Raw genomic sequence first — 245,301 nt, forward strand, 5'->3', positions numbered from 1 at the left:
GACAATACTATATTAGTTACTATCATGAAAGATGACATTAATGCAAATATGAACATTATGAAACACAAAATGTAATATATCTGTGTAATGTAAAATAGATACTTGTTACACTCTCCTGATGGAGACAATTGTGTAATTTGTATGACAACTTAACCCCATAGTAGCTACCTAGAACATACAGTTCAGAGTCTGGCTCATAATAGAAATATAATCGATCTAATAGCAACAAACAGACTTGACATCTTTGAGGAAGTCCATGTCAAAATTGGTATTAGTGACCACAATGCAGTTGTGGCAACAATGATTACCAAAGAACAGAGGACAAGTAAAACAAGTACAAATAAATATATGTTCAATATACTAGATAAAAAAGCACTAGTATCATATCTCAATGTGAAACATGAAACTCTCAGCACAGGCCCAGAGCATGTAAAGAAACTGTGGCTCAAGTTTAAAAGCATAATTGACTATGCACTAGGTAGATGTGTACCCATTAGAACAGTTCATAATGGGAGGCACCCTTCATGGTATACAGTCACTGTAAATGAACTTCTACAGGAACAGAGATTACTGCATAATAGATGTAAAATGAAGCATAGGGCTATAAACAGAGAGCTGCTGAATGAAGCACATTTGTTTGTCAAGAGAGGAATGTATGATGACTTCAATGACTGCTATAGTATGATATTGTCAAATGATTATCACAGAACTCAAAGAAATTCTGGCTGTGTATAAAGGCTGTTAGTGGAACCAAAGATAATGTCCAGTCACTTTTGAATGCGACAGGAACTGGAATGGAGAGTAACAAAACAAAAGCTGAAATCCTTAACTACGTTTTCAAATGTTTTTTAAAAAGTAAAACCCAGAAGAACCACCCCCATTTACTTGTCATACCACTGAAAAGACGAGTGAAATAAGTGTTAGTGTAAGTTGTGTTGAGAATCAGCTGAAATCATTAAACTGAGCAGAGCTCCAGGATCTGATGGAATCCCTATCAGAGTCTGTACTGAATTTACAGCCTTGTAACCCCCTCTTTTAACTGTAATAAGTCATATATCACTCAAACAGAAAAAAGTGTGTGCAGTAATTGGAAGAAAGCACAGGTCACACACATTTACAAGAAGGGTAGTAGAAGTGATCCACAAAACTACAGTCCAATAACCTCAATACTGATTTGTTGTAGAATCTTTGAGCTCATTCTCAGCTCAACATACTGAGGTGTCTTGAACAGAAGGACCTCCTCCATGCAAACCAGCCTGCATTCCAAAAACACTAATCATGCAAAACCCAACTCACCCTTATCTCCCACGACATACTACTATTATGTTGTCAGGGTTAGTAACTGATAAGATTTTCCTGTGGCCTTCCAATAGTTTTATGGGGACTGGTATTTCATGCTACTGTTACTTGATGTGATTGTTTGATTGGCCATAGTTACCTATCATGTTACAATGAACTGACAACACAGTTAATTTCGTAGGGGCATCTTTTATTTTATCCTACTAGCCACTTCTGTACTCTGTCCCACATTTCCTTCTTCAGCCTGTATGGCATTCCAGTTGTGTCTATATTTCCACTTATCAATGTTCTCTTTTTATTGTTCTATTTTTATTGTCTTTATGACCAGCCCATTCTCTTCATCAAAAATTTACTGCCACAATGAAAACATCAATTAACAGATTTCAGATTTCATGGGTTACCATTATTTTTACGAAAATCTCACTGTAGGAGTGTTACAGCGTGTTGATACAATGTTGGTACATAAATTTTAAGGAATGGCTAATTAATGGAAACCAACCCAGCACCTTTAAAATTAATTCCACATACACATTTTCTCAGTAACTGTGTTATGCATTGAAGGTGATACATATATTTTGCACTGTAGTGATGCCTTATATAGTTAACTGGTGACTTCTAGTTGTTATTGTGACTTACTTTTGAATGAATGTTATGTTATATCTTATGAAATTGCAGTGAAGTCAATGTAATTCTAATAGTTGGTAGGGTAAATAGGTCATCAATCTTAATGGAAGTATTTATTAGGTAGAACAATTTTGACTAATTATCTCATTCATACTTCATGGTTTTTATTAATTACTGGAAGCAGAAAATTTTTTTGTTCAAAGTGAGATCAAGTAAAGTAGTGAACAACCTTTCGAGAAAGAAGTAATGTTTTCTCTTATCATGATCTGGATAAAGTAATGTTAAATTTTAACTGCTGATAATGTTGAGATTGTTTTGTCTTAAGAGGAGTTGCGATAAGATGGATATTGATGGACTATTTTTGATGAGAGATAACTGTTAGCTGAAATATTGAGGTTTATTATGAGGTATTCAGGATTTATTATGAGATGATATGATTCTGTTGATATACCAGGGTTATTCATGAGTAATGATGAAGATGATGATGGTTGTGCAGTAATATGGAAGAATATGAGGTATTATGAGTATTGTTGAAGTGTTGTAAGGTATATGATGATGTTACGGTTAGGGATTAATTATTGTCATGAAAATGTAGTGGGCTGTATTCATTATGTAATGTGAAATATTTCAAATGGAGAGAGTAATTTATGAGAATGATTACAAGTTTGACCATTAACAAGATTAAACGTAATGTGATATTTGTGTATCTGCTGATTTAGTGATTATGATGAATAGTAATGCTTGGTTTAAAATGTTAACTTAATAATGATTACGAGTAAGAGGGGTAATGAATTAATGATGATTAAATGAGTTCTTAAAGATGATGAGATGTCGTGGTGCTATCCATAATTGGGTAAAATCTCAAAGTGAAGCAGAGACAAGCGTTGACAGAAGGGAGTTGCAACTGATGTAGAATTTAAGAAAGAGACTGGCAAGGGGGTAAATATAACTGGACTGATGTAGAAAATTTTGTCACAGAATGATTTAGATGAAGCAATTAAATATTTTTTTACTCATCAGCGTTCTTTCTCAGAGTATATTATTAGATCATACACCAGATTTTGTTGCCTTTGGGTTTGATATTTTATGCATATTAGCATAAGGTGAACAGATAACCCATATTTTATGGGGTCATCCCTTATTTAGCTTAAGGGTCCCATTGTCTGAAAAAAATAAATGCAGGACATATACATCCTTCAGATTAATGGACAGCATAGCTGTGATTACCAGGAAGCTGCCTGAGAAGTAATTTATTGTTCCAGAACAAAGTGTGGAACTATAATAGTAATGTGTTGACTCCATAAACCACATTTGTGAGGACCTGAAATATGCAAAATACATTTCATTTGTGGTGGACGCTTCCAATTAGAAAAGTATAAAATTTTGTGCCAAGCATTCAAGTAAATAAGACTGGCTTCCAGAATATATTTGGTGAAATGGTTGATATTACAACAGATCTTATCCACAAGCGTTTATAAGCCTTGCACTGACTCTGCTAGGTTTACGGCCATTTTACCTTTGTGACGTGTGTTAATGATTGTTGACTGTTGTGAAGTTTGTTTTATACTGGAGAATAGTTCGATAAGTGTGTGGCATCTCCTGCCTTACTGCTACACTGGGTCTGAAGAGGATATATAGTGTATTACAGGTACGTTGGTGCATTTTTCTATAGTGGTACGTTAATATTACAAAAATTAAATACTATTACATAATGTAAAGAAATATCATATTCTTTTATGTGGAAAAAGTTGAGCCTAGATGAAAGTGAAATGGATTACCAGCTAAGAATACATATTACAAGTTGTTCAGCAAAAAGAGTTCATTTTAAACTAGCTCTCTAGTACGTGGCACCAATAAATTAAAACTTAATGTTATTTTACCTTTTTAAAATCTCACCTTTTTATATATATATTGCCCTATTTCATTTGTTTACTTGTAAGTACTTGCCTGTGTCACACCATGAATGAATAATCGTGAAGTGTGAAAAGTTTCTTTGCAAATACAAATAGTAATGACATGGTGAACAGGAAAAAGTACATCAAGAACCAGTCACTACATAGGTGTCAGTCTTTTTTATTTATGTAGCTTTGACTGCCCTTTAACAGCGGTAATATGAAATTTCTTCCCGTTAGTATGACACTCTTGCACAAAATGAACATACTCAATAAATTCAAGCCAAAGAAGTCTTAAAGTTGGGGCAACAGTAAAATCAGAGTTGCAGTCTGTTATTACACCATCAGTCTTGAGAGATTTTGTTGAAGCTGTTAATTCTTTCTGTGATGATAGACACAAAATTTCTTGTGACTCATGCTTGACAAAAGTTAAGCATATTCATAATAAGTGTAACATTACTCTTCATATTTAGGTTGATCAGTTTCAACATTTTACATTTGTTATGTTTAGGTATGGCTAACATTTTCTTTTACCTGTTACAGGATCATTATACCGGCAGAAGTCAGCAAAATTTGATCCTGCTCTGGTCTGTGTTCTGTGGCCGGAGGGGCTTCAGAATAATTTAATTTTAAAATAAAACAATTTTAAACACTTTGAAAATAAAAATTTTTAAACATAAATGTCTTGATAATTTTTTTCACACCATTTCCATTCTGATATTTATTTAATTAATTAGGTTCAATAAATTCAGATTAATAATTATATAGCTTAAAACAAGCTGTAAATACCAGGCTGTATTCCACGTGTGTAGATACAGCTCGAACCAAACTTGATAAGTCAAGCTTGAAATATAGCTTGAACTCTGCCAACTTTGATGTTTGTTTCAAGCTTGAATCCAACTAACAGGCCTGAATATTCCAGCTTTGATGAAGCTTATATACTTGAACTTTACATCTGGAAACAAGTTTGAAACCGGCTTACTGTGCTATCTGGGATCTTATAGTTAAAAATGTTGCATTCCATGGTGACAACTTATACATGAACTTTGGAGATGCCCGAAGAATAAGACAAAACACTGTTTCAGAAAAGACTTAAACTTTTGCTGAAAAACAACATTCAGGTTTGTGGGTTGTGCAGTGCACATACTTCATAATGCAGTAAAAATCAGTGCAGACATTCTACCAGAAGACATAGAAACTATTGTAAACAATTTTTTTAGTAATTCCACGTTGACACCACTTGTGTTGAATAACTGAAAGAGGTTTGTGTATTTTCTGAAGTGAAATATGAACAAGTGCTTGATAGAGTTAAAAGAAGATGGTTTTCCTTGGAACAGGCTGCTAATAGAACTGCTGATATTTATAAGGGACTAAACTATTTTTTTTTCTCAGGTAAAATATTTTATTATCATAAAATCATTTTTAGTGATCCTTAGTCATTGCTTTGGGTCTATTTTATTCAGACCCAACTGAAAACGCTTTGATCAACAATAAAAACTACTGAGGCAGCAGATATCTCAGCAAATGAAGTTTTTAAGGAGTTATAAATATTGATAAGAAAACTGAAATCAAGGGAAGAGGAAAATTATCTTACTATGAAATTCTTTTTGATAAATACATTGCAAGAAGATGACTTGCGGAGAGATTCTGACTTCTTGGTCATTTCAAAATAATTTTTTGAGACATTAATTGACTGCATCAAAACTGGGCCATTGTGTGTGCTGAAGCCATTTAACTGGGTTCAGCTCAAATATTCTCTTTTTTGCAAGGTGGTTCAGAAAAGTTGTAAAACATTAGCAGAGTTTCATAAAAATATTCTGAAATAAATATGTGAAGCTGAACTTTTTGAGGAAGTGAAGCATGTTAAAAATACACATGAAGTGAAAAACTAGGGATTAAGAACAGTTAAATGTATTTGAGTTAAATGGTCTATCTTTTGCAACTTCCATGCATCTCAAGATATCTGCTACAGAAATGTTCAGCTCAATACTACCTGCTTCAGAAAGAGTGTTCTCTATCACAGATGCTTTATAGACTGATGAAAAGAATAGTTTTTATGTAGAAACTATTAAGGAAATGATCATAACTAAGACTTCTTTTCAGGATACTTCATGTGTTGATTTTTATAAAATTTCTAATTTGTGTCCTATATTTTTATATTTGAAATCCCATCAGTTCGTTGGTACAATATGTTCATAATAAATGCATGGAGACGGTGAGACTCTGTTTCAATAAGTTGTGGACACTACTGGTACAGTTGTTGGTTGATTTAAGTTCACAAGCACAGTGGCACTACTCTTGGCGCACTCTCATTCACACACACTAATAGAAGCATACAGCATGCCACTCCCTTGTGCATAGAGGGTTCAAAGGTGATGGAGGACATGCCAGTGGCCCAATCATGGACACATCTGTCAGATCCAGAGAAGTGTCAGCTAGTGCCAATGGTGGGGAAAGGACGATGTGTCTGAGCACCAGAGTATATGGCCAAAAACTGTTGAAACGCAGGCATGCCCGAGGTTGGTAGGCCCATGTGGCGCCCAACAACGGCACAGGGTGCCATCACCAACTGTGCTTCATCATAAACTGACAGATCCCAGTGCAGAGTAGACAGGTCTGGACCCTCTAATGACACTGGCTGAGGCGATGATGGTGAGGGGGTCGGTGGAGATGGCCCAACCGGAACAGCAAGCTGCAGCAACATGCAGGAGGCCAGAGGTAGACTAGCAATCAGCACCAGGAAGCTGGAACTCCAGGGTGCTGCATGTGGAAGAGGCAGCCAATAGTATTGGGGAGCTGCTGTAACAGGTGACAACAGGCTCAATGTAGAGAGTGCTGAGACAGACTACTCTGTGGTGGAGGCCACACCCAAGAACGAATAGCTTGCAGTGGTGAGGTGGTGAGGGAGGATGCAGCTGATCAAAGTGGCATGCCACAAGCCAGTCAGCCGTACAGATGTCACAGGGATGGTGTTCCTGGTGGTAGACAATAGTAGCTGGTATCTACTTGGGCCGACAACCAAGCCCTTGTAGCCGGACCGGTGATCCCAGTACGAAGTGGCTGCATGAATCTGACTGCAGCAGGTGTGGTGCAGGCTGTAGAAGGTGGAGGAGCAGGTATGACTGCCACTCATGAAGCAGTTGTCCGCCCCCAGTAGCTGAGTGGTCAGTGCGACAGAATGTCAATCCTAAGGGCCCGAGTTCGATTCCCGGCTGGATCGGAGATTTTACCCACTCAGGGACTGGGTGTTGTGTTGTCCTAATCATCATTATTTCATCACCATCAACGCGCAAGTCGCCGAAGTGGCGTCAAAATCTAAAGACTTGCACCAGGTGAATGGTCTACCCAGCGGGAGGACCTAGTCACACGCCATTTAATTTCTGAAGCAGTTCAGCTAGGCTGCACTCCCCCACCAGTGTGAAGCAACAGGAACTTAGGAAATGGAGAAGGGTGTCATCTGGCAAAGACCCCACAACATACTTTTTCATTTGAGACTTGAAAATATGCACTAGTCATTCTGCCTTGCCATTTGATTGAGAGTGGAATGGTGGAGCCATAACATGATGAATGCTGTGATTGAAACAAAAACATTGAAAGGTGTGAGAAACAAATTGGGGCCCATGATCAGAAACTAAGGTTCAAGGTACCTCCTAGACAAAAAAAAAATCCTCAAAAGCTGTGACGAAGCAAGCTGGGATATTTTTACTTCCCTCTTGTTTTGCCAGTTGCTTCCTTAAAATACATTTTTTCACTTCTGACTAATTACCATGAACACTCTTGGGTATAATCTGCATTTTCATAAAAGAGAAAGGTTGGTCCTTAGTCTTAGAGAATATAACCCCGGATCTAATTTTGTGCATAGTTTTGTGTATGTAATTGATTTTATAATTTATTCCGATTACGCCTAGTTAGTATCTTTTGTTATAGGATGAAATCAGTAATTGTTTCATAACTTAAATTCTATTGTTGACTTATAAACAAATATAAATTCTACACTAATTATAAACATTTGGAGAAACAACTAATAGTAGTCTTAAAGGATCTATTTGGCTCTATTTGAAAAAATGTTAGCAAAGCCAGCCCTTAATTAATTCCAAAGTAATTAACAGTATTGTCAAAAGTATTGTTTGCATAACAATATCTGTTAATTTCATGATTTAAACAAATAATTCGGCTTAAACCTTGTAACTGTTAAAAGGAACTAATATTTCAATGTGTTCATTTAACTTAATGAGTTAAGTCTTAATTGTAATTTCTGTAAATTTAACTTCGAACAATGTGCACTTTCAGTACCTGTTATTGTGAGGATATATAAGGGCCCGATTTTTGGTCCCAAGACAAGTCAGTCCACAGCCGAGTTTCAGTGGAGTAACTCTTTATTGGTTAGATCAACAACAATGCATCCATGAAATAAGCATAACACAATTAGGCCATGTGTTAAAACAATCAAAGTGTCTGCTCCATATGTACCTTGCTATTCTTCAGGAACTGTGAACTTTGTGGTTAGGTTTTTACTGCTTGTTCAATAGTAAACTGTTATAGAAGTATGTGGAGGTTTGCCTGCAAGATATTAATGAGGCTTATGAAAAGTTAAAACAATAGTGCACTGGCCATATTTAACTATGTATTATTGGGGGATTGTGAACAGTGAAATTGTGAACTGTGAAATGCAAATGTGCACCTATCAGCTACATCGATTAAAGTAGTCAGTGTTGTAGTTCCGCACCCCATTTTTCAGTCAGTATCACAATGCTAACACTGAAGACGACAAACAAAGAAATAAAGAAGACGAACGTCATCACAAAGCATATGAATTGTGACCTCAGCCGATGTCATCACACACCAGAGAATGTAAGCAAACCAGGAAAATGCATCCAAAATCAACAGCCAATGGAAATTTAAGAATGGAGCCCCCTCCATGGCTGGCATGGAGCTGGCCAAGGAGATAGAGACACCCTGGGAGCTGCCTGTTGTCAAGCACATTGCTCACAAGCTGTGACAAAATGGACGATTTTGCCATCACTCCCTACCCAGCTAACAGTTTTGCGTGTGTAACTTCCCAAAGGCCCAGTTGGAAGAGGTGTAGAACTGTAGAATCTCATGCCATAGCACAGTGTGAATGAGTACTCTGGGAGAGAGATCTTTCGCGGACAGCTTGTAGCCATACAAGAAAGTGTGAAATACCCGGAGAACATAGACTATGGCAAGAGCCTTTTTTTCCACCTATAATGCCACCTGAGAGTAACACTGCAGGGCCACAGTGGGAGATTTAGAAGCAAAAGCAACAGGTCATTCAGAGCCTTCAGCATATCAGTGGGCTAGTACCACACCAAGGACATACTGTGATGCATCAGTCACCAAAACTATTTGCTGGGGCAGAGAGCTGAACAGGGGGCCAAAGTAGTTTGAATTTCAACATTCAAAAAGCATGTTTGCAATCCAGGTTCCAGAAAAAAGGTACATTCTTGTGGAATAAGGCATGCAACGGGTAGGCTAATGAGGCCACCCCCAGCAGGAATTTATTGTAGTAGGCTGTTTTTCTTGGAAAGGCCAGAAGCTTGTCCATGGATGAGGGGTGAGCATAGCTGTAACAGCAGAGATATGGTCTGATAGAGGGGAAACCCTACCCTGCAAGACCTTGAACCCAAATAAACAATAGAAGGTTGAAAAAACTGAGATGTTGAGAGGTTACACCATAAGACAGAAAACAAAGTGCACACATTTTTCAAGTGATTGGCCTTGGGAGAGCCGGTATCATCCAGATAATTAATGCAACCCAGGACAGACATAGTGAATTGCTCTAAAAATCATTGGAAAATAGCAGGAGCACTAGCCACATCCAAAGGAAGGCGCAAATATTGGTAGAGACCAAAAGGAGTATTCAGAACCAGAACTCACTGAAACTCATCATCCACAGGAACCTGCAGATATGCTTCAGACAAATCATTTCTAGAAAAGTACTGGCTTCCCAATATTTTTGCAAATAGTTCCTTCTGGCATGGGAGAGAATACATACCCACAATTGACTGCTCAGTAACAGTAGACAGCGTAAATTTTCCCAACAGGACAATGTTCTGTTTGTTATAACTGACTAGCTTCTGCATGACCGGTGTCAATGGCAGCGAGCCTAAATTCACATAAATCTGAGAATTCAATAACAGTACTGCAACATTGGTATTGACATGTAGCCAGAGCATTTGGCAAAAAACATTTAACTTGCCAAACAACTTGGTTGAAGCCACAGCTATTGGTGTCACACAATGTGTGTACATTCCATATCCTGAGCAATCTTCAGCGAACGTTACAAGTAGCCCATTGCCTAGGGCACGCTGAACATTCATGATGGACAAAACAGAAAGGACAAGACAGGAACAGAGAATGCTAATGCTGGTGCTATGGCAGTTGTGGCTGATTGGGCTGGCCTTGGTCTGTTCAGTGCTGGGCTTGAATATTTACTGCCACTTCCTTGTGCACGCACATCTTGTCACACTACTGCCACATCACCCCATGCTTCAATTTAGTCACCTGCTGCCCAAGAAACTTCAGAAGATTGTGTTGTTTGCAAAACTTCTGCCAACAGTGGGTTTTCACAGAGTAAAGCCTTCTCTTGCACTTCCTTGTCCGGAAATGTGTTGTGTACCATAGAGTCTCCATAATAGTCATTCTGGGCATCAGTAATGAATTGAGACTTGTGGCTAAGGCATGAAGTTTGGCTGCCCAGGCCCTGTATGACTGGTTTGGTTTCTTGCAGCATCAGTACAATTCAACTCACACCGCTATAACACATATTCACTTGCTATGGTAGGTGAACAATAAACTGCACATGTGCTCAAGAGTAAGAGCTCCTGGATCTTGTAAAGGGACAAGCTGACACAGTAACTAATGCACCTAAGGTGGAATCCATGAAAGCAATAAGGCTTTGCACAAACTCAAGTCTGTCACACTGAAAGCCAAAAAATGCTGTCTGAGTCTTTTCTTGTAAGTTTCCTGATCCTTGGCTGAATCACTATACCGAAGAAAAGTAGGCAGATAGACCTGTGGAACAGTATCCTGTCTGTTAGTGGAAGCTGACAAAGTAGTCACTGTTGAAGTAAGCTGTTCAGTCAGGGCTGGTAGCATGGCATCCATAATGGCTAAACCTTATGAAACTGAACATACAGACTGCACACATGTAAAATGTTCCAAACTCATTGACAATCATGTAGTAACCAAGCAATACATGAAACTGATCCAAGTAACACAAATATGGCTTTATTCATACCTCTGAACAATACCAGAAATAAGCTTCTTGTGATTCCACATGTAAGAAGACAAAAAAGGTGAGACAGAAGCAATACATAGAACAACTAATGTGTGTGATACAAACTAAAAGAACACAGTGAGAGTGAGCCAGCACTGCTCGGCACTTATATAGCTGTGAGTCATTTCTAGGCGGTGCAGCTTCCTATAAGCTGTCTGAAGTGGCTGGCACATACTGATACACCTGGCCTTTAAGTACACGTGCATGGCAACACTATACTTGGCTCACTCACACTCATACTCATGTGCACTAATATCAGGATACAGCAGTTTGTATGGTGATAAACATGTCAATGTTTCTTAAAGTAAATATATGTTGTAGGAAGGGGTATTAACCAGTTTAATGTCTAATGAGCAAAGTAATCACCATACCAGTCAGTTATTTTATTCCTGTAAGATATGTGAAGTACCTCTGTAATTTTTCTAGGAATTATGAATTTCTTTCAGTGCATCTTTCTTCAAAAGTGTAATTTCTTTGCTCACATTGTCAACTTTGACACACATGCTACCCACAGCTGATGTTGGATATGTAATTTGTACAATATATAATCAAGAAATTATTTTAGAGCAGTACCAACAAACAGAATTTCAAACTCTGTTTACTTGAGACATTGAGCTCTGTCTGCTTACAGTATATTTAAATTAGTATATTCACTGATGTAAACCTTTTTGTTTGTGAATACATTTTCAGTTATCAATTATCATACATCTCAACTTGAAGAAATAATAATACACATTTCTGATTACCTGTATATCTTACTTATATACACAGCATTTACTGTTCTTCCATGCTTATTGTACCTATTATGCCATAGGTTTGATTTGACACTAATTGCACTGTATGATTCTAGGAGAAAAAGAGATTTTTGATGAGGAATTTTAAATTTATATGCAACCAAAGGAGATGAATATAGAAGATGGTCCTGAGAGAAAAGAGACATGAAATAAGAAAAAAGCAAGAATATGAATTTTTCATTTCATATGGTGCATTACCAACACTTATACAGTTAGGTTGTTCGAAAAACAATACGTACAGAAACTCTTTGTGGGGGCCCCTATAAGAAATAAAGCCACATGCTGATTCAGTTCAGCCAGTGTCCACACAATTCTGACATGTTACAGATTTTCATTTTTCTGTTTCATTAATATTTTGATAGACTCTCATGCAAAGGTTTTTTTGTATGAAATTCTGGAAAATGGTGAGTGGATGTTAAATGTAATACGACAGGCAGATTTTACAACTGAACTGTGTGATACACGTGACTAATATACATCATAAGAGGATAAACATACAGAGAGGTGACAAGTCTTGGGGTACCTTCTAATATTGTGTTACACTTCCTTTTGGATGGCACAGTACAGCAACTCAATGTGCCATGGCCTCAACAAGTCATTGGAAGTCCCCCTGAAAAAATATTGAGAGATGCTATCTCTGTAGCTGTACATAATTGTGGAAATGTTTCCAGTGCAGGATTTTGTGCACAAACTGACCTCTCAGTTATGTACTATTAATGTTTGATGGGATTCATGTTGGGCAATCTGGTCAGCCAAAACATTCACTCACATTGTCCAGAACACTACTCAAACCAGTCAGGAACAATTGTGGCCCTGTGACACAGCTCATAGTCATACATAAAAATTAAATCATTACTTGGGGACATGAAGTCCATCAAGGGCTGCAAATGGTCTCTAAGTACCCAAAAATAATCTTTTCCAGTCAATGATCGGTTCAGTTGGACCAGAGGACCCAGTCCACTCCACTATTGAGGCACCATCTGCTTGCACAGTGCCTTGTTGACAACTTGGGGCCACACTCAGACCCTACCATCAACTCTTATGAGCTGAAATCAGGACTCATCTGACCTGGCTGTGGTTTTCCAGTTGTGTACAGTCCAAATGATATGGTCACAAGCCCAGGAGAGGCACTGCAGGCAATTTTCCCCTGTTAGTGAAGGCATTCATGTCATTCCACTGCTGACATAGCCCATTAATGCCAAATTTCACCACACTGTCCTAACAGGTACATTTTTTGTACCACCCACATTGATTTCTGTGATTATTTAACACAGTATTGCTTGTCTATTAGCACTGACAATCCTACACAAAAGTTGTTGCTCTCGGTCATTAAGTAAAGGCCGTTGGTCATTGCATTGTCCATGGTGAGAGGTAATGTCTGAAATTTGGTATTCTCAGCAAGCTCTTCACATGGTGCATCTCAGAATATTGAATTCCCTAATGATTCACAAAGTGAAATGTCCCATGCATCTAGCTTCAACTACCATTATGCACTCAAAGTATGTTAATGCCTGTTGTGTGGTCACAATCACATTGGAAACCATTTGACATGAATCACGTGAGTACAAATGACATGCCCACCAATGAATTACCCTAATGCACCTTGTGTCCAGGATACTACTGCCAACTGTAAAGGTGCATATATTGCTATCCCATGACTTTTGCCACATCATATGTATGCTTATGTTCTAATTTTTTCCACTAACACAAATATTTTATGATGATGCAATAACTAGTTCATAAAAGAAAGTAACTAAATGAAAGTATAATTATTAATGAAACTGATTGTTTATAATGCAAATGACTAGATGAAAAAGCTTTGGCATTAGAGTGATCACTGTTGTAGGTAAGTAAAGTATTAATTTATTTTCAATGAAAACGTAAATATTGTAGTATTAATTGTTAAAATTATTTATCTTACAGCTTTGCATTTGAAAACTCTGCATCTTAGGGAACTATTTTGCAAAATATGTCTTTATTCTCTGCTGACCATATTTATTAATTGGTAACAGTTCCTATTCATTGCAAAATAAAAAATATATTGATTTTAATAATACTGAAAATAGGCTCATCTTAGGCAAGTCATGGGAACCATGGAGTAGTAGTTGTGAGTAATGGGTGTAAGAAGTCAGACCAGTTCACTACATTATAAGTTTCTTCCCAAATGAAGGGCAGAACTCCACCAGTCATTTCTTTACGTCCTCATTTAGAGTGCTGGTTTTCTTAGTAGACTCAAAAAAACAATAACAAGACCATTCATAGTGAGAAAGAAAATCCTGTAATCTTTGCCACAGCTTGCAATAGCCATGACTCAGTCACTGGAGAAACTATGAATGAATGTTGCAGTAGAAAATGTGTACATTACTCAATATTGTGAGACATTCAAATGATCAATGATAACAGCAGCTCCATCATAGCTCTTGGGATGTTCAAAAAGCTTGATGAACAGCTGTGACAAGTAGTGAAGCACTGAGTAGGCTGCAAGTAATTACACACATCAGTTTGTTCATCCAGAATAGCTAACACAAAACTCAGTTCACTTACCTCTTTCTTATTTTATTTATGAGCATGTTTGAAACATAATTAATCATGTTATTCTTTATCAGATTTGACACTTCTGCAAACACACGAGTATGTTCTACATGATATTTCAGTTTTCTTCATGTTCACTGAGAAGATTGAATTGAAGCAACTACTTTACATAGGATTGTTTAAATATCTCCCCCTCTATCTTTCATTAACTTATATTTAAAGTCACAAGTAATATTTTGGTAAAAATAATAACAATAATAATAATGATGATGATGATGATGATGTAAAAGGCTTCAACCAACTTCAAAAAGTAGAATTCATGTCACCCATAAAGTAACATGAATAACCATTTCATAATTAAATTGAAGTGAGAGAGCATTGCTTGGATGTTACATACAGACAGCACCAAATCAACCAGAGCAGCAAAACTTCTGTACTTACATGACCAGAAGTTAGACAGGTATGTCATTTGTGCAGGAAATCAGAGGTTAATTACATTGTCCTAAAACAATCTTCACAGAGGTAGTTTTCCCATGAACAGAAACACGAACGGAGGGCCTATGTCAAAGGGGAATCCCTGTACTTGTCTGCCATTTGATATCTTGATACATCAAATATGTTGTAAAATAGTCCTTGTAGTTTCTTAATACTTCAAGTTAAGAACTATTTATTTTAGTAACATAGCAGATAATGAAGAGCAGACTAATGATTAGTTTCCTATGTTAGACTTGTTATGCATTTATTCATCTTCAAAAGTGAATATGCCTAATGTGATTTGTGATATGGAAGCATATGTCTAGTGGGGAGAAGCGTCTGGTCAGCTGTTAGTGTGGTGCACTTTTAACTACAGCTCACTTTCTGACAGCCTTGGAGATAGTCTGTGTGTATGAACACTCTGCTGAAAATGTTCTAATACCCATTTTTTCAAGGTACTAACATTTTTCAAACACTGCTCTGAGTGTCAGAAATAGCATAGTGACAGGTTATTATTTCACATTAGTTATATAAAACATGTCATGTAGGAAGTGGCTATTGACTGTGTGTGCAAGTACAATTTCTGTTTGTGTTGGTTTTAAACGTGATGGAAGACCATCTTTCTTGAGTCAAAATTTTGTTTCAGCGTAATGAGTAAGTGATTCCAGTGCAGGGTTTTATGTTTGGGAGAATTGCTGATGTTTTGTCTTTACTGTACAATCACACAGATGGCTGAGACAACTGTGTGTTCAAAGTACTTGGGTCTAGTTTTTTGTACAGCTTTATAATGCTCAGGCAAGAAAATGTTTATTTTAAAATCTTTGTTTAAAGTCCCATGTGGCAGTTCAATTGTTGTTATATACTATTTTACAGTTCTATACATTTTCTAAATTTAAAGTGCTTGTGGTAGCTTTCTTAGATTCTATAAATGGTTAACAAATGGATAGTTTCTTTCTGCAGTGAATACCTGTTTTAAGCTAAATATAACAATTAACTGATGTATCTTTAATGGATCCCAAGGAAAGAAGTCGTCTGTCTTCTGTTTTTGTTTTGAACGGCCAGTGTCGGTTGGTCACAGCCAGTGTGCGCCCTGCCGCCGATGGATAAGCAGCTGCCAGCAGCAAGTCATATACTCCTAGCTCACTTATTTGTTACATAGTTTAATTCTTCATTTCTTTGCATGTTTTTGTTACTTGCATTGTTTAATTCATAAATTTCAGGCGTATTATAGTATTTGAGAGTTGCAGCATCGCGTTTTAGTACCTGAATAGTGTAATATCGCATAGTCTCCTTCCGCCACCGAGCAGTGTGTCAGCAGTGCACAAGTAGCAACATTACTGCAATTACTAGGCAATCTTGTATTTTAATAACCGTTTAAATTTTGTGTCGAATTGTTTGTGCTCTCTGTAGATTAGTTCAGACATTCTTTGCACAACAGTTTTTAACATGGATAGGGACTGCAACTGCTGTGTTCAGATGTGAGCTGAGGTGGCATCCCTTCGCTCCCAGCTGCAGGCAGTGTTGGCTTCGGTCACACAGCTTGAGGCTGTTGCCAATGGGCATCACTGTGGGGGTCCGGATGGGGGTTTGTCGGGGACAGCCAGCTCGTCCCACACATCCCCCGATAGGACTACGGCTGTGGCTGCACGGGATACTGCCCACATTGAGGCTCACCCCTCATCTGTGGTAGAGTGGGAGGTTGTCTCGAGATGTGGCAGGGGGCGAAAGACATTTCGGAGGGCTGAACGGAAGGCCTCTCCAGTTTGTCTGATGAACCGGTTTCAGGCTCTGTCTCAGGCTGATACTGATCTTCGGCCGGACATGGCTGCTTGTCCTGTTCCAGAGGTTGCCCCTCAGTCTGCAAGATCTGGGCGGTCGCTTACTGGTAGTTGGGAGCTCCAACTTCAGGTTCATAATGGGGCCCCTTAGGGATTTGGCAGCAAGAGAGGGGAAGAAAACCAATGTGCACTCCGTGTGCATACTGGGAGGAGTCATTCCAGATGTGGAAAGGGTTCCCCCGGATGCCATGAAGGGTACAGGGTGCACCCATCTGCAGGTGGTCGCTCATGTCGGCACCAGTGATGTGTGTCGCTATGGATCAGAGGAAATCCTCTCTGGCTTCCGGCTGACTGCGGACCTCTGGTACAGAGCCGAGTGGAGGGTCTGAATCAGAGGCTGAGATGGTTCTGCGACCGTGTGGGCTGCAGATTCCTCGACTTGCGCCATAGGGTGGTGGGGTTTCGGGTTCTGCTTGATAGGTCAGGAGTCCACTACACGCAGCAAGTGGCTACACGCGTAGCAGGGGTTCTGTGGCGTGGACTGGGCGGTTTTTTAGGTTAGATGGCCTCGGGCAAGTACAGAAAGGGCAACAGCCTCAGAGGGTGCGGGGCAAAGTCAGGACATGCGGGGACCAAGCAGCAATCGGTATTGTAATTGTAAACTGTCGAAGCTGCATTGGTAAATTACCGGAACTTCAAGCGCTGATAGAAAGCACCAAAGCTGAAATCATTATAGGAACAGAAAGCTGGCTGAAGCCAGAGATAAATTCTGCTGAAATTTTTACAAAGGCACAGACGGTGTTTAGAAAGGATAGATTGCATGCAACCGGTGGTGGCGTGTTTGTCGCTGTTAGTAGTGGTTTATCCTGTAGTGAAATAGAAGTGGATAGTTCCTGTGAATTATTATGGGTGGAGGTTGCACTCAACAACCGAGCTAGATTAATGATTGGCTCCTTTTACCGATCTCCCAACTCAGCAGCATTAGTGGCAGAACAACTGAGAGAAAATTTGGAATACATTTCACATAAATTTTCTCAGCATGTTATAGTCTTAGGTGGAGATTTCAATTTACCAGATATAGACTGGGACACTCAGATGTTTAGGACGGGTGGTAGGGGCAGAGCATCGAGTGACATTATACTGAGTGCACTATCCGAAAATTACCTCGAGCAATTAAACAGAGAACTGACTCGTGGAGATAACATCTTGGACCTACTGATAACAAACAGACCTGAACTTTTCAACTCTGTAAGCGCAGAACAGGGAATCAGTGATCATAAGGCCGTTGCAGCATCCCTGAAGATGGAAGTTAATATGAATATAAAAAAAGGGAGGAAGGTTTATCTGTTTAGCAAGAGTAATAGAAGGCAGATTCAGACTACCTAACAGATCAAAATGAGAATTTCTGTTCTGACACTGACAATGCTGAGTATTTATGGAAAAAGTTCAAGGCAATTGTAAAATGCGTTTTAGACAGGTACGTGCCAAGTAAAACTGTGAGGGATGGGAAAAACCCACCGTGGTTCAACAACAAAGTTAGGAAACTACTGTGAAAGCAAAGAGAGCTTCACTGCAAGTTTAAATGCAGCCAGAACCTCTCAGACAAACAGAAGCTAAACAATGTCAAAGTTAGCGTAAGGAGGGCTATGCATGAAGCGTTCAGTGAATTCAAAAGTAAAATTCTATGTACCGACTTGACAGAAAATCCTAGGAAGTTCTGGTCTTACGTTAAATCAGTAAGTGGCTTGAAACAGCATATACAGACACTCCGGGATGATGATGGCATTGAAACAGAGGATGACATGCGTAAAGCTGAAATACTAAACACCTTTTTCCAAAGCTGTTTCACAGAGGAAGACCGCACTGCTGTTCCTTCTCTAAATCCTTGCACAAACAAAAAAATGGCTGACATTGAAATAAGTGTCCAAGGAATAGAAAAGCAACTGGAATCACTCAACAGAGGAAAGTCCACTGGACCTGACGAGATACCAATTCGATTCTACACAGAGTATGCGAAAGAACTTGCCCCCCTTCTATCAGCCGTGTACTGCAAGTCTCTACAGGAATGAAAGGTTCCAAATGATTGGAAAAGAGCACAGGTAGTCACAGTCTTCAAGAAGGGTCGTCGCAATCTGTTGTAGAATTTTATAACATGTTTTTTTCTCGCGTATCATGTCGTTTCTGGAAACCCAGAATCTACTCTGTAGGAATCAATATGGATTCCGGAAACAGCGATTGTGTCAGACCCAACTCGCTTTATTTGTTCATGAGACCCAGAAAATTTTAGATACAGACTCCCAGGTAGATGCTATTTCCCTTGACTTCCGAAAGGTGTTCGATATAGTTCCGCACTGTCGCCTGATAAACAAAGTAAGAGCCTACAGAATATCAGACCAGCTGTGTGGCTGGATTGAAGAGTTTTTAGCAAACAGAACACAGCATGTAGTTCTCAATGGAGAGACATCTACAGACGTTAAAGTAACCTCTGGCGTGCCACAGGGGAGTGTTATGGGACCATTGCTTTTCACAATATATATAAATGACCTAGTAAATAGTGTCGGAAGTTCCATGCGGCTTTTCGCAGATGATGCTGTAGTATACAGAGAGGTTGCAGCATTAGAAAATGGTAGCGAAATGCAGGAAGATCTGCAGCAGATAGGCACTTGGTGCAGGGAGTGGCAACTGACTCTTAACATAGACAAATGTAATGTATTGCGAATACATAGAAAGAAGGATCCTTTATTGTATGATTATATGATAGCGGAACAAACACTGGTAGCAGTTACTTCTGTAAAATATCTGGGAGTATGCGTGCAGAATGATTTGAAGTGGAATGATCATATAAAATTAATTGTTGGTAAGGCAGGTACCAGGTTGAGATTCATTGGGAGAGTCCTTAGAAAATGCAGTCCATCAACAAAGGAGGTGGCTTACAAAACACTCGTTCGACCTATACTTGAGTGTTGCTCATCAGTGTGGGATCCATACCAGGTCGGGTTGGCAGAGGGGATGGAGAGGATCCAAGGAGGAGCGGCGTAATTCATCACAGGCTTATTTGGTAACCATGATAGCGTTATGGAGATGTTTAGCAAACTCAAGTGGCAGACTCTGCAAGAGAGACGCTCTGCATCGCAGTGTAGCTTGCTGTCCAGGTTTCGAGAGGGTGCGTTTCTGGATGAGGTATCAAATATATTGCTTGCCCCTACTTATACCTCCCAAGGAGATCACGAACGTCAAATGAGAGAGATTTGAGTGCGCACGGAGGCTTTCCGACAGTCGGTCTTCCCACGAACTATACGCGAGTGGAACAGAAAAGGGAGGTAATGACAGTGTGTAACGGAACATATTAAAGGCTTTACTGTACCAAAGTATGCGATACCCACCAAATTCAACCAGTTTAACGAGTATTTATGATTATAGAAAAGTTATTGTGTATGTTAACAATGATTGCGTAACATGTCTCCATAAACAGTCAACCCATTAAATTCTACTGAATAACTAACCCACACAAAAGTTAATATCACTTGATCACTGATACAGCAAATGTCATCATGTAAAAACACTGAGTTCATCTTAAATAATTAATATGAAGTACGAAAAATAGTGTACAACTTAGGTATTTTGGATCTCCTTAAATAAAAATCACCCAGTGAAACCTATTTGTTCACTAGGAGCGGTTTCACTTAGTATTCACGAAATCAATCCTGTTTTAGACGAAAACCAATGTATTTCTTAATAATTCATGTTAATTACTTATTTATGCAAATTAGAGAAGTCAATTGACAAACTTCTAGAAAACGGACTTTTTGTAACAAAGAATTATTCTGTCAAGTCAACAAATCTGTCTGTCATTTTAATAACATGTTAAATTATGTCACTCGATGCAAATTAATAACTTTTCTGCACAAATTATGATAACAGATGTACATGTGACTTGTAAACTATATCTCTTTTTAGTAGTTCTTTGACAATGTTATAAATACGAGCAACAAGAAGGGTCGAGGGGCAGTCGGAATGTCACTTTGGTACAGTGTGTTAGTGTGTTATTGTTTGAGGTGGATAAACAATGCAAAGAACATGTAAAGGAAGTTGTGTTGTGTCATAGTCTTTGGTGGACAGTGGAATTAAGATGGCCACCAGAGAAATAAATATTTGAAGTTTACATATTTGTTGGTTTCGTTCACCCTTTATCATCAAAAGCACATAAAACAAAACACGGAACCTCATGTTTTTAACCCTAGACAACCAGATTTAGAGCCAGCATCAACATCGAGACACAGCAGCGATCCAGCAAGTAGCAGTGATTACTACAATGCATTTTAATGGCGCCAACCTAACATCAAGTGCTAACAAGCTCCGTAAATGGGAGTGAAATAGTGCGATTATAGCAATTAGCAATATCTACGATCAGGCGACCATTACAAGTGGCACGTAAAGTGTCCTCCACCACACACCGTTGGGTGGCTTGCGGAGTGTAAATGTAGATGTAGATTAGATACAGACATCTTTTTTGTGCTCTCACCAAAAATAATAGGTGTCAAACACAACTGTTTGTTTAGCAAGATACTGATGATTATAGTTGTGTTTGAGGCAGATTCAGAGAGGACAACACACCTCTTAAAAATTAATGGCTCATTACAATTTCAGACTTTTTATTTTGATTTTAATAAGATTGCTTGTAAATAATTACAGTGGGCAGTAACAAGGACAGAAAAGCAGTTGAGTGCAAAATCATAAAGTCGATAGTATGTCTGTGTTTGAGGTGGTTGTGGTATCATACAAACAGCCTGCATGAACTAATTAGCAATGTGGCATCTTTGTACCCAAATAACTGGACACTAACATCTTACTGATACAAATTATAATCACTTCCAATTTAGGTTTTATTCAAACAAAAGCATTCTTCCAGTTACTGCAATATTAAGTAGGAATTATTTAATATTTTCAGTATTCCACGATGAAAAGTCTTCCAAGATGCATGGGTTTACTGTACTGAAGTTGTGTACAATACCACAGTACGCAGTCTTTCTCATTGTGATATGTGAATCAGTTGTAGATTTATCCAATTATATACTTCACCTCTTGGAAAATGTGGGCAGTAAAAGTTATGCAGCAGAGCTCCACATTCACACTGGCACCACTCTGCTTCAATTTACATGGTTTTGCTTCTCAGCAGTACAATATGCCACTATCTTGGTTGCTTATGTTCCCACCAACAGCATCCTACTTATGCAATGGTCAGTATAATCTGTTGAGGCTCTTTATAGTGTTGATATATGAGGATTGCCCAGAAAGAAATGCACTGCATTTTTCTTCTTCAACAGTTCTCTATTGAACACAATGAGAATTACACACATGAAAGAATGTTCTATCTATACATCCTATTTTTTCATATAATGTCCATCCCATTCTATGTGAAACAAGGGCATGTATGCCCTGTCGGTACCAATCCTTGTCCTGGTAGCGGAGCCAGTGCTTCACTGTGTGGATCACCACCTCATCACCCTCAAAATGTCTCCCATGAAAGGCATCCTGTAATGGCTCAAACAAGCGAATGGAAACATCAGCTCACTGCAGCATGTTAGGTGGGACAGCCATGGATGGTCTCCCCAACCACTGCAAATCGTGGAGCTCCACCTACCCACCTTCTTATGACCTCACCCTGCGACTAACTGTACTTCTGTCAACAGTGGATGCTCCATAGACTTTGCACAAGCATTTGTGAATATTCCCCACAGTTTCTTTCTCTGCAATGAGAAATTCAATGACAGTATGTTGCTTGTAACGTACACCATGTACATTCACCATTTTGAAACTTTCCTGCAGCTACACTGTGTCAGAAGTGATGGAAACTTGGCGCACTCACTCAGGAGGCTTCAATAATACATACATAACATTTTGCATTCATAGCATTGTTTTTGGATGAGAAAAAAAATTTGGTGCATTATTACTTTCTGGGCAACCCTTGTAATATTCAGCTGCATACTCATGAATAATTAGTCATTTGCATTAGCGACAAGTATGTTATCCACTTCACAAGATAAGAAATTACAACTTTCAGTTCTTCAAACTCCACACCAAGGTCCACAGTCACCATGCTGTGGGACCTGGTGTTGAAGGCTGGGGGAAGCAGTTAGCCATGCTTCCCAAAACTCTAGCTGCCACTTGTGCAACCTGTTTAGAGGATGTCTGACCTTGCCTGAATCATAGCACTTCAGCACTAATCCCAAAATATTGTATATAACAACAACTACAATCAGTTTTTGACAAGTTAATTTAATTGAATGGATAAAAAAAATCTACTTGCCAAGCAGCAGCAGAACACACAAATGAAAGAGGGTTGTAGTTTGGCCAGTCTCTCGTTCTCATCCTGTGCAGTAAGTTTCCCCTTACCTGCAGTTCTGGATGACTTTCCCAAAATCTACCCCTTGTCCTAGACCTCTCCAGTCCTTTTTGTTCATCTCTCTTTCTTTCCCTTCAACCCTTCTGCCTGAAGAAGGAGCCACTGGCTCTTATAGCTTGCCTAATTACAACCCACAAAATACTGTATAGTATCAAATTTGCCAACCCATGCAAGGGACATTATTAAACTTTAACATTTCCATTAGTTTAGCCACTGTTTCCAGTTTATGCTGGCTAAGCAGTGCTTATCTTGCATCCATTGAATACATGCCATTGAGGTGGTTGACAGTCCGTCACAATATATCCAATGTATTGTTGGTTGGGAGCATAAAGTGAAATAAGATGCAGTAATTTTCTGTTTGAAATTAACTTTTACTTCACTGAAGAATACCTCCATAGGAGTTTTAAACAGTATTTAAGCTCTAATGTAATTCACAATGGCATTGCAACATTCAAAAATATTATACATTTAAATACTGGTGGTCCTCTTACATTGGACTCAAGTGAAACATACTCTTTGAACTTACACACACACAAACACACACACACACACACACACACACACACACACACACACACACACACACATTCACACACACACACTATTTGTGAATAAAGTATTCCAAAATAAAACTATATCTTTTACACATCAAATCACATTCCATTCTACAATAAATATTACTAAAAGCACCAAAAATGTAAATCTGGTATAAAATAATCACATAGGGAACACAGAACATCACAGTATAAGACCACACCCTGAATTCTCGTAAGGATATGCTTCTCTTGCAAATTACTTGGAACTTTGGAGATTCTGTGAGCTTATAACTTATTCCAGAATGTGGCAGAAATCAAACACAAGACAAATATTGAACAGGTACATGAATTTAAGAATACTGTATGAATTCCTCCATAATCTTTTGAAAATAGTCTGTTATGGAGGAAGAATACCATGCCAAAAGGCCATCCGTTCCTTGTCTAAACTACTGTCCATATTTAGTTCCACGTTAATGTCCAGAAATGCTGAATTCTGTTTAGTGAATGCTTCCCATTTTGGTATAAGATGTGATGTTTCATTTGGTGTTGGATCACTGAAAAATAAATATACCTGTTTAGTGCTACAGTTTAATATTATATATAATGAACACTTATTCTCATGAAAATTAAACACTGTGATAAGCATAGCTCTGATTTATATAAAACTCCTAGTTCTGACTGATTTCACTGTGAATACTATAAAGAACTGAAATAATTAAGCAAAGCAATTTTGAATATAGCGAAACATGAAACTGGGCAAAACCAGAACAGATAAACATATAAATCACAAATAAAGATTGTTAAGTAAATAACCCTAAGGACATAACTAATGTTGCTATATTACTAAAGTAATTGTTTGCGATCAAGCAGCAAGGAATCTTCCCATACAGTTACAATTAACAATGAACCTTACACAAAGCTGCTGCTACCCCAACTGAGGAGAAAATCAGTGGGATCATGCATAAATTTAGGAGTAAAATGTTCACAGGTCTAGACAAGATCCTGATGTGTCTGCTAAAATACTGTATTAGCAGCATAAAAGCACCCCTAATAGATATTATAAGTGAGTCTTTACAATTTGTTGCCTTCCTGATTATCTAGAGCAAGCAAAGGTTCTTCCCATACTCAAAGTATATGACACAGAAAATGTAAAGAATTACAGACCAGCTTCATTACTGCCTTCTTTTTCAAAATAACAGAAATGTTTATGAAAAACAGATTTATAGTTTATATAAACACATACTTCTGTGTAAAGAAAAACTTGGTATCATATCTGAAAAAGGAAAGGAAGCTGCTGCAGAAAAATTTACAATAGTCGTTTCAGAAGTCTTGGATTAATGAGAACATGTAACAGGTCTTTTTCTAGATCTCAACAAAACATTTGACACAGTTGGAATCCAAATCTTCTATGTAAACTTGAAGCACTGGAAATGAAGGGATTTAAGGTCCTATATAGCAAACAGAGTGCAAGGGGTGGAGATTTTCCAAATTTCCACTGACTTGCAAAATAAAGGGTGTCTTTGGAGGAATGGCTAGTATTCAGAGAAATGACAGGAAAGATCATTTGAAGAAAAAAGTCCAATAAACACAGTCTCTAAAATGAATACCTTAAGAGCTATGAACAATACTACAAAACAAGTCTCTTCTACTGCTAGCTGTTTGCTTTCCGTATTTTGAGAGGTGGAAGCAATAGATCAAAAAAAGAAAAAATGTCCAGTAAATATGGGCTTTAATATGCATACGTTAAGAACTATACGCACTTATTTGTCTTTGCTAATGAAGCACATCTCTTCTACTGAACAAGTGTTCATAGTTCTTAAGGTGTGTGTTTTGGAGCCCAAGTTTACTACATTTTTTCACTTTTAATGACCATTCTTGTCATTTCCCTGAATACTGACCACTCCTGAGACACTATGTATAGGGAAACATCTTTCAGAAGCAGAATATTTGTACACTGTAGTCCATCAAGTGAGTGTTAGGCCCTATAATGTTCCTTATTTATACTAATAACTTTCCAGTGTGAATCACACAGTATGAAACAATGTTATTTGTTGATGACAGCAATATACAATAATTACAGATGGTCATCAGAAATGTTAGGAGAAAAGCTGACAAGGTGCTTAAGGTCATCTGCAATTGGTCAACAACCCATAAGGTAACACTTAATATAAAAAGACTTGTAACATGAACTTCTATGTAGGTAAAAAAACCTAAAGAAAACAAGGCTTAAAAGTACAAAATGAGACCACAGAGTTTGTGGATAACACAAATTTTTTAGGTATGTATGTAAGTCAGGAATTAAAGTGGGATGAACACATCTGAGTAATTGGACAAAAAAGTAGCACAGCATGCTACATCGTACAAATATAAAGCACAGTGTATTCGCACAGGCCTGTATGTTTAGTACACAAATATTCTATCATCAGTAATGGTGTAATGCTCTCAGGTGCAAATGTTGAACATATTTAAAATGTGTTCAAGGTGCAAAAACTGGTCTTCAAAATAATAACTAAGGGTCACAAATGGGGCCACCGCATTGAGCTACTTAAAAAATGGAATATTTCATGGTTCCAAGTGACTATGTCTTTCAAATTAAAGTTTTTGTACAGAGAAACATTGAGCAGTAAGTGGTAATCAGTTTCATAAATGATCGCCAAACCAGAGTCAGTGGTTACATACATCTGGAAATAAAGATAAAGTCAAGACCTAAACCAGTATTGTTTTTAATGAATAAAATCTACGATGGTTGTAATTTCAAAGTTCCTTAATCCATCATGATGAATCCAAGTAACAGCTGTGGATGTCCCACTAAGAATATATTAAACCACTACATATTACCAAGGAGCAAAACAGATAGGAAATAAGTAAATTTACAATGTGTTTTACAGTATATTTACTAAAAAACTAGTATTTATTCAGTCAAAGAGTTCATTCAAATAATTATGATTAAACCATCAGGCTGACCAATAACAACATAACCTGTAATGTTGGAGTAAACTTGTATCACAATACGTGTCTAGTTTGTAAATTATACAGTGTAATCTAAAAATAAAGGTGCAGTATCCGAGGAGTCTTGTGATTCACTTTTCTTGTGTGAATCTGTTCTTTCTGTTCCTTTAAGTTAACCTTATGTAACTGAGAGAGAACTAGAATATATTTGTCTATATCAAGAATATCTCGTATATATCCTTTTCCTCATGTTTCTTATCATAGATACCTCATCTATAAATAATGAATATAAATATAATGGTGCTATCCAAGCTGTCTGTGGACGGATGAATAAATAAACAAATAAAAAATAAAAAAAGAAAATTTTGTATCATTCATTATAATTTTTAAATTACCGATCTAGGGTGCAGTCACCAATGACAACAAACATATGTGCAAAGTTTCCATTATGTAATTCATCATCATGATACACTGGTGTGCAAAATGGACAAAAGTAACTTTGGCATGGTACGTCACTGCCAAGTACTGTAGCTTGATGAAACGTGGACCATAGGTAGAAGGAACTGCTACAATATAGTACAGGAAATAAATGAAAGGATTACACAGTGAGACTAACAGAAATAACACTTCTGTTCAAAGACAGTAATTACATGACGTCATTGCAGTTTATAATGGGCATCCCGTATACCACAAAAGGTGGAATGTGGGTTGCAACAGGATACGTGTGATCACTATCGATGGCAATTTATGCTCTGCAGTGCCAGAATGTTGGTAAGGACATTTTGTTGTCTGGTGATCCAGTCCTCAACGAGTGTGATTGACAACTGTCTGACAGTTGCTGGTGCATGTGGACATGTTGTAGTACTTCTCCCCAATGCATACCATATGTGCTTGATGGGATTTAACTTGGCAGGTGGAGGGGGGAAGGGGTCAGACAGACCAGTCCATTTTCTGAATATCCTTTCATGGTAAGAGCTCCTACACCTATGCTGTTTGATGCGGTTGCACACTACCATCCAGAAAAATTAAGTCAGGGCTGAATGCACCCCTAAATAGGTGCACAGGGGAAGGAGTACAGTGTCAGAATTGGAGGTCATACACCAATTAAACATGGTGTGGACCATAACTCCCCACCCACCAAAACAATCATGTTTAACAATGCTGGATGTAGCCTCATATGGTGAGAGATGGGAACAAGTAATGCTCCCAAGAACATCGTCAAACATGATTGATGAGGCATAATGTTGCATGGGTGTACTGACCAGATCTAATCTTTGGACACAGTCCATTGATCAGTCAATGTTATTGTGACCTGTAATCACAATGTGCATCTTTTCAGATGTGCATTCAGCCCTGACTTCATTTTTATGGGTGACAATGCAGAACTGCATCAAATAGCATTGTTGGAGGAGCTCTTGGGACAATAGAATGCTCAGAAAATGGACTATCCTCTCCATTCCCTACAACTTAAATCGCATCAAGCACATGTGGGATGCATTGTGGAGATGTACTGCAGCATGCCCACATGAACCACTGACCACCCAGTGGTTGTTAACCACTCTTGTTCAAAAATGGAACACCAAACAACAAGAACTCCTTACCAACCAGCAAGGCAGTGTATTGCAGAGCATGCATTGCCTTCCATTCCTATCAAGAACCATGTCTCACCTTTTGTAATATCCAGAGTACATCATAAAGTGCAGTGACTTCAGTGTAATTAATATCTGTGAACAAAAGTGTCATTTCTGTTAGTCTCAATAATTCTTTCAGTCACCTTCTATATTATACTGCAGTAGTTATTTCTATACATGGTCCAAGTTCCATTGAATTACATTACTTGGCAGTGACATATAATGCCAAAGTTATTTTTGTCCTCAAAATTTGCACACCAATGCAATATGTACTCCACTAAATAAATATATTGTAGTATTTACAAGTGGCTGTATGTACAAAATAATATGTGTGATAACTTAATTTTTATTTTCCATTTGAAAAAATCATTTACATTTGTATCTTTATAAATTGCAGCTCATTTGTGCACACATAGTCACTGGATTCTGGAAATAATGTGTGTATCTGAACGTGGAGCAAGTGAAATATTGTGACATATGATAATATTGCCATCAAGATTTCAGATAGTATTCAGAGCTGGACAAAAGCCCTCTCTACACTTTTCTATGCATTGTAGTCGCCAGTTAAACAAATCCATGTTCCTCCTGCATGTTTTTCAATGTCATGTACCTGTATCCCTTTAGGTCACTGCCCAGAACCTTTATTTTCTCTCAGGAACTTCATTGGCCTAGAAACTATATGCTCATCAACATGCCCTGACCATCTGTATTTCTTTTTTGTTACACTCATAATTACAGGTTACACTCCAGTGTTTTCTCTGATCCATTAGTTCATTTTTTTCTGATCCTCCTAGTTATTCACAACATGGAAATTTCCATTGCTACCTGAGCAGCTCAGAGTTTCAAACAATTTACGCATTATAAGTCTGTGTTTCACTGTCATAATTCAAAACTGGTAATACACACATACAATGAAGTAATATTAAAACTTTGTTCTGAAAACTCTAGTATGCCAGGATCAATCCAAGCCATGATTTGGTGTTTTGTGTATTTCTTTACATGCCCATTCAATTATTGTCTTCAACTGCCCTAATTAGGAAAACTGATAAACTGGATTTATGACCTCATTGGTGATTTTATTTCTAATGCTTTTCAAATTCAAAATGCTGTTTAATAGTTGCCTTCTTGTACCTGCAATCTTTTGCTTCCTTCATTTCTGCACCATCTTTTTCTGTTTAATGAAAGATGTTACTTTTGTTAAATAACTGGTTCTTTCATCTGTTTCTGTACAATCTTTATTTTCTAGATGATGAAAATGTTACTTAATTAAAATTGGCATACCTCCCTAATCTGAAATAAGTTGTCATAATGTATGTTTTTTTTTTTTTAAATTTGGTGCTTGATGAGTATGTTTCTCTCTAGCTTTGTGTGTATTTTACATGTGTAAGTGTAGATCATTCACAGTTTCAAAGTGGCTTAGAACCATTACATCCTCTCCAATATATTGTTTGGTAAGTATAATCAGTTTAATTTTTCATTCCATTTGTGCCTGTCAGGTCCATCATCTGTTTGATATCTAATAGAAGAATGTGTTAAGAAAAAACATAGGGATGTCTGTGGCAACTTCTACCTTCTTAAGACCTCTGATAATTTAAAGTTATGAGAGAGGTATGCACCTGAAGATAAAAGCTCATATAATATGAATAAAAGTTCAATGGAGGAACAAATTCATAGTCTTTTGTACAAAATCTGAACACTTTCATTTTCACCAAAGACTGTCAACAAATTTTATTGGTTGAAAGTGCAATTTTGAGTACTTATTATGAAGCAGCTGAAGCCATAGCACTTGTAATGGATATACATGAATCGAGACTGAAAGCAAACTATGTTGCAACAATGTTTAGCTCCATGTTGGAACCAATAATTCTTCCTTCTGTACAATCAATATCAATGTATAATTTTAAAAAGTATCATTCTGTTAATAGTACCACATATAATTTTTTTAAAAAAACTTTCTTCTCATAGCACCAAGTCAAAATCAATAATGTAGTTCTCATTTTTTGCTTTGTGCAGTTTTCTGTTAAACATGAAATCCAGTGAACACACGATTTTCAGAAATTTAACTTGTCCAACAAAAATTTATACAAAAATGATAAATAAACCAGTAGAAAATGCATATGGTGAACCAATGATTTTCCCTCATCTTCTGTTCAACAACTTGTACCAATTTGTCATTCATTAGAGACGGTTGCCCTTTGTTGTCATCCGTTACACACATTCTCCTTTCCTTTGCTCGACTTTTGTGGACACACTCCCAATTACTTCATCAAGTACTTCACAAACATGACAGTTAATGTCAGCAACCAATTTATTCCTCATATTCAGGATCATATGACTGATTAAATCGACTGATGCATCAATTTTTTTAAGCTGTATTTCAAACTGATAGTAGACATCAGCATATGAGATGTCAATAATAAACAATAACATCTTCAGTTCACCATTTGCTTCCACTAGCTTGGACACATGGGCACTCCTGCAGATGGAACTCAACTGTGTAAATTGTAAATTGGGCTATCTTCCTGTGTTCTGATTGTAGGTACTTAAGATGTTTCATAAAAATATGAAAAAAGAACAAACACATCAGTTCCATAATGCCCAGAAAAGACAACAATACTGCACTGTACTTGAATAGTGAATGGTATACAAGTAGACGTCACAAGGTTGAGTACATGCTGTTCCAGTCCTCCCACCAACGAAAAATCCCTGTCAGTCCTAGAATCAAACTCGGGTCCTCTGATTAGCAGCCAGGCTTGCTGAACAATAACATTTCAAGGCATACAACATTTGATTAACTAAATCATTATAACAACCAAGCAAAGTTGTGTACTTGTTAAGATGCTGAATGTGCATTTAAGGGGACTGGGGTTGAAATCTGATGTAGAAAGCCAGGTCCAAATTTTTCTTTGGTTTCCTAAATTGCTTAAGATAAATACTATGATAATTCCTTTGAAAAGGGCATTGCTCATTTCCTTCACTATCTCTCCACAATCCCTCATTGCTTCCAGTTTTTGATGACTGTAATGCCTTACTGGCAATGGAGACATAATGTGAAGTAACAAATTTAGCAATATCTGTCAAAGTAATAAGTTTGAAAAATTACATTTTTGTTATGCTGCTTGGCAGCTGAAATGATATTCATAGGAATCAGATTTACAAGGCACTTTGTTAAAGGACATCTTCTAAACATCATGAGCTACACTTTAAATGTTTTTAGCCAAACTGATACTCAGGTGTATAACCCATCATTTGTGGCATCTGATACAGATGAGCAAACAACTGTATGTACATGACTTTCTACAACATGAAAACTGTATACATAACAGCAGAAACATAATTCCACTTACATTATACACCTCTATAACAATGATGTATGTCAGTTATAAATTCTTTATGATATTCAACTTGATGTGCACCTAGAAAGCAAGCAACCATGTGGATATCTAAAACCTAATTACAACAATGTCTACATTAATACAATACTATAACAAATCTGATGTACCTCACAATACAGAGTTTGTCATGTATGTTACCATTGTCAGATATTAGGGAGTGAGATTTGTACTGCAAACAAGCAAATTAAAGGAATATGTACTCACTTTAAGAATGTTGAACTTATTGATATAAGCTGCCCATTGTGAAGATACCATATTGCTTATGAACTCTACTTAAATGCTTTAGGAACGTAGCTTCTGGTTGATATTCATTTACAGAAGTGTCAAGGAAACACGTTGTAGACAGTAAAATCAACAAGTCAATATGTATTATTAAGTAGTTTAAGCAAAAAATAAATAAAAAAAGTGTTGAAGCAATGAGACTACCTGAAATCACTGCTTAAGATCTAACAGCAGTAACATACATGACTCACTGTTTACTGTGAGGTAATATGGAATCCACATTCTATTGTATTAAACAATGGAAACTCCAGGTTGGAATATCAACAATGTAAGGAAAGGATGATTGCTACTTACTGTAAAGATGAGTAAGTTCCAGACATGCACAATTAAAAGACACTTACACATTAACTTTCAGCTACAGCCTTCATCAGAAAAAGAAACACACGGATTCATTCAAACAAGCAAGCACACCTCACACACATATATCTGCAATCTCCTACAGTGTGTATCAGATGTAGACATCAGTGTGATTGGATTCTAGGTGTTCAAATGGTTGTATGCTTTCTAGGTGCACATCAGGCAGAATGTCATAAAGGATTTATATCTGACATGCATGTCATTGATATATAGGTACATAATGTAAGTACACTTGTGTTTCTGCTATTAAACACACAGGTGTCATATTGTAGGGGCTGATGCATCAGATGCACAGCTGATGGGTTATGCACCTAAATACCTGTTTGGCTAATAAAGATTTATAGTGCAGCTCATGGTGCTTAGAAGATGTTCTACAATCAATATCTAAAAGCTGTGGAGCACCAAGCATTCAAGATTTTTACAATACAACTTCACAAATGAAAAAATAGTTAAACCAACTAATTCATACAAATGAATTAATTCTGAATATTACATATCATTGTGATTTAATGCCAAGATTTGGTTTATGTGTGAATTGGGACCTCTGTACTGTGAACAAGCATATTACAAAAATATGTACTCACTTTAAGGAAACTGAGCTTTTTGACGTAAGCTGTCCATTGTACAGGTATCATACCACTTATGAACTCTCTACTTAAATGCTTTAGGCAAGCAGGTACTGGCTGAAGACACATTTACAGATGCCTGAAGGAAACAAGTTGTAGACAGTAAGACTGACACACCAGGGTAAATCACCAAGTGGTTTAAACCAAAAAGAATGGTGATGAAGGGAGGAAAGTAACTGAAATCTCTTTAAATCAACTTGGAGCCTGAGGAACACAGATTACAAATTGGTTTAAACTGAGCAGCACAGGTCAAGGAAAACCACAACTGAAAACTAGAAATATCAACTTAGGCACCAGACAATCACACACTATATACTGGTTTCTCCTGATACGAGCAATGGCAAAGGAAACAGTATAACTAAAACATCCACAAATAAAGTCAGCAGTGGCTGATGATCTACAAGTGGAAACCACACTGGAGAACAACAATGAAGATTTCTGACAGTAACTGCATGATTAGATATGTATTCAGAACAGCATCAGATATGTATTCAGAACTGCATCAACTAAGGCAATGAAGGTCTCTTTCCTATATTACATCATAATGTCCAGTCCTTTAAAAACAAGATTATAATGTTAGAAATTCTACTCCAGCACAAACTATGTGTTAATAAAGTGATGAGAAATGTAATTGATGTAAATAGCAGCATTTGCACTAATGAGTCACCATAGTAAGGAATCCTTCACACTTGGTGGTAGTACTATTTTTGTGTTCAAGCAGATAAATTTCAGTAGGGTGAATGAAATTTTATGTTATATTATCTCCGTGGAAATGTATTTTGAGTTATCTACAACCATACTTCCAGAACTTAACTTCATAAATATTAATGTATATAGAGCATCAAGCAATTGTTTATTTATTTTTATAACCAAATGAATGTTCTACTGAATAGCTTCAGCTCATTAAATATTAAGCCAGTGCTTTGTGTGACTTTCTGATTTTTTGAAACAAAGAAAACACAACAATGTTGGAGATGCTTTTTTAACAAACATTACAAAAACATTCAATTAGCCCCACAATATGCTCACCAACAAGAACCTCAGCAGACACAATCAAAGATTAATCTCAGATAAAAGCTTTGACTTCACTATCAGTGTACTGAGTATGGGATATAATGACAATGAGACACAGTCACTACGCATCATTCCAGTTGCAAAGCAGTAACAAACAAAAAAAGGAGCATACTCTGAAGATATCAGAATATTGGACTTTCCTCTAAGCTAAGAAAAACTGGGAAATGGTGTATGTGTGTTTCCATAGTATCTTCTTTATTACTTTAATATACCTTTCCTTCTTAAAACCAAAATGACAGATGTCAAGACCGAAAAAGAATGGACAACTGTCCTGTGATGGACACTGACTTTTGCAGAACTGCTGTGAAAGATATACAATTTCCCAAAAATTGCTGACTGTTCTAAAAAACAATGATAAATTTATAATAGAGTGGGTAGTGTATTGCCTGAATAAACCTTTATCATACGATAGGTGTGGCAGATCTAAAATTAGTTGTGAATAAATTCAATGAACACTCCACATCACTAGCTGGAGAAATCATCCATGTACTCTGTAGGAGTTCAACCATTGTTTTTTCTTCAGGGAATTGAACTGGTAAAACTTTTCAGAAGAAAGTATTAAACAATAAAACATCAGGTCTCAGTTTAAAAGCAAGTACTCTGCACATAGTAATATCCTTCACAAACATTTTCAGAATCTCATTTGAAACAGATATTTCTCAGGATGTCCTCAAAATAGCAATAGTGTCACCACTGCTGGAAAAAGGTTCTGCTGATATAGTCTCCCAACAACTGGCTTGCATTTCCATTAAGTTATTTTCCAAAAATGCTAGAAAATCTTTTATATGTCAGACTCATAAATTTCAACTCTCACTTCCCAAGAGCAAGGTTCAGAAAGATTAAGATTGCCCAAATAGCAATCCTTGAGTTTTTAGATCATGCCGTAAAATTTCACAGTGAACATAAACTCTTTGTAGGAATTATTCTTGACATTTCAAAAGCCTTTGATATACAGAATCACAAAGTCATGATTGAAAAATAAGGAACATGGGTTATAAGAGGTGTAACATATAACTGTTCGTCATTATGTTTAGTAAACGACAGATAGAAGATATCACTTCAGTAAGAGTAGAAAATTCAGAATGAAATCAGAAACAGCATTTTCTTTTCGGATGAGCTACCACAAAATGTGGAGTTACTCAGTGCTTCATCCTGGACCCATTACCCATTCTATCTAATTTATGTGTATGATCCTGTTGAACACAAGGACCTCCAAAACCAGTGTTTTTAATGACTCTAGTGTTCTATTTTTTGCATCTAACATAGAAAGTTTGAAGCAACAGCAGAAAACTATGAGGGTCACTCAAAAAGAAATGCACACTATTTTTTTTTTAATCCATCTTTTATTCTACATGTTTGAAACTTTTATAGTGTGTAGATACATCCTTTAGGAATAATATTTTCATTTCTCCACATAATTTCCGTCCCTCTCAACTGCCTTACGCCATCTTGGAACCAGTGCTTGTATACCCGCATGGTAAAATTCTGGACCAACCTGTTGGAACCACTGTTTTGCAGCATGCAGAAGGGAGTCATCATCTCCAAATCTTGTTCCACGAAGAGAGTCTTTCAGTTTCCCAAAGAGATGATAGTCACATGGAGCCAGGTCAGGACTGTAAGGTGGGTGTTTCAGTGCTGTCCATCTGAGTTTTGTGATCGCTGCCGTGGTTTTTTGACTGACATGTGGCCGTGCATTGTCATGCAACAGCAAAACATTCTGCTTTTGCTGATGTGGTAGAACATGACTCAGTCACACTTGAAGTTTTTTCAGTGTTATCAAATATGCATCAGAATTTATGGTCGTTCCACTTGGCATGATGTCTACAAGCAAGAGTTCTTCAGAATCGATAAACACTGTAGCCATAACTTTTCCAGCAGAAGGCGTGGTTTTGAGGTTTTTTTTTTTTCCTTGGGTGAATTTGCATGATGCCACTCCAATGATTGCCTCTTTGTCTCTGGTGAAAAATGATGGAGCCATGTTTCATCACCTGTCACAATTCTTCCAAGAAATTCATCTCCACCATTCTCGTACTGTCCCAAAAGTTCACTGCATACTGTTTTTCTTGTTTCTTTGTGAGCCACTGTCAATATCCTGGGAACCCACCTGGTAAAACCTCTTTTAACGCCAACACTTTCAGTATTCTGCAAAAACTTCCTTCCCCTATCCCAACATAGCGTGACAATTTGTTCACTGTGATGCGTCTGTCAGCAGTCATCAATTTGTTAACTCTCTGCACATTGTCTGAAGTGTGTGCAGTACAAGGCCTGCCACTGCGAGGACAATCCTCAATATTGCCGTGCCCGCTTTCATCACGTAACCTGCTTGCCCACTGACTAACTGTACTGCGATCAACAGCAGCATCTCCATACACCTTTTTCAACCTCTTGCGGATGTTTCCCACTGTCTTGTTTTCACAGCACAGAAATTCTATGATAGCATGTTGCTTCTGATGAATGTCAAGTGTAGCAGCCATTTTGAAGACATGCTGTGATGGCGCCACTCTCGGGAACAGGTTGAACTAAGTTTTGAAACAAGCGGGAAGGATGTATCTACACACTGTAGAACTTCCACACATGCAGAATGAAAACTGTATTTTTACAAAAATAGTGTACATTTATTTTGGAGTGACCCCAGTATATGACAGGGCTTTCTGGGTAGTTCAGCACAAACCAGCTGATGATAACTTCTGAAGAAGAAAAAAAGTGTGTGCCAAAACTTATCTCCTCAATCTGATCAAAACAGTATCCAAGAAAGATTACAAAAGAAACTTGTACAAAATCTTAGTACTACAAAATTGTTGGGTTTATAAGTTAAAAAAGTCCTTAAATGGAATACAGTTGTAAGTAACTTGTCGAGGAACCTCTCAACAGTGTGCTATGAGTCATATGATGATATTAAATGGTACAAGTAAACAAACAGTGGTACTGGCATTCTATGAACAGTTCTTTTTGCTGTAGAATCATTTTTGAGGATATGCTGCTGAGAAAATAAATGTATTCAGAATGTAAAAAAAGAGCAGTGAGGATAATTTGTGGCTTTAAAAGGATGGATGCTTGTAAACTTAATTTTACTGAACACCAGGTTCAGTTCTATTTTTTATTTATTTTTTATTTTTTATCCTTGAAACAATCTCATCAGCTAGGGACTGTCTCACAAAAGCTGGTAAACTAATGCAGAACAAGGATGTGTACTGTTATGGGACCAGGTACAGTCAAATGTACACCAAACATTTTCCAGGTCATCATCCCACCAGAAAGTGGAAGCCACTATGGTGTAACATTACATAGTAACATAGCATAACAAATAGAAATGGCTCAGATATAATATTTAAGAACAAACTAAAAGTGTTCCTAACCATGTGCTGTGTTATTATGTACAAGAATAACAAAATAAGTAAAAAAAAAGTAATTTGTTGACCTGTTCAATAGCACCTGAATGATCTGTACTGTACGCTAAAGCAGGACAAATAAATACACAATAAACACAAAATAAAACCTTGTTCTTCCTCTTCTTTGCATTAATTAAAGACAGTACAATTTAAAACAAGTTACAAAATGTTGTTACAACTCAATTTTTTTGAGACTAGCTGTATTGGGCATGGAAATCATGCCTATTGGTGACACATGAAAATTTGTGCCAGACAGGGATTGAATCCGGATTGCCCACTTATCATGACAGATTGGGATAAACAGGAAATCCATACTTGTGTTCAGGTCCTGCACAAATTTTCATGTGTTGCCAATTGGTATCATTTCCATGTCTAATGCAGCTGATGTCAGAAATATTTATAGCTGTGACAAAATTCCATGATATTACTATAGCTGCAGACAATCACCACTGTCTGTTCCTTCAGACAGACTTGCATGCATGTCTGAAGGAACAGACATTGTAATACAGTTAAAACAAGATGTCAATGTCCCACATATTGTGTTGCTCCATTATCACTGATAGTGTTTATGGTAGGAACTACCTGAAGCTGGATATCAGCATGTTCAGACACCAAGCTGTACCAACTGCAAAAACAAAATCAACATTGAACTAACGTGCTGTAAGTCACATAACACTGTAGACCCCATACATTATTCTGTCATTTTAGTAGAGCAGAACATATGAATTAACTGTCATATCAGACCACTGATGAGACACACTTTCACCATTAGTCCTTCAAAGTTTGTTCACTGAATAACCAGAAGCTGAATATCTTACACAGTGTATGATGAAAGCGATTAAATTAGAATAATTAAATATGTATGTACTAGATGATTAGTGGACACACTGAATAATTATTTCATTGTAAAGCACAAAATTTAATTATTCTCTTTAAAAATTTAGGAGACTATGAATATCTATCATCATTGAATATTTTCATCATACCCATATTTAGCAAAATTTGTCCACATAGTAATGATTCTGTCACGTATTTGGCCTTCATCTGATGTTTGGTCCAGATTTTGCCCACCTCTGTTATCAAGGAAGACATATTTCAGATCATCAGCATGGGGAACACCTGTGTTCAATGAGGGAAAAAAGTGATGTTACTCAAGATGCACAAAAACAGGTATAACAAAATAATGCAAATCTTCATAATCAGTTTTCAACAAGGTTTCATTCAAATTCCACTCAGACAACAGAAGTGTTTGAAGTTCATTAAGATTATAATATTGGTAGGCCTATTTCATTCTTCTTCATCTTAAGTCTGAAACTGGGGTAGAATTTCTTACAGCGATGCAATTGCAGCAGCAAGAACTTAAATATTAACACAACCAAAACAGATGTACTTTTTTCTGGCTGTAGTACAAGAGTTAATGATTCCAAGTACAGCTGCAACTTGTGAACACAAATTATTTGCTAAGAAATAAAGTTCTTTCTGTACTTAGATAAACTTCATAATTAAAATTAACAATTTTTAGTAAGGTAATTGCCATTTGGTAGAATACTAAATCTCTTTCTTAAGAGTAAGCAATACTGTTATGGAAATGACATTTTCTACTTGAAATTAAACAAACAGTAGGAGAGAAAACCTAATGTTCTTTCCCATCTGATCTCACTTCTTTTTCCCCTTGTACAACACCATCCTCTGCATCAATTTTCTGGCTTTGATCCAAATGTCACTGCATTCACCCAGTCATTCAGTTCTATAAAACCCATTATGGAGGAGAGCATTCAGTGATTTGGAATAAGTTAAATTACACATTACCAAACATAAGCCATCACTGCTGTACATGTTCTGAATGTCTCATTTCTCCCCATAATAACTGTCCTTCTTTTCAGTACAACTCTCTGTTACCACTGTCTATGTCTAAGTTAGTTTTATATAATATGTTTCCACATTGCACCAGAATATAAAATCTCTCTGACACTGAGTTACCCCATTCCCTCTTCAAACAAACTTATTTGACTCATGAGAGCAACCTCCGTTATACTTTAGCTCCATCTCTAATGGAGTGTGCAGTTTTACAAGCTCCTGAAAATGTTTTTCATTAGTTTTATCCATGCACTGTTAGCACTCTTTTTGTAACTCCTCTACAGGACCATTTTCTCCCCCTTCCAACCTACAGTACATTATGCTGTAGAGTAACTATCAAGTTGAGAAACTGGCAAAACCAGAATTCCATTGGAAATAAAGGAGAAGAAGGTGATGAAGTTGGGGAATTGATTTGGAAAAACATTGTTTCAACATAAAAGCTGATGTTGTTGTGGTCTTAAGTTCAAAGACTGGTTTCATTCAGCTCCCCATGCTAGTCTACTCTGTACAAGCCTCTTCATCTCTCCATAACTACCACAACCTACATCCATCTGAACCTGCTTACTGTATTCAATTGTTACCCCCAACATATCCTTTTATTACCAAACTAACAGTTCCTTGATGCATCAAGATTTGCCCAATCAACTGATCCCTTGGCTTGGTCAAGTTGTGCCATAAACATCTTTTTTTCCTTATTTTGGTTCAGTACTGCCTTATTTTATTATTTTCAGCTTTCTTCTGTAGCACCATATTTCAAAATCTTACATTTCTTCTTGTCTGAACTGCTTATTGTCCATATTTAATTTCCCTATATGGCTACACTCCAGATGGACACCTTTAGAAGAGATATATGCTAATATTTAAACTTATGTTAGATGTTAACAAATTTCTTTTTTTCAGACATGCTTTACTTTCTATTGCTAATCTGCATTCTGTATCTTCTCTACTTTGATAATTATCAGCTATTTGGCTGCCACGATAGCAAAACTTATCTGCTGCTCATGGTGGCTTATTTCCTAATTGAACTCCTATATAGTATGTTTCCACTTTACACTAGAATATAAAATCTCTCTGACACTGAGTTATCCCATTGATTTCAATTTAAGTATATTCCTTTACTCTTGTTTTACTTTTGCCGACGTTCATCTTATATAATCGTTTTTCAAGACACTATACATTTTGTTCAACTACTGATCCAAATCCATTACCTTTTCTGACAGAATTACAATATAATCAGCAAAACCTGAAACTTTTTATTTGTTCCCGGTGTACTTTAATTCCCTTTCCAGATTTCTTCTTGGTTTCCTTCAATATGCAGTTTGAATTACATAAGGTATAGACTACAACTCTGTCACACTCCCTTCTGAACTATGATTCCTCTTTTGTGTCAAAACACTCTTGTAATTGCAGTCTGCTTTTTGTAGAAGTTGTAGGTAACCTTCTACTTCCTTCAAAATTTTGGTGAGTGTAGTCCAGTGAATATTGTCAAAAGCTTTCTCTAAATCTAGAAATGCCATAAACATAGGCTTGCCTATCTTCCATCTAGCTTATAAGAAAAGTTGTTGATTCAGTATTGCCTATGTGTTCCTACATTTCTCCAGAATCGAAATTGATCTTCCTCAATGACAGTTTGTACCAGTTTTCCCACTCTTCTATAAATAATGTGTCAGTATTTTGCTTCCATGTCTTATTAAACTGGTGGTTCAGTAGCATTCACACCTGTCAGCACAAGCCTTCTTTGGTACTGGAATTATTGTATTTTTTCTAAAGTTTGAGGGTCTTTCAGCTGTCTCTTGTATCTTTCACACTAAGTGTGACGTACGTGGCAAGACTGGACTGAGCAAGGTTGGGAATCCATACGGGCGCTGATAACCGTGCAGTTGAGCACCCCACAATCCAAACATCATCATCATCATCATCATCATCATCATCATCATGGCTTGGAATAAAGGTATAGATGCTGCACAACCGGAACCCCTCTAGTGTCATTCACGAATATTTTATGTTTGCTCCCATATCATTTACTTTGCTAGATTTTCAGTTGAGTGGAATGAGCTTGGGAATCAATTCATAATTGTGAAAACTTGAAAGCAATTAGCTTGCACTTTTAAAATCAGTATCAGTTATTGGATTTTTTGTGAAATTAAAATTATTTTGTCATAGTTTATGGTGTCCACAGAAATTTATCCAAAGAAGCAAGATTCTGAACTGACTGATTTGGTGAGATTGAAGATGTGTTATGCCCCAGGAACTGCATTTTGCAGATGATCAGAAAATTAATTGCACCTCAAAGGAATGACAATTCTCTGTGTTACAGTTTTTGAAGGTAGATAACTTTGATAACTAAGAGGTAAGCAGTTTCTTTAGGGGGTCGGGGGGTCAAACAAAAGTTGCAATACCAACTGTCGGTTTTGATCCATGATGTAACTGCATTGTGGTGTGTTGTGTGAAGTCATTTTTGTGTGGCACCTTTGAAATGGAGCATGTGTGCAGAGGGCATCTTGGAGGAAGCAACAGTACACTCTTATGTTAGATGCTTATGTTTCTGATTTGTTTGTGAGTGATGTTAATGTGGCATTGGGCTTATCACTGTGTGGTTTCAAAGGTGGCGGTGGTGGTTGTTAGCTTGTCAATGAGTTATTTTAATCATGATAGTCATTGGCCACTGATCTGTTTTCAGTATAGTAGTTGTTAGTTCACTTTTTGAAATTTGTTCATTTCTGGACTTTAATTTTGTGTTTTTGTCATTCATGATTAAATTTAGTAATCGTCCTTTAATCGCTGCTGTTGGTGAGGATATGACTGATACCATAAAATTTCTACAGTTGTATGGCCTCACTGCAGAATGTGTGAGGTGTCATCAGTGTAGAGATTTGATGAAGTTGACAAAAGTTGCTGCTTCTCAAATGAGGGACCAACATTTCTGATGGTGCCATTGTGATGATTAATATTTGGAGGAGGGATTCATGGTTTGAGCAATCTAGGCTAGCCATACAGGATACTAGTTTGTTAACTTGTCATTGGTGCTATCATTCATCTATTTGGTTTTGTGTACATGAAATGAGTATGAGTGAAAGATGTGTTTTAGATTGGTATTATTTTCACTGTGAACTTTATTCAGAGTTTATAAAATGTAGGGGATCACTGTGGCATTGGGGGATAGTTCTAGGAATTGATGAGTCACAGTTTGGGAAAGCTAAGCATGGGAGGGGTGGTCATCCTGGGGGAATATGGGTTTGGGGGCTGTTGTTTCTGGGGTTGTCTGTTAGAGGGGTCAACTATTGTTTCAGACTTTTTTTTGTAATACAGTGGTTTTTGACATTTAATGGTAAACCAAAGTGTAGAGTTTAAAAATTATGCTACAAGGACTTGTACCAATATTATAGAAGGTTATTTGAAGGGCTGTGAAGTCTGTTGTAGGGAGTGGGAAGAGGCTGTCTTCTACTCTACAGTCCCATTTTGATTAGAATTGTTGCAGGAAGAATTTGCTGGAATATTATTGTACTTATTAGTGTTTCTTGAAGCTTATAGGGAAAATGTACAAGATTAAGGTTGGTAGTTAAATTTGTGAGAGGGAAGGGTTTGTTTAATGAGGTTTCGAGTACTGTCGTAGGGAGAGTGAGGAGGCTTATATTAGTGTTACTGTGATTGTTAATTATGTTTGTATGCTTTATTTGTAGTTTTATGCAAGTATTGTGTTGGAGACAGGTATCAGTTGGTGGGTGGGTGGTGTCTAGGGAGTATGGTTACAGAGGTGTGGATTTCAGTAATAGTTACAAAATATCAGTCATAAATTTTAAATACGTTTATTGCAGATTGATTTCAATTACTGTGTAGCTATTTTCAGTGTAATTATATCCAAGTCATGACTCATTGTAAATAAAATCATATGTAATACCGCATTACTAATTCAGATAACAAACAGTTTAAACTGTTTATCTGTCTGCAGTGTCGTACCATGTTTGATTTTATTTGCAAAAAGAGGTTAAAAATTTAAAACACGTACTTCTCTTCCTCCTATCTTGGATCTCACTAGTAAGGTAGTGAGCATGTTTTTCCTGATGGAAACAAACCATAGTAATAGTTATTTTAGGGTTTTAGTTTGTGTGTGTGTGAGAGAGAGAAGTGTGGGAGTGGGGGGGGGGGGGGGGGGGGGGTGAGGCAGGGGTCACATGTGTTGGTCAGCCTAGGCTAATTTGGCAGCTAACTGTGGGTGGTGAGTATATTTTTATGTTGTTTCACGTTGTAATTATAAGAGTACAGCTTTTTATGTACATAATTTTCTACATCTACATACACACTCCACAATCCACCATACAGTACGTGGCGGAGGGTACCTCGTCCACAACTAGCATCTTCTCTCCCTGTTCCACTCCCAAACAGAACGAGCGAAAAATGACTGCCTATATGCCTCTGTACGAGCCCTAATCTCTCTTATCTTATCTTTGTGGTCTTCCCGCGAGATGTAAGTTGGCAGCAGTAAAATTGTACTGCAGTCAGCCTCAAATGCTGGTTCTCTAAATTTCCTCAGTAGCGATTCACGAAAAGAACGCCTTTTTTCCTCTAGAGACTCCCACCCGAGTCCCTGAAGCATTTCCGTAACACTCGCGTGATAATCAAACCTACCAGTAACAAATCTAGCAGCCTGCCTCTGAATTGCTTCTATGTCCTCCCTCAATCAGACTTGATAGGGATCCCAAACACTCAAGCAGTACTCAAGAATAGGTCGTATTAGTGTTTTATAAGTGGTCTCCTTTACAGATGAACCACATCTTCCCAAAATTCTACCAATGAACTGAAGACGACTATCCACCTTCCCCACAACTGCCACTATATGCTTGTCCCACTTTATATATGCCCAAATGTTTAATTGACGTGACTGTCTCAAGCGCTACACTACTAATGGAGTATTCAAACATTACAGGATTCTTTTTCCTATTCATTTGCATTAATTTACATTTATCTATATTTACGGTTAGCTGCCATTCTTTACACCAATCAAAAATCCTGTCCAAGTCATCTTGTATCCTCCTATAGTCACTCAACGATGACAACTTCCTGTACACCACAGCATCATCAGCAAACAGCCGCACATTACTATCCACCCTATCCAAAAGATCATTTATGTAGATAGAAAACAACAGTGGACCCACCACACTTCCCTGGGGCACTCCAGATGATACCCTCACCTCCAATGAACACTCACCATCGAGGACAACGTACTGGGTTCTATTACTTAAGAAGTCTTTGAGCCACTCACATACTTGGGAACCAATCCCATATGCTCGTACCTCAGTTAGTAGTCTGCAGTGGGGCACCGAGTCAAAAGATTTTCGGAAGTCAAGGAATATGGCATCCATCTGATACCCTTCATCCATGGTTCGCAAGATATCATGTGAAAAAAGGGAGAGTTGCATTTCGCAGGAGCAATGCTTCCTAAAGCCGTGCTGATGCATGAACAGCAACTTCTCTGTCTCAAGGAAATTCATTATATTCGAACTGAGAATATGTTCGAGAATCCTGCAACAAACCGATGTTAAGGATATTGGTCTGTAATTTTGAGGATCTGTCCTTATACCCTTCTTATATACAGGCGTCACCTGCACTTTTTTTCCAGTCGCTCGGGACTTCACGTTGGGCAAGAGATTCGCGATAAATGCAAGCTAAGTAAGGAGCCAATGCAGTAGAGTACTCCCTGTAAAACCGAATTGGAATCCCATCAGGACCTGGTGATTTATTTATTTTCAACCCATTCAGCTGCTTCACAACCCCAGGGATGTCTATCATTATGTCCTCCATATGGGAATCTGTATGAGACTCAAACGGCGGTATGTTTGTATGATCCTCCTGCGTGAGATGTCAGTATTGTAACTAATGTTGGAGTAATTTTTTATCATTTAAGGTTTGGACTGATAGCCAAACTTATATACACTAGTGTATATTAGTGGGTATTATGGAGTGTGGTCTGGTGTTGGGGCTGTGTGAGGGTTGGTGGTATTGTGGATTTTGGTTGAGCTACACAGGGTAAATAAATTGTCTGATGTAGATTTTTTTTTTTTTTTTTTTTTTAGCTACATAGATCAAGTAAAATTTGTGATACATCTTTTTTACAAGTTTTCATAGCTGGTATGTTAAATTTGCCCCTGCTAAAAACTCCATATGTCCACATTTGTCTCAGTTTTTGTGTTTTCTTGCAAATAATATTTTTAGTGTTGTTGGTGTGGTCATCCAAGGGAAACTTGAGCATACCTTCTGCCTGCTGATACAGGCCACATCTGTGGCAGGGCAGGTTGCAGTAAACTGTTTTCATTAATACAATCTGCAATCAAGGGCAGTGCCTGCAGGAGGACATTGAATGTGGAATCCACACATCCAATTTTTCACCCTCTGCTGCTCATATATGTTAGCCATATGCAGATAATGTAACTCCTATACAGTACTGTTGAAGACAAGGTGCTGACTGCATGTGGTGAAACACCTGACCAGCATAAATGGATGACCAATGCGACCAACTTCTTGTTTGGACATGTCTAAACCATCCATCTAAAAAATTTTGAGACTGATTTTATTCCTAGTGTACAATTTACATCAGCAGAGTAGCTATGGTGTCAGCTTGAACTAACAACTGTAAACGACAGATGTGAATTTGACCAGTCAGTTGTAAGCAGGTAGTATTAAGTAGTGGACATGAGGCCATAGTGTGTCAGTGTTGTGTCATAAATCTCAGTGAGCAACACCTCCAAATCAAGTATTCAAGACACTTAAGAAGAGCTAAGTAAGGCAAAGTTTTTGCTGCACACATCCAAGCAATAACAGCGGTGCACGTATGCCTGCTGTGAATTGATTGAAGCAGATTGGGGACAGTTATTGTCTGGAAAATCATCACAGTTGTGGAGACTAGGTGCTATCAAAATGAATGTACCACAAAATGACATTGTGCAGAAACTCACATGAAGCGTCAATGCTTTGTCAACACAACTGACACTGAAGCAAATGTGAAACACAAGTTGAACATCATCACAATGAACAGCTTCTCTGGCAGCATAAAATGGTTGTATGAATATTTTGTGCATTGTACTCAAGTGGATGAAGACTAGTAAAATACCTGAAGCATTAAAACCATCATCTTCCCATTTTTCTATTTTTTATTGAACCTTGAAACTTGGACTGATGATATGCAGCCATCATGACCACATGCAAATGTTGTTCCTGAGGTCAAGGATCCTTTATGAATGGGAAGTTGACACTAGGTTTTTGGGGTTACAGTAATATAATACAGAACTTGAAACAGATTCTCCAATTGTGCTTCTGGATTGGAAAGGGTAGGGGGAGGTTAAACTCTATAGTGGGTGGTCAACTATTTCAAAATTGGTCTCTCTCGTCAAAGCTTTGTCTTCACGATTCAACCTTTTTTTCTGCACATCTGAGGGACTGCAGACACTGTATATCATGGCAATGTGACTTATAACATTGAGTGCCATTTTTTGTTGTGTCATCGGCAGTCATTTTGATATTTTTGTCATGCTAAGGATGCCACATTAGAAATCTGTGTATTGGTGCCTAAAATATCTGCACAACAATTAGAGAATGTAAAATCCAGTATGGAATAACAACAATATAATGAAAAGGATAGATTGATACTCACCATATACAAGAGATGCTGAGTTGAGACAAGCACAACGAAAACATTTGAGATTTCAGCCAGATGGCCTTCTTCTGAAGTAGAAAACTAACACACATTCACATAAGCACATTCACACACACATAACCAGTTGGCTGTACATACTCTGGCCTCAGTGGCCAGAGACAGCGGTCATGTATGTGTGAGTTGTGCTTGTGTGAATGTGTATGTGTGTTTTCTACTTCGGAAGAAGGCCTTTTGGCATAAAGCTTAATGTATAGCTGCCTTTTTGTTGTGCCTGTCAGCAACTCAATGTCTCCTCCACTTGGTGAGTAGCAGTCTATCCTTTTCATAATAATATCTGTACAACAACCTACTTTAGCTGGCTTAGGTCACCATCATTATGCCTCACTCTGCTGAAACAAGTTGCAATATTTATGCATCAGATTTTGCAGTAGGGCAAAGTGCATATTCCTGTTCTGTGGGTACTGCAAGAATATTCAACCACATGAACTTATTTACATGGTTTTTGGACAAAACTGGACTTTGATAGTGAGCTAGATGGTGTAATCTCATGACCCTTATATCTGACATGTTCATAGCAGAGGCTATAGTTGTGATCAGCTCAATATGATGTGTCTCGCCTCTTGGATTTTGTGTGCTTTTGTGTACTATAACAAGATACTGGTATCAGTTTTCCTTTTGATTGTTGTACCACATAACGTAGAAGAAGGATGATAATGAGATTAATTAATGACTGACTCACATGACTTAATTATTAAAATCTGTGCTGCTACATAGTTATAATTGTTGAATATATTGATTAGATGTGATATATTTTACTACAAATATTAATTATTTTTTCAGAAAAATACAGTTTCAATTTTTACTTTCATTTACCTTGTTGATCAGGAACAGCAGAGTTAGGCCCTTTGTATGAGAATCGATAGTAATAGAGAGGCTCCGACCCATTTTCTACCATATTATGCACTACTGCATCTATACCTTCTTCAAAGTACAGATCTGTCAACATCTGCAAATAAAAGGGAGTTGAGTTGTTAGACAGCATTTTCGCGCATAACAGATAAAACTAAAGAACTCACTACAAAACAACCATCAGCAATTTTCAGTGTTTTTCAAATACACCATAAAAAGGGGTGATATCTATCTATATATTCTGAATTTTGGTGTATCTGTGAGATACAGCTCCATAACCATACACACAAAAATATTTTAATGTAGTATGGTTGTTCTTAGGAAAAGAACAGGTTATTCAGCCTGTAAGGTATTAGCCATGAAAAAATCGGGAGCTCTATAGCCTATAGCATATCTATGATCTACTTCACAGGACACGTATGTATAAGAAATATAAAATGCAACAAAAATCTCCACGTTCCTCCACAACATTAGTAGTAAAGGGAAAAACCATTCAAGGGTCTTGTAAGTAATAATTCTAATCAAAGATTAATGTGTGTCACATGGTTGAAGTTTCATGTAAAATTTGCCTGGATTGCCATTCCTTATAAAAGTTGGCAGAAATTTTTAGAAAATGACATTACAAAAATGCAATGTGTTCAAATATGGCAACAAGTTTTTTTCTGCAGGTTTGTATCCAGAGTATACAAACATCTAATCATGGTATCCAATTGTGTCATTTATTACACTTCAACAGATTAACCAATAGTTGTTTCAAACTATAAGCCATAACATTTACATATCAAAATGGAGAAGACTAGTTTATCAGTTTCTTTCATAACCTCCAAAGTGCTTAAACAAAGCATGATTGCAAAATACTTTCAACAGCACTCTGGGTAAGATAAGCCATACAGTACAGCCAAAAATGCAGAGCTGAAGAAGAGCTAGACTGCATTCACTCATTTCCTTTAAAATGAGGCTTCATCTATGTAGTGATGCTTACCTTTCCAGTAGTCACATCCTGAAGCCTAGTTATCTCTTCTTCTCCATAGTAGAACTTCCTGATGAGTGCAGCTGCTGCTTTCTGATCACTCACTTCCCTCAGTCGCAGATCAGGCCCAATAATTGCTTCAAAGTTCTCGTTGAAATTTCTGAGGCTCTCATTTGTTGACAGTGAACCAGAAACAGCGGCTGTGAAATAAATTTGTGACCCACGAGTTAGAAATGTATTCAAACAGGATAAAACAGATTTAACAGGGTATCTTCTCCTTGTGGTTTGCAAGGTAGCTATCACAGAAATCTGCAACCAGCAAGAAGTAGTCCCTTAAATTTTAGTGCACAAAACAAAAGGATTACATATTTCACCACTTTTTCAGAAATACCACTGTCCATGTAAGTTTTCTTCCACACCATCATCAAGAAAATAATGAACTGCTCTGAAGAACTGATAACAGATATGACTTTGTCTGTATGATAGCAAATACTACACGAGTGATTCGGCTTTCAATGGAATAAACTATGCACTTATAGATTTTAATGTAATAATGTACAACTACATGGGAACTAATGTTACCAGTGGCTCGCAGTAACTCTCTGTCTCAAACTGACTCATGCAAAGGCATATTTGATCTCTGTAATCGCATCTGGCTTAAAAGCTTGCTTTTAAAGGCACAGAACCAGATTTAGTCCATCTCAAGAAACTATACTGTCATTTGTCTTAAGTGGTCTGCATGATTTCTTGTAAGATCTGTATCAGAGTTGTCTACAGGTGTCAGATTCCTTCATACAAGTACAATGTCTACAACATTTTATCACTTAAATCTGTAGAAGAAAGTTATTACTTTGCTCCATACACAGCCATTACAACCACGTATTTCTCAAAACTGTTACTGTGTGTTACACAAGTAACACATAAGAAGTTAAAAAAAATTCATATATGGAAATGACAATCCCTTTCTACATGAGCGAGCACAGCTTTTTCATGAGTATTGCAAACACTATGTCTTACACGTAACATTAATTCCACTATATCAGAGAAAAAAATGGATTGACAAATGTAGTCTACACTATAAACACTGAGAATTATGCATGGCTGAACCTACCCTTTGGGGTCTCCCAGCAAATGATGCCATATGACTTTACCTTAATATTCCAGTTAAAGACAGGTATGCAGTCACACATGTAAGCTCATTTCTATTAATTTTAACTCAATCCCTGTAGGGGCACATAATGAGCACATAGTAACAACATATTTAAAACTAACAGTCATTTTCAATTCAGGACTTGAAATCATAGCCCTTGCTTTTCAGATTATTGTTTGAAGTCCTGTCAATATCAATGTCATTATGGATCGAGAACAAGCCTGGGTGTATAAGAATGAGGTGTGGAACAGCCTCTGAATCAACATGGAGAAATTAAGTGCTATAGACAACTCTGCATTTTAGATAATTGTGCTTTAATACATGGCCTTTTACTCATGTGATAGGACAGTTTTTTGACGACTATAGGAGATAGATTCAAGTAGAGCAATTTTAACGGAACACGTTTCATATCCTTACAAAAGTGCAGCTGTAAATTTAAATGTCTATCTTGTCTCTCATTTGACTGATAAAAATACGACTGTGGTTTCTGTCACCAAGTTTCGTATGTAGCCTGGAGTCCAGCCTAAGTTAGTAATTTTAGTGCGTTTGCAGAGTGTATTAGGCATACATGGCTGCCTTTAATTTAGTGATTAGCTAAACGTATCGCTAAGCTATTTCAGTTGCTTTTAACTTCCATTGAGTTTTGTTTATGAAATATTTTACACGGTTAATTCTAATATTATCACTGTGTGTTCGCGCTCGTATGCGCGTATTTATTTTTGAACGAAGTGTGATATTTATTTACGACAACAATTTTAACCACTAGTGATGGGCTAAACTGCGATTTTCCGATATCAGTGATTTCTGTGAATGCTACTTTTCAGTATCTGTTATTCTTAACTGTGATTTGTCGCAGTTAAGGAACATAGGTCGTGTATCCCTCCGCCACTGCTATTTCTGCGATTTCTGCTACTTCCGCGATTTCTGTGACTTCTGCTACTTCTGCGATTTCTGTGACTTCTGCTACTTCTGCGATTTCTGCGACTTACCACCGTATGAAAAAGTTACATCTGTCAACACAGAAAATTGCATCTCAACAAACCTGTCATTGGCAAGTATGTTTTACGTTTTTTCTTCCGTTGGCTTTAATTTTGTATTAAAGAAACAACTGTGAAAATATTAATAGTGTAATTAATATGTAAGTAGCCGTACAGTACCGTAATAGTTCGTATTTAGAAAATGAATTCTAACATATTGTTATGTTCACAGGTACCTGACCTACATTTCAGTCACTCAGTAAAGTGATAACTCAAAATATCATTGTCAACAGATCTGAAGAAATTGCCACTGCGTCTTTAGACCATTTTCGTCAGACGAGAGGTTAGTTTCTAAGCGTTTCGATGGACTTAATTACTTCAGTGAGATCGTTCTTGCAAATGTGATATTTATTATAGCAAATATTAGCAATCTACTCTGTCAATTATATTGCTAGTAATTCATGACAGCAAAAATTGTTTAATAATCCTTGTGTTTTTTCAGACACAGTTCTGACTCTGATTACTGGTTGCTGTACGTATCTATCCACATCAAGGCTGTTTTTGAGAGAGACTCACGAAGATTCAAGATAGTTCTTAGAGGATTTGCAGTTTAAAAGTGAAGTAATTGTGAAATAAGTGTGTGAATGATTAAACTGTGTTTTATTGAAGTTGTTGTGCGATTTTAAAGGAATAATAAATGTCAAATACGGTGAGTGAACAATAAAAATCTCATTTTCCACATGTTTAAGCCGTCCTATACCCATAATTTTTCCGCCACTTACTTATTGGTAAACACTTGTTGGAGAGTGACATGCCCCCCCCCCCCCCCCTTTCTCCACAATCTTGGTGTGACACTGACCTGTAACATATCCTGAAGTCTACAATATGCATTTTGAGGCTGTTGATATGAAAGTGGGAAGTACAGATCTTCCAGTTAAATCAGGAATAACTTAAGTGCATTACTTGAAAATAACACAGGAAAAGTTTACTTATGTAGGTGGTAGTAGTGTCGGTAAAAAGTTCTTGTGTGTGAAGTTGCCATGTAGAACACCAGGTGTAAAACTTTTCTCCCGAGTCTTGAACTGTGTCGGAACAAAAGTGAGGCATTCATATGACTGTTTTCATTTCTCTACACTTATACAGATGTCTGAGTTCTGCTGTGTTAGCATTGCAAAGTCCTGTAGGCATGTGGAGTATTAACCAAAACTGTCATATTGGAAGCAGAATCAAACAAATTTGTTACGTTACTTGATATTTTCAGGAGAAAAAGGCAATGTTGCTTCTTATTAATATAATACATTCAGAGTCACAGCAGTATTTGACCAACCATAACTGATGCTGAATGTGCATGTCGTCATATAATATGAAGGGCTTATTTCAATAGCGGTACAAGTCCATTACCTCCACTTTTCTGTCTTATAATGCTTCTGAAATTAGTGATCCAAACAAACATAAATAAAGGTTCATCTCTAGCTAGAAGCCATATGTTTGAATATTTCTGGTATCTCAAATGCAGATTTGTCAGCGCTCATTTAACTTTACGACTCTGTATCTCAAAATGAACAAAAATGGACTTGTACCACTATTGAAATAAGCCCTTCATATGCACACACAGCACATCGATTTCGTGAGGCACAAGGCTCTCATAACGAAGTACGTACGTCGGTCAACAGATGACACTAGGAATAGTATGTTAACTGCGCTTTTTAGTTGCTACTTGCGACTCTTAGTTGCGATTTGTCACGGAAATCGCAGTTTGACTGGTAGCGAATAGCGTAGTATGAACTTTGCTCAACAGGTGGCAGTGCTAACTGCGCTTTTTAGTTGCTACTTGCGACTCTTAGTTGCGATTTGTCACGGAAATCGCAGTTAGACTCGATACCGTATCGCAGAGATGGACGTAGTACGAACTTTGGCCAACAGATGGCACTGTTAACCGCGCTTTCTAGTTGCTACTTGCGACTCTTAGTTGCGACTTGTCACGGAAATCGCAGTTAGACTCGATACCGTATCGCAGAGATGGACGTAGTACAAACTTTGGCCAACAGATGGCACTGTTAACTGCGCTTTTTAGTTGCTACTTGCGACTCTTAGTTGCGACTTGTCACGGAAATCGCAGTTGGACTCCATAGCGTACCGCAGAGATGGACGTAGTACGAACTTTGGCCAACAGATGCCACTGTTAACCGCGCTTTTTAGTTGCTACTTGCGACTCTTAGTTGCAACTTGTCACTGAAATCGCAGAAAGCAGTGCTAAATTCGACCAATAGATGGCTCACGTCTTTGAATATGAAATACTACTTGCGACTGCTAATTGTGACTGAAATCACAGTTAGAATCTGTAAAGTTGCTACTGTGATATCTGTGACTTCTCAGTCACTGTGATTTCTAACAGATACGCGATTTCCTGCCCACCACTATTAACCACTATTCAATTAGTGAAAGTATTAAATGGGCAAAGCGCGTAAAATCCATTCATCGGCATCATTATTACAATTACAGCAACGATGTAATCAACAGTAAGTTTTAATGATCGGGAAAGCCAAAGCAGAATTCATACACATTTTCCTGTTATGTGCAGCGTCTTAAGTAGGAATATCGCTGCTTCGACGGTCAAGACTACAGAGCGTAATTTTGAAACTTCTCGGCACGTAAGAACTGTGCGCCGGATCGGGACACGGTTTGCCTTTTGTATGTGGTACAGTTACCTCTTGGGCTCCAGTAACTGAGTGGACGCCGACACAGTAGCTCAGCGTGTTCGCTCAGAGACCCAGTTGGCCTCTATAATACAAAAACTGAGTGAAAGTATCAACAAACGAACTTGACTGGATGTCATGTGACGTCCGCAACGACCAAACACAACAAACACTAAATAAGGGAGGGGGGGAGGGGGGGGGTTATTTCAATAGTTCTGAAGGTAAAGTGTTGTGTAGAGTGGTTTTCTTAAAAACTAGGCCGGTTGTGGTAGTAGTGGCGGTGGGAATGTTAAAATCTATGGTAGCTGTTGTGGATGAAAACTATTATAAGTAGATTAATGTTTTGCGAGCAAATGTTTTTCAAAATTTGTAGTATACTCTCCTTTAGCTGCATGTGATTGTCAACATAAATCACACTTCGCTTTCCCTACTGGCTCTTCTCTAAAGAAGAAAAGGTCCACAATGTACTTCTTTTCTGCTCTTTGTCACTGTTTCACACACATTGATAAAATGAACTAAATTACTGTTACTTTGAACTCGAACGAAAAGTAGCCTGAAACAGGTTATAAAATATAACTAATCTCTTCTCTCACTTCAAATCACAATTTAACTTTCTAATTGAACTCAACATTTTGTAAAAAACGTAGGCAGGTCGCAGGTCAAATCAAGTGATGTTGGAGAAACACCGTCCACGCAGAAACCACTCACGCAATCTACTGCATGCATGAAGGTGTCTGCGAGTAAGGAATTGGGGACTAAATGTAATTCTGCCATCTACCCGAAATGAACACGAACTGCATGCGGGAAAGAAAACACGGCTATCTTTGTGTGAACACACAAAGGTACTTGCAAATAGAATGTCATCAGCATGTTATGCCCTTAGAATCCTATCATCAGTATGTAACATGCAGTGTCTTTTAGTTACATATTATTCATATGTACATTCAAGTCTTAGCTATGGAATTCTTTTTTGGGGAACAAATGCACAAAACATGAACACAATTTTCAAACTCCACAAAAGAGCCATAAGAATAATAACAAAAAATACTAGTCGAGCTCATTGTTTAAGATCTGTTCAGAACACTGGGGATTTTAACCACTCCATGTGAATACATTTACCAGTCAGTTGTACACATCAAAAATAACATTGGTAATTACTGCAAAAACAGCTCTGTCCATGACCATGCAACAAGAGATATACTAAACTTACATTTACCAAGAAAAAATAAACATAAAACTCAAAATAGCATTTTATACCAATGCATAAAACTGTACAATAAATTACCAAAAGAGATTAAAGAAATTGCCAAAATACACTTATTTAAAAAAGCAGCTAAGAAGTACCTGTTATGCAATACATTTTATACATTGAAGGATTACTTAGCTAAAACAGAGTAGGGATTTGATAAAAATGTTATACAAATAAATAGGCCTAGTAATGATAATGATTACAAAAAAATATCCAACATTCCACATGACACCTTCACTTTATGTTTTTTTCCCTTCTTTTTTCCTTTCTAGAAATACTTACCCCCAAGCTATGCATAGCACAATACTAACATCTCTTCCTCTTTCTGAGCTCAACATCTCACTCATTTTGAAGGGATGCTGACTCAGTTTTTCAGGATAGCAAATGGGAAGTTGCGGTACAGAAAATGGCCCAGAGATCACCAGTGTGTGTGTGTGTGTGTGTGTGTGTGTGTGTGTGTAGTGTTATGAAACAATGTGTGTATAGCGTGTGCAGTGACTGATAGTGAGATATGAGTTAACAATGTGGCATTACATCATTTAATAAGTTATTTGTAAAAAAAGTATTGTAAACCAGGAGTAAATCTAATGATTGTCTCTAACTAGAAGTCTGCAAATATTTGTGTATACGAATTAGCTTATTTAAATTGATCTCAATTCTTAAATACTTTGACATGTATTATATCCTTGTAAAAAGAGATCTACGGAAGAATAACGCGGTAACTTCCAAGAATGATTGCCTATCGAAGTTGGAGGGCTCCAAACGATACATATCGAGCGTGCGATAGTAAATCGATAACAGAAGTCTCGTGGCGCGCGATACGAGTATATTTCAAGTTGTCACTACAGCAACGACAAAAGAAAAGCGTTAGAGAAGCACTTCTAAATTCGAAGGAGATGACTTACCTTAGTCGTCGTCGGTGTTATCGTCTTGTGACAGTCCGCTTGATGTGTAAGCTACAGGGGCAATTGTTTTTTTTTTTTTCCCGTACCCAGAGTAAACTCTGCCAGTATCGCGCAGGAATATCGGCAGTGTGTCGCATGCGTCGACTTTCCCCTGCAAACGCAAGTTGTGAAAGTATAGGTACTGGAACAAGTACAGTTCGTCCTGGGCGCCCTTCTCTTTTTATGGTAGACTTGACAGACTTTCACAGCCGTTCTATATTCTGAGTGTGGACACTGGCGTTATCTGAAGAAACGAACTCCACAGAGTGGTTAACGAATTTGTTGTCGAACCCTTCAGCTCTGAGAGTTCAGTATGACTAAAACCCGTCTGTGATGACTTTTGTTCCAGGCAGTATGAATGTTATATGAGACACACTAAAGCCACCTTGTCTCGGGACAATACCCTCACAACGAAACACTTGCGGGATTCCCTTTCTATCCCACCGAAAACCTAAATATGATCTACTTCGTCCTCTTTGATTCTTTCGTCTAGCAATATGAGATTCGTCTACTTCTACTGGTTTATTCGGTCCACCAATTGGCACACTGTTATTTGTCACTATCACGTAGCACACTTATTGGCAAAACTCGAAGTAGTCACACACTGTATTTGCCCATAACTCAGTTTCTGCTGCTGTGGCTTGCAACGTGTAATCTCGAATCCAGCACGACACAAGAATTACGCTCGTCTGAATCGATAATTTGGAGGACTGGAACCACGTGTTTCCCCTGATGCTGCTTTGCTTTTCACAAAGTCGGCAATGAAATTGCAACGGCATTTCAGTGTCCACACTCCTCTTACGAAGTTTCACAGACTTCGCGGCACCACAGTCAACACAGTCCCTCTTTTCCTCGTCCGGCAGAAGTCCATATTTCCGGCAAAAAGTCAAACATTTTTCTATGCTGGATAGGCATGGAATTAGAGTTTTCCATGTGAGGCATTCCGCAGAAGAATCGTGAGAAGCAACAGACATTACACTCGCTATCAAGAGAAACCGAGTCGATTTCCCAATTGGAATCACAAACAATTACGGCGGGAATGTATTGTACACGAACTGAAGAAACAACGCAAAACTGAAAAAAATGGCGATCACAAATAATTGATCATAACGCGCGCCACGAGACTTCCATAATCGATTTACTATCGCACGTTCGATACGTATCGTTTGGAGCCCACCAACGTCGATAGGCAATCATTCTTGGAAATTACCAATAAAGCCATTACTACTACTACTACTACTACTACTACTATTACTACTACAAAATGTATCCGTTACTCCGCTGAGAATGAGATGCTTTAAAGACTGCGAAATCTACATATTCAGTACGAAACGTGCGTGGAAGAAGACTGGCGAGAAACGAAACCTTTGAGGCAGAAACGAAACGATACTTCGAGTCTTCTGGAATGTTCACTACTCAGTAACGAATACATACGATATGTATGATGGCAGTGCTGTTGGCATATTTAGAGCGCAAGGCTGCTGTCGATACTGCCTGGAAGACATTATTGCTTATAAGTGCGGCGTCACAGCGTTGCCATAGAAATGTAAACAAAATCGCGTTACGTGATTGGGCGAGTTAGGTGCTCGAAACTGACGCGCGAAACCCGTCCGAAGTTCTATCGTCGTATGGAGGAACACAGCAGAGCAAGGCGTGCAGTGGAGACATCTTTGTAGCTCATATTGTCACGACTCTCCTGCTACGGCAGTGGCGCTTCAAGTGGAGGTAAGCTACCCTTTTCAATAAAATATCGGGCGAGTGAGAATGGGACCGATTATACTGATTTGTGACATAGTTTTTATGAAAGGGACCGTACGTATTGATTAAAATAGCAGAAATAACTAAATGATAACTCAGTACAGCATATTACAGAATAATGTATTTTCGATTATCTTGTAACCAGGTAGTCTACGGACATTTAGCGAAGAATTTAGTTTTCTTTTATGAACAGAAAGTGGCTAATAAGCTACAGAATACATGACGCCGTATATCTACACAAAAACGTAATGTCTTGTTCGCTTTACTTCCAGCCAAACAGATTTTATGAAAGGGACCGTACGTATTGATTAAAATAGCAGAAATAACTAAATGATAACTCAGTACAGCATATTACAGAATAATGTATTTTCGATTATCTTGTAACCAGGTAGTCTACGGACATTTAGCGAAGAATTTAGTTTTCTTTTATGAACAGAAAGTGGCTAATAAGCTACAGAATACATGACGCCGTATATCTACACAAAAACGTAATGTCTTGTTCGCTTTACTTCCAGCCAAACAGATAATTGTGGAACGTAGAAAAAGTGTATGAAATGCAGTACCTACATTATTTAACACACCAAATAAGCCACGTCAATTTCAGCTGAAGAGAAAACCACATAGAGATGATGATAAAATGTCAAAGGCAATAAAACTGTTTCCCCATCACAGAAGAAACTAATTCCACATTTATTACCACATGTGCGCCACGAACGGCAGAATCTTCAATGCAGTCGTCTTTTGAATAGAATGTAATAACATTTACAAAAATATTCATGTTGTGGATAGAGGAGGTGAAGTGTAAGAATGTGCATCATTAGGCTCTGTCCAAAACTGTTACGTGTCGAGGAAAGTGCCTATCATAATACGAACAGATAGCTGCAGAAATATATGCTTCTCATGTGTGAAATACTGTGTTTATATTCTCATAGTTTACTACCGTTCGGGACGCAAAAGTACGCTGCCCGGTCTCATTAATGTGATCATTCTAAACAACCAACTTTTTCAACGGGGGCCTCTCGAGGCGAGCAGGAAGAGTAAGGTTCTGGAATGTACCGATGGAGAGATGGAGCGATGCCGGTTCCATTGCCGGAGTGAGCTGCGCTAGGTTTCTCGGCTGAGCATCCATGGCGCAAACAGCCCGGTCGAAGTGGTCCCCCAGATTCTCGACTGGGTTTCAGTCTGGAGAGTTCGGTGGCCGTGGGTGTACGGTAAATTCATCCTGGTGCTCTTCGAACGACGCACGCGTACTGTGAGCTGTGTGACATGCCACATTGTCCTGCTGGCAGATGCCATCGTGCTGAGGAAAAACAAACTTCATTTACTAGTGGTCATGGTCCCCAAGGATAGACGTATACTTGTGTTAATCCATTGTACCTTCCAGAACAAAATAGATCACTTAGGGAAGGCCACGAAAAGATTCCCCAGATCATAACGCTTCCTCCTCCGACCTGGACCCTTACGACTATTTTTGCAGGACTTTTTCCATTTGTCCGATGGAACATAGAACATGAGTCATCTGAAAAGGCCATCTATCGCCACTCGCTACTCAGTGCCCGGCGAAGGTTCGTGTTCTCCCTCGGGCATGGGTGTGTGTGTGTTTGTCCTTAGGATAATTTAGGTTAAGTACTGTGTAAGCTTAGGGACTGGCGACCTTAGCAGTTAAGTCCCATAAGATTTCACACACATTTGAACAGTTTTTGCTACTCAGTGGACGTCCAGTTGCGGTAGTGGCGAGCAAATCTAGCCTTCGTTGCCGATGATCAGCAGTCAGCATGGGTGCACGAACCAGGCGTCTGTTGTCGATGCCCACACGAAGCAACGTTCGCTGAAAGGCCGTTCAGAATACACTACTGGTAGTCTCTTGATTCACTGGGCGGTCAGTTACTCAACAGTTGCAAGTCTGTTCGCCGTACACAGCTCCACAGACGTCGTTCACCCCTTTGATCTACGACCCGCGGTCCGCCAGAGTTACCTGAGCTCCGGTTTTGGGCAGCGCCATTTTGCCATGCGCGGTATACTTTAACCACGGCGAAATGCGAACCTTTCACAAAAGTGAACACACATTAACCTGGATGGACAGTGTATCATAAAAATTTCGTGATTTAAGAAGAAAAATAATTAAGAAAAAACAATAACCTTGGGTCTGGCTTGCTCTGCACTTATGGCGCCAGTCTCTCCAACTGTCAGACGATAAAAACTTTCGCACCAGTCCGCCTCGGTAGCTGCGGTGTCAGCGCGGCAGGCTGTTATCTGAAGGGGCTTGGGTTCTATTCGCAACCGGGTCGGAGATTTTCTCCACAAGGGGACTGCGTGCTATGTCGTCCTCATCTGCATACCATCATAATTGACACGAAAATCACGTCCATGACGTCGCATGAGAAGTATAAGCAATTAACTCCGTACCAGGATACAGCGTGGCCTTAAGGAATATTCTGAATTGTCGAAGCATACTGTCGTATCTTCCGCTGTTGAGATGATTGTACGGGCACATCCCCATAGCCAATTTAAAAAATTTCACAACAATGAATGCCTCGAATATGTGTGTTGGTCTGTGATAGAGGTTTTATGAGACTGGAAGGTGAGAGAGAGGTACCGGCATAACTGAGAGTGTGAGGGCGAGTCGTAAGTCGTGTATCTGCCACACACTTTTAATCTGCCAAGAATATGAAGTTTCACAAGACGCTACACTCCTTTGTAGAGTGATAGGGTCATACTGGACACCTTACCTACACTAATGGCCATTAAAATTGCTACACCAAGAAGATGATGTGCTACAGACGCGAAATTTAACCGGCAGGAAGAAGATGCTGTGATATGCAAATGATTAGCTTTTCAGAGCATTCACACAAGGTTGGCGCTGGTGGCGACACCTACAACGTGCTGACATGGGGAACGTTTCCAACCGATTTCTCATACACAACAGCAGTTGACCGGCGTTGCCTGGTAAAACGTTATTGTGATGCCTCGTGTAAGGAGGAGAAATGCGAACCATCACGTTTCCGACTTTGGTAAAGATCGGATTGTAGCCCATCGCGATTGCGGTTTATGGTATCGCGACATTGCTGCTCGCGTTGGTCGAGATCCAATGACTGTTAGCAGAATATGGAATCGCTGGGTTCAGGAGGGTAATACGGAACGCCGTGCTGGATCCCAACGGCCTCGTATCACTAGCAGGCGAGATGACAGGCATCTTATCCGCATGGCTGTAACGGATCGTGCAGCCACGTCTCGATCTCTGGGTCAACACATGGTGTCGTTTGCGAGACAACAACCATCTGCAAGAACAGTTCGACGACGTTTGCAACAGCATGGACTGTCAGCTCGGAGACCATGGCTGCGGTTACCCTTGACGCTGCATGACAGACAAGAGCGCCTGCCATGGTGTACTCAACGACGAACCTGGGTACACGAATGGCAAAACGTCAGTTTTTCGGATGAATCCAGGTCTGTTTACAGCATCATGTTGGTCGCATCCGTGTTTGGCGACATCGCGGAGAACGCACATTGGAAGCGTGTATTTGTCACAGCCATACTGGCGTATCACCCGGCGTGATAGTATGGGGTACCATTGGTTACAAGTCTCGGTCACCTCTTGTTCGCATTGACGGCACTCTGAACAGCCTTTCTGGATGCAGAAAATGTTCGACTGCTGCCCTGACTAGCACATTCTCCAGACCTCTCATCAGCTGAAAACGCCTGGTCAATGGTGGCCGAGCAACTGGCTCGTCTCAATACGCCAGTCACTACTCTTGATGAACTGTGGTATCGTGTTGAAGCTGCATGGGCAGCTGTACCTGTAAACGCCATACAAGCTCTGTTTGACTCAATGCCCAGGCGTACAAGGCCGTTTTTACGGTCAGAGGTGGTTGTTCTGGGTACTGATTTCTCAGGATCTATGCAACCAAATTGCGTTAAAATGTAATCACATGTCAGTCCTAGTATAATATATTTGTGCAATGAATACCCGTTTATCATCTGCATTTCTTCTTGGTGTAGCAATTTTAATGGCCAGTAGTGTATATTCAGCGGACTGATCTTGCGCTTGCGATTTATAGCTGTAGAATACGTTCAGCCTTGTATGGGCGCAGAAAGCGGGGGCAGCAGAGGTACTCACTGGATGTGAAGAAGTTGCACTCGGCGGAGAGGACGCCGGTGAGGTAGGGCAGGCTGTGGGAGAGGCCCTGCGCCATCAGCGCCGCCGGCTCCTGCGTGAGGAAGGCGCCGGCCACGGCCGGTTCCACGCTCGGCACGAACACGAAGTTGAACAGCCGCCTCCTGTCCTGCGGAGTCACACGTCTCATGTGGTTTTCCACTCTTCATTCTAACAACATGCACTTGATTCTGACATCTTCACTCAGAGATGGACACTGATGTTGGTGGTAAAATGAGAGAGTTGAAATGCAACGAGTGACACGACATGGTTTGATAAGTCTGGTGAAAAAGCAAGAAAAAATGTTTGCTTCGAAAACAACTCACCTTGCTTCTCGACATAATCTCCTTTGAGAAATATACACTTGCTCCAGTGGTCCTCCAGCTTTTTCATTCCACCAGAAAAATACCTTCTGTCAAACTATGCAAAATACTCGTTGACTACAACCATAACTTCCTCATTTGATGAAAATTTCTTCCCAGCAAGCCAAAGTTTCAAGTTAGGGAACAGGAAGAAGTCACTTTGGGGTACGTATGATGAATAGGGTGGATGAGGAACGAATTCAGAGCCCAATTTATGCACTTTCACCATTGTCTTCGCTGATGTTTGGGAAGATGCATTATCCTAGTGAAAGAGCATCTTTTTTTTTTCATGCCACCCTTGGTCTTTTTTCAGCTAACTCAAGTTTCAAACGATCCAGCAATGAAGAATAATAGCGTTCAGTTGTGGTTCAACCTTTTCCAAGTAATCTATGAGAATCCCAAAAAACAGTGGCTATCACCTTACCAGGTGACAAATGATCTTTGCCTTATTCGGTGCACTTTCAGCAGCCTTTCTCAACTGTTTTGACTGCAGTTTTGATTGTGATGTATAATTATGGATCCATTTTTCATCATCAGTCACAAATCGGCGCAAAAAGTCATGCGGATTGCGATTAAACGTCGCTAGACGTTGTAGTGCTTTTAGCAGACTGTGAGCAATCGCGGCACCCATCTCGCACACAACTTCTTCATAGCCAATTATCTGTGCAGGATATTACGCACTTGCTGAGTTGAGATGCCTACAGCCTCAGAAATTTCGTGAATTTTTATTCGGCCAGCAAGGCTATAATTACCATATCATAGATTTTGTCGATTTTTCTTTTGTGGTGACCTCAACTGGACGGCCAGAGCGCCCTTCGGCTTCGATACTTGTCCGACTGAGTTTAGTTCCATTTATCCAACAGTAAATGGTCTGCAACGGTGGTACAGAGTCCGCGTGAACTAGATTTGTGCGGCAGTCCAACCCTTCAAATGAAAATGTGCAATAACAGCACTAAATTCCATTTTCAATTGCAGTCATCATACTAACAAATTCAGACGGCGGTCAACAATGAACAGTACGTTGTGCATTATTGAAATTCTTTATACAATCTTTGGAATAATCAAGCTTACCAATCACAATGGCACAAAAGAACTGTTCCATTATTTCATGGAAATTTGTCAAACTTATCAACACCAAGGTTTAAAATTCTAGGACAGACACAAATCTGGCGTTTACACAAATAGGTTTTTATGTTGTTGCGTGTTGGTCAAAAACATGTGAGAAGTGACATCATCAGCGGCAGAATAGTTTCAGCTATACTTTTTAACAATGTCATACTGTGCGTGTGTTTTATTCAAATGGACAACGTAGAATACTAATCTGTTACAAAATTCTTTGTTGTGCGCCGTTTATAGGCAACATATATTAATAAAAAGTTAATGTTTATGAGAAGTCTGTGTATTTTCTACATCTACGAAATAGGTGGCTAAATTCTAACATAGCTCTACTTCTGCTTGGAATCATCCATGTGAAGGACGTCCAAAACAGGCTGCCAATGGCGAAAACATTGAGAAAGGCGCGGTGCAATATCGTACGGTTCGTCATTAAAGGTATATAATGTATAGGTAACCGTGTTAAAGTTAATTTATTTATTACATCATGATCCGTTATCTTTAGCACATCCACAGTCTGTAGTCGTTTCTCACATATATTACTCCAGTATACATTTAATATCTAGACATATGGAACTACTGAAACTGCAAACACTACTACAGTTAATATAATAGTGCCCATTAGAATGACTAGTTTCTTCTGCTAATTACCACTACTTCTACTAATACAATGAACTGCAATGCCTGAAAAAATATTGAAGCATCCAGTATGGGACGAGGAAACAAAATGAAAGTTCGTGGGTCAATTTTACAAAGAGCTTGGCAGTAGGAGTCCCCTTATCATAGGTAATCTGGTTCATAACTGTTGTAACTGGTCCTTGATATCCAGGATATTGGCACTGAGACTCATTTGATGTCTGAGCTGGTCCCACCCATGTTCTACCGGAGAGAGATCAGAGGACCTTGCTGGCCATGGGAGGGATCTTACCAACGTCCTACAAGGTTTTGCCACATCAGACCCGCGAGTGTTTTCGACCATCTTCCCATCGTTTTCACGAGCTCCAAACCGTTGCATGAAAACTGTTTCAACGTTCAGGCCTTTCGACCAATCAGAACCAGTATCATTAACATTGTCATGAATAAAGAAATTCAAAAAATCAGAACCAATAACTGCCTGCAGGTAATTTGATTGGAGAATTCGCGATCGCGCTGATAACACTCCACCGTAAAACGCCCCTTCTTGCCAGGTCTTTTCATAACTTTACCTCCAACAGGTGCTGGGAGACACCTGCGATCCAGGTGTCTCCCTCTCCCTTGAGCCGACAGCATAGGCCTCCTTCCCAAACCGTTCTGGAGGATTATCTCTCGGCTGGAGGAAGCCTCGTTGTTTTCCTGACCACCGAAAAGCAACTCTGGCTTACACAGTACCCACAGTTCGAGCACACAGACGCGGACAGGAAATGATATTTCACTATGTGTTTATCTGTGTGCCAAAGGTTGGCACCATCGTGCAGTAGTATAGGTGAAGCAGAGGCGTGTAATGGGTCATGTGGCTAGAGCGGGTAGGTGCGTGGAGTGAAGAGAAAGTTAGCTGATTCTGCGCTGTCGCATGGTACGCTCTACCGCGCCTGATGAGTAGTGGTGTATGTGTCGCTTGCTTCGGAAGTGTCTGGATGAGGCAGAGTGATAATTCTTCGTGATGAAAGGAGATACCGCTGGCCAATTTGGCGGTCAGAGGATGCACTCAACTCCAGTGGTTGGGCAGTTGATTACATGAATATCCTACATTTCAGAAGTGACTATGGCTACGGAGTGCAAGTTCTTCTGGGTGGAAGCACGCGTAATGGCTTGAGTACTAAGCATGTTTGCCAGTGAGCGGAGCCTTGGCAGCCTCCGTCGAGCATGATGAGTTCCTTTAGCGTCGTGGAACGGGTGTGGCTCGCTCCAGACAGACTCTGTTATAGGTGAACTCAACGAGACTCCGTATTTTCATGGTACGTTCCATATGTTAAGCACGCTTGGCATTTAATGGATGTATGAAGGGCAGATAGAACTGTGGTGGATGCTGTCTTGTTAGACCAGAATTATCAATTAAAAAAAAAAGATGTCATGAGCTTTTTGGCTCTGTCCTCGCTATGGCGAGCAGTTAGTCGGCATTTATTATGAAAGCTCTGTTGTGCTTGTGTGTAAGCCAATCATTTGAATTGTTCCTGAAGTACTCGTCTATCACGGAACATTCTGCACTTAAGTAACAGAATGATCTGCCCACCTGGCTACCCACACGATCTAACGCGCTGCTTCCCGAGCGGGAAGGCGTGGACTTCTGTGTCCTGTTGTGGAGTTTTGAGCCACTGAGGCCCAGGGAGAGACGAAGCCTCTCCGTCGTTTCTAGGTCCGTGGTTTAATATGCAATACACACAAGAGAATGATATTGTTGTCTGTGTAAGGGGCATGTCCATGGACCCGATTCCTTGTTCAAAATGGTTCAAATGACTCGAACTACTATGGGACTCAACATCTGCGGTCATCAGTCCCCTAGACTTCGAACTACTTAAACCTAACTAACCTAAGGATATCACACACATCCATGCCCGAGGCAGGATTCGAACCTGCGACCGTAGCAGCAGCGCGGTTCCAGACTGAAGCGCCTAGAACCGCTTGGCCACAACGGCCGGCGATTCCTTGTTGTTGTGGATAACTGAAAGTAGTACATTTCGATCAGTTCAGCTCCCAAATAAAAATTCAGGTAATTTCAGTGAGAGGCAGCTACTACGGTTGGATACTATTTGGTTTAATTTTTTTATCTATTGTGTTTTAAATATTGTGATCCTAAATTTCTTTTGAAGGTTCTGAAAGGTTGATTTTAATCAAAAGATTTCAATTAAAGTCGTTGGTCAGCATGAAAATCGTAAATTTAAATCATATATGCGTGACTTACCTAATTTTTTTAAAAAAAGGAAATTTCATTTGTAGATTTTAAAAGTACCCTTGTTTAACGTATCAGGTCGGATTTCAGCAGAGTTTCTTGTACGGTACTTTTAAAACTTAATCTAGTGAATTTGTGATACTAAAATGTACTGCAAATGGAAAATGGTAAATTCTGTAACTGTTACTGTATTCCAAGGAAAGCGCAAACATTTAATAGCTTTCCATTTTTATTTTTTCACTGCTGGAACCTTGGTTGTATGTGTTTCCCTTTCCCTAATCAGCTGCTGACAACAGAGTTTGTCCCACTATCGCCACATTTGAAACACTGCATCTCAAACTCACATACTACAGCTATTTCTTCAAACAAAACAGATTATGTATTAGGCTGGACAGTTCTATAAAAGGCTGCGAAGATAGTTAACAAAACAAATGAGAGTACTATCACTGTGGAGAAAATACATGAGTAAATACATGAACTCACTCGGTCGGAAAGAGCGGCCTTGGTGTCGCTGAGGAGTCGCTCGGCCGGCAGCTGTGAGAGGAACTCTAGCAGCTGACGGTCGCTGGAGCCGCCGGGCAGCCCCAGAGACGCTGCAAGGGACAGCGCCCTCTGGCGGGGCGAGGCGCAGAAGGCCCAGGGGCTGAGCGCCGAGCCGCTCTGGGCGATGGCGCGCGAGAACAGCCCTGGCGAAGGAAGGCGGACGGTCAGTGCCGCCGTGCTGGCCAGGCTAGGGCCGACGGCTCTCAAGACACAGAGTTTACAAGGAATGGCAGGAACACAGCAGTCAGTAGCAATCCCACTCTTTTTTATTATTCTTGCATATCCGGATTTCAGGTGCAAATAGCCATTTTTAGTCCTAAAATGCAGGGACATTACAGAATCAGAATTGATCTACATAAAACGATAAGTAAACAATAGAAATGATCCATTTTAGCCATCATATCATTTGAGTGAGTTCTACTCGAACAAACTCCCTTCAGTACATGTCACCATAGGAGCTTGTTACTGTACAGGTAGAAGGAAACTGAGGTTGTTGTTTATAACAAGTAAAGCAGCTTTCCGACGTAGCAGTTTTGAACTTATTTTTTATGAAGTAAAATCAGCAAATACCATCTTTAATATACATCAAGAAACGTCCATTTACAATGTGTTTCTTCATATGTCAGTGGTGAAGCGATCCGACAAATCTTATGTAAAAGATCACTAATTGATTTTTGTGCAACCCAAAAGAGAAAAACAAACCTGAGAAGGGCAGATTCATGGATCTCCTGGAAGAGATGGAGGTTTACTGTCACCTGAGGTGGCCTCGGATTCACCCACTCAGTGAGCACATCCTGGTGAAGGGCAGCCAATTTTGGGAGCTCATCGACGGTCTCCAGCTTCAGGGCAGGAGAAGTCACGACCCAGCAGCGAACTAATATTGAATTTCCTTTATTGAGATTCGATTCCTCCCGAAGGGGACAGGTTGGCAGCAGCTTAGTACGCCGCTCTTCAGCCTACAGATTTTTTTTTTAATGAAGATAATAAATAATAAAAGCAGGAGATAAAATCGGTGACTTAAATGGTAAAATGGCGGAAAATTGTGGAACTTAAAACATAAAACAAAGCTTTGGCGATGCTAATAAAGTACACAGGAAGCAGACAGGTAAAATGATAGACAGACAATTAAAAAACACGGCGACAGTCTGGTTTCTGTTCGCAACACTTTGGAAAAGACGCACAACACTGAAGACTCACTTAAAACACTGCACTACAAAGTTGGCACAAGTATGACACACCACAGCCGAGAACGGATGGTGGGAACCTGGACAGATGATGGGTAAGAAAAGGGGAAAGGAGAGGAAAAGCGTAGTGGGGGGAAGGGGGGGGGGGAAGGAGAGGAAAAACTAAGTGGGGGGGGGAGGGGGGAAGGAGCCGGCGGAGGACGAGGACTAATAATGAAATGTTGGCCTTACTTAAATATAACACTACGCATGGTTGTGTGTGAGGACATAACTTATTACTGTTAGTGGACCTGTTTCTCTTCCATTTTGCTGGTAGTATTCATTGCTGTATCTGTTTTACCATCAAACAAGTGAAACATCGTTGAACTATTATTGTTAGTGACTAAGTATAAGGCAATGCGTTATATCGTTCTTTGCAAGCAGCACACCACAATTGGAGCTACAACATAAGTAAGCACCTTGTATTTACGTCAATAGAGGGGTTAGTATATTTTTATTAATTCTGCCTGATTAAAGTAGACTAAGTCATACTGATTTTCAGTATCTTACTATGACGTTAACGGTACTTAAAAACACGCTTTGTATGAAGTTTTATATTTCGTTTATATTAATTATTTAGTGGCTCACTTAAGCCACTATGATATAGCGACTACACTACACTTTAGCTTTTTTACGAACTCCATTTGGTATGTAACTACAGTTTATCAAGACAATCTTAAAGGAAAATAATTTTTATTCGAATGTGATGTAAAAGTTCTGTGTATCGCTTCAACACTAACGTATGAATAAACACGTCGTCGATCGAAGTTTCTTGATGTATTTTAAATGTGATATGCAACTACACTTGCTGATTTTACTTAATAAAAAATGGGTTTTAAATTACTATATCCGAAAGGAACTGGGTTAGCTAGTTTTTTGGAATACAGAAGGCGTTATTTACATTACAGGAAGCAAACTGAGGCTGCTGCACATGTTGCAAACAACAAGCTCAGTTTCCCTCTTCCAGTACACCAATAAAATCGTATGGTAACATGTACTGCTGGAAGTTTGGTGCATTATAAGTCACTGAGATGGTATGTTAACTAAAGTGGATCATTTCTATTAGATAACGTGGTATATTATTTATTGTTTTATACAAATCAATTCTGTTTCTATAATTTCCTTGTATTTTTTAAGCTTTGAAGATGGCTATTTAAAGCTGAAATTTGGACATACAAGAATGATAAAAAAATAATGGGTTTGTGACTGATTTCTGTGTTCCCGTCCTTCCTCATAATAATATATAGTCACTGTGCACAATGGTTCCGTATGTAATCAAAGTTAGCGAAGAAATAGGGCTGCGCAAAGGGCAGTTATGAAGTTTTACAATGAGAACTTTAATTGTCTTTCTAACTTTCCCAACGAAACTGGTAAGCTCCATATTTTCAAGTTTGTATTCAAGTTAATGTTGTCATTCTTCACAATGTTTGTTCTGGTTTTCTAGCACTTTCTGCCAGTGCAGCGGTCGCAGAGTTGTGTTGCTCGCTGTCTGTGTAGTAACCAATGTACCACGGTTGAGTTATAAAGCCACAAAGTATTTCAAGGTTAGGTAGAAGGTACTATCCGCAATCCAATACGCCCTATGTGGGTAGAGAGTGGTTGGTTATGTTGTCTTGAGGAACTATGGGAGGGTTAAATCAGAAATTAAATATCCTGAAAGTGTCGAGTTTGGGGCGTTTGTTTTCAAAGTTAGTTATGTTTCTATCTTACGATGACATGATTTTAGGGAGCAGAGTCTTATTTGTTTTATAACTTTCGTGCACGTTCTTTGTTGATTCCCAAATTATATGGGATCCACGTCCCTGTGAATATTTCGGCACGGATCAAGGTGTTCTAGAAACTGTATGAAGTCCTCTGCCTTACCGGCTTTGAATCTTCCTCGTAAGGGTATTAGCATCCTTCTGTAGTTGTTTAGTACCTCTAAAAGTGTGTGACAAGGACCCGAATTGTCAGTACCATAGAGTTAGATATGCAGACTTAACCCTTAGAAATGGAGAGGGTGTTTTAGCTATTTCAACTTGACAAAATGTTTGTACATGCCTGAGGAACACACACTTTCCAACCAGGTTTTTTTTTTTTTAATTTTGAAGCCCAAACTAAGTCTGTCAGGAGGAGGACTGTTTCTTGGTGGCGTTCAGTTGGGAGTCTGTCTCCAAGACGTAATTTGTGTACGATATGAGTCCCCATGGGAACTAATCAATTTGAGCGACAGATCCCATACTTTACTTCAATTTAAGTCTCTGCTCGTTAAATCACTAAATATTCCACTTGGATCGGTTTTTTTTATTACAGTGTATTGTACAGTATTAGTTTTTTTTATTACAGTGTTATAGAAACTCGACGCTGCAAAGCAATGTTGGTATTTTTGTACTTAATTTCGTGCTCACAAGTGAGGCATAGTCGGCATAGCTCAGTTGTCTGGTGCGACGTTATCATGTAATATTTGCATATAGAAACCAAAGCTTAATATTGTTTTCGCTAAAGATGTTTCCTACACTAAGAAGTATAACAGCTATACTCTGTTACGATTTGTAACAAAAATTCATTATGCCTATTTGTTTATGTTGTCCTGTGCGAATGGACTGAATCGAAACTGTGCCAGTAATAGTGGCAAGACAGAGGTTTCCACGTAACATGTCACTCAACATTTTACTATTACAATTTACTTTATTACATTCTAGTATCTATTGGTTGAAAAACACTACACACACACACACACTTGTTTATACCTTTTCAGTCAGCTGTATTGTGTGTGTTCATCTCAAATAACAGGCTCCCATAATTCTTTGTGGACAGTTTATCACCAAGGGAACTTTTTGAACTGTACGTAATAGTTTTGGAGAAGTGCATTCTTTCATTTTTGAACATTAAAGAAATTGATACTTCAATGTGAACGTGACCGTACTTCTACGAGGTGCATTCAAGTTCTAAGGCCTCTGATTTTTTTCTCCGGACTGGAAAGAGATAGAAACATGCGCATTGTTTTAAAATGAGGCCGCGTCCATTGTCAATACGTCCCAGAGATGGCAGCACCGTACGGCAGATGGAATTTTACCGCCAGCGGCGAGAATGAGAACTGTTTTAAATACTTAAAATGGCGACGTTTTCCTTACTTGAACAGCGTGCAATCATTCGTTTTCTGAATTTGCGTGGTGTGAAACCAATTGAAATTCATCGACAGTTGAAGGAGACATGTGGTGATGGAGTTATGGATGTGTCGAAAGTGCGTTCGTGGGTGCGACAGTTTAATGAAGGCAGAACATCGTGTGACAACAAACCGAAACAACCTCGGGCTCGCACAAGCCGGTCTGACGACATGATCGGGAAAGTGGAGAGAATTGCTTTGGGGGATCGCCGAATGACTGTTGAACAGATCGCCTCCAGAGTTGGCATTTCTGTGGGTTCTGTGCACACAATCCTGCATGACGACCTGAAAATGCGAAAAGTGTCATCCAGGTGGGTGCCACGAATGCTGACGCACGACAACATGGCTGCCCGTGTGGCATGTTGCCAAGCAATGTTGACGCGCAACGACAGCATAATGGGACTTTCTTTTCGTCGGTTGAGACAATGGGTGAGACGTGGATGCCATTTTTCAATCCAGAAACAAAGCGCCAGTCAGCCCAATGGAAGCACACAGATTCACCGCCACCAAAAAAATTTTGGGTAACCGCCAGTGCTGAAAAATGATGGTGTCCATGTTCTGGGACAGCGAGGGCGTAATCCTTACCCATTGCGTTCCAAAGGGCACTACGGTAACAGGTGCATCCTACGAAAATGTTTTGAAGAACAAATTCCTTCCTGCACTGCAACAAAAACGTCCGGGAAGGGCTGCGCGTGTGCTGTTTCACCGAGACAACGCACCCACACATCGAGCTAACGTTACGCAACAGTTTCTTCGTGATAACAACTTTGAAGTGATTCCTCATGCTCCCTACTCACCTGACCTGGCTCCTAGTGACTTTTGGCTTTTTCCAACAATGAAAGACACTCTCCGTGGCCGCACATTCACCAGCCGTGCTGCTATTGCCTCAGCGATTTTCCAGTGGTCAAAACAGACTCCTAAAGATGCCTTCGCCGCTGCCATGGAATCATGGCGTCAGCGTTGTGAAAAATGTGTACGTCTGCAGGGCGATTACGTCGAGAAGTAACGCCAGTTTCATCGATTTCGGGTGAGTAGTTAATTAGAAAAAAAATCGGAGGCCTTAAACTTGAATGCACCTCGTATAGAGGAAGAGCCAAGTGAAGGACATCCTAAACAACAGCCTCGATTAAAAACATTCAGAAAGTGAGCAATGTACTATTGTTCGATCGCCGATTAATGTTGTACAATAAAAATGACTTCATAGGCAAATCTGTAGAAATTTCACGACACATTTTATATGAAGCTCTAACTTTCTGAAAATTTTGTGTAAGATGGCTGCCGAATTGGTTGTAAGCCGACCAAAAGCAAATGCCTAAACAGTGATTTCTATTTCGTCTAGATGGAAAGATAATAACCTTTTTATGGAATGCAAAAGGGTTACCTCACAAGTACCTTTCAGAGAGTGAAAAAGTAACTGGTGAATAGTAAGCAAATCTTTTTGGTCAACTGGATGAAAATTGGTCGAGAAGTGGCACGGATATAAAAGCAAAGAAGAAAAGTCTTCTCCCATTGAAAGATAAAATACGTTTGTCCACAAAAGTATATGGGTATTGAGAAACCAGGGATCTAATGCATGGATTGTTGAAACATCTTCCGAGTTTACCAGATTTGACACCGTTTAACTCGATTTTCCTTCATCCGAAGAAATACATACCTGGGGAAAAGTTTGCGATTAAAAGAAGCAGCAGTAGTTTGATATTTTTCAGACCTTACACTGTCGCACTTCATGGACGTGATCTGCTCACTAAGAATTGACCCAGAAGCGAACTATGTCAAAATGTGAGGGTTTCCACGGCTGTCACCTGACCTAGTCCCCTCGGACTTCCACTTGTTTGGGCCATTAAAGGATGCCATTCGCGGAAGACATTTTGAGGACGATTTGGAGGTGACTCACACAGAGAAGCACAGGCTCCGCCACCAGGACAAGGATTGGAGCCGACAGGACATACACGCTCTTGTTTCGCGGTGGAGGATGGCCATAGAACGGGATGGAGATTACGTGGAAAAATAGGGTGCGTCCGTAAAACACAATTCTTTCGTGTGTGTAATTCTCATCATTCTTAATAAGGAAATGTTGAAGAAAAAAATGCAGTACTTTATGGGCAACCTTAGCACAAGTGAATTTTGTGTGACCAGACCATTGTTGTACACTGTCAATCCGAGCACATGCCACGTTGTACGCTGCACCTTTTGAAATCACTTAGGCCTTTCATCTCCCTTTGCATTTCATCTACCCTCATCCATTTACTCCCTGGACACGCAGTTTTTAGATCCGTCTGCGAGAAAGGAGTGGAATTGTACTCACCTTTTGACATTCCTGACAGTAGGTGGTAATGCACGGAAGCAGCTCCAGCACTCTCTCCAAAGAGCGTGACGTCATCTGGATCTCCTCCGAAGGCACGGATGTTGCGACGCACCCAGCGCAGGGCTAGGTGCTGGTCTTTCAGTCCGAGATTGCCCGGCGCTAGCTCGTTCTCGAGGCTCAGGAAACCTGTAGCACCGCCAGTACAACCGATTCAGAAACGAACAGGATACTGATATAGCGTTCTACGATATATACGTTATGAAGAATGTAAAATAATTTTTGGTCAGGTGAGGATAGATGACAGCTGATTGATTATAAGGGATGACAGGACAGTATAGAAAAGATTTATGGGAGAGTGAAGAACGAATGCGTAGTTTCCACGCTAGGAGCAATTTTATTGATATTGTGCAGCATCTTATAGAACACATTCAGTGGATCACACGCTGAATCGCTGGTTAGGAAAGTGTGTGGGTGCGGATCTCAAGGCGTCTATTCCCACGCCGCTAATGGACTGCCACAATCGACCAAAAGTCAACAGACAACTAAATTTTTTTCACATAACCCGAATTTCACAACAGTTAGGGTGTTGACATACAGAAGAATAAACGCGTGAAGCGAAGGAACCTTTCACATGGACATCCATATAAAGTTTCGTATTTCACTTGGAGCGAAACTGCTGGAGCACCTGTTTCGCGTATTAATTGACTTGTTCACCGTTGCCACTTCTCTTTGCCGCATTAAGATTTTGCAAGGAGAAGAGTCGTGTATAGACATATGAGTACATACGGAAGCGAAAAATTAGTCGAAACTACTTCTTGAAAATATTTAAAGTGTAATAAATAAACGTGTTTGGCATTCTTATTTTTCTGCTTTTACGGCCTCAATGGACCACTTCAGTCAGCCGTTTTCTGGTCATCTTCTTCAACATGTTTTCTTTCTGAACTGTCCAGTATCTTTCCAGTCCTTCTGATCTTTCTTGTCGTTCCTCGTGCGGCGGCCCGTGTTCACCTTGGACTTCATTCGCTTCCTAAGGAAACTACTCCGATTCGATCTTCTCGACAGTATCTTCGTGGATCGTGTCCACCGATGGCTCTAAGACTGACCGTGGTGTCGGGTATGCCTTCATCATTGGCATCGATCATTTTCGATATCGGCTTTCAGAGCACTGCTCAATATTCATAGGCTTTTCACCGTCTGTCAGGTTACCTAGTACATCCGGCGACATAGGCTTTTTAATTGTGTCATATGCTCCAATTCTCTCAGTGCTCTTCAGAGCCTCTGTGTACTGTACACAGTCCATCCCTTAGTGCAACGGTCCAAGACCTTCCACTCGCTCGCTGTTGACGGAGCCACTGTGATGTTCAGACGGCTTTCTGGTCACGTCGGTCTGATGGGAAATGAGGCTGCTGGCGCTGCTGCCACGGCTGCAGTCCTCCTACCTCGGTCCGCTAGCTCTTCCATCCCTCCGATACTCTCCATGTTGCTGTCTGTTGGTAGGTAGTGTCACTTTGGAATCACCACTAGTCTTCTCTTCACGGGAACAAGCTCCAGGGAATCAAACTTCTCGGCCCTCTCACCGCGAATCATTTTAGCTAGGTGCGTATTGAGCACTACCGTTTTAGCCATCACCATTTGTTGAGTGGTAATACCCCGCCACTTTGTGCCCATTGTCGTCAACCTTTGACGATTCGTCATTTCCTGACCGAATGCCCTGTTTTTAACCACTTACGTTCTGATGAACATTTGCCGTCTGAGTTATCGGCTATTTTAGCGAACGACGCGCGGGCTGTCGGTCGCGTTTTTACTTTTTATACGTCGTGGCAATATGGCGAAGGACATTTAATCTTTGTTTCGGGAGCTCTGCTGTCTCTACAGCGTATTTTGTGGACTTTTCTCTACGAAGAAGTCCTTGTTGATATCTCGCTTTCCTTCCGTCGACTGGGCTTCACGTATAGTCAAATGTTCAAATGTGTGTGAATTCCTTAGGGACCAAACTGCTGAGGTAATCGGTCCCTAGACTTACACACTACTTAAACTAACTTATGCTAAGAACAACACACACACCCATGCCCGAGGGAGGACTCGAGCCTCCGGCGGGAGGGCACGTATAGTCGGTTTTAAGGTCTTTTACTGCTTCATGATCTGAGGTTATGACATAAGTACTTATGACCTTAATTGTTTTTGCGCCCTAAAACAATCCAACAAACCAACAAACTTTTCATTGTTTGTCTTTTGTCTACTTTTGATTTAAATCTTATGTTTTATGTTCTTTATTTTTTTAATTTTCTATTTAGTTTTGGAAATAATTCAAGGTTAATTCTACTTCTTTCTTATCCTCCCTGATTTTCTTTATCCATCCTATTTGTTGCTTCATGTTCGGAAGTTTCTCTATATTTTTTCTTGGTTATCTAGTTTCTAGTGTCCTCATACTGTGACCAAAAAATAAGTCCTTTTTTCAGTATGGTATTTGTAATGGACTTCAGTTCGCTGTCCACCACTTCATTTGGCACTATCCACCAGAGTGCATCTTTTTCCCACGCCCGGGTTCCCGGGTTCGATTCCCGGCGGGGTCAGGGATTTTCTCTGCCTCGTGATGGCTGGGTGTTGTGTGCTGTCCTTAGGTTAGTTAGGTTTAAGTAGTTCTAAGTTCTAGGGACTGATGACCGTAGCAGTTAAGTCCCATAGTGCTCAGAGCCATTTGAACCATTTTTTTGCATCTTTTTGATATTTCCTATTTATTCTTCTTTCTAATTTTAAGAGCTTCTCGATTCTGTTTTTCTGGATGACTTTGTAAAGAGCTTCACTTCCGTATGTCAGCTCTGGTTGAAAGACCGCCTTGCCATCTTTTAATTTAGTTTTAACCGATAGTCTTCTTTATCGAACGCAGACCATGTTAATTTTTGAGCTTTTACCGTTTCGTTAGTTCTTTCTTGTCATGCAGGTTTCTCGTCCAAGTTGTGTTTTATAATTTCTCCTATGTAATTAAAGTGTTTCAGTGTTTTTACTTTCCTGTTATTTACTGTTATGTGGTTGATTATTAGTGGATCTGCTACCATCATTTTAGTCTTTTCGAATGGTATCTGGAGTGCTGCATTTTGTGCTACATTTTGTAGGCTTGTTGTTTGATTTATGGGTTCCTGAATGTTACTAGCTAATAAGGCTAAGTCACCTGCGAATCCCAATCAATTTAAGTTCATTTGATATTTCTTGGGTCCAATTCTCACGTATTTGGGGGTTTTCCTTTTACCATTCCATCATCACGTACTCCAGAGCTAAGTTGAAAAGTAATGGCGATATGCCATCTGCCTGTCATAATACTATTTTAATCGTAAATGGATCAGATGCTTCTCCTCCGAACTTTATATTTTGTGTTTGTTAGAATTAAGTTTATCATTTTTATTAATGATAATGTCTTTAGCATTTAATACTTAATAATTGTGTAAAAGTGTGGCCACTGTCATTTACGGTATCATTCCCAAAGTCACCAACTCAAGAATAATTTTTTTTCTTTTTTTAGTTTTTGTCCTACTACCGCACCGAAATCCTGCATTACCACAAAGCAATAGCGTTTATGAGTTTCATTAACTCTTTCTATGTGTATTTCGCCATCTCGTCAGAATATGAGCATGTTGATGTTGGTATATATACTTGGATCATTTTCCCAAAATATCTTATGTTTATTTTTTAATTAAGTTTTCATTGTTTCAGACTCCTTCAGTTTTGTTTTCATTTTAATTGTGTACAACAAAGCCTACGCCTAAAGTTCCTCGTGCTCTGTTCCTCTACAATAACACACATGTTCTGATTTTAATTACATCTAGCCTGATTTTTTTCGCCGCACTTCCGACGACCCCACAATAATCATATGATCTTATTTAATTCCTCATTCAGTGTTAAAATCGACCTTCGAATCTTAAGGTTCAGCAATATATTGTCTCTACATGAGAGGTAGCAGTAGCGATTCGTATGATTGCTATTTAACAAAACTTTTCGAGTAGGGACGTACGCGGACAGTTACTAACTGTGCTCGAAAGCCTGAAGCGAGACCTGTATCCCGTAAGCTACGCCTCAAGCCGCCGCCTGAAATTCCTTAGTCCACTATTCCCAATATTCTTCCACCTAGATCGGAAAAAAGGAAGTCACGGGAACCTGCACTGGCAGTAGGGCGTCCGACAACCGCATCCTTGCGCACTAACCTGCCAGGACCCGAAGAATTTCGCGAAACATGTGAATAATGATAAGCCAGGACAAAGCTGCGAAATAAAACTGGCTTGGTGACTCCGATCTGGGATGTTCGGCCACCTTTTGCAATTATTTATTTCGGCAGCTTGCGAGTGTATGATGACGAAATGATAGTGAGCGCAACCACTTACCTAGCCCTGAGCGGAGGAAATCCCCGACCGTAGCGGCAATCGAACCCGGAACCCCGTGTTTGAGAGTCAGCAACGTCACCCACAAAACCACGAACTGCTGACGGGCAAAACTATGGTTACAGCATGGCAGTCTACCTGAGTGCTTCTAAATCCCAGAGCCTGCAATCGTCACGTCCAGTTTGCGTGTAAGGGGACATGCAAACAGGGGCGTCGAATTTCTAGTCAAAGTTTGTTTAGATATAAGGAGAAAGTACATGAGGATACCGGTGTACGTATAAATTAATGTTGTGGAATGTTGTTACGTGGGCTTCTCCAGATCACGTCTTGATAACAACGATACGTCACCATCACAGCATTGTAAAAGTATTAGCCACTCCAAAATGTCGGCGTAGGTATAATGACTGCATTTAGCAGCAGACCATCGTGGCCGCACCACAAAACGATCAGTAAGACTAATATTTTTAAAAGAAGTTCCTGAATACTATGGTGCAGGCGCTCTTATTGTAGTAAAGACGTAATTGTTTTGCGGGGACTTATTCGCCTGAGTTTTTCGTTGGAGTACTGGTACGAATTAAGTCAACCATTCACTACGCAAACGTCGCGCAATATATCCAGTGTTACCCGTTCAAACTCGTGGCACTTCAGTCGAAAAAATCGCAAGGACTGAACAGAACAGTTAACATAATTTTGCCAGTTTGAAATGAGTCAGATTTCGCGAAAAACAATTTCTTCGATAGGTCATTGCATTAAAACCAGGAACCATAAAGTTTCAAAAGTGTTCCCTTCATTTCTAGGGCATTCTAAGATGTACCTGCCACTTATGATCACAAACAGCAGTGGAAAAAGGTCACCATCAGAATTGAAGTTAATCAAAAGAAGACTCTGAATCTCCATGTTAGAAGACGGAAAATTTTAGTTTCGGTCGGTAATGAAAGGGATATTTTAAAACAATTAAGTTATGAAGATGTTATAAGCATCTTCAGTAATAGTGTAGGCGCATTCAATAAGGCGATAACGTTATTTAAAACTTTCATTTTAAGACTGACTCTTTGGTAATGTAATGTATTTGACTTAAATACATGTAAAATTTGCTGGGTTTATACAATTCATTTTTATCTACAATTTGGCTAACAAACGTGTTTACCCATAGTTACATTATGTTATTTTTAAAAGTGAAATACTGATTTTTGGACTGACATGATTCTGAACGTGTATTTTTAAAATATTTTTGTTCATAGTGATATCAATAAATCGTGTTTAGTATCTTGATTTAAATTCCTCTCGTTTTTTTTAAATCTCATCAACTGATTAAATTATAAATTTTATAGTAAAATTTTATACAATTACATGATAAGATGTTATAGACACTGTGAACAGAAAGAAAAACCTGTGATTCCATTACGTAAGGGGCGATCAAAAAGTTTCCGTTGGAAGGCCGTACTGTCTAGAATCGGTGTACCAATCAGGCAAAATCGTCATGAGCATTGAGGCAATCATTCCACCGACGCACAGGGTTGGATATACCCGTTTGGTAGAGCTCTGTGTCCTGCTGCGCGGAGAAGTCCGTGACTGCCTGCTGAACATGGCCGTCCGACAGGAATCGTTGACCCTTCAATGCCACGGGATTGAACCGTCGTCCTCCCGAATTTCGATAGATATGCTATCCATACACATCCTTCATTCTCCGATAGACGTCTACCGGTGTTTGTCCTTTGGCACCCAGTAAAGAACAACTGAACGTTGGTCCTGTTTGGACGCATTTGGTAATAGGTCACCTTTTCGCATTTAACGCACGCTAATCCCTTGCCTAAAACTCGCAGTTAATACGAGTATACTCGCAGTGAATCGCGCTATTTTACATATACGCTGCAACAACGCGCTCGAACGGAAAGTTTTTGATCGCCCCTCATATGACAACTTACAAGGGAATGGTCAGACTTGTCATGCCGAAACATGTATTGATTTTTTTAGCACTGTTATTTAACTGTGCAAAAGATCCGTTTGCAAAATTGTAGCTGCTGACATGAACTGGAAGTCCCTAAAAAAGAATCACGAACATGGCTGTGTTTCCTACTTGGCGCTTGCAGTGACGGCTGGCCACCCCTGGAAATGGCGAGTCGCGAGCGTTGTGCGCATGGTCGGGAAGTGCGGCCGTCTTATCGCGGCGTTCACTAAAGAGGAATATCGCTGCATGGTTTTGGTGGAAAGGGGAAACGAATATTCGTTTCTGTGGCATGCACGTCCTTTTAATTTTTGGTACGTATTTCGAAACATACCGTCCTGAAACTGGTTAGAGATATGAAAGATGTTCTGTACATGTTCATCTATACTCCGCAAGCCACTTTACGGTGAACATTCAATCTCCCCTCACAGGTGATGGCGAACCCTGTAAATGTTTTGCTGCTTGCCATGGAGATATACCACAGACGCCAAATGAAGCAATCAACAGAAAATACGCTTGAAGACTATGTGTTGTGCGACATGGTTGTTAAACTTCTAGACGAGCATGTAAATGGCGCAAACATGTGGCTAGAAACAACTGGAACACCCGATATTGCAGATTGTGACTCTACAGACGGCGAAGACACCGACGAAAGTTGCACTCATGAAGACTCTTCGTGTGATAGGGCCACGTACCATCATCAATTATCTCCGAAAGTAACACCAGCAATTACAATTACCTTATCAGACAAAGAAAAAGCGGTGACGTATTGCTTGAACGAAAGTGGTAAGAAACGCCTACGTGTCAGTACTGTTCAAACTAAGTATCGCTTTGTCCGTTCTGAACGTGAATTGTATAGATGGAAAAAGCAAGTCGCTCGACGACGTAATAGTCGATTGGAAATTGCGACGGAGAAAAACCGCGACTTTTTGAGTTATTTACCGATGCCAGACAACAGTCATTTGGTGTGAGCAATACAACTTTGCGTGATTGGGCGTTAGAGATTGCCAACGCGATAGGCGCTAAAGAATTTACAGCTTCTCAAAGTTGGATTAGTCGCTTCAAAAGATCACATAAAATTGTGGCAAGAAAAATAACAAAATTTGTATCGAGAAACAGGTCGGAAAATGAAGTGACACAGATGGAAATGATAGAAGCTTTTCTTACGAATGTAAAAAAATAAGATCGCTAGTTTTAGTGAATCGTACGTGTACAGTGCAGATAAATCGGGTTTTCAAAAAGAAATGCGTGCGGAAAGAACACTGTCATTCAAAGGGGAAAAACATATTGAGGCGATTGCGCAGTCCACGACTGCACTCACCCATTCATACACTATAATGCCCATAATTAGTCTGGATGGTTCAAGGCTGCCTAAAATATATGTGTGTCTACAAGAACCAACTGGACGTTTTGGACCACGTGTCAAAAGAACAATGTTCTACGCAAACAGTCTTGTAGTAGACGTATCGAAGTCTGGAAAAATGGGAAACGAAAACGTTACACTTTCATGCGTCATGCTTTTCTTCCGTTCTGCGGGAACAAATCTCTTCTCCTTCTAGATTCGTGGTCAGGTCATAAAAGGTCTCATTCATTAAAAGCTGTATTTGGAGCCCACCCTGACAAAGAAGTAGAGATGCTTCAGATTCCACTAGGCATGACCAACGTAATTCAACCTTTAGACAGAGAATTTTTCCGCCAGTGGAAGACATTTTACAGAAAACTAACAGAGAAAATTATTGTGTGCTGATCACTGCAATTTACTGTCTATCACCGTGACAATATTCTCAAGCTGCAATCAGTAGTACATTATCAATTTTCCTCTCCACGATTTCAGAATTTGATTAAGTATGCGTGGCACTCCTCGAAATATGCTGATATTAGGCCTGATTCATTCCTAACACCAGCCCAGTTTTGTCTACGGACATTTAACAACGTCTGTCATGCGCAGGGCTGTCATATGTCGTCTTTGCTTGTATGTTCTTGGTGCACAAAAAACCTATGTTTTGAACATTGTATCAATGTTTCGCACTTTTGCGGTAATTACAAGAAATAAAATTTGGACGTGTTCTAAATCCTATATTTATTTGTGTCTATTTCATAGCTATTTGGAAAGAATGTCGTAGATAACATATCAGCCATATTTGTCAACAAATGTTTAATTATCATACGATCGCTTTCACTGGGGGAATCAGCTCTCTCACCGCTGTGGCAAGAGAGCGGCGCGTATCTAACGCCACCTTGCCCCTAGATGGCGTTGGTATAACGTAGCGAGAGAGGTCAGGGTTGTACAAGAGGCAGTTATAAGCGTGGAAACCATGCGACAATAATGTATTACTTCATAAAATTGTTTACAGACTTCCAGGTCATGTCAGCAGCTAAAATTCTGCATACAGACTTCTTGCAATGTTAACTAACAGTGGTAAAAAAAGCAACACAGGTTTCGACATGACAAGTCTGACCATTCCCTTGTTAGTATCACAAAAGGTTTATCTTCCCGTGTCAGCCGAAGATACTTCCAGTTCCTTGGGCACATTTTAAGAGAGAGGAATAATTTATACCACCTTGCAAGACAAAATCGTCGGCAGAAAACCAAGGCAGATCAGCAAGTAGTTGGTTGGATCAAGCGAAGAAGACTAGCGGCCTGCATCTTCACATTATGTTAATTTGCTCTAAAATACTACTTTGGCGGGTAAGTTACCACTACATTTCCGCTAGAGGTCTGCAGATTCTAAATACGGCCCTTGTAGATACTGGACACGTTCCTCAGAATGATTTGAATGTGATACAGCCAATTCCCTTTCGCAAAGTGGTTCCATCGGAAACTTTTCTCTGCAATGACTGCGCCGTGGGCAGGACGTTGGTCCCTATAATCTTCCTTCGTGGCCTCGTTTTATCAGAGAGTCATCAGCCTTCGCCGTCTCCGTGCAGCGTTTGTCCTTGACGTGACGCAAGAGACCAACCTCCAAACAGCTGACTGAACACAAGCCGCCAATGTCAGCGCGGCAATGGCACAGTTCAGCCGAGACGAGGCCAAGCTCGCGGACACAGAGGGACTCCTGAGTGTGCAGTCGAAAGGCGCTACAACGTAATGAGATCAAAGCAGCATGCTAAAGAGTTTCGAATTGTCTAGATCTGCGAATACGAGGTGTGGCTATAAAATAACGGAACATATGTATGTTTCAAAAACACAAATATTTAGTTGTTATCACCCTCAATGTACTACCGTCCTCTGCCCCTAGGCAGTTCCAAGCGAATTTTGCATTGATGGAAACAGTGCTGGAAGTTTTCCGCTATGGGCTCTTTGATCACGAGTGCCGCTTCTTCTTTCACTACTTCAGCGGACTGAAATCTTGTTACTTTTAATGCAGATTTGACCTTGGGGAATAGATATAAGGCACATGGTGCTAGGTCAGGCGAATAAGGTGGATAGTCTAACACTGGAATGCTGTATTTGACTAAAAACATCTTAACAGATAATGCGGTATGTGCCGGTTCATTTCTTGATCCAGAACCCGCGACTTACGTGGGTTGTTTTTTTCTTATTTTTTCGTGGAGTTGAGCAAGAACTTCAAGGTAGTAATGTTGAGCAATAGTATGACCTTCAGGAAATCAGTGTAGATACACATTTCCATGAATATCGAAAAAAAGCAGCCAGCCAGTGTGGCCGAGCGATTCTAGGCGCTTCAGTCTGGAACCGCGCGACTGCTACGGTCGCAGGTTCGAATCCTGCCTCGGTCATGGATGTGTGTAATGTCCTTAGGTTAGTTAGGTTTAAGTAGTTCTAAGTTCTAGGGGACTGATCCCCTCAGATGTTAAGTCCCATAGTGCTCAGAGCCATTTGAACCCTTTTTTTTTTTTTTTTTTTTTTTTGAAAAAAGGCAAACATCAATTGATTTGCATTTTAACTTGCTCATTCAAAATTTTTCGCTCTCGTGAACTTAGCCCCTTTCAATGCATGGATTGGCGGTTAGTTTCTGGATAGTAAGCGAAAAAACAAGATTCGTCACATGTTACCACTCTTTCCGAGAAATTAGAAGAATTTTCAGTGGTACTGAGAGAGTCAGTACAAACATTTTCACGAGCTTCTTTCTGTTCGATCGAGAGAATTTTCGAAACTAATTTCACACACACTTTTCTCCTGTTAACTTGGTTATGTAAAATTTTCGTTACGCAATTCTTACAGTTACAGCAATCGATCGAACGCTCAAACGACGGTCACATCCAATTACATTAACAATTTTTTCGAGCTTTTCACCTGTTTCTGATGTTGAATGGCGTCCCGGGTGTGAGCCATCCTCAGTGTCTTCTCGACCACCTCGTAAACGCTTGAATCACTCAAAACTAAGCTTAAGAGATGAACAGTCTTCGCCATACACTTCTTTTAGCAAAAGATCGGTTTCAGTAGCAGTTTCTCCAAGTTTCAAGTGACTATTCACGGCAATTCTTTGCTCTGTTATTACAGTTATCATTTTTCCAGCAAAACAAAATAACAGCTCTACACAGATGAAGGCCACGGCCGCACTGATATGTCTACAGATAAAAGAGATGCCGCATTGGACAGGGAAGGCTTCAACGCTTTACAGCTGTTGGTCGGTCATCCTTGGTGCATGCGCACTTTGTGACAGCATCAGTCACGTTATTTTGTAGTCACACCTCGTACTCGTGTTTGTCTTTCTTCGTGTAAAAACAGAACTGCTGACGGAATCTGCGAGTCGAAAACTTGTGATAGAAAAAAGTATCTGGTTCTACAAGGCATAGCATGGAACTCCATAGGCAGAGTCGCTAATCTGTTAATTGGAGAAAACAATTTCGTTTTAATTTTCTTTTAGTTACACATAACACCAAAATTGTGCTTCTTATCCACACTGTCACTATGTGCCGTGCATATTAATGGAAAGGAGCTAACATGAATGTGTTAAATGTCTATAATGATGCATTAAAGACATGATTCACACTATGTAATCTTCACAAGTCCTGTAACTGACGATCCCTATGAGATTTTACGAAGTTGGCTGGAGTCTAAATAACTTGCGTATGACTGTACTCTCGATTTATTGTTTCGCACGTTTCATTTGTCAGATCATTAATACATATTCTCATAATCCACTGCTATCATCTACCACACCGACCCCGTCCACAGATAAAGACATTCATGGTTTTTGTAGCTTCTCCCAGTATTCAGATTTGAGAATTTCACAGTGAGATCAAATTTAATAAGGCAAGAAAGCGTCACATTTCTTTCTTCTTCGCGGATTGCTCCACAAAGAGCTGTACCGAATCAATAGAAGTCGTTACAGAATTTTTCCCTGAATAATGAGGGCAGCAGTATCAAATTTTGTCATAATGCTGTTGAACTGTACTTCAAAATAGGTTACACATCGCTCAAACACCAATTTATTTCAGTATTTTCACATACCGACCACACAAAACAGACTTTCCGATGTATGAACACTCCCACTTGCAACTACACTACTGGCCATTAAAATTCCTACACCAAGAAAAAATGCAGATGATAAACGGGTATTCATTGGACAAATATATTATACTAGAACTGACATGTGATTACATTTTCACGTAATTTGGGTGCATAGATCCTGAGAAATCAGTACCCAGAACAACCACCTCTGGCCGTAATAACGGCTTCGATACGCTTAGGCATTGAGTCACACAGAGCTTGGATGGCGTGTACAGGTACAGCTGCCCATGCAGCTTCAACACGATACCACAGGTCATCAAGAGTAGTGACTGGCGTATTGTGACGAGCCAGTTGCTCGGCCATCATTGACCAGACGTTTTCGTGCAGCCACTGGACATCGTGTTACGACTCAAACTGTGCGCAATAGGCTGCATGATGCTGAACTTCATTCCCGACGTCCATGGCGAGGTCCATTTTTGCAACGACGACACCATGCAGCGCGGTACAGATGGGCCCAACAACATGCCGAATGGACCGCTCAGGATTGGCATAACGTTCTCTTCACCGATGAGTGTCGCATATGCCTTCAGCCAGACAATCGTCGGAGACGTGTTTGGAGGCAACCCGGTCAGGCTGAACGTGTTAGACACATTGTCCAGCGACTGCAGCAATGTGGAGGTTCTTTGCTGTTTTGGGGTGGCAGTATGTGGAGTCGATGTACGCCGCTCGTGGAAGGCGCCGTAACGGCTGTACGATACGTGAATGTCATCCTCCGACCGATAGTGCAACCATATCGGCAGCATATTGGCGAGGCATCCGTCTTCATGGACGACAATTCGCGCTCCCATCGTGCACATCCTGTGAATGACTTCCTTCAGGACAAGGACATCGCTCGAGTAGAGTGGCCAGCATGTTCTCCAGAGATGAACCCTATCGAACATGCCTGGGATAGATTGAAAGGGCTGTTTATGGACGACGTAACCCACCAACCACTCTGAGGGGTGTACGCCGAATTGCCGTTGAGGAGTGCGACAGTCTGGACCAACACTGCCTTGAAGAACTGGTGGATTGTATGCCACGACGAATACAGGCATGCATCAGTTCAAAAGGTCGTGCTACTTGTTATTAGAGGTACCGGTGTGTACAGCAGTCTGGAGCACCACCTCTGAAGGTCGCGCTATATGGTGGTGCAACATGCAATGTGCGCTTTTCATGAGCAATAAAAATGGCGGAAATGATGTTTATGTTGATCTCTATTCCAATTTTCTACACAGGTTCCGGAACTCTCAGAACCTAGGTGACGAAAAACTTTTTTTTGATGTGTGTAGAACACGATTGGGGCCAGTATAATTCCTGAGAGAGACCGTTCTTCTGTGGCCTCAGTCGGCAATGCTGTCCTTGAAAGTAATAGTTATGAAGCAACAACATCAGTATTCCTAGAACAGTTAAGGAAAACCACAAATTGTTCTACAGGCGTGTGCAATGTCTCAGGACGTAATGGACGTGAACATCATGAACCTCATAAAGGAACTCTGTAGCTGTTCACGTATGCTCCTCGCGGCTCTGAACTTATACCTTGTAATTTTCTTCTGTTGTGTCTGAGTGAGAGCGTACTAGATTGATGGACATTTATGGATTCATATTACCGTGTTAAAGTGTATGAAGAGGAGCTGCATAGTTTGGACAAGCAGCACTGATACCAGTTTTTCCAAGGGTTAGCGGGAAAACGTTGGGAAGCACCAGTTTTAGTATTGCCTTGCATGGAATGTCTGGCGAAAATACAGGAATATCTCAAGGATCATTATACGATATGACGCGCTCCTCATCAGTAAATCTCTTGTGAAAATACGAGAGCAGTCGTAACGGGGTACAAATGGTCGATGACAGCCCGAACACTGACGTAATATTGTGTTGTGCTGTACTACGATATTTGAGGTGTACGTCAGTTAGCAAAATGGTTCAAATGGCTCTGAGCACTATGGGACTTAACTGCTGCTGTCATCAGTTCCCTAGAACGTAGAACTACTTAAACCTAACTAACCTAAGGACATCACACACATCCATGCCCGAGGCAGGATTCGAACCTGCGAACGAAGCGGTCGCGCGGTTCCAGACTGTAGCGCCTAGAAGTCAGTTAGCAACGTAGTAGGATACATTATTAAAATGATTACAAGTGGTGGACCATTCAGACTGGCGTTAAAAACCATTAGATTAGTTTTCTCTTTAAGTCCGGGAGTTGCTTGATTGGTACAGTGGCTTGCCAGAACTTTGGGACCACACGATATCGGATTTTACAAGCGATTTAGCCTTGTGAGATCAGGCCTTCGTCTACTATTGTGTACTTTATGTTTGTTGATACGATCGAAATTGATTGATAATAATCGGAAACTTCATAAGTGGCTACATGTGGTGATACGTGTAACGCAGGAACCCTATGCGCACCGAGTCCTCACAGGTAGGCACCAACTACATTCACGTCGTCTAGCAGTGGTATAAACAGAAAAAAATGTTTTGCCAAATGAGCCAAAGAACGACTTCAATTGCAAAACAGAACTTGAAGTATAAATAAAATCGCGTGACTGGAAATAATAATTGCAGTGCACCACAGAAAAGCTCGGGCATGGAAAAATTTAGAGAGTTGCAAGCACGATTTGTTATAACAGGAACCTTCTTTTCCACCTTCACTTATTCTCACTTTTGTGGCTGGAAAACGTCAGTGTCCGATGACGAGGACTTACATTTCAGCGAGATATAGTCCGCCCGCACACGGCGAGAGTTTCCACTGCTTGTCTTCGTTCTTGCCAAACCACACTTCGGCCAGCAACGTCGCCGGATATCTCCCCGACTGAGAATGTGTGGAGCATTTTGGGCAAGGTCCTGCAACCAGCTCGAGATTTTGATGATCAAACGCGTCTATTGGACAGAATTTGACACGATATCCCTCAAGAGGACGTCCAAGAACTCTGTTAATCAGTCCTAAGCCTAATAACTGCTTGCGAAAGGGCCGGTGCGTTACTGACTAGCTCAATTTGGGGATGTTTTTCTCTTGAATAAATCATCCAATTTTTCTGAAATCGTTATCATTTGTTTGTCTGTACATGTATAATTCCATCGTGGTGTGTCGTTTTTGTTTTTGTCTGAGAGTGTATATTGCCCTGAGAAAGCACTACGAGTAAAAATATTTTCATTTTGATCGACAAAAATCCTGTCTCTCACTGGCAGGCCGAGGGTACTTCCCCGTGATCTCGTAAATTAGGCCGCTGCAGACGAGTGGGGACCGGTGAGGCGCGCTGCCTGCCCGCTAGTCTACTCACCGAGCACGCCGAGCCGGTAGTTGAGGGTGACTACGATGACGCCGCGCTCGACCAGGAAGTCCGGCCCGAACTGCGTGCGGCCGCCCTCGCCCTGCACGAAGCCGCCGCCGTGGATCCACACCATCACCTTCAGCGGGTCGACGGAGTCCGTGCCATTCGGCAGCTGCAGGCGATATACGACATTACATAGCACTTGTCAACTCGACAGCTTCTCCAAAATAAAAAAGTGGCTATGGACATCGTAGGCGTATAAATGTGTCAGTGAAAGGTAGCAGGAAGTTGCTTTCTTTAGGTGTATATGGAAATGGTTATCATGTCGAGGTTGAGCCGTGAGGTCATCTGCCCAACCAGTCTTCGTGTTTTTTTGGTACCTTACACACAGTAACACGTGTTTTTTTGGTACCTTACACACAGTAACAAAATTTAAACAAGTTGAGATTTATCTTCATGTGAGTGTGTGTGAATTCCTAAGGGACCAAACTGTTGAGATCATCGGTCCCTATACTTACACACTACCTCAAATAACTTAAACTAACTTATGCTAAGAACAACACAAACACTCAAGCCCGAGGGAGGACTCGAACCTCCAGCGGGAGGGGATGCGCAATCCGTGACATGGTGCCTCAAACCGCACGGCCACTACGCTCCGCTTATCTGCATGTTTTTACTTTCTATACATATCTCTGCTGTGCTGATGAAGAATATAAACCCATTTTTTCTGAAATCAGTATTTTAGGTGTTAATTCAAAATATTCGCTTTTACTGACAATAGACTAATTAGCACATTTCATTAGGGGAAGGCCGATACAGCATATACGAAAATTAGAGATATTTGGAGAAAAGAGAATCAGCTGTTTGTCAATAGCTCACGTGGAAAACCTAACACTAAGCAAAGAAGAGAAAGGTGGAAGGAATGCATAGAGGGGCTATACACGATAAATGAACTTACCACGTATTATTATACGAGTGAAAAGGAAAGAGGAAGTAGATGAATGTCAGATTGAAGATGTCATACTGCGAGATGAACTTGACAGACCTCAGTCGAAACAAAGCGTCTAGTTAAGACACCATTCTATCAGAGCTACTGAGCCACTTACGACGAAACTACTCCATCCGACATGCAAGATGTTTGAGACAGGCGAAATACCCTCAATATTTCAAGAAGGATGTAGCAGTTCAGTTCTAAGGGAAGCAGTTGCGGACTATCGGTTTAATAATTCATAGCTGCGATATACTAACACGAATTCACTACAGAAGAACGGAAAAACTAAACTTATCTCAAAGGATTGGTTAAAGAAAAACAAATCTACGCATTTGTAGACTCAGATAAAGCTTATGACAATGCTGACTGGACGGTTCTAGGCGCTACAGTCTGGAACCGTGCGACTTCTACGGTCGCAGGTTCGAATCCTGCCTCGGGCATGGATGTGTGTGACGTCCTTAGGTTAGTTAGGTTTAAGTAGTTCTAAGTTCTAGGGGACTGATGACCTCAGAAGTTAAGTCCCATAGTGCTCAGAGCCATTTGAACAATTTGTCAATGTAAGAGGGGAATTTTAATTGACATTTTGCATCCAAAGATATTGCAGCTTTGAATTAAAGCATGTATATGTTCTGCGTAATTCTCACTTCTTGCCTAGTAACATATCCACCAGTATTCTGAATGATTCCCATGCATTACATTGTTTTGGAGTCAATGTTTCTTCCAGATGTTTTTGTTGCAAAATGAGCCAAATTTGGAGTCCGGAAAAAATTTCTCCTTTCACTTCTGCATCAGACATCTGGGGAAACATTTACATTATGAAATGAAAAGCTGCAGAATCACTAGCCAAACCTTTAAGGAACTGTTTAGTTAGTCCCAATTTATTATGCAGGGATGGTATCGCCGGTTATTCCTGGGTGCAAGAGTTCCTCGCAGTATGTTATTTATGGCTCGAATTAGCTATTCTCTCACAGGCCATTCTTTCTTAATACAATGTTTGGCTGTTTCTCAGCTATATCAAAGACAGGAGAAACATGAGTATTTTGTGAAGCCTCTTTGAAGTCCTACAAAGAGTGCAGTTATCTCCACATAATTATCTCCACGGAACAATATTGCACTTTGGTATTATCTAGTGGTAACCTACAGTATTAACAAAGGAAATAGAGAGGAAACTTATAACCTACATGGCATTGGGTGATATCTACTGGTTATTTATCGAAGTAAATGAACGTAAGATTTTATATCTAAGTCTTTTAAACACAAGGATATCCTCATTATTTATAAAATAATTGTTATTTTCACAAAACTATCATAATTTTGTGTTCTGAAGGTCAATTTTAATCAGAAAGTGTTGTTGAACTAACAAACAAATTCTTGTTACATAGTGTTACTTATCACACATTTTATAGACCTAACTCTTTCAGAATAGATTTTTCAATATGGTCTTGAATCTCTAATTTTTGAAAGGGTAGTAAGAGTAATAGCTAGAACAGATCATATGCACAGTTTACATTTCTTTGTGAAGACGACAATAATACACATAATTATACTGGTTGCTACGCTTCTGTATAAGCAATGGCTGTGTGGGGACAGAGAGATGAGAGACGGAAGAACTTGAGGAAACAGTAGAATACAAGACATTCAGAGATGAGGAAAATTAAGATGAGATGAGTGAACACAGAAGAAAACGTAGTAGAAGAGTACTGGGAGAATAAATAATGATTATATCCACTAATTACGTTTACGCCAAATTAAATTCACTTCGTCTTTCTTCGTGTTACTCTACGGGATTCCTCCCACAACTTTCATTGCTGTTTCTTTCTGGCCTATAGTGGTGAACACAGATGTCATTTACAATAACAATCTGAAGCATTAATTCAGCCTGATTCTTTTTAAAGCAGTCCAAATGGTTCTCAGAAATTAGTTTTCCTTTAGCTTTTGGCATTTTTCATTAATACGACAATCATAAAATACAAAGGTCGCTCATACTTAATCATACACGGAAATTGTATCTTACAGTTTCATCTGATGAGTTGAGGAAGTCGGCTGTTCCATATACTGTGGGCCATCAATAAGATATTTTTGACTTGTTTGATTCTTTCATCTGTTGTTGCAGTCTCTATTCGTCCTTCACCCAGGTTACTTTCAAGGAAAGCTTGGCTGCTTTCAATTCTTATTTCGCACCTACTACAAATGAAGCTGCGGACTCTTTACACGATTTGTAACCCTTCTTATTTGGTTAGTGATTAAGCGTAGAAAAGGAATAAAGTTAATACATGTTGGGTTCCTTGTTACACGGCCTCTTTTTTCCGCAGTCACAGTATTACAAGTTACATAGGTTACATAGATTTACAGTGGCAAAAGACTGTATAATCTGTTCACTTCAAACAACTTTAAGCTGTGTTAGTGTTCCAGTTTACCTTTTTGAAAGAACTCCTTACGACACAACTACTTTAAATAGTGGCGTATACAAAAGTATTGCACAGTTCAGGTTGACAAAGTACAATTCTATGTAACACTTACCAACAAAATAAAAACAAAAGTACATTATTTTTGACGCGCGGGATTAGCCGAGTGGTCTAGGCGCTGCAGTCATGGACTGTGCGGCTGGTCCCGGCGGAGGTTCGAGTCCTCCCTCGGGCATGGGTGTGCGGACATTTGCCACGGCGGACATTTATCACTATTTTACCTGCTCCGAAGTGTTGGGTCCCTTGTCTCCCCCTCCTGCTCCTCCTCCTCCTCCTCCTCCTCCTCCTCCTCCCCCTCACTCGCCGCCCGACCCGCAGTAAAGGTACTCACTGAGCCTAAATTATACGTGCCTTTTTTGGTGCTCCTGCAGCAGCTTGCTGTCGAGTTTTGTGTACCATGGGGGATCAGTTCCGTCTGATATTAATTTATTTGGTATGAATCCCTCGAGTGCTGTTGATACTATTTCTTTGAACTTAAGCCACATATGGTCTTCACTTACATAGTTTGGAAGGATAGGAGACTATCTCTTAGAAAGACGTCAACCAAATTTTTAGTTGCTTTTATAAGTATATATATTTCGCGTTTAGTTTTGGTGAATTTCTTTGTTACGGAATTGAGCCTCGCTACGACTGTGTGTTCACTAACTCCTGTACCGTAGTGATGCTCAGGATTATATGTGGCTAAGAGGTTAAGTGTGTTTTCGTAACCATTTACAATTTGAGTGGCCTCGTGAACTAATTGTTCAAAATGATTTTATAGAAAGCATTTAGAACAATTATGGACGTTATTTTCTATCTACAGTAGGGTGTGAAAATTTATTTTTGTCAACATACGGAAGGTAGACTGAAGTCACTGCCAATTATAATTGTATGAGTAGGGTACCTATTTGCGACGAGACTCGAGTTTTCTTTGAAATGTTCAGCAACTCTTTCATCTGAGACCGGGGGTTGGTAAAAGGAGCCAGTAATTAATTTATTCCGGTTGTCGAATATAACCTCTGTCCATACTAAGTCACAGGAACTACCTGCTTCAATGTCGCTTGTGAGCTGGAACACACATTACATTATTTTTCCTTAAGTTGTGCTTCTTGTTTCTGTTGTAGTGGAGATCATTACAATTACGGCTTTTCCCTCCAAAACCTAGGGTGCTTTCTCTGTGACCCTGTAAATACCACAATGTAGTACAACAACGTACAGTAAAGCATAGCATTCTGTATTACTTCATTTCCATATTTCTAACATTTTAAAATTGTACGTCGACTTTAGATGACACGTCAATCATAGATGTTCTTATCTCTGTTTATGAACGTACTTACAGTCATGTTTTGAACATTGTCCCACTACACTTTATTAACTAATGTTTCGCCGCAAGGGAATCGGATTTTAGAGTAAATTAATATGGAGTATGTCGTACTTCTTTTCAAACATTCACATACTCATTTCTTCTTTCCTTACTGTCTTTTGGGCATACAGTTGTGGTAATTAAAGTAGGCACAAATGCAGCGATCAAAAAGAAATGATTAGCGTACATTCACATTCTGTTTACAGCGTTCCTTTCTTGTTGCTCCCATGTCGATGGACTGTTTCTATCGCAATCAGTAAGCGTGAAAGGAAGCTACCGTACAGACAGAGGGATCTATGTTTATACTTGGCAGAACTAATTACATACTGACATAATCGTCGGAATTGCTTTCGTTTCCCAAAAGATAAAAATATTTCGATTTCGGAAAAGAAGCTCTGTATTTCGCCAAGATGTCGAAGAAGAAGGGTCCTTACGTATTGGTTGTATCGAGTAAAATGTAGAGACGGCGGTTTGAAAGCGGACACAAGAAGTACGAGGAAGGGCGTCCCTTACCTGAGGGATCGCTACCTGGCGAAGGGGGCAAGTGTGGCAAATGTCCGGCGTGGCAAATGTCCGGTGTAGCAAATGTCTGGCATTCGTGTTTGTCCTTAGGATAATTTAGGTTAAGTAGAGTGTAAGCTTAGGGACTGATGACCCTCGCAGTTAAGTCCCATAAGATTTCACACACATTTGAACATTTTTTTACATTATTTTTATATCAGCATCATATCTTCTCCAGGCTGAAAGGGTCCTGTTGCCCTCCCACCTAGTAACGCTGTAAACAGAGGAGGAGAAAGAGAAACAGAACAGACACTAATGAAACATGGATCCACGAAATCGCCATCAGAACGTCAGGAAGAACATGAATACACTCGTAGCAGGCTGATGGAATGGTCATGCATTGGTCGCAAACTTCAGCTTTCGTAGATGGCCGTCCCGGTCTCCGGCAGCATAGATAATTAATGATTTCTTCCGATAATTAGTGATTTCCTCCCGTGGTACTCGTCAGAGAAAAAGACGTCCAGCTGTAGTGTCAGAAGGTGAAGTATCAGAACCTCTTACGAAGCTTACCGAGAGCGGGACTGCTTCACTCTTGATCATCCATGTCCACGATTGTGTATTACAGTTCTGAAACATATCTGAGAGACATGCTAACGAGCTAAGAAACAAGACTGTAGCCTGATGATGAACCTATGTCTCACAAACGCGTCTTGATTACCAAATGTAAGTTTAGTTAACCAGCGTTTTTCGCTCGTTTAATATACGGGACTACATTGCGTGCGTTTGTCGTATTACACACGAACCTTCCGTTGAATGGATCTAATTTGCGTGTGGAACTTACGGTCATGGAGAAATGTTTTAATGTTGGCGAAAACCTGCCCTTAGGAAATCACTCAGTAATTTGTAATATATTTGCATGGCCATTTGAGAGCGTGCTTGTTGATGTAAGCGATAAGCCATTATACTGATATCTCTGGGAGGTATGCAAACAGATGGGAGACAGTACATTAAGTGTGGGTGGATTCCTGCCTCACCTGCGGTGTGTACACGTTGAGGTAGAGGCAGTCCTCGCTGCCCAGGTAGACCCCCGCGTCGTTCACTTGGGCGCAGGGTGAACCTTCCTCCAACGCGTCCAGCACGCTGTCCCATGGTCTCTTAGGCTCCGCCACCTGTTACCAAAGGATACAAACTGTCTTCAGATAACCACCTACACAAAGAAACCAATAACAAATCTTCCGCCATTCCTTTGGTCTTGTAAATTTTAGATGTCACACTAATCAGTCCTGGACTGACTTTTAGACGTCTTCTGTATTGATCTATGAAGTATTCTACTCTGGACCTGACGAGTACTCTTATTCCACTTTCACAGTACAACAAATGTACAAGTTCGTAATCAGGCCGTATTTAGTTAACGTCTCCAAGAGGCCAAAACAGAACAATATAGTTTAAGCTGAATGTCAGGGGGTCAAAGTCAAGTCATCGTACGCTATACCTAAGACAATCATCACGAGAATCCAATGCGTATCTGAATCCACAGGCAACGGTAGGCTTTCACAGTCGTTTCACGGTATGTCACAAGCAGGTTGAAGATCCGAAATGCTGTTGCGTGGCCGATCCAGGTTTTATACACGGTAGTCAGAAATAGTCTCAAAAGCTTGTAAGTGTGTTGCAGGGTAGATTGTGCTGGAAAAATAGTTGTTAAGAAAAAATTAGATGCGTTGCGCCGTTTCCGAGTTAATTAACACTGAATTTAGCCAACGAGGCCCTTGCGTGCGCAAATTCAAGTGGCCTGCCAGATACAATATCATGTCAGTTGTTCTCATACCATAGGTGAAAGCTCACGAGACTGCTCAGCTTTGGGCTCGCGTTCGATTCTTATTACCGTCCCATGTCCGATTTTCGTATCGTTCTGTTGTTGGTTTCTAGGAAACCAAACAAAGAACAGGTTTGGCGACGTCCTTAAAGGATCTCTTGAATTTGCGAGCGCAGCTGCCTGATTGGCTAACTTCAGTGCTAATTAACTAGGAAACAGATCAACGGAATTTTTCCTTAACAATTATTTCTCAGCACAACCAACGCTGTAACACCATTACAAGCTTTTGAGACTGTTTCTGACACCCTTCACACTGGCCTTCAGCCGTAGTTGAGGACAGGACTTTACCTGCTGGGAAAGCTGCCTAGGGCGTGCCGCTGCGTCTGTCAGTGATTGTACTGTGTCGATATTGATGACTTAGTCGGAGTCTGAATCACCGTTAGGCCGGGATATAAGATTCCAAGCAACTGATGGTCTCCACACAGACGTGCCAATATTACAAACTGCTTCTCTACAGTGTAATCATGGTGTAACAATTAATGATGTAGGTCCTAAATGTATCTCATTTGGTGTATATAATTAAAAGAAAGCTATGCTCAGTCCCATTTTCTTATTAATGTTTACATAGAAGGTGTTTGGCATGTTATCATGATGTATAGCTTTACCACAGCAGTATAAGAGTCAGTTTGTGAGAGCGTCGGCTCACTTCCGACTAAGTAAGGCTACCATTTACTGTAGTAAGCAAGTTACACTAATTTTTTGGAATGATATTACATGATCTTACCTTAAATCTGCGTGGTCCGACTGGAGACTCTGCGTAAGGGATACCAGAGAAACTGGCGTACGGGAAGCCATAGACGGTGAGGCTAGCGTAGCCCCTGACAAGGCCTTCTTCTAAGCGCACCACAGGCTGCTCCTGAGGAAGAGGCTGCAAAACGAAAGTGCAAACGGAAGTTACGCTCTGTGGCAGCTATAAGGAAGCGCTGGGCATTCAGGATGTGGTTGTAAGCGCGCTTCGTTTTTGCAAACCTCATTCTCGACTGCAAGGCTTGGTGATTACGATACCTAGGTCTTCGCAATACAGATTGAGTCAGGAGGAAAGGTACATGCTTCGAGGGGTGAAAGTGACAATGATTCTGAGAAAAAAAACTTCATACAGACATACGTCCTATTCCGAATTGTTTCTGAAACAGAACACATTTAATATCACTTAAAATCAAACTACATTAAATATCCTACAAAAAAAGTCCTATGCATTTCTTCTCTGGGGGCTAATAGTTTGCGCGAAGAGAGCGTGGAATCCTGAAAATCTGACGCGAGGCGCACGCGGTGTAGCTTAGGTAGTTCTTGAGGGCCAGTTTGAGGTAGATTCCCAACTTGATAGACCACAAGGGTCCGTATCAAATCGTTCGTCTCGGCTTCTTCTACACTATTGTGGTACGTTGTAAACAACAACAACTGTTGAGTCATACAGAAAATAAAAAACAATGTATCTCGAAAATCATTCGGAATAGGTTTGTTGGTTGGTTGATATGATGGAAGAGACCAATCAGCGAGGTCATCGGTCTCATTGGGTTAGGGACGGATGGGGAAGGAAGTCGGCCGAGCCCTTTCAAAGGAACCATACCGGCATTTTTCTAAAGCGATGCAGGGAAATCACGGGAAACGTAAATCAGGATGCCAGGACGCGGGATTCATCTGTCGTCCTACCGAATGCGAGTCCAATGTGCTAACCACTGCGCCACCTCGCGTGGTCATTCGGAATAGGGAACATGTCCACACAACGTTTTCTTGCTCAGAACCACTAATACTATCACCACTCAAAGCATGTACCGTTTCTCCTGACTCACCCTGTGTATAATGCAAAAGCAGGCGAGAAAGCAGATTTAACGTTTCAGAGTGAAACTGTAGAGAGAGTGGTGCAATATGTGTAAGAATAGTTTATTGATGTTGAATAAAAATGGAGATGGACGATGTAACTAGTCGAACTAAGAAGTGACTGGCATTTACGACGATTTTCAGGGATTCACTGTTTTATATATCAACCATGTGAGAAAGTTGACATGAGTATCGTAAGGAAAAACTTCATTGAGTGCTTTGCGAAATTTTGACTTCATACGTGGCTTTCAAAAGCAGATACGCTATTCACAACAGCAACGCTAAGAGAGGGTAACATTAACTCCCTTACTATTTTCGTGTATACATTTTTAATCTCTCAGGAAACTCCTATCTCGTTGACATTTAGGATTTTGAACTTAACAGAACTATAACACAGGCGTAAGTGTTAACAGAAAACATTAGTACTAGAATCTCGCCGGCCGAAGTGGCCGTGCGGTTAAAGGCGCTGCAGTCTGGGACCGCAAGACCGCTACTGTCGCAGGTTCGAATCCTGCCTCGGGCATGGATATTTGTGATGTCCTTAGGTTAGTTAGGTTTAACTAGTTCTAAGTTCTAGGGGACTAATGACCTCAGCAGTTGAGTCCCATAGTGCTCAGAGCCATTTGAACCATTTTTTACTAGAATCTACAGAGTAATCAATAACGAATTCTTGTTCTGTCATGTGTGATAACCGACAGCAAATGTGTTTCTTATCTAAAGCAATCAAAGTACACAACGGAAAACGATAAAAACTATTTTTTGAGAGATTAAGCAGCTTGAATCACATGTTCCAACTAGTGAAATTTTTGTACATCAAAACATGCCGAGACGGAATTTATAAATCCGAATTTCACATATATCAGCATACGTAATTTCATTGAGAGTAGCATCTATTAATAGTATAATATCTATCAAAATGTAGTGTCTTCTTCAGTACTGTGTGTTGTGGAAGCTATATTATGATCATAAGAATTATACAGAAATTTAACATAAAATCGAACATCAGCATTGATATCCTCTTTTTCCTTGCATATTTTAATTGATTTAGATAATAACCACATTTTCTGTCCGTTATCACACATGGTAGTGCAAGTATCGATTATTGATTACTTTATAGATTCTTGCACTAATGCTTTCTGTTAACACTTAGCTTCATGTTACGTTCTAAATCTAAATGCCAACAAAACAGGAATTTCCTGAGAGATTAAAACTCTACGTCGGGCCGAGATACCAACCTGAATCCTTGCCTTTTCTCGGTACTGCTCTTACCACTACTGAGCTAGTCAGACGCGATTTATGATCCACCCGCACAGTTGCATTTTTGTCTGTATTACCCTCCTTCCCTCTACAATTACAGCGTTAACTCCGTTACAGAGCAAAATATTCGTTCTACATTCGTTCCGGTATTCAACAGTATGCTGCCTGCATGGAATGTGTAATCCAGAAGTCGATAAACATCATCAAAACTTGAAACGTAATAGATGAGGTAGCTGAAGCGATGTTTGTTCTGACCAGCGTAAGTAGTGCCCAAAGCAACACAAAAGTGTTAAGCCGATACCCTACGACACAAATTAAATTGACGTGGCGTATAAACCCTGCTACGAAGGTTCTCTCTGATCCACAATCAATTGGCTAACACATGAAAAATACTGTGAACGGATTACTTCTGTTAAAACGCCAAAAATCTGTTAGTTTCTTTCAGGACACTCGGCGAAGCCCATAAAATTATTTAGATTTTGCCTCAATCTTTATCCTGTCTTCCTAATGCCAGATAAAATTTTAGGACTCTACAGAATACCTGCAGTTTACTTTGTTTCAGATTCACATAGTGTGACAACATTGTCTTTAAGTTAGTGTTACAAATAATCTGCAAGTGCGCTTAGATATGGCATGCATGGAATGTCATGACTACAGATGTTTAAAGAGGCTTTCTAAGCTGTAGCTTTAGGTACCAGCACCAGTGAGCGCAGAGAAAAATGTGCAAGTAAGGAGCGCTGTATCTATCCTTGAACGGCGTCCAGTGTAAGCACGATTATTGAAAAATTTCACAAATTCACGTCAGAGGCGTTAGATTCCTTGAATCAACATGAGAGACAGAGGGCGCTGATACTTTCTTGCACGTAACTTCAGAGAGCCGAATGGAAAATTTTTATGGACGTTTGTCTGCGTGCGAAATTGCAGACATTGGTGTTTTTGGAAATTTTTCAAACAGGTATCGATACAGAACTACTTCTCTCATGAAGTTTTAAGCATACCACATTTACTGACGGAGATTATTTCAATAAGCGTTGCTGGATTACATATAGGTTTGGTAAATCTATTTGTTTATCTCCATATATACCGAAAAATATGACTCGCAGTGTCGTAGAATGTGACCAAAATGTCCAGTTGTCTTAAGAACTTTAAAAGCATAATCACTTTTAGGCCTAAAGAGATGCAAGAGCCTACATTTTGTCAGCTATCAAAACTCAGTCCATTTGGGGGGGGGGGGGGGGCGGGCATCTACAAATTTCTGTCCAGCACTCCTTGAGAATTGCACTATGGCTATTAACAGCAGAGTGTTGGAGATGGTACTCGACAGAAGCAGAACAAAACTTTTGTATACGTGGTTCTGTTCAAAAAATTCCGGAGATTCGTGATTACGCACCAAAGGCGTGTTGGAGCGAAATGTGGTTGGCATCCCTGCACACGCCTGTGTTTCATGTGTAACTGACAGAAGTTTCATTGTTGAACGTTGTGCCGCACAGTTTGCGAATTTCGAGATGGCAGAATTAGAGGAGCGAGGCGCCTGTATTTAGTTTTGCGTGAAACTCAAGGAAACTTTTACAGAGACATACAAATGATGCAGGAAGCTTACGGTGATGAGTGCTTACGCCGTACTCGATGTTACGAATGGTTCACACGGTTTAAAAATGGCCGGACAGAAGTCATAGATGACCCTCGTTCAGGAGACCCTTCGATGTCTACCGACGACGCTCATGTCAGAAACGTCAACGTAACTGTGCGTGCCAATGAAAGATTGCAGAAGAATGTAACACTTCAGTTGGATCATGCCATCAAATCCTGACACAGCATCTTGGAATGCATCGTGTTGACGCCAAGTTCGTCCCACGGCTCATGAGTCAAGACCAGAAAGACCTTCGCCCAGCATTCCGCGAAGAGCTTTTGCATCGCGCAAATGAGAACGAGGTGTTCCTTAAGAGAATCATAACCCGTGATGAGACGTGTATCTACGGTAATGGTTTTGAGACCAAGGGCCAGTCTTCACAATGGGTAGGGAAAGGAGGTTCTCCAAGACCAAAAAGAGCTAGTCTGGTCAGGTCAAATGTCAAAGCCATGCTGATAGTTTTCTTTGACTTTAGAGGATTAGTTCATCATCAATTCGTGTCAGAGGGACAAACTGGTAATCGATGTTACTATCGACACGTGTTGCGACGCCTGCGAGAAAATGTGAGAAGGAAACGGCCTGAAATATGTCGAGACAATTCATGGCTATTGCATCACAATAAAGCACCCACACATTCATCCTTGTTGGTGCGTGACTACTGCACAAGAAACAAAATCAGTGCTGACTCGTCCTCCAGACCTCGCCCTTGCGGACTTCCTAATTTCCAAAGTTGAAAACCCCTTTGAAAGGATGAAGATTTGCAACGACAGACGAGATAAAAGAAAATTCGCCGACGGCGCTTCGCGTGATGTAGCAAGAGGCGTACCAAGACTGTTTCCGGAAGTGGAGACGTCGTTGGGAGCGGTGTATCAACTGTCGAGGAGGGTATTTCCAAGAAGACCATGCACAATAATTAAAACGTATGCGTAGAAAACATTTGTGGACAAAGTTCCGTAATTTTTTGAACGGACCTCGTATGTGACTGGAAACATACTTTTTGAAATACGGCTCATTCGGCTTTGTGGCAGCCGTCTGTCTCTAGCTACTACAGGGGATGTTGAGTGTGGTTATCACACGCTCTTACACATCTTTCTGTCTTTCTAGTATAATCACGAAATTTTGCGACCACATTTGGCTGTCCTCGGGTTTGGCTATATGGATGTGGCACACGCTTCTCTCTAACGTGTGATTCTTGCCAATAGGTATCGAACACCTTATTGTCTTCAAATATGCCCTTAGACAGAAAAGTAAGATGTTAATGACACGTGAACGAGGAGGTCCTCCTTGACCAATGCATCTGTCGTACGCAGCGTAGAACACAGCCCGTCGTGCATAAATTACATTCGCAGTTTTTCTGCAAGTGATATGTTCTCCAATTCTTCATTCGTAAATTCCTGATAATCAGCATTTGTCCGGTAAAGTGTGCCACAAGACGACTTTCACACACACAAATTAATACTAAAGCGAACCTGGTGATGCCTTGCTTCCGCGATCGCTCGTGGCTTTGCGTCTAGTCACTACGAATTTCTGAGATGATTTATTATACCGCTATGTGACAATCCCGCTACTTTATAAATCGAATGCAAGCTTCTCCTCTCTGTTTCATTGTTATAATCCAGCGGTATAACTGCAGGGTGGCATGACGGCCTTCAGCAAAAAAAGGACTTGCACATATTACAAGTGATATGGCTAAGGCGAATACAGGGTTATAAATACAAAGTCAAATAAGGGTAATGCAGGAGTAGGTTTAATAATGAATACAAAAATAGGTGTACGGGTAAGCTACTACGAAAAGCATAGTGAACGCATTATTGTGGCCAAGATAGACACGAAGCCCACGCCTACTACAGTAGTACAAGTTTATATGCCAACTAGCTCTGCAGATGAAAAAATTGATGAAATGTATGATGAGATAAAAGAAATTATTCAGGTAGTGAAGGGAGACGAAAATTTAATAGTCTTGGGTGACTGGAATTCGTCAGTAGGAAAGGGGAGAGAAGGAAACATAGTAGGTGAATATGGATTGGGGCTAAGAAATGAAAGAGGAAGCCGCCTGGTAGAATTTTGCGCAGAGCATAACTTAATCATAGCTAATACTTGGTTGAAGAATCATCAAAGAAGGTTGTATACATGGTAGAACCCTGGAGATACTAAAAGGTATCAGATAGATTATATAATGGTAAGACAGAGATTTAGGAACCAGGTTTTAAATTGTAAGACATTTCCAGGGGCCGATGTGGACTCTCACCACAATGTATTGGTTATGTACTGTAGATTAAAACTGAAGAAACTGCAAAAAGGTGGGAATTTAAGGAGATGGGACCTGGATAAACTGAAAGAACCAGAGATTGTACAGAGTTTCAGAGAGAGCATAAGGAAACAATTGACAGGAATGGGGGAAAGAAATACAGTAGAAGAAGAATGGATAGCTTTGAGGGATGAAATAGTGAAGGCAGCAGAGGATCAAATAGGTAAAAAGACGAGGGCTAGTAGAAACCCTTGGATAACATAAGAAATATTAAATTTCATTGATGAAAGGAGAAAATATAAAAATGCAGTAAATGTACTTGAGAACAATATTATGGAAATGGAAGAGGATGTAGATGAAGATGAAATGGGAGATATGATATTGCGTGAAGAGTTTGACAGAGCACTAAAAGAACTGAGTCGAAACAAGGCCCCCGGAGCAGACAACATTCCATTAGAATTACTGACAACCTTGGGAGAGCTAGTCCTGACAAAACTCTACCATCTGTTGAGCAAGATGTATGAGACAGGCGAAATACAATACCCTCAGACTTCAAGAAGAATATAATAATCTCAATCCCAAAGAAAGCAGGTGTTGACAGATGTGAAAATTACCGAACTATCAGTTTAATAAGTCACAGCTGCAAAATACTAACGCTAATTCTTTACAGACGAATGGAAAAACTGATAGAAGTCGACCTCGGGGAAGATCAGTTTGGATTCCGTAGAAATGTTGGAACACGTGAGGCAATACTGACCCTACGACTTATCTTAGAAAATAGATTAAGGAAAGGTAAACCTACGTTTCTAGCATTTGTAGTCTCAGAGAAAGCTTTTGACAATGTTGATTGGAATACTCTCTTTCAAATTCTGAAGGTGGCAGGGGTAAAATACAGAGAGCGAAAGGCTATTTACAATTTGTACAGAAACCAGATGGCAGTTATAAGAGTCGAGGGACATGAAAGGGAAGCAGTGGTTGGGAAGCAAGTGAGACAGGGTTGTAGCCTATCCCCGATGTTATTCAATCTGTATATTGAGCAAGCAATAAAGGAAACAAAAGAACAGTTCGGAGTAGGTATTAAAATCCATGGAGAAGAAATAAAAACTTTGAGGTTCACCGATGACATTGTAATTCTGTCAGAGACAGCAAAGGGCTTGGTAGAGCAGTTGAACGGAATGGACAGTGTCTTGAAAGGAAGGTATAAGATTAACATCAACAAAAGCAAAACGAGGATAATGGAATGTAGTCGAATTAAGTCGGGTGATGCTGAGGGAAGTAGATTAGGAAATGAGACACTTAAAGTAGTAAAGGAGTTTTGCTATTTGGGGAGCAAAATAACTGATGATGGTCGAAGTAGAGAGGATATAAAATGTAGACTGGCAACGGCAAGGAAAGCGTTTCTCAAGAAGAGAAATTTGTTAACATCGAGTATTGATTTAAGTGTCATGGAAGTGAAACATGGACGATAAATAGTTTGGGCAAGAAGAGAATAGAAGCTTTCGAAATGTGGTGCTACAGAAGAATGCTGAAGATTAGATGGGTAGATCACATAACTAATGAGGAGGTATTGAATAGAATTTTGGAGAAGAGGAGCTTGTGGCACAACTTGACTAGAAGAAGGGATCAGTTAATAGGACATGTTCTGAGACATCGAGGGATCACGAATTTAGTATTGGAGGGCAGCGTGGAGGGTAAAAATCGTAGAGGGAGACCAAGAGATGAATACACTAAACAGATTCAGAAGGATGCAGGTTGCAGTAGGTACTGGGAGATGAAGAAGCTTGCACAGGATAGAGTAGCGTGGAGAGCTGCATCAAACCAGTCTCAGGACTGAAGACGACAACAACAACAACATGGATAAAGTATCTGTTGGGGCAAGATTTACCAGCCAGAGCATGGTCTATGCTTTTCACAGCTCCAATTCTCCGCACGCTTGTTTAAGGACTTTCACCTACTCATCTCGACACTCGTCCCTCCATATCCGTTGTGTGAACTGTGCAAGTCCTACGGCGATCCCTTGCTCCCAGTGAGAATTATCTCACGTCTGCAAGTCACTGGAACAGTCTGCTGAATGTTCGGCTTACGCGACACATGCAGCTCGGTTGACGCTGCTGGTAACCCTTCGGATGGCGATTATAGCTGAAACAACTGGTGTTCTGTTACACCGGTTCCTTTCGTCTGAAACTTAACCTGACAGTTAAAACCTCTCAAAATAACCGGTTTCGGTTTTTTATTCTTATTACTTCCAGATAATAAATGTCGACGTCGAACGAAGATTGAAAAATTCTAATGAAAGTGAAGGAGTAGGATATCACGATCCGTGTGGGATTAATGCCACAGTTCCGGCTAAGGTATATCGGAGGCTTTCCTTAGGTGTAAAGAAAATGCCGGAACTAGTAACTCGTCCTAAGTTACTCACAATTTGGAACTGCACTGACCAGCTCCCAGGTCTCTGGGAGTTGGCTGAAAAGAACCGAACTCCAAAGAGCTCGCATCTCGTACTACCCGTCCTAACCCATATCAGAGAATGAAATGAGGCCGCTGCAGAAATCGGTCTCATTGTCTTCAGCAAAGACTGCGAAGGTGAGAATGACGGGCACGGCGACAAGGAAAACGAAAAGTCACAAGTTGATGACTTCCCTGCATCTTCACTTTTGGATGGTATTCCTTTTTCATCCTGAAGCAAGCACAAAATCAAGAGTTCAGTTGTTATCCCTAGTTGACAGTATGTCAAAAGAATTATAGGTAAATAAATCAGATCTGCCTTTCCTTCCACGGAACACTGAGGACGTTTTCTCCTAATATGATATTGCAACTTGGTTGTGCCTCCACCGTTCTTATTCTTTTTATCCAAATGGACAGTGTACTTCATTGTTACCGCGACGTCGTAAAATACTTCCTAACTAGGGATGGTACTATTCTGCAAGACACCAGCGAGGAACTACTCTACAGACCAGTCGCGGGCTCACTGCACGTACACGCATCCGTCTAATAGGCTACGCCACACGGCAACAGGTGCATTATTGTGTCTGCAGTGCCGTACCAATTCTTATGTCATGTGTTTGTTACTAGTTTCTAACTGTATGCGTTGTTATTAAAATAATACTGACTGCTTTCTCCAAGTTCTTAAATAATCCAAGATTTCAAAGCAATTAAAATTGTACGAATCAACACTACTCATGTTTTAAAAACAATTTTATTTAAAAACCAAAAAAGTTAAGCACTATGTCACGGCAAATTATTATGCCGGTATTTTTACTCTGCTGTTGCAAAAAAAAAAAAAAAAAAAAATGATATAATGGAGACCATAAAAATGTCGAAAAATACCACTTATTCGGAACTAAAATATCGGTCTCGGTTTTAACCGGTCACTTGTTCCCATTCCTAATGCCGGCCGCGGTGGCCGTGCGGTTCTAGGCGCTCCAGTCCGGAGCCGCGCTGCTGCTGCGGTCGCAGGTTCGAATCCTGCCTCGGGCATGGGTGTGTGTGATGTCCTTAGGTTAGTTAGGTTTAAGTAGTTCTAAGTTCTAGGGGACTGATGCCCACAGCAGTTGAGTCCCATAGTGCTCAGAGCCATTTGAACCATTTGAACCCATTCCTAATTAATCTTTGGCCTTATCTGTGTGCAATAACAGGAAGCCATTTCACTATATAATCTTGTTCTAATGTCATAAAAACTCAGACAGACAAGTGCGGAATGGCTGATGTAGGAGACGGCTGTAAGTGCTTCATCTGTCAACAGCATAAGCATCACAGCCAGAGGACTAAGTACAGACAAGCACAACCAGTAAGAATTCAGAATGTGCTTTACTTAAAACTAGCTGTGCACAATGTCTAAACTTGCTGGTAGAAACTAGACCAGTGCAACTCGGTGTTGCTTGGGTTTAGTTTCCAACTGCAAGGGAGTGGCATACAGAAGCACGAACTTATTGTGTTCATTGTTGCTATTACTATGAACCTAGACGTTTTGCTTGTCATTGTGAGAGCACACAAAGATTACTATACAGCTAGTAAGTGTTTTTCAGTATGGTAATTTGAGAAAATCGTGCTACTTAGTTGTAGGCAGACAGAGTCAAATTACGAAGTACTTAGAGCATTGTGTCAAAGCCTCACCTTGCTGTTAAGCAGTCCTTCAAAAAATAAGTGATGCAATAGCGCAGCTTTTTAAAGCGGATTACGAGGGCTGGGAGCTGGCGTTGAATAATGCAACAGCTAACTACTTTTTGTATGTCCTGGCAGACTGGTTAAGAACTGAGTGACTAGAAGAATGTTTTCTGCAAGCAATCTATCACCAGACACGCGCCTGCAGTTTTCGAAATATCGGTGCTAAGAAACATCCTTGGTACTCGGCTTTCCTCGTGTATTAGAATACTATTTATTTTTACGCCGGGAAGTTACACTCGCTCATGCATCACACGCCGTATGACGAAGTGCTGTTAGTGAAATTTAGAACAGTCAAAACTGGGAATGTCGATACATGGTTTGTATCACCTCCATATTTTTTGCAGTTTCCATTTCACAAGCAAGTTGACGGCCTTTGGTGATTAATCTTGTCCAAAGAGATACTACAACATCTCAAATTCTACCGTGCTAGCAATTCTTTGTCGGCAGTCACGGCTAGTTCTCCCTGCGACCAAGACAAACCCGTTTGTTGAAAGCTACTGCCCGCCGGAGTGGCCGAGCGGTTCTAGGCGCTACCGTCAGGTGCCGCGCGACCACTACGGTCGCATGTTCGAATCCTGCCTCGGACATGGATGTGTGTGATGTCCTTAGGTTAGTTAGGTTTAAGTAGTCCTAAGTTCTAGGGGACTGATGACCTCAGAAGTTAAGTCCCATAGTGCTCAGAGCCATTTGAAAGCTGCTATCAACGCCCATAACTTTCAACGTTTAGAAACCACCCACAAAGTTTCTTGAAATGTCGAAATACTGCACACAGAACTGAGAGGAGAAATACTTTTAGGTCTTCAATTTTTGAAATTAAAAGTCTTAAAAGGACCACCGGAATTTTCCACCGTATGAACAAATCGATTTAGCTTTCTCACCTCTTCCTCCCCCCCCCCCCCTCACCACCCCTTCCGCCTCCGTCATATAATTTCTGTTCAGAACGAGAAGAACGGATTCTGAGGGGGGTGCAGGGAGCGGACGAAGCAAGCTCCGCCCACCGAATCTCAATACGCTTCAAATCAATCTGCAGGAAAGTTTTGGAAGACCATGTCGAGACTACGTAACGCAGTACTGACAACGTACTTATCGTCACAAATAAATTTATGTTCCAAGAGGCGCTGACAGTGTCACCTGCTGGCCGCTATATCAACTGCTACTTATTGCCACGGCGGCAGTATCCTCGAAATCAAAAACAGAGTAAAACAGCGGCGTAACAAATGCTTACAAGATTCGTTATATCGTAATTGATAGTATTGTGTAAAATCAAGGTACACGCTGATACTAATTCCATGCCAGTTCTCACAGACAATTCGAAATTTAATGTGCCAGAAATATAAGCTACATTGTAGCAACAAGAAAGAGTGATAAACATTTCGAACATTTATTAACATATGCAAAACATAATTATAAAAGATAAATTATTATGAAACATATAATAACTTGAAAAAACACACGAATTAATCACACTGAATCTGTCTTATTGCATTCCTCATCTGCTCAACAGTTGCTGTTATCGTCCAGTTCGGCACAATCAGTAATGAAATGCTCTATCGCAAATTCCACAACACCGTCGCGCCTCCAATAATATTCTTCCAGACGCTAGACTTTCCTGCAGTATGCTTGCACGTCTTCAGCAGCTACTGCCAGAACGGATTAGCTGGCAATCGTAAACAAATTTTCATTTGACGTATCGCCAGAAGTACACTCCTGGAAATTGAAATAAGAACACCGTGAATTCATTGTCCCAGGAAGGGGAAACTTTATTGACACATTCCTGGGGTCAGATACATCACATGATCACACTGACAGAACCACAGGCACATAGACACAACCGAACGAGGTGGCGCAGTGGTTAGACACTGGACTCGCATTCGGGAGGACGACGGTTCAATCCCGCGTCCGGCCATCCTGATTTAGGTTTTCCGTGATTTCCCTAAATCGCTCCAGGCAAATGCCGGGATGGTTCCTTTCAAAGGGCACGGCCGACTTCCTTCCCCGTCCTTCCCTAATCCGATGAGACCGATGACCTCGCTGTCTGGTCTCCTTCCCCGAAACAACCAACCAACATAGACACAGGCAACAGAGCATGCACAATGTCGGCACAAGTACAGTGTATATCCACCTTTCGCAGCAATGCAGGCTGCTATTCTCCCATGGAGACGATCGTAGAGATGCTGGATGTAGTCCTGTGGAACGGCTTGCCATGCCATTTCCACCTGGCGCCTCAGTTGGACCAGCGGTCGTGCTGGACGTGCAGACCGCGTGAGACGACGCTTCATCCAGTCCCAAACATGCTCAATGGGGGACAGATCCGGAGATCTCGCTGGCCAGGGTAGTTGACTTACACCTTCTAGAGCACGTTGGGTGGCACGGGATACATGCGGACGTGCATTGTCCTGTTGGAACAGCAAGTTCCCTTGCCGGTCTAGGAATGGTAGAACGATGGGTTCGATGACGGTTTGGATGTACCGTGCACTATTCAGTGTCCCCTCGACGATCACCAGTGGTGTACGGCCAGTGTAGGAGATCGCTCCCCACACCATGATGCCGGGTGTTGGCCCTGTGTGCCTCGGTCGTATGCAGTCCTGATTGTGGCGCTCACCTGCACGGCGCCAAACACGCATACGACCATCATTGGCACCAAGGCAGAAGCGACTCTCATCGCTGAAGACGACACGTCTCCATTCGTCCCTCCATTCACGCCTGTCGCGACACCACTGGAGGCGGGCTGCACGATGTTGGGGCGTGAGCGGAAGACGGCCTAACGGTGTGCGGGACCGTAGCCCAGCTTCATGGACACGGTTGCGAATGGTCCTCGCCGATACCCCAGGAGCAACAGTGTCCCTAATTTGCTGGGAAGTGGCGGTGCGGTCCCCTACGGCACTGCGTAGGATCCTACGGTCTTGGCGTGCATCCGTGCGTCGCTGCGGTCCGGTCCCAGGTCGACGGGCACGTGCACCTTCCGCCGACCACTGGCGATAACATCGATGTACTGTGGAGACCTCACGCCCCACGTGTTGAGCAATTCGGCGGTACGTCCACCCGGCCTCCCCCATGCCCACTATACGCCCTCGCTCAAAGTCCGTCAACTGCACATACGGTTCACGTCCAAGCTGTCGCGGCATGCTACCAGTGTTAAAGACTGCGATGGAGCTCCGTATGCCACGGCAAACTGGCTGACACTGACGGCGGCGGTGCACAAATGCTGCGCAGCTAGCGCCATTCGACGGCCAACACCGCGCTTCCTGGTGTGTCCGCTGTGCCGTGCGTGTGATCATTGCTTGTACAGCCCTCTCGCAGTGTCCGGAGCAAGTATGGTGGGTCTGACACACCGGTGTCAATGTGTTCTTTTTTTCCATTTCCAGGAGTGTGTTTCGGTCTCTAAATGATCTCTTAATTTTTGCCGATACTAGTTCCCAACTCATAAGTCGCTAGTATATAGAGGCAAGTAGGGAACTGTGTGGCCTTTCTCTTTCGCCATTTCGTCGACCATATAGGACTCCTTCGTAGGTTTGTTTTCTTGAATTAAAGAGAAAAGGGCATGCTTTCTCATGGTCTCATTGACTCAACATTCCTCTTCTGCAGCCATTCCATCATCCGCGAGTCATATTGCGTGCGTGGTTTGTCCACGAGTCTGTTGTGGTATGAAGCGTTGTCCATCACAGTTAATGATTTGGGAAGACTATATCCATGAACCATCTCTAAAAGTTCTGGGACTTCATCTGACCCTGGTAGTCATCTGTGGATGAATTTGATCAGAATTTTAGCTCGGCTTCCATGGCAGCATCATCCTTTTGCCACCATTTCCCAACTTTCATGTCGCTGTCAATCCATGTTTCATTCAGATAAAATATTTCACTCTTTGCTTCCTTAATATGTTTCATATCTACAATGAAACGTGACTGTTGATCTCCGGACTCTAAAATAAGTCCTTTTATTTTGCACCTTTGTCCAAGTAAATCCCATCAACAACAAAATGTGCCTTAGAGATGTAATGCCCCAACTCCAGCCGATCTTTTCGTTGAGTACTGACCGAGGACTCCGCACACGAGGAACAATTTTTTGCACTAAGTAAAAATTTTGTGTAGTTTTCCTCACGATACCCGTCAGAATTATCCAACTGGTTTTTCACAGTCGATTTTGGCATAAACGGCAGAGAAATGAAAAAAAAATACTTCGGGATGTGGGACTGCATTCTGCTGAGGATGTATGGATGCCATCAACAAGGATGTTCCCCTGGGCTGGGATCATCTTTTGAAACAATGTATACAGGGCTAACATCAATAAAACCGACAAACTGCAGGGTCGGATTTCTAACTCGAAATGGAGGAAAAAAGGTCCTATGAACATGTGTCTGGAAATGGAGAGTACGTGTGCAACGACAACAAATTTTCCGAGAACATAGTACAGAGCGGCATCGTATCCACGTCACAACAGATGTTCAGAGTGGCTTCCGTGTGACTGCAGGTGATAGGGACAGTAGCGACTGTCATGCAGGATACACATAATCGTGCTTTGGCGTACACCATGCTGGCGGGCCCTTGCTTGGAGCTTGCAGTAGGGTTCGTCTCCCTGCACGTTCGTATGTCTGAAAGGACCCATGATCACACATATGCCCAAAAAGGATTTGAAATGTGTGATGTGGTTGGTGTCTGTGACGTTACTTGTTTTGGTATAAGTGTGCTGCGGTCGCAGGTTCGAATCCTGCCTCGGGCATGGGTGTTTGTGATGTCCTTAGGTTGGTTAGGTTTAAGTAGTTCTAAGTTCTAGGGGACTGATGACCACAGCAGTTAAGTCCCATAGTGCTCAGAGCCATTTGAACCATTTTTTTTTGGCATTTTACTGACGCCAGCTCGGCTCGTTCCCGACATGAATACCGGACCATTCTGCTGATTACAGTGCGCTGCGTCAATTACACAGATCGAGAGGTGGCGCAGTGGTTAGCACCCTGAACTCGCAGTCGGGAGGACGACGGTTCAATCCCGCGTCCGGCCATCCTGATTTTGGTTTCCTGTGAGTTCCCTAAATCGCTTCAGGTACATGCCGGCGGGATGGTTCCTTTCAAAGGGCACGGCCGACTTCCCTTCCCATCCTTCCCGCGATCGATGACCTCGCTGTTTGGTCTCCTCCCCCAAAACAACCAAATCCCAATTACACAGCCTGCAACATACAAGGAACAAGTGGCACGTTTTCGGAGGAACTGTCATTCGTCAGCGCCATCTATCGTGAGAACGATGCATTTCCAGACACATGTTCATGACATTTTTTCCTCCATTTCTAGTCAGGAATCTGTCCCGGGAGCTCGTTGGTTTTAATAACATAATGTTCACCCTGTAAAGTTGGGTGTCACACCAAGCAGCTACAATTAACTTAATAAAAATAATGATGACAGTCTACAAAAGAAACTGCCTGCGGCAGGATTCGTACTAAACATCTCTTTTGAAATTTGCATAAACTTATTTTTGCAGACGCTGCTGTGACAGAATTCTGAAACATAGTGTCTCATTAAACAAGTAATTGGCGGCCAGAGAGCTCAATAGCTTGCGAAAAACCTCACTGTGTGGGTTTGCGGAAACACAAGAGAAGAAATTTCATGTTTATTTTCATACTAGGAAACTCTTGTTTCACTAGCTGTCGATAACTCTTAAAGAATTACAGTAACAGAAATGAAAAAAATAAAATAGAAAGTACAACTTCTGATGTCTCGCCATAGATAAGGAAGCTCAGTGTGCTGTCGAACTAGCAAAGTACTCTCCTCCTTGTGTGGCATCATTCGCCAAATTCTTGTTTCGATACCTCGAGCGGTTTAGGAGATATGAGAGATGTGAATATTTCATTCCCACGAGTGTGAGATCGGAAGTGAATGCCGCTACATAGGATCCATTTTCTCGAGTTCCGAGACAGAGACCTCCTCCCAAGTCTAAACAAAAATTCAATATGTTAGTTAAATTTCATACGCAGCAACATATGGTGTAATACGCACCAAACGCAAAATCACAGGCTATTTTCCATTGCAAACTTTCTGAATTCTGTGCAGTGTCTTACAAAACTGTGTATATCACAATAAGTATGACCGCTAGCGAGATAATGAGAACTTCGCCACGAAGGTGAGGTATAACCGTACAAGGAAGGCAAAAATCAAATGTTTTCACTGAATAATTTCTGTAAAATCGTTTGAGAAAAATTATACGCAGCGCAGAACGTCGCCAATTGCCGCCTGTGAAGTATGTGTACGCGTCTCAATAGGCGCAGGACCGGCGCGACATGGCGGAACGTGCGCGTCGCGCTTAGTGTAACACGTGCTATAATCCGTTCATCATAAGAATGAACGTGATGTAAACATTGCATTATGTATTCTTCCGCGTTTGCTGGAACCTCATTGGATTTCCGTTTCACGTAGCGTTAGTACGGGACAACAGCTTTACCGGCGCTTTTAACTGGCCGGTCAGCTGGTACAGCTAGCGTGAAGTCACGTGAACAGCTGCAGATCACACGTAAAAAGAGGCGAGAAGAGGAGCAGTACAGCTTCGAATGTCATTTAATTTACAAGCAGAATGGAATACGAGTAATACACTGCAAATCTCCCACAATACGCTCCTTATACGACTAGTCAAAGACGAAAACCGCAACACGTTATCGTTTTTAGCTAACATACTATTGTAATTAGCTAAAAACGATAACGTGTTGCGGTTTTCGTCTTTGACTAGTCGTATAAGGAGCTAACATACTATTGTAATTCCCCCCATGAACCATGGACCTTGCCGTTGGTGGGGAGGCTTGCGTGCCTCAGCGATACAGATAGCCGTACCGTAGGTACAACCACAACGGAGGGGTATCTGTTGAGAGGCCAGACAAACGTGTGGTTCCTGAAGAGGGGCAGCAGCCTTTTCAGTAGTTGCAAGGGCAACAGTCTGGATGATTGACTGATCTGGCCTTGTAACTATAACCAAAACGGCCTTGCTGTGCTGGTACTGCGAACGGCTGAAAGCAAGGGGAAACTACGGCCGTAATTTTTCCCGAGGGCAAGCAGCTTTACTGTATGATTAAATGATGATGGCGTCCTCTTGGGTAAAATATTCCGGAGGTAAAATAGTCCCCCATTCGGATCTCCGGGCGGGGACTACTCAAGAGGATGTCGTTATCAGGAGAAAGAAAACTGGCGTTCTACGGATCGGAGCGTGGAATGTCAGATCCCTTAATCGGGCAGGTAGGTTAGAAAATTTAAAAAGGGAAATGGATAGGTTAAAGTTAGATATAGCGGGAATTAGTGAAGTTCGGTGGCAGGAAGAACAAGACTTCTGGTCAGGTGACTACAGGGTTATAAACACAAAGTCAAATAGGGGTAATGCAGGAGTAGGTTTAATAATGAATAGGAAAATAGGAGTGCGGGTAAGCTACTACAAACAGCATAGTGAACGCATTATTGTGGCCAAGATAGATACGAAGCCCACACCTCCTACAGTAGTACAAGTTTATATCCCAACTAGCTCTAGAGATGACGAAGAAATTGAAGAAATGTATGATGAAATAAAAGAAATTATTCAGATAGTGAAGGGAGACGAAAATTTAATAGTCATGGGTGACTGGAATTCGAGTGTAGGAAAAGGGAGAGAAGGAAACGTAGTAGGTGAATATGGATTGGGGCTAAGAAATGAAAGAGGGAGCTGCCTGGTAGAATTTTGCACAGAGCATAACTTAATCATAGCTAACACTTGGTTTAGGAATCGTCAAAGAAGGTTGTATACATGGAAGAACCCTGGAGATACTAAAAGGCATCAGATAGATTATATAATGATAAGACAGAGATTTAGGAACCAGGTTTTAAATTGTAAGACATTTCCAGGAGCAGATGTGGACTCTGACCACAATCTATTGGTTATGACCTGTAGATTAAAACTGAAGAAACTGCAAAAAGGTGGGAATTTAAGGAGATGGGACCTGGATAAACTGAAAGAACCAGAGGTTGTACAGAGTTTCAGGGAGAGCATATACAGTAGAAGAAGAATGGGTAGCTTTGAGGCATGAAGTAGTGAAGGCAGCAGAGGATCAAGTAGGTAAAAAGACGAGGGCTAGTAGAAATCCTTGGGTAACAGAAGAAATATTTAATTTAATTGATGAAAGGAGAAAATATAAAAATGCAGTAAATGAAGCAGGCAAAAAGGAATACAAACGTCTCAAAAATGAGATCGACAGGAAGTGCAAAATGGCTAAGCAGGGATGGCTAGAGGACAAATGTTAGGATGTAGAGGCTTATCTCACTAGGGGTAAGATAGATACTGCCTACAGGAAAATTAAACAGACCTTTGGAGATAAGAGAAACACTTGTATGAACATCAAGAGCTCAGATGGAAACCCAGTTCTAAGCAAAGAAGGGAAAGCAGAAAGGTGGAAGGAGTATATAGAGGGTCTATACAAGGGCGATGCACTTGAGGACAATATTATGGAAATGGAAGAGGATGTAGATGAAGATGAAATGGGAGATACGATACTGCGTGAAGAGTTTGACAGCGCACTGAAAGACCTGAGTCGAAACAAGGCCCCCAGAGTAGACAACATTCCATTGGAACTACTGACGGCCTTGGGAGAGCCAGTCCTGACAAAACTCTACCATCTGGTGAGCAAGATGTATGAAACAGGCGAAATACCCTCAGACTTCAAGAAGAATATAATAATTCCAATCCCAAAGAAAGCAGGTGTTGACAGATGTGAAAATTACCGAACAATCAGTTTAATAAGCCACAGCTGCAAAATACTAACGCGAATTCTTTACAGACGAATGGAAAAACTAGTAGAAGCCGACCTTGGGGAAGATCAGTTTGGATTCCGTAGAAATACTGGAACACGTGAGGCAATACTGACCTTACGACTTATCTTAGAAGAAAGATTAAGGAAAGGCAAACCTACGTTTCTAGCATTTGTAGACATAGAGAAAGCTTTTGACAATGTTGACTGGAATACTCTCTTTCAAATTCTAAAGGTGGCAGGGGTAAAATACAGGGAGCGAAAGGCTATTTACAATTTGTACAGAAAGCAGATGGCAGTTATAAGAGTCGAGGGACATGAAAGGGAAGCAGTGGTTAAGAAGGGAGTAAGACAGGGTTGTAGCCTCTCCCCGATGTTATTCAATCTGTATATTGAGCAAGCAGTAAAGGAAACAAAAGAAAAATTCGGAGTAGGTATTAAAATCCATGGAGAAGAAATAAAAACGTTGAGGTTCGCCGATGACATTGTAATTCTGTCAGAGACAGCAAAGGACTTGGAAGAGCAGTTGAACGGAATGGATGGTGTCTTGAAGGGAGGATATAAGATGAACATCAACAAAAACAAAACGAGGATAATGGAATGTAGTCGAATTAAGTCGGGTGATGTTGAGGGTATTAGATTAGGAAATGAGACACTTAAAGTAGTAAAGGAGTTTTGCTATTTGGGGAGCAAAATAACTGATGATGGTCGAAGTAGAGAGGATATAAAATGTAGACTGGCAATGGCAAGGAAAGCGTTTCTGAAGAAGAGAAATTTGTTAACATCGAGTATAGGTTTAAGTGTCAGGAAGTCATTTCTGAAAGTATTTGTATGGAGTGTAGCCATGTATGGAAGTGAAACATGGACGGTAAATAGTTTGGATAAGAAGAGAATAGAAGCTTTCGAAATGTGGTGCTACAGAAGAATGCTGAAGATTAGATGGGTAGATCACATAACTAATGAGGAAGTATTGAATAGGATTGGGGAGAAGAGAAGTTTGTGGCACAACTTGACCAGAAGAAGGGATCGGTTGGTAGGACATGTTCTGAGGCATCAAGGGATCACCAATTTAGTATTGGAGGGCAGCGTGGAGGGTAAAAATCGTAGGGGGAGACCAAGAGATGAATACAGTAAACAGATTCAGAAGGATGTAGGTTGCAGTAGGTACTGGGAGATGAAGAAGCTTGCACAGGATAGAGTAGCATGGAGAGCTGCATCAAACCAGTCTCAGGACTGAAGACCATAACAACAACAACTATTGTAATTAGAAACAAGAATGACGAAAATTCCTGACTTAACCACAGGGTAATTTTTCTGCATAAGGTGTGTGTAACGTAAGAGAGTATTGAAGGATTTCACCGTATGGTTAAATATTGAAGCCATTGAAGGTATTACTTACAGTAAGTCGTCTGGTAATCTCTTAGCTCCTTCCTTATCCGAATCCAAGACATACATTTCAATTCTGAAAGTATCACCTGCTACAGTGATAACGAGCCTATCAACAACAGAATTCACGAAGCCAACCAGGCGCCGCATTTTCTCTTTTTCTTTTATGACGAGCCACTCTATACCCGCCAGCGTTGGGCAGTGACGTATGAAAAAGCTGCGTGCGTTAGTACCAGTAAGTCTGGCAGCTTAACAGTTTTGTTACTTCTCGGGCCAAATCCCGCAGCTTGGCTCCAGATCAGTTCTGTTGAGTTCATATTGTCGTGGTACAGTAGCAAATGTAAAAATGCAGCATTTGTATAATGTGCTCGATGCTGTGAAAATGATTGTGTTTCATGTTTCTAGGATACTTATCTACTTCTGTGGTGTAAAACGATGGAAATAGTCCAAATAAAGGGGATTTGGTTTTTAACTTTTGCCTTAAAAATTAAATTGCTATGTTTTCGTAATTTAAACAACTTTTATGATCACTCTTTCATAAAACTTCGATAATTAAGAATTTGTATTTGAAATGGAAACAGGAAATTGGCGTCTAATATGTAATTAGAAACAAGAAGAAGTGCATAATTCATGAAAAATGATAATGAGTTTTATGTAGGTATTTCAAATTGAACGAGAAACAAAAGCGACACTGGAGAGATTTGAACCAAACAATAACTACATCATTCAGTTTACATTCCGTTACGCTACCGACTGCGTTATACGTTTAACAAATATTTATTTATTATCTGCATTACATACAACGCTGGGAGAACTTCAAAGCCGATAATCTCCGTAAATTTATGAAAAACATTAAGAACAGCCTATTTCTCGGCACTTTTTAACCGTGTTCCATGCGCGTGTTTTACTACGGAACAGAAAGCAGCGCAGCCATTTTTATACTGCGCATTAACAGTGCGACAATCAGAGCACAAGGCTGCAGCGGCTGTGACTGTACACGACTTTACTAAGAAAATGGTTCAAATAGCTCTGACCACTATGGGACTCAACTGCTGTGCGCATCAGTCCCCTAGAACTTAGAAGTACTTAAACCTAACTAACCTAAGGACATCACACACATCCATGCCCGAGGCAGGATTCGAACCTGCGACCGTAGCAGCAGCGCGGCTCCGGACTGGAGCGCCTAGAACCGCACGGCCACGGCGTGCTCCTCGACTCATAACTGCCATCTGGTTTCTGTACAAATTGTAAATAGCCTTTCGCTCCCTGTATTTTACCCCTGCCACCTTCAGAATTTGAAAGAGAGTATTCCAGTCAACATTGTCAAACCGAGCGGGGTGGCGCAGTGGTTAGACACTGGACTCGCATTCGGGAGGACGACGGTTCAATCCCGCGTCCGGCCATCCTGATTTAGGTTTTCCGTGATTTCCCTAAATCACTCCAGGCAAATGCCGGGATGGTTCCTCTAAAAGGGCACGGTCGACTTCCTTCCCAATCCTTCCCTAGTCTGATGAGACCGATGACCACGCTGTCTGGTCTCCTTCCCCAAACCAACCAACAACAACCAACCAACCAACATTGTCAAAAGCTTTCTCTATGTCTACAAATGCTAGAAACGTAGGTTTGCCTTTCCTTAATCTAGCTTCTAAGGTAAGTCGTAGGGTCAGTATTGCCTCACGTGTTCCAACATTTCTACGGAATCCAAACTGATCTTCCCCGAGGTCGGCTTCTATCAGTTTTTCCATTCGTCTGTAAAGAATTCGCGTTAGTATTTTGCAGCTGTGACTTATTAAACTGATGGTTCGGTAATTTTCACATCTGTCAACACCTGCTTTCTTTTGGATCGGAATTATTATATTCTTCTTGAAGTCTGAGGGTATTTCGCCTGTCTCATACATCTTGCTCAACAGATGGTAGAGTTTTGTCAGGACTGGCTCTCCCTAGGCCGTCAGTAGTTCTAATGGAATGTTGTCTACTTCCGGGGCCTTGTTTCGACTCAGGTCTTTCAGTGCGCTGTCAAACTCTTCACGCAGTATCGTATCTCCCATTTCATCTTCATCTACATCCTCTTCCATTTCCATAATATTGTCCTCAAGTACATTGCCCTTGTATAGGCCCTTTATATACTCCCTCCACCTTTCTGCTTTCCCTTCTTTGCTTAGAACTATGTTTCCACAGGCCACGTTGTGCGTGTAAAATCTTCCATTTGCAAGAAAACATCAACCAACCGTGCTGCATGAGGTCGTGCATTATCTTCCATCACTACGAAGTTTGGGTCCACAGTATTCTGCAACAACCGCACTCCATATCCAAAGATCTCGCTATGAAGTCTGATAGCAAGTGTCGATTCACCTGTACAATTTCATGAAGAGGTCCTCGATTGCTCAACATAAACTCTGCCCCTTCTCCTCGATATTAGTCTCTTTCCACGATGTTTTGGCCCCGAAATCGTGTTCCACGTTCCCTCCAGAGGCGAATCCGTCGGGTATCACTCTCCAGACCAAACAGGGATTCTTCTGTAAATGAACATCGGTCCACTGTTAGACCATCCAGGTGGCATGTTGACGACTCCACTTTAGACGCTTCCTTCTGTGAAAATGCTTAACAGGCATACATACAGCAGGTCTTATACCCCAATAACGGTCGTCTCTTTCTGACGTGACACGTGGTCGTCCGTGCCCTCGTCTTCGAGGTACAGTTTCGGTCTCTATAAACTGTCACCACATCCGACAAACAACGGAACGATACACATTAGGCCATCGGGCCATATCAGTTTGCGACTGTCCTGCTTCCATTCTTCCTGTGGCCATCCACAGCGATTGTGGATGTGGGACTATCCGGCAAACAGGCATCATGATGTTAGTGTGGCTGTCCGTGGAGTGGAATGCCATCTTCCGTACAGAATACGATCGTACACACATTTCTTGACAGTTTGTATGATTATATCGTGAATTAGACGCAAGACGGGGAAAAAGTGGTTTGTTGCTTTAATTTCAGTCATCAGTGTATATATGAGCGCTAGTTACATTTGAGATTGGACGTTTTGAGTTGGTTTTGGTCAAGAATGCTGTTAAGGTAACATATACGCCATAATCAACACCTCGCTGAGTGTGAGCGAAGTCGGGTAAACAAGGACTACGAGACGCTCGATCTTCCTTCTGCGATATTGCAGAATACTTGGCAAAAATGTAGCCATTGTACACGATTGCTGAGAGCGGTGGTTGCGGGAATGTATGGTCGCAAGAAGACCAGGATCTGGATGGCCATGTGGCACTACCGAGAGGAAAGACATCGTTTTCGGGGCACTTGCTCTGGAACATTGCACTGCACGTGCAGCAGCAATTTGAGCAGTATTTGGCACCACAGTGACAAAGCGAAATGTTACAAATTTGTTACTTCAAGGACAACTCCGAGCCGGACGCCATGTAGCGTGCACTCCACTGACCACAAACCACCGCCATCTGCGACTATTGAATAGGATTGGGGAGAAGTTTGTGGCACAACTTAACTAGAAGAAGGGATCGGTTGGTAGGACATGTTCTGAGGCATCAAGGGAACACCAATTTAGTATTGGAGGGCAGCTTGGAGGGTAAAAATCGTAGAGGGAGACCAAGAGATGAATACACCAAGCAGATTCAGAAGGATGTAGGTTGCAGTAGGTACTGGGAGATGAAGAAGCTTGCACAGGATAGAGTAGCATGGAGAGCTGCATCAAACCTGTCTCAGGACTGAAGACCACAACAAACAACAACGTGGACTGCTCGTTCTCTCGATGTGAATCTCACAGAGCATGTCTGGGATCCACCAGGGAGACGGGATGCGTCACGTCAGCATCTAAAAACCACTCTCCAGGACTTGTGAGCAGCTCTGCTTGAAGAACAAGCTTTATTGCCTCAACCAGTGATTGATGATATTGTTCACAGCATTCCCCGTTTTTATCAGACGTGTATTGTGGCCACAGGTGGTCGCACACCATACTGAGCACATTAACCAGTGGTCGGAATGTGTGTGCAAATCTCTAAAAACGAATTGCACTTTTGTCTACTGTTACGGATGTTGCAGTTGTTTACGTTCTGTATTCATTACACTGTTTCTGCTTTACAATCACCTAATTATTCTGTTTTGTGGCAAAATATACGCAACTTGCAAAATATCCGTTGGTGCTTTAATTCTGGACATTAGTGTAGGTATCTTATGTTCATTTCAACATTTATTAGAGCATCATGTAAATATTTGAAGTAAATCAGTTAAGAACTTTTCGAGATTTTTGGTAACAGTTTTAAACAACGACTTGTCTTTATATATTAGCTTATAGGGTGTGCGGAAATTCTCATTACAAACTTCTACGACATGTAGAGATGAAGGAGTACATAATGTTTTGAATATGAATCCAAATCCAGAAATGTATCGTTTATGTGCTACAATCATTTGAAAACATGTTGATAATGCTACCACTTTTACAGGTAATTTATTAGGCGTGATCAAGTACGTCACTTGTTTTACAGTTCCACTCGTTGAACAGCGAAAGAAATTGCTGTTGAACTCGTTGACGGCTTCTCTTCAACGTGGTGCGGTATGGACTCTTCCACTTCGGGTGTTTGTCGTCTCCTTGGATCACCAGAATCACGCCTGCTGACGGTGAAGGAACCCCTTTCTCGAAGCCGTTGAGTTATTGCAGCGAAAATGGTATGCAAGGGACTCGAACATTGTGCGTAACAATCTTGATAAAGGTGACGTGCAGCCCTTCCGTTACTCTGAGATTCGCCATAATGGAGGATTATGTTGGTGTATTCTGCAAACGTGTACTCGGTCATGTTGCTGTGACGCTCAAAGACACGTGAATGAGGCTCGAACCATGTCAGAGAGATATGACAGACGTCAAATGGCATCAGCCAATCCGACGTAAACACTCCCCACCATGACTTCCCTGTTGCGTACCCAGCTAGCAAACATTTTTCAAATGGCTGTAACGCAGAAACGGTACGTTGCCGGAAATCGGTTTCAGTTCAAAATATTGTGAATTCAGTCCCCTCTACAAGTCGTAGAAGCTTGTAACGGGAATTACCGAACACCCTGTATATCATATTATTGTTATTGAGAGGAGAAGACATTGTTCCCATCTTCAAAAAAGGCAATAAAAGACTTTGTAAAAACTGCAGAGGAATAACCCTTATGAGTCATAAAGCCAAGATTTTTGAAAGAATTTTACTAAATCGAATAAGTGAAAAGATAGAAAAGGAACTGAGTGAAGAACAGTATGGGTTTAGGAAAGGAAGAAGCAAGATCGAGCTGATATTTTCTATCTTTCAACTGATGGAAAAAAGTTGGGAGTATAACAAAAGGGTGATAATGGTTTTTGTAGACATAGAAAAGGCGTATGACACAGTTAACAGGGAAATACTCTGGGAAGAAATGACGAAGATAGATATAGAAGATGGATACATTAATGTAATAAAGACAATGTACAGAGACACAACTGTAGAATTAGAACACCACTGGGGAACTCTGAATACATCGAAATGAGACAAGGACTTAAGCAAGGAAGTATTCTATCTCCTGCACCTTTTAATGTTGTGGTGGAGCGAATGAATAGGGCAGTTGAAGATATAGTAAAAGAAAGAGACTAAAAGATGATTTTTGCAGATGATGTGGTAATACGGGGTGATAAAGAGGTAGATATACAGTTACAACATGATGTGTGGAAGGAAATAATGGAAAGGTATGGATTAAAAATAAATAAAGATGAGAGTGAAGTAATGGTATTTGGAAGAGAGAAAGGGGTCAACGGAAATATTACCTTGAATGGAGAACCCCTCAAAGTGGACGACGGTTCAATCCCGTGTCCGGCCATCCTGATTTAGGTTTTCCGTGATTTCACTAAATCGCTCCAGGCAAATGCCGGGATGGTTCTTTTGAAAGGACACGGCTGACTTCCTTCCTCGTTCTTCCCTAATCCTATGAGACCGATAACCTCGCTGTTTGGTCTCTTTCCCCGAACAACCAACCAACCAACCAACCCTCAAAGTGGTAGAAAGTTTCACTTATTTAGGGAGTGAAATACCTAGGGATGGAAGAATAACTGACGAAATTAATAGGAGGTTACAAAAGGGAGGCAATTTCTACCAAACAATAAAACACCTGAAGTTTCAGAAAAAGCAAAACTCCTTATGTATAAGAATTATTACTTCCCTGTTGTCACCTATGGCGAACAAACAAGGACAATGACAGAAAGGAACTGGAACAGTCTACAAGCTGGGGAAATGAAATTTCGTAAAGCAGTTAAGGGGAAAACAAGAATGGTCAGAGTAAGGAATGTAGAGATTAGAAAGGACCTTATCCAAGAAAGCATGAGAGAAGAAATTGAAAAAAAGAGATTAAGATGGCATGGGCAGAGACTCCCCAAAATTATGGAAGAGCTAAAGATGGATGGGAAAAGACCTAGAGGGCGCCCAAGAACACGGTGGAAAATGGGAGTGAGAATATCTGTGGAAAGGAGAGGTGTGACCCGGCAGCAAGTGAAGGAAGAAAAGTGATGGGAGGACCGAGCCAAATGGAGAGGACTCGTCAGCAGCCAGACCAGGCAGTAGCTGGAGCGGGATCCGGATGTAGATAGATTATAATTATAATTAACTTCCTTTTAATTCAGACACAATCACATTCTGTTACATAAACATAACTGGTTCTGGTTTACATTGACCACCTTCAGCTGCTATTAGCAAATTCGGTGAAGAAAATTTTCATCACACATGTTGTCAATGCAATGTAGAAAATCCTATGTGATATGCATTTTGGCTGTAACATGAAATGGACATTTCATTCGCCGAATACCGCCCCATAGCAAACAGCATCTAAAGAAGGCAAATGTAGGCCAGAACAAGTTATGATTGTAACACAGAATGTGTTCACGTCTGAATTAAAAGAAAGTTCACAATATATCAGTCAGAAGTTCACAATATATCAGTCACTGGTCTCCTTCACCGGGATTTCGTTTTTTCCAGTTACCTTTATTACTATCATTGTTATTGTTATGTACTGCTCTAGTGCTATGCATATTGTAATGCCGACTTGCAAAGGTTGTCAGAAAGGGCCTGACGGTCCTAATATTGGGAGGCGAAATGAAAGGGCGAATTACGAAAACATAAAATAAATAAATAAACAAGTGACACGTCAGCGATGGGTGTAGTCACAGAGGCAGGCCTACCGGTCTGGCAGCAGCGGCGTGCAGCAGCAGCAGCGTCAGCAGAAGTGGCGACCCTCGGAGCTTCGGGCAGGTCGCGGGTGTTCTCGTGGTGGCTTCCCTCGCCGCCATGTCGTACTGTGGCGCGGCGGGCGGCCGCCGGCAATTTAAGCCGGCCACTTACACTGCCCTCCCCGTCCCGTTTCCCCGTCCCCCCCCCCCTCCCTCCATCAGCTATCGTACTCATACTGGCGTCATCGTGCCATTCCTTACGTTGCACCGAGTGTCCTTCACACGCCCAATTCATTCATCTGACCGCCGGTGTCAGATAGGGGCTCCTACGCACAACCACATCCTACTATTGGCAAACGGCAGATTGCGCGAGCATAGAACGACCACTTGTACTTCGCAACAACCGTTTGTTTCCTCATATGAAAACAGTGAGAAAAGTTCATGATTCGACAGTCGAAGACTGCGTTTTTGGCCCAAAGTAGTTCTTTTTTTTTCATGGCGTCCCCTTTTAAGTCAAGGCACTTAGTTTAAGGTGTTCCCAGTAAGCTATCACGTTTCTTGAGGTTGTAGAAGAAACAGAAAATATTCATCTACTGGTATGGACTCAAAATGTGAGAAATCTGTTACGTGTGTTAAACATATTAACGATTCACGATTGATATTACTCAGTTTTTTCACTGTCAAACTACGTTCCTGATCTTTGTACACAGCTGATCTGTTCTGGCGAAAGAAGATTTTTATCTTTTACCCCCAGACTACATATCGCCTCAGAGTTGACAGATGATATTACATCTGCCTGTGTCGCTCTTTCGCTTCCCTTCAACCCTTTCAGTACCAGTAGTTGCTACCTGAAACCACCGTTTTATTAATTGTGTTTTGAAGTCGCAGAGCCTTCAGCGAGAAACCACAGACGCTGTTGCAAGACAGAAACAGCTAGCGGTGCACTGAGGTATGAGAGCGTGCTGAAAAGTAATGCCTCCGAATTTTCATATGAAAACTCTTAGGACTTTTTAAATAAAACAAACGTTATTAACATTCTATATCTGCAAGACGGCTCAGAACTGAAGCCAGTAAGATGGCGGCGTGTAACGTAACTATGTCGGTGCGTGAGTAACAGAGTGCTGTAATCGAGCTTCGAATTCGACGTGGTAGCCCACAGATGGAGCACCCTCTGCTTCAGCATGACAATGCCACACCACACACGAGCGCTGCGACATCTGTAAAAACCCGATGCCTTGGGTTCACTGTCATCGATCATCCTCAACATAGTCCCGACTGCACCCATCCGATTTTCATCTGTTTCCGAAACTCAAACACCTTCGAGGAATTCTGTCTGATATCGGTGCAGGAAGAAGTGACGTCGTGGCTCCATCAACTACGTCAAACATTCTACGTGACTGCATCAACAAATTGGTCTCTCGTTGAGAGACATGTGTTCCTCTCCAGGGTGTCTATGACACGAAATAAATATGTAGACATGAAGAATGAAGACGTAGAATGTTAATAACGTTTGTTTTATTTGAAAAGCTTTAAGAGTTTGCACATAATAAATTCGGAGGCATTGCTTTTCATGACGCCCTCGTATTTCAACAAAAGTAGTGCACTGTAACACTACTTACTTGTAACGTTTAAAGCTACAGTCGGAGTGGAAATTGTGCTACGTGATTGTAGGAGATTGTGCCATCCATTTTTTATTTTTTTATAGTGGTCGTACTGAAGAGACTGTTGACAATGGAAGTAGATACATCTGACATTATCGCAACGTACATGTTGAATTCATACTACTGCATCTATAAAGCGCTTTCGAGCCGGGCGGAGTGGCCGCGCGGTTTAGCGCGTTGTGCCACGGACTGCGCGGCCCCTGCCGCCGGAGGTTCGAGTCCTCCCTCGGGCATGGGTGTGTGCCGTTCTTAGCATAAGTTGTTTAAGTTGTGTGTAAGTCTAGGGACTGATGACCTAAGCAGCCTGGCCCCTTATGAATTCACACATATTTCAACATTTGAGTACTTTCGAAATTAAACCAGCATGGCAGTATGTAATTTTGATATGAAACTTACTAAACTTTGGGCCCATTTTTGCTAGTTATTTGAGACTACAATTTGTTGTAGCCATTATGAGTTCATCGAAGTTTCGATATGTAGGATTTTATCTAGGAGAAGTGTAGCTTCTCTTCAGAACAACTGATTGTTTGATTTTTGCCAATTTCTTCTTGTATTCGCTAATTACTATGATAATAATGGGTAATTTTGTGAAAATTTTACTGTTACATATTTTTTTTCATATTGTTGGGTCTCAAAGGTCTAAATATTGAACAGCCGCCACAGGGCTGCTCCCTCCGAGTTGTCACACTGCTCTTGCTAAGTACAATAATCTCTAGCGTCAAAATGGTTCAAATGGCTCTGAGCACTATGGGGCTCAACTGCTGTGGTCATCAGTCCCCTAGAACTTAGAACTACTTAAACCTAACTAACCTAAGGACATCACACACACCCATGCCCGAGGCAGGATTCGAACCTGCGACCGCAGCAGCAGCGCGGCTCCGGACTGGAGCGCCTAGAACCGCACGGCCACCGCGGCCGGCCTCTAGCGTCAGGCAAAACAAAGACTGCATCACATCTTCTGCTTCCTCTATTTCATTTTATATTATTAGAGTCATTCATCAAGCCTACTAGCCTGCGGTTATCAAAACGTCAGCTCTCAAGCCATAACGCTGTAATAAAAACCAGCATGGAACAACACTAACGTAATATCCATATTATGTTAATTAAAGGAAATCATTTTCTTCCTTGTTTCACGAAACTTAATTACTGTTGTGCACCCTAGGTTTCGGGTTATAGCCGAGTTTCTAGCACATAGGTGATACCAAAGATGGCAACCAAGAGAAGATAAACACATGTCAGCGTCCTACTCAATCAGTTCTTGACTTACGAGGAGAACAAAGCAAGCGCCATAAACCGATTTTCCAGAAACTTGCTCAGTTCCAGAGGGACCAAAATATGCGAATACTTGTCCCAGCTTATCCGTAGTTACTTCACCGTTTCTGAGAAAAGACGGTCATAGTTTTCGACGTACTTTATGTGCCCTTTTAGCACGTGACATGTCCAACCGAAACGCTGTCACAGCCTTTAGCGTCGGAGCATCCTTTTGTGCTCCTTGCTCGAAAGGCGATTTTTCTTGTCTGTTTTTCATTTATCTACGCATGTCCGTAGAAGGTTACTGCACGAATGTTTCTTATCAAGTTAGGGGATACAGGGGCGTTACGTTAATTGTACAATTAGAACAGGGATTCACAATATGTGCCTTGTGTTTTATTGTATGCCGCTCGGCCACATCGGCCGGCTAGCTGACAAACCCGATACTGAAGAGATATTCATTTTGCCAGTGATCTATTAGAAACGAAAGCAAAAAATGAAGTGTGTTTGTAGGGTAGTATCGAAAAAAATTTCATTTCCATATATTGGTGAAAACACCTTTGAAATTATCAAACAGTGGTACAAAAAAATACACATAATGTCCGAATGTGTAAGTACATTATCCAAATTAAGCAACTTGACAATATCCGTGCCCTGAGCGTAGCTGCTTCGCGTGTCTACAACGCGATTTCAAAACGTCTCTATGGCAACGCCTCTTCATAGCTCTATAGACTGCTATCGTTTTCGCCTGCGCCAGTTTGCTCTTTGCAGTCGAAAACTGTCACAAGCATTGCCAGGTGTCAGGGCTTTCTTTAAGTTGACTCAACTAAAGGATTGTGTTCGTATAGTAATGAAGAAATGCATTAAAACTTCACGCATGATGCGGCAATTTTTTCACGTATCTCAATGTTTATGACGTCATACCTCTTGGACTATGTGTTGTACGATGATAAATTTATATAGGAACATTCGGCGACATACGTGAATACTGTCGGTGAAATGCTTTGCGAATACAGTTAGTAGGGAAGAAATAATAAATTTAGACGACATGTATGATGCAGCAGTTTTTCACACATCTCAGTGTTTATGACGTCATATCTCCTGAACTGTGATATACTTTTGTAGGTACATTTAGCGGCATATGTGGATACTCCTGCATGATGCGGTAGGTTCTCACGCATGTCATTGTTTATGACGCTCGAGATGACTGGGTGTTTGTGTTGTCCTCATCATTTCATCATCATCCAGGAAAGTGGCGCAATTGGACTGAGCAAAGATTGGGTAATTGTACGGGCGCTGATAACCACGCTGTTGAGCGCCCCACAAACCAAACATCATCATCATCATCATGTTTATGACGTCTGTCTCCTGAACTATGATATGCAGATGATTCTTACCCTCACAGCAATTGTTTCCTGGCAGTAAGAGATGTGTACCATGTTTTCTTGAAATCGATTCATTGGTTTAGGAAGACATGTAGGACACACACACATACATACACACACACACACACACACACACACACACACACACACACACACACACACACATTGAGAGACATCTGTATAATTTGTATGGATGTGTGTGTGTGATATTTTCATGGATTACATCCTCTTTGAATTCTCATATTCTTATATTGAATTCTTTTAACAATTCCTATATTAATCTTTATAATAATTTTATACTAACTGTTAAGTTAATACTTATACTTTATTCTTATGTTTATTTGGTGTATTCCCTTGGGTAATACCGATCGCAGAAGCATTCGAAACATAGTGTTTCCGACCATGAGAATCGCGTAAAGGCACGTTAGCCACAGTCGTACTTCTCGGTATGATTCATATCAGGAAACGCAAGTGTGGCACACCTGCCATCGTGCGAACCTCATGGTGTTAGGAATTTCACTCGGGAAAGAAACGTCGTTAACATTGCTGAAGAGTTCATGCGTTGGCAATAATTTCGAAGAAAACCATGCATAGCGGATCATTATTTCGGAAAACTGGCGCTTTCAGTTGATTATCAATGCATAGATCTGTATTGCGTCGCGTCTAGTTGTGATATCCCCCTGCTGTGTAATGAACCTAGAATAATTCTGCATTTTTTAATGAAATGCTTTATTTCCGGGTAAAAATATACGTCACAGGATTGACACAGCTGCGTACACTTCAGGGAAATTACTTTAAACGAACAGGTTGAACTGTTGGTATTCCATCTTCATCGATGAATTTTTCGTCGTATAACAAAGGATCGCTTTGTCCACCCCGTGAATCAGTTATGAACACGCGTAGCTCCATTTTAACATTCGGATGTTGTCTCCTTCGTTGGTTAATGTCGTGTTGCACTCAAGGGCCGAACTTCCCGCTGACTGCTTGAAGAAAAATGAAGAAAATTGGCAGGAGGAAAGAGTTATACCGAATTGATCGGTATTATATGACTGTATCAAGTGATTTAATTGGTTGACAGCAAGTTCCGTGACTTTTTCACCTCGATGCGACGATGTTCGATTACTGCTGATGTGATATTTTGTTTGTCTAGTAACCAGAAACCGACACGAGCTGGAAATGCAGGCCGACCAGCCGAGGGCGACGACGGTGAGTCGCCAAAAGCCACAGAAAGGCAACAGCTGTGGGCAACAACGAAGACGAAAGCAACAGGTATTGAGGGATACGGCAGAATGGCAAGTCCGAGAAGCGAACCAAACAGAGAGCTTAGACGTAGCAAGATCAGGAACCGAACAACTATGGGTAAAACGAACAATACATGGGCGCAGTCGGAGCACGTCTGACTTCTGAGTTTTTGTTGTTGTTGTAGCTCGTGGTACAGCGTCACTAGTGGATGGCGATCTTACTGTCTTGGTGCGAGTGAAATTTTGATGGGCGGCAGTCTTATTACTGTCTTGGAGTAAGGGTAAAATTTTTCTATCTTACAGTGACATCATTGCAATGTCATCATTGGAGTGCTCGTTGAAGGCGTCGCGCTGGGACCTGAAGTCCCGTACCACCCTCCGACGGTGGAAGTTTAGAATTTTAAGGTTGCGGATAAGAGGGAACGCCACTCCTTAGATACAGATACTGGTGCTTGTACCATGCACATCACATATTAAGTGGCCTATCAAGACTGACACATTATTAACAGCTGTAACAGGGCTATCGTTACCCATGGTCCTAATCTGAATCCTTGAGGATGGTAAGAGAATCAGGGTGGTGGTGCCATTGTCGCAGTGAAAATGTGGTGTAAGCCAGTGACTGTGCCATGCAGGGCACCCAGTTTGTCATAGAGACGCCTTGCCTGCTCTCAAATGGACGTCTTTAGAGTTACAATGTTCGTCTCCTCGTGGAGGATAACAGCCCACGTGAGTGGAGGAGCATGCAGTCTTCACCGAAGCACCTTATTCTGCAGGCGCTGGAGGATCTGAATCCAGGAGGCAGTAATCGTGGCCCACGCGGAGGAGCCACAGGTGAGGGAAGGGTGGACATCCATCTAGTACAGTAGGAGCTTCGTGTCTGAGTTCAGTTCCCATCTGTTGAAGAGCGGGTACAACGCTTTATCAGCTACTGTTCTTTTTGGGTGACGTATTCCGTATGTTGATGGAAGAGCAGTTTTTTATCCATCTGGACACCTATATATTTGGTATCTGGGGACCATGGGTCCTGGACGCCCACAATAGTGATGTTGTGGAGGAGGACTGGGCGCCGCTTGGTGAAGTAGACCGCCGTAGTTTTGGCGGCATTGAGGGCAATCTTGTTTGAACGATACCAGTTGACTGTTGCGTCCACCTACCTCTGGAGACGAACAATGAGCTGGTCCGTGTTGCGGCTGGTCGTAAAGAGCGCCGTACCGTCAGTGTGTTGCGCCAGGTGGCAGTGTGGGACGACTGGCATATCATTAACATAAATTTTTAAGTGGATGGGAGATAACACAGAGCGCTCAGGGGTACCCGTCGACGAGTGACCTAAGCTCGAGCATTTTTCTTGCTGAGTAACTAAGAAGGTTCTATTGTGGAGGAAACCATCCACATCCTTGATACAGGTGTCAGGGATGGTCGTCTTTGTCAGCATTTTGTACGCTAGATTGTCCTGTCAAATCTTGTACGGGTGACTTCCAAGCCCCTGCGCTGCCGGCTTTATAGGGCCCCCGTGAGCGCGGCGGCGTGGCCCGCGTACAGCCCGGTGGCGGCGACAGCAGCGCTCGCACGTTTTAGGAGCGCCGCCGCTAGCGGCTGTCGTCACGTCCATGCCATATGGTAGGCTGCCAAAATTGTCGGCCCGGGATACCAGTGTTTGATCCGTATTGACCACAAAATCATTGTCGAAGTGCGGAATTATAGTACACGATTGGCGGTGAAACATCTCTGCGGTTTCTTCGATCGTATGTTTTACCTTTGTGCTAACATATGTGATAACATGTCACTGTCAAATGCTATGCTTTGCCTTGACGATATCACACTACGTTTGCGAAGTTTCTACTTCAAAGATCTTCGGACGGCAATAAAGTAGCTGCCGTCATCGCCCATTGACGCAACATTCGTGTTGTAGCAAGATCTCCGTACTTCTTGGCTTCTTCAAAACGACCATAGAACAACGAATCGACCCCTTTAAATTTTTCGTGATTTGTTCCACCCTCCTTCACTTGGTTCTTCCATCGCCATACCTATTCACTATTTTTTTAGTCTGCGAGTGTTTTTTGACGTGATCGTTTTTTGCGTCCATTTTGGATGAAGTTCGGCAAGCCTTACTGACTTTAACTGTAATCAAAAAATGAAGATTGCACTTTTATATCATGAACTCCCTGCCCAAAATTTTGACATTACGTGAAAATCTTGTGAATACATTTATAAAAAATAAAGAATTCAGTTTACCTGTAATACTATCTTAAATGCGTCTATTTTTAGCTCCTTTTTTGTGAACTTCAAGGTTTTTCTTCGACGACTGAATGTGCAATATGCCTCTCACCTACTTCATCTACAGTTTCTCTGCAGTCAAGATTTTGTTTCATGTGCAATAAGATCCGTGATTCTTTCCGCCTTTTCTTTACCCAAGATTATCGACCAGTTTGGTTTTCTCGTTTGTGATTTATTAATTATATTCGATTTAATTAACAGTTCAGTACAATAGTACACTGTAACAATTACTTCTTCTCTTGTTTCAGCGCTCACGGCGTCACATTCGTTTAGATCATCCACAGATTCTTCCCTAATGCATTCGTCTTGAAGATCGGTTTGCGAGGTCCCTGCTACGGTTCGGTTTGGTTAGCTTTTCGTATGGAATTTTCCTGGGGCTCCACAGCTGTCTTTGGTCTTTGAGAAACAACTCGGAAGTTATATGTTTCCATTAGTGATTCCATCGAGGAGACGAAATTAATTGGGCAGGTCAGAATCGGTAGAATACAACACTCTCCTTGCAGGCTGGAGTTATAAACGAGTGTACTTCTCGGAACCAAGCAAGCATCTATATTTATCTTTATTTCATTCGCCAGATACACAGTTACTAGCGAATAAGGACAACGCTGTTTCAACATACACAGGGAAAAACATTCATTTAGTAATATTCTGCTGACAAGGTTAGATAATGAAAATAAATAAATAAATAAAAACAATAATGGGGTTTCGAACACGAGGCGCAAAAGTGATGCTGCGACGCTAACCGATACGCCATCACTTCGGCTGAATTTGTCACACTTAAAGTACCGTACATCAAAAACTCTGAACGCCGTTTTCTCAGAAACGATCGAGTAACTACGGATAAGCCGAGACACGGCTTCGCTGATTTTGACTCCTCTTCCACATAGCTAAGTTTCTGGGAAATCGAGTTATAATGCTTGCCGAGTTCCCGTCGTTAATGTGTCAAAGTTCTTTCTTTTGACAGTTTTGACACACTCATGTTTGTGTTCTACAACATTCAGTAAGAGAGCATGTACAGCATTTATTAATAATTATAAATTAGAGTAGAGGTATGTGCAGCAGAATGGATACTTGCATTCTTATTTATTAATGAATAAATGCATGAGGTTCTCCTATTTATAGGTTGTAACATTGTCTAAAAAGGATGAATAATTTGCTCATTCGATGGTAAATGTGGTGCTACGCTCATCTGTATTTTTTAAAAATTTCTATTACTTCTAATTGAAGAGGTTTTGTACTTTCTCCCTCTACGTGTTGGACTTGTACATCTAATACTCATTTGTGGTTTGGCTTTAAGCAATGTTCGGTAATGGATGACTTTGGCTTCTCTAATCTACGTGTTTCTATGGTGTTTTCTGAGCCTAGTACAGACTGACCTCCCAGTCTGGCCAATATAGCAGGACTGACACTCTTGGCACACCATATTAACAAACTCCACTTTTCATGTTGGCCGTTTGTTTGTCTTTAAATTGAAGAAATATCTGTCTAATATCTGTGGGACTATCTAATGTCTGTGGGCCATCGAAAAACACATAGAAACCCTTTGCCTTTAAAATGTTTCTTACTCCATTCGAAATATTAACTATGAAAAGGAAATAGTGTGTTGAGGTTTTAGGCTATTTATGTAGTTCAGTGGGTGCACCGTAGAAGCTGGAGATTAATGGAGCCAGATTCATTCTTTGACGATCATTTTTTCAATCCAAACCACAAATAAGTAGTTGATATGAAAGTCCTACATACGGAGGTAAAGGGTGCAGAGAGCTTACAATCAGAAGTATTAGAAATAAGATGGGTGTATTTTCAGATTTACTTTTGAAAGAGAAAACCCAGTTCAATTACTCAGCCTTAACGAATGTTGTAGCTTACCAACGGAAATGTGTCAAAACTGTGAACAGAGAATTTTATAGATAGTCAAGAACTGATAAATTACGAAACTGATGTGTTTATCTTTACTTGGTTGCCATCTTTGGAATCATCTGTGCTCTAGGAAATGGGCTTGTAAACCGAAAACCAGGTTGTACAATAATAATAAAGTTTTGCGAAAAAAGACAAAAGATGTGTTTCCTTTGGTTAATTCAATATGCAATGTTTCACGAAGAACTAGAATCAGTTAAAATTATGCCTATATATTCCCCAAAATACTGAAGTGTCTGTTACATAATTTTTCGATATGTACAAATGGGACATAGTTTCTTGCACTTCAGCTAATTCGAAAGTGAAATTTTCCTGTCATTATCAAGGCGAGTAGGTGACAAATTTCCGAATATGAAAGAGTAGCTCTTTGTCGTCGAGGTGCCAGAACAGTGCTATGAAATTTATATCTGGGAAAAATACACGTGTGTTACAGATGATATAGTGACCACAACGAGACCAGTCACATATCAGACTTAGCTACCAGGCTTATGTATTAAAGAAAGAAAAGTATAAGCGCCGAATGGAAAAGAACACGATTCTGCACGAGGAGGAACAAATTCATAACTATTGCAAATCAGACAGTTCGTAATTGAAATGTATGCTAGGTGTCGGAATGGTAAGCAGAGAAGACTCAGGAAGGATAGCGATAGCGAAGACTTGAAGTGACACGATTCCATGAATCTCTAGAAGCCCTCGTCTCGATGCATCAGATCATCTGCAAGTTGCATTTCCACTGCTTTGACTTTCACAGAATCCCATAAGGAAAACAATCCGAATGATGTAATTAATGCAGTAGCTTTCAGAAATGCCGTGCTCAGTCTACACATATGCGGTCGATTGTAGAAGACAGGTGCGTCGTCGCTGTTTGACGTACAGTTGTTATACAGTGCATGTGGTTTACCTTGCATACTACAGGTGAACGTCCACCATAAACCCCAGAAGAGCTGCCGTTCTGGGCGCTGAGCCTAAGGAACCTCATGACGCTTACAATTTTTGAAGAGCCATTCACAATTACGGAGATGTTACATATCTTTTCTGTCTCTGTCCCATAGTTAGTGTGGAGTTTTCTGTTCCAGGACTTTCTTATTGAGATGTTTTTCCTTGAATGTAGCCTCTAAGCATTCGTCTTACACACTGTAATCGACAGTCTTTACAGTATATGGGCCTGCGAACCAAAGTTCCATTCACGCTCATTGTTTGCGAAGAATGGTCGCAGCTAGGTGTCGTCTGAAATTACATTTTAAAAAAATGCCGACGCCCCACGAAGGACTTATCCGAATGGAACGGGAATTTGATAGATATGACGTACTTATACAGACATACAAATGTTAACAATTTAAGAAAAAAACGATGATTTATTCAAGAGAAAAAAACCCTGATAACGAGCGAAAACATGTCTGAAGACGCCAAGGACAGTCGTGCTGCAAACGGCTCAAGAACCAGGAGTGGTGGTGTTGGGTGCCATTTCTTTTCGTAGCAAGACTCCTTTGGTTGTCATCAGTGGCACCCTTGCAGCACAGCAGTACGTCGACGATATTCTACGCCCCTTTTTGTTGCGCTTCGTGACAACCCATCCCGGGCTTACATTTCAGCAAGACAGCGCCCGCCCGCTCATTGCAGGAGTTTCTGCTGTTTGTCTTCGTGCTTGCCAAACCCTGCCTTGGCTAGAAAGGTGACCGGATCTCTCCCGAGTCGAGAACGTTTGGAGCATTACAGGTAGGGTCCTCCAAACAGCTAGAGATTTTGACTATCCAGCGCGCCAATTGGGCAGAATTTGGCACAATATCCGTCAGGCGGTAACCAACAACTCTGTGAATCTTTCCCACGCCGAATAACTGCTTCCTTAAGGGCTAGAGGTAAACCAGTACGTTACTGACTTGCTCAATTTGTGAAGCTCTTTAATAAATCAACCAATTTTTCTGAAATTGTAATCATTGGTTTGTCTGAACATGTGCCTCACACATACCGATTTCCGTTCCATTCGGATAACTCCTTTGTGGTGCGTCATCTTTTTTGTCTTTTAAATCCACATGGGTTGGCTTAAGGCACAGGGAATGCTCTGTAAGCACAACTCCCTTCTATGTAACTAGGACATCCAGAAGCGAAGCCATTCTTCTCCAGCTGTATGCAATCTTAATATTCCCATAAATGGAGCTGAGATTCTCCAACAACTCTAGCAACTTATTGTCACCATGGGGCCACATTTTGAACGTTTTGTCAATGTATCTCTAGAACGTTCCCAAGACTGCCATCGTCATGTTGTGAGTCCTTATTTCATAAATTAAAAACAAATCTCTTAAAGGAAGATTCTTGTCGCGATGAAGTAATCTAAAGTTCTAAAACAGCAGAGTTAATCACTTTCTCTTCAAAACCCCCAAAATTACACTAACAGGATGAAAGGGAGCTGACCACTCACTGCGATATTGTCTATCGGTTGCAACATTAGTTATTTAATGAAACACACACGCTTAAATAGTGATATTATATCTGCCTACCCGTGACAAGAAATCAGCAATGACTTCTTAAGATTGGAAGCTGGAAGCATATTTTCTTTGAACACGAGCAATGCTCTGTTTCTTGGCCTTACAATACGTTGGTTCAGCTATTACGAATATACCATTAGGCGTCTCTCGAAGGCAGGACAGTGGCATTGCCTTTACCTGCAATAAGGAGCATGGTCTGGGAACTATTTCGGACATTACGTAAAGCAGCTGTCTCAGACAACAATATTGTTTTATGAGTAGCTTTCGTAGCTGCTCGACAAACTTATCGCCTTATTTCCTCTGCTGAGTTACGGGCGATTTTCCAAGGGCTTCTTCGCTGGCTTTTGTAGAAAGACTTAACGTCAATGGTTCTGAAATAGGAACAAAATTAAAATCCATTTTCAGCATTGGCATCATCATTTTGTCTCAGTCATTATTTGATACATTAAATATAGAATATCTACAGAAAGGCTCTTACCACGAGAAAATGCTCAAACGTTTGAAAATCGGTCAGCGATTAGCTGCTATTTTGAGATGTAAATGATACATTCCTTAGTAGGTAAAACCGCCCTCCGGTGCGGGTGTACCTTATTCTCTCTCTAAGTAGTAGCAGAAGTAGATCTGCGTGGAGTCTTATTGCCAACAGCGAATGTTGTGAAATTTTCCACTTTGTCAAATTTAGGCATAATATCATAGCTTCACATCTTTGTCGAGAACTTAAAGAACTTAATGATCTTGCTCGCGAAGTCCGTTTCTTGTCCACCTTCCAGACGTATAAGCCGTTTTCCATAGACGCATGCGACGTTATTCTTTAAGCGCAGGCAACCTATATATTGCTCAGTGGCTATTTCAAAATCGACAAGCTCGTTGGAACGAGATGGTATCTTCAGATGGTTTTTGGGAATCTAAATTACGCTGAATCAGTTTGTAAGGCAGATATATAAGAATTTTAAACTGCTGCAACAGTTTCTGCGTGAAATACGCATTTTATTTTCTATACTTAAGCACCTTTAACGAAAGTCATAATTTAGTCCCTCACTTCACTTCGACTACCAAAATACCATTTCAGGTCTTAAATACCAGCTACAGGGTTCAATATTTTTAATTTGTGTAACCATCGGAGGACTTACGACGTTATGTATATTACTGAATGGCGCTGGTAGGAAATATGAAACAGATTCACAATATCATTCGTGAATTCAGTTCATACTCGGCAATTCGTAAGACTGTTTTTCATCTTTGGTACGGAATACTTACTTTCTGTATGCAAAGAATCATTTCAAACAACTGTTGGAAGGATCAATAAATTTTCGATTAACACTCAGCAGAGTTTAGAAAATATGAACATATATTAAGATTGTACATTGGCGGTCAGTGAATCAGCAACAACAAAATTCTAGTTACTTAAATTTCCATGTCAGTGTCAACAACATCACGTGAAAAACATTTATCACGTGCATTCGTTCTAGTTACTCCTTTTCAATAGCTTAGTATTTACGTCACATTATCAGATTTATAACCTGTAGATTATATTGGTGCACATACTTTTTCTATGTTCCTACCGACTGAATGACTGCGTTTCCGGCCAGTGCGGACGCCATAATGGATTTCCTGCCTCCACTTAATGATGATGTACATGAGGACAAAAAGACTACAAGTAGGCTTTAACATGAGCCGACACTGCAAAAAGTTAAGTCCAAATCGTGACTACTGGCAGCAAAGCAAAGTTTGTGAATCGTACGTGTTTAAATACGACTGCAAAGATAATCACTCTCACACAGCACTGTAGTAGCTACATAACCTGGTCTAAACTGTGGTAATAGGAAAGTTATCCGAACAATAACTTCCTTTAAGCTATAAATTATTCGTAAACACTGAAATATGTAAAGAAAACTTATTACTAAAATTTTATAGCTATACGTTTGAAATACTCCTCAACATAATCACGTATGTTTTATGTTAACACCGTTCACCTCACCCCAATGGTCTTTATTAAAGGCTACCGATTTCGTTCAACTTCACAACCTGCACATAAAAATTAATGTACGCAAACTTGTTCTTGAACCGCACAAAAGGTATCTTTTGACAATCACGAAGCGGGCCGGTGTGGCCTAGCGGTTCTGGGCGCTTCAGTCTGGAACCGCGCGACCGCTACGGTCGCAGGTTCGAATCCTGCATCGAGCATGGATGTGTGTGAAGTCCTTAGGTTAGGTAGGTTTAAGTAGTTCTAAGTTCTAGGGGACTTAACATCTGAGGTCATCAGTCCCCTAGAACTTAGAACTACTTAAACCTAAGTAACCTAAGGACATCACACACAGCCATGCCCGACACAGGATTCGAACCTGCGACCGTAGAGGTCGCGCGGCTCCAGACTGAAGCGCCTAGAACCGCTCGGCCACAACGGCCGGCTGTTGTGCCATGAATATCCGTTTCCATATATGATGTTTTGATAAAGGTTAAACTTTGTATCAACATAAGTACAACATTGTAGCTCATTGAATTCCAGCATAATAAAACACTCCAGGTGTCTACCTGCCCTACGGAAGCCACTGGGTCAATTCCAGGAACTATCAGGGTTGTTTTTCTGTATTTTTTATTCCTTAGAGGACCAGAACGGAGCGTAATCTGTATCGTCAAGCCGACTGAAGAGCTACTTGAGTTAGAAGTAACGGCCCTGACGTCTGGAAAGCCAACGACGGCTGGGAGACCCCATACTTTCCACACTGCATCCAACTAATGGTGTAGGACAGAGGATGAAACGGCCATCAAGCAGCGCAGCGTGATCCTCTGGGTCTGATCGTAGCGCATTATGCACTGAAATGCTTCCCATATAGAGTTTACAGTTTCAATAGTTGTCCTTAACAGATGGCACGACCCGTATAGGTGGAGGTTATTAACTCGTGTTGCGCCAAATAGTTTATAATTGTCCACGGTCAACTGATTTATAATTTAATGAAACGTTTTTCGTAGTTATAATATTAATTTTCATTATTGTAATTTATTTTATTGTTCTGCTGTTCAATAATATCGTCACGGTCAACAGATTCAAGTTGATGGAGGATTAATCTTCTAAAAACGGTAGCCTTTGTAACAAAAGGTAATGCGGCAGAGAGGAATTATACGAGGGAAGATCGGAAAATAGCGCACAATAATTTTACTACCAAAACGTATATTAGGTAATAAAACAGAAAAAATCACAAATGAACTTACGTATTTTACCTACTTTTCTACATAGTCACTAACGTTATCAACACATTCCTCCGATCGTGGTACCACTTTCAATATGCCCTGTTTGTAGAAGTCCGTTTGGTTGGAATATAGCCATCTGCGAACTGCTGATTTCACTTCTGCAAAGCATTGGCCGGCCAGGAATTTCTTCGTGGGACCAAAGACGGTGCAAGGTTCAGACTGTATGGTGGACCCTGGAGCACCTCCCACCCAAATCTGGCGATTTTCTCATGAACAAGAGCAGCAACATAGGGGCGAGCATTGTCATGAAGAAGTCTGACACCAACAGCACTAATGTTGTGGCGTTTATCACTAAGGGCACGTCACAACTTAATCAAAGTTTTGATGTAGGCTGCAGCATTATCATTGTCCTGTGTTCAGTAAATTCCTGTAATAACGCACCACGCATATACCAGAACACTGTCACAACTATTTTACAAGCAGATTTAGGCACTTGACTTTTTTTCCAGGAAACTAGCATGTTTCCATGTCATAGAGGCCTGCTTGGTTTCGGGCGTGTAGTGGTACACCCACGACTCATCACCAGTGACGATTCCCTCCAGAAAGTCATGCCCTTCTGCAGCGTGAGGCATTAAGTGATCCAAGCTTGCAGCATTCGCAGGCCCTTGTGATTGTCTATCAGATTCTTAGTCACCACCGAGCAAGGTGGCGCGATGGTTAGTACAATGGACTCGCATTCGGGAGGACGACGGTTCAATCCCGCGTCCGGCCATCCTGATTTAGGTTTTCCGTGATTTCCCTAAATCGCTTCAGGCAAATTCTGGAATGATTCCTTTGACAGGGCACGGCCGACTTCCTTCTCCATCCTTTCCTAATCCGACGAGACCAATGACCTCGCTGTTTGGTCTCTTCCCCCCCAAATCAACCCAACTCTTCGTCACCGAGTGAGCACTAACTTTACGAAATTTCAACGTGTGGTGAACAACATCGTACACCGCACTATAGGAAATGTCGAACTGCTGCGATAAGGTTCGCAGTAGCACAGAATTATCGACCAAAATTGCTGCTTCAACGACTACGACATTGTGCGGGATTGTTACTGTTACCGCTCGCCCGGAGCATGGCAAATCACACACGTTCACACGGCCCTCTTGCAAGAATGCACACGACTTGGAGATTTTGCTAAGGCCCATACAGCCTTCCCTGTACACACTACGTTTCGCTGCTCTTCACAAGTTGACGACAGTAATATGCGCACCATGTCTGCTTCAGAGTTCAGGATTCTCTCGCTAGAGCTGCACATGAAAATAAAATACCCTCTGTAACGCAAACTTTAAAGTACGTCGTCGTGAAATTTCAACATTCCAGCTGCAATATCAGAGGATAAAAAAATTACTGTGCGTTACTTTCCGATCTTTCCTCGTATTTACTGCAGTTAACAAAGGACCGTGTGGCAGAAGCTAACTATATTTACTGTTGTTGAAAAAAAAAAGTAATGATCGCACGGCGTTACTGGCCGGGAGATTCCGTCTAACATTGCTCGGCTGCTCGATGAAAATCTTTCTATTAACTCAAACTTGGCGACTTTCGTGTCTCTGAGGCGAAAATGAGGTGAAATGATTAGGAATAAACAAGCACCTACTCTCAGAGTGAAGAAAATCTACGACCCAGCCGGCAGTCGAACCCAGGACTCCGCGATCTACAGAGAGCGACCCTAATCATTAGACAACGAAAAAAAAAGGGTATCACGGTTTTTGTTCTTTTGCCGACTAAGAATAGGTGATGAAATATTCAGAAGGCATGTAAAATGTACTGCCTCCAAATTTTTTATGTGAAAACTCAAAGCTTTTTAAATAAAACAAACGTTATTAACATTCTACACCTTTATCCTTCATCTCCACATATTTGAAGCTCTCCACCGCAAGAAGGCTCTAAATTGTGGCGTGTAATATGGTGGTGTATAATGTAACTATGTCCGCGCGTCAGAAACAGCGTGCTGTAATCGAATTTCGAATTCGAAGATTTCGTCAACATATGGTGCACCCTCTCCTTAAGCATGACAATACCAGGCCACACACGAGCGCTTCTACATATTCAACAGTCCGACTCTTTGAGTTCATTAACATCGATAATCCTCAATCACAGTCTTGACTTGCCCCATCCGATTTTCATCTGTTTCCGAAACTTAACGAAAGCGTTCAAGGACTTCACTTTGAGAGCGATGAAGTGGTGCAAGCAGAGGTGAGGTTGTAACTGAGTCAACAAAGTCAGACATTCCACTTGCACAGCCAATTACGCTTTAACTAGGTCAAAAGACTGTTCATGAAAGCACATTTGTTATTAAAGAGTTGTAGTTTGTTGTACTTTACTTAGTTAGTAATTAATCATAAGAATACTTAGCATTTCCCATATATACTAGTGTAGTTTTACTAATGATCATGGTTTTTCAAACCATAAAAGTTTAAGGGCCTTCGTGTACTAGGCTAGTTAGTTAATGAAGCAATGCAAAGTTCCCTTCAGAGCCAGTGTAGTTAGATTTGCATTCTGTTTAGTTGCTTCAAACCCGAGTTTAAGAAAGAACTGCTTACTGTGTTATCTATTCTAATGCAAGTTGGTTAATGCACAGTCATAGAGATCCTATAATGTATTGTGTTGCATGGTATGGAATTACACCACAACAGGCTACGCACCCCACCGTCGCCCCCAAGGTTATTCTGCGGTTCGGTCCCCAGTGGAAACCCCCCCCCCCCCCCCCCAATCTGGGAACGTCTCACACCAGACGAGTATAACCTCAAATGTTTGCGTGGTGGAGTAATGATGGTGTACCCGTACGTGGAGAAAGTGTTTGCGCAGCAATCGCCGCTATAGTGTAACTGAAGCGGAATAAGGGGAACCAGCCCGCTTTCGCCGAGGCAGATGGAAAACCTCCTAAAAACCATCCACAGACTGGTCGGCACACCGGACCTCGACGCTAATCCTCCGGGAGGATTTGTGCTGGGGACCGGCACGCCTTCCCGCTCGGAAAGCAGTGCGTTAGACCGCACGGCTAACCAGGCGGGCTTATAGACCCTGTACTAAGCAATGAAGATACAGATTATGATCATCAGGAGATCCCTAGTTTAAATTCAGAATCATTTCCACCTTCACCCTGTCAAGTATTGCTAGCCTAGTAATTTCATATGTGTCGGTAACTGGTTTTATAAACTGTTGCAACTAGTTCATTCAAGGTACGTGTTGTTGCGTAAGCACATGTTACTGTTCACCATTTCATTGGCCATTTGTTAGTAAAGCATTTGTCTCCAAGGTTAGATTACCGTGTTGTAGTATGAACATATATAAGAAAAGAGCTTAGTGTGTGTGTGTGTGTGTCAAGGAAGGTTAGGTTAGCCTTAGCACTGCGTTCTGCTTTATGAATATGCTTGACACAAGAATGCCTAATTAGGTTGCGACCGGTTTTAGTACGTAATGTTACAACTTGCTTCTGTGCTGGGAGAACGATTGTTCCTGACCCACCTGTTTACTGTTAGTTATACTCTGCTGGAGTGTTTCGGAAACGAATCCCAGTCTGTTTGTACTTTTTCCATTAGATTGTCTCACGGCCAACTTTTCAAAACTTTCTCGCAGAGGTATAACGTTAGCATCGATTGCCGTCTAAGGTAGTCGGTGGTACCGTTACAACCTCACTAGTGGGCATTAGCAGCGTCGGCTACGACGGCGCATTGACAGAAACTCTACAAGCGCTTACAGATGAACTCTCGAAAATTCGTCACAACATTGAGTCTGGATGTACAGACTAACGGCAAATTTTAGTAGGCGACCCCTGACCGGCACAGCGCTGATAAACGTTGAAACGCTGGCCGAGGTTATCCACGGTGCACGTAAGCGACTGACGTCTGACGTCTGCTACATGACGTCACTGGTTTGCAATTATGGTCAGGATCCAAAGTGAAAACACTTGCGATACAATTTGTTTGGAAACTATGGACACTCGATTAGGAAAGAAATCAGCTACGGAGCAAAATAGAACGCCGCCAAAGGTCAAGTTCGTGTCCTATCTCTTACAGCACAGTGTAATTTCGTTATATCGTTCACCAGCGGAAAAATGTTCCTGTTGAAGTCCAAAAAAGGTGAAATGCTTCTGTTTGAAAGACCGACTGAAAAATGGGATATCAGCTGCCTCACTCTACCTTCCACCCCCTACCTTCCACAATTTTATGAAAAATTTTGGCATGTGGAACATACTCGCGGTCTTTTCGACATGCAACTCACCTCTCACTTCTACAAGCTCCCCTAATTGTAACTCGCTCACACACACCAGCCAATCGCCGTTAATCGTTCACACCATTTCATGCCCGCTTGCCCATTCTCACTCACTCGTGCAGCTCAGCTCATTGTCACTGTCCCCCGTATCACAGCCATACTCCTTCGTTCTGTCCTACTCATACTGTCTCCCTCTTGCCCTCTCTCAGTGCTACTATCTCACTGGCACTTTCCCACTGCTGCTGTCTCTTCTCACTGTCACTACCTCTATTTTCCTCTTCGTCACTGCCAAAGTCTCATTGTCACTGGCTCTCACTCACTTCCACTTTCTCCTTCTCTTTCCTCCTCTTCCAATGGTACAGTCTCCTTCATACTTTTTCTGACACTGTTCTTTCACTGTCAACTGTGTTCCACTGCCGGCTGTCGGTACTCATGCCCTTGGTTCAACTCTAATCTGACCTCCGTTTAACTGTAACACACACGTGGTACTGACTGCGGATGGATGATTGTAACGGAGGTCTTGACAGAGGGGTTTATATCTTTTGTCATTGATCTGATATTTATTTACCTTGTCTTGTTGGTGATGTCGAAGGCGTTTAGCAGTTTCTTGGACCGCCCGGCCTGTGCTCCAATGTGAACCCAGCTGCAGATCCGCGAGATTCAGCGTACACCCACAGTATGCAGATAAAGTGACTTGCCATCCACGTGTGTCAGACACATGGCACGTTTATCGGTTTGCAGGTGTCCTGTATCCACACAACAGCGATTGAGCGACAGTAACATTTGTTGTCAAATGCTATACAAAATCACCTCAAGGATGTCTGCAAGAACGGAAGACGTCTGTGTTTTGGGAAGTGTGGATTAAATATCTCCCCGTGCGGTAGTCGGAACCTCGGAAAGTCAAGGATCTATTCGTAAACTTGAGTTCGGGACCTAGTAAATGCATGCTATTCAGAACAAACCAATAACAGCCAAATATACATTGCATATATATCTGTTATAGCAATTTCCAGTAAAAATGATTCTTTTTTCTGTTGTTTAAGCATTAGACGTTAGACACGTACGTGTCACAACGGTTCCTATCCTCGAAACTGGCGTTCGAAAATTAGACCAAACAGCCATTTACAGTATTTATCGTCATCATTGTTGCTCGCCTAATACGCAAAAAGATAGCACAAACGCTCTACGAAAATCACCCTGCCTTAGACCAAATTCGAACTAGCGACCTCTGTCTTGCTGCCTAAGTTTAATCTGTAACAGGAGGTCGGACAGACGGTATTTTTCTGTTTATTTAGATATGTATGTTTTAAAGAAACCGGCTTCTGAGAAATGCCTGCTACAGCCGCTAACTATTGGCATTTAGCAACTTTCCATTGCATTGCAACTATCAATTAATTATTTGGTTTATTGCTGAAATTTATTTTGTGTGTGTTAGGCTGTGCTTCAGGGCATAATTCTCTGCCTAGTGTTTCGTCTTCCAATTCTAGAGCCCTCATCAAAGGCTTTCACGTCTCATAAATCAGTTACAGCTTGAAACAAGCTCAGCAAACCAAACTGTTGATATGTATCCATGCAACGGTCGGATCATGACATCATCAGACCGCTGCCTAAGATCGCCGAATCGCGCCGTCGAATGCTCTAGAAGGGAAGAGTTGTTGTTGTTTGTTTCATTTAGCACTAAAGCCCACAACTTGCGTAATTCAAATCCTCCTCCTTTTTTGTTAAATTTGTTTTGGTGCTTTAGAATTTCTATGGCAACTCTACAAATCCTAGCATTGTAATGATTATCTCTTGATAAAACCACAGTGTCAGCCGCCTGGGCAAGACGGATAAATAGGCAGTAGTATATCATGCACTGGGACAAGAGAAGCAACAAATTCGTTTCTCCGACACTGTGGTTTCAGCAATCTTTACTACTCTGGGATGTGCATAGATGCCATAAAAATTCCAGAACACGAACACAACTTTATCAGAAAAGAAGTAGGATTGAAATTAGTTAAGTAGTGGGCTCTAGTGATAAATAAAACGAACTTATCCACACTACAAGCTCCCTAACGCCCATCAAAGCGACTCCGCGATCTTTGGCAGAGGTCTGATAACGTCACGAACCGGCCTTTGCGTGGATACGTATCAACAGTTTGCCTTGCTGAGCTCGTTTCTGACTGTAACTGCTTTCTGAGTCGTTAAAGTTCCTGATGATATCTCCATCATTGAAGACGAAACGTTAGGCAAAGAATTATGCCTTGGACACGGCCTAATGCCCATAAAAGATGTATCAGAAATAATGCAAATCCAGGCCGTGAAAGCCTGCATTCTGTCAATTTTTTTTTGTCCAAACTCAAGTTTCTTAAGAACAAGTCGACAAACTTTTATTCAGGGCTGACACAGACACGCGTAGACGAACACAAACACAACACAGAATTGTTCATGTCATTGGCAGGATTCGAACCCACGACCTCCGAGAAACAGTCATTGCCTTGGCCCATTCGACCACCACGGGCAGATTTGACACAGAGATGATAATAAATCATGGGATGGTGACATACACATACAGAGATGGCGGTGATTTCGCGTTCACGTGGTATAAAAGAGCGGTGCACTGGCGAAGCTGACGTTCGTACTCAGGTGAATCAAGGGAAAAGCTTTCCGGAGTGATTATGTTATGGCAGCACGACGGAAATTTACAGACTTTGAACGCGGAATACTAGTTGGAGCTAGATTTCGAAAATCGTTAGGGAATTCAATGTTCCGCGATAGACTATGCGCAGAGAATACCAAATTTCTGCATTACCTTTCACCACGCACAACGCAGTGGCCGACGGCCTTCACTCAACGGACGAGAACATCGGCGCTTGCGTAGAGTTGTCAGTGCTAACAGGCAAGCAACACTGCGTGAAATAACGGCAGAAATCAAAGTGAGACCTACGATGAACTTATCTGTGGGGTCAGTGCGGCGGAATTTGGCTTTAATGGGATGTGGCAGCAGACGACCGACACGAGTGCCTTTGCTAAAAGGACGACATCGCCCGCAGAGTCTCTACTGGGCTCATGACCATATCGATTACACCCAAGACAACTGGAAAACCGTAGCTACAGCAGATAAGTCCCGATTTCAGTTGGTAGGAACGGGTAGTAAGTTTCGAGTGTGGAGCAGATTCCACGAAATTGTCAACAAGGCCCTGTGTAAGCTGATGGCTCCATAAGGGTGTGAGCTGTATGTACATGGAATGGACTGGATCATCGAGTCTAACTGAACCGATCAGTGACTGGAAATGGTTCTTGGACACCATGGACTTCATGTTTTCATGCAACGATGGAATTTTTATGGATGACAATACATCATGACACTAAGCCACAATATTGTTCGTAATTAGTTTGAAGAACCCGTTGGACAATTCGGGCGAATGACTTGACCACCCAGACCATCTAACATAATCGAGAGATCAGTTTGTACAGCGGGCCGCTGTGGTCGAGCGGTTCTAGCCGCTTCAGTCCGGAATCACGTGGCTGCTATGGTCTCAGGCTGGAATCCTACCTCGAGCATGGATGTGTGTGACGTCCTTAGGTTAGTTAGGTTTACGTAGTTCTAAGTCTAGGGGACTGATGACCTCAGATGTTAAGTCCCATAGTGCCTAGAGCCATTTGAACCAACAATTCGTACACAAAATCGTGCAACGGCAACACTTTCGCAATAGAGGGTGCATGGCTCAGTATTTCTGCAGGATACTTCCAACGACTTGAGTCCGTGCCACGTCTGGGTGCTTCTTTACGCCCGGAATAAGGTTTGACACGATATTGGGAGGTATACCATGACTTTTGTCCCCTCAGTGTAAAGCGACACGAAGTTTCGAATACGTCTTCCTTCAGTCTGTCACTCCTGCTGCTTCTTTTGGCGGAATCATGTTTGTTTCCCCTCCGGGCACCATTATAAGAGGGCAAAGCAGAAATCACATAGTGGACAGACAATTGCGCTCGCTCATTGACAGCATTCTGTTTGAGATGGAACCGGAGCTCTGATTGAACAAGGTTCGTTTTCAATTCCAGAGGCAGGCACGAGGTGTGGCATGCCACCTACTACTGCAAAGAGATGGAAGAATTATGTTGAAAGAGACAGGACCAACAGAATCTCCGGCTCAGGCAGGAAGACACTGAGCACACACAGGAGGATTGTGCGTAATAGCCGATAGCTTCCCTTTCTTAACTCGAAGCAGTTGCGGCGTGAGACCAACTTCCTCGGCTTCAGAGACACAGTTCGCCGAAGTTGGAGGAAAACCGGACAGCACGCTCGAATATCCGCAGTAAAACAGGAACTCAGTGAGGAAAATGTATTGTACCGGCTGGCGTTCGCGGAGCTCCGTTCGCCGTGGTGTGGGAAAACGTAACTTTCGCTGATGAAAGGCGTTTCCCACGAGTAACGACGGCGCAACAGTGGTTTACAACCTGCAAGGGAGAAGACATCGTGAAAAGCACGTAACAGTGACAATAAGAAGTGGGAGACTGTCGGTTTCGAGCTGGGGTTGGATTTCTGTAAGAGGGGGCAGGTGTACGTCATAGGCTTGAGAGAAATCTTGATAGCAGGTAGTACGCCCTCACATTCAAGAATGTGATGCTGCCTTCAGTGCGAATGGTACATAATAAAGAAAATTCACATTCCAGGAAGACCATTCTTCTGTGCATTAGCCCGCATTCGTCCCGCAGCAGAATCCTACATCGGCGTCAACGTCATGGGCTGGTCGCCACGTGTTGCTGATATGAATCCAACGAAGAGCAAGTGTGCTGACGTAACACGAATAATATCAGCTAACTGACCACGAAACCAAATGGCTAGAGCTGGCGCCCTTTGGGACTATTTTCTTGATAACTACGAGGAAGTTGCCTCAGTTGGCAATTACGTCCGACACCTCATAGATTCTTTTTCAAGATGCATGGTTGAAGTTAGAAATAATGGAGGATTCTGGACAAATGTTAGAGTGATTAAATTGCTTTATTTCCTTTACTCGGTCTTTTTCTCCGCTTTCTGTCAGTGAAAGTCAGTGGAAGATCACTTAGCGACAGAAAAGAATCGCATCCGACACAGCAATATGAGTTGGTTTACTTTTAAGTCACTTTTCAATTGAAATAAGTTTCTTTTATATATATTTTTGAATACTACATTTCTCTTCCCATATTCTCTGCCTCCATACTTGAAACTAATTAAGAGGAATTGTCTAACGCTACTTATTGTTGTTTCAAATTCACCTCTCTCTTCCCTCTATTGCAATCCACTGCAACCTTCCAAAAATACCTAAAAGAATTCTTATAATTTGTATTCGCCTTCAGTTTCCTCCTTCCACCTCCCCCTCTCCTCCCTCTCTTTCTCTCCCCCTCCCGCCTTCCCTCCCTCCCCCTGCCCCTCTCTTTTCATCTCATATACCCTCAAGACACAAACAGACGCACTTACCAACTGACTTTCACGTGTAGAGTCATACCATCCAGAGAGCTGCAGGATACAGTGATTAATTTCAGTAGCATAATGGGATCTCCAGCTATTTTGGGCTATCTAGGTCGCGTTCGGACGAGCTACCTTGCGAGCACGGATGGACTGAAAGAGCACTAAGTTACGTCCCCGTCTCCGGGTCGTGGAGGTTTATCATCAGTTTCTGACTTCTGAAGGCGTATTGTGGTTACGTGCAGAGGTGCGGGACTACTGTCTAGCTTCCAGTAGTGATGACTGGTCGGCGATTTTGTAGTCAAAGTCGATAAGTGGAAACTGGACACACAGAAGAAACTCGTGCTGTTAATCGAAAGCGATCCATTGTGAAAGTGACTAGCGGTCAGAGGCTTCTTAAAAGGAGGCCTTACGTGCTTGATTTCCTCTCACTTTTGGATCTTTCTTGCTTTGAACACTGCTCTTGAGAATTTTTCTTTGCTCAGATTTTTTATTTCATCGCAGTGCCCTATCTGGGATAATTAAATGGGGACCAGTAGCGATGTGAGTTTTTGGTTGAGTGGTAGAAATTTGGAATTTAACATAATGTAATCAGGGGTGACCCTCGCCTAACGTTTTCTGGTAATTCTCAAGTGTTGGGAGTTGGTTGGGATCCACTGATAAATTTTACCTGGAAAGGCATAACTGCCTGGAGTAGTGAGTCTGCACACCTTATGGCACCGGGACTGCGATGACGTTCGTCGCCGTTACTACGAGCTTCCAAAGTAAGAAAACGCTTGTGATGCTTATTAATGATATGTTCGTTACTTGAGGACAAATAAACATAGTAAAACCAACAGACTCAACGCACTTCCTTTGGTGCATAAACGTGTGATTTATTGCAGGTTAATATAATCTAAAAGTGTTGCTTTAGCGTTTTTCAACTTCTTGATGATTTCATCAAGTAGCTCCATGGCGATTCCAATTGTGGTGTTTTAGCTTTGGTATCTAATTGTCATTCCCTTATGTTACATGTATGCCACCCACATAAGTATGAGGAGACAGGTAGACGTTCCCAGGACCTATATCGAATATATTAGTTTAACTATGCAATAGGCTCGAAGTGTTCTGAGTAGTTTTTGACATGTCGAACACTTTATGAGTTGAAATAATTATTTCGTTTATCTACTGTTTAAGAATTTCAGCTGGACCTCTTTCTCTCTCAGAGTGTTTAGCTGAAACAGAGAACGATATTCATGCAACACCATACTAGCTTACGTCCAGGGACGTAAAAGTTAATATTGGCTTGTAAATTTATACGTTTCTTAACAATAATTGAAAATTATTTTTTTGCAATGGTTAAAAAAATTGGAGTATTGTTGTGTCTGTCTGCAGGGTTTGTCAAGTATTTTGGAATGTCCGATTGGGGCAGCTGCACATGAATAAGTATCAAATTGGTTCAAATGGCTCTGAGCACTATGGGACTTAACATCTATGGTCATCAGTCCCCTAGAACTTAGAACTACTTAAACCTAACTAACTTAGTGACATCACACAACACCCAGTCATCACGAGGCACAGAAAATCCCTGACCCCGCCGGGAATCGAACCCGGGAACCCGGGCGCGGGAAGCGAGAACGCTACCGCACGACCACGGGCTGCGAACGTGAGTAAGTATCGTTTCATATCATAGGTTAAAAACGTTTGTGTACATTAAGAGCACCTATTTTATCTATTGTCGTCATTTGAGTGTTCATGGGCGTTTGCATGATTCGTAAAAGGCTTCTCACATAAATTCCAGTCTCAAAAGGCTACCGTTCAATGCATTACAAGAGTTCTCTGGTGGTAGTTAGGATGTTTTGGTGCAACTTTAGTGATAGCGAGCACTAAGCCGGAACTTCATTGTACAAGGGCTGTTGTTAAATAACCTACATTTTCGTGTAGCATGGGAAGTAGTGGGGAGAACGGAACGATCGATATACTGATCCATGTAGCAGGTCAGTGTGCTTAGAGTTGCGGTAGCGAGAAAGTCACACTGCATCTCGTTCGCCTACGCCAGCTGTTAAAAATGAGCTTTGCATCTCAATGTCGGGCCACATGTGAAATCCCTTCTATAATACGGTGTTTGGCGCTACCAAGTCTCAACTCTGGTGACTTTCATTGCAAAATCTGTGCTGTGCACAGGTCGTATTTGTGTGTTACGCATCGTGAGTCAATGTCGTCATCCGTGTCAAAGCGGGAACTCAAATGTTCACGGTAACAGAAGATTCTGCCCATCTATAAGCAGCAACAAACTTGTACAGTAAATGGACGAAACATTTCGTGAAGCTGGCATTTCATCGTATCTCAACCGTCTGACAGTGGTCTCTACATTTCTCGAAGTGTTTTGAATGAGATGTGAGTAGACAACTGCAATACCGCAAGTTCTGTGTTCGTTAGCCTCCGAAACTATTTTCTGCAAATCCCAAATATCAGTGGATGACTGCTTCTCTGGATATTATTCAAAGCTGTTTAATCATTGCGATGTGGAAGGATAACTCGCGGCATAGAGAATCGTGACCGCTGGTGAGATGTGGGTTTACTATGCTAACGCAGAGACAAAGCAGCATTCAGTGGCACACGAACATGCCGTCCCAAACCACAAACTAAAAATAGCATGCCAAACTCTGTCAGCAAGGAAGATTATCGATATAGTGATCTGGAAGGGTAAAGGAATCTTGTTTATGGATTTTTATGGAACATGGAAGGGTATTCAGCTCTGAAACATACTGCGAGACATCAGATTCGTTTCAGATTTAGCGCGCGTTGACACACGCTAACGCGCGAATGAATTTCCAGAGTATTCAGATGATGAGCACCAGAGCACGTTAGTGGCTCCAATTACTCGCTTGCAGTCTATTTCAGTTTGATTGGTTGGTTGATGTGGCGGAAGAGACCAAACAGCGAGGTCATCGGTCTTACCGGATTAGGGAAGGACGGAGAAGGAAGGCGGCCGCGCCCTTTCAATGGAACCATACCGGCATTTGCCTGAAGCGATTTAGGGAAATCATGGAAAACCTATATCAGGATGGCCGGGGGCAGGATTGAACTGTCGTCCTCCCGAATGCGAGTCCAGTGGGCTAACCACTGCACCATCTCGCTCGGTATTTTTCGGTTCGATATCTCTCGCAAGTGGCTGTCCAGTGGCGGAACTATACACTATTTAAACAGAAAAGGAAAGGGGACTATATCTGGGGTAATTCGTCAACAAAGTTATCTGGATTGAAATATGTCAATGACTCCTCACTGAATCGTACCTCTCGATAGTAAACATATCGTAATACAAAGTCCAGAACTTGAAGACTTACAAGCATTCATTTCTGTAGTACTGTCGGCGCTATGTGACTGTCGCTTCGTCTGGATATACATTCGCACTTAGAGAAGACACAGCGACTCAGCAGTTTTCGGAGACTTCGCTCTATATGAATTCACCTGAAAATCTTCGGATACACAGAAACAAAGAGTTTAATAGAAAACCACGACGTGGCTCTTCCTTACGTGATCGTTAACTGATGAAGCTTGTGGGATGACGGAAATTTTAATGAGATCCCATGGCGGAAAACAGAAAACAGCTTACTTCTGAAAAAATAGGCATTTAACTATCGGCTAACTTTGGCACATAGATATGCTGAGTACACTTTTGGTATAATGTGTAATAAGTGGAGAATAGTACATCTTTCATTAGATGTCAGTTTGTTTGCGCCGACAGCGATTATAGTACTTAACAGCTATGTTTGAATGAAGGAGGGATTTAAATACGAAGGTACCTTGGAATGAAATCTCACAGGCATAATTGCTTCCCGCAATGGACGACCCACTTTATACACCGAAACCTTCGGGTTAAATTAACCAGCTATTTTGTTAATTAACGACAGTATATTTGTTTACAATAAGGTTTTTCTTTCCTATATTTGTACTTTTTCCTTCAGTCGTTTCCCTCACAGGAGACCCAAGTCAATTATTTCCAACCTCGCCGTCTCAAAATTTTATTTCCTACATCTACATCCACATCTATACTCCTCAAGCCACTTTACGGTATGTGGTGGAGGGTACTTTGTGTACCAGTCTCACTTCCCCATTTTCCTGTTCCAGTCGTGTAAGGTTCGCGGGAAGACCGATTGCTGGCAAGCCAAACACCGGTCGTGTGTGTGTGTGTGTGTGTGTGTGTGTGTGTGTGTGTGTGTGTGTGTGTGAGGTGAGGTGCGCTTGCTTGTATGTTTGTGAATGGTATGTGTCTCTCTTTTACCGATCGAGGTTGTGGGCGAAAGCTTTATGTAAGTATCTTTTAACTGTGCCTCTTTGCAACTTGACGTGTCTTCTTTACGGTAAGTAGCAATCTGTCTTTTTCTACATTGTTGGTAATCGCACCTGGAGTTTCCATAGTTGACTCGTGGTTTTTTCGTTACATATACATTTGTTGATGCTTCCAGGAATTTGCGTTCTCGAAATTTTAACAGTAAACCACAACGTGATGCACAACGCCTCTCTTGCAGCGTCTGCTCCTGCTGTCGGCTGAGCACCTCCGTGACGCTTTCTCGCTTACTAAATGAACCTGAAAAGAAACGCGCTGCTCTTCTTCGACTCTTCTATATCTTCCCTATCAATTCTATCCCCTACTGACGAGCAATGTTAGCTAGTGTTCGAAAGAGTGTTTTGTAAGCTACTTCCTCTGATGATGGACAACATTTCCTGAGGATCCTACCAACGAATCTTAGTCTGGCTTCTGAATTACTCGCGATTAATTTTATGTGGTCGTTCCACTCCAGATCTCTCCGTACGCATACTCCTAGATATTTTATGGAACTAACTGCTTCCAGTGATTGTTCTGCAGTTTTATAATCATACAAAAGGGGCCTTTCTGTCTATGTATTCGCAGTAGGTTAAATTTGTTTGTTTTATGTGTCTGTTGCCATTCCCTGCACCAAGTGTCGATCCTCTGCAGGTCTTCCTGCGTTTTGCTACAATATTTTAGCGTCGCTGCTTCTCTGTATACGTCACCATCATCCGCTAAAACCCTTATGGAACTTACGACGTTGTCTACTAGGTCATTTATACAGGGTGTTACGAAAAGGTACGGCCAAACTTTCAGGAAACATTCCTCACACACAAATAAAGAAAAGATGTTATGTGGACATGTGTCCGGAAACGCTTAATTTCCATGTTAGAGCTCATTTTAGTTTCGTCAGTATGTACTGTACTTCCTCGATTCACCGCCAGTTGGCACAATTGAAGGAAGGTAATGACTTCGGTGCTTGTGTTGACATGCGACTCATTGCTCTACAGTACTAGCATCAAGCACATCAGTACGTAGCATCAACAGGTTAGTGTTCATCACGAACGTGGTTTTGCAGTCAGTGCAATGTTTACAAATGCGGAGTTGGCAGATGCCCATTTGATGTATGGATTAGCACGGGGCAATAGCCTTGGCGCGGTACGTTTGTATCGAGACAGATTTCCAGAACGAAGGTGTCCCGACAGGAATACGTTCGAAGCAATTGATCGGCGTCTTAGGGAGCACGGAACATTCCAGCCTATGACTTGCGACTGGGGAAGACCTAGAACGACGAGGACACCTGCAATGGACGAGGCAATTCTTCGTGCAGTTGATAATAACCCTAATGTCAGCGTCAGAGAAGTTGCTGCTGTACAAGGTAACGTTGACCACGTCACTGTATGGAGAGTGTTACGGGAGAACCAGTTGTTTCCGTACCATGTACAGCGTGCGCAGGCACTATCGGCAGCTGATTGGCCTCCAGGGGTACACTTCTGCGAATGGTTCATCTGACAACGTGTCAATCCTCATTTCAGTGCAAATGTTCTCTTTACGGATGAGGCTTCATTCCAACGTGAGCAAATTGTAAATTTTCACAATCAACATGTGTCGGCTGACGAGAATCCGCACGCAATTGTGCAATCACGTCATCAACACAGATTTTCTGTGAACGTTTGGGCAGGCATTGTTGGTGATGTCTTGATTGGGTCCCATGATCTTCCACCTACGCTCAATGGAGCACGTTATCATGATTTCATACGGGATACTCTACCTGTGATGCTAGAAAATTTGCCTTTACAAGAACGACGCAACATGTGGTTCATGCACGATGGAGCTCCTGCACATTTCAGTCGAAGTGTTCGTACGCTTCTCAACAACAGATTAGGTGACCGATGGATTGCTAGAGGCGGACCAATTCCATGGCCTCCACGCTCTCCTGACCTCAACCCTCTTGACTTTCATTTATGGGGGCATTTGAAAGCTCTTGTCTACGCAACCCCGGTACCAAATGTAGAGACTCTTCGTGCTCGTATTGTGATACAATACGCCATTCTCCAGGACTGCATCAGCGCATCAGGGATTCCATGCGACGGAGGGTGGATGCATGTATCCTCGCTAACGAAGAACATTTTGAACATTTCCTGTAACAAAGTGTTTGAATTCACGCTGGTACGTTCTGTTGCTGTGTGTTTCCATTCCATGATTAATGTGATTTGAAGAGAAGTAATAAAATGAGCTCTAACATGGAAAGTAAGCGTTTCCGGACACATGTCCACATAACATATTTTCTTTCTTTGTGTGTGTGGAATGTTTCCTGAAAGTTTGGCCATACGTTTTTGTAACACCCTGTATACAGGGTGGTCCATTGATCGTGACCGGACCAAATATCTCACGAAATGAGCGTCAAACGAAAAAACTACCAAGTACGAAACTTGTCTAGCTTGAAAGGGGAAACCAGATGGCGCTATGGTTGGCCCGCTAGATGGCGCTGCCATAGGTCAAACGGATATTAACTGCGGTTTTTTAAAATAGGAACCCTATTTTTTATTACATATTCGTGTAGTACGTAAAGAAATATGAATGTTTTAGTTGGACCACATTTTTCGCTTTGTGTTATATGGCGCTGTAATAGTCACAAAAGTATAAGTACGTGGTGTTAGGTAACATTCCGCCAGTGCGGTCGGTATTTGCTTCGTGATACATTATCCATGTTAAAATGGACCGATTACCAATTGCGGAAAAGATCGATATCGTGTTGATGCATGGCTATTGTGATCAAAATGGTTCAAATGGTTCAAATAGCTCTGAGCACTATGGGACTCAACTGCTGTGGTCATAAGTCCCCTAGAACTTAGAACTACTTAAACCTAACTAACCTAAGGACATCACACACATCCATTCCCGAGGCAGGATTCGAACCTGCGACCGTAGCGGTCGTGCGGCTCCAGACTGTAGCGCCTTTAACCGCTCGGCCACTCCGGCCGGCGTGATCAAAATGCTCAACGGGCATAGCGCGTTCTGGTTTCCCTCTTCAAGGTAGACGAGTTTCGTTCTTTGTAGTTTTTTCGTTTGATGCTTATTTCGTGAGATATTTGGCCCGGTCACTATCAATGGACCACCCTGTATATTGCTAAAAGTAATGGTTCTATAACACACGGGGCACGTCCGAAGTTACTTTTACATCTGAAGAGTTCTCTCTGTTCAGAATGACGTGGTGTGTTGTTTGATAGAATATCTTCAGTCCGGTCACACAGTTGGTATGATATTCCATACGCTCGTACTTTGTTCATTAGGCGGCAATGTGGAACTGTATCGAATGCCTTTCGATAAGTCAAGGACCACGCTATCCACCTAGGCGTCTGTATCTACTACTCGGTGCGTCTCGTGGACGAACAGAGCGAGCTGGGTTCTCCACGATGATTGCTTTCGGAATCCAAGTTGGTTCCTACAGAGGAGTTTTTCGATCTCCAGGAATGTCATAATACGCCAGCATAAAACATGTTCAAAAATTCTGCAACAGATCGACGTCAGACATACCTGTATATGCCTATAGTTTCTTGCTTCTGTTCGACGACCCTTCTTGAAAACTACAAACACCTGTGCTTTTTTCCAATCATTAGTAACGTTTCGCTCCTCGAGAGATCGACAATAACCTCTTTATATAATTCCAGCTCTATATCCCATTATGCTGGCCTTCTTTCTATTTCGTCGATTAGTAGCTCAATGTCAATATTCGTGCCTCCGGTTTTATTCACTTTTCTAAACTGCCAACAGAGAAACCTAACACAGACACAGAAAATACATCCGATCACGACAAAAATGCGCGGTAAATTAAACAGCACAAGGGCGCCATTATCTTACCGGCCCTCTTATGATCCGTTGAAGTTAAACGTTACATGTCTACAAACGCGCAGTTGGAAAACGCGCGTCAGATTTCCGTCACCTGAACTTAGCCTTAAGAAAATTTAGGGGAGCCATTCTAAACAAGCGACATTGTCTCCTGACTCTCGGTGTTTTCTCACGACAATGGTTCGTCACAAACACAAGAATTGTCGCATCAGTCAATTGAGACGTTTCTGAACGCCCGCACTGCAGCCTTGACTCGGGTCCAATCGAAAATCTCTTCATGCCCTGGAAGAAGTGGCTTGACTCCTAATGCTTGACGAAGCTGTCACGGATTGGTTACAACTCAGGCAGCAGAAATGAATTTACAGGAACTTTGTCAACTCGACAGGATGCGTAAATGTTGAAATCTCAATGCCGATTATGTACAGAAGCAACAAGTTGGGCGTAGTTTTACGATTTTTCTTATAAATTCTTTATTTATAGCCTAACGGAGGTTAAGTTTGCGCCGGCCGCGGTGGTCTAGCGGTTCTAGGCGCGCAGTCCGGAACCGCGCGACTGCTACGGTCGCAGGTTCGAATCCTGCCTCGGGCATGGATGTGTGTGATGTCCTTAGGTTAGTTAGGTTTAAGTAGTTCTAAGTTCTAGGGGACTGATGACCACAGATGTTAAGTCCCATAGTGCTCAGAGCCATTTGAACCATTTTTGGTTAAGTTTGCGCTGTCCGCAGAACTACTTTTTCTAGTGGCTACTACAATGCATATGGAGAGTGACCGTCTCTGCGGAAATATTTATACGTGTATGATTCACGAAATTTGTTCTGCCGCGAACACTCACCAACCTTAGATTAGGCTTTTTCCAATATCCGCTCACGTATACCCGTAAATGTTTCTGTCGCACTGAGCTACGTAACTTCAGAGTTACTTTAATCTTTTTTTCGCCGTTTGTATGGCAACAAATGTTAAATTTATCCCGTTAGAAACTGACTATGCGACCTGAGAAATTTTAGTGTCTTACAATTGTACGTTCGGCAGAGCAGTGGGACAAAGGGAGGAAGATAATCATTTTGCTCTTTCACTTTTCCTCCTTTTTGCTTGCAGTAATGAGACTGAGTCTATGAATCTATTGACAATAAGGACACAGCCATCCAACGAAATAATTGAATTAGGAGCCCTACCTTATTTTTAATAAATGTAAAAACGGATGCACTACATTCTTAGGTCACACATGGTAGTTATAAACTGAACCAAAACATGACGAACATCATACCCAGTCAGTTCAAAAAGTTCCGAGACTGGATCAATAAAAAATAGGGAAAAGTTAACATGTTGGTTTCAATGCTTCATATGCCCGCATTCATACACCCATGTAAAACTGTCAGAGAAATCTTTGTTTGGGATGTTGTTCAATTCGCACGTCACACTGGCTAAAATGTCGGTTATGTCGTAGAAGCGTTCATGACCCTTCATGTGAATTTCTGCAGTTTGTCATTTTGTAGTAGGTTCCTATTGATAACACCAAGTCTCGTCACGTGTGATGATTTTTTGTTCAGAACAGAACTGTCTGCGTTTTGCATTTCAGTCAGGTGGCGGCAGGTGTCCAAGTGGCGTTACTTTAGTTCGGGAGTCAAGGTGTGCACGTCAGACTCTGCACACACTTTTCTCTTCTTCAGAACATTTTAGAGAATGTCGTGAGAACATGATTTAGTGATGTTGATCCACTGCAAACGTCGCCTGCTCACAACCGGCTGGCACATCCTGTTGTTTACAGTTGTTTTTTTAATCCAAGCTGCCGCCATGGCTGACGTCGCTTATACTGCAGGGAAAGATTCGGTCTCTGAACTTTTTGGACAGATGGTGTACGTACTAAATATTCGGAAACCGAACAGAATAGAAAATTTATATTAGTTGTGTAGGCTTCCACGGTCAGTGTCAATTTGAATAAAACCCTTTTGGGTATTAGCTGCGTCGTTAGGAAACACAAAATCAACTATAAAATAGATTTTTCGACCGCTTTTGTAACAGTCCTCTTCAGTCACTGCAAATACCGCTCCAGGAACTGCCACAGGTTTGTCTGAGTCGTGTTGGAGCTTAACGGTGAAGCTTCTAACCATGAACTGGAAGACACCTGGCAATAGAAGCCAATTACTCGCCAAAGGCAACCTACAAAGTTTCAGGAACAAGTATTAACTGATAAATCTATGAATGTAGTACAACTCATTAGTTGTTGCTCCCGTATGGATCACGAAGATAAGATTAGTCTAAATAAAGCACAAACAGACACTCATTCATCTCGCACTCCACATGTGAATGGAACAGGAGCAAACATTAACACGTGGCTCAGTGGAAAGTACTGCCTGCTATACATTTCATAGTGGTTTGTGAAGTACAGATGTGGATGGAGGTGACTGGTGATGCACGTTTACCGAACTGGTCGCAGAATGTTGACAAAGGCCAAGAGAAGTATGTAGCATAACGCTCGGTGCTGTGTCAACTTACAGAATCTCATCAAAATGTTTTGTCTAATGTGCCACAAATTGACGAAGAGAAGCTGGGTGGACGAAGCATTAGAACACGCTACACGATCCTTTTGAACAACGAAACGGCCACCGATACAACGGAACTGATAAGAGACGAGTGATGTAACAAGTTGGACAAACAATACTGCATACCAAGTGAACAAAAATTAATGCAACCTTGTGAAACACATACGAGACTCTCACAACGCTTTTTTCAAGTTTTGGCTGCCTAAAAGCACATATATTTTCTATTCTACTGTCAACAGTAATTCAAAACTTTAAATCTTTCCATTCGTTGATTACGAAACATTGCGCTACTATGTGACTTCGCTACCATCTGTTCTATCCGATTTGAGAGCAACGACTAAAACAGCTGTCGCATTAGTAATACATTTTTTCTGATAAAGTTATAAGAAGAACTGGCTTATATGGTGCGTGTGTGTGTGTGTGTGTGTGTGTGTGTGTGTGTGTGTGTGTGTGTGTGTGTGTGTATGTGTATGTGTGTGTGCGTGAACGCCTTATGTCAAATGGAGCTTACACTGAATATCTGTGGCAAAAATATATGCAAAAAAATGGTTCAAATGGCTCTGAGCACTATGGGACTTAACATCTGAGGTCATCAGTCCCCTAGAACTTAGAACTACTTAAACCTAACTAACCTAAGGACATCACACACATCCATGCCCAAGGCAGGATTCGAACCTGCGACCGTAGCGGTCGCACGGTTCCAGACTGAAGCGCGTACAACCGCTCGGCCACTCCGGCCGGCAGAAATATATGCAATTCAGCAGTAATACTTTATTAAAATGTACAGTAAAGTCTGCAATTACATCGTCTTACCATCTCAAATAACTAAGTTCAGCTTTATAATGGTGACTCTGACTATGATTTATAATGGACATGATTGTAAGGATTGTAATGGAGTTCCCTCTTATCCTGACGTTTTATCTACAATCAAAAACACATTTTCTCGAAAACTAACATGTTGAGAACCATGGCCGTAATACCATACGGTTTATAATTAAAACAATAATCTGCCTCGTGTGTGGTTTAAGAAGGTTTATTTGGATTAAAAATGGCCGATTTTTGAGTTCTACAAATCCATCTTCGGATGGTAGTTATACGTTTCGTTTTGTATTCTTCCTCGGACCTAGTTTTGTATTCGTTATTGGTTATTTGTTCAGTATTTGGTAAAGTTTACGATCGATTTATCTTTAATGATCTCTGTGAAAGCGTTTATAAAAAAGTTTTAAGGTCATTAAATGTGAAATGTGGTGAAAACTTACGTGCTGTAAGCTTCTGGGTGACGAAATCGCCCTGCGTTTTTGTTACGAATTTTAAAAATAACGCACTTGTGGATGTGGACTACGCAAGTGAATACCTTACAACACACTTTGACATATTTCGTAAGCCAACAACAAAGGATTTTACCATCAGTAACACATACTGTCAAGCGAAACATCATAAGATGGCTAACTTAAAGTCAATGCTTGATCGTATGCTTAAAATACCGTTCACCCCCAATGAACAGCAAAAGGGAATTAGCGTAATTAAATCAGTTTCACGTAATAATGGATATGATGCTTCAATAATAGATAAGCTCTTCCAAGAGATAAGCTCTTCCAGAAAATAAAACAAAGAATTGCTGGCAATAAATCTCTGCAACAAATATCTACAGCGATTGTGAAGGACACAAAATCAACAAACTACGCAGTCATACCATATTTAGGCTCGCTTTCATATAAAATTTCCAGCCTGTTCAAACAGAATAATAAATTTCAGCAGACAGTTGTACACACACTTTCACACCCCAATATACCCCAAAAATTATTTCGAATCTATAAACTGGACTGTAGTAACTGTCCCAAATTCTACCAAGGTCAAACAGGCAGAACATTTGAAACAAGGTGTAAGGAACACCTGGATGCCCTACGAGTGAAAAACTTACGCAAATCAGCCTTTGCCACCCATCTTACAGAAAATAGTCACATAGTAGACAACACAGAAAACGCCCTCCAGATCTTATACATCACAGATAAGGGAAGCATAATCAGTCTTTGAGAGGAGACTGATATTCATATACGTGAGAACATTTTTTTTAATGTCATTCTGAATGTACAGAGTCATCCAACACCTCCTTCCTAAATACTTCCCGAGAGGTTTTTTCATCGTTTAAACCAATGTAATATTCTCATCGTTCAAGATAGCTACAGTACTTTAAAAATTATATTTTTCCTGTTAAATTCATATCTAAATGATATCCACGATCTGATCTATTAAAACATTACAATTTATAATATAAAATGCAACTACAGATTCAACGTTCAAACAGAGCTTTATCACTATAATACAAATAGTAGCTTATTGTGCTTTTGTTCTGTACACATTGTTTGGTACTGTCTATATATAACCTTTGTATCATTCTAACCAATCAGTATATAAGAAACTGCTATAAACAATTTTACTTCTTTCTCTGTTTTTTAATTTATTCCATTGTAGTAGCAAAGGCACATTTTACTAAGTCGATACACCCTTAAGGCATCGGTTACGTTACATCTTTACGACTGTAACATCTTTAAAAACATTGTTTATGTTACTCACGTGAAGCTAGGCGATGTTCTGTAAATCAAACAGATAAAGATGTGGCGTGAGGTTTTTTTCAAGGAATTGAATCGCACTTGCGTAGTACACATCCTCAATTGTGTCATTTTCAACCAATAACGGATACAAAACGAGGCCCCAGCAAGAAAACAAAACGAAAGTGTAACAACCATCTGAAGATGGATTTGTAAAAACTCAGAAACTGGTCATGGTTTGATACAAATAAACCTTGTTGAACCATACTTTTGGCTGGCTGCTGTTTTGATTCTATAGCTTCAGTCGGTCATTTAACAACATAGGTCAAAGCTAAAAACAAAAAGAAAACATGCATTGCTTTAAAACCGCTTTATTCTTTCTGAAAGATTTGGTACTTTGCCATAACCCGAGCAACGTGTTACACAGTGGTCTTTAACAGTGGCGTGTGCTCTGTTCGAGAAAGTCTACAGGGAATACATATCGATCTACGTGAGGATCGTCATGCGTGTAGTTAAGAAATCTGGCCACGTACTTCCGGCATCGTAACAGTACTGGCTGTGATTACGTTTGCTTCCTCGTGCCCTAAAGAATCCTCAGTGCTTAACTTCTCGTCGCGCGTCATATGGTTCCCCGAAGACGACTTACCGTCAACATATTTACCGTTAAGTGCCGTTCTCTTTGGTGCGAGGGCTAGCTCTGAGCACTAAGGGACTTAACATCTGGGGTCATCAGTCCCCTAGAACTTAGAACTACTTAAACCTAACTAACCTAAGCGTAGCGGTCGCATGGTTCCAGACTGAAGCGCCTAGAACCGCTCGGCCACATCGGCCGGCTACTAAGCAACCTGACAACATCAACAGAGAAGATGGCTATAAACTCCCGGAGTCCTGGCTGCTGACCATCCCAGTCCAACGGGCCGCGAGCGGTCGTGGGGCAGAAGCTACGCGGGACACGGACGTGTCTGCACAAACAGCTGTAGAGCAACTCACCGCGAGGGAAAATGGGAGGAATATAAGACTTATACGACTCTCAAAAGCAGGTAAGAGCATATAAATGAACGTGTGAAACAGAGAACACCTTCTCAAAAGTAATATCAGACATCTCTTTTTAATGAGGTAGGAATAACATGAGTGTGAGCGCACAGATGTGACTCGAAGAAACTCGGCGAGTTGCAAGTCTGACAGTTGACCACGGAATGTGTTCTGGCACCGGATGGGAAACACCTGAACTACGTGGTAATGCTATACAACTTTGAGGCACTGACTGTGAGAACGGCGTGAGATGGCCTGTCACTGCGCTGTAGGCTACGTGTATACAGTTTCTTGTGTAGGAATACCTGTCGCCGTAGCCGTGGTCGCTAACGCACGCAGGTTAAGTGACGCTCGATTCGGAGGTACACCGCTTCGAATCCAGATGGTGAACAAAATTTTCTGTGCCAACATTTTGGCAAGAGGAGGAGAGGTGGTGGCGTAAAATTCGTGACCACATTGCTGATCTGTACCAATGCCCTGGATTAAACTCCTGGACCCTTCCCAGTGTCTCATGAAGTGAGGAATGTGACACTATCCATGGTGATACGTCCGCAAGCGGCCTCCATTGTGGTATTCGAGAAAAGTAGGCCATGTGCCTATATTCCCAACTGAGAACATCCCTTGTCCTTGTCACAGATTCCTAGGATTATGCAGGAACTGGAACACTTTCCCCATCGCGCTGCTGGGCAACGGCCTAGCACGGTGATGTAGCTGTCCATTGGGTACCACTGGCGACCTCCGTCGCTCGGAATTTTGGAGCATCCAAAGACGTTGATAGGAACAAAGCGATAACTTTCCTTCGACGCATTCCACTAAGTATTTTTCAACAGGACTGTTCTTATTTATGTGCTGCATAAACTAGCCAAGACTTTTTCCTTGGCTTGGTTTTCACACTACTTAACCGAAATTATCCTAAGGACAAACACACACACCTATGCCCGAGAGAGGACTCGAACCTCCGCCGGGACCAGCCGCACAGCCCATGACTGCAGCCCCTTAGACAGCTCGACTAATCCCGCTCGGCGGCTTGGTTATTCCCTTGATAAGTTCAAATGGTTCAAATGGCTCTAAGCACTATGGGACTTAACATCTGAGGTCATCAGTCCCCTGGACTTAGAACTAATTAACCCTAACTAACCTAAGGAAATCACACACATCCATGCCCGAGGGGCAGGAGTCGAACCTGCGACCGTAGCAGGCGCACGGTTCCGGACCGAAGCGCCTTGAACCGCTCTGTCACAGCGGCCGGCGCTTGATAAGTGAATGTGCCTGACTTTTGAAGGTCGGAGACTCGTATAGCACATTCGTCCTCTAGTCAACTTTAGTTTGGTTTGGTTTTGGCAGCATTTATTCGGAACATAGCTTTCCTAAAACTCATACAAAGTATTCAGAATTTGATTTAATGAAGCGCGCAAAATCTTCCCGAAGCGCTTCGTGGGCTCTTCGTCTATATTTGTGAGACAGTAGGTAATATTTGTGTCAAATGTAACTGAATACGTGACTCGTTAACAGCGTTGAAAATGTATCGGAAGGTGGCGTATGTTACATAGTATTCATTTCACTTGGGAACTGAAGCTAAGGATTTAACACTTCTGCTGTTGGTTCATACCGTGCCAGAGACGTGTAAAATAAGAGTTATCCATAGGATTCCATAGCTAAAATTGGAACATTTGGTTCTTAATACATCGAAGTACCCAATTTTTCAAAAATAGTGTAATAATTTTATAGAGATTAATTATAAACATTGACTTATAATGATAAATAATACACAAAATCAAAACGCAACTCAAGCAGTTTGTCTTAGAAATACTCCACTTCAGCATAACTGCAACATGGCACATATCCAGCGGAAAAGGCAATTCTTTCTAACCGTGACTACCAAGTCTAGAATAATTGATCTGACTGGTGTTTCAGTAATGTTTCTGTAGTTAGCGGGTATCCGAGGCACATACACACAATACTTCACTTACTAGGCGTCGGGTGAACGTGGAGACCACAGAAAGCTATGTTACAAGTCCAATGGTTGGGGAGATACTTTTGAAGCGTTATGCTACAGAAGGGTCGCAACTTCTTACCAAGTAATGCTCTCAGCTGTCATACAGTTGGGAAAAGAGCCACAGTAGTTATAATATATTAAGAAGAAGAAGAAGATTGTCCATAAACTCGTCCAAAAATGGCTCAAATGGCTCTGAGCACTATGGGACTCAACATCTTAGGTCATAAGTCCCCTAGAACTTAGAACTACTTAAACCTAACTAACCTAAGGACATCACACACACCCATGCCCGAGGCAGGATTCGAACCTGCGACCGTAGCAGTCCCGCTGTTCCGGACTGCAGCGCCAGAACCGCTAGACCACCGCGGCCGGCAAACTCGTCCACAGGATACGTCGCCGGAAGAATTATGTTGTGAATAAACTTGTTTGCAGTACTACATCTCATGGAAATCAAATCCCCAGAAATGCACATTATATGTACACTCCTGGAAATGGAAAAAAGAACACATTGACACCGGTGTGCCAGACCCACCATACTTGCTCCGGACACTGCGAGAGGGCTGTACAAGCAATGATCACACGCACGGCACAGCAGACACACCAGGAACCGCGGTGTTGGCCGTCGAATGGCGCTAGCTGCGCAGCATTTGTGCACCGCCGCCGTCAGTGTCAGCCAGTTTGCCGTGGCATACGGAGCTCCATCGCAGTCTTTAACACTGGTAGCATGCCGCGACAGCGTGGACGTGAACCGTATGTGCAGTTGACGGACTTTGAGCGAGGGCGTACAGTGGGCATGCGGGAGGCCGGGTGGACGTACCGCCGAATTGCTCAACACGTGGGGCGTGAGGTCTCCACAGTACATCGATGTTGTCGCCAGTGGTCGGCGGAAGGTGCACGTGCCCGTCGACCTGGGACCGAACCGCAGCGACGCACGGATGCACGCCAAGACCGTAGGATCCTACGCAGTGCCGTAGGGGACCGCACCGCCACTTCCCAGCAAATTAGGGACACTGTTGCTCCTGGGGTATCGGCGAGGACCATTCGCAACCGTCTCCATGTAGCCGGGCTACGGTCCCGCACACCGTTAGGCCGTCTTCCGCTCACGCCCCAACATCGTGCAGCCCGCCTCCAGTGGTGTCGCGACAGGCGTGAATGGAGGGACGAATGGAGACGTGTCGTCTTCAGCGATGAGAGTCGCTTCTGCCTTGGTGCCAATGATGGTCGTATGCGTGTTTGACGCCGTGCAGGTGAGCGCCACAATCAGGACTGCATACGACCGAGGCACACAGGGCCAACACCCGGCATCATGGTGTGGGGAGCGATCTCCTACACTGGCCGTACACCACTGGTGATCGTCGAGGGGACACTGAATAGTGCACGGTACATCCAAACCGTCATCGAACCCATCGTTCTACCATTCCTAGACCGGCAAGGGAACTTGCTGTTCCAACAGGACAATGCACGTCCGCATGTATCCCGTGCCACCCAACGTGCTCTAGAAGGTGTAAGTCAACTACCCTGGCCAGCAAGATCTCCGGATCTGTCCCCCATTGAGCTTGTTTGGGACTGGATGAAGCGTCGTCTCACGCAGTCTGCACGTCCAGCACGAACGCTGGTCCAACTGAGGCGCCAGGTGGAAATGGCATGGCAAGCCGTTCCACAGGACTACATCCAGCATCTCTACGATCGTCTCCATGGGAGAATAGCAGCCTGCATTGCTGCGAAAGGTGGATATACACTGTACTAGTGCCGACATTGTGCATGCTCTGTTGCCTGTGTCTATGTGCCTGTGGTTCTGTCAGTGTGATCATGTGATGTATCTGACACCAGGAATGTGTCAATAAAGTTTCCCCTTCCTGGGACAATGAATTCACGGTGTTCTTATTTCAATTTCCAGGAGTGTATTTATAGAGGGTGTCTGGGAAGTAGGGACGAATATTTAATATTAAACATACAAAATTTATTGAAAATGTAACTTCTCCCATTTATGAATGAAAAATTGTAGCCTCCATATGACTACCCAAGCCTGCGCGGCGAAGAGCAATGCGTTCATTTAAGTTCTCGATGACGCGTTCACAAACATCTGGCGGGATGCCGTTAATACCCTTTGAATTTGATCCTTCAATTGGCTCACTATGTGATCGAAAGTATCCGGACACCTGGCTGAAAAGTCCGTGGCGCCCTCCGTCGGTAATGCTGGAATTCAATGCGGTGTTGGCCTACGCCTAGCCTTGACGACAGCTTCCACGCTCGCAGGCATACGATCAATCACATGCTGGAAGGTTTCTCGGGGAATGGTAGCCCATTTTTCACGGAGTGCTGCATTGAGGAGAGATATCGATGTCGGTCTGTGAGACCTGGCACGAAATCGCCGTTCCAAAACATCCCAAAGGTGTTTTATAGGATTCAGGTCAGGACTCTGTGCAGGCCAGTCCATTATAGGGATGTTATTGTCGTGCAACCACTCCGCCAAAGGCCGTGCATTATGAGCAGGTGCTCGATCGTGTTGAAAGATGCAATCGCCATCCCCGAATGCTCTTCGACAGTGGGAAGCAAGAAGGTGCTTAAAAATCAATGTAGGTCTGTGCTATGATAGTGTCACGCAAAACAAAAATGGGTGCAAGCCCCCTCCATGAAAAACACGACCACACCATAACACCATGGTCTCTGAATTTTACTGTTGGCACTACACACGCTGGTAGATGACTTCACCGGGCATTCGCCATACCCACAGCATTCCATCGAATCGCCACGTTGTGTACCGCGATTCGTCACTCCACACAACGTTTTTCCACTGTTCAATCGTCCAATGTTTACGCTCCATACACCAAGAGAGGCGTCAATTGGCATTTACCGGCGTGATATGTGGCTTATGACCATGAAAACAAAGTTTTCTCACCTCCCGCCTAACTTTCATAATACTTGCAGTGGATACTGATGCAGTTTGGAATTCCTGTGTGATTATCTGGATAGATGTCTGCCTATTACACATTACGACCCTCTTCAACTGTCGGCTGACTGTCAGTCAACAGACGAGGTCGGCCCGTACGCTTTTGTGCTGTACGTGTCTCTTCACGTTTTCACTTCACTATCACATCGGAAACAGTGGACGTAAGGATGTTTAGGAGTGTGGAAATCTCGCGTACAGACATATGACACCAGTAACACCCAATCACCTGACAACGTTCGAAGTCCGTAAGTTCCGCGGAGCGGTCCATTCTGCTCTCTCAAGATGTCTAATGACTAGTGAGGTCGCTGATACGTAGTACCTGGTCGTAGGTGGCAGCACAATCCACCTAGTATGAAAAACGTATGTTTTCGGGGGTGTGTGGATACTTTTGATCAAAATAGTGTATATTGTTGGTGCTTTGTTTCCGTAAAATTCTTATTTCACAAATCCCCACAAAGAAGTCACAAGGCGTAAGATCACATGATCTGGCAGGCCATTCAAATGTTCAAATGTGTGTGAAATCTTATGGGACTTAACGGCAAAGGTCATCAGTCCCTAAGCTTACACACTACTTAACCTAAATTATCCTAAGGACAAACACACAAACACCCATGCCCGAGGGAGGACTCTAACCTCCGCCGGGACCAGCCGCACAGTCCATGACTGCAGCGCCTTAGCCCGCATCTCGTGGTCGTGCGGTAGCGTTCTCGCTTCCCACGCCCGGGTTCCCGGGTTCGATTCCCGGCGGGGTCAGGGATTTTCTCTGCCTCGTGATGGCTGGGTGTTGTGTGATGTCCTTAGGTTAGTTAGGTTTAAGTAGTTCTAAGTTCTAGGGGACTGATGACCATAGATGTTAAGTCCCATAGCGCCTTAGACCGCTCGGCTAATCCCACGCGGCTGGCAGGCCATTCCTGGTTGACACGCAGAGAGATAATTTTTTGAGGAAAGTTTTCATTTAGCAGAGCAATCGTTTCTTGGGATGTGTGGCACGTCGTACCATCTTGTTGAAACCAAAGATCGTCGTTTTCATCAATAAGAGGAAAAAACCAACCAGAAAGCATGTTTCGGCAACGGTCGCCGTTCAGTTATGGGAGCTTCCTCATCATTTTCGAAGAGGTACGGGCCGATCACTCCTGTCCAGAACGCATACCACACAGTCGTGCGTTGTGGATGCAGCTCATCTCCCCCAAAGAAAATTATGCCTTTTGTGAAGTTCTCGTCCTCCGCTTGTTGAGCCAAGAGCCATTTAGCAAATCGATGTCTCTTTCCATGATCTGCGAGATTCAACTCTTGTGTAAATTGAATCTTGTACGCATGCATTTTCAGATCTTTTGAAAGGATTTCATGCAGTGAACATGGTGCTAAAAACAACTGTTGACCTCGTCGGTGAACCGATTTTCTGAGACTTACAGTCAAAATGTCACGCACGACAGCAATGTTTTCTTGTGTTCGACCAGTATGCGGTTGTCCTGTTTTCTTAACGTCTGAAACGGAACTCGTGGTCTCAAACTTACGGATCAACTTCCGAACTGATGATCCGGTTGGAGCAGCATTGTGTCCGAGTGCTACACGCCATTCAGGGAAGTTTGCTGTGGGGCTATCACTGTTTTGTAATAACTTTTTTATCACTTGGACACGTTGCTCAGTTGTCATTTGTTCCATTACGAAACTAAACATCAAACAACAATGCTCACCATACAAAAGCTACCAGGATACGTATAGCGAGGATCGCAGATAACAAACATGAAAAATCAACGGCTGCCAAATGTCATATGACAAGTTTCAAAGTCTTCCTTACTTCCTGGACACCCGTTATTTCTAGGGAAAAGACATATTGATTCATCAGTAAAGAAAGTCTATTTTTTTTAAGCATCAAGGTAATAATTTGACCCCCAAAGCACAGTTTTGTATATTTTAGAGCTTGTAATAAATGTTGGGTTAAGATAGGTTAAGGAAAGGCAAACCTACGTATGTAGCGTTTTTAGACTTAGAGAAAGTTTATGGCAATGTTGTCTGGAATACTCTTGGTTCAAATGGCTCTGAGCACTATGCGACTTAACTTCTGAGATCATCAGTCGTCTAGAACTTAGAACTGATTAAACCTAACTAACCTCAGGACATCACACACATCCATGCCCGAGGCAGGATTCGAACCTGCGACCGTAGCGGTCGCTCGGTTCCAGACTGTAGCGCCTAGAACCGCACGGCCACTCAGGCCGGCCTGGAATGCTCTCTTTCCAATTCTAAAGATAGGAGGGTAAAATACAGGAAGCGAAAGGCTATTTACAATTTGTACAGAAACCAGGTTGCAGTTATAAGAGTCGAAAGGCATGAAAGGGAAGTAATGCTTGAGAAGAGATTGAGAGAGGGTTGTAGACTATCCCCGATGTTATTTAGTTTGTATATTGACGAAAGGAAACAAAAGAAGAATCTGGAGTAGGACATAATATCCAGGGAGGAGAAATAAAAACTTAGAGGTTTGCCGATGACAGTTGAACGGAATTGAGTATTATAATGGATTGTAGATGAATTTAATCAAGTGATACTGAGGGAATTAGATTATGAAATTAGGCTCTTAAAGAAGTAAATGAGTTTTGTTGTTTGGGAAGCAAAATAACTGATGATGGTCGAAGTAGGGAGGATATACACTACTGGCCATTAAAATTACTACACCACGTAGATGACGTGCTACAGACGCGAAATTTAACCAACAGGAAGAAGATGCTGTGATATGCAAATGGTTAGCTTTACAGAGCATTCACACAAGGTTGGCGCCGGTGGCGACACCTACAACGTGCTGACATGAGGAAATATCCCAACCGATTTCTCATACACAAACAGACGCGCAAGCCGTCGAAGTGGCGTCAAATCGAAAGACTTGCACCGGGCGAGCGGTCTACCCGACGGGAGGCCCTCGTCACACGCCATTATTATTAGCAGTTGACTGGCGTTCCCTGGTGAAAGGTTGTGGTGATGCCTCGTGTAAGGAGCAGAAATGCGTACCATCACGTTTCCGACTTTGATAGAGGTCGGATAGTAGCCTACCGCGATTGCGGTTTATCGTATCGCGACATTGCTGCTCGCGTTGGTCGAGATCCAATGACTGTTCGCAGAATATGGAATCGGTGGCTTCAGGAGGGTAATACGGAACGCCGTGCTGGATCCCAACGGCCTCGTATCACTAGCAGTCGAGATGACAGGCATCTTATCCGCATGGCTGTAACGGATCGTGCAGCCACGTCTCGATCCCTGAGTCAACTGATGGGGACGTTTGCAAGACAACAACCATCTGCACGAACAGTTCCACGACGTTTGCAGCAGCATTGACTATCAGCTCGGAGACCATGGCTGCGGTTACCCTTGACGCTGCATCACAGACAGGAGCGCCTGCGATGGTGTACTCAACGACGAACCTGGGTGCACAAATGGCAAAACGTAATTTTTTCGGATGAATCCAGGTTCTGCTTACAGCATCATGATGGTCGCATCCGTGTTTGGCGACATCGCGGTGAACGCACATTGGAAGCGTGTATTCGTCATCGCCATACTGGCGTATCACCCGGCGTGATGGTATGGGGTGCCATTGGTTACACGTCTCGGTCACCTCTTGTTTGCATCGACGGCACTCAGGACAGTGGACGTTACATTTCAGATGTGTTATGACCCGTGGCTCTACCCTTCATTCGATCCCTGCGAAACCCTACATTTCAGCAGGATAATGCACGACCGCATGTTGCAGGTCCTGTACGGGCCTTTCTGGATACAGAAAATGTTCGACTGCTGCCCTGGCCAGCACATCCTCCAGATCTCTCACCAATTGAAAACGTCTGGTCAATGGTGGCCGAGCAACTGGCTCGTCACAATACGCCAGTCACTACTCTTGATGAACTGTGGTATCGTGTTGAAGCTGCATCGGCAGCTGTACCTGTACACGCCATCCAAGCTCTGTTTGACTCAATGCCCAGGCATATCAAGGCCGTTATTACGGCCAGAGGTGGTTGTTCTGGGTACTGATCTCTTAGGATTTATGCACCCAAATTGCATGAAAATGTAATCACATGTCAGTTATAGTATAATATATTTGTCCAATGAATACCCGTTTATCATCTGCATTTCTTCTTGGTGTAGCAATTTTAATGGCCAGTAGTGTAAAATGTAGACTGGCAATGGTAAGAAAGGGCGTTTCTGAAGAAGAGAACTTTGTTAACATCGAGTATAGATTTAAGTGTCAGGAAGTCTGTTCTGAAAGTATTTGTATGGTGTGTAGCCATGTATGGAAGCGACACATGGACGAAAAACGGTTTGGACATAAAGAGAACAGATGTTTTTGAAATATGGTGCTACAGATGAATGCTGAAGATTAGATGTGCAGATCACTTAACTAATGAGGAGGTACTGAATAGAACTGGGGAGAAGAGAAATGTGTGGTACAACCTGACCAAAAGAAGGGATCGGTTGGTAGGACACATTCTGAGGCATCAAGTGATCACAGTCTAGTACTGGAGGGAATCGTGTGGTATAAAAATCGTAGAGGGAGACCGAGAGATGAGTACAGTAAGCAGATTCAGAGAGATGTAGGTGGCAGTAGTTACTTGGAGACGAAGAGGCTTGCACAGGATAGAGTAGCACGGAGCTGCATCAAACCAGTCTTTAGACCGAAGACCACCACCACAAAAACAACAGTTGTAAGCGATACAACGAGGCTGGTACCGTTTAAGGAGCGAAGTGGCACAGTGGTCAGAAGGACGTCCGAGCGATATTATTAGTGTTGTCTGTGGCTTCTGTAAGGCAACTGAGACGATTTTGGGGATGGTTATTGTGAGAAGGATGTTCACTGTTTCCTTCCTTCCGCAAAGTGTATACTCTTCGCTATACGAAGAGTGTCCTTTCAAACTAGTGACGCCACGTGTTTAAATAGTGACTCCACGTGTTTAACTAGTGACGTCATCTGTGTTTGACATTGTCTCTCAAGGATACCAACAAAAACAAATATTTTATGACGACGTATTTTGTATTCTGGGCATCCGCAGCAGTTGAAAGAAGTGATGTTAGAAAAAATTCCACCAAAGCTGGTAAAATCGTTGTTTATTAAAACATAACCGGTTTCGGGGCGCAAAGCCGCATCATCAACCTACATGGTAAAAAGCGAACTACAGTGTCATCACATTTCGTGTATATTAAAATTAAAAACAGAAGGTCTAAATTTTTATGTACGCTGGAACGTAATTACAGATCCACTGTTTACAAACTGGAAAACACAGAAGGCGCTTTTTCGGAATTGCTGTCTTCCCTAACTCAGGTGTCAGGAGGTGATGAGATTGCAGTTTAACAACATGCGCACACTTTAATTTTATTTTATTCAAGCCCTGAATCACTCTTACGTATGAAAACAACAAAATTACTTTGAAAACAGGTTCCAGTTTCCTGCAGAGTGATACTATGTGACATAAAACTGCTTCAGCTGTAATAAATCGTTCTGTTTTACTATACTTCGTTTCAAGAACTCGAATCTATGTACAGGGCTATTACAAATGATTGAAGCGATTTCGTAAATTCACCGTAGCTCCATTCATTGACATATGGTCACGACACACTACAGATACGTAGAAAAACTCTAAGTTTTGTTCGGCTGAAGCCACACTTCAGGTTTCTGCCGTCAGAGCGCTCGAGAGCGCAGTGAGACAAAATGGCGACAGGAGCCGAGAAAGCGTATGTCGTGCTTCAAATGCACTCACATCAGTCAGTCATAACAGTGCAACGACACTTCAGGACGAAGTTCAACAAAGATCCACCAACTGCTAACTCCATTCGGCGATGGTATGCGCAGTGTAAAGCTTCTGGATGCCTCTGTAAGGGGAAATCAACGGGTCGGCCTGCAGTGAGCGAAGAAACGGTTGAACGCGTGCGGGCAAATTTCACGCGTAGCCCGCGGAAAACTGGCTCATGCCAGAACTGGAGACCGACAGCGCCGACTTCATCTTTCAACAGAATGGTGCTCCACCGCACTTCCATCATGATGTTCGGCATTTCTTAAACAGGAGATTGGAAAACCGATGGATCGGTCGTGGTGGAGATCATGATCAGCAATTCATGTCATGGCCTCCACGCTCTCCCGACTTAACCCCATGCGATTTCTTTCTGTAGGGTTATGTGAAAGATTCAGTGTTTAAACCTCCTCTACCAAGAAACGTGCCAGAACTGCGAGCTCCAATCAACGATGCTTTCGAACTCATTGATGGGGACATGCTGCGCCGAGTGTGGGAGGAACTTGATTATCGGCTTGATGTCTGCCGAATCACTAAAGGGACACATATCGAACATTTGTGAATGCCTAAAAAAACTTTTTGAGTTTTTGTATGTGTGTGCAAAGCATTGTGAAAATATCTCAAATAATAAAGTTATTGTAGAGCTGTGAAACCGCTTCAATCATTTGTAACAACCCTGTATTATAGAACCACATGTCTGATTAAAAATTCTGTACGCGCTCTTGTTTTGTATAATTTAGTGTAGAAACGACAGACGATATACGTGTCTTAAAATGTGCGTTCCTATGGAAACGCAACAGAACAGTTAATTTTGCGACTTGTTGTATGAGTGAGACACCATAAAAATCAGTAACTAGTATCATCTACTACCTGATGAAACACCGTCAATTAAACATATTCATTATTGTCATTATTTGTCGGAACATTAAGTTTTTTCACTATGTATTCATTAAATCACAGTTTTGAATAAAAGTTCAAGCTTTAACCTCAAATTTGAGCTTAAGACTATGTTGTAGAACAATACGAAACCTCCTCTTTGCAAGTTCCACGTTGTTCGAAACAACTCTAAGTACAGAAAGAAAGGATCATTTGGGTTTGACGTTTAACAGCCAGTCGACGACAGGGTCATTCGCGTCGGAACACACAGTCAGGCTGGGTAAGGATGAGGGAGATATGTTCACTCCGCCACGACTAAACATCATAAAATAGATAACAAACGTTGACACCTACGAAAATGTGAAGATGTCACACTTTATCAATCAGGAACAGAGTTCAGGCTATTCACAAGTACATGGAGTAAAAGACTTATCTTTTTGAATGAAATTTTCACTCTGTAGCGGAGTATAGCGTTCTCTTGAAACCTCCTGGCAGGTCAAAACTGTGTGCCAGACAAAGACTCGAATTCTGGACCTTTGCTTTTAGGAGACAAGTGCTCTACCGACTGAGCTACCCAAGCACGACTCACAAGCCGGCCTCACAGCTTCATTCCAACCAGTACCTCGTCTACTTCCTTCCAAAATTCCCGACGTTCTCAAGCGAAACTTGCAAAAGAAGCACTCTTACTGTTTTACGGCAATGAGGATGCGGCAGTGGGAATGGCATCCGGCCAGAGAACATAGTAATTACCAGTCCCTGGATAAGCGAGTAACCCTCAGTGTGGACGCTGCTTGTGTACCGGAGAAACGCTACGGAAAATAAAAGGAGTTTCATGAGAATTAAGTTTTATGCAATTCTGACACCAGTCAAAAATCAAGCTTTATTTTAAGCTATGTTCATTTTAAACTGTAGATGATTTTCCTTGAATATTCTCAGACTCGGCCACGAAGCATGGACCTTGTCGACGTAGAGTGACTTGCATGCCTTAAAGATGCTGGTGGCCGTAGCGTAGGTGCAACGGCATCGTTCGCTTGTCTGTAGACGGGCTAGAAGAACGTGTAGTTATATTGACGGGTAACAACAGTCGTTTGAATGGTTGCAGGAGCAGCACTCTGGATAATTGATGAATATGTCCTTGTACCATTAGCCGACGTTGTCATCTTTTGCTAATGCTGCGAATGGTTGAAGACAGGTAACTACAATCGTTACATCTCTCGAGAACATGCAGCTCTAGTCTATGGCAGAATGATGAGGGCATCTTCTTGGGTAAAATGTTACTGAGTACAATAGAGCCCATTTCGACTTCTAGGCGAAACTACTCAGAAGGATGTTATCATTTGGAGAAACAAAACTGCTAATCTAAGGTCGGAAATGGAATCTTATATCCCTTAATCTGGTAGGGAGCTTAGATAGTTTAGAAGAAAAATGGCAGATCGGAGGTAGTTATAGTGGGAATTAGTGAATTGCACCAGATGACAGAACAGTACGTCTGGCCAAGTGAGTACGGGCTTATAAATACAAAATCAAACAGAGATAATAGATCTAACAATGAATCATAAAATGTGTAAGCAGATGAGCTACTATGAATGGCATAGTGGCGCAGTGAGCGTATTATCATAGCTAAGATAGAGACAAAGGCAACATTCACCGAAGTATTACAAGATAATATACCTGCTGGCTCCGCAGATGATGAAGAGAGTTTAAGAATATGTGATGAGGTACAGAAATCATTCAGGTAGTTAAGGAAGAGGGAAATAGTTGGAAAGGGAAGGCTCTTGGTAGAATTGTGAACATAGAACAATTTAATCACTAGTAACACTTAGTTTAATAATCAGGCAAGAAGGTTGCATACGTGCAAGAGGCCTGGAGACGGCGGAAGGTTTCAGACGTTTCGACATGTTTCGGAACGAACTATTATATTAGAAAACAATTCCATGGGCTGATGAAGAATCTAACTATAATTTATTGATTATGAACTGCAGATTAAAATTAAAGGAAGTGCAAAAAGGTAGTAAATATTCGGTGATGGAATGCGGATTAACAGAAATAACCACAGAGAGTTTAGTGTTTCAGAGAGACGTTAGGCAACTTTGGAGTGAAACATGTCGAAAGAAACAAAAGGCGAACGTTTAGCTTTGAAAGATGCAATAGTAAAGGCAGCGAAGGATCACGTAGATAAAAAGAGAAGGCTTAAAGGAGATCTTTGGATAACGCAGGAGATATTGATTTTGACAGACTCAAGGAGAAAACATAAAAATGCAGCAAATGAAGCAGGCGAAAGAGAATACAAACGTGTAAAATATGAGATAGACAGAAAATGGCTAACTAGAAATGAGTTGAAGGCAAATAAAAGGCTGCAGATACACACATGACTAGGGCAATAATAGATGCTGCCTATAAGAAATGTAGCGAGAAAATAGAAGCAGCTGTATGAATATTAAGAGATCAGATGTAAGCAAGAACTAAGCAAATACGGAAAGGCTGAAAGGTGGAAGGAATATATGGGGGGTCTACACAGGGTGGTCAGAAACTGTCTGGAAAGTTTAGAAAGGTATCACTGGGGAGGTTGTGTTGAGAAATAATTGTTAAGAAAAAAATTCGATACGTTGCACCGTTTCCGAGTTAATCAGAAATGAATTTATGCAATCCGGCCGCTGGGCGCACAAATTCAAGCGGCCCACCAGAGGTGATGTCGCCAGATGTGTTCTTCCTTTGGCTTTCTAAAACCGAACAGGACAGCAATACAAAAACTCTGAACAGGACGGTAATAGGGATCGAATCCGAGCCAAACACTGAGTAGTGTCGTGCGCTATTATCTACGCTGTGAAAACAATGGTATGGTGGGGAGCTTGAATTTGAGTGCGAAATGGTCTGATTGGCTAAGTCCAATGTTAATTGACGTGGAGACGGCGCAGGCTATGGAATTTTTTTCTTAACAAATATTTCCCAGCACAATCTAACCCGCAACACCCTTACAAGCTTTTCAGACTCTTTTTGATCAGTCTGTATAAGGGTAAACAATATCAACGACAATATTCTAGAAACAGAACAGGAAGTAGATCAGGATGAGAAGGGAAGTATATTGCAAGATTGATTTTGACAGACACTGAAAGATCTAAGTAAAAAAAGGTCCTTGAGCAGACGACGTTCAAATGGTTCAAATGGCTCTGAGCACTATGGGACTTAACATCTGGGGTCATCAGTCCCCTAGAACTTAGAACAACTTAAACCTAACTAACCTACGGACATCACACACATCCATGCCTAAGGCAGGATTCGAACCTGCCACCGTAGCGGTCGTGTGGCTGCAGATTGTAGCGCCTAGAACCGCTCGGCCACTCCGGCCAGCATACGACGTTCCCTGAGAATTATTATCCTTGGGAGAAACAATACGACAAAATTGTTCCACTTGTTGTGCAACGTATATGAGACAGGCTAAATACTCTCACACATCAAGAAGTTTAGTAAGTCATGATGGGGCCATTACGACATGAATTACTTATACAAGACTGAAAAAACTGGTAGCATTTGCAGATTTAGAGAAAGCTGGGATAAGCTATTTGTAATTATGAAGGTATCAGAGATAAAATATAAGGGCGACAGGTTATCGACGATTGTACATAAAGCAGGCGGCCGTTATAGGAGTTGGAGGACGTGAAAGGTAAGCAGCAGTTGAGAAACAAGTGGCAGGATGGTGACTTCTTCCCGCCGTTATTCAAAATACTCACTGAGCATGCAGTAAATGAAATCAAGAACTGAAGTTCTGTGAGAAAAAATTAAAAATTCTCGGTGTGTCGGTGACATTTTATTTCTGGTAGAAACGGCAAGTGATTTGTGAAATAGTTTAATGAAATAGATATACAGTCTGGAACCGCGCGACCGCTACGGACGCAGGTTCGAATCCTGCCTCGGGCATGGATGTGTGTGATGTCCTTAGATTAGTTAGGTTTAAGTAGTTCTACGTTCTAGGGGACTGATGGCCTCAGAAGTTAAGTCCCATAGTATTCAGAGCCATTTTAACCATTTTTAAATAGATTGTTTCTTGAAAAGAGGTTTTACATTGAACATCACCAAAAATAAAACAAGGATAATGGAATGTTGTTGAATTAAATCAGGCAATACAGAGAAAATTGGATAAGGAAATGAGACGTTCAAGATTTGGGTAACGAAGTAACTGATGATTGTTGAAGTAGAGAGGAAATATAATACAGACATTAACAAGAAAAGAATTTTCGAAAAAGATAATCTCTGATACATGGAATATAAATTGAAACGTCAGGAAGCTTTTCTGGAAGTTTTTGTCTTGAATATAGCGTTGTACGGAAGTGAGACTAGGACGATAAACAGTTCATTAAAGCAGAACATGGAAGCTTTTGAAATATGGGGCTACAGAAGAATACTGAACGTTAAATGAGAGGATCGGATTAGTAATGAAGAGACACGGGATCGAAATGAGGGGAAAAGAGATTTATGTCACGACTAAAACAAGGGATCGGTTGATAGGACCAAACCTGAGGCATCAAGAAATACTTAATTTGCAGCGGGAGGGGGTAAGTGCGGAGTGTCAAAATTATAGTGGGAGACCAAGGCTTGACAAAGAAAACCACGTTTATATAGTAGTTATGCAGACATGAAGAGGCTAATACAAATGAACAGCGTGGCATATTGTCTAGACGGGGCTGATGGCGAACAGGCAGAAGTACGTAATGGAAGGGTAGGTGTTACGAGGTGAGGGCAGTCGCATTATGGATGCTATATCATAAATCTGATGCATCGCCACACTAGGTTATCAACGTACTCATACCTTGCCAATGTCAGAAACCAACACGCCACTGCCTAGTACCAACATACACAGTCGGGGGGAAAAAAAATCGCAACACTACGGAGGAGTTGTGTGACATAACGAAAGTTGTTAGGCGTCTTTCTACGTCTGACAGCCCAGTTTCGCGCCAGTCGCGCTAGTAGCGCCACTGTGAGGATACAAATCAGGTTTGCTTTAAATACACGCTGTAACGGTCGTGAGCGTTAGTTACCTTTGAGATTGGACGTGGTGAGCTGATGTTAGTCAAGAATGCCTTTAAGGTGACAAAGAAGCCACTATCAACGCCCCACTGAGTTTGGACGAGGTCGTGTAATAGGGTTACAAGAAGTTGGATGTTCCTTCTGCAATACCGCAGAAAAGCTTGGCAGGAACGTAGCCACCGTGCATGAGTGCTGGCAGTTGCGGTCCCAAGAATGTATACCGAGCGAGGTGGCGCAGTGGTTAGCGCACTGGACTCGCATTCGGCAGGACGACGGTTCAATCCCGTCTCCGGCCATCCTGATTTAGGTTTTCCGTGATTTCCCTAAATCGCTTCAGGCAAATGCCGGGATGGTTCCTTTGAAAGGGCACGGCCGATTTCCTTCCCCATCATTCCCTCACCCGAGCTTGCGCTCCGTCTCTAATGACCTCGTTGTCGACGGGACGTTAAACACTAATATCCTCCTCCTCCTCCAAGAATGTACGGTCACAAGAAGACCGGGCTTCGGACTGCCACGTGGCACTACCGAGACGGAAGACCGTCATGTTTGGCTTACGGCTCTGGCGCATCGTACTGCGTCTGCAGCAGCAGTTTGACCAGCAGTTGGCACCACGCTGACACAAAGAACTGTCATAAATCGGTTACTTCAAGGGCAGCTCCGACGCAAAAGTCCTATAGCGTGCAGTCCACTGACAATAAACCGCCGTCATTTGTGACTTAAATGGTGTCAAGCGAGAGCCCATAGGAGGGCAGGGTGAGGTCTGTTGTGTTTGCTGTTGAAAGCTGATTCTATCTCGGTGCCAGTGATGACCATATGTTTGTTAGGAGCAGGCCACTTGAGAACCTGCAACCAACCTGTCTAAGTACTAGACACATGGGCCTACAGCTGGAGTTATGGTCTGCGGTGAGATTTGGTATAGCAGCAGGAGGAATCTCGTGGTTATTCCACGAACCTTGACTGTAAATTTATGCGTCAGTCTGATGGCTTGACCTGTTGTGCTGCCATTTATGAACAACATTCCAGGGGGTGTTTTCCAACAGGGCGCCGTTCGCCCATCTACCGCTACTGTACCCCAAAATGCTCGACAGTGTCGACAGCTGCAACCTTCCCTTTATTGATCGACCGAGTGCTACAGGCATGGAACTCCATCCCACAAACTGACATATGGCACCTGTAAAACACAATTCATGCACGTATGCATGCTTGCATTCAACATTCTGGTCGTTACTGCGGGTTATTTATGTATCTCGCATATATACTAACGTCTGATCTTGTACTGTTAACCACTTAAATACGCAAAATGCATTACCGAAATTTCATAACTCTATATCAGTTACTTTTTGGTATTGCGATTTTTTTCCATCAGCGTGTACCGCCACTTATCAGCCAAGGTGACCTTCGTCATGCTTCGAGAGTCCGCTGGCGGTGATTTTGTGTCCTTGCTCATCTCTGTTCACTGTGATTTTTTTTCAGAATGGAAGTTAGTTTCTACACATTTTCCTCCATAGCTCGTACGACATACGAGTAATATCCCTTCTTGGAAAGCAGTAGGCTGAGAATAGATACTCTGCACAAGGAAATACACTCCTGGAAATTGAAATAAGAACACCGTGAATTCATTGTCCCAGGAAGGGGAAACTTTATTGACACATTCCTGGGGTCAGATACATCACATGATCACACTGACAGAACCACAGGCACATAGACACAGGCAACAGAGCATGCACAATGTCGGCACTAGTACAGTGTATATCCACCTTTCGCAGCAATGCAGGCTGCTATTCTCCCATGGAGACGATCGTAGAGATGCTGGATGTAGTCCTGTGGAACGGCTTGCCATGCCATTTCCACCTGGCGCCTCAGTTGGACCAGCGTTCGTGCTGGACGTGCAGACCGCGTGAGACGACGCTTCATCCAGTCCCAAACATGCTCAATGGGGGACAGATCCGGAGATCTTGCTGGCCAGGGTAGTTGACTTACACCTTCTAGAGCACGTTGGGTGGCACGGGATACATGCGGACGTGCATTGTCCTGTTGGAACAGCAAGTTCCCTTGCCGGTCTAGGAATGGTAGAACGATGGGTTCGATGACGGTTTGGATGTACCGTGCACTATTCAGTGTCCCCTCGACGATCACCAGTGGTGTACGGCCAGTGTAGGAGATCGCTCCCCACACCATGATGCCGGGTGTTGGCCCTGTGTGCCTCGGTCGTATGCAGTCCTGATTGTGGCGCTCACCTGCACGGCGCCAAACACGCATACGACCATCATTGGCACCAAGGCAGAAGCGACTCTCATCGCTGAAGACGACACGTCTCCATTCGTCCCTCCATTCACGCCTGTCGCGACACCACTGGAGGCGGGCTGCACGATGTTGGGGCGTGAGCGGAAGACGGCCTAACGGTGTGCGGGACCGTAGCCAGCTTCATGGAGACGGTTGCGAATGGTCCTCGCCGATACCCCAGGAGCAACAGTGTCCCTAATTTGCTGGGAAGTGGCGGTGCGGTCCCCTACGGCACTGCGTAGGATCCTACGGTCTTGGCGTGCATCCGTGCGTCGCTGCGGTCCGGTCCCAGGTCGACGGGCACGTGCACCTTCCGCCGACCACTGGCGACAACATCGATGTACTGTGGAGACCTCACGCCCCACGTGTTGAGCAATTCGGCGGTACGTCCACCCGGCCTCCCGCATGCCCACTATACGCCCTCGCTCAAAGTCCGTCAACTGCACGTACGGTTCACGTCCACGCTGTCGCGGCATGCTACCAGTGTTGAAGACTGCGATGGTGCTCCGTATGCCACGGCAAACTGGCTGACACTGACGACGGCGGTGCACAAATGCTGCGCAGCTAGCGCCATTCGACGGCCAACACCGCGGTTCTTGGTGTGTCCGCTGTGCCGTGCGTGTGATCATTGCTTGTACAGCCCTCTCGCAGTGTCCGGAGCAAGTATGGTGGGTCTGACACACCGGTGTCAATGTGTTCTTTTTTCCATTTCCAGGAGTGTAATTTAAAGCAGTCACTCCAGCAGTTACATTTTTGAAATCTGCGTTCACAAATACTTTAACAAGAGCAAATAAATGTCTCAAGTATTTATTTTAGTACATCGATCATACTCTGTTATCCGGATATTTTTTTCTAGACTTTGTAGGGAATAAAAACATTTTACTGCGAATTGGTATGACTCAATAACGGTTGGCAGCACTCAGGTGACTGTTCATTTATTTTAATCATGCCCATATTCAGCGTGTCGCAAGAGAAATGTTTAGTATTCCGGAATATGACAGGAAACGATCATTCGATGCGATACACTCTAGTAAACATGAGCTCTAAATGCCTACCTTAACTCTTTGCGAGGTAGGTAAACGCCATAAAAATTTACGCTAGAGGGGCTTGAATAGTAATTTAGAAGTTTCAGATTTGATCCACTTGTAACAGTGATAAGTTTTCTACGGTAGGTTTGTAAAAATTCACCTTAACAGCAACAGTATGGTCGGCGGTAGGTTAAAAATGTTATCTTCCTTCTTCCAATATTTCACCGGGACTCCATATATCGAACAACCTATAGTTCAGCGTTTCCTTTAATTTTACCAACGGACAGGAGATTAACCTTTTTATCCGAATAGGGCAAATTCTGTTGACGTATTTCGCTTGGTGACGACGCTTGAAACATCTGTCGCTGAGGAACACAGCAGCTAACCATCACCCCATTAGAGTATACAAATTCGGCAGTTGCCGTTTGAACTTCAGTGTAACTTTCTTTTAATTTTCGTATCTCTTGAAACGGTTCTTGCCTGCTCTCACGCAGAAAGGTTCTTTGCACACTGAACACATCCACACAGTTTGGACCAGAGTTTTTCTTGAACTGACAACTACACATCTTCCAGATGATCAGCGAATAGACTGATGTTTACTCCTTTCGTGGCGAATTCTGTCGTCTACGTGTGGCTTGTGTGCCTTTATCTGAGCTGATAAGTTATTAAATTATTTTTTATATGTAGGAGCCAACAAACTTTTTCACACCTTCCGACGAAAGTGAATTTCGAGTCATTGTCATCACTTTCATCACTGCAACACTGTTGTCATTAGAAGGAATTTCATCAAATAACTTTCAGCGGCCTTATTCCTCTGTTATTCTTTTTTGGCGGGACATGCAGGACGGAGAAAAGTGAAGTATAGAAAATTCTATTCCAATAAACAGCAGTATTACCTGTAGACTCGTGAAAGGTCAACACACTAACAATTACTATCAAAAATAGCCGTATAAAGAAGACCTAAGGAGAGAAATATGCGGAATTTCCACGAGCACCACCAATATCAGCTCGTGTCGTCAACACGCGGCAAATTTACTGCCAACAGTCGGTTGGTTAGTTGAGACAACTGCCGCACCTGAGCGGTAAAAAGAATTTTTTTTTGCAATACTTTAAACTTTACCAGCAGCCGTACACTTTAAGATATTTTATCTTATTTCGAATGCAACCAGTTTCGGCAATTCATTTTGCCACCTTCAAGCCCCATACGCTTTTTTTAATCAACGAGCTTATCGTGTAGCGCCATAAAACTGGATATCGTGAATCCCAGTCGTTGTGCAGCTGATTCATACGAGAGCGTAGTTGCTGTCGCGCTCTCGTATGAATCAGCTGCACAGCCATTGGGATTCACGATATCCAGTTTTATGGCGCTACACGATAATGTCGTTGATTAAAAATAAAGCGAATGGAGCCTGAAGGTGGTAAAATGAATTGCCGAAACTGGTTGCATTCGAAATAAGATAAAATATCTTAAAGTGTACGGCTGCTGGTAAAGTTTAAAGTATTGAAAAGTACGTACCAGCCGATGTCCCCTGGCCATAATGGACCGACAGAGAGAAAGATATGTGATCAGCCGCAGTGATCACCGCCCTTTCAAAGCGCATATACATGTGGTAAAATACAATGATGCCCGCCCTTCAAAAGAGTTAAAAGCACTCCTCCATATTCGTTACTGTGAAACACATGTCTTCTAGTGAAGAAGTGCTCACAGCTCTTAAGGTAAGCGTTTCAGAGCCGACGTTTGGTAGACTTTATGTTTCGAGTGATCGTTCCTGTAATACTTCTGAATATTGACCATACTTCCTGGGACGCCCTACACACCGTTTTCGAAATGAAATAGAGAACGCCAAATGAACAATGGTTCGCTGTAAGATTTAATGCAAGCTATAGAAGTATGTAATGGCCGTAACATCATTCTATTTGTCTACACTTGGATGGTGCCCAATATACCGATAGGTCTCTGTGATGAGATCTACAATAAACGATCCACATCTATAATTTATTCCGCAAGCCACCTTACAAGTGTAACGGAGCATACTTCGTATGGCCATGTCGTCTTCCCACTCACACCTCACCGCCCCTTCTCCCGCCTCACCGATCTTGTCCAGCCCCCGGTCCTATTCCATTCGCTGATGATGCCCGAGAGACAAACTGTCTGTATGCGTCTATATACGGCTGTATTTCTCTAATTTGTCCCTCGTGGATTCTGCAATGGGGAAAATAATGTGTTTTTTGGCTCATATTGTAACATAAATTCATAGAAATTTGTGACCAACGTTATCTATGATTGACAACGTGTCTTTTCCTACTGGACTTCGTTTATCATTAATCTGTCGCTCTAGCACTGTTAAATAAAAGTGTGGCGAATAGTACAACTTCTCTGAATTTTCTCTTTATCTTTCATCACTCCAGATTGGTACAAATTCCAGGTACAGAAACTCATGAACTGGTCTAATGACATTTTCCCTCCTTCGCAAATTAATAACATGTCCTAACTATTCTTCCGATAAGTCTGACGACTGCTGTCTCCAAGGCTACTGCCTTAAGTCGCCTCGCACGTATTTTCTTATGCTTATAACTGTGTACAGTATCTGATCGCCTGTCAAATAGTCAAACTATGAGGGGTATGATCCCCCATTTACAAGAATTATTTTACTTTTATGTGTTTAAGGACGGCTGCTACTACATGAGCCAAGCGTTGATCATCTTCAGGTCATTGTGCATTTCGTAGCAATTTTCTGCTAGCGTGATATGCTTGTCCATACCAGTGGTTACAACATATGTATGCGATGTGGGACGTACGGCATGCAAGTAATGTACCTTCTCTAGCATGTACAGCGCGGGCGGAGGGGGGACGGGATTGTTTGGCACGGGGTGCCTATAGTTACGCTTTCGCTGCTTGAGCAATTCCAGATGGGAAACTATTTACTGTATGGGTACCCAACTTTATAGAAATTATGTTCGGACTGTGCGCAGCAGGATTTTCGGTGTGCATTACAGTTGCAGACAGTCAACGTCGGTCTGGACAAGGTGAGCAGGGCTTTTTATTCGTAAAACTGTTTTATCAAAACAACAGCAAACTTGGCTGCTGCTCTTCGCGAGTGTCGACGCATTAAAACAATATGGAGAAGTCCTCTTTCCTCGCCGGGGTTGAAGAACTGCAGATTCATGAAATGCTCCTGGGAGATGCCGACGGCCAATTACGCCACAAATTGTTGAAGAAGTTACTGGTGTCGTGGCTGAGAACGCTGGACATTATATGCGACCTTAAACAGTGCACAAGCTGTGTCACGACAGCTGAACTTCCCATGCTCCACTGTTCGAAAAGTGCTACGAACAAAAGATTTCTTAACAAAAACAGACATTGTTAATCTATTTAGTTTTCGCATTTTAGTGCAATTTTGTAACCATCTCCGACGTTCACGATTTGTTCTTCAATGCGATACGGCAGAAATGTTCCTTGTCCTGAGTTATTGCAGCTCAAAAATGTGATGGTTCTACAAAAATAGTCTTCGTCAAAATAATTTCTGACAAAACAGCCTTTGTCATTTGACAAGGGCTATTTTTGTGCGAAAGCACGCGACAGTAGAACCTAGATGTTCATTGTTGCCTTCGTAGTACTTGTTGGATTATTCCAGTCTACTCCTTGGCAAATGAAGGGTCAGTGTCTGTGGTTCTGTAATGAATCCCGAAGACAGTGTTCGTGGCCTAAAACGCTGAAGAGTCAACAAAGAAAGGAAATATAATAAAAGAAGAGTCCGAATGACTCATGATGCTACTACAACAGAAGGCACTCATGACTTTTCACGAAATCTCTAGTGTTCGACTACGCACCGTGCAATACCATCTGATCTCAAACATCGACTCTCCGAAGGATATGCGAGGCAAGCACAATATCATTTCTCGTTCAGTTCCTCGTCCACTCAGAGACCTTATTGAACATCACATTTCTTGAAACCAAGGATTTCTCATTACTCATACCGTAAGAATTTGTCTAGTACGTATCTGACTGAAATTCCAGCCGTGAAGAAAATTCACGAAGTTTTTCTGGGCGTATGTCAAATTAATATCGCCTACAAACTCAACTGGGACTTGTTCAATACGTTCAACAAATCATTTGGATATCCTCGGTGTGACAGTTGTTCTACCCGTGTCTCTTTAGTGAAGCAGATATCTGCTGCTAGCGCCAATGACAATTCCGGATTCAATGTTCAAAAAGAAGTTGACTTAAGAAAAGTGGAAGCTTTTTATGAAAAAAAATAGTTCAAACAGTATCCTCGACTGGTGTTAGTGACAGTTTCATCTTTCGATTACACTCAAACCTTCCTGTGCCTCGGATGACAGTAATGCACTATTTTATGCGAGACAGCAATGGTATTATGTTTCCGGTGAACACGACCGTGTTAATGATGAAACTGTAACGAAGGAGTTGCCAAGAATGGGCAGAACGAAGAGACCTCTTCGTTGTTTCATTACTTGAAAAATAGGCAACATCTGAAGAGAAATTTAATTTCGATTCCAGATGGAAGCGCTGGTCAGTATAAAATTTTTCACATTACGTATTTTCTCTGTTTGCTAGTGCACAGCCAGAAAATGCTCAACAGAATAACTTACATCTTTCTAATGAGAGGTCTTTTTCTTCGCCAAATGATAAAGTTTGTCCCTTATTTCACGTAAGAAACAGAATCACGTTGTTAAAGTACCTGATGACTGGGACATTTTCATTACCTCTTCTCAAAAACATCCAACACATTTTCGCAGCTGCCAAGTGCATCACTCAGTGACATTCATCTTGAAAGAAGCTGTTGAGTACTACTTCAAACCGTCTACGAAAAAATGAAATTAAACTGAAAGAGCTAAGGATGTATGAAGCTGGGGCATCCACGAGTTATGTTTCTGTGCGAGGTAGTTATACAGGACCTTGGTATAAGGTTGCATTTAAAACAATATGGAGAGTCCACGTGAGTTAACTTTCAGTCAGATTTACAACAATGTACTCATGTTCAAAAAGTCGAAAGCTCAAGACCTCAGGGGATTTGTTCCTTCTGTGACGAGAGATAGCCAAAACTTTTTTAACACACTGACTGCACGTGGAGAGGAAGAAGATGGGCCAAACATGGATATGACTGAATCTAAAGACAGTAGTGGAGAGGGCAAGTGAACGTTTATTTGACCAATTCTGTGTTCCTTTAATGTAATTTAATCTCTTGTTCTATAAAAACTTGCACATTATGAGATTTATGCGGTATAATAATGCAGACAGCGACTCACTCCTTCATATTCTCAGCTACATTTTCTGACTAAAACAGTCTGGGTCAGTGAAGACTGTACTTTGAAAAAAAAAATCATATTATACGCACTAAAACGTATGTCAGTACAGCGTTACAAAATCTTTTAGACATTTTCAAGAAGCAGCATAAAGAATACAATTGATGACAAGAGCACATACAACTATTTAGAACGTCTTTTAGCTCTCCTGAAAAATGTAAATTTTTGGCAGGGGTTGTTTCTATTATGAAGTATTCTTGTGAAATGGTATCTCTAGTGCGGTCCCAGTTTGTCGTGGACGCAGATGATCTGGTACGCAATTAATAAATGTTACTCTGTCATGTGGAAATTAAAATGTTTTACTGTCAGTGGTTTATTCGTTATTTCTCTTCCTCATGTCCTTACAAATGTCAGCACAAAGTTTCATTGTCCTATGATCACTCGTTTTTGATGAGGCCTTCCCAAGTACTGAACGTTAAAGAACCTGTTCATTACTTTCCGCAAACTGTTACAGAATGTCTCCTCAAGTCCACTAGCCAACATAATGACCAGACTTGAACGTAGCCGCAAGCTCACAGTCCAGAAAACTAAAAGCTAGCCATCGCACTACAGTTGTGGCAATTCGTGAATGAGTCGTTCATTTGAATGACTCTAAATAAAGAATCGTATGAATCGAACCGTGATACGGACGAATCGTCGTTCAAAAGAATCGTAAGAACGATTGCGTGTTTCCGAGTCGTGACGATTCCAAGATCCAGCGATTCAACGACTCTTAGTACGCTATGCTTCAAAGGTAACTTCCGAATCATGCCGAGTCGTAACGTATGATTACGACGGACAGATGGCTGTCAGGTGGAGGATGCCTGTGAACAAAGGAAGCTCGGAACGAACAAACGAAGTTCGTGGGCCGTAATATTACTCGACTACTCGTGAAAACCAAGCTGACACTTGGCGGTGGCTGACGGGAACCAGCGTAAAGGCATTTCCCATTTACTATCGCTACCATCAGCCACCGCGCCGACGTCAGACGATTAATGCTTGTTTGATCCATTCTATTTCTAGAATACGAAGCAATCAAAGTACAAAGAATCTCTTTCGAAAATAGCTTGAGTAAAGAAAGTCTGCTGGAAAAAAAATTGTTTAGTTGCTGTATTTACGAAAATTTGAAGAATGGACAAAATCTTCAATATAAAAACTTGAAGTTGGGATCTGGTCACCGCGGTTAATAGCAACAGTAAACCATAAACAAATAAGCAGAAAGCTGACTGTAGTACCCCCTTGTGCGCATGCGCGAGTTGTCCCTATATAGTGCATATGCGCTGTTTCGTATCATCCTACGTTTTTCTGTGCTCTTTCCAATTCCACAGTACCTTATATTTCATAATAAAGCAGCTGTCAGCCCTCACACACTGCAAATTTAGCTTAACTTTTGTTTCGTCGAAATACAAAGCATAGGTATTTTGCTTTTAATTTGTCTGAGAACTTGCTTCTGCCACTACTATTTATGTGAGAAGACGACATACTTCTGAAGTGTAGAATACAATCGTATACAGCGACATTACTTCACTGCTAATTTGCTAATTCTGTTACTTCCACCAGTGCTGCCACTAAATGGTTGTCGCACCAGCCCAATATTACAGATCCTATATAGAGAGAATATAGGCTCTCTAACCAATACCTTTCTTTGCGGATCGCCGTGCAATACCGTCTTTAAACAAAAGCTTTTTAATTAATAATTTCAAGTTCGAGTTTTCGAATGTTATCGTGTTCAGATTCATATTAAATTTTAGTGAAGTAATGTAGCTGTATACGATTTAATCCTACTGTTTAGAAGTATGTCGTCTTCTCACGTGAATAGTAGTGACAGCAGCAAGTTCTCAGACAAATTAAAAGCAAAATACCTATGCTTTGTATTTAGAAGAAATGAAAGTTAAGCTAAATTTGCTGTGTGGGAGGGCTGTCAGCTGCGTTATGAATTACAAGGGTGATGTGGACTTGGAAAGACATCTTAGCACAGAAAAACATAGGATGATATGAGCCAAACCACGTCTGTCTCACTGCTAGATACTGTTACTATAAAACAGACGTCTGTAGTTAGATACGTTCAAGCCACACAACCAAACTAGCATGCCACGTAATTTTGCACCACGTTTCGCACAAATCGACTCCTCTCTCCTGGCATACTGAAATAAAACAATAGATGCAACCAAATCAAACGTGACCTTTCATCAATTAAGGCATTACACGTATAAATCGAGAATTACACTTGTAACGTCATATGCATGTTTACTCATAAATAAACTATTTCTGGCATATCTTATCATGACAATTCGATTCTAACCCAATTGACAATTTCAGACATGTCCTGCCATCTGTGAGTAACATGTAGAACTTTTTGCATTCCGTAAGAATCGTGCCATCACAGACTAGAATGAATCGTGAAAGAATCGTGAACGAATCGTAGGAATCGATTCGCAATGTGAGATTGAATGGTAGGAATCGAATCTGGAAAAAGAATCGTGTTGCCCAACTCTACATCGCACTTTGCTTGCCGCCGTAACAGTACTAAGCACGTGTGACATTCACGAGAGGTCGTAATAACTCTGGCGTGCCGAGTCGCGCCTTGCGTAACGTCGCTGCCATTATCTGTGCCGGCGCGGTGTGTGAGCAGCGTCTTGCTGCGAGTTCACTGCACAAGGTCGTTCGCTGGTTCCCAGCCAGCCTCGTTAAAGCGCTACAATGGGGAAACCGCTGTAACTTCTCGCCAAACGACGACTGACGAGTATAAATAACTATCTGAACTATGCTCTCGCCTTTTTCAAAATTGTAGTATCACGAAGAAATCTTCAGATTGGATAAAATACGTACAACATGTAATCTATATTGAAACAAGCAGAAGCCTACGTCTACAGAGAACTAAATAATTTTGGGAACGTAAAATAAGTGTTCGGTGTATATGTGGTACGACTACGAGCTTCTCTGGATTCGCTGCATCAAACCAGACTGTATTGGCATGTACTCTTCAGAAAATGTTCCTAACAGGTGTAACTTGTGATCCAGTCCAAAGCTCAGAGACATATACGAGCATCATTAGGCACAAACCATGATGCGTATTATGGGAGTCGTGCCGTGTTGGGTTGAACCCATCAATAGCAGACGTCGCCATTAATCTGTGACATAATGGTGTCGCGGCGTGTGACTCATACGTGAGCGATCAGAGGCAAGAAAAACACGCAATTTTCACTTCATTTCGGTATTCTGTGTTTGACTGTAGGTTGTAGTGAGTGACTAATCAAGAGCCTACCACGAGGCCCAGAACAGGTTGGTAGGTTGTGAATGGCCAAGCCAAGGAATGTAAACATAAAATGCTAGTTCTAGTACCATACTAATATCTAGTGTGTTAAAGGTCCAGCTTAGACTAAAAGATGACAGGCTGGTTGTGAGTTAGTGAAGACAACGAATGTGATGTCGGGGCAATAACTATAATTTTTGTTATGGCGTCTATTTAAGAATACTGGATTTAGATGAATGCTTTATTTCTGCCACTTTGATGACGTCATGGGTCGAAGAAGATGGGTGGTATCGGTAGGTTAAATGCTCACGACGTGTCAAGTGAGAAGGCAAATCAGGGACGGAGCGGTTCTTTCCTTAAGTACGAGCTGTGCCATGTTCCAACACAGTTTTGGAAATGTTCTGAAGGAAGAACACGAATTGTGGTTATACACTACTTTGTAGTGCAATATTGGTTCTGATTTATTTCAGTACAACCAGTGTTCATATCTACGCGAACTTGCGAAAACTGGCACGCCATTGTGCACACTACATTTTAGTCCTGATTTGCCCGAGAAAGTGGATGAGTTGCACAAGACAGATACGGAGTTCGTCATTGTACCTTTTCCTAAGACAGGCGAGCGAATTATATTAGCGCGTCTCTATTGTTCTCCATTCGGTTTATTGTGTATGTTCGAACCAAAAATATTTCAAAATTCTGATTTAAAAAAATGCTAAAAACTATTACACTTTACAGTAGTCAAGAGGCCTGCTCTGTCAGTGAAATTAGAAAGGTTCTCCCTAAAACTCGATAAAAACTATCTAAGATCGGGCAAAACACACAAACACACACACACACACACACACACACACACACACCAGTTACGGTTTTTCTTTCCGTTCACCACAATATACACCTTCTTGCTATCAGAATCAGTAATATATCTAGGTAGACTGGCATATGATGGGTCAGTCATCCTAAAACTTCAATTGTAACAGTAGAATAGATTTGTGAATGGCCTGTCTGAAGGTTGCTGTCCTCTGCCCCTCTTCCCTGACAATGGCCGCTTTTCATGGCCACACATACAGTGATTACCTGCCCTACCTTCACGCCTTCTTTCAGAAGCTTAGGAACATTCCTTGCAGTTCATGCTAGTTTGGTTGTCAATGTAACTCTGTCACAGTTTTCCCTCATACAAAATTCTCTGTCGAGAATATGTACAGTCTGCAGTAGCCCTGAACTTCTGCACACCAAAATATTACAATAGACTAACCGTTATTGCTGGGTGAAGATCGATATGACTCATTCTGTGCTGGTGTTCATTGCTCATAACTCTCACACATAAAAGGCATATCCGTGAAGTAAGGACCGTTGGGAGTTCAGGACATAGTTCCGCGAATGAAGCATCATCTATTATTGTGTATGAAACCGCGTAAGTTACAGTCTTGATTCAGCTGTGAAGACAAAGAACTATGTCTCTCGTCAATTTTGAGTACAAGGGGTTAAGCAGTCCAAAATTATCCGGAATTGTGCTTAGTTTATGGGTTTACAGTAATGAATGAAACAAAGGTTAGACAAAGGTGTCAAGACGAAACAGCCGTACAAACGTGTGTGCTGAACAGCGCAATGGCAGCTCGAGTTTCCAGAAACATAAAATCGTAAAACAAGTGGAACTCGAACTGGTATATGTGCGTGAATGAGGGTTGGTGTTCTGTGCTCTGGTTACTAAATTTTCTCATGTTTCACGTGCCATTATTTACACAATTGTCACAGAAAAGCTCGGATTTCGCCAAATGTATCCAGGATGGGTACAGAAATTGCCTGCTGACCGACACAAAGAGCATAGAATGTCAAGTGTAAGAAAGTCTTTAGACCTCTGTCGACAAGATGTAGATTATATGATTTCCCACATTGCTACGGGCGAAGAGCCGTCAATATCCTACACGTACGGAGGATCAAAACATTCAGTGCAGTGGCATCACTCAGTTTCGTCAAAACCAGAAAGTACAATCAGTCTCCTTATTCGAGTCGAAAAATGATGGTTACCCTCTTCTGGGACTAAAATGTCATTCTTTTAGTTGTTTTTTACGAATCGCGGGTCAATAACTGCAGCTGAAGTGTGCTGCGAAACGTTCACCAAACAGACGTGTCAGCTAAAATCGACGGCCGGGTGAAATGTCACAAAATAGTCTATCTACATGACAATGCGCCTCCACACACCGCAATACTTCCCAAGGATAAACTTTCCACCTCTCATCCGGCAGTCTCGAACTCATACTCAGCGACTGTCATCTCTTTCTAGTACCTGAAACAACTTCTCGATGTACAATGACAAGAACCACAAGGCAGCACTTGTCAACTGTTTCAGTTTTTGGACGGAGAACTACTATGCACATGAGTTGTCGCAGGTTCGAATCCTGCCTCGGGCATGGATGAGTGTGATGTCCTTAGGTTAGTTAGATTTAAGTAGTTCTAAGTTCTAGGGGACTGAAGACCTCAGATGTTAAGTCCAATAGTGCTCCGAGCCATTTTTTAAAAACGTGTAATATAAGTGCGTCAATACGTACTGTGCGCAAACAACAGCAAGGACCTCAGACATTTCAGTAACATTTAGAAGCCGTCAGGTTTACGTAATTTCAAAAATGTGAAACAACAAGGTAGAGATAATTACCAATAATTGATTCAAAATGTTGATGAACTATTATTATTTTATCAACAACATACTTTTTAAAGAGAAACTGATGTATAAATAGGGCACATGACTGAGTATTCCCGAAAGGCTCTATCTATTTGGGTGGTCAACTGAAAGTGTTCCTTCACAATTCATTTTCATAATTGACCACTAATAGGCGACTAAACTGGAAATGTGTAAGAAGGTTTTAGCTTACCAATACCAATGCATTTTCCATAACGAGCGTTGCCAAGAAAGGGAGGTCGGGAGTATTTTGTGCTCACTCTAAAAAATGTTAAAAAAGAAACAATATTCGTTAGTTGTTGCTGACTTACATCAACAACATGCTTTTTAAAGAGATACTGATGTATATGTAGGGTACAGCACCTGAAAATAGATTTTAGCATACTATTAGCAATATCAACGCGTTTCCAGTAACGTGTACTGCCAAGCAGGAGGTACTTTATGACAGCCAAGAAAAAATTTAAGAATTCAGATTTTTTTAACTGTTTTTGATTTTTACTCACAACATACTTTTAAAGAGATATTGATGTGTAAGTAAGGTCCCGAACGTGAAAACACTGAATGCGTCTTTCATTGTGGAAAGTAACATTTTGGGTTACGTTTTACTGAAAAACTTATTTATGGAGTTTGGAAAAATAATTTATAAATATTTCTCAAAGTTTTAAAACATTTAGGAACTGGCTAGTTTACAGTATTTTCAAAAGGTGGGCATGAAGAACCCCTCCCCCCACCCCGCTTGGTATTCTGAGTTAAGAGCTTCATTACAAGAGAAAAGAACACATGGTAACAGTTCACATATCCATTGATTAGTATGATGTTACCGTAAGTCATTATCTTAGGCGAGTCAAAGAACATCGTACTGACTGACATAGCGCCGAGCGATGAAACCCGTGTGGACGAACAGTGCAGTGCGTACGTACCTTTCCGTCAGGCATGCTGAACGAGTCGAGGTCAATGCCTTGGCCACCAGTATGCGCCCTCGTCGCACATCACGTGATGTCTCTCGACGACGAGTCGCTGCCACGCCGACATCTTTCGTCTACTGTCGGAACTACCATGCGTGCCTTCTGTGCGATTACGCAGCAGAACTGTAAACTGCCGCGCACCACACGGGAAAAAGGTATACGATGGATCAAGGCAAGAAGCAAGGCGTATTCCAGTCAACACTGCTAAGAGGCACTAAAAGCAATGGAGTCGAGAGAAGGTCTACACTTCGAAACGCAACGAAACCTGGGCGACAGGATGCTGTGGTGCACAGGACTTCATGAATTTGGCAATGGACACATTGGAAATAAACACACAAAGAGGCCAAGATCAACGCCGCGAACATATATTTACAGTGTTGCATTTATGATAATGACTGTGTAAACATGCGGAAAAATCAAATGAATTCGTTTCTTTCCTAAAACCTTTACGCATTTACTATTGTGCAGTTTTAATCATTTTCTGTTCATTAGCTTCAAGTGTAGGCGTTACCACATATGTCTGCTTACTTCGTTACGCCACTGTCAATGAGTCTCAGATGTGGTGATTTCTTCGGTCCTTTTGTTATGAAGCTCAATAGTGGGGCCGCTGAAAGAACGTCCATGACAGCTGGCGGCTATGTTGCCAAAGCTGCTTCGCGGCTGTTTGTTGTTACACTGTGTCGGTCGCTAGACTACGATTGTCACATCGACCCGTCCAGAGCCGTTACAACGAAATACTACTAAAGCGTGAGAAACCGATAAAAAACTCAGTCGATCGAAACGTACTTTCTTCGTAATTAAAACGATAAGGATTGCAAATATGTCGAGACAACGTAAAAATTACAATTTTACAGTATTTAAATATATGCGATTGTGCATCTCCTTCCTGAATCTCGCGGGAGAGGACGTAGTCCATAGTCTTTAATGAGAGTGTCATCATTGGCCACATCTATGTCATTGTCATTATCTTCACTGCTGCTGGTCCTGTCACCTCCTAAAATAATTACTAACTCTTCCACTCTCTGTCCAGTGCACCTTCTCGTTTCCATGCCTCTTCTAAGATATGCAACGTATGAGAGGCAATATTGCTACGTTTTGTGGGAGTAACACAGCCCAAGTGTCTCATCCTCTAAAAATTGGACGTCCTTCAATTTAAAACTTTAGTTTCTGTCTGCAACGTATGTTTTCACCTGAGACTACATGAGTTCTATTGCATTAAAGTGGTAATGATATGGCGGAAGGTGCAATACATTATAACCATTTTCTTCCGCAATTTTATCAGTGTTTTAAGTGATATTACGTAATTGATGCGCTGTTACGATTCCCATTTCCCTATCAAATGAATCTATGCCGTTCTTCTTTAGCCATCCCACTTATCCTGCTTCTACATGGAGGGACTTTGTTTAATTGGACGGAATGATATCGCGCATCGTTGAATTTTATAGTGAACTTCGTTTCCATCTTTGGAAGCAAAGAGTGTACGAATTACATCTTAAATTTCGTTGCCGTCATTTCCTCTTTGTATTCCCTACATTTATTTGATGTAAACAACAGAGTATTTGGAACAAATCAGTTGACTGTTCTAGCATGTAAAAGAATGTACCGACTTCCTTTCCCAAAAACAGCTTTCATTGTTCCTTGTACGGTGTTATCAGTCCACGCGGTCGGTCTGAAATGACCAGCATTTACCCATGAATCGTCCAACCAAACGATTTCATGAGGTTTGCACTTCGATACTCCCTCAAAAACAGCATATTCAGGAAACAATATCCTGCCCGTTCAAGCAGAATTCTTCTTTCAGGAAACGTTATCAATCGTAAACCTATCTTACTAAATACCAATGAAAGACTGGTTTTTCCTCTGAAAAAACAACGCACTATCTCATAGTGAAGGAAGGAGGTTCTTCCGGATTGGATATTCTTTCAGTGCTTAACAGTTTCACAATATACACTGAAGCGCCAAAGAAACTGGTGTAGGCATACGTATTCAAATACAGTGTAAACAGGCAGATATGGCGGCAACGCTTGTAGAAGACAAAAAGTGTCTGGCTCGATTACTGCTGCTACAATGACAGGTTATCAAGATTTAACTGAGTTAGAAGGTGGTGTTATAGACGGCGCACGAGCGATGGTTCACAGCATCTCCGAGATAGCGAAGAAGTGGTGATGTCAGGAATCCGGCAAAATATCAATCTCCGACATCGCTTCGGCCGGAAAAAGATCCGGCAAGAACGGGACCAACGACGACAGAAGAGAATCGTGACTAAAGACGTGCAACCCTTCCGCAAATTGCTGCAGATTTCAGTGCTGGCCCGTCAACAAGTGTCATCGTGCAACGAAATATCATCGACATGGGCTTTCGGATCCAAAGGGCCAGTAGTGTATCCTTGATGACTGCACGACACAAGGCTTTACGCCTCGTCTGGGCCCGTCAACACCGACATTGATCCGTTGATAAATGGAAACATGTTTCCTGCTCGGACGAGTCTCGTTTCAAATTCTATCGAGTAGATGGATGTGCACGGGTATGGAGACAACCTCATGAATCCATAGAACCTGCATGTCAGCAGGGGACGGTTCAAGTCGGTGGAGGCTCTATAATGATGTGGGGCGTGTGCAGTTGGAGTGATATGGGACCACTGATACATCTAGATACGACTCTGACAGGTGACACGTATGTAAGTATCCTATCTGATCACCCGCATCCATTCATGTCCATTTTGCATTCTGACGGCTTGGGCAAAGCCAGCAGGACAATGCGACACCCCACACTTCCATAATTGCTACAGAGTGGCTCCAGGAACACTCTTCTGAGTTTAAACACTTCCGCTGGCAACCAAATTCCCCTGAGATGAACATTACAGAGCATGTGACTGTAGGCTTTCCCGGCGTAAACTATTGATGCAGGTTTCTCGGGTCTCCAGCCGGGTGGTAGCGTTGATATCTCGCGACGTTTCGGGAGGTGTCATACTACCCATCTTCTTTTCCCGAAACGTCGCGAGATATCAACGCTACCACCCGGCTGGAGACCCGAGAAACCTTCATCATTATTGAGCATATCTGGAATGCCTTGCAACGCACTGCTCAGAAGAGATCTTCACCCCTCGCACCCTACGGATTTATGGAAAGCCCCGCAGGATCCATGGTGTCAGTTCCCTCCAGCACTACTTCAGACATCAATCGAGTCCATGCCACGTCGTGTTGCGGTACATCTGCGTGCTCGCGGGTGCCCTAACAATATTTGTCAGGTGTACCAGTTTCTTTGGTTATTCAGTGGATATACATCACTGAATTGCGTCTTCTTGAAAATTTTCCAGTTTCATCGTTTTAGCTGCACGCACTGCAGTTTTCTGATGGAGACGAAAGAGCAGCAGTTTTTCCCAGTAGATCTCTATCTCATTTCTTCCTCGCTGTTGTCTTCACAGAGATCGTTCTGATTCTCATAGTTGCAGCTACTCTTTCGGCAATGGACTAAGAAGCCCGCCTACATAAGGTACGACGATTTAAGGTAGCACCCCTACCTACGTGCTTGAGGAAGAGACCGCTCGTACTGGCGCTTGTGTGTCCCCTCACACAATGCGCTCCACTTGTGTGAACTGTCATGGACGTTCTTTCAGCAGCCTGACTTCGTATAATCAATGTAAGACATCTACATCAGCGTTTCTCAACCTTTCACTACTCGTAACCCAAGTTTGAATCATAATTTTCATCGGCCCCCCCTGCCTCCTTCTTCATACGATAAAGATACAGTCCTTACAAACTCCCAACATAAGTAAAATCATTGCAGATTTGCAACACAGATCATCTACATTGACAAAACCAGAAGCGATGGCCCTCTATTGCTCTGTCCTACATGTAGCGCGCTAAAGCAGGAAAACAAAGAAATGTTCTCAAATGTTGATGAATATGTTAAAACTTACAAGGGTGACGAAAACACATGAAAAAACTGTTTTGCAGCCATTGAACATCACGCTGGAAAAGAATTTTAAAACGTATCGATCTACACTCCTGGAAATGGAAAAAAGAACACATTGACACCGGTGTGTCAGACCCACCATACTTGCTCCGGACACTGCGAGAGGGCTGTACAAGCAATGATCACACGCACGGCACAGCGGACACACCAGGAACCGCGGTGTTGGCCGTCGAATGGCGCTAGCTGCGCAGCATTTGTGCACCGCCGCCGTCAGTGTCAGCCAGTTTGCCGTGGCATACGGAGCTCCATCGCAGTCTTTAACACTGGTAGCATGCCGCGACAGCGTGGACGTGAACCGTATGTGCAGCTGACGGACTTTGAGCGAGGGCGTATAGTGGGCATGCGGGAGGCCGGGTGGACGTACCGCCGAATTGCTCAACACGTGGGGCGTGAGGTCTCCACAGTACATCGATGTTGTCGCCAGTGGTCGGCGGAAGGTGCACGTGCCCGTCGACCTGGGACCGGACCGCAGCGACGCACGGATGCACGCCAAGACCGTAGGATCCTACGCAGTGCCGTAGGGGACCGCACCGCCACTTCCCAGCAAATTAGGGACACTGTTGCTCCTGGGGTATCGGCGAGGACCATTCGCAACCGTCTCCATGAAGCTGGGCTACGGTCCCGCACACCGTTAGGCCGTCTTCCGCTCACGCCCCAACATCGTGCAGCCCGCCTCCAGTGGTGTCGCGACAGGCGTGAATGGAGGGACAAATGGAGACGTGTCGTCTTCAGCGATGAGAGTCGCTTCTGCCTTTGTGCCAATGATGGTCGTATGCGTGTTTGGCGCCGTGCAGGTGAGCGCCACAATCAGGACTGCATACGACCGAGGCACACAGGGCCAACACCCGGCATCATGGTGTGGGGAGCGATCTCCTACACTGGCCGTACACCACTGGTGATCGTCGAGGGGCCACTGAATAGTGCACGGTACATCCAAACCGTCATCGAACCCATCGTTCTACCATTCCTAGACCGGCAAGGGAACTTGCTGTTCCAACAAGACAATCCACGTCCGCATGTATCCCGTGCCACCCAACGTGCTCTAGAAGGTGTAAGTCAACTACCCTGGCCAGCAAGATCTCCGGATCTGTCCCCCATTGAGCATGTTTGGGACTGGATGAAGCGTCGTCTCACGCGGTCTGCACGTCCAGCACGAACGCTGGTCCAACTGAGGCGCCAGGTGGAAATGGCATGGCAAGCCGTTCCACAGGACTACATCCAGCATCTCTACGATCGTCTCCATGGGGGAATAGCGGCCTGCATTGCTGCGAAAGGTGGATATACACTGTACTAGTGCCGACATTGTGCATGCTCTGTTGCCTGAGTCTATGTGCCTGTGGTTCTGTCAGTGTGATCATGTGATGTATCTGACCCCAGGAATGTGTCAATAAAGTTACCCCTTCCTGGGGCAATGAATTCACGTTGTTCTTATTTCAATTTCCAGGAGTGTATTTAAAAGATCTGGCGTGCTCCAAATCACGGAGTGGCGAGATCTGCCACTACCGGGGCCGTAGATGCAAAGGCTCGCGAAACGTTAACCCCGTTTTACACGAGACATGCGACACGAATAAGAAAGTCGTCGGCTACTGCGGCGCTCCACGCGAAAGACGGTCCAACTATAAGAAAGTACGTGCCCGTCTAGTCACCTGCTCTACATGTCTACTGCGTTGGTTGTCAACTTCCTGCAAGTGCCTCGACGACATAAATTCACTTTTCGAGACTATGTCCTTTTGTAATGACTATAGTATTTGTTTGAATTTTAGACGGGCAATGTGACGTTGTATCACTTGATTTCATGCAGTGTATGTGAAACAAAGTCGCTTACGTGTGTAATCAACCTCATTATAAAAGGTGGAAATCACGGAGAAATGTTACGTTTTTGTTGGCAGCGTTAATTTTCTCGATGGAGACAAGGTTTTCCTTTAATGAGAAGACACATGGTGGTTCACCTCTAATTACATCGTGAATGCATGTGCAAGCGAACAAGAATGTATGTTTAAGAGTAACTTCCCGATAGATCCGAATCGCTGGATTACATTCATTTCCTCACACGCATGTCTTATCGGTTAAATTACAATGAATGTTTATAGCAAATGTTTTATCTGTTGATTATTTATGTAACGGACAAAGTACAACGTTTCGCTGAGCAGGAGAGACAACTCACAAGGAACTTGGCGCCGATTGTCGGTTGGACTCCCCATTAGGCCGGTATTACACTATCAAATTTCTTTGTCAAATATCTTTGTCCATCTTTGTCAAAGATATTTGATGGTGTAATAGGGAACTTTGTCAAATGTCGTCCAATATTTGATCAAATCTAGGACCTCGCTGTAGATTTGATCAAAGAAGTCGCTTGTCTTCTGTTCACTGTAATGTGACATATTACCACATGGAGCGCTAGCATCGCTGCATTCTGTCGTCTGTAGTGTTTTTATAAACATTGCAGGTAAATACAATTGGTGTGTGCCAACAACTACAAAATTAATAGAGATGTATGATGCTGATGAGGCGCTTTACAACGTGAGGCACTATGAATACAAAAATAGATTACGAAGGTTGGAGATCTGACCTGACCTGACCTAACATAACCTAACCTAACCTAACCCTCTCCTGTAGCAAGGAATCGGAGTGTTACAGTGAGCCTGTCTTCTGCAGATGTAGCAGTTCTTAAGTGAATATTGTGCTTTGTGATATGATGATACACTTCATTGAGCACATACAGAAACGTATGCTCATCCATTCTTAAGTAATTGATGTACGACTTGTCCTCCACTATAAGCTCACGTATCAAGTTTTGTTGAATGCTTTTATCGTGTCGTCGTAAAACCCACAGCTTCACCTAGGTTTGTTTCCTTTTTTTTCCCCGCTTCTCTTCCGCATATGCACACAGTGCAATTGTGGTACATGCAACTGCTGCGGTTAATAACAAGTTGTTGTTGTCAGCCATCTTGAACTTTGACGAAAAATTGGATGACAGTGTAGTAATACTCCTTCTAGCGCTACGTCAAAGATCTTCGTCAAATATATTTGACGGAATACTTGATTACTTGATCACATCTTTGATCAAATCTTTGACAAAGAAATTTCATAGTGTATTACTGGCCTTACGTATTCTGCGCCTGCGCCAAGCATCTTCATAGCTTGAGAATAAGATCGATCCTATTCAGTCTAAAAACGATCGTACGCGTGAATTTTGTGAAGTGGCCCCGACCACACGGTTGAGGCCGGAGGAACCGGTGCATCACACGACGTCAAAACCTGCAAGGAATATGGTTTAAGAATCAACCTGGAGAGGTGTGTTTCTGTCTGCTGCCAACAAGACTAAGCCATTCCCTCGTCCCACGCCTGTATTGAACGGTCATTTCTGCTGTGCTATTTTGTCCCAGTAGCACTGTAAGGAAGTTGCTGAACAGACGTCTGTCGCTAACATGATTATGTGGCAACACTGGGATTGCGTCAGACAGCTGCTGCCATTACAGCACGTTGATGTTGAACAATGAGGTTGTTACTAATAGAGCATTATACGATCTCAGAGGCCAATGAGCTGGCGCTGAAGCAAATACCCTACATTTACGTTACTAAATGCTTCCGGCATTTTGCCGATTTCTGCGGCATGAGGGCTAGAGCAAGACGCGACGGTGGAAGAAGCAAAGCATATGGAGAGTACGCTGTTCGTCCAAAATCAAGACTTGTTTCATTCGCGGCCTATAACGAACATCAGCGCTTAACTACGGCGGCAGCTTAGACTAACAACTAAAAAACAACAGATGTGCATTCAGCCAATTAGTTGTGATCAGGCAGTGTTGAGTATCTGACGTGCGACCCTAGTGTATCACCACTGCTGTGTCGTAAAAACCAGTGGAATAACATATTGAATCAGTCGTTCAACACATTCTATATAACGTTTTGACGAAGAGAAAGGTTTGTGCAAAGTTTGACATGCACACTTTGACTCCCGAGTGAAAACAACGACGTTTGGATGCCTATCAAATGCAAAATGCAGACAACTGCAAACCACTATGAGTGCATGGCAGCGGGTATTCAGCGTGGTACCAGACGTTACGGATTCTTCGCATTCCAGTCGCGTCTGGAGCTCAGGACGAATGACTGCGTGCTGCAGTGCGTCTAATCTCGCCTTCACTGTCACTGCAGGAGCGATACGTGAGGGTTCGAATATCAGTGGATTCGTCAGTTAATCTTCTTGTCACAAGGCGGAATACCAGAACACATGACACCTGGCCGCATCTGGCGTCTATCTGCTAATTATGAGTTTTCAAAATTAGCCTAACGCTCCCCAGTTAGTCAAATAAACCTCTGACCTTTTGTGCTTCCTTTCTTTGTATACGTTCAATTCCTCTGTTAATATCTGGAATTCGTCCCACACACTTCGGCAATATCTTAAGATGGGATATTATATCATTATTAAGCAGTTTCCGTTATGGGACTGACAGCATTTTCTCAGTGTCCTGCCAACGAACCATAGTGTGCTGTCTTGATTACCTGCAACTGAGGTTGTGTGATCAATCTACAAGATGTCCCTAAAAAATGTCACATCCACGTATATGCATAAGTTAACTGACTTGTATATTGCTGACTAGAAACTCGAAACTTTGTAAATACGCTTGCTCGGGATAGTTTTCGTTATCTTCTAGCGCCTGCCAGGTCAGGCTTTTCCAACATCTCTGTGATGCTCTTCCACGGATGAAACAAATCCCTGACGATTCGTGTTGCCCTTCTGTATACAGGATGTCCAAAAAAACACCGAGAATCTTTAGGGACAGCTTCGTTATGCCTAAACAGGAAAAAAAGTGTAGTAAACATGGGCATTTTTTTCGTCCTGTAAATTTCACAATTTTACGTTACTGAACATTTAAAAGAAGTTGCCACTCTTTGCAGCACGTATCAATATCTGACTGGATATTTGTATAGATTTTTTTCAGATAATAGTATACTTTTGCTGCTCTCAAGATTCGGTTTATATGATCGGCTGCCTAAATAAAAAATTCAACAATAATTTTTATGTGGCTGATTAATAATATTGCAGGAGTTTACAGTAGTACCTACGATAGACCATCGGTTGCGTTGCCCTAGTATCTGGTATTGCAAGACCACTGGAAGTTGGCCTTAACTCATCTGTTAGCTATTTTTTTGTTATTCTAGCGCAAATAAAACTAACACACACTACAGAATTGAAGCCACGCGGTATTAGCCGAGCGGTCTCGGCACGGCAGTCATGGACTGTGCGGCTTGGCCCCGGAGGAGGTTCGAGTCCTCCCTCGGGCATGGGTGTGTGTGTTTGTCCTTAGGATAATTTAGGTTAAGTAGTGTGTAAGCTTAGGGACCGATGACCTTAGCAGTTAAGTCCCATAAGATTTCACACACATTTGAACAAAGAATTGAAAAATTTCAATTTATTTGACAATCGCTCCGCAAAGCATTTAACCCAGGTAATTCCTATAACGTAATCTCACCAGTCGGGCGGGTTCACTGTGTCTGCCAGTTGTTCAAATTCAAATGGCTCTGGGCACTATGGGACTTAACATCGGAGGTCATCAGTCCCCTATAAGTTAGAACTACTTAAACCTAACTATCCTAAGGACATAACACACATCCATGCCCGAGGGAGGATTCGAACCTGCGACCGTAGGAGTCGCGCGGGACCGGACTGAAGCGCCTAGAACCGCTCGGCTACTACGCCGGCTCTGCCAGTTGTGCCATGAGGCACGTACAGTCCGTATGCACGTATCCGAATGGACAGCGGCCATACGAGCAGCACATATTGCAGGTTAAATATGCTGCCAGTTAGTGCGTTCATTTTATCATCGCTGGGCCGCGTCAGCGATGTGCCAGCAACAAGGTGACGAGGGGAACCCAGCGACGTAACTGCGTGGGTGAAGCCATTGATTATCCAAAACGCGAAATTGCTTCAAGGATGTTTATGACAGTGTATGTGACTGAACGCAGTTTCTGAAATTTAAAAATAATAAAAAAATTTAGTAAGGTCGGGTATTAGTGAAAGCTGACTGTCCACTTTAGCTAACTCGTCGATAGAAAACGACATAAGTGTTAAACTTGATTTCAGTTATAGTCTATGACTTCACTTCGTTCAAAACCAAAGAAAGGTAAAATAAAATTATAATAAACACACAATTCCTTCAAAGTGATAGTTTCTCAACTCTTACTTATAGCTATTTTTTTCGTTTCTAATTAATAAACTATGCACTACTAATAATTTACGAGCAGCAAATACAATGAGGTGTTTCCATGCACAGAGCTGCCATAAATAATAATATATAGATTTTATAATAATTTACATCTACATCTACATTTATACTCCGCAAGCCACCCAACGGTGTGTGGCGGAGGGCACTTTACGTGCCACTGTCATTATCTCCCTTTCCTGTTCCAGTCGCGTATGGTTCGCGGGAAGAACGACTGTCTGAAAGCCTCTGTGCGCGCTCTAATCTCTCTAATTTTACGTTCGTGATCTCCTCGGGAGGTATAAGTAGGGGGAAGCAATATATTCGATACCTCATCCAGAAACGCACCCTCTCGAAACCTGGCGAGCAAGCTACACCGCGATGCAGAGCGCCTCTCTTGCAGAGTCTGCCACTTGAGTTTGTTAAACATCTCCGTAACGCTATCACGGTTACCAAATAACCCTGTGACGAAACGCGCCGCTCTTCTTTGGATCTTCTCTATCTCCTCCGTCAACCCGATCTGGTGCGGATCCCACACTGATGAGCAATACTCAAGTATAGGTCGAACGAGTGTTTTGTAAGCCACCTCCTTTGTTGATGGACTACATTTTCTAAGGACTCTCCCAATGAATCTCAACCTGGTACCCGCCTTACCAACAATTAATTTTATATGATCATTCCACTTCAAATCGTTCCGCACGCATACTCCCAGATATTTTACAGAAGTAACTGCTACCAGTGTTTGTTCCGCTATCATATAATCATACAATAAAGGATCCTTCTTTCTATGTATTCGCAATACATTACATTTGTCTATATTAAGGGTCAGTTGCCACTCCCTGCACCAAGTGCCTATCCGCTGCAGATCTTCCTGTATTTCGCTACAATTTTCTAATGCTGCAACTTCTCTGTATACTACAGCATCATCCGCGAAAAGCCGCATGGAACTTCCGACACTATCTACTAGGTCATTTATATATATTGTGAAAAGCAATGGTCCCATAACACTCCCCTGTGGCACGCCAGAGGTTACTTTAACGTCTGTAGACGTCTCTCCGTTGATAACAACATGCTGTGTTCTGTTTGCTAAAAACTCTTCAATCCAGCCACACAGCTGGTCTGATATTCCGTAGGCTCTTACTTTGTTTATCAGGCGACAGTGCGGAACTGTATCGAACGCCTTCCGGAAGTCAAGAAAAATAGCATCTACCTGGGAGCCTGTATCTAATATTTTCTGGGTCTCATGAACAAATAAAGCGAGTTGGGTCTCACACGATTTCAGCTTTTTTGGGAAGCTTGCACAATTTACAATTTATTTACTACAATGATACATATTCATTCTCATTAAACCAACTTATAAAGTTAAAAAAATTCTAAAACTGCGGAGAAAAATGTCGCAGACATGTAGTTTTACACCGTTGGTTCAAATGGCTCTGAGCACTATGCGACCTAACTGCTGAAGTCATCAGTCGCCTAGAACGTAGAACTAATTAAACCTAACTAACCTAAGAACATCTCACACATCCATGCCCGAGGCAGGATTCGAACCTGCGACCGTAGCGGTCGCTCGGTTCCAGACAGTTTTACAGGGAAGAGAACGGGTTACCAAGTGGCGTCTTAAATATAACGCGCTCAAAGCCAAGCAGCGATCATAAAACGGCATAAAGAGCGGATCATGGGAGGTCCAATCCCACGGTCTGCCACTGCAAAGTACTTGGTTTAGTACTTGATAGGCGTCTTATATGGAAGCCACATACGGAAGAAGTCAGAGGGAAAGCGAAGGTCGCCTGACGGCGCTGTACCGACATTTAAATCCAATATTGACTCTTTCCGCACACCGCGCCATGACGCTATATCTACCAGGTGTAGAAGTATGAAGCCGGAATTTCGCTGAACATGGTTCCTAGCCGTCAGTGTAGGACACGTGAGACCACGTCTGCAGCGCCATCTGCTTCTTGTAACGGCTGACGACGAATATCAGAACACAGTAACCGTGGTTCCATACATCGGTACCCGTTTCAAATCCCTAAACATGTCGAGTTTTGTGCCTACGAACTACGATTTGCGAACAGCATTGGTTTTCAGTTATCATTTGAAGAAAACTGCTGCACAATTCGTATGCTTGTCGAAGTTTTCAGCAAACACGCTCTTGGGAAAACACATTGTTTCGAGTGGTTCAAAAAATTCAAAAGTGGTGATTTCGACGTGAGAAGACAACGAATTGCAGGCTTTATTGTATGAAGATGTTACTCACACTCAACAGGAACTTGCGGAACAATTGAATGTGACGCAGAAAGCCGTTTCTCTTCGGTTGAAAGTTATGTGAAAGGTGCAGAAAGTGTAAAAACGGGTTCCGCAAGAACTGAATGAAAGACACCAAGTAAATCGAAAGACCACTTGTGAAATGCTGCTCGCCAGATACAAAAGAAAGTCGTTTCTCCATCGAATAGCGTCAGGAATTACTGTAGAGGTTTTGGTTGTTGTTGTTGTGGTCTTCCGTCCAGAGACTGGTTTGATGCAGCTCTCCATGCTACTCTATCCTGTGCAAGCTTCTTCATCTCCCAGTACCTACTGCAACCTACATACTTCTGAATCTGCTTAGTGTATTGATCTTCTGATCTCCCTCTAAGATTTTTACCCTCCACGCTGCCCTTCAATACTAAACTGGTGATCCCTTGATGCCTCAGAACGTTTCATACCAACCGATCCCTTCTTCTAGTCAAGCTGTGCCACAAATTCCTCTTCTCCTTAATTATATTCAGTACCTCCTCATTAATTGTGTGATCTAACCATCTAATCTTCAGCATTCTTCTCTAGCACCACATTCTGAAACCTTCTGTTCTCTTCTTGTCTAAACTATTTATCGCCCATGTTTCACTTCCATACATGGCTACACTACATACAAATACTTTTAGAAAAGACTTCCTGACACTTAAATCTATATTCGATGTTAACAAATTTATCTTCTTCACAAAACGCTTTCCTTGTCATTGCCAGTCTACATTTTACATCGTCTCTACTTCGACCATCATCAGTTATTTTGCTCCCCATATAGCAAAACTCATCTACTAATTAAAGTGTCTCATTTCATAATCTAATTCCCTCAGCATCACCGGATTTAACTCGACTTCATTTCATTATCCTCTTTTTTGTTTTGTTGATGTTCATCTTATATCCCCCTTTCAAGACACTGTCCATTCCGTTCAACTGCTCTTCCAGGTTCTTTGCAGTCTGTAACAGAATTACAGTGTCATCGGCTGTTCCATGAGGACTTCATGGTAGGTCTTGGAATTCCGGGGACCGATATCTTGCCGGTATCCTCATCGAAAACAAGCAAGAATCCTTGAGATTCTCGAGTGTTTAACTTCTCACGGAACCCCAATTGAGAATCCTAAGCGTCGTAAATCAAGTGTGAGTCTAGGTAAACCATCGACATCCACTGCAAGACCAAATCGCTTTGGAAAGAAGACAATGGTCTGTGTTTGGTGGGATCATAAGGCTGTCATCTAAAACCTGATGAAACTGTTAACACTGATCGCTGGCAACAGAAAATGATCGATTTAAATGGAGCATTACGTGAAAAACGACCGGAATACGGAAAAAGGCGACGCAAAGTCATATTGCTCCATGATAACGCCCCATCTCACACAGCAGAGTGGGGCAGGGAAACGATCGAGGCGCTCAATTGAGAAATACTAGGGCATGCGGCTTATCTCCAGACTTGGCTCCGTACGATTATCATCTATTCGCATCACCGGGTCACGCTGTCGCTGAACAACGCTTCAATTCGTATGGAAATGTTCCAAAATGGCTCACTGAATGGTTCGCTTCAAAATAACGACCGTTTTTTGACGTGGCATTCATAACCTGCCGGAGAGGTGGGAAAAAATTATAAACAGCAATGAAGATTATTTGAATGAAACGTTGTTTGTCGCTTTCAAACAACAGCAGTGTAGTTACTGGCCGGCCGGAGTGGCCGTGCGGTTCTAGGCGCTACAGTCTGGAGCCGAGCGACCGCTTCGGTCGCAGGTTCGAATCCTGCCTCGGGCATGGATGTGTGTGATGTCCTTAGGTTAGTTAGGTTTAAGTAGTTCTAAGTTCTAGGCGACTGATGACTCAGAAGTTAAGTCGCATGGTGCTCAGAGCCATTTGAACCATTTTTTGTAGTTATTGCAACTAAATTCCAGTTTCATACTTCTACACGTGGTAGCTCTGATCCGGCCAGTGCTGGAATGTGTGGGCTGCAAGGTCTACAGGGCAGGATCGTCAAGCTTGCCTTGCATCTACCAAGAGACTTTCCGACGCGCGAGTCGCTTGCACGGGCGGGAAGCCCGTACTTGCGTGAACGATTCAAACAGACTGCTCCACTTTTCCAAGAATTGTCGAGGCAGTCTGGAAATAGGGTCATAGCTTCTCTGGGAAACCAGACACACCATCGACGGACCACAAGATGGCCAGACCTGCTCCGAGAATAAATTCCGCGAGCAACAGAGGCAGTACAACAGCAAGCAAAAACGATACTCAAGAAGTAGAGGGCATAAAGGAACAAGAAGTCAAAGTAAACAATACGCGGAAATGCAGGAATAGCGAGAAGCGCTTAACCTGAAAAACCACATGGCAGCTACAGCTGCCAGGAGGGAAAATGCGATGAGGTGAGGGGAGGAGGGGATCGGGTGGCAGTCCTGCCAGAGGCACAGGGTCACCTGCTCAGATTCTCGTCACTAACCTTGCAATCGGGTTCCAGGCAGTTCTTTCTCTTTGCAGTAGGCATTGTCTTGCATCTAAGATTAGATTTGATTAGATTTACTTTCATTCCAATTTATCTGTAGTGAGGAGGTTCTCCAGGATGTAGAACATGCCAGAAAAACAACAATACATGACAAATATTTACAACTCAAACAAATAAGCTAATGTACCATTCCACAGGTTCCAAGTGGCATGGTCGTCATTTTTTAATGAACGCTATATGAAAGAAACATTTTACAAATGCTAATGCACTGAATTTAAAATAAAAAAAGTTTATTTATTTATTTATAAGGTAATAAACGTGTAATACAACTACTAAATACTTATTTACAATGGACACATTACTGCACTGAACTGGTGCAGAAGTTAGATTGTAATTACACACACACACACACACACACACACACACACCTATTTACAATGAACACATTAATGCACTGAAATTGTGCAGAGGTTATATTGTACAAATCAGTTGGTACTACTGAGAAATTCATCAATGGAGTAGAAGGAGTTGGCCACCAATAAATCCTTTAGGCTTCTCTTAAACTAAATTTAATTGGTTGTTAAGCTTTTTATGGCTGCTGGCAAGTTATTGAAAATGTGTGTTCCTGACTAATGCACACCTTTTTGTACAAGACTAAGTGACTTTAAATCCTTGTGAAGATTATTCCTATTTCTAGTATTGATTCCATGAATTGATCTGTTGGTTTGAAAAAGTGATATATTTTAATGACAAATTTCATTAAGGAATAAATATATTGGGAAGCAGTAGTTAGTATCCCTAGTTCCCTAAACAGGCTTCTTGAGTTCACACTTCATATAACTCTTACTGCACGTTTCTGTGCCCTGAAAACTTTAGCTTGGCTTGATGAATTGCCGCAAAAAATAATCCCATATGACATTATGGAATGAAAGTAAGCATAGTATGCCAGCTTTTTCATTTTTATATCGCCTATGTCTGACACAATTCGCATTGCAAATAGAGATTTGTTAAGACGCTAAGGAGAGCTACCGTTCATCACAGCAAGAGTAAACTTTGTCCAAGTTTATGTGAGTTTCCTTACGATTGTCCAACAACGATACTTCCTTGTCGACAACACGATAGGAGTCATGAGGAATGTTTGATATGAGTCGTCGGTTTTGGCCAGTGACGTAATGTTGACGACTGCTGTCACGTCAGCTTTTGGTGCATGTATTCACAGTGTGTTACTAAAACAAAACAAAAATAAAACAAAAAAAACTGAAAAATTGGTTGTGGTGACTAACAAAATTTTATGTGGTTATCCAGAGGTAAAGTTTAGGTCGAAAAGCAGCAATTTGGATGTGACTTGGCGAAGTCAACGAATCTGATACTAAAAAAACTCGCTTGTGGTGACAGACTGATCTACAGCTTTGCCTGAGATCTGGGTTAGGGTGGAAGGTGACAGTGTGGTTGTGAGTTCGCGAAGCCGACGTATGTGACACTGAAAAAACCCTGGTTCTGGTAACGGATTGATCCGTAGCTTAGCCCGTTCGAGAAAATCACCAGCAACATCAGTCGCATGTTTCCTATGTCACTGGTGAAAGCCGCGACTAGTGCCCAACATTCCTCCACATATCACGATAGTCAGTCAGAAGCCTAATCCTAGTTGATAAAATTTACCTACAGAGAGAACTTAAAAGTCCTATTATACTGCATGTGGACAGGCCAGGAGCTACTTTAGCTTTTCTTGTGCATTCGTTGTTCAGTACAACGTAGTAGTTATTATTTGTGAACATTCTGCTAGTTATAATTTGCGAAAAATCCTTCGATCCAATCGCACATCTGTGAAGATACGAGTACCTTTAACAACGGCAATTCCATTATTAGCCGAGGATGTGGTAGATCGTCAGATGAGATTTTGAAATACAAGAAGAGGAAAGCCAGTTCTTCACCGGCATCTACTATTTGCGAAAAATTGTGTATGAATGATGTAAGCTCTGTTTCATGCGAACGATTTTTTTCTGACTCAGTGCTGATTCTGTGAGAAAAGGTTTTTTCCCTCCGTAACGTCACACTGTAGGGGTCAGAATTTTCCTTAGATACTGTAACAGGTAAACGTTAGCGTGTTGCGTATCCGACATTTTACCCTTCTCTTGTAACAAAGAGTGACCTGCACTGTTCTTTTTCGTCACGAGGGATAAAACACTGGACAAAGACATTTCCTGTAAACACGATCTTCCAAAGGACCTAATTTTGCAGCTTATTCAATGAAAGCACAACTGGAATTGTGTCCGAGGCTCCTGCCTTTTTCGCTTTAGATAAATTTAATTGTTTTGTAACACTGATAGTGCTTATATCAATGTCTCTCATTTCTGAGTCTGTGTAGCAGTCAAACAGTATTATGGTGTACGACGTTTTCGAATGCGGAATTTAATGTTTCTGCTTTCTGCCTACTGTCATAATTTCCAAAAGCATACAGATCAACGAGAGACTGAATGACAGGACTGGATCTATTTACTGACTGTATATACGCCTACGTCAAGAAATTCCTAGAACTTGCTAGAATTGGCACGCAGCCCTTCTTGTGAAGGCATTAGTTGATATTACTTTTCTATCTCTCCTTGCAGTCTCCCTTGTTGCGAGAGGCAAGTATTCTATTTTTAGCAACATTTTTCCTAATGAACAGCATATTATAAATACCTCACTTTTAGAGCTTGTCAGCCGGCCGGAGTGGCCGTGCGGCTCTACGCGCTACAGTCTGGAACCGAGCGACCGCTACGGTCGCAGGTTCGAATCCTGCCTCGGGCATGGATGTGTATGATGTCCTTAGGTTAGTTAGGTTTAAGTGGTTCTAAGTCTAGGGGACTGATGACCTCATATGTTAAGTCCCATAGTGCTTAGAGCCATTTGAACCATTTTTTATTCCCACCGAAGGTGTGTATCACTGAGCTATACCCACTGTAATACTTTGAGTTCTGGCTTTACAGCCATCATATTCAACTACAAGAAGGTTTTCTTAGAGGAGTTCAGAAAGCATCACTGGGAAGACGACGTAATGTGTTATGAGGTACTGGTGACAGATGGTTTATTCGGTACATGTATCATGAGAGAAACCGCCTAAATTGTGGTCCTCCTCCGCGATTGGCTGTTGTGTTTGGAAGTAGCGCGTCAAAATGATAAACATTCATTATTAATATAAGAAAAATTAAACAGTGAATTTACTTGCATTTCGTATAAATGCACCTCTCAATAGCAGGCTATCATTCCATTGTTTTAGAAGTGTTAATTACCAGCAGAGTAATAAATAATTGCTAAACGGAAAGGCAGAAGAAGCACTTCGGAGATCTTCCGGTCGCACCCAACTTGGATGGGGGCGGGGTGGTTCGGCCGTCGTATCAGAGCTCGATCGGCTGTCTCGGAAGACAGACATGTTTTCTGTAGTGGTCAGTATCAGTTAAGACATAATTAGCAATCTATGGTTTTTGGACGTGTAATCGAGCACCAGTCTGATAGTAATTACGCAACATTGTAACACGCCCGGGAGTACAAATGGGCGGGGTTCCCTTTATCTGTTTGTCGATTCGAGACCGTGCGCCCTATCCACACTACGTACCTGGTAATCCCGCGGCGGTCGTACTGTTCTGCTCCACAATGCTGCTGGCTTGCCTGCAATTGTCTATCGAGATACGCAAGCGAGTTAGGGGAGCCACTCAACGTCAAAACACAACACTGTTCTACGTCTGGTATGAACAACTATATTCTGAGACGATAAAAGAAAGTCGCAGGTTGCACTGTTTACATTCTAATTAGAAGTGTTATCCCAATTAATAGATGATTAACAGTCCACAATATCATTTAGACGTGCGTACGCGTAACCGACACGACGCGGGTGATTGTTGATGATGCGGAAGCCAAATGATCGCAAGAAAGTTCTTACGCTCGTCATGCATACACAGATATTTGGTACCAGTCCTCCCTGACACTAGTAATAAATTTTAACACTGTTTACGAAGTTAAATTTACAGTTCACAGTTCTCAATTGTACGAGCGTGCGCGTAATCGTCGCGGCGCGGCTGATTGTTGATAATGCGGAAACGCGATGATCGAACGCACGTTCTCACGCTCGCTACAAGGCACTTGCACTCGACTGCACTCTTTTATGGTGACTAATTTCTACTGATTCACATCAGCTCATTCTGGGTGACCAAACACGGCGCGGATGATTGATGCTGTGTGACACGCAACGAGAGGATACACACATACGTTATCGGCGGCACTGCTCATTTTTAATTACATCTTGACTCACTTTCCTCTGAATCATTTGCTTATTTTATCACTTTACTGTAGTAGCACTTGTAGCAACACTTCAACTTCCATACTAACAATGCCTCTCACATGCAGAGCTACACACTACACAACATAACAGTTCCGTGTCGCGCGGCGGCTCGACAGACGCAGCTGCCCGCAAAGATACTCCACGACTACGCCAGCGATATGGCGATATGCTTACAACATGTAGTTCAATGTTTTTTTTACTCTCTGTGAAAGTGTGAATAATGGAAATATTTGTAATTCATAAGGTGGTCTACAATTGTGCATTTTCTCGTATTCTGCTAGTGAAAAGCGCGTAGCTTACCGTTTAAACAAATCGATATAAATTTAATTATTTATACAGTACCAGTTCCTCGCTAACAGTCATTTGAACCATTTTTTTCTCATATTAGTAACGGATGTTTATCATTTTGGCGCGCTGGGCCTCAAGGTAGCGGATTCACGAGGTCTGTGCTGTTTTCTGCGCAGGCGATAACAACTATATAAGACTGCAGGTAGGTGAACATCATTATGGAACTCACGTCGATGGAAGCAAGTAAGCACCTCGCGTGTACTGCAGTCTTAGTACAAATGAGACCAGTGACACGTCAACTGTGGTAACACAGAGGGGGCAAGGAGGAAGGAAATTATCGAGGGAAGGGAATTATCATACACACAGAAATTCCTCTCGCTATCTCTGTCCTTCACCTGCCGTAGCACAGCCTTCATTTCCAGGAAATTACTCATGCGCATGCGTAATTACGCTGTTGGAAATTTATGCGCGTACATACAGGTACAACACAAAAATGGCGTCGCGTCGACATACCTTATGGGAGTTAAAGTCACTTAGTGAAAACTTACAGCTCATTAAGTGGAAAACAGGACTATCTTAAATGGCTTCGATAACACATGGGTTGGATAAAAGGTGGTGGCAACGCGGATATAATTCATACTAGATTTTACTCACAGACGTTCCCCGTATTACATGCCGCCAATGAAATCGACCCACATCTCGATCACCTTCTCGCACACAGATGCTAGGTGTCGTACACTGGTCGGCCGCGGTGGCCGAGAGGTTCTAGGCGCTTCAGTTTGGAACCGCGCGACTGCTACGGTCGCAGGTTCGAATCCTGCCTCGGGCATGGATGTGTGTGATGTCCTTAGGTTAGTTAGGTTTAAAGTAGTTCTAAGTTCTAGGGGACTGATGACCTCAGATGTTAAGTCCCATAGTGCTCAGAGCCATTTGAACCTTTTTTTTGTGTCGTACACTGTCAGCGTACCCGTCTCTGTCGATGCCTCGCAAGAACCGCCCTATGGCACGGTTGTTGCCTTCTCTTGTGTTGTAGCGCTTGCCACGAAGAGGTTCTTTCATTTTGGCAAATACGTCCTAATCGTACGCAAGGATGTTCCATTATCTCCCACTCCCACACATGCCGTCACTGTCACGGTGGATGATGGATGCAGTGGGTTGGGTTGTTTGGAGGACGAGTCCAGACAACGAGGTCATCGGCCTTATCGGATGAGGGAAGGAAGTCGGCAGAGCCCTTTCAAAGGAACCATGCCGGCATTTGCCTGGAGCGATTTAGGGAAATCACGAAAAAACTAAATCAGGATGGCCGGACGCGGGGTTGAACCATCGTCCTCCCGAATGCGAGTACAGTGTGGTAGCCACTGCGGCATCTCGCTCGGTGATGGATGCAGAGCCGGAGGGAATCATTGTGTGCTCCGACTACGTGCGAGTTCACTCTTGATAGACGCACGTTATTCATGTCTCTTTAGCATACTGTTAGGGTAGTTGAACTGGCCTTCCGCAGACTGCAACAGACTCAAATACAGCCGTCGCCGCTCTCTGCACTGCAACTGTCCTCCCGCTGTCAGCTACAGACAACGGGTATGCCATGTGTCACACATCCTTCATGTTATGGCAGTGTTGCCACAACTTTTTATCCAACCCATGTACTTGGCGTTAGCAACAAAGTGACGAAGCGATTGTTTTGTAATAAATGACTCGCCTAGGTGAATAATAATTATCAGAGAAGAGACAGACGGTGGCAGTACCTGCAGACGGTGCGAGGTGAACACCAGCAGCAGTGCGGTCGCCACGGCAACCACTGCTAGCGCCGCGCCTACCACCACTCCGGCCAGCCGCACCGCGCGCCCGGCGAACATGTTGTGTGTTGTGCGCGCAAGTGCCCGGCAGAGATGAGGTATAGTACAGTAGGCAGCGGCTGGGGGCAGGCAGACCAGCCAGCCAGCGGGCACCTGTGTCCCGTACCTGTAGAGAGCGTGCCGGCGCGACCTTGCACCGACGGCGCCACCTATTGCGCAACAGTTTGCGGCGGGCAGCAGGCAGGCCTCTGTAGCTGCCATACGCGAAATTTCAGGCCACGGCTAGACAGCTGGCAGTGCAACGTGCGTGACCTGCGTGCGCATGAGTGTCAGGTGGGAAGCGGCTCCGGGCGGTTACAAGCGAGCTGAATGTTTGCAGTTTCGCTCCTCCTCACGTCGTCCATTGGCCATAGTGATGTGCTGGGTGGCAACTACTGCTTTCAGCAACCATCGGATGGGACTACGAGGGGCGTTTGAAAAGTCCGTGCAAAGTCCGAGAGATGGCACCACCGGCACGTATCGAGGTCATATTTAGTAAGTAGCATCTTTGGAAATAACGCATACCAAGTTTCAGCCATATTGGTCTATTTATTTGTGTTTGGCATTCGTGTGAATCAAGGAAGTCTAGTGATTATCAAAAAATGGACGAAGAAGAATTTCGTGTGGTGATTAAACATTACTCTATGAAAGGCAAAACGCCTCAGGAGACTACAGAGAAGTTTGATAAACATTACCGTGACTCTGCACTTTCGATTAGAAGAGTTTATAAGTGGTTACAAGATTTTCAGAGTGACCATATGAGCACAAGTGATGCTGAACGTTCTGGACGCCCTGTGGAGGTTACGACTCCAGAAATCATTGCTAAAATCCATGATATCGTGATGGATGACAGAAGAGTTAAGGTGCGTGAGATAGCTAGTGTTGTGAGCGCCTCGAATGAACGGGTGCATAATATTCTGCATAAACATTCGGACATGAGGAAGTTATCTGCAAGATGGGTTCCGCGATTGCTCACGCTTGACCAAAAACGGAATCGTGCGAAGTGTTGCAAGGATGATTTGCAGCTGTTCAGGAAGAATCCGCAACACTTTAAGCGTCGTTTCGTCACTATGGATGAAACATGGATACATTACAATACTCCTGAGACCAAACCACAATCTAAACAATAGGTTACCAAGTGAGAATCTGCATCAAAAAAGGCGAAGACCAGTCCTTTGGCCGGAAGGGTTATGGCGACTGACTTTTGGGATTCGCAAGGGATAATCCTCATCGACTATCTGGAAAAGGGTAAAAGTATTACAGGTGAATATTATTCATCGTTATTGGATCATTTGAAAACCGAGCTGCAACAAAAGCGCCGGCGATTGGACCACAAAAAGTCCTCTACCATCACAGCAATGCACCAGCACGCACCTCAGCAGTTGTGGTCACAAAATTAATGGAAATAGGATTCCAACTCGTTTCACATCCCCCCTATTCTCCAGACTTGGCTCCCTTGGACTACTATTTGTTTCCCAATTTGCAGAAACGGCTGGCGAGACAAAGATTTTATTCAAACGAGGAGCTGATTGCAGTAACTAATAGCTATTTTGCAGACTTGGACAATTCCTATTATTCGGAAGGGATCAACAAATTAGAACAGCGTTGGACGAGGTGTATAAGTCTAAAAGGACTTGTCGAAAAATAAAAAATGTTTACCCCATCCACGTAAGTAGTTTTTATTTTTGCCATTTCCTGGGTTTCCGAAATAAGAGCCTCAAACTGAGCGAGGTGGTGCAATGGTTAGCACACCGTACCCGTACTCGGGAGGACGACGTTTCGAACCCGCGTTTGGACATCCTGACTTTTCCGTGATTTCCCTAAACCGCTTCAGGCAAATGCCGGGATGATCCTTTGAAAGGGCGCGACCGATTTCCTTCTCAGTCCTTCCCATATCCGAGCTTCTGTTCCGTCCCTAATGACCTCGTTGTCGACAAGATTCAAACACTAATCTCCTCCTCCTGCTCAGAGCCTCGACTTTTTGTTTTATGGATCTGCTAAAGCTGCAGGCACAGTGACATTGACATCAGGGCATTCCACCGACGACCGACATCAGCTGAAGAGGGCCGATTCTCGGTGCAATCGAACACAGCGAACGCAGGCACATACTTCGGACGACGGCCAGCGGAATTCAGATTAGTTAGGCGCTACAGTCTGGAGCCGCGCGACCGCTACGGTCGCAGGCTCGAATCCTGCCTCGGGCATGGATGTGTGTGATGTCCTTAGGTTAGTTAGGTTTAAGTAGTTCTAAGTTCTAGGGGACTGATGACCACAGATGTTAAGTCCCATAGTGCTCAGAGCCATCTGAACCATTTTTTTAACTACTTAAAAGTTTAATAATATACAGCAGAACGTACTTAAATCGCGCACGTTCTGTGGCTGTCTATACTCAATGCAGGCATGTCGTGTGCAACACGAGCGAAGACTTCATCGTAAATTTTAGACTTAGATTAAAACCACAAAAAAAATATCTGTTCAATTGAGAAATGTAGCTTATGTCAATTTTAATGCTTAAAGTTATTACAGTGAATATTTTCTGGATTGTAGGAGAAGATGGGACAGAATGATGCACGGGGCACATTTGAGACACAGGCGTATTTCATAACTGATAAAACATAATCAGCTGGTAACTAATCTTTACGTGTCCATCCACGTGTAAATGCAACAACTGCGCGGCGCGTCCGCCAGTTAGCCGATGGCGCCTGAAAAGAATGAACGTGTTTCTAGTGCCACCAAGTTAAAAAAAATTACATTGAAATCAAAAGTGTTTCAGCGATCTTCTGTGTCATCCAGTGAAGAACTGTATATACTGAAGGTAAGACATCGAGCGTTAAGGATCTCACGCATTTTTAAAAATTATTAATATCGTTTTATTTGTACCCTTCATTTTTTAGAAATGCTTGACAGATTTCTAACATTCAAGAAACAATGCATGAATTTCAGATCAAAAGTCTCCACCAGGAACGACTTACCGCAAAAACTGGCCAGATCACAGTGGGTCGGTGAATTTGCAACCAGCCGAACTTCTGTAGCGGCGCTATGCTACTCCGCTGCAGAATATGCCTGTCCTGTTTGGTATACGTCAGCACTTGCGTAACGTGTGGATATTGCCCTAAACAACACATGCAGAATTATAACAGACTGTTTGAAGTCAACTGCAGCCGCATGGTACTACCACATTGCAGGAATTGCACCACGTCCTGTTCGGAGAGAAATAGCAGCTGAGCAGGAAAAAAAGACATCCTATGCAGGGACAACAACCCTATCCACGACGATTAAGGTCAAGAAAAAGTTTCCTCAGAACACTGGAGAAACTAACAACCACTGATGAAGAAGCCAGGCTGCAACTATGGAGGGCTGAGGCATCCCACTCCCCAGGTTGTAAAAGATTATCAGAATCTTTACCCCATGGTCTTGATGAGAATTGGACAATCTGGAAATCCTTGAATATGATAAGGTCAGGAGAGGGCAGAACACGGGTTAACCTGGCAAAATGTGGACACATTGAAGAAAACAGAATCCAATGTGACTGCGGGGAAGAACAGATTGTTCAACATATGCTCCGGTGTCGACTGTGTCCAGCCACTTGCACAGAAGATGACATTCACCAGTAACGGAAAACGCACTGGAAGTGGGCAAATTCTAGTCAGAGATTATATAAACATGCTGTAAGGCACAGGGCTTATAGGGACGTGTCAGGGTACCTTACTTGTGTATGAAAGTGCCACGCTAAAGTACAGTTTTTCCGTAACATAATTATTTTTCGTTTTCACCAGGAATTGGTACGTATGTATAAAGCAAAGACTGAGAGACGCAATATGGATGAGAAGAAGATAAAGGCTGCCATAACCGAAGTTAGACTTAAGATATTATCCGTACGAAAAGCAACTGAAAATTACGGTGTCAAACCTGGAATCTCGCAAAATTTTAATGAAACGGTTCGAAAAACTCACGAAGAAATTCATCAGTCGTCGTCTTCTACGTCATATAGGTCAAAATATACTGCTGCTTAGGCATTTACAAAACAAGAGAAGAAGTTTACAGAATTTTTATTTTGTTGCAAAAACTCTTGACATTGGCTTATGAATACGCGGAAAATTTGGGTTGTATTTTTCCAGCATCATTTAAAAAATACATGTGCTGGAAATAATTGGGAAACAGGATTTAGAAAAAGGAACTAAGAACTTAGCCTCACAAAACCTGAAAACACAAGCGCAGCAATAAGTTTTACATTCGATAAAACAGCAACTAGTACGTTTTTTACCGTTCCGAGCGTGTAATAAAGCACTATAAATTTACGTCTGATCGTGTAATAAATCTTAACGAGACAGGAATTAAATAGTGTTACCAACGCCTAAAATTTTGACTGAAAGGAACAGAGACTAGTAAGACAAATTGTGTCAGTTGAACCGGGAAAGCTAGTTACGTTTCGCGGAATAGTTACTGCAACAGGCGTCGCACTACCTCCTGTTTGTGTTGTTCCTCGTGTGCATTTAGAGGAACAATTATTAAGTAGAGATCCAGCCTAGGTTTAGCAAGCAGGGACGGCTGAATGACAACGGAATTGTTCGTCCATGTTCTGAGAAACGTTCAGCGCCACACTTCATGCACTAAAGACAATCTAGTTATTATTTGTGACAATCACGAAACATATGTTTCGATCTGAGCAGTCAACTTCTGTCGAGACAATGGAATATTCTGCCTGTCTCTACCGCCACACACGTCAGACAAGCTACAACCATTGGATGTCAGTCTTCTTGGTGCGTTTAAATGCAAACTTAAAAATATCTTTCAGTGATTGGCACATTAGAAACATTGGAAATACTTCATACGTATGTAACATATCTGAACTTTCAAAATTGGCCTTGTTGGAATGTTTTACACTAAAGAATATCACAAGTAGCTTATCAGAGCCTGGAATTTGGCCATTTAACGGGCTTATGTTTTGAGACGACGATTTTGGGCCTATAGAAGCGTGTAATGTGAGTTCACAAGAAGAAAATGACGACAGTAGACAAGACATTGAAAGGTAGTAGATTGCATGGAGGTGGGTAGAAGTCGAAATGATGAAGTTATTGATAGTTGCGAATGAGACAAAATATTAATTCACCGAGTGGAGCCTCTTGGCAAAAGATCGGTTGCTATTTTATCTCCAAACATTATTCTACGTTCCAGAGCTCTTGCACCTCCGGAGCTTGTTCTGTCAAGCTCTATGACTATTTATGGAACCAGAAGCAATAAGAGCGTACCCAGCAAAAGTTTCTGATGGAAAAGCGACTAAGAAAGGAACAGAGAAGGGAAAATCCAGGATTTGTACCGAAACACCACAAAAGGATAGTTTACAAATTTTATACGAAGAAAAGGAACGAAAACGATAAGCGAAAATAATAAAGCAGAAAGCAAATGAGTCGAAAACAGCAAACAATTGGTGGGGGTAACAGAAACCAGAAAGTCTAAAAAAAAGGAGTCTGTTCCAGCTTACGGACACTGCCAGATTGTGATTCAAGTCATAATGATTCGTTGTAATTAAGCGTCTCCGAAGGAGAAGATTTAGAATGGCAGTCTGATGCAGAAGGTGGAGAAGAGTTCGTCGCTTCCAGCCTTGAAAAAAATATGGTTGGAGATTTCATCCTTAACAATTTGAGAAGACGAGATCGGTAGGTCATTATGTGGCCAAAGTAATTTCCAGATAGTGTTTGACCCCCTATCAAACGTCATATCACAGAAAAAGACAGAATCTTGTTCTTTTTTGTGGAAAAAGGCAAAACCTTGTTCTTTTTTGTGTTCCCAAATGTAAAAGACTAAGCGAAATTTCTCAAAAGGCACACCTCGAACTTCATATCTCTATTCTTTTTCAGTTAATTTTAGTGCATATAATGTGTAATAGACGTTGCATCTGTTGTTATTAAAAATGTTACGTTAAAATTTATTCTGAACGAATGTTTGTTAGCGTACTAACCGTTACTAGGAATTTTACCTCTCTTGCGAGTATTCTAAGTTCAAATACGTAACTCGTCTGGGAATTTTATTAAAAAATAATTCTCGTTAAAGATATTTAAAATTTAATTTTCACACATAATTTGAATTTTTATGTTAAATTCAAGAATGATTTCGATTTCTTCACAATGAAAGTATAATTTTCTTAGAAGTCTTTCAAATTGAAACCAATTTCATACAATTTCCTCCTCGTATCAATGTTACTCGCGTGAAGTATCTAAGCGCCGCATAGGTGGGGTAGAATGACGCAAAACCTATTTTTTGCTCCAAACGTAAAATGTATTTGTTATCGTAACTTAAGTAATTCTATCTACTAATATTATAATACGAGGGCTGTTCAGAAAGTAAGCTCCGATTGATCGCGAAATGGAAACGACTATGATAATCCGATAAAGCTTTGCACAGATGTGTTGGGCAGTGTCTCTTGTATGACCCTAGATAGCATCACGTCACTCCTCTCATTTCTGAGCTCACAGTGATCGCGTAAAGTTGTCTAGAGAATAGTGTCTCCCGCCAAGTACGAGGACCTGGTGAGAAATTTCGCCTGAAGCTATACAGCCAACATTACATAACTGTCGTGCAGTTTCTTCTACAAGGCAATATTCTCAGCCGCATTCTGAAGGGGCAGTGAAGATGCTCCTGCATCGTTTTCAATTGGAAATGTTTGACTACCCACAACACAGCCCGTAATTGACTCCCCCTGTGTTTCATTTCTGCTCACATGAACCGCTGGCTATGAATACAACATTTTGGCACAGAAAACGAGCTGTAGGCCAGCGTAGAGAATTGGCGGAAAGCACTGGCGGCTGTCTTGTATGATGAGGGTATTGGAAAGTTGGTACAACGCTACGACAAATGTGTTAGTCAGAACGGCAACTACGTAGAGAAGTAGCTGGATGGTGTAGCTAACTGTTAAAAATAAAACATTTCTAATTTTCACTGTGGTTCCCATTTCGCGATCAATCGGAGCTTACTTTCTGAACAGCCCTCGTATTATTATATAATGCAATATACTAAACTTAGAGAAACAGTTATATATTACATTTTACCATATGAAATTTCAATTCGCATTTTTCTGCATGCATCTGCCACACTTCCCCCTGTGTCCTAAGGAACATTGCATCGCACTTCTGCACAACACAGGCACTGCGATATCATATTTATCCGCCGCACCGGTCAAGCGACTTTCAATTACAATGTCTCACCTGTACGGGAACATACATAATGAATGTACGAGTGTGGAATGTACGAGTGCGGAATGTACGAGTGCGGCTTGTAAACACATAGTTGGCACATGGGAGTTCGGGTCTGATCATGTGTCGTGATAAGCGGAAAATCCGTGTTCGGGCACCGGTCCGCCAGAAATTTTCAGTGTCGTCATTGCCCATATTCACAACTGCGAAAACATTTCATATGAATTATTATTGCTGCTGCTTACTGGTGTTTTTTGCCAGTAGGGTGGTGATTGTATTATACGTGGTGGTTTGCAAATGTGGTGTATACTTTTCCACTTTTCCATTCTTTAGGTATTCAGACTTCCGTATTATAAAATTTATTTATCTTTCACACGTAAACTTAATAACAGTCATTGAAGGTTAACTAACAAATGTCCGTTTTGTTGAATTTATTAGAAGTTGTCCAGAGAGTTTGTAAACTTCCTTTTCAATGTATCACGAAGCATCTCGAGAATGTAATAGAACGTCCCTTTCTTCATCTCATACATTCATAAAACGTATCTGGGTACTCCAACAACTGAGAAAGAGTGCAGTACTCGCCACTTTCTTCTCGAGACAGATGTAACTCATTCACATGCTTTCGCTGAAGTGTTGTAAGGTTTTCATACGGTTCCTGCCATTGCAAACAATTCACCTTTGCTGTGCTGGACAGAAGATGAATGAGCGCGCTGTACGAATAGTGAATAGGATACTTGACACTGTGTTTAAGCTTATCTGTGGTTTGCTTGCTCGTCCGTCAGTTGTGCAGCACTGGAGCGTTCTTATTGAAGACATAGTAGCGAACGGTTGAGCTTTCAGAGAGAGAGAGAGGCTTGATATTTGGAATTTGGGAGAAATTATCTTAATTACTTTATTATGGAGACGAAAATTTGTTTGTAAAGATATGTTGTTGATTCTAAGAATCGAGAACATTTTTGAAGAAATATTTCACGGTGCATCTACATCTAAATTTTCATGATTACCTGGTAATTCTCAATTAGGTGCCTGGCAGAGGGTTCATCGAACTACTACTCTACCGTTCCAAGCAATGCATGCGCAGAATAAAATATTTTTTTGTCAGAACTATTAATTTATGGAAATCGCCCTTCCTTAGCCCGTCTGATCCCAAGAAGGTTTGCCATTCAAATCTTTTACAAATTCCTGTTTAAATCTTATGTTTGGAGTGTAGATAAACCGTAAATAACACTTTCATGATTGTAACAATATATTTAGAACAAAAAATGGACGTTCCAAAAATGGAAAGTGGGAATGGGAGGATACAGGTACCATGCATATAATACTGTGAGAAACGATTGTAAATTTTTCATGTTTACGTTCATTATCTCACTACATATTTTATACAACTCATTTACAGATTTGAATATATAACCAAATAAGGAATAAACAAGATTACATTTTGTTTTAGTGAGTTCTGTTTCAACTTTAGTTTGTATGAAACTGCGCAAAACAATTTGCATGCAAAGGAATTTTGCATTTCTTGCATTGTTTTGTCATGTTCTTCTTGGACTGGCCACATTTTAGTGTTTGCCTATTGGTACAATCAGATGATCTTGTCCATGGTAGCGTACATCATTGAGCACCCTTTATGTAAGGCTTTTGGATTTCTCGTTGGATGGGTAGGTGATTGTCGTGAGCTGTACCTCCAAAAGTAGCATTGACCACATACCTTGTGAAGACAAGAAGATCTACTCTACCGTTCCAACCGATACATACGCAGAATAAAATATTTCTCTGTCAGAACTATTAATTTATGAAAATCGCCCTTCCTTAGCCCGTTTGATCCCAAATGGAGGAGTATTGTTTGTCTATAAAGCAACCAAGCATTATTTATTGATGCATTTAGCGGAAATGCAAGAAGTTTGTTGTACCATTTCTTCGTTCTGAAATTAATCCTGTATTTTCGAATATTTTCATCAAGTCTGTACATTCCTCCCATGTAAGTGTTGTAACTAACAACTGCAGCGGGAGTAATTATATCAATAAACTTTCTCTCACTCCTACTGTATCCTTTGGATTGTCCAGTTGGTTGAAATCCTCTACTGTTTGAGGCAATGGAACAATGCTGTTGTCATGGTAGCGAAGCAGAGTCAATCCAGATTTATTATCGCTTATTTGGCCATATGTTCCTCTTGGAGCTTTTTTCATTTCACGAAGGTCTTGCAGAGGAGCACTCTCTGTTCTATTTGAGCGAACTGTTCCTGTTACAGTGCAGCCCTTTTCTTTTATGCATCCAAAAGTGGCAATGGAGTAAAAAGTTATCAAAAAGGAAATTATATGTGTTGTGGGTTGGCAAGAGAGCCAACCCGATACTGCTAGAGGAAGCCGAAAGGCACGCGTTTAGGTCTGGAACAGGACAAGGAAATTAGACTTTAGCAAAAAACGTACGTAGCTGCTGGAATACTTAACTTTAATCCATAAATGGTGAACATCGCTCTTGACGGTACATGTTTTACAGCATCAATAGTAACTGGTAATGGCGCCTTGCTAGGTCGTAGCAAATGACGTAGCTGAAGGATATGCTAACTATCGTCTCGGCAAATGAGAGCGTATTTTGTCAGTGAACCATCTCTAGCAAAGTCGGCTGTACAACTGGGGCGAGTGCTAGGAAGTGTCTCTAGACCTGCCGTGTGGCGACGCTCGGTCTGCAATCACTGATAGTGGCGACACGCGGGTCCGACGTATACTAACGGACCGCGGCCGATTTAAAGGCTACCACCTAGCAAGTGTGGTGTCTGGCGGTGACACCACAATATGTCATACGTCTGTTCATTCTCTGGGTCTGACACAACTGAACCACCTACACCAGGCCCAGGTCTTGTGTTTCCTGTTGCAGCACCCTGGTATATTTCAGTTTGAATTAGATACCCTAGTCTCGTGCAAAGACACCAAACCGTATAACCAAACCTTATCGGTTTACCTGTCATATGTTGCTTTGTTCAAAAAATGTTCGAATGTGTGTGAAATCGAATGGGACTTAACTGCTAAGGTCATCAGTCCCTAAGCTTACACACTACTCAACCTAAACTATCCTAAGGACAACCACACGCACCCATGCCCGAGGGAGAACTCGAACCTCCGCTGGGACCAGCCGCACAGTCCATGACTACCGCGGCTAGACCGGTCGGCTAACCCCGCGCGGCTTGCTTTGTTCCGTGTCTACCATAAACGGTATCATGGCCTCATCAATACATAGCAGTCTTAGCCACGTATCATTCAAGAGTTTCCAAAGGGGTCACACTTTTGAAAATCTGTCATCTTTGGATAAGCTGTTGTTATCACAGGCATGTATATATTTCACAATGTTTTCAAGTCTTCCTTTTGACATTGCTTTTGACACAGCTAGATTATGGCAATCCTCGATCATTTCCCAGTACATTCTATATCTTGATAAAGGATTGTAACCTGTCAGAAGAAATATGGCCAGTAACACTCTTATCTCTGCACCTGCCACACTGAATGTTGTATCACCCTGCTGATAAGGATAAATATTTGTGTAATTGGCTAGCAAGTCCACAATAATGTCATCATAAAACAGTTCAAATAGCTGTAATGATGACATTTATTCTGTAAAAATTTCTGGAAGTTTCCATGTCTTCATCTGCACTTCATTTATATCGTTCTGAGTCCATCTCCTATCAGCCCTCTCTCTTCTGTCGGTAACAGGAATAGTATTTGATGTAGGACATTACAGACTGAGAACGCTATCAATATGGGCAGCACCAGTAGTTGAACACGGTGGCTCATTAGACTCCCTAGGGCCTATCTGTAATATAGAACTGCAGCTTTCTAGAAACCATAAATAATATTTACATAGGTACAGATAAATAACTTAGAAAATTCTAATAATCTTATTTCCTAGTCAAAATCTTGAATTTATAGTATTGTCTAATGTTTACCTCTCGGATCGCAATTTCCCCATCACAATATTTTGTAACTTTTGCTTCTGCAACATATCTTAGCTGGTTGCCACTTGATGATTTATAGAACTTTCACACTTGTCACCTAAACCTTCATCTGACCACCATTGTCATCAGGGGGATTTATGTACAAATCAGCATCAGGAAAATCCATATCCTCTTCTGATGAGGCTATAATTTCATCGGCAGTCAAAATAAAATGCAAGTGCTTTACTGTTGTTTCAATGCACCCATTCAATCCCACTATTCCAAGAATGGAACACTCAGCTATTATGCATTATAACTCATTGTTGAGAACAGATATGAACAAATAGCACACACACACTATTAATCTTGTATTTATACATCATGTTTTATAATATCGTTATCCACTGTCAAATATAGTAAAACTTACTTAACCTTTCCTTATAGTCATTTTTCCATAAACAGCAATTACTGCAGCACCAACAATATTGCTATGCAGATGCTCGCAGCACAAATGGCAGTTTTGTGTAAAAGCGAAGAGCATGTAGAAGGCCAGGACTGTGACAAACCTACCAAAAACCGAAATCACTGTTCACAAAAAAATTACAAACTTTTGTCACAAAAATGGAACAGTGGGATAAAATGGGTTAGATAACTAATAATACTCATGACTACTGTTAATTTGATCTCTTTGTTTTCGTTATGTCACAAGTAGCCCAATTAGTTTAAATGTCTGTAATTTTTTTTAGCAATGAGAGTTTTGAAACTGTTGGAGTTTTCTTATGTTGTACACTCTTCTTGACAGTTCTCAGAGTTTAACTTTTCAAGAACAATTTTGTTTAAGGTAAAACTCTCCTCCATCATTAGTAATGACCTCACGTCACGTTCAACCACACATTGTTTATGACAAGGGTAAACAAATTTTGTAGTGAATAGTTTATTTTTCTTTAGGTGCTGCATTTACTGATTTCAGTTTCCTTTCGAGAACGTCAGTACAACAGATACAGAACAACATGCTGTGTGTGAGGTAAGTTACAGGTCTCACTTTGCGTTCTTGTGAACAAACAGTACACAGTCAGAATTTTCAGGTATTATGTTTATTAAGCAGGTTAATTTACAGTAAACAAAGAAGGTAATATTGAATAGTTATGTTGTACTAAACAGAGGCATATTTTCTTTCGTGGATATTTCAAGTCAGACTTCGTACTTCATTTTACGCAACTTCCATAATTTCCTTCAGTACTGAGTTACAGAAATAGTTTGCACTATGTACACTGTTAGTATCTTTCGGGGTTTAGATTTGTTTTAATAATTTCAAATTAGCATTTCACTTAGACTAATTTCTGTTTCACGACTCTGCCCACATGCGTAACACAGGGCCAGGAAACAGTCAATTTCGCTCTGCAGCTGAATATGATAACTGAAAAACACGTTACACGAGGATAATGTTTGAAAAAGAAAAGAATATTCAGTATTTTCATTTATAATTAAATTTTTATAGAAAGCTTGGAGTGTTAATACCAATAGTTGCAATGCACAGAGGCGTCAAGGCATCCATCCCGTCCAATGAGTTTAGAACAGATTCTAACTTCCTCGATAGAACAGATACCAACCTCTTTGATTCCGCCGAACCTGACAAAGGAGATTAGATGCTCTGTGATCAAGCTGTCAGCCAATGTCACTGCCATGACGTAGCATGAAATACAAAATCGTTTGATCATTGTGAGTAGAGGAATGGAGCTTTCCCACAGTTTGGGAATCTATATCAGTATCTATACTTCGCAAACCACCTTACGATGTGTGGCGGAGGCTATTTCTGGTACCACTATCTTTTCTCCTCTTCCCTGTTCCATCCACGAACGGTGGGTGGGAAGAATGATTGTCGGTAAATCTCCGTCGCCAGTGGTGCAGTTGAACAATGTATATCATCACCATCATCATCACAGTCTTCATAGATTAGCCCTTTTTGCCTTTACCGCTTCAGAACTGTTCAGACCATCTCTTTAAGGGAGATTCAACGTTCCTTTTGCTGGTTGGGTTATTCTGTATTGCAGCATTAGTTATTCTGTCATTAGACATACGTTAGACATGTTATTTCCAGATCATTCGCTATTTTTCTGTTATATTTGTAATAGATTCAGCATTTACTTATTATCTAATGTCGGCATTTCTTTTATCGTCTAGTAATGAATATACCTCTACAAAGCTGAGGTACTTCATCTCTGATGGTTCCATTCGACGTAGCTGATCAAATCTTAGGATCCAACATTTGCTACCATACAGCAGCATAGATAACGCTAATACTTTGCAAAGTTTAATTAATGTTTCTTTTAGTACGTTATGTTTTAATGTTCGTCGTATAGTTCCACAGAAATGTCTGAATCTGGCCAATTTTAGCTCCACATCAACTGACTTCGGAAATTTCAAATTGAGCTCTAAAGTTTAAACTCTCTTACTTGTTCAATTATTTGTCCATCTTTAACAATTTTGGCTCCAGTCCTTGAAATGGCATCACTTTTGTTTTATGTGTTGATATTCTCAGTGCGCATGTAGCGGCAATTTGACTCAATTTAAGGTGTGAAATTGTCTTCGAATACTTATGAGCAGTTCGTTACAATTACATACTTTCAGGGCCAGTTGCCAGTCCTTGCACAAGTCGTCTACCTTCTACAGATTTTTGCTGCAGTTTCTTGGCTTTGTAACGTTCCCGTGAGCAGATCCTGAACATCCGGCAGCTCATGAAGAAGGATCTTCATGTGCTTCGTGGATTTCAACGAAGCTTTCGTCAAGGTGAAATGGTCAAAGTTATGGACTATCTTCATCGAGATGGGCAGACCGAGACACCTGGTGTACCTGATCCGGCAACTGGGCTTTTCGAACGCCGAGACGCTAAGAATCAATAACACCTATTCAGACATCTTTTCTAGTGCCGAAGTGAGACAAGGTTGCAAACTCTCTCCAAAAATGGTTCAAATGGCTCTGAGCAATATGGGACTTAACATATGAGGTCATCAGTCCCCTAGAACTTAGAACTACTTAAACCTAACTAACCTAAGGACATCACGCACATCCATGCCCAAGGCAGGATTCGAACCTGCGACCGTAGCAGTCGCGCGGTTCCTGACTGAAGTGCCTAGAACCGCTCGGCCACCGCAGCCGGCAGTCTCTCTCCACTGTTGTTCAATGCATATAGTAAGCACATTATGAGGGAGGTTCTTGGAGACACGTATGGCAGCATCGTTGCAGGTGGGATAAAAATTAACACGCTTAGGTACGCTGATCACACTCTGATAATTTTATAACCGACAATCAGTTGGAAACAACCACTTGAAAGCTGGCCGTACGAAGCAGAAGGTATGGTTTTGAAAGCAACAAAGACCAAAGTGATGATTGTAGATCGCCCTAATGAGAGCAGACATAACATTGCAACAGTTCCTGGCTACGAGCTCGTCAGTCACTTTGAGTATTTAGAATTCTGGAGATCGCGAGTTTGCGATCCGTAGGCGCATTTCGACTGGGAGCATTCTGCAGCAAATCTTGTTCGCATCTGGAAGGACACCTCCATCACTGACAAAACATAGCTCACCCTCTTCCGAACTGTAGTCATGCAGCAGAAACTGACCTATGCAGCAGAAACTCGGACGATGAAGATCGCGGATCATCGCAGGACTGATGCTCTGGAAATGTGGAGTCGTGGATGATTACTTTGAACACCATGGGCAGCTCACTGAACCAATGAATCTATCATGAGGCAGCTCAGAATTAGAGCAACAGTCTCGACTCTTGCCAACCAAAATCAACTGAAATATTTTGGTCACAATGCCTGAAGGCAAGAGACAATGAAAACAACATCCATAGAGGGAAATGTCGATGTCAGAAGACGTAGAAGAAGTAGAGGACGCACACCATTGCGGTGGTTGGAGCAGTTTAAGAGCCTGAGAGATATAAGGTTGAAGCAAGCAGGTTTCAGTTACCAAGACAGAGCTTCGTGGAGGCAGGTCAAGGGCTTACTGCATGATGTCCTCTATACCCTTGCGTAGGATTAGACCAAAAAGTGAGATCGTTCCTATAATCAACAGCACCGTCCGCGATTAAACTCTCGGGGCCTCCAGTGTTATCCTAAAAGCAGGAACTGAATCTAGTCACAATTCTAGTCCGATACTCACAAGGCTCGTATTTTGTTCATTAAACGACAATTCCAGGACTGTACCGAGTGCCATAGTTAGTTATTTTCGTGTTCCATTGATCACTTGCACGATAAATCACAATGGCGTGGAGTAAGTCACTTTACCATCACATCACAAATTATTTTGTAATTAGGATACATGCTGTTTATTTAAGAGCGTTCCTTTAATATATGGCGATCAAAACGTTTTCATTCGAGGGCGTTGCTGCAACGTAGCGCGACTCAGATGCGAGTATGTAAGCACCGACTTGCAAGTAAGGGATTAGTTGTGCGGCTCTGATGCGGGTGTGTAAGCATCGACAAGCCAGCAGAGTATTAGACTCGTGTCTTTCAGACTTGGGTGCAGCACATGCGGCAACGTGAACTACAGCGACTTCGATATCAAATGCGCCGAAACAGGACAAACGTGCTGTTTTTCTTTTCGTAGGTGCCAAAAGACAAACACTTGTAGACATCCATCGGAGAATGAAGAATGTGTGTGGGGCAGCATGTACGTCGAAAACTACTGCTGGGGAATGGTGGGCCAAGTTTCGTTCTACGTTCGCTCCAGGAAACGGAAGAGACAACACTGGCGCGCTGCGGTGTAAATACTTCCTGCTCGGCTAGCACACACGAAGTGTACACAGTAATGGTTCGTTTCAGCACGTGTTCTACTTCCATAGGCTCTGCCAAATCGTTAAAAGTTTTGCTACGCTGCGATCACCACCATTGACGGTGGCGATCGCAAACCCCTGCTCGACAAACTTCTCAAAACCAGCCAGACAGTGTCGCAATGGATACTTCAAACGGTTCAAATGGCTCTAAGCACTATGGGACTCAACACCTGAGGTCATCAGTCCCCTAGACTTAGAACTAATTAAACCTGACTAACCTAAGGACATCACACACATCCATGCCCGAGGCAGGATTCGAACCTGCTACCGTAGCAGCAGCGCGGTTCCGGAGTGAAGCGCCTAGAACCGCTCGGCTATAACAGTCGGCGCGCTGGATACTTATACACTTCATGCACCCGTCAGTGAAGTGATCAGCGACACAATAATTTTTGTCTCGCAACATAGACACACCGCAACGTATACCATCTGTCAGTGGAACTACAGCAAAAGAACTGCAGCTCTCGTAGAAACGCCAACGGAACCGCACGCCGGCCAGATTGGCCCAGCGGTTCTAGGCGCTACTGTCTGGAACCGCGCGACCGCTACGGTCGCAGGTTCGAATCCTGCCTCGGGCATGGATGTGTGTGGATGTCCTTAGGTTAGTTAGGTTTAAGTAGTTCTAAGTTCTAGGGGACTGATGACCTCAGAAGTTAAGTCCCATAGTGCTCAGAGCCATTTGAACCATTTTTTTTGGAACCGCACGGGGGAGGAAGGAGAGGACGACCAACGAGACAAAATGGAGAAAGTGCTAGGTGTCGACGCCGCCCAAGAAGGAACTGTAACCCACCAACATGAAGTAGCACTGCTAACTTGTACGAAAGTACCGACAAAGGGCCTTTCGTCTTATTTGTTGAGAGTAGATACAGAAACGGAGGCAGGCTCCATCTTATGGCACTACACATAATTATTATACCGGAATGTTAGTCACTATTCAAGCATACAATCAATATTACGGCGGCAGTAAAAAACCGTGTGAAAATTGAGACTGTGTCAGTACTGACTGCCCATGCCCATGGTTCAACATCCTTCCTTAGATAAAGCATATTTGGAGGCCCTTATTCCCAAGTTCTTCGTTATTAAAGAAGGCATCTTCAATAATGTTCAAACCTCACCTATGGAGGACGAATTACTAACGGAAAGACATTTTGCTGCGAAGTTGTTGCCATAAGGAAACTCCTCCCGAACAGGCCATGAAGGCACAACGGTACCGACCGGCCGCCATGCCATCCTCAGCCTATAGGCGTCACTGGATGCGGATATGGAGGGGCATGTGGTCAGAACACCGCTCTCCCGGCCGTATGTCAGTTTCCGAGACCGGAGCCGCTACTTCTCACTCAAGTAGCTCCTCAGATTGCCTCACATGGGCTGATGGCGCCCCGCTTGCCAACAGCGCTCGGCAGACCGCATGGTCACCCATCCAAGTTCGAGCCCAGTCCGACAACGCTTAACTTCGGTGATCTGACGGGAACCGACGTTACCACTGCAGCAAGGCCGTTGGCACTGCCATAAGGAGATTTAGTAAAATTACGATCCTGAGTGGGCGAAAGGTAACAAAGTCCTCTACAGTTTGTGTTGTGACATTTAGATCACAGCTGCTCCCACAGTTTATATTCATGAAGTTCCCTGTCCAATGGATGTGTATGTTCTGTTCGTCTTACAATGCTATAATTGTTTTTGATTTTGACATGGCAGCAAACAGTGCAGAAGTAACGTAAAATGTATGTATACCGCAGGCCCATGCGCAAGTGGCGCCCGTAGGAGGGCCAATCAACCTGCCCGTATTCATTGTACCCGTGGTCACAATGTCCTATATCGAAGCCGCCCATTGTGTTCTCAAACATAAGCAAATCAACAAAATTATGTCTCTAAATAATATTACCTTCCGAGAAGCAGCAGCTGTGTTTGTGAACAGAACTTATACAAATGTAGTTTCTTCTCTCCCCTCAACATCACGAAATAGGATAGGTAATTCCCGCTCCTTTCGACTCAACTGAGGCTCAGTGGATGTATCCTCACCGCCACGTATGATACGCAGCAGTCAACCCATTCCGTGGCGATAATGCAGCAGCCGTCAGGGACGATGGCTCCAGTGGATTCATCGCCGATACCGCCGCCCCCTCCTCTCACACAGCATGCTCAACTACACCACCGCAACTTGTAGCCGGCCGGTGTGGCCGTGCGGTTAAAGGCGCTTCAGTCTGGAACCGCGTGACCGCTACGGTCGCAGGTTCGAATCCTGCCTCGGGCATGGATGTGTGTGATGTCCTTAGGTTAGTTAGGTTTAATTAGTTCTAAGTTCTAGGCGACTGATGACCTCAGAAGTTAAGTCGCATAGTGCTCAGAGCCATTTGAACCACCGCAACTTGTAAATTCTATTAAACGTAGAGGGCCCCACCAAAGCATACTTCCCTGGAACCAATTGCACCAAAAAGAACTCTGCCTCCCTCTCGTTCTAGTGAGTCCTAGCCCCTACCTACCAGAATATCACAGACTCAACCGACAGAGTGACGTTGGGAACTATCTCGTTAACAACGTTTTAACTATCATTATGTCTGTGATGAATAGTATTACCAACAAGGGTATGGATACAGGCATGGTAGACTAATTTCGTGATATGTTTATCACCAAAATTTGCAATAACTCTAATAGTATAAGTAGCTGAACTCAAACGTTTCAGCAGACCATCAGTGGTTTCTCCCAATTCAATTTCTCATCAGTGGACACATCATTAGCAACAGACTTCTGTTCAAAGTCTGTATTTATCAATGGCGTTATGCCATTTACTGTAAGGAACTGTATATTGTTTTCTCCTAATTTAGTGAGAGTCAATTTGCAGAGCACCACTTAATAATTTTCAGAAAGACATCATTTGCATTTTCTTTAACTAATTCTGGTTTGTTGGGTGTTATTACTGCGCTTCTATGATGAGTAAAAATTACTAGCGTTGCATTTTCATGAAAAACTATAGAGTGGCAAGTCATTAATAAATATTAAGAACAGTAAGGCAACCGTGGCTGAACCCTGTGGGGCACCGTTCTTAATACCTTCCCAGTCAGAGTGCGGCGGCGCGATTTCGTTGGACCATTACCTGCACCTACCTGTGAACTCGTTGCATCAGATCGTCGGTAGGAAAGCCAAGCAGTATCATACCGTACTGCAACTCGCACCAGGCTGAAAACAACGTAATTATTCTACGAATTGGGAAAAGGTCTTAATTTTGAATGAAAGGTGGACATACTGGCAAAACTTCGGTATGTTCTCAACCTTGAGATGTACACGTTCATTGTCAAGTCCGTGCTAATTTTCACACAGTCATGCACAAACCCTTTCATTCACGTTAGCAAGTTTACGGTAACGTATTTCACGAAGTCTGAACAACTACTAAGCATGGATTGTTCTTAAATCAAACTGCTCACCATACTATGAAGTTTATCGGTGTCTAATGCACTCAAGGTTTTAGTAACTGATCTGCTCAATATTTCACGCGGAAATACTGTCTTTTCTCATAAACATAATTACTTAAAAATCCGTACGTTCTAAAAAACACTCAGGAATAAATATGCCTTTACTTTAAAACACTTTTGAAACATGTAGCACAACTAAAACCGGCAAATTATGACTTCCTTCAGAGCTCACACTACACACGACCACGCAATTGAAAGGCTGGGCTCCTACTCCCTTAGACTGCTGTAAGCATTCTATATCTAAAAGAGAAAAGTCACTTCAAGAAAACTCCGTTCTGATTGGTCAGTTTTCTTTCAGGCCAATAGAAAAACAATGTTCTCCCGCGTATGTCCATGACTAACCAGTCAACCAATAACACACTTTCGAACTGTACTTTTTCCCGAAATAAATATTTAACATTCTGCTATTTTGTTTATATTTTACGTTATAACCTATTTTTATTTGCACTCAAATTAGCTTTCCTTTTACCATAAACTTACTTAGCACATTATGTTACAAAATTCTCCATCATCTGCATTCACACTGTCTTATAACTTTCTCACAGTAGTTCGTACAGTGTTGACCATTAGAACAATGATCTACATATTTACTTTAGACTACACCGACGCATCATTCACACTACTAAAAGCATATACAAAACTGTACAAACATAAATAAACAAAAAGGCCTTCAAGAAATAAACAGAACAAGTCACAAAAACATTCTCTTGTCCTATTTTTTGAATGTCACTGTAAACTACTGGACTCTCGTGGTCAAAACTCTTGACTACACCATAGTTCTTTTTGCTTAGTCCTGTCCGCTACTGTCCTCTAGCAGATGAAATTTAGAACTACGTACTCGACTGAACCCTCCTCAGACTCTCTCTCACTGTGCACGCATGCGTCATTCTCCCGATACACAGACTGTAGACAGGAGCGATACAAGGCGCCACGCCTCAAGAGGACTCATCTGATTTTTGCAGACGATCTGTACTGTTAATTTCAACCTTCTGCTTTATTCCAGTTAAATATGAATAAAACCGTTTGTGTACTGTCCACTATACCACAATATTTAAACTTTGTGAGAAGATTTTCGTGATTCACATTGTCAAAATCCTTTGAGAGTTCACAAAAACTCCCAGTGGATGATGTTCGGTTATTCAGAGTTTAATATTTGGCTAGTGAAAGCATATACAGCATTTTCCATTGTGAAAACTTTCGGAAAACCTATAGTTGTCTAATAAAATCACGTGGTAGTAATCATCCTGTTGACATTAATGTTGTCTGTTTTTTCAGATGATACGAAATGGACTACTGAAACACCTAGTAACACACTGAAATACAGATGAAAGAGTGGAAATGACTCAGACCCGAAGGTGAGCTGCTTTTGCATAACATCGATGTTGAATAAAACTATGTTGGTCATTAATAAAAAAAAAAGCTAATCTTATCCATTTCTCTTTTATGTTGCATGTGGGTACAAAATGAGCTGCAGAATATTTAGAAGTGAAAGTGGTTGATGCTGTAGGGTTATTGATTAATAGGGCAGATGAAATTTTTAAAATATCTTGTAGCGCAGTGTAAATTAGATTAAAGAGAGGAAATAAGTAAGTACACAGCGGACGAGTTTTAATTTCTGACTGAACTTCACGGTGGCTGTCGAAAATACTACAATGAAAGGCTGGGACACTACGTATGGAGTCATTCCACCAGTTGAGAGATATCCGCAAAGAACTCATTTCAGAGTTTCGCAAACAGTCCACATATTTATTGATCTGGATGGAACAGCACACCTTAAGTTATGGGAACAGATAGCGAGATATTACATTCGCTTCCACAGAAGATCTGAAAGTAACTGAGCCAGCTTTATGTCAGCAGTGTATAGTGCGTGATGAGCGAAAAAGCACAATATGCAAAAGATAAAGCTGCAGCCTTATCCGTCACAAGGCCGCAGCCAACCCTGAGATGATTTGCATTACCACTCCGTCTAAGACAAGTACATTACCGCATTAATTAATAAGGTACGCCTTTTAAAAATTATTTTTTTCCATAATTTCTTTTTTTTTATATTTTAACCCACAGTTGTGTTGTGGAGAAGCGTGTTCTATCTGTTTAATCTGTTTTCCTCTCCAACAGACAAAAATGGCTCAAATGGCTCCAAGCACTATGGGACTTAACATCTGAGGTCATCAGTCCCCTAGACTTAGAACTACTTAAACCTAACTAACCTAAGGATATCACACACATCCATGCCCGTGACAGGATTCGAAACTGCGACCGTAGCAGCAGCGCGGTTCCAGACTGAAGCGCCTAGAACCGCTCAGCCACAGCGGCCGGCTCCAACAGACACATCTATAAATAATGAAATATTATGTTTACATGTAATTTCGAGCTGGGGTCCTCTCTCCTTGGGAAACGTGTGTTGTAAACAAAATATAACAAAATTTGTTGACTAATGCTTGCTGATCACACATTTACGTGCTGATTCACCATGCCGGCATTCTATAAAAGCTGGAAAAAATTGCTACGAAGTTTTCAGCTGATTCAGGACCGCAGAACCTTTGCAGAGTCAATATCGCAGTCGCTCTCTTCGCAAAAGATGTCATTACTACAGGTACTGCTACTAATAAGAATTTATATATTTTGCTTATCAGTTGTTTAGTGTAATAATGAAAGCAGGGATTCTGCGTTACATAACTTGAAGAGTCTGGGGAATCCAATACACACCATAAGACTGTCAACGTTGGAAAACGAGCAAGCACTATCCGACATTGAGTGCAAAACGTGTCACCACGAAATGGTGCTAGTTCATCTGAAGGACTGCAAGATATATCTACATCAAGACTCCCAACCATCAGCTCCGCCTAACTCGACTTCTTCAACAGCGGTAAAGTTGGCATACATCGTGGAAGAGTGAGTGATACTGACACAGTCGATTTGAAAAGACTGATATTTAATTGTTGTGTATATAAAAAAGTCAGTTTTCATTGATAAAGTATTACGGAGCAGAAGATGGTAATATTGATCTCTAAAAGAAAACTGTTGTTTTATTCGCAGGAGCGTTTAGCTCTCACATATAAATTCATTGTTGAACTAAAACCTTTTGCAGAAGTCAATGAGTGAATAATACAATCGCTTCAGAGAGAGTGCTTTAGCGATTCCGAATACTGTCTTGTTTGCGAAGTGTACGTTAGGGACAAGTGTATTTATTACCTTGAACTGTATCAATTCTATCATAAGAAGCTAGCAGACATCTCCATGACAGACATATTATTCGTATTGTACACAGATTGACCACGAAAGCTGCTCAGTGCCGTTTCGATTTCATATACAGCTACCGAGAGACGTGGCGCAGTTGTTAACACACTGGATTCGCATTCGGGAGGACGACGGTTCAGAACCCCGTCCGGCCATCCTAATTTAGGTTTTCCGTGATTCCCATAAATCGCTTCAGGAAAATGCTGGGATGGTTCCTGTGAAACGGCACGGTCGACTTCCTTCCCCATCCCTCCCTAATGCTCCCCCAAATCAACCAATCAACCAATCATATACAGCTGTGAAGTCGTGGTTGTCTAATGGAGTGTTCCATATAACTACTCAAATTGCAATAAATTACTGTTTTCAATAGAGGATGCTGTAAAAAGTGTGGAGGATGATGTACAATCTGCATTAAATTCTTATATTTTCACTGCATGTGACAGTATAAAATGTAATACTTCCCTGTGAAAACCTTTATGTAATAAAATTATTAGTATTTTTTGTTTTTTCTTTTATTCCTTAGTAAGACTGTAACATGATAAGGCAATTTAGTATCGTTGTGTGTGAGACGAGAAATGGTTCAAATGGCTCTGAGCACTATGGGACTTAACGTCTGAGGTCATCAGTCCCCTAGAACTTAGAACTACTTAAACCTAACCAACGTAAGAACATCACACACATCCATGTCCGAGGCAGGATTTGAACCTGCGACCATAGAAGTCGGGTGGTTCCGGACTGAAGCGCCTAGAACCGCTCGGTCACAGGGACCAGCCTAGACAACACAGGCGAGTACAGTATTTTCGTTGTAAGAAATACAGAGATGCGTAAGTACATAAATGATGCATAACATTTTTACTTTGGAAGCATTTTTTAACTTTTTCCAGCGGCATGCTTATGTACACAGTCATCTTTGAATTTCAGAGAAATAATTTAATTTTAGACCATCATAAATTGTCGTAGAAATCTGTTGCTATATTTGCAGTGATGAGTGATGACAATGATCAATGATGGTCAGGGACCACTATTTGTCAATGATCAATAACAGTCAGCGATCAATGATCATCAGAGATCAGTGACGGTCAGTGATGGATAAGCATTATGCCATAGGTGTATAACATTAACTCTTCAGTGTTTATCGTTTTGTGTTTACTCTTCAGAGTTTACTATTTATCATGTGCCATTTAGCATTCACCATTAGGCTTTTAGCATTTAGCTTTTACCGTTTAACGTTTAGCGTTTAACGTTTACTGTAAGGCATTTAGCGTTCACCCTTTACCATCTAGCGTTTAGCGTTTACTGGAGTAGGCTTGGGGCATAGAATACACAACTGGTGTTCAAATGTGTGTGAAATCTTATGGGACTTAACTGCTAAGGTCATCAGTCCCTAAGCTTACACAGTACTTAACCTAAATTACCCTACGGACAAACACACACACCCATGCCCGAGGGAGGACTCGAACCTCCGCCGGACCAGCCACACAGTCCATGACTGTAGCACCTTAGACCGACGACCGGTGTATCTCTATCGTTCTGGCTTTTTAATTGTGCCCTGGAAAGAGGAGGGAAGTGGAGAAATAGTGTATATTGGTGGTCTGTGCGTAAGTAATGTAATTGACACCATTTTTACGATACTATCTGATTAGTTGGAGACAGAAAGGAGGGACGTGCGGTATAAAAGACTCATTTGGTTGTTTTCATCGAACTGGATTGTTAACACTGCACTATGATTGGTGGCAAATAAAGAGTGCTGTGCTGTGATTGGCGGGGAGGTCTTTTTTTAGTGGCTTGGGCTAATGACTGTTCAACCCCCTTGAATTTTTTAATATTGAGTTACGATCGGCTGGAGATACGGGAAGGACAGAGGAGAGGTATAAAACACAACTAAGATTGCGTGAGTTTTTAAAAATTTATTTTATTCAGATGTGATGCCTTATTTTAATACATCGATGTGATTGGTTGGTAGGAGAAAAGGGTGTGTGTGTGGGGGGGTTGGGGGGGGGGGTTGGGGCATAAAGCACAATTGAGCTTGTTGGACTTCCTTAGAAATTTCCTACCAATTTTTTAAAAGAAATTCCCTTCTTCGTATTTGCAGTACAATTGGCCTATTTTGAATTTCCCGTAAGTTTTTGTATCTGCTGCCAACTCCCATTTCAGATTTTTGAAGTTACCCATCAAATGCGACTGCTTCTACGTGTCTGTGCTACCACCTAACGGCAGAAATTGCTACCGTGTGTCAAAGTGTTGGTGGATGTGCTGTTTGTATTTAATAATTTTGCTGCTGCTCACTTCGTTTTTATCGAACTTTTAGTATCTAGTATTATGTGAGAGTTATTGCTTTTAGTTAGTGGGCCTAATTGTAGGACCTTTCCATGGATGCTCCTGCAATGTGCTAATAACTTTCCTGTTTAACACCAAAATATCTCTTTCAAGAATACGAGTTCATCAAGTATTTCATCACTGAACTTAAGGAGGCATTCCTCTAAGCCAAAAATTCCCTGACGCACGCCACATGTACTATGCCAGCTGAGTAGTCCCTTCTGTCGCGTGGAGCAATCAGCTGCATGGACATAATTTTTTACAACACGTTTAGAGTAAAGCCACCTTACCAGCATGGTTGGTCTACTCAGGGGACGGACAATTAGGTCTCATTCCCTATATTTCTCCTTAACATTCATAGGTAAAGTTCGTCCAGAATACAGTGGCCAATGCGCAATGACCAACTTTCGACCAAAGCACTGGGGAAGTTCAATCGTTTATTCGAAAGAGGAGGCCAAAATATTTTGCACACATTAAGCCGGTTAGCGACATGTTGCAATGACAGAATCGAGGCGTACGCCATGCAGTGTTTCTCAAACGATTATACAGAAACTATTCGGTAAAATAATATAGCTTTATATGACAGCTTCGTGATGACATCCTACTATTTCTACAATGGTAATAGTTATTGTGATTTCACATTTAAATAAGACACTGTGATAAATTCGAAAAAGTTTGCAGGTTCACTGCGATTTTGCGTTTGGTGCATTTTACATAATATGCTGCTGTGTATGAAATTTTGCTAAAATACTTAAGTTTGGTGAAAGCATCTGTCACCAATATCGAGAAAATTGATTTGATGTAGCACACTCATTTGCGATCGCGCCCGTCAGCGACAAAGCCAGAATGTAATATTCACAACATTCCTCACATTTCAAATTGGTTTTAGGTATCGAAATAAGATTTTGGCAAATGAGGAGGAGTGTTTTTTCTATGTAATTGTTGTGCAGAACTTCATTATCTACTGTGTTATTCCACAAACTATAGGCTTTTTCAATGCAAGAATGTAATTTTTAAGGGCCATCGATGGTTTTGAAATGAGAAGTGCTGTGGGTTTTGGAACAACGTAAGTGAAGAAATAACACTTTTGTACTGAGGATGTGCTTTGATCTTACTTTTGCTCAGTCCCCCATTTAGTAAGCCACTATTTCAGAATTCTCTCGCAGCTCAGTCTGCACAACATGTTAGTGAGATGACATTGTGTCAATGCCGCTGTTTTGGCAAAAGTAGCAGATGTCAACATGGCAACAGGTTTAACTTAAAATTTGTCATTAGTTGCTTTTTTGAATATTATAGATGGTTTACAGGCCAGGAAAAAATAAATTGTTACTTTTATTTCATTTTTAGCAGAATTCTTTTTAGGTAGTAACCAAAGTAGAGATGACAGTAGTTCTTTTTGAGTGCGTTCCACTTCATATTTACAAAAAATTTGAGCATAGGCTTCAGTTTAGAACAGCACGTCCGTACCAGCGTTAGCATGTCCCCTAGAGTGCCTGCTCGTAACCCCCACCTCCACTGCTCTCCCCACGTGCGTCGTGCCCACTGCGCATCTCCTGGCCACGTTGTTCTGTGGACACTCTACTGTACTTGCTTACACCTTTGAAACTCCGGCCTTCTATAAAGATTTCTGCTCATCTGGCTAGAAAATGTATATGTCTTTCATTCTTCTGTGATTTCGTCAGTACAGAGTCATTCTGATATAGACTGCCTGACAAGGAAAAAGGAAGCACCACGAAGACATGTTTGGATGTCAGATAACTTCGCACACACATGGACCATCTGAATGATCACCATATTGCTGTTCGCGTTTAGTGCTGTTATCAGGCCTGTTAGGGTATAAAGTGTTCGTGAACATTGTCAGATATTGAGTGATCACTGTGAATTACATGGAAATGCTGTGTACTTGCCTGAAATAGCGTTATGATGAGTTAACAGAGTTTGAAGTAGGCCTCACTGTGGGTCTCCGTTTGGCCGACTGGTCGAATCGCACAGTATCCAAATTTGTGGCTCATGTGAATGTGGCAGTAGCTCCATGCTGGACTGCATCGGAACATGAGGGCACGTATACTCGTTTGCGAAGATTTCATTCGACAACGTCTAACCACCACAACGAAGGGTCGCCCTGTTTTGCATCAAGCACATCATAACCCATTTACATCTACCGGTAGGTGAATGGTCAGTGTGACGGGTTGACAGTCCTCTGGGCCGGTTCGATTTCCAGCTAGGTCGGGGAATTTTTTCCGCCCAGGGACTGGGTGTTGTGCTGTCTTCATCATCATCCTATCATCCTCATCGACTGCAGGTCGCCGAAGTGGCGTCAAATTGGAAGACCGGCACCCGGCGAACGGCCTGCCCGACGGGGGGCCCTAGCCATACGATTAAATAAATAAATAAAAATCTACGCCTGCCTTCCCAGAGCAAGTAGCCGTCTCCCTGTAACATTCTACGTCGTCTCACACCAGTGGTCAGGGACTTGGAGCAGCAGGAGAAGTGAATCACCATCCCATGTGTTGACTGCCATTAATACCACAACGCAAACGGCTGAGTTTGGAATGATGCCACGTCCAGGAAACATGAACTGTTGATGAATGGTGTCACATTGCGTTCAGCAGTGTTCTGTACTACCCCAGATGACCATCGTTGGTAAGTATTGTGGCACCCTGGGGAGAGGTAGCAGTCTTCCAATGTTTTCGAGAGGCACAGTGGTGTTATGCTGTGAGGACCCATAGGGTGTGCCTTCAAATCATGGCGGGTAGCTATTGAGGAAATATGACAGCACAATGGAACGTACTTCCTCACGTGTTACCTCAGATGCAACGGTATAGTGGTGCCATTTTTTAACACAACAGTTCTCGTCAACACAAGATACGTGTCTCCATTGCGACAGTATGGTGGTGCCATTTTTCAACAAGGAAATGCTCGTCCACACAAGGACCGTGTCGCTATGAACTGTCTTCATGATGTTGAGGTACTTCTATGACCAGCGAGATCTCAAAATCTGTCCCCAATAGAACATCTGTGGGCCTAGCTCAGTATATAGGAGATAAAGGACCAGTTACAAGAGTCAGCTTACGCCAGGAGAGGATACAACGAATTTATGATGACCCTTCACAACCGAATCAGTGCATGCATCCTGACCAGGGTAGGTGGAACGTCGTTATCGTTCATGGGACTGCAAATGTTATTTGCGGTTGCTATGCAAAATCAATTTCCGATAATACTAACTTTCAGTTTATAGTTTCATAACTACACACAGAAGCAACACTTGGTAAAAGTGACATAAAATTACTGTCACCTTAGCCTTAGTGATCTAAGTACCTCAAATTGTGGGACTACAACTCTCGAAACACAATGTGTGTAAGATACAGTTGACTTAAACAGTGTCCTTTATTTTTAATTTCGTGTTCATTGTTAATACAGCATCTTCAATGTTGATAAAATTTTCTTTTGTATTTTGAGTTACTACTGCGCATACATTCCAGTGACAAATAGGAGAAGGACAGATGGAATTAGTGTCGTGTCAAATTCGAGTTGGTTACAGACGACGTCCCTACTATATACGACATGAATGTGGAAGAAAGCAGATGGTGCTCTTCCGTACACGAAAAACCTAAGCCTGGATGATTTGATAAGAATCTGGAGACAGCTCCACTGGAAAACGAGGGTCATCTAATAGTTTAGTT

The 245,301-nt window shown here is 41.8% G+C and overlaps 1 protein-coding gene, 1 long non-coding RNA gene and 1 pseudogene across 4 annotated transcripts; 1 reads left to right on the forward strand and 2 right to left on the reverse strand.

Moving 5' to 3' along the window:
* Nucleotides 1-23,446: 23,446 nt before the first annotated feature.
* Nucleotides 23,447-216,692, reverse strand: LOC126162241 (acetylcholinesterase-like). 3 transcript variants are annotated; one of them, XM_049918614.1, is made up of 11 exons: nt 216,560-216,692; nt 96,136-96,279; nt 94,573-94,707; nt 88,249-88,411; nt 73,204-73,389; nt 66,471-66,673; nt 61,611-61,776; nt 48,732-48,919; nt 47,714-47,846; nt 38,322-38,454; nt 23,447-24,186 (listed from the first exon to the last, which is right to left on the reverse strand). In XM_049918614.1, the coding sequence occupies exons 1-11, from the start codon at nt 216,668-216,670 to the stop codon at nt 24,030-24,032; spliced, it is 1,719 nt and encodes a 572-aa protein (XP_049774571.1). In that variant the 5' UTR covers nt 216,671-216,692; the 3' UTR covers nt 23,447-24,029. The 3 variants fall into 3 exon arrangements, with proteins under 3 accessions (XP_049774571.1, XP_049774573.1, XP_049774572.1); XM_049918616.1 differs by lacking the exon at nt 216,560-216,692 and adding an exon at nt 194,536-194,605; XM_049918615.1 differs by lacking the exon at nt 216,560-216,692 and adding an exon at nt 123,858-123,977.
* LOC126162244 (uncharacterized) lies at nt 50,838-51,421 on the forward strand. The gene is made up of 3 exons (XR_007535039.1): nt 50,838-50,924; nt 51,079-51,189; nt 51,349-51,421. It is a non-coding gene; the product is annotated as an uncharacterized LOC126162244 (long non-coding RNA).
* A 17,290-nt stretch (nt 216,693-233,982) lies between the features above and the next one.
* LOC126163549 (5S ribosomal RNA) lies at nt 233,983-234,100 on the reverse strand (annotated as a pseudogene).
* Nucleotides 234,101-245,301: the final 11,201 nt, after the last annotated feature.

Source organism: Schistocerca cancellata, chromosome 2, assembly GCF_023864275.1.
Source record: "Schistocerca cancellata isolate TAMUIC-IGC-003103 chromosome 2, iqSchCanc2.1, whole genome shotgun sequence".
Lineage (NCBI taxonomy): Eukaryota > Metazoa > Arthropoda > Insecta > Orthoptera > Acrididae > Schistocerca > Schistocerca cancellata.

Coding starts and splice junctions, on each gene's coding strand:
- LOC126162241 (XM_049918614.1), bottom strand. CDS start 216,670: ATGTTCGCCGGGCGCGCGGTGCGGCTGGCCGGAGTGGTGGTAGGCGCG. Junction 73,390..88,248: donor CTACCGGCTCGGCGTGCTCG/GTGAGTAGACTA, acceptor GCGGTGCTACAG/GTTTCCTGAGCCTCGAGAAC. Junction 47,847..48,731: donor AGGATGTGACTACTGGAAAG/GTAAGCATCACT, acceptor TTTTATTTGCAG/ATGTTGACAGATCTGTACTT.